The sequence below is a fragment of the Dermochelys coriacea genome, chromosome 9 (assembly GCF_009764565.3).
Source record: "Dermochelys coriacea isolate rDerCor1 chromosome 9, rDerCor1.pri.v4, whole genome shotgun sequence".
In the NCBI taxonomy this organism is placed as follows: Eukaryota; Metazoa; Chordata; order Testudines; family Dermochelyidae; genus Dermochelys; species Dermochelys coriacea.
The window spans coordinates 81,892,172-82,139,894 of record NC_050076.1 but is presented as its reverse complement, the minus strand read 5'-3'; the positions used below and the strand labels follow the sequence as shown (position 1 = coordinate 82,139,894).

Sequence of the window (247,723 nt, the reverse complement as noted above, 5' to 3'; positions counted from 1 at the left end):
TGCACAATACTATTAGTTATTTTTAACGGAAAAGCAAACCTGCCTCTTACAAACCTGCATCATGGGATCTTTAATATCCAAAGCCCCAATTCTGCAAACAGTTAACATACACATGCTTTATTATAGATTTACTCACAGTAGTAAAGTTAAGCATGTACATAAGTGTTTGTAGGATCATGGCCCACAACTGTATGCACTTTAGTGTAGGGGCCATGTCTTCATATACAAAACCTAGCAAAATGGGGCCTTGGTCTTGACTGATGCCTCCAGATACTACCAACATATAAAAAATAAATAATAATCCAAAAGAGATAGGACCTTGGTTTTGAAGTTTCCTCTGACAGACATGCATACAGTAGACTCCATGAAGCTCCATTTATCTTCCTGGGATCAATGAACAGCTGACTTCAGGATCTGAACATGTATGTCAGATTTGCTATCAAATATATAGCACGTTAGTGATGTAGAGTAGTTTGCTGTGGCTGCATCTACCTACAGATACCTTGCTTGTCATTGGTGAGTGAACCCAGAACCTTCAGCATCAAAGGCACTTGCCCCTGCCATTTGGCAAGGAGGAATAACACCTTACTTCTATACATCACCCTGATGTATAGAAGTCTGAGGCTATCCACCCCGGGGAGCATATAGTACACTGGTTTACTACACATTACCATATCCCCCTATAATCAATCATTCACACAAGCAACTATAACAGCCTGCTACAGTTAAACATTGTAGAGGGGTTATGCTTTTAATGCTGAAGATCCTTGACAATGTGTTTGGACTAATAGATGTCGTAGATTTTTAAGGCAAAAAAAATTGTTATGATAATGTCTTCTGAATTCCTGTGTAATGCATGCATGAAGCCCAGGCTTCTGTTTGAGCTAGAGCATATTTTTTAGAAAGATACTCCATCTTGATGTAAAATCTTTAAGTAATGGAGACTGCACCATGTCCCTAGGTAAGTTTTTCCAATGGTTAATTACTACCAGTGTAAAAAACTGCCCCTTATTTCTAGCCTGAATTTGTCTGGCTTCAGCTTCTAATTAGTGGATCTTGTTATGCTTTTTTATGCAATAGTAAATAGCTGTTTACAATTAGAAATCTTTTCCTCATGTTGGTACTTGTAGGCTGTGATCAAGCCACTTCTTAACCTTCTTTTGGATAGCTAAATAGATTGAGATTCTTAACTTTCTCACTGCAAGCCCATGGTTCCCTGACCTTGAATCACTATTGTAACTCTTTTTTGAACCCTTTGTAATTTTTCAACATTCTTTTGGAAACGTGGACTCCAGAACTGGATATAGTATTCTAATAATGGTCTCACTGATGCCGTATAAAGAGGAAATACCACCTCCCCACTACTTGATATCCCCCTGTTTATACACATAAGGATCTGTTAGCTATCTTAGCTACAACATGGCACTGGGAGCTCATGTTCAACTGCTGTTAAAAACTAGACAAGCCATTTACAAAACACACTTTGATTCTCTACAAAAGAAAAAGGACACTAAGCTATCTAAACTACTATATGCCACAAGGGGCCACAACAATGGTTCCCGTAACCCACCCAGCAATATTGTTAATCTATCCAACTATACTCTTAGCCCAGCAGAAGAATCTGTCCTATCTCGGGGCCTCTCCTTTTGCCCCTCCACCCCCACGAACATGATACAGTTCTGTGGTGACCTAGAATCCTATTTTCGACGTCTCAGACTCAAGGAATATTTCCAACACACCTCTGACCAACATATTAACCCACAGAGACCTTCCTGCCAACACTACAAAAAGAAGGATTCTGGGTGGACTCCTCCTGAAGGTCGAAACAGCAGCCTGGATTTCTACATAGACTGCTTCCGCCGACGTGCACGAGCTGAAATTGTGGAAAAGCAGCATCGCTTACCCCATAACCTCAGCCATGCAGAACACAGTGCCATCCACAGCCTCAGAAACAACTCTGACATCATAATCAAAAAGGCTGACAAAGGAGGTGCTGTCGTCATCATGAATAGGTTGGAGTATGAACAAGAGGCTACTAGGCAGCTCTCCAACACCACTTTCTACAAGCCATTACCCTCTGATCCCACTGAGAGTTACCAAAAGAAACTACAGCATTTGCTCAAGAAACTCCCTGAAAAAGCACAAGAACAAATCCGCACAGAAACACCCCTGGAGCCCCGACCTGGGGTATTCTATCTGCTACCCAAGATCCATAAACCTGGAAATCCTGGACGCCCCATCATCTCAGGCATTGGCACCCTGACAGCAGGATTGTCTGGCTATGTAGACTCCCTCCTCAGGCCCTTCGTTACCAGCACTCCCAGCTATCTTCGAGACACCACCGATTTCCTGAGGAAACTACAGTCCATTGGTGATCTTCCTAAAAACACCATCCTAGCCACTATGGATGTAGAAGCCCTCTACACCAACATTCCACACAAAGATGGACTACGAGCCGTCAGGAACAGTATCCCCGATACTGTCACGGCTAACCTGGTGGCAGAACTTTGTGACTTTGTCCTGACCCATAACTATTTCACATTTGGGGACAATGTATACCTTCAAATCAGCGGCACTGCGATGGGTACCCGCATGGCCCCACAGTATGCCAACATTTTTATGGCTGACTTAGAACAACGCTTCCTCAGCTCTCGTCCCCTAATGCCCCTACTCTACTTGCGCTACATTGATGACATCTTCATCATCTGGACCCATGGAAAAGAAGCTCTTGAGGAATTCCACCATGATTTCAACTATTTCCATCCCACCATCAACCTCAGCCTGGACCAGTCCACACAAGAGATCCACTTCCTGGACACTACGGTGCTAATAAGCGATGGTCACATAAACACCACCCTATATCGGAAACCTACTGACCGCTATTCCTACCTACATGTCTCTAGCTTTCATCCAGATCATACCACTCGATCCATTGTCTACAGCCAAGCGCTACGATATAACCGCATTTGCTCCAACCCCTCAGACAGAGACAAACACCTACAAGATCTCTATCATGCATTCCTACAACTACAATACCCACCTGCTGAAGTGAAGAAACAGATTGACAGAGCCAGAAGAGTACCCAGAAGTCACCTACTACAGGACAGGCCCAACAAAGAAAACAACAGAACGCCACTAGCCATCACCTTCAGCCCCCAACTAAAACCTCTCCAACGCATCATCAAGGATCTACAACCTATCCTGAAGGACGACCCATCACTCTCACAGATCTTGGGAGACAGACCAGTCCTTGCTTACAGACAGCCCCCCAATCTGAAGCAAATACTCACCAGCAACCACACACCACACAACAGAACCACTAACCCAGGAACCTATCCTTGCAACAAAGCCCGTTACCAACTCTGTCCACATATCTATTCAGGGGATACCATCATAGGGCCTAATCACATCAGCCACACTATCAGAGGCTCCTTCACCTGCGCATCTACCAATGTGATATATGCCATCATGTGCCAGCAATGCCCCTCTGCCATGTACATTGGCCAAACTGGACAGTCTCTACATAAAAGAATGAATGGACACAAATCAGACGTCAAGAATTATAACATTCAAAAACCAGTTGGAGAACACTTCAATCTCTCTGGTCACTCGATCACAGACCTAAGAGTGGCTATACTTCAACAAAAAAGCTTCAAAAACAGACTCCAAGGAGAGACTGCTGAATTGGAATTAATTTGCAAACTGGATACAATTAACTTAGGCTTGAATAGAGACTGGGAATGGATGAGTCATTACACAAAGTAAAACTATTTCCCCATGGTATTTCTCCCTCCCACCCCACCCCCCACTGTTCCTCTGATATTCTTGTTAACTGCTGGAAATAGCCTACCTTGCTTGTCACCATGAAAGGTTTTCCTCCCCCCCCCCCCCCCCCCCCGCTGTTGGTGATGGCTTATCTTAAGTGATCACTCTCCTTACAGTGTGTATGATAAACCCATTGTTTCATGTTCTCTGTGTGTGTGTATATAAATCTCTCCTCTGTTTTTTCCACCAAATGCATCCGATGAAGTGAGCTGTAGCTCACGAAAGCTTATGCTCTAATAAATTTGTTAGTCTCTAAGGTGCCACAAGTACTCCTTTTCTTTTTACCTGACCTCTGGAAGTGAGGTCCGAATTAAAATAGTTTCCCAGGGATATGTTAGCAACCTCATCCCTTGGGCTGTTTAAAACTGCACTGGAAATCTCAGGGGACAATCCAACTTTGGACATTGAGGTAAGAACTTGGTGGAACCTGTCAGGCTTTTTCCGTCTCCGGCTTTTGTGACTAGAGAACAATCCACACCCCTTTTTTGCTCAATGTACTTCTTGTTCCTTATAACTTTGATGGGGCCTGTGATGCACAAGGTTCGGAGTCTTAGGACTTCAGAATCGTGATTCCTGCCTCCTTTGAAAGAGAAGATTCAAGACATGATTCTCAAGTGGTTAAACATGCATGACCAAAGCAACAGGGGGACGGAGTGCAGAGTCATTCCTGTTATATGTCTATTCACCTTTTATTTGAAATCTGATTTGGGGGCATTGCAGGCAGCTGAATCTCCATGTCTATGATCCACTCCTACTTAAGTCCAGATTCTAATATAAGAGATATATTTTGTATCTCCCTGATATTGAAAAGTCTTCCAAGGTGCTTTCATGCCTTTCCTTGCACAAATGTCTCAGTTTCGTACAAAAAATTTTTCAGTATTGCCAGCTCTCGTGACTTTACCAGGAGACTGGCAATATTTGGTGTTTTTCTTAAAGGCCTAGCTCCTGGATTCAAGTGATTATGTGAGACTCTCAGCTTTCATTTAAAAGAAAAAGAAGCAAAAAAGATTGTTTCTAGCTCTTATAGTTGTAAAGCAACACTTGAAAACATGAATCCTAAAGACTCAAAAACCATAAAGCAAACAAAAACAACTCAAATCATATTAATTGTAAAAATATCATTATTTTGGGGGACCTGACTCAGGAATTAGAACACTATTGCCATCTGACGGCTCTTCAGGGATGTATGTGTAATGAGTTAGTGAGTCTAAAACCAGTTCTTTGTGGACACATCACAGTTAGAATGAGCTGTCTTCCTTGTGGACAGTCTCAGTAGAAAGGTCAAATATTGAAAGTTCCATGGACACTAAACTCCACTCCCAATCCTAAAATGGTCCCTTCAACTCAAGACTGAGGCACATTTTCAGGGCAGGGTGTGAGAATTTGGAATGGCCGTTGCCTGTGCTGTGTAGATCTTGTGGCTAGGTAGGAATGAAGCCCTCTGTTTATCCACAAGACCTATACAGTGCAGGCAATGACTGTACAACTTCTTGAATACTCTTGTCCACTCCACCAGCCCAGGCCCAAATGTGAACATAACACATGAAAAAGACCCAAAATGAAGGACACAGCAAATTATTTTTGCAAGAAATGTAAAATACAGTGAAACACCTTCCCTTGGTGTAAATTACGCTTTCATAACTTCATTGTCATCATTCTCTATTTTTGAAGTAAATAATTTTCAACAACAAAAAAACAAATTTTATATGGAATGTAGATAACTTTGGTACCGAAATAAGGGACATTTGAGAGGCATGTCACCAATCCCCAAAAGTCATTCTTTGGAGAGGACGGATGGTCCAGTGGTTAGGGTGTAACCTGGGCAGATTTTTTTTTACCTCCGTAATTAACATGTGGGGTAAAAACACAGTGAAGGTCACAAAATGTATTAAGTAAGGCAGTGGTATGGTGCTGACGTCAACTAGTTTATCTTGTGGTAAAACTAATGTGCTTTGTTGTCACTGGGTTTTCACCTCGGGATAGTTCATGTGCATTAGTTAGAGATAAAAACATACCTTTTGCTATCAGTGAAGACAAGACCTGAGAGATGCTCAGATACTATGGCAATGGGAGCCATATAAGTACCTGAAATAAATGTGAGATACAATTAAATCAACACAAATACAAAAATCAAATACACATTAATGGGGCAAAAATCACTCTTGAACCCCAACTAAAACTTCAAAAATGCAGTCTGTTTCTTAGCTTTTAATGAATACATGTAAATAGTAATGAGGGATTTGCTTTGCAAAGCTAATCACATTAGTGGGAAAGATTGTATTGTTATGTTCTCATTTAAAGTAGGAGATATGACTAAGAACTAAGAAAGATTTGAATAAATGATTTGAAATCATATTATTTTCCATTAAACGTGCCTATTTTATATGCCTCCACCTCTTACTGTTTTAAGATAATCATTTGCTTCATAATCATAGTTTCCATTATGTTCAGTAGATTAACTGTTTATAATTTACTGTTTTCCTGCTGAAGCTGAATTACAGCTCAAATTCCCGGATTAGTAATCTTAAAGTAGTTCTGTGTTTAGTTCTGCTCACCCTAGCAGAACATCATTTCTCCTCCTCCTTTGGTTGTACGATCATGTTGGTTTTATGATTCCAGGACTTTAATTTTCATGGAGTACAGTAGTTTGTTCCAATACTCCATAGAATCACACACTAGCCAGGGAACAAGTCAGCAAGATAGAGGGACAAGAGAAAATTGTTCTTGATTAGCTTTGGAGGACACCTAGTGGTTTTAGTTGGGTAATACGAAAGGAACCTGATTGAATCAAAGCATTTACAGCCCATTTTGGTGAGTGGTTGTTTGTAGACTTAGTTCCATTGTGCTCCAACTGACTTCGATGTTTGTGCTCAAGAACAGAGATTTCAAAACATGCTGGCAAGCTCCCTAGACTATCCAAACTCCACTCACCAAAAGTATAACATTTACCAAGCTGCTGACTTCTCACTGATATTGTATTTTATATCTTCATCATTTGTTATATGTTGTCATACCAGGCTCTGAGTCCCTTTGCAGTGAGGGGGCCCTTTATAAATAAAATGTATTATCATTAACCCTTAAGTATCTAAACAAAACACCCTTTCTCAACCAACAATACATCCCTGATTGATTTTTCCAGGTTCAAATCATTCAGTTCTGCTTACCAGACCTGTAAAATACTCCAGCCACTTCCTTAGAGCTTTTTAGTCATTAAAAGTAATCCTCTGTCATATTTTCCCTGGAAGAAAATGATGCACGGGATGTTAAAAGGACACAAGCTGTCACCGCCAACTTAGTCCTAAGCAGGCTTTTCCCAAAAGCTAAGATCAAAAGAAATCTTTATTTCATAGATTCATAGATACTAAGGTCAGAAGGGACCACTCTGATCATCTAGTCCGACCTCCTGCACAGCGCAGGCCACAGAATGTCACCCACCACTCCTATGAAAAACCTCACCCATGTCTGAGCTATTGAAGTCCTCAAATCATGGTTCAAAACTTCAAGGAGCAGAGAAGCTTCCCTCCAGTCAACCATGCCCCATGCTACAGAGGAAGGCGAAAAACCTCCAGGGCCTCTCCAATCTGCCCTGGAGGAAAATTCCTTCCCGACCCCAAATATGGCAATCAGCTAAACCCTGAGCATATGGGCAAGATTCACCAGCCAGACCCAGGAAAGAATTTTCTATAGTAACTCAGATCCCATCCATCTAATATCCCATCTCAGGGGATTTGGCCTATTTACCCTGAATATTTAAAGATCAGTTACTTACCAAAATCCCATTATCCCATCATACCATCTCCTCCATAAACTTATCGAGTAGAATCTTAAAACCAGATAGATCTTTTGCCCCCACTGCTTCCCTTGGAAGGTTATTCCAAAACTTCACTCCTCTGATGGTTAAAAACCTTCGTCTGATTTCAAGTCTAAACTTCCTGGTGGCCAGTTTATACCCATTTGTTCTTGTGTCCACATTGGTGCTGAGCTGAAATAATTCCTCTCCCTCTCCTGTATTTATCCCTCTGATATATTTATAGAGAGCAATCATATCTCCCCTCAACCTTCTTTTAGTTAGGCTAAACAAGCCAAGCTCCTTAAGTCTCCTTTCATAAGACAAGTTTTCCATTCCTCGGATCATCCTAGTAGCCCTTCTCTGTACCTGCTCCAGTTTGAATTCATCCTTTTTAAACATGGGAGACCAGAACTGCACACAGTATTCTAGGTGAGGTCTCACCAGTGCCTTGTATAACGGTACTAAAACCTCCTTATCCCTACTGGAAATGCCTCTCCTGATGCATCCCAAAACCGCATTAGCTTTTTTCACAGCCATATCACATTGGCAGCTCATAGTCATCCTATGATCAACCAATACTCCAAGGTCCTTCTCCTCTTCCGTTACTTCTAATTGATGCGTCCCCAGCTTATAACTAAAATTCTTGTTATTAATCCCTAAATGCATAACCTTACACTTCTCACTATTAAATTTCATCCTATTACTATTACTCCAGTTTACAAGGTCATCCAGATCCTCCTGTATAATATCCCGATCCTTCTCCGAATTGGCAATACCTCCCAGCTTTGTATCATCTGCAAACTTTATGAGTACACTCCCACTTTTTGTGCCAAGGTCAGTAACAAAAAGATTAAATAAGATTGGTCCCAAAACCGATCCCTGAGGAACTCCACTGGTAACCTCCCTCCAACCTGACAGTTCGCCTTTCAGTAGGACCCGTTGCAGTCTCCCCTTTAACCAATTCCTTATCCACCTTCTGATGTTCATATTGATCCCCATCTTCTCCAATTTAACTAATAATTCCCCATGTGGCACGGTATCAAATGCCTTACTGAAATCTAGGTAAATTAGATCCACTGCATTTCCTTTATCTAAAAATCTGTTACTTTTTCAAAAAAGGAGATTAGGTTGGTTTGGCACGATCTACCTTTTGTAAAACCATGTTGTATTTTGTCCCATTTACCATTGACTTCAATGTCCTTAACTAATTTCTCCTTCAAAATTTTTTCCAGGACCTTGCATACTACAGATGTCAAACTAACTGGCCTGTAGTTACCTGGATCACTTTTTTTTCCTTTCTTAAAAATAGGAACTATATTAGCAATTCTCCAATCATCCGGTACTATTCCTGAGTTTACAGATTCATTAAAAATTCTTGCTAATGGGCTTGCAATTTCAGGTGCCAATTCCTTTAATATTCTTGGATGAAGATTATCTGGGCCCCCCGATTTAGTCCCATTAAGCTGTTTCAGTTTCGCTTCTACCTCTGATATGGTAATATCTACCTCTATATCCTCCTTCCCATTTGTCATGCTACCATTATCCCCAAGATCCTCTTTAGCCTTATTAAAGACTGAGGCAAAGTATTTGTTTAGATATTGGGCCATGCCTAGATTATCTTTAACCTCCGCTCCATCCTCAGTGTTAAGCGGCCCCACTTCTTCCTTCTTAGTTTTCTTCTTATTTATATGGCTATAGAACCTTTTACTATTGGTTTTAATTCCCTTTGCAAGGTCCAACTCTACTCGACTTTTAGCCTCTCTGACTTTATCCCTACATCTTCTGACCTCAATTAGGTAGGTTTCCTTGCTGATCCCTCCCATCTTCTACTCCCTGTATGCTTTCTGCTTCTTCATAATCACCTCTCTAAGATGCTTGCTCATCCAGCTTGGTCTACAACTCCTTCCTATGAATTTTTTCCCCTTTCTTGGGATACAGGCTTCCGATAGCTTCTGCAGTTTTGATTTAAAGTAATCCCAGGCCTCAACTGCCTTTAGATCCATAAGTTCTTCAGTCCAATCCACTTCCCTAACTAATTGCCTTAATTTTTGAAAGTCAGCCCTTTTGAAATCATAAACCCTAGTTGCAGATTTATTTTTGTTAATCCTTCCATTTAGTTTGAACTGAATTAGCTTCTTTTGAGCCAATCGAGAGTGCAGTTTTACAAATACAAACTCTTTCGCAGTGCTTATCAATCTAGAATATCACAGCACCAAGAAATGAAACAGACTTCACTGATTTTTCCTGTCAAAGCTGAGAGAAAAAGTAAAGAGACACACAAATGATGAAAATGTGCCAGCTGGAGTCCTTAGATTCTTTCCATTTTAATAATCTACTCTGCTATTAGTAACATAGGAAAGGAAATGTTTATTTACAATAAATCATTTTAAAGTGAATGTTGTTCATTTGCAAAAAAACAAGCCAATCTATTATGGACAAGTACAGATCATGGTTGGAAGATGTTACTGACAGGTCATTTGTCATCAGCTTTTTGACTAAGTCTTTCTTCCAAATTATAAAGATGTATGTTCATTACGGTAACTTTAAGGCTATTTTATTTGCATGACTCTCATTTGTTGTACACCCACCTAATCTAATTTCCACAGGAGTAATCAAAGGTGCATAGAGGTGGCGGGGACAAGGACAGGGAGTGTGGGAAAGATCTGGGGGATGCAATGGAGGCAGTAAGCAAGCAGATAAGTCAATGTGTGGACAGAGGGTGTCTGAGAGTTGCTGAAACTTCATAGACGAGCTGGGCTGGGTACAGACATGAGCAGCATGAACCAGAAATTTGCACACAAGGACGGGAGGTAAAATATTAAAATGGCTCAATGCAATCACAGGAAAGAGACCCTCCCGGAGATGCAGCTTGCCATCCACTTTGCTCAGCATGCAGTAGGAAATAGATAGCAGAGATTCCTAAAGGCTTCAGTGGACCTGAAGGGTTCTCAGTGCCTCAGCCCTTGGTCAAGGAAGATTTTATGCCTTCTCAGGTACCAGATGCATCCCAGGATCCTAACACAATGCATCAGAAGAAAAGGCCGCAAACAGTTAGTGCAAAGGATTAACCTAGTGATCCAGAGGCCAGGCTGCATGTGGTTGAGAAGGTTCATGCATATCTGTTCCAAGAGAGCAGCTTGTAGCATTCTGATCAGAACCCCAGGAGCAGGGCAGCAGGCTTTGCTGTCTGTGCTCAAGAACAGAGATTTGAAAACCTGCCGGCAAACTCCCCACACTAGCCAAACTCCACTCACCAAAAGTTTCCATTCCTCCTCCTCTGGATAGTCAGGGTTCTGCTGTCTACAGAACAGATGACTACAGCTGGGCTAACTTTTTTCATCAAAACTTTTTTTTTTTTTTTTGACAAAAAATGGCTTTTTGACCAAAACAAACACTGTCGTGAAAACTCAGTCCGTGAACGGATCTCCATTGCATTTTGAAGTGTGGCTACGTAATCCAAGCCTGAGACTGGGTGTCTGGACTCCTAGCTTTGCACTATTTCACTGTGTGATCTCAGGCCAGTCACTCAACTGCCTATTCCTCAATTTCCCCCTTCTATAGAATGGGGCTAATAATAACTTGCAGGGGTGTTGTGAGGCTTACATCACTGAGCTCTCCAAATGAAAGGTACAGGAGAAGAACAAAGGATTATTGCTAGCTGAAAAGTGGCTTGCTTGTCTCTGAATGTGAAAGACCCTCAGTTCAAACCTCAGGGCAAACTTCAAATATTGTAATTTGTTTTAAGTTAAGATTTCTCCAAACCTTACTTGAACCTCTTAGAACCATAAAATCAGACTAGAAATCTCTGGAATAGGGTCTCTGATGAGATATCTAATACTGCCAGTTGGACTAGAAATAGCAGAGAACAGCTTCTCTCATGGTAGCTCAGCCCTCGTATGATGGGTGTTCTCATCTTTCTGGGTTTCGGCTGGCTTTTCAGATCATTTCCTATTTTATCCAAAATGGTTAGCACATTCCTCTGTAGCTCCTTTTGTCAGGTTTGGTACTGATTTGGCCTCTTTGTTTGGGTACAGCTAATTGAACCCCCTGAACTAGTCCTTCCTTGCTGAAGAACCACCTACAATAGTTCTCACTTGTTTACGTACAAATTATTGTTTTCCCAGAGATTTGACTTCTTTAGGTCCCACACAGCTTGGAGCTAGGCCAAAAAAGAGTGAGAACTTCTCCTAATCATGAAACTTAAATTAATTAATATATATGTGCAGCTGTTAGTGGAGACACCAGCTGGTACTTGTTTGGTTTGATTACTTTGAAAATGAAATTTTTCATCCATTCAGGTATTAACATATTACATTTCCCTTCAGGTTCTAATCCAGCCCAGGTCAGCAGGGACTGAAAATCATTATCCTCTGATGGCTGTTCAGTGGCCAACGTGTTATAAGAGGATACACACACACAGGAGGGTGTCCACATCACAAAAAGCACCATAATATGCCCTCTTGTAGGCATTCTCCAGAGAGAAGCCAAGGACCCAGTGGGTGATGGAGATTCCACTATGGTTCCTTGTACATCTCAATAAGGAATGGACATAACTTTGCCTTCACGTATGCATGAACAGCTCCCCCTGACTTCAGTGGGAGTTACATGCATGTATTGGAGGCAAAATCAGGTTGTAGATGTGTAACGGGTATGTGCTGAAGCTAACTTCTTGGCTTTTGAGTGTTAAAAGTTGTAACCTTAATATTGGAGTAACATTTAGTATTTAATTTCCCTATTTAATTTTTAAAAAGAAGATAAAGACATCATGTTTTTTTACTGATTTCACTCTACACCTCCACACTTCAACAGCTGAGTGCGCATGGGACTCCCTAGTGAAAATGTAGCACAAAACCATGCGCGTGAAACTATTGATTGTATTAACATCCGTATGATCTAATCTATCTACCTGTGGTATTGCTATCATGCCTGTCAAGTTGTTATCTAAACCCCACTTAGTATGCGTTTAAATGATTCCATAGTTTCACATAGTATAATAGTCATATAACACCTGGATTGTTTATAGCACTTTTCATCAGTGGATCTCAAAGTGCTTTACAAAGGTGGTATCATTATCCCCATTTGTACAGATGGGGAAATGGAGGCACAGAGCAGTGAAATGACTTGTCTAAGGTCACCCAGCAGGCCACTGGCAAATCTGAGGACAGGATCCAGGTCTCCTCAGTCCCGGCCAATGTATGTCCACTGGGCCATACTCTCTCCAATATTGTTATAATACTGTTATTGTTATTATTAGTTTCTATTATTTGTAACTCTACATTTAATGTAAATTTTACTGCATGAGCCTACAGACCAACTTTAGTGGTGACTTAGAAACCTAGAAGGTCCCAACTTGTAAAGTTTAGCAATTTTTAAGCTATGTCCATGCAACTTTTTAAAAAAAATCTTAATGTCTTTGCAGCTGAAAAAAGGCTATTTTATTCACACACAATTCAGAATAATTTACTCAAACTCTCCAACCAAATTCACCTTTGACTAAGGCTAAACATGGAAAATTTTAACTCAACCTTTTTTATTTGGAAAGTTCTGCTCACGTAGAACAGAAGGGCTAGAATACTTTCTGGGGGTTTATACTTTGCTTGTCACTGTACAATCTGAGAGCCAACAAAAGCCTAAAGGAAATCACAACACTAGATCCTCAGCTGGTATAAATTGGCCCATGGCATTCAACAGAGCAATGTTGAAGTACACTAAAGATCTGACTCTCAGTGTTTGCTGATGCTTATTTCAGTGCAAAAAAGGGCCAAAACAGAGCCACCTAGCATGCCGCTAGGTTGAGTATTAACTATGCAAGTACCTGATGTGCAGCATGGGATTGCAAACTACTTCTTTCTATCTCCTCACCTGTAGCATTGTCCTGGAGAGAGCAAAACACAACAAGGTACTCAGTCCCCGATTCTAAAAGGTATATAGGCTCCTAACTTCCATCTTCCAAGGCCCTCGTCTTCCAACTACCTGGCTACATCAAATATTATTGCTAAGGGCTTACTGTCCCCTATGCAAGAAAATCCTGGATGGGAGAAAGCAAATGCAATGAGTTCCTACTAGCAAAGTTTTCTTAAAATTGTCCTGGTAAGTGGGATTGGGCTCCATTCTCCCCACGAACATAAACAGGGGTTTGACCCATTAAGGCCACAGGTCTCTTGCCATCTACTGAGGACCTATGCCTCCCTGCTAACCTCCCAATCAACTACTTTCTTTGTTTTCCCTTACTGACTACTGCTCCTGAAACCACCAGCACCTTCTTCATCAGGAGAAGGAGGTGTCGCTGGACGCTGGTTCAGACCCGACAAAGTAATACTGACGAGGTCGGCATTATCTTGTGCTGGGACACCCTGTGGAGGTGAGGTGCTAGAACAAAGTGCAAGACCAGATAGGAGCTTCTGTACAGGTGAAATGGGTCTTGATCTGCAGATGCATTGGGGCTGATCCACCCTAGGGCATTGAGAAGAATGGGCAATTGCTTGTACGTGCTACTGACCTTGTCATTACAAAGTGACCACAAGTTTAAAAATCCCCAGTGTAAAATTAATCTTCCAGGACATCAGTAAGTATTTTCACTCAGACTGAAATAAATAAATTCAGAGTCTGAACAGCATTATTGCCCTCAATGACACCAATACATCACCAAGCCTATCACAAGATTTAGCATCACAAAAGGATCGCCTTGTGAGCACAGTGTGACAGTGTTACCTGCCACCAGCAGGCTGCCAAGAAACATGTCTCAGTAGGAATTTGTTTGTCCTTAACAGCAAGTTGAAAGATACTGCTGCTGGGTTTCTCCTCTGGCACTGGCAGCCATTGGTATTAACAGAGTACAAAATATGCACTCATCTATTTTAGTGGCTCTTTATGATGGCATAGCTGGGATTGGTTTACAGCGTGCAAAGAAAACAAATGGCAAATGGCACAGTATTTGAGGCCAGGACTTCAGTGTACAAACTGAAGTCAGTAACTAGGTAAATAAGTTATATTTTAAGTCACTACTCAACAACAGACTGCTTCATAAAATCTAGAAATGGGCAAGGCCTATTAGACCATCCACCCCATATCCCGGCCAACACACAATTGTTCCCTTGAGTATATTTTCTGGTTTTTTTGTCCAGTCTAATTTTAAATATGCCAAGCTAGGAGGCCCTAATGTTTCCCCGGGAGATCCTTTCACAGCCTAATAGATGTTGAGTAATAGATTCCATAACCCTTGAAATAACAATTAGATTGTAAACCTATAAATAATGCAAAACTTTGCTCTGTTCCTGTCTGTGTTTCACAAACAAATATAATCTTACTGAAGCCCACACCACAGGGACATTTTGCATAATATTTCAATAAAGACTAGGAGCAAGTGAAGTTGTTTATATCTTACACAAAACACAACTCAGGGAAACTGAAGAGAGCTGCTATACAGCCCGAGGATCTGATGGCATCATAAACCATGTGTGCAGTTACCATAGTGACTTGTATATGTAGGTGTCTTGAGAGCTTTCAGTTGTGTCAATCTTACCCAGTACTTATTTAACAGTGAGGTTTGGGATACAAATGTAACATAACGTGAACACAAGAGATATCCTGCCAAATCCTGACACAGAATAAAAGCCCTAAGAGTCAAGACATTAACCTGCCAGGTAAGTGCACAAGCATCTGGCTGTGAATAAAGAACAGTGACACCTTGTGGTTCTGAATCTAAGGGGAAAAAGAAAAGGAGTACTTGTGGAACCTTAGAGACTAACAAATTTATTTGAGCATAAGCTTTCGTGAGCTACAGCGAATACAGACTAACATGGCTGCCACTCTGTAACCTGTCATAATGCAAGAATCTAAGGGGAGTGTCCCCTGCAGATTTGGCAGGGGTGTTCTGTCATACTCTAGAGCAGTGCTTCTCTAACTATCTGATGTGGGGGACCAGCAATTTTTTTCCCCAATGTGCGCGCAGACCGTCAGCTGATGGCACGCGGACCGGCACCGGTCTGCGGACCACCACTTTGAGTAGCACTGCTCTATGCTTAAGCAATAATATTTGTATTAAAACATAGCTCAGCATTTCCTAAACCCATTCACTCCTCAGCTCTTTGCTACTATATGCATGATGTACCACATATAGCATGCACCTCTGAAGGGTTAAATACTATTTCACTGTACATATTTAAAGGCAGAAATACAAAACCAAGTGTATAGCAACCATCTGCTGTTTGCAACATCTATTAAGAGTGTAATGGGTATCTGCATATAATGCCAGCTCTGACCATTTACCTATTGAACACATTTCCAACAGGAGGAACCAACTAGGCAACTTTCACTTATTTAGTTTATAAAGGAGTTAGAAAATCACCTCATCACAACATTTTGCAACAATGATTTCTAACTCTGACATCTGGGAGCTGTTATTTTTAGTTCATGCACCAGGGAGGGTGCAGTTTGAGGCTAATAAGTCCTCAGTGTTTGATTACACACACTGCAGAGCTGGAAGCCTCATGAAATAGGGCATATAGTGGATGATTGAGCTTACAACCAAACTACCTAGACTGTAAGATCTTTGGGGTAGGGACTTTGTGTTCTATGTTTGTACAGTGCCTCGCACAATGGGGTCCTGGATGCTACAGCAATAAACAACAGCCTGCCAGGTAGTTTTCTGTTTGATCATTTTACCCAACTATGTCCTCTTTAAAACAAACCTTGTTCCATCATGCTGTGTCTCACCAAGTAACCTTGGAATCTTATTGATATTCCGTTTCTTCCCCCGCTGTCCCCCTACTCTTTCCTTACTCTGCCTTATTGTGTCCTGTCTACAGTTTGGGAGCTTGCTGGGGCAGATACTCTGTTGTTTAGGAGGCACCCAGCATGGCTGGGCATGGTTAAAATCATAAATAATGTCTGAGCATCATATCATGGTTTTTTGCTTGTGTAGGCTCCTAAGAGAAAGTATTCTTAACCAGAAAGCAAGTAATCAAAATGCATCACTGACACAAATGTACACTCAAAGAAGCACTTTAATGTGGACATGCCAGTTGTATTACTGGTGTGCTGGTGATTAACATTCCAGGTTTCTCTTTTGCCGCCAAAGCCAGAGAGAACAGATTTTACTGTTGCAAGTTGTGATTACATCTACACAAGGTACGACTTTGTGCACATAGTCAGTCTGTGCTAAAATATCCTACATATATTTGTGTCTCAATCCTCATCTCCTTCAACCCCTCCTGGCCCACTTGTTTGTGTCATCCACCTATGGTGTCTTCTAGACTTTGGGGTATGGACTGTAATTAATTATGTTTTGTGGCTGGGTAATATAAAAGATTGAAGGCTTTACTGGTGGTGTCCAGCCTCTAAGAACGATTGCATCACAGCGCACTGTTAGTACTTCCACCCATGAGCAAAACAGCTGTATGTTTATGTCAACAGAACTTCTGCCAGTCGAGATGGGCAGGCACTTTGTGATGAATCCAGATAACGTTATAGGTGTCTGAGCTGATAATTTGTGGGGTAGAGTTCAGTAGTGATGAGTAGTTTTAGTTTCCTGTTTCAGTCAGTTGTTTGCTTAGTAGCAGACCCAGCTTAAAGACGGCCACACCAAGCTATCCGAGTGGAATTTTCAAAGAGCCATTTCAGTTAGGATTCTGGGGTGTGGACACACAAACTTTTTAAGTGGTGTCTCAGACTGTTTGCTAACATAGGTAACCACTTACACTATGCTTGATTTACACAGAATTTAGAAAGCAAGGCAAGGGTCTTATCAGATACCTCAGACAGATAGATACACGGTTTGTGAGACGAGTGTTTGTAAAGCAATGTTTAAATATTGGTGACATTTTAGGCTTTGGCTTCAAGTAGAGATGGATCTGAACTTCCCCAAATGCTGACACGTTTGCATCCAAGGTGTGAGGCTAGGCCCATCTCATGTTTTAAAGACTGGGAATCAGGAAAGGTAGGTGAATAAGCACCCAGAAGTCCAGACACTGGTCTAAGACACCTGAATCTGCAGCATGTTTGGGATAAAAGAAGCTCTCAGGAGATTTCAGGGCTTGTTCCTTCCACTCAAGCAGAAGTAGCATGGAAGTGGCATCTCTCCAGATAATCCAGCATCTCCATTTTCCATTCTCAACCAGACCCTGGAAGTGCAGAGGCAGCAAAAGAGGGGGTAGGGGGAAGAGTGTTAATAGAATTGTTTCTAGCATCAGGAAAGGTTCCTTTTGGTCCAGGTCTGGATTGAAGTGTAGCCAGCTTTTTATATGATCAGAACTGCTTGTCCAATTCCATGTACTCTGCACCGACCTCTCTCTGGGTACATCTACACTGGAGCTGGAATAATTTTTAGCTACGGAAGGGTATCCATGCTAGTTCTGATGAAGCCAGCACCTAAAAATAGAAGTGTAGTCAGTGCAGCATAAGCAGTCTAACAGGCTAGCCACCCGAGTATGTATCTAAGGTTTCAGATGAGATTGTACTCAGGGTGGCTAGCCCACCCTACAGCTTGCACCATCACAGCTACATTTCAATTTTTTACTATGGTAGTTCAGTCAAAGCTAGTACAGGTATGTGTACCTGAGCTGGAAATTACAACCTCTGCTCCAGCTCCAGAGCAGACAGCACCTCAATTAGTCGTGGTGCACTGGTCTGCTTGGCACCTCTCATTTTGAGGATGGGTCAGGACATTATTCATAAGTCTCCATTTTCCAGCAGTTCAGTACTCAGGCATCAAAGTTCTATCAGAGATGACACAGCACGTGGCAGAGGGGCCTGGGAGTGAATTAAATTTAAGGCCTCATCTACACTAGAAAAGTGCATTTGAATGAAGTCAATTAAAATAGTAATAATAAAAAAAACTAGCTGAACTATTGCACCCTTCTAGCATAGACAAAGCCTCATGAACTCAGGTTCACTAGAAAAAGGGAGGAAAAACTCCCCTCCCCCATAGCCTTAGATGCTTTTGTTTTTCACAACACACATTTAATGGCTTTATTATCAAATGGAATTTTGTAGGTCCTATTGTAAAGAGTTGGCCCTAGTTCATGCCATTTAGAGATTTAAGAGCTAAGTTTTTAATGGTGAGTTGTTACTGCACAGAACACTTAGCACAAAGACAGCTTTTCATCTTAAAAGCATTACCCAATCCTTACAACCAGCCCTGCGAGGTAGATAAGTAAGGGAGGCAGTGTTTTCTAGTGGCTAGAGCACTGGACTGTGATTCAGAAGACCTGGACATGGCTACACAAGGAGCACTTTGCTGGTAGAGGTATACTAGACTGGAAAAGCGCTCATATTATCCCCTTGCCAACGTAGCTTATTCCAGCTCACCCACCCAAGCGTAAAAAGCTCTACTGGTAAAAGTGCAGTTTGGCTGGTAGAACTACGTTCACAATAGTGGCTTTTGACAGCAGAGCATGTAGGTCACAAATCACACCTCTTCACACCCCTGGACAACAAAGCTATGCTGGCAGAAGTGAGTTGTGTGGACATGCCAATGGCGTCTCTTGGCTTTGCCACTGCCTTGCCAAGTGACCTTGGGTAAGTCACTTCACCACTCTGTGCCCCAAGGATAATGATACTTACTGACTTTTGTAAAGCACCTAGAGAGCTAAAATGTTGTATAAGAGCTAGGCATTAGTGTTATCCCTATTTCCCACACAGGGATGAGGCACGAAGAGGTTAAGTGATTTGGCCAAGGCCACAAAAAGAGTCACTGTTAGAGCCACAGTGAGAACTTGTTTATATCCCAGTCCCATGCTTAGACTGTTAGACTACGTCTTTCTCATTGCATGAGCTAGTATATATATTTTGTGGGCAGTCAAATTGGGGTAGCCAGTAAATTTAGCCCTGTTTTCTATTCACCAGCAGACTCATTTTTATGAATTTATTATTTGTAATGGTTTACAGAATAGTGTTTGTAAACACATTTTATCTTATGCCTGTGTGTGATTCATCATAGGGTGATTGACTTTGTACTTTGATTGGCTGACTGAAGCTTTTTAAACAAGAGACTAATTAATGGCAAACAAATACAAAGATAGTGAATAGGAATACTGAATACATTTGTTCATGCACCAGTACCATTGCTCACAGGCAAATCTGGGTAGTTGTATGAACAGCAGCCAGCATGTGAGCAAAACCCTTTAGTGAATAGAAGGGGCCTGAATGAGATTGAACCAAAGAGCTATCTGAAGTTGGGGTGAATGTTCGTGAACACTTGCTTTGCTGATTTGAGCCTCGCTAAGTCTAAGTCTGGACCTTTGTGTTATCAGCCAGAGTTGCATTCCCAACTGATATTGTACCAAATTTGGATTTACATAAAGCACCAAGAGGGCTTCCTGTCTCTTCCACTAACAATGAAATAGTATTTTACCAAACAGGCCTGAATAGTTTAATCACAACAATAATATACATTTTTTTAAAACTGTAGATTCATATGCACGCAACAGATTGGACGAAAATTCTCTCCCCTTAATCCTGCCTTGAGCCATCTTTAAGGAGAAGATTGAACAATTTGTTTGAGTCTTTAGAAAATTACACGTGGGAGGGGAAGAGGGCTCAGGAGACTGCATATGAAACAGAGCCTTTTGCCTCTAGGTCACCATTTCAAATCCAGCCCAGGATTGGAAGTTATTACCAATTGATGGCTGATCTATGGACAATGATTACTGTCTATATTACTAAGCATTTTCTCAGAGCTTTACAAGATTCAGAAGACAACACAATCACAGCCCTAGCTAGTGAGATAGTTGTCCATATCAGTACTGATGAGCCCCCTGTTTATCAGTCTCAGCAGAGGCCAAAGATTGAATGGCCACCTTCTGACCCCCATGGGAATTACTAAGAGTAAGGTATGTTAGTTTGCACTGCTGTTCTCCATCCACCTTGCCACAGCACTCTTTGCAGGGTGCTCCGAGGGCTCCAATCTTCAGATCTGACAAACTTCACTAGCTCTAAATTCACCCACACACAATTCTGATGTAAATCACAAGTCTAGCTGCAGCTCTTAGTCCCAGCTCAGAAAGGCTGAGGTGCACTTTTATAGCTTTCCAGGAAAGAGGTGCTTTTTAAAAAACAAGACAGATAACTACGTGCAACTAAAGCCACAACACAGAGCATAGACCAACACTCTTTACCCTATTGTACCTCCTGTCCTCTCCCCCATAAAAGTAAGAGGGAAAACCAGCCTTGTCTTTCAGGTTCTGGCATAGCCATACAGACATTTTTCGATTTGATTGTAACAAATAAGAAGGTGTAAGAGGATTAAGTTATGAGGATATAAAACCAAAATGATAGAAAAAAATCTGGTTTCAGTTTTTTATAACATTCTCCGGTCCATTAAATGCACTGCTAGAGGCAAGTTCTTTTCCATCTTCATTTACTGTTATCACCTTTTACCAGTTTGGTTTGGTTTGTTTCAATAAAGGCCAAGCTGCCTTTTGGATATGTAATTTAAGCAAACACACACACAGCAAGTAATGATGACTGAATCATGACTACCATGTACTGCATAATTGCTACTCCACAATGGTTTTTTATCAAGGTAGTCAACACATTACATAGAACTTTGTCTTCAAAACTTGCTCTGATCTTCCCTTAAGAGTGATGTTTGAGGTAGTTCACTAGCACAGGTGGGATCCCCAGTTGATCTATGGCACATGCGCTGTTGGTCAGTTTCAGAAGCTTTCTGACAGCCAGCCTAGACTGACACATCAAGGATTTTGGATGAGCTGCACAAGAAGGGGGAAGGGGAAAAAAGAAAAAAAAAGACTGTAAACTTTCAGGACATTCAAAACCTTCTACCTTAAGTAAAGAGAGCACCTAGAATGAGTCTTTCTCACAGCACACTCCTCATTCACTGTAATACGCATTCTGCTTGGCTTTTGACCAGCTGTAAAGGGACTGGCAACTGCAACATTTTAAATGAATAAATTGCATTGCAATGCCACCTGGGAGCCATATCGATGGGCATATCATGAATGATGATAGATACTGTTTCATAGTGGCATTCCTGAAAGCAGATGGGCTTGCATGGTTCAGGTTACGTAATGCAAACTGCCTGTCTCTGTGCTGTGAATTTTAATAAACTAGAGCAACCCGATCATCCATGACAATGACATTTTGCTCTAGGTAGGTAAAATTCAAATGCTTCTGGGATACAGCCTTTAGCCACATTCTCTCCCCCTCATGCCCCCGGTCCTATGGTCACACACCTATAAGCTCACTGAGGCGTCTGCCTGTCATTAAGGTACTGCATCTCCGAGGCACTATAGACACAGGAGCAACTTGTTCTGGAAACCATCTTCTTGTTATAGCTTTTCCCCTTTCAGGTTTTCCCTCAATGGCATGGGCATGGGGCAAGCTCCTTTCTGTGGCTTGGCTACTCAGCATGTGAAATGATGAGCTTAGCTCTGGGGGTTTCACAAGGGCTGCACCTATACTGACAATTTTAGGGCAGTCTCCCACTAGTACAAGTGCAGCTCTGTGGGATAAGAACAACAGTGGGAGAACCAGCCACTAGCATTCCCACTGGCGTCGCCTAACTTTGCTGAGAGCATGCTAGGTTGGTAAAAGTACCAGAGCCTTGTCTACGCAAGTCCTCCCACACTTGCTATCAATAGTGGAGCTGCACTGGTGGCAAATTCTGTTCAGAAGCACTTTGAGGAGAACATCAAGAGGATGAAGTTAATGTGTCTAGCCATCCTCTTCTCCCCCACCCCCATCTTCCATTCCTCTCCTCCCACATTCTCTTTCAGATTCTGGAAGACCGAAATACTAATTGTTTCTATGCATATTTCTACTCCTCCTGCTGCCCCCTCCACAAGACACTAATTGATCTAATGTCTGTACCAAACTGCTGAGATCACCGTACCTGTTCCCCCACTTTGGTACCTGATAATAACAGGAGGGGGGAAGGAAGGAGAATCCTGAGTATCAGTTTGATTTGATTCCTGGCCATACTGACTTTGATCATCTTTTCTTCCCTCAAGACTCTCTCTCACTCCTTGATGCAGTAACACTTTCTGCAGTCAGTTGGGTTGTGGCAGTGGAGATTTTCAGACCAGGCTATACTGATGGAGAGGAAAGTAACCCTCCTTTTAGGTACTCCATGTACTGAAGATTTGGTGGTGGGAGAAGGAAGGAAGAGAGTTAAGCAGCCTTGAATGCAGAGGAGTCTTGTGGTGAAGCTACGACAGGCTCATTGGCTCTTAATGTGAAAACTCTAGGTGACGGTGAGGTGATGTGATCTGATCTACACTGACAGCTATGTCACCAATGGCCTTATCTCTAAACCATACCTTCTTTAGTAGCAGCAAGTTTCTTCATTCTTCACCATGAAATTTATTCATTTAAACTTGCTGCTACTAAAGAAGGTATGGTTAAAACATTGTGTGTTTTAACCTGACCAACCAATAGGCAGACAATAGATTTAGCATGAGTTCATTTTTTTATCCTGAAGAATGCAACCACTTCTGGGGCAAAAAGTAGCAGTTAATAGCTGCCAGCAACACCACCCAACAGGTTAGGACAGGAAGTGAAAAAATACTGTGCCCACCTGAAAGTCCAAGGAAATTTAGGCTAGCAAAAAGCCCTTACTCAAATTGATCTCTAGTTGCTTTTTTCGAAACTGGCGTACTACCCAAGTGATGTACTATCAAAGCTGTAAGGCTAGTGCAAGTTTCCAAATCTATGGTAGTGCATACAAGTTACCTCTTTCCCTGATCAGCAGCGCCAAAGCCTCACTATTCGGTGAAATCTTATCTCCTGCAATGTTTGGTAAGTACACATTGGCTCCAAAATCAATGAGCAGTTTTATGAATTCACTCCCACAACCATGTCTCAGGCAGATTTCAAGCACAGTCTTGGGCTGCTTGATTCGTGCGATCATTTTCGTATCAGTGCAGTTGTAATTGGGATCTGCTCCATAAAGCAGCAGCATTTTAAAACACTCCAGATGTCCATAGACTGCTGAGAGATATAAAGGGCCAGAACAAGCTGCAGAGTTGGCAGCCCATTCTGGGACTCTTGCTTTAACATTGACTTCCGCCCCATAGTCTAAGAGTTCTTGCAGAATGCTGACATCTCCATCTCTAGAGGCCGTGAGCAGTGGAGAACAGTTATTGTAGATGCTGCCGGAAGGACTGGCCCCTGCCTCCAATAGTACTTTAACACAATCTAGGTGGCCATTACTAACAGCAGTGAATAGCGGAGTTTGCGCCTTCACATCTAGGCTGTCCACTTCTGCTCCATGAGTCAAGAGAACTTCTAAACTTCTCAGATGGCCCTTTGAAGCTGCTAGGCGAAGTGGGGTCCCAGGTACCCCCCAGCCACTTCTGCAGTTAATAAATGTTTTATATCTGTCTTGGCACAAGAGTTCATCAAGAGTTTGATAATCATCCTGGGATGCTGCTTGGTTCAGCTCTTGTCTTTCTCCATTATCATCTTCATTTTCTCTGGGCTGGAGCATGGAGAAGATTTTGGTTATATCCACTAGATTCATTTTTGGTTTGTCTCTTAAGTACAACTCTCATCATGAGCTGTGTAAAGCATGGAGTTCTATGGAACAAGAAACAGGATTAGGAACTAGTTCTAAAAACAGTCTCATTCCCTGCTTTGGGGAATCTCATACTCAAGTGGGGGAGCCTAAGGACAAAATAATTAATTACCTTATAGTCATTCCTTCTCAAATACTTACATTTATTTCCACACCAATAGGTCAGAGGAAAACCACACTCAAAGTTTTACAACAAAAAGATCTGGACCAATGCTCCAGTATGAGCATGGGCTGTGAAATCTCAATCTGCCTACACCCATGTAGGTATTCAGAAAGCAACAATCACTGTGGAACCTACTACTAACTCTTATCCTGGTTTTGTATGGATTTTTTTGAGGGTGAAGGAAGAGGGTAGTGGATTAGGCATGGAGCTAGGATTCACAAGACTTGGCTTCAGTACTGTCTTGTTGTATGGCTCGGGGAAGTCACTTAAGGCTAGATTTTTGGAAAAGTTCAGCATCCAACTGCTAAATGAGGCAGCTAAATTTAAAAAGTGCTCAGAACTCACCAGCTCCCATTTTTCTGAATGAGAGTTGTTGGGTGCTGAATGCTTTTGAAAATCTGGCCCTTAAATTCACCGTGCCTCAGCAAACACCATCTGTAAAATGGGAATAATAATGCTTTGCCAACAGCCACTTTTGCAAAGCACTTACAGACCTAGATAACATTCTCAAGCTTTAGGAGCTGGCAGTGTTACTGACATTTACAGGTACAATAGACAACCAGCCAGGACATTTTGTCAGTCTTGCAATTTTTAAGTGACTGGAAAAGCCATGTTTTAATTATTATTTATTATTATTATTATTTAAAAGAGAATTGTAGCACTAAGTAAAAATGAAATTCTAATTTAGGATTTTCAGAAAGGATCGTAAGGGACTTTCTGAATTAAATATGCAAGCAGCTGAATCTCTTACAGCAGGAATTTTCAACCTTTTTCTTTCTGAGGCCTCCCCAACATGTTATAAAAACTCCACGGCCCACTTGTGCCACAACAACTGGTTTTCTGCATATAAAAGCCAGGGCCAGCATTAACGGGTATGAAGCAGGGCAATTTCTTGGGGCCCCATGCCACACCATGAAGCTAAGTTGCTCAGGCTTCTGCTTCAGCCCCAGGTTTTGGGGCTCAGGGCCTCTGGCTTCAGCCCCATTCAGTGGGGCTTCAGCTTTCTGCCCTGAGCCAAAACGAGTCTAACACTGGTCCTGCTTGACAGACCCCCAAAACTTGCTGGGGGCCTTGGACCCCTGGTTGAGAACTACTGTCTTACAGAGCAGTTTTCCCTATCCCTGAACAGTGCAGCTCAACCAAGCGGCATTTACATTTGTCTTATGGGCAGGGGAAATGCCTGACAATTGTTTCTTTTACCCAGAAGCTGTAACGGAATATGAAGGTTTGCCATATGGGATCAGTCCATTGATCCAGTTAGTCTGGTATCTAGCCTCTGCCCTGGCCAATTCCTAATGCTTCTGAGGAATGTGAAATCCCCCACAATGCACCTGACCAGCTATGAAATGCTATAACTTAGGGAAGGGCAGAAGGAATTCTTGACACATTCCAATCCCAAAGCATCTAGAATTTCCTCTAACAGAAGCTGCGTCAGTAACAGCTCTATCCATTCCTTCTCCTAAATGATTCCTGCAAATACTTTTATTAGGAGCTGAAATTCTCTATTTGTCAAGTTAGCTGCATTATGCAACTAGTCTATTCCTTCAAACACATCTCTGACAAGAACAATGCTAACAATTGGATGATACCTACTAGCTTTGTATTAGGAAGTGTATCTACTTAGCGTAAACAACTGGAGACGGGAGGGAGGGGGTTAGTGCACCCTCCTCCATCCCCCAAAAAATTAGGGGTTGTATTAATAAAGGAAACGCTGAGTTTGGAACAGCAGCTCATTTATCTCACTTTATTAAAAGCAGACATTTAGTTATGATCCAAAACTATAAATTAAATTGACATTCAACGGCTGTTATTTTATTATTTTTAACTAAAGCTCCAATAAAAAAAAAAACACCTAGTCTATGCCCCGATCTAAGGAAGTTCCCATGTACCATTCCATCTTAGCAGCTATATTTTCTGAATTAGTTGAATCAGTTTTGTGGCAGTGTGTGAATCTATTAATCTGTTCAATCTGTATCTTCTAAACTTGTTTCAAACAAACAATTACTCTAAGTTAATACAGCAAGAAAGCCTTGGAGTTCTAGAAAAGAAACATAAAATTATACACAACTGATCTTTTAAACATAGGACTTGATTTGAAAGGAATGGACCGCTATACTTAAAGGAAAAGATTTTGAAAACAAAGAACAGCTGTAATATATACTAACAACAAATCAATGCATTAGAATAGTGTGCAAAAGCATCCATGCAGTGACACTCTTGATAGTGTAAAAACTGTAGTGAGAAACATATTTCATATAATTACTGAACAGAATAGCCAAAAATGAGATAATTGTCTATACATTGAAGCAAAACGTGCATGTTTGATCTTCAGATAGAGTTTGGTCACAGTTAATAGACTTTAACATCAATAGTACATATACTTACACATTTAAAGCTGTGGTTACCAAGTTACTTTAAAGTTGCCAAAGCTGCCTGGCCATCATTATGTTGCTGTCTTACCTCTGTGAGGTAGCTGATGCTCACCTAGTGCTGTGAAGCAGGCAGCTTGTCCAGTGCTAATTCTCTTTTACCTTTTAAAAAAAGAGAGAGACAAGATCTTCCCAGGAGGAGAAACCTCACTTAGGAATGGGGCACCAGCTCTGTAGAACTGGAGCAACGCAGGTGGTCACGCACACAGCTGAAATGCCACTAGCAGGGATAAAGGCCAGGGTGCTTGGACTAATTTTAGCCCCACAGGCGTTTTATCTTACTACTTCCATTCTTGGAAAGTTCTCACTGAGAAGGGTAAATATAGAGGGGTGGGATGGTGATGCTTTTAGGGGATGGAGGGAGAGACAATCAGGCAGATGCTATGGAGGGTTAGAACCAGAATATGAGCACAGATCAGACACACATTACATTTGTTTCATTAAATCCCTTCCAAAGTCAGTCAATTTTATGCAGACTTACTTGATTATTTTTCTTAACAACTAGAAGACTGGTCAGATTCCTGCCCTGGACTTGCAGCATACTTACATGTTAGTTACACCCAAACTGGCAGTTTTTGTGATCTCTGAATCTTGCTCCATGCTCTCCTACCATTCAAACCTATGTTCTCTCAGCCTCTAATCTCCCCTCTCCCCCAACACCTTTTGCACCTTCAGAGCAACGTGCCACTAATTTCCAAGCTTTCAGTTTGTTTTATTATTAACCTATGGAGAGACTGAGCTGACAACCGGCCAGCCCTCATTTCTAAAAGGAGAATGGTGTGTGTGGGTGTGTTTGTTCATAAGAGGAGGTTTTCATTATGCTTAACTGAAGCTGGTGTTCAGATATATGGACCAATATACACCCTCCTTCCCAACCACCTCTTTGGTATTACAAAATTAAAGTAAAGTAGCATGCAACAAGCCAAAAAATCTCCAGTACCTTGGGAGGAGGAGGATTAGCAGTGTTTGGACTGTGTTATCAATGGCTGTCAGCAGGCAGCAGTGTAATTTTATCTTAGCCAGTTCATTTTAAACCTTTTGGGGGTGGAGGGAGTAACTGTCTGACAGTCTGAAGCAGCATTATCAGAGCTATGAGATATCAAGAAATAAACCAAATTATCCAGGAGAAAGATCTCCAATACAAGAACTAAATCATGGGGCACTCTAATAAGGAAGTTTTGTTTTGTTTTTGTTTTTGTTTTTTTAAACCCTTCACCAGTGGCAGAGTCAGAATTAGTTTGTGCAATACTTTGAAAATTGTTAACTGTTATGCAACACTAAGATAATTACTACAGGAAATTTGAAATACATTAAAAAATGTGTAGACTTTCAGTCTATTTGGAATTTCACTAACTCCAAATATGATATAAAGCAGATTCTATTGATTGGAAAGGACCAATTTCCCAAAGCTCAGGAATATGGTGAACAAAATTGATTGGGAGGAAAAATAGAAAGAAAAATGTGAATGAAAATTGGGAGTTGTTTAAGAAGAGTTTATTGGATGACCAAGAAGCCATGATTCCACACCAGGAAAGAGGATAACTTGGGCTTTAAGCATATCCTGGTTCAATAGTAAAGTAAAGGAAGAAATTAGAAATAAAAAAGAAACATAAATGGGGGAAATGGATAGCAATCAATACAAATAAGAAGTTATAACGTATAGAAAATAGATAAGGAAAGCTAAAGAGATCAGGGAAAAAACTATATATAGCTGGCAGCATGAAGGACATTAAAGAATTTAAGTACATAAGGAACAAAAGAAATCCTAGGAATGGTATAGGCCATTTATAGGTAAAGATGATAAAAATGTTAATGACAATAAAAGCAGAAGTGTTCAATATTCTGTTCATTTGAAATAAAGTGGGATATTATATTCATATCACATAAGGGTGATAAAGTACTTCCTGGTTCATTAATAACTAAGGAGGATGTTAAACAATGTCTACTAGGATAAACATTTTTAAATCAGCAGGTCAGGAAAACATGCACCTACGACTCCTAAAAGAATGGGCTGAGGAAATCTCTGGCCTGCTGATGTTAATTTTTAATAAATCTTGGAATACTGGGAAAATTCCAGAAGACTGAAAGAGTGCTAATGTTGTGTCAATATTCAAAAAGGGCAAGTGGAATGACCTCGGTAACTATAGTCTCATTAGTCTGACATCACTCCGTGACAAAATAACTAAAAAGCTTATGTAGGATTTAAATTGATAAAGAATTAAAGGATGGGAATATACTTAATGTCAATCAACATGGTTTATGGAAAATAGTTTTTGTCAAACAAACCTGACTTCATTCACTGAAATTACAAGTTTATTTGATAAAGGTAACTGTGTAGATGTAATATACTTGGACTTTTGTAAGATGTTTGACTTAGTACAGCACCATATTCTGATTAAAATATTAGCACCATACTAAATCAATAAAGCAAATATTAAAGGGATTAAGAACTGGCTAACTCACAGATCTCAAAATGTAGCATTATTGGGGAATCATCACTGAATAGGAGTGTTTCTAATGGGGTTCTGCAGGAACTGGTACTACATCTGATGCTGTTCACATTTCCATCAATGATCATGAGGTAAATATAAAAGTACTGATGATAAAATTTGCAGATGACACTAGTTCATTCATCCTTACAAAATAAGAGTTGGTCTTGCTTCCACTGAAGTCAAGTGGCAAACTAAGGGCATGGCTATACTTTCAGGTGTAGAGCGCTTTGAGTTAAACCAGCCTTCAGAGAGCACAGTAGGGAAAGCGCTGCAGTCTGTCCATACTGACAGCTTCAAGCACACTGGCATGGCCACATTTACAGCACTTGCAGCGGCATTGGAAACGGTGCATTATGGGACGCTATCCCCACATGCAAGTGGCTGCAACATGCTTTTCAAATGTGTGGGGGGGAATGGAGTGTGACAGGGAGTGTGTTATGTGTATGTGGGGGGAGAGAGAGTGGGTTTGGGGGGGCTGAGAGCATGTCAGCATGTTGTCTTGTAAGTTCAGACAGCAGCAGACCCCTTTCCCTCTCTCACACACAGCATTCCACACTAATGGTTGCTTTTTCTCAGAGTAGATAAGCAGCCTGCTGTGAGAAACGGAGCTTTCAAAGGGTATATCCGCATTCCTGCAGCAATTCAAAAGCAATGACAAGAGTGGCCACTTGACTTAAGGGGATTATGGGACATTTTGGAGGCTGATCAGAGCGCAGTAAAGCAACACTTCGTTCACACTGGTGCTGCGGTGTTCCAGAGGGGGAACAGCAAATGTTATTCCACTCACCAAGGTGGAGTACCAGCAGCGCTGTAGCTGCAGAGTCAGAGCGCTCTATGTGCCTTGCCAGTGTGGATGGGTAGTGAGCTAGTGCACCCAGGGCTCCTTTATTGCGCTAAGTTGCAAGTGTAGCCAAGCCCTAACACACCTTAGCAATTCTACCATCTTATTTTATACACTTCTCCATTTCCCCCTTGCCTGATATAAATTTCCCCCCATATCCTGCCGTTTTGATGCTCAACTTAGATTGCAAGTGCCTCACCCAGGGGCTGTCCTTAATTACCATACAAAGCACCATGCAATCCCTATCACATTACATTTAAGTGTTATTTCAAGGGAGTGCTTGTGCCTATAGTTTGCACAAGTGTTCCATTTAAAGTGCAATTCTACTCTGAAGAGTGACTATATAAAAATAGAATCTTATGCCACAGATCTACTGACTTCAGTGACAAAAATAATTTCTAGTTCTTTACTTGTATCATCTCTGATTAGCCAACACAACTATGGAAGAATGAACTGAAATCTATTCTCTCTCGTGTATCAATGGAATTCTTAAGTTGCACTCAGCTACACCTATGCAAACCCACTGAAGACAGGTAAGTGAGGATCTCATTTGGCCCATAGAACATTTGTTACTGGTGTTGACATGCGGGGGAAGGAGGGAGTTTTTTTTAAACTCCAAAGCCCAGGTTCTCAGAAAAAATTTGAACTTGTAAACTGAGCAGATTTGATAAAGAAATTGAAACAGGATGGGTCAGTTTTAGAGAAGCACTGTTCAGAACAGAACTGCACTTTACTCGATGCTATGAACTCCTGAGCAAAGGAGTTTGTGACAAACCCCTTGTTCACTGTTCCAGGAAGCCCCAAGTTGAGGATTCCATATTTCTCCTCCAAACAGTTGATAGCTTCACTGAGAACTCAATTCCACTACCCCACCACACTTAGAGTGTTCAAAATATTTGTTTCTATGCATTTTTATTCTGCATGTAAATTGTTACTAATCCAAGATCTTCAAATTTGCCCGCTAAAAGATTTGTAGCTCAACCTTTAACACTGTATCAGTTTGTCATTTTATGTAGTCATAGAGCCTTAACATTACACTTGTCATGTAGCTCTACTGCCCCTATTAGTTAAATTTCAATCGAACACTGAATCCCTATAAAAATTACACTACCAGTAAGAGAGGAGGAATATTAAAGGCTCTAAGACTGTGAAGACCACCCAAAGAGAATTAAACAAATTGGGTCACAAGATTTTGGATACTTTATAGGCAAAAAAAATCTTAAGTGGTTTATTTAACTTAACTGCTTCCCTCTCAAGTAATTTTCATCTCAACTCAGATTTAGTTAATGTGCTGTATTGACAGAAAACAGCAGATTTCATTTAAAAAATTAAATTTCAATTAAGTTTGCTAATCGCTGTACTTTTAGTTACTGCAAGGTATCTTTAGGAGAAATCAACTCAACCTAACAGCTGATAGGAAAAACAAGGCTTTGACAACATACCTACAACACCTAAAAATGGTATCTGCCTCCTCAAAGTTTAAGATCACATTCAATGGTGAAGGGAAATTATAAATCACCCACACCAAAGAGTTGTCAAATAGACAATAAGCTTCCCTGACATGTAAATTACAGCCTTATAGACTCAATTCAATTCAACAAATCCTAAGAAAAACCTAACGTAGGCAAATGAAGAATTTCACTGACATTACCAGGAATATTTAAGATTACTAAAATGAGAAAAATCTTAGAAGCCTGCAAGGATTTAGAACTCCCACTTGCCAGGAACATTTTTGCCTTAGGATACAGACATAGAATTTGCACTTTCAAGTTCCACACAGCAGTTGATACCATTGATCAGGGGATGACTAAACACAAAGCGGCCTTGGGCACATTTCTGAGAATCATCTACCTTTGGCATTTTTCTTTAGCCAGCGTCTTTGACTGGGGTGGGACTGCGTTGAGGCAATTTAAAGAAAAAATGATCTTTAAGTAGGATCCCAAAATACACAAACTTTGCTGTTTCTTAACCATGCCCATTGCTTGTTACTATAATACATGTTCTACTAATACCTGCCACAAATTAACAAATTTTAACATGCCCACAATAAAGTTTGCGTGCCGGTGTGATTTCATTTATGACCTTGTGGAAGTTTCATTGCTCAAGTAATTTAAAACTATACTGGACAAAACTCTGGAGGATGTTCTACAGAGAATAGTTCCTACACTGCCCCTGCGGAACGTACGTATATGAAAGAAAATGGACTAACTGACTTAAGGCTTTTCTACTTCTTATTTCTAGGATTCTTGGAATTTAAGAAGGGCTGTTCAATTAAAGCCGTGTCATTAGCTTCATCCAAAGCAGCAGTTTCTAAGATTTAAATGCATCTCAGGTTTCAGAAACCCTAAGTTCAGAAATCTCTTTTCAGAAAGAAAATAGTAACCACTTGATCAGAAAAAACAGCAGGTGAAGAAGTGTGAATCTGCAGACAACACAGTAGGTATGGAAAGAAAGCTGGTATCTGCAGAAAGCTACAGAAGCTTACACAACTGTGGAGAGAATTTAAGAGGCACTGGCTATTATACAGGATTCTTGCCTAGGACAGCAAGGCAAAAATGGTGGGCTGGACACTTAGGACAGAAAAAGAACTAGAGCCCATACTGGATTTAAAATTTAAAAAGGAGTCTATATAATTATCTTTAAATAGCACCTCCGTCAGAAAGATTCCAAATGTTATACACAAACCGATGTCCAAATCTATTCAAATAAACCAGTTCAGATATCACTGAACAGTGGCCACTGGAGCAATACACCGCAACTGACAGAAGAACTGCTATTCAGAGATCCAGGCCCTGTGGAACTGGGAATGTGGACTCCAGTTCTTGCAGGATCAAACCTCTAGTGCTTTGAGCAGAAATACGACATTTCTTAAAGAGACCTGTTTTACAATGAGATCCAGGGAAATGAGCTGCCAGGATGGGACAAGACCAGAGTTTAGAGAGCTGCTACTAAAAATTTGCTGAAAGTCATCCGAATGCCATTTTCTAGGGAGTCATTTGTGTCGAGAAGGTTGTTTTTGATGGAGGAAAAGAAATCATTAAAGTGTGTTTCTTTCTAATATATGGAGGAAAGCTGAGCATCACTCTGGGATAGTATGAAAATATGGACAACATGTATTGTGATGGTTAATTGTGTTTCATTAGTATCATTCACCACGGATCAGACAGACCTCTATTGACATTGAGTAGTACCTTATTCTGCAAGTAAGTGCCACTGAAGCCAGTGGGACTGCTTGTGGAGTAATGTATTAGTCAGCATGAGCGGGGGTGAGGTATAGGGAGGGAAATCACACCCTAGTTAGGTAACGTTTGTGATTTCTAGCCATCTGCATTGCTTTGGCATTCTAATATTTTAAATTTAACCCACGGCACGAATTCACAAGCTAAAAAAACTGACCAAAGACAGAAACATCACACAAACCTTTACCTTAAAAATGCAAAGACTTTAATTTTATTTTTGTAGGAAATAAAAATAAAATTGTAATGCAAATGAAGTGTCTTGAGCCAACCAAATGCCGTTTGAGACAAGAACACAGTGCTGCTCTAGACATGGTACAAAAAAATGTTCAGCAGTGAATCAACGCAGCTTATGCACATATGCAGCTTCAAGGAAAACAGCACATGGACTTTAATCATACACATTTTTATACAACTGTCCCTCAAGAAAGTACATTAAAGACAAAATACTAACAGACTTACAGAAATAGCAAAAACATTTAAAGTTTTGAGCTGACTAAAACACAGAATTTTAGAGAAGTTCCTACAAAGACCAACTCATGTCTAGTATAAGAAAAAAGTACTTGTTGTGCTCTGTTTACAGATGACTAGATCCAGTGCTAAGTGCACCATTAGTACACTACTACAGTAATACAGATACATATATACACACACATGAATGAATGTTATGAGAAAAGACATAGGCTAAACATTTTAACCTAGTCTTTCTGCATTGCTTTTACAATTTGAAGACACCAACGGATGCAGCAGCACGAGTGGTTTTAATACTTACCCTAACAAATCACACTGACTGCAATTGGTACTGAGTTGGGTACAATTAATACTACAGATATTTAGGAAAACAAGGGTTTTAACACTGCCTGTTGTGAGAATTTGCTTAATTGTGTTAACTGAGTGATGTATAAAGTATTTTAATTAAAACAAAAACTATCACATTCGGAAAGGGCTTTCCCCAGCAGAACATGCCTGCATGTGATGGGAACAGAACGTAAAAAAGGATCGGCTTCAGATTCACAATGTGCATTAGTCATTTCCACACAAAGAATCTGGTCACTCATTGCAAACTGGGGATGGAGGGGAGAAAAGAGATTAAAAATGAAAAAAAATTTATTTTTTTTTTTTGCTTCCAGACCCAACATAATGGTCATCCCCCATATATTTCTTATTGAATAGTATCAAAAAACAGATTTTTAATTTATTGCATAAGTCACCAGCTCTAAAACTTGAATGGAAGACCAATTGTTCCTGAATAGGGTCTGATCCTGCAAAGTGCACAGTGCCCAATGCTCACTGACCTCAGTGGGAACTGGAAGTAGTAAGCACCTCAGAAGACTGGGTCCAAAGCATATCTCCATCTGTGACCGAGAGTCAGTTCAAATGCACAAAGGCAATTGTATAGGTCATGATCCTGCAATGTGCCAAACTCTCTCAGCTAACTGTGGATATCATTAGGCATTGAAGGTAGCAAGCATATCCAGGAGGCACTCTGCACCTTGTGGAATTGGACCCATACAAGTTTAAAAAAACAAAAATGTCCAGCTATTACTAGCAGTCTCCTTCCCTAGTCAGAAGGACTGGCGAACAAAACCAGCAAACACTCATTCACCCTCTTCCCACTTGGAGTGTTTTTTCCTATGCATTTTATGGATGGAATTCCCTAACAGCAGAAATACACTGCAGCTAGACAATGCCATAGGAAAGAGTGTATAAACCACGTTTTGTTTACTCTAAAAAAAGGGCCAACTAGAACTACAGCAGCTGTGACCCAATTAAACATTCCCTTTTTTCTGCCAAGCAGTGGAGAGAGCATCACTGTAAAGAACAATTTTGCAAGACAAAAGCATAATTTAAGATTCCAGCATTATGAAGCTCATTAAAATATTCTGAAGAATGTGAAAAAAAAGCCACATTGCACCTCTTCCATCTCAACATCTAAAGCATGTTAGAGTATCTACAGCTTCCTTAGGACCAACACATTTTACAACCAGATACCCACACACATTGTAACACTATCAATTGTAGCATGTGAAGTGAGAGACTATATACAGATGTGCAACCATCAGAATTTCTAATTCAAAACACAAAAAACCTCCAGGAGAGAAAACATTTATACAAACAAGAAACCACCCACTTGAAATAGTTCATTTTCCAGTTATACAAGTCAGAATGGAAAGAGGCATGTAACACTGTTCCGTTTACAGCTCCAGGTAAAAGTAGTCTTGACTCAATACACGCAGGCCACTGACACTGGATAAATAAGTTACAGTAGTTTGTCTCCTATAAGGTGGATTTAAGACAACTGCTTAGTAACAGTTTTTAGATTTCCTGTTACACTAGTAGGGGCCCTATAATCAAATCACTCAACATTTTATCAGCAGGCAGGACATTATAAACATAACATAGGCTTCTGCAACCATTTTGAAAGCAACAACAGGAAGCCAATGCTAACAATAGGAATCCAGAGGACATGCTGCAGTGCTTTCAACTGCCTTTTATTTCTGAAACAGAAAATCTTCCTCTTGAATGAAAAGCTTCCAACTAGCTGGTCTTCAGATAGTCCAACAATGTTACGGTATCAAGAAACTATGGAATCGTTCCCATGACTACTACTTTACTGCGCTCTGATTAGCACTATAGTACAAATGATTTCTGATACACACTAATTGTGCAAACATACATCTTAACAAGATGAACTTTGTTGTAAACAGTTTCCCTTTTTAGTTGAGTTTTACATTTTGAAGATTTGCAGCCATGCACAGTTTTGCTACTGAAATCAAAACCAAGATTAAATGCAAAGATCACTATCAGTATGTAGAGTAATCCTGCCAGAGCTGCATGCACATACTAATAGCCAAGACAAGAATACAAGGGATTTGCAAAGATGTCAAAATGTCAGATTGTTCTAGATATAATAAAGGTCACAATAAATCTATGGGCGGTTTAGAAGACAAGGTACTGTATGAAGACTATAAAAACATTTTGCAAAATTCTTTTGTACAAAGATTAATGGTATGGCTAAATCCAACAATAGTCAGTGGAAATTGTTTTTACACACACAGCATTGTATACAATTGTCATTAAAGATCACATAGAAGAGTGCTGAAGTTTAATATAATTGGTCCTGAAAAGTACCTCTACTGGCCTCATGTGCAATTTCAAAGTTCTCAATTTCAGGAAGGCCTATGTAGGGTTTAATACACCTCTTCTCCTGTTCAGAAAGGAAAGACAAGCTACATCTACTGATCCTTTTGAAAAGGGCTCAACCAGAAAAAAGTGCCAGTGTGAAATTAATCTCTTATGGAAACTGTTGCGGAGAGGCAGAAGGAAAAGAAGTTCCCATTAAAATACAGTTTTCCATGGAAATCTAAAAAAGCATTTTGAGCCATGCATACACTTAGAATTCTGGAGTAACAGACTGAGATTAAAGGTGTTTCCTTTATATGTAAAACAACTATGTTAGCGTGGCAAGCATGAAAAAAGAGGTTAGCATACAGGGTAGTTTTGATTTTAGGAGTTGGGCAGAGCCCCCTTCTCTTGAAGGCAGAGGGATTCAAGAGTGGATTTTCCTCTCTTGAGATGTGGGATTCATTGCCACAGAAATAATGCATTTAGAAGTGTTAAACTAAAAACACCAAGATATTAAATGCATAATCATTTAAATACAGTATTTCTGGTGTATATCATAACTTAACATGTGTAGAAGAGTGGCTTTTTTGTCCCTAACAGATCTTTTCACCATCAGAGTTCTGTATTTGATGTGCTTATTTACAGTGTTTAAACCATTTAGATACTATGTAATTACCTCCCTCATATCCTGAAAACAAATATTTTTATTTTTAAATCAGACTAAAACCAGCTTGCTTTAAAAACTGAAAAATCCACAAATGAAGAAAAAAAAAAGAAAAAAAGACTTAAAAGGCTTGTCCTCATTGCCATTTTAGGCACTATACATTCTCTGTCATTCACCTTTTTGTATTACGTATATTGTGATCAGACCCATAACAGGATATTTTCTTGCCCAAACTGCAAACGAGATACTGAGAGTAATACAGTCGGCATAAAACCAGAGCTAGTTTCCTTCTTGCTATTTACATAGTTTTACTCCCCCAGTCTCTACACATTGATCAGTTTGAACACTAAAAATAGCCTGTAGTCAGTTTCACATTCACAGTTGTATGCTCTACAAGGAGGGCTGCTGCATTTCATATTACCACAGGGGAATGTCTGAACTATTTATTGAAATATATTTTTTAAAACTTTGAAAACATTCCTATTTGAATTAGGTTTCCATAAATCTAAAACTGGGTTTCAAGACCAGTACAAACTCTAAAACTTGAACCAGAGGAAGCAGAAATATTTTCAGGACAATATATTTCCCCAGAAAAGTTCAGTACTGATGGAACACTTGTTTCTTCTTATTGCTGGGTTTTTTGTTTGTATGTTTTTACCCAATTTCTCCAGCTGAATTTACTGAGATTTAAGGAAGTCAAGTACTTGGCAAACACCACAGTGAGTCCATGACTCAGCCAGAATTCTAACCCAGGGAGATTTCCTCTCCTTCCCCCCCCCCCCCCCGCCCCCAAATAACAAGATGACAATCCCCAATCACATTTTTCACCTGTTTTACAAAATCAGAAAGTCCACTGTCATGAGAGGTGCTGCTTATTATAATTAAAATCTTTTTAAAAAGTTGCCTGTCTGAATGCAAATTACTGAAAGGTAGGCCAATGAGAATGGAGACTATGAGCAGTAGGATCATCCCTCTTTGGCTTTACCAGAACGGGAGCTGATACATAGTATTTTGTGTGTATAATGGACTTTACCATGAGAGATGCTGAGCACCTGCAACTGTTACTAAAATTAATGAAATGCTTGTTTTGTTTTAGAGGGGGGGAAAATGAGCTTGAATGTCTTCACTGGAAATGGAATGCAAAGTGAGCAGAATTTGCATTAATGTTTTAAGATCAACTATTACATTCTCAATTGACACTTAGGATGTGCTGTGAGGCGATCATTTTTAGTCTTAGTTTTTAACAACAGAAATTCATTGCATTTGTTGTTGCTGCCTTGTTTCTAGGTTTGAGAGAAAGCATATTTCTAGGTCAGAACAAAAAGTTATCCCCTTGTTGCAAGACCCACGTTGGAAGGATAAAACAAGAAAAGTTCTGGGGTAAATTTAAACATTTCCCTCCTTTCTGGTTTGTAACTCACAGGATTTTAGGGGAAACTTCTTCACCACTGTCAAATGCAAATACTACAGTATGTTTTTGTGTGGTTCAAGAACATTCAATCAAATAGGGATAGGATATTCTAAGACACGTTTGAGTAAAGAAAAGCTAGTGACTCAGGTGACCATCTGAGATCCTAGGAAAGTTGGCAGCAGGGACATATACAAAACGGAGTTTTAAAAACACTGACCACAAAAGAATCATGTACTAAAGCTGCATATTACAATAATAAAAATTACATTGTCGCGGTTGGACATTAAGATGGTCGCAGTAAAAAAAAAAGGCACAGTTCCTAACAAACGTGCAAAGGAAATGAAAATAATCAGCCTCTGCTACCATGTAGGATTCCATGCAGAGCATCATTAAACAGCTAAGAAAAGCCTTTTTAGCATATCCACATTTTAAGGTGAACTAAAATGGCATTTACATCCTTTCATTACCAAAACCCAAATCACATCTCTCCTATCCCAGTTATAAATACTGTGTGATATTAACCCTCCATATCAAAGTGACCAAAAGCATCTTTGTACTCTGAAAACCCAGTAATGGAAGTCATCTTTAAAACCTGGTAGGAGAGACCACATTTTCACTGGAAAATGAGGTTTATACTCTCAGTTAAGGTAGCCTTCTAGGTAGCTCTGCACGCACATTCATTTTTTAATCTGTGGTGATGCAACCCAAACTAAAGGTAAAATCCCTTCTCTAGGTTGTTCACACACCTCACAAAGAACAGCCCCTCCACACATACACATTAACACTTGGCTGTACATGGTTGAGGCAGCTATGCCTTCACAGGGCACAGATTTTGCATACCTTACTGCCACATTTGCATGGCTCATACAGACTACACTATAAGAACTAATCACTGGTGCTGCAGCTTCTCTTTTTTAGCGTCCAATTCTGTAACTTCCATGGTGCTGTTAAGGTCAGGAAGGACATGGTTATTAGCAAGGTTCTCTTTGTTCCTTTGGTCCCGATCAGGCATGATGCCGACTTCCTCCACTATGGCACCATTGGTCAACAAAGCAGGTGGTTCACTTTCGTAATCCTGGGGAGTGTTCAGCATTGGGGTTTTCGAAGACTCAACTGAGGCATTTACAATTTTAGATAAGGAGCAAACTTCATCTGGCAGGGGACCATCTAGGAAGGGCAGCTTCTATACCAGCAGAAAGGAATTAGTGAAAAAAGATTAACAAAAGATGAGACATCCTAACACCAGGGCCTTATGTTGAACAAATGTTAATAGTCTTGAAAACACTCTCATATCCACCAGTTCCTGAGCACTGCATCTCCTAGGTCAATGCCTCTTTTGCAATATGCACTCTAGTATATTGTGTGAAATCTGTATGCAACATAGCATTTATAAGAGTATCAGGGAAATGGCTTTTCTTAAAACAAAGCGTGTTTGAGCTAGCAATTCTACAATTTTCAGTATTCATGCTAATCTAACAAAGGACTCAAACATCACTTCACTAGTCTATTTTTAGATGTCTAGTCATGTGCACAGAAAGGAAATCGTAAGCATAGAATTTCTGCAATTTAGCAATTAAAAGCTACACTGTTCTTTTTCTCTAGGCTGTATAGAACAGAGATAGCTATGTACAAGTTACAGATCTTAAACAGTGGATCTACACTGTGAATTTGCATCCTCCTTTTTCTCTGTACAACAGCTCAAAGAAAAGAAAACACTTCTATATTTAGCAAAATTTTCTTTTGTTACTGATGAAAGGAGATGGATTAATTATACTAGAGATTTAAGTGCTTTGTTCTCAAGGGGTGGCACAGCACACGCAGCAACAGTGCTAGCTTCTCCCATGTACCTCAACCCTGTTCAGGAGTGGCCACTCTACAGTGGGAGAGAATGTGACCTATTTACTCTTTGGTCCCTCTGATATGAGGGAGTCAATTGTAATCGGGTTGTAAATATCAAGTAAACAAATTACCTAGATATATTCAAACAAGTGTTGGGATTCCAACGTGCGCTGGATTTGCACCAGTCACCTAGAGATATATGGCGCCACTATCCTAGTCTCAGACATATTTGCTCAGATCAATCATGCCATTTTGTACATTATCCACATGCAGGACTCACGTTTTCCAGGTCAGTTGCATTGTCCTCCAACTTTATCTTCTGGCTCATGCAGTTGAGGAGATGGTCCAACACACACTGCTTTGGATGCATCCCTTTGTCAAAGCGGTTATACATTCCGCACCAGAACCTCAAGGACAGAAGGAAAGGGAATTAAAAGATCTGCTGTACTTTGTTGCTTGTGACAGAAAGCAATTGTTCCTGTTTAAAGAAGAGATTTTCCACTAGTTCAGGCTCCACGTTTACTTAAAAACCTAAAATCCTAGGTTTTATAAAACCTAATATGAATAGACAAGTTTTCATGAAGTTTTAGAAGGGCTAAATAAAAAGTTCTGAGGATCTACATATTCTTCACCATGCCCAACATGGTCCAGAGGATAGCGTACCAGACAAGGAGACGACCCAAGTTTGCTCTGCAATGGATTGCACTGTGAGCTTTGACAATTCAATGAATGTACATACCTTTAACTTTTCCCATCTACACCCTCATTTCCAATGTACCTTGACTCTGCAGTAATACTTAACACTTTGAGATCTGTGGATTGAAACAGCATTGTGCACTAGTGACTGAGAAACAGGAAGTGAAATTGACCAATGCAATTGTACAGTAGTGCCCAAGGCAAATAAAGATGAAAAACAAGCCACAAATAATAATAAAAATCCATTTGATTTTATAATAATTTCAGCAGCAACAGCATATTTGTGTGTATCAGCAGCACTTTAACACAAGAATATCCCTGTTTTAAAATAAATATATATATAAAGGAGGTAAGATAGATATATATAGATAGATAGATATAGATATAGATATATAAAGCTCCCAATTTATTTTTAACAATGTGTCCACTCTCTCTAAGGAAAGCTCTCAGAGCTGAAGTGGCATATATTTCAAATTATTCTTATTTTTTTCCTGTAACAGGGATGTGGCTACCTGGAGATCAAATATTTAAAATAATAGTACTTGCACTTATTTAGTAAATACCTATCAATTTCGAACTGCTTTACTAGTTGGAAAGCATGGTTATCCTCATTTTACAGATGAGGAGGTGGAGACACGCAGAAGTCAAGTGACTCATGCCAGGACACATGGCAAGGCATTTTACTTATCACTTCCATTCCTGTGGCGGGGAGAGGAAAAAAAAGTGTCCCTACTCCAGTAAGTGACTTACTGGAAACTGAAAGGTAGAGTGTTTGGCTTAAGCTCCTTGTAAGCTGTGAATCCCTTATACAGAGGATTCCTGAACTCCTGCTTCTTCTGTAATAGGAAAGGCCACAGGGAATGGGTCTTCTCAAAGATCCTGTCAATTACAAAAAAAAAAAAAAAAAAATCTAAATCACTAACAGTTACGAACAGTATTAGTATAATTCTAGCTGCACTGTTCAAGATTTGAGTAGGGCTGCATAGAAGATATTTATCCTTTCTATAGTGCAATTAGTGCACCTTACAAACACACACTCCAGTGCAAGCCCTGGGGAGCTGATAATTTAAATTAGACAATGGAGGGAGTAAAGTGAAGGGGAATAAATTGACACCTGCAAGTTACTGTGGAGTTGCTATTTAAAACACAGAGTTTTGGGGATACATTCCTCAATAGATGAGATTAAGTCTTTCACACTGCAGAGCACCTGCAAGAATTAAGAGAATTTATCCCTTAACCTTGACTACCTTTCCAATTAAATTTAAAAAAGGGTTTAAAGAGACTTCCAGACCTTTGCCCCATGAACTGCCAACTCACTTCAGAGCCTCCCGTTCCCTATGGCAACTCCCAAGGAAGTTGCCAAACTGGCAGGAGTAGACATGGTCATGGATTTCGAGGAGGAACCGCTCATTGAATTCAAATGCACAGGGAAACTGCTGCATGAGTTGCCAGACACATTCAGCGAACTGAGTGAAGACAGGGGACACTTCCTTTGCATCACCATCGAGATGGCCACACCTGGAGAGTTAGAAAGAAAGCTATGAGGTTGCATCCTATAACATTCAACAATAAGGGAAACTCTCTGATCATCATAGGACCTGGAGAGAGAGTAAATCTTTAGGAGAGGCGAGCCCAGTGCTGGGCCCCCAGTAAGTCACTCTATATCATGTATGGTTTAGGTGCCGAGATAGCTGGCGCTGAGGTAGACAGTACTGTCAAGGTAATCAGTACTGAGGTTGGAAGGTTCTGGGGAACACATAACTGAGGCATTTGGTACTGAGAGCAGCAGAGTCCACCAATTTAGTGGGGATCACATGTCCTGTCTTGGAGGTTGATACCAGTACACTGGAAAGGTCTTGACAAATGAGTTTGTATTGTGAATCTGATGACTCATGTTTCAGTTTGCTAGGTGCCAAGGATGGTGACTCGTGCCTTGGCTCATTTCTGGAGTGGTAGTGGCAGACAAATGGGGTCCTGGTAGTTGGCCCAGGAGTTCAAGGTGCAATCTCAGTTCACCAAGACACTAACAGAGAGAGAGAGAGAGAGAGAGAGAAAGAGAGACTGACCAGATGGCTGAGGCCTAGCGACAGCCCTCCTCTCAGGGTATGTCTACACTATGAAATTAGGTCGATCTTATAGAATTCGATTTTTAGAAATCCATTTTATACAGTCGATTGTGTATGTCCACACTTAGCACATTAAGTCGGAGTGCATCCTCACTACTGTGGCTAGCATCAACTTATGGAGCGGTGCATTGTGGGTAGTTATCCCACAGTTCCTGCTGCCCATTGGAATTCTGGGTTAAGCTCCCAATGCCTGATGGGGAAAAAACATTGTTGCGGGTGGTTTTGAGTACATGTCATCAGTCGCCCGTCCCTCCATGAAAGCAATGTCAGACAATTGTTTCGCGCCTTTTTTCCATGCAGACGCCATACCACGTCAAGCATGGAGCCCGCTCAGCTCAGCGTCACCGCTGCTGTTTTGTCCTGTGTGCTGCTGTCAGCAGACGGTGCAGTAGGACTGCTAACCGTTGCCATCCACTGCTTCCGCTGCAACTCTGCTCTCCTACAGACAATACCACAGCAAGCATGGAGCCCACTCAGCTCACTGTCACTGCTGCTGTTGTGAGTGTTGTAAACACCTCGCACATTATCCTGGAGTATATGCAGAACCAGGCTAAGAGATGCCAGCACAAGGAGGATTTTGATGAAGACATGGACACAAACGTTTCTGAAAGCTTGGGCTGTGGCAATTGGGACAGCATGGCAAGAGTGGGGCTGGTTGACACAGTGGAACGCCGATTCTGGGCCTGGCAAACAAGCACAGACTGGTGGGACCGCATAGTGTTGCGGGTATGGGATGACTCCCTGTGGCTGCCAAACTTTCGCATGCGCAAGGCCACTTTCCTGGAACTCTGAGTTGCTTTCCTCCACCCTGAAGTGCAGAAATACCAAGGTGAGAGCTGCTCCGACAGTTGAGAAACGAGTGACTATAGCCCAGTGGAAGCCTGCAATGCCTGACTGCTACCGGTCAGTCAGGAATCAATTTGGAGTGGGCAAATCTACTGTGGGGGCTGCTGTGATCCAAGTAGCAATGCAATCATTGACATTCTGTTATCAAGGGTAGCGACTCGGGGAAATGTGCAGGTCATACTGGATGGCTTTGCTGCAGTGGGGTTCCCTAACTGTGGTGGGGCGATAGACGGAACGCAAATCCCCTTCTTGGCACCAGACCACCTTGCCAACCAGTACATAAACTGCAAGGGGTACTTCTCAATGGTGCTGCAAGCACTGGTGGATCACAAGGGATTTACGGATTTACTTCCCAGACCAGAAAATTACCCTTGGGGATGTTGAAATGCCAATAGTTATCCTTGGGGACCCAGCCTACCTCTTGCTCCCATGGCTCATGAAGCCTTACACAGCAGCCTGCACAGTAGTAAGGAGCAGTTCAACTATAGGCTGAGCAAGTGCAGAATGGTAGTAGAATATGCCTTTGGACATTTAAAAGTGTGCTGGTGCCATTTGCTGACTAGGTCAGACCTCTGCGCAACCAACATTCCCATTGTTATTGCTGCTTGCTGTGTGCCCCATAATATCTGTGAGAGTAAGGGGGAGATGTTTATGGCAGGGTGGGAGGTTGAGGCAAATCGCTTGGCATCCAATTTTGAGCAGCCAGATTCCAGGGTGATTAAAAGAGCACAGCAACACACGCTGTGCATCAGAGTAGCTTTGAAAACCAGTTTCATGACTGGCCAAGCTTCGGTGTGACAGTTGTGTGTTTCTCCTTGATGCAAACCTGCCCCCTTTGTTGATTTTAATTCCCTGTAAGCCAACCACCCTCTCCCCTTCAAAATAAAGTAACTATTGCTTTGAAACCATGCATTCTTTATTAATTAAAAAAGAAAAATGAGATAGATTAGGTAGCCTGGGTAGACTGCAAAAGGAGGGAAGGACAAGGCCACATTGCTTTTTGTAGCCACATTAAAAATCAAACTGTTTGAATGACAGCCTTCTGTTGCTTGGGCCATCCTCTGGAGTGGAGTGGCTGGGTAACCGGAGCCTCCCCGCCTCCGTGTTCTTGGGCGTCTGGGTGAGGAGGCTATGGAACATGGAGCGGGTAGGCAGTTATACAGTGGATACAGTGGGTGGGGTGTCTGTGCTCTTGTTGGCTTTCCTGCAGCTTCAACAGACGCTTCATCATGTCCGTTTGCTCCCCCATTAACCTCAGCATCACATCCTGCCTCCGTTCTTCGCACTCACTTAATTCTTTCCTGGCCTCTGCCACTCAATGCCTCCATGCATTAAGCTGTGTCCTATCAGTGCGGGAGGACTGCATGAGCTCGGAAAACATGTCATCGCAAGTCCATTTTTTTCACCTTCTAATCTACGATAACCTCAGGGATGGAGATGATAGGGGGAGAGTAGAAACTTTTGCACCTGGGGGGAGATAAGGGAGAGTAAAACTAGGTTGGCTTCTTACACCTTTGCATCACGTAGGAATGTTTTCAAACTGCAGCACCCTCCCTTCTCAGAGCAAGCAATGGGTTGGGTTTCACATTTAAAAGAAGGGGCTGCAGTATTTGGGTAGATGTGAAGCACACACCTACCCCCACCCCATGGCTATTCTCCAGGATGATCCCTTCACAACTCCCCCCCCGCCGCGTGGCTATTCTCTAGGATGATCCCTTTTTGCCAAGCGCAAACAGCCCAGCATGAATGGGGTCCTTTTACTGTTCCTTTACAAAAATTCCCCTATTTCAACCAGGTGACCATGAACACTATTGCTTTTAAACCCTGTACTGTAGTTACAAATGTGCTCTCACCAGAGGTGCCTTCTCCGGCTTCAGGGTCAGGGATCCTGCCTTGGGAGGGTATTGGCTCCAGGGTGATGAAAAGGTCCCGGCTGCTTGGGAGAATGGATTCACCGCTGCGCATTCTCCTCCTCTTCATCCTCCTCCTCGTCCTCATCCACAAAATCCTCCTCCATGTGGCGTGAGACTTCCCCCCTTGCAGGTGTCCACAGACAGCGGTGGGATAGTAGTAGGGTCCCCCCCTAGAATGCCATGCAGCTGTTCATAAAAGCAGCATGTATGGGGCTCTGACCCAGAGCGACCGTTTGCCTCCTTTGTCTTTTGATAGGTTTGCCTGAGCTCCTTAACTTTCACGCGGCACTGCTGTGCGTCCACGGTGTAGCCACTGTCCAACATGCCCTGTGAGATTTTGGCAAATATATTTGCATTTCTTCTTTTGGATCGGAGTTCTGTCTGCACAGATGCTTCTCCCCATACAGCAATCAGATCCAGTGTCTCCCTTTTGGTCCATGCTGGAGCTAGTTTGCCATTCTGGGACTACATGGTCACCTTTAGGTTGACAGAACAGGGTCGGTTGTGTGGACGCAGTCATTTTTAAAAATCGACCTAACGTGGCTAAATTCGACTTAAGCCCGTAGTGTAGACCAGGCCCCAGTGTCTGAGGAATCTTGTATCAATCTCAAGGAAGAACAGCTTCAGACAGACTTCCCTGACTGAGTGCATTTAGAAAAAACATGTCAAATAAAACACTGTTCTGTGATGTGTCCATCTACAATGCAGAATAGGCACTAGGAGAACCATCATTAATAGGCAAAGAATCACACAGGAGACAGATCTTAAATACTGGTGATTTAGTTTCTGCCATGAAGCTAGTACCACCCCCATCTCTCCATACTCTATACTAACAAACTTATTTAATCAAAATATATATTTTGCCAACGGGTGATTAGGTATGTAAAAAACTTCACTACCACAGTGCTCTGGGAAAGGGTAGATACTGCATGGGTTCCATCTTGCTACCATGGGCGGTAAGAAAAAACTGAGGGGTGGTTGGGCCTGTTCTGCACTTTATGCCCTTGGATGGAGGGCGCGTAGGACCTAGGGCACAGGCAGGGCTTCAACAGACATTACTGGCAAAAATAATCCAATTTGCACACAAAGACTGGAATCCATATGGACAATCACCCAAAGAACATTATTGCTTAGATGAGGCTCAGAACATCTCATATCATTTTACAAAATGTTTGCTAGCTAAGAAAGGATTATTTTCCCTTTTAGTATATCCAAAAACAAAAGGACCAGAACAAAGGAGGGTTCACAACAGTTTAGCAAAGCAGGCAATTCTTCTACTCTGGCACTGAACATTGCACACTGCCAGGAAAGCCAGTGGGTTGGAAAGGGACACTGCCTTCAAATCTACAGAAACAAGTAGCAACTTTTGCAAATTTGCTTGAGGCAAACATATTGTTCAGTACTATTTTTTCCAAGCTAATGGCAACATGGTCTCCTGCTACAGAGAGCAAGCTGAACACATACAAGGGACAAAGTCACAGCCTGAACTCCTTCATTCCATCTACAGTATCATGCAGCTAACCAAATTACAAAGGGGAAATTCACCTTCCCATGAAGCATCGTGCACCAGCCATGACTAGAGGCAGAATAACTCTCATCCTATGTTCCTAGGTGATGATGAAATTTCACTCTTTCCTAAGAACTTGACAAAGTGTGCAAAAAGTAATTTATGTTTTATGCTGTCCTTCCTTTACAATACTGGTGAAAGGCACATTTAGTTTCTGGTCTTAGAAAAACACAAGGTGAAAACAGTTCTTCCCACAGAGGGAATAACTGTGGGATTTGTTGTTCATCTTGGATAAGTCCTTCTAAGGTAATGTTATGTGGATCTCTAAATGGGCTTTTCTTCAGGTGTTTCATTCTAAGAAAAAATACTTATTGACTACACTATTAAACAAGAGTATTTTCATATTGAGACAATCTGTATTTTTCATTTGTTAATTAAATTACCATGCAGTGCAAATGGACTATCAATTAGAGAGTAACATTTTTGTAAGCCCATGGAATACAAGTCTTAAATTGGTTAGTACTAGAATTGTGGGCTGAAGTTAAAGCTGCAAATACTCTGTAAATGTTTGTTGGGTTTGCCCCTAGCCTGGTCAACAAAGAAGGGTATCAGAGGCAAAAAGCCCCTCCAAAACGTGAGTGTTTCACACCCAGTATCAATGTAATATCAACCCATTGTACAGATGGAGAAATGGAAGCACAGAGGTTAAATAATTTGCTCATTTTGTAAATCAAAGAATATAGGAAAACATATGCACAAAACCCCATGCACAAAACCCAGGAGTTAATGAACCCTATGGATTCCAATTCAAAAAGAGCAAATGCTCCTTACTCTAAGCACATATAGGTTGCATTTTACCTTCAACCATTCCCTCCTGTTACACCCTGAGTATACCCTGTTTTTACCTGTGAGAGAACTTGTGGCCCATCGCAATCCATTCCTTTTCTATTAGAACCTTCAGTTTCAAAAAGAGAGAAAGTAAATGAAAAACTATTAAGTTGCTTGGAAAAAAGTGAAACGATGCCTTAATAGCACAAAATTCTTCTAGCTAAGCTTAGTGGATAGTAAATGTCATACCTTGCCTATTTATTATAAAAGTTTGATGAAAATTATAATTCATGGAATTGAAACTATCCTCCATCACCAGTATTAGACTATTGCTGGGATAGGATGTTATTCTGAATCTTAACAGTCCTGTGAGAATCTTTGTGCTGTCACTTTGCTGGTGATTTTGCTTTATTAACGTAAGAATTAATTTCAATAAATACACTAATACCCCCAGGACACAAGTAAACCTTTTCAAAACATAACCCCACAGACCAGACATCTGGACATTTTTTCTTGATGTATATGCTAAAGCCATCACTGTTTATTCCACTACACAGCTACTTCATTCTGAAGAGACCCCAAAATACCTTGAAAATTTTATTTAAGAACATATAAATGGGAATGTAAGGAGTATTCTATCAAATGGTACAGGCCTTAATTTCTGGCCTTAAATATAGCTGTATTTTTTTGTTTACTTAATTGAGATGTTTCTATTTTACCCAAGTATGAACCAACATAAACCCCTTATCAAAGAAAAATGTATGGGAGCAGCTTAGCAAGACATGTACAGCGATGCACTGAATACATGAATCGGTGCCTTAAAGGCATCTCTTTTTATACTGTATTACATAGTCAGCCCAGAAGATATCATCTAAGATTTTAAAGAGCAGAAGATACCCATAAACTTACATGCAGTATTTCTTTGGCAAATACATTATTTTGTTTTAATGGTTTCGGGATCTTTTTTGGGTATTTATTATATTTACCTGGGAATGACTACACTTTTATGATTCGTAAGGTACAATTTGCATGTTACAAAAATGAAAAAAAAAATTATTATTAGCACCCAGTGGTCCTGATCAGAATCACGTTCCGCTATCACTGCAATATTGTACTATGTACCAGGCTGACTATGCTGAGGTCTCATGTTCCAAGAGAAACTGTACAATTTGTAGTAGCATATCACACAGGAGCTCTAGTCCTGGATCAGGATCCCTTTGTACAGATAAGAGAATGTTACAGCAGAATTTAGCAGTAAAAAAAGTTAGCAATTGACCTGAGGTAACAATCTTTGCAGTGCAGCATAGTTGCATCTGCCCAGGAGAAGACAAAAGTTGCAGTGTTTTGCATTGCTTTCAGTTTCTTTTCAATGGGCTAATGAGCAGCAGCCCATCTCTAATGGGTTTGTAACAAACGCAAAGATACAGCGCACCATGTAAAGTTACATTTTATGTTGACAATTTAGCACAAGAAACAAGGCAACTAATTTGTTAAAAGCAAACGGGTGAAATTCACGCCTGTGCAGAAGGCTTTAAAACAGTGATGCATGGGCTTCATGCTGACCCTCTGCACAGGCTGAATTTCACCCTAACAGATAGTTTACTATAACGAGTCTTAAACAACAAGCTTCCCTCCCATCCTCTTTGTAAGCCTTCACATCCTATTCTCATGCACATCTTGCTGAGATGCCTCATTAGCAGTTCTCTTGTGGACGTGCAGGGATATAGATATTTGAGTCATAAATAATGTACTAGCTTTTTGTACCCATACTACTCAGAGCAATTATAACTTAATATATAAATAACTTTGCTTCTGTAGGTCACTGACACTCTAAAAAAAGTCTGCTGCTGAAAGTGATCTAAAGCAACGGTTCTCAAAGCTGGTCCGCTGCTTGTTCAGGGAAAACCTCGGGCAGGCCGGACTGGCTTGTTTACCTGCCGCATCTGCAGGTTCAGCCAATCGCAGCTCCCACTGGCCGCGGTTCGCCGCTCCAGGCCAATGGGGGCTGCGGGAAGTGGCGCGGGCCAAGGGACGTGCTGGCTGCCCTTCCCGCAGCCCCCATTGGCCTGGAGCAGTGAACCGTGGACAGTGGTAGCCGCGATCAGCCGAACCTGCGGACGCGGCAGGTAAGCAAACCGGTCCGGCCTGCTAGGGGCTTTCCCTGAACAAGAGGCGGACCAGCTTTGAGAACCACCGATCTAAAGTGTTTAATCAGGGCTTGTTTACATTCCAAACACTTCACAATGCTACAATGCATATTTCATTTTTAAAACCCAAAGCATATCTGTTCTTACCATGAGTCCTTTAAAAGTTCTATAAAACGGGTCTAAGAGGAGGCTAGCCAGTGAACAGACCTGAGCTGTACGATCCCACCCATCTGAGCAGTGGACTAAGACACTGGCTTTTTCTTCTTTCACTGCCTGCCGAGAAGAGAATAAAACAGATCACAATTTAACAGTTTGGTAGTTGTGGTAACTAAACATAATCCCCTCATCTCACGAAGTCTGATTTATCTTTAATAGAGTTTCCAATAGGTACATTACAGAACAAATACAGAGACATGGCCCTCACCACTAAGAGTTTTCAATTTAACTTGAAATGTTACACAAGTTGGGGGGAGATAAACAGCAAGGAAGAGTTGGGATGAGGAAGGACACAGATTTCAGCAATATGAACATGCAATTACTTGGCATGTGTATATTCATATCCATATCATATATATATTTGTATTTGTTGCTGGCCACTTCTTGTGGGCATTATGGGGGAAGAAATCTTAAAGAAGGATGTAAATGAGGAAAGTTCGCCCTATCATTACCCTGGGACCTCGGAATTTTTCAAGGAAAGTGGGGGGACAGGAAGATTATCACCCCAACTTCCGCTCATATTTGTGTCTCTCTTTCTTTGTACTGGTAGCAGAAGACTAATACAAAATCATTTCTCTTTTAAAAAAAAATCAAGAGAAAGGAATTCACCATGGAGCAACCCAGAAAAGAGAATATTTATGCAAGGCAATTGATTTCTACCAATCATTTCCTGCATTCCCTTTGCGGTTACTGAAGATCTGTTTGCTGCAGCAAATTTGCTCCTTCCACCTGATCAGCAGAAAAGTCATGCGCCTTACAATAGCCCATGGAAAAAGATCTGTGTTAAAAGTTCAAAATTATGCCATCCATATAGCATATAGTGACAGGAGATGACACACTCAGAAAAATCCTCACTTAAAGCACCACAATTTTTGCAAACTAGTGAAAGTGTTAAGAAAAGTTATGAGTTGTTTGCAACATTAATTACACATCAGAGCACCTAGGCATCTTTTTTTAGTTATTCAAATTGAAGTAAAATAAAATTGAGGACAAATGAACAGTAGGCAATGTTGCTCATTAGAATATAATGGATAGGTCACAGTTCAATCCATGTAGGAAATCACTATATTATAGTCACAAGACACACACCGAGACACAATTAGGTCTCCCAGTCTAAGTCTTTACCGCTGCAGGCTCATTTTCTACATTTTCAGGTGTAGAGTCCAATCTAGTGTTAAGTGTCCAAACAATGGGGCTTTCCCCACTTCTCTTGGATAACTATTTCACAGCTGTCATTACTAACAGGAGGGGGTGTGTGTGTGTGTGTGTGTGTGTGTGTGTGTGTGTGTATATAAAAAAATAAATTCTCTTGGGGAAAGTTGTACCTTAGCAAGAAAGACTCCAGCATCCATTACAGCTTTAATATGCCGTAACCAGCCTGAATTCTCCAGTCCAGTAAGGAAGTCACTCATTGAGGGAGATTTTGTTTCACACACTAAAAACACAAACAAAAGAATTAGCGGAGATTTCTCAAATGAAATGCACAGTAATCATGATTTTCTCAACCCCTCCTGTCCATCAATGCTAATCCTCCTCCCCTCCTCCACTGAATAATAGTGACACAACTTGGTTGATCCTGAAAGCTAATGTTCTCTGAATACTGAAATACTGGAATCAATTTTCTCTCTTTAAAGAGATCACACACTATGGATATTGTGCGTATGTAAACACACAATTAAAATTCTTTAGCTTGCAGAGGGCTCTAGCATTTAAGCTGGAGTATCTTTTCCCTCCTTTCACCACTTTAATCAAAATCTCATTTCAAAAGAGCTCTCTCCAACCAAGGCAGGTGATTTAAGGTTTTGTGTGTTTACCCATCCCTTCATTATAGGACATCACACATATTCAGACACCACCAGCATATAATCACTATAAGAAACTGACTAGAGAAAGATGGGGAGTTCTAATTTCTAGAGGTAAATGACGTATCTAACCTTGAAGAGGGCTCAGATAATATGTTGAAAAGCATGGTAGAAAATGCTTATAATGTTATAGTTCAATAGTTCCTCAGAACCTCAGACATGCTATCTTTGTCAAGGCCTTCTAGCCAAGGGGATAAAATAGGAATAAACTAGTATTTATTCTGCTTTTTCACCCACTCCAAAATAAATCATCCAGCATCAGGTCCTCTTGACTAGAGCAGTACTTTTGCATATGCCAAACCCCCTGTTCTGTCTAGCCTGATTTTTCTCCAAGGCCAATACCAAACCCTGGATCCTACCAGACCATCTGATCTGGGCATCAGTTATTCGATCACTCCATAGCATTACATTGCCAACCCAAATATTAACCTCCTATATATTTTGAATGACCATGTTTGTATTATATGCCTCACGATTCTAGGCAATGGGACAAGAGAGAAGGACTTATAGTATCAGCTTCAAAACGTTCCCCAGCCTCCGCCAGCGAAAGGATGTTAATACTATAGTGAATAAGCGAGCAGGAAGTACTGTATCAATACTCTCACTCTTACATCACTTAGGGTCTGAGTCCCCTTTCAGTTTTAGACCAGAACAGCTCCACCAGCTTCAATAGCATGGCTCCCAGTTTACACCAGTGTAAATGAGAGGAGAATCAGACCCCTGATCTCCACTGGTCCAGAAGAGTGTCCCCATAAGTTCATCCCAAATCCCACATAGCCGTGCAAGGCCCTGAGAATGCGCATTCACATTTAAGAACAAATTTGGCTGAAGAAGTTAAAAACAAATGAAAAAATAAAAAACTACATAGTGCAAGTTGTTAACTCTCCTGCAGGAGAGCTCTGAAACCTAGTCTCACATCACAGATTGTTCATACCAAAATAACCCAAATAAAAATAACTTTTCAATTGCATTTCAGTATTTCATAAATTAACTAATCATCATGTTAATGGTAAAAGGCTATGATCATCTTACTTGTTTAATTGTTTTTATTTTTAATTTTTGTATGTGGTTGATTGTTTACTTTTAATGACATAAAATTTGCTAAATATTAGCTTTTATTTTAGATGCATGGTAAAACTGAACACAATGCCTCTTATCAGATCCTTTTTTAAAGTATGCAGTATTGTTGCAGTCATGTCAGTCCCAGGATATTAGCTAGACAAGGTGACTGAGGTAATATCTTTTATTAGACCAACTTCTGTTGGTGAGAGACAAGCTTTTGAGCCTGCCTAGAGCTCTTCTTTGAAAGCTTGTCTCTTTCACCAACAAGTTTTTAAAAAACATTTTAACATCAGCTAAAATACTGTAACACTTTGAGCCTTTTCTATAAGACTAGCACAAAGCCAGATATTTACTCTCCTAATCTTTTTTCTGTCCCACGCCCCAAAGTGCACATGCAGTTATGTACACAGGATTTATCTATTGTGAAGTGCGAGTTATGTCATGTCAATAAGTGGCAACCAACACCACAAGGACAAAGGCAAGTGCCATACCTTCCAAGAGTTTCTGCAAGCTGCTCCGCATCACGTGGATGTTTTCTATGCCGATGAATTTAAAGCGAATGTTGTCATAATTATCTTCATTCTCATAACCCTTACCAGCAGCTCGGTTTGCCATGGCATTTAACTGTAGAAATCAAGTGAAAAAAATGCATAAGCAAACCTGGCTCACAAATGCTTTTCATCTTCCAGAACATCAGACATCAGGGAAAGCAAGTTCACAAAAGTGAGAGTGGTGAGGAACGTTGCTAGTTTTGGTTATTTTTGCCCATGAATTGTTTCCAATCGTTTTACTAAAATTATGCGTGTGCAGTCAACTAACACTAGGCAAAGGCCTAAGAACCTGGATGTCAATTTCAAGCTGCCTAACACAAGGTAGTATCAAAAGCTTGTTTAACCACAGAAGTTTCACTGTTATCACAACTGAGATTCATTTTCTCTTTTTAATTGAGAAGCTAGAAAAAAAGCAACAAATAAAAGCAATAGTTACATATGAACACATCTCTTTCATCTAGCAGAAATATTTTTATAAAGCACAATAAATGTGCATGGTGCTGCAAAAATAATAAAAGGATTCCAAAGCATTTGAAAAAAAATAGAGTTTGTTTAATCTATCACTAAAATGCAGCCAACTCAGAGGTGGAACATGGCAGATGTTTATCAGCAAACAGCAACAACGTGTAAGTTTACAACAGCAAGAATACAGTATTCAACTGAAGTTGCAGGAAGAAGTTAAGGAAAAGGGATGTTGATTATCCAGAATGGAATTGAGCCAGGCCCATATGAAAGTTACCATAAAATCTAGAATGGCCACAAGTGGATAGGACCTCAGTTTTAACTCTCAATCCCAAATCCATGGATTTTGGAAGTGGAGTAGTTTGACTCCATGGAAAGGAATGAGGTAGAGAGATTCAGATACACAAGCCTAGTAGCACATAGTGAAAATAAATCTAGGTTATTTCATTCTCCTTAAACAGGTTAAACACTGGCTGGTGAGAGGGAGAAACGTGGCTAAATATAATCTCCTCCCTTGCCATCGAGTGGATTATCACTAAATAGCCACTAATTTAATCATAAATGTCGATGAAACACCTGTCAAAGTACACAAGAGCCACACAAATGCCAGATGAATGCATTATGATCGATGTTACTACAAACAAATGATTATGGAACAAATAGCACAAGAGAATTAGCTCTAGGAAACACCATACTCAACAGCCGAAGACTTGCTGAAATGTTTACTTGGAAGCGACACCTGATTTGCACCTTGTGTCCCCCATTTCCAGTCTAATACAGGTCATGCCAATATCCCCCAATAGTAGATGAGCTCACTACTTCAGATTCAAAATGGCCAGCAGTATATTAGCTGCTTTTTTTGTAGTTTTATAGTATGCAAATCCTCATGTTCCAATTTCCTTATGCCTAGAACTCTTCATGAATAGGTCCACAACAGACGCAGACATCTCACCTTGTTTTCAAGCTATTTATATCTCAAGATGTAATCATTAGACGTTTCAGAGCAACTTCATGCAAACATTTCCCGATCGCCTAGGACAGAGCCATTACTGAGCAAACATCCCAGCATTGATGTTTTAGCCCTGAATTGCCATTACTGGGGTAAAAGTAACTCCACATACTGTAATGGCAGGTTTCACAGTGCACTAGCAACTTTTATTCTCTCCAATGCAATATTAATTAAAATTACTTCTATGTCAGAAAATTGCAGGAACTGCACTTCTTCAGACTGTATGAAATCAGATAATCCTTGAATGTGCCTCCTAACCATACCAATACTTGCACTTCAGACTTGTGCAACCAGTACTTTAAACTCCCCTCTCCATGTCAATGATAAACTCGGGACCTAACCTCTGTACTGGGACCCATTCCACTGCCTCAGTCAACCACTAAAGGTCATTAAAAAGTTGGGCTACTCTTAACTATAACTTCAAATAATCTGGTATACTCTAGGAACGAGTGCCCCTATGATCACTGCAGTTTGATCTCACACAAACGAATGGGAGGAGGGGAGAAATTAGGACCAAGAACAGCAGCTGGACACTGAGTTTATTATTAAGGAGTGGTGAGGTGGACACCAGTTTCTTGGGGAAGGATGGAGTGGTCTCTGACATTCCCCACCATAATTTTAGCAGAGCTTCCTCATACTATACTAGGTCAGAGATCTGAAAACCATGATCCATTGGAAGCAGTGTTGACATAACAGATGTGAACTTTAGGAACATCCACAAATCCCATTAAGTGATACCTTTGGCCTTGTGTCTACAACATACATGAAGGGACTCCCTGGGTTGGCTTGTCTAATTGCCTGCAGCATCTGTTCATCCTCCACACAGCGAGCACTGAACCCAGAGAGAGGCTGGCTACAGCGACATATGGCAGCCTGAAACACACAATAGTTTACTGTAGAGAAAAGATCAAAATCAGGAATATTTATTGCTCTGAGGGACACACTAAAATTTGATGGGGATGGTTCTAAGCCTGGTCTCCGTTTAACTGCAAAGCTTCTGTCAAGTGGACAAACTAGCGAAAAATTCCAGCTCATGCTTCTAATCTTCTCAAGAGCTTTGGGAGTCTCAAGTGGGTTGTGCTTCTATGGAGACAATTATCCACCCTCCTCTCAAATGCATTGCTCTTCTGCCTAATGACTCCTATCTGTTGTAAAAATTGGGCCTCCAAATTTACCTTAATCATGCACTCAACTGTTAAAAGTATGTGGAAGTTCATGAAATGTCATAATAATGTGATAATATAATTATAACAACAACAACAAAAAATGTGGATGGGAAAAGATGCAGAAGGGAGATGGAATAACTGAATTAGTCTAAACAAAAAGGCCAAATTGATCTGATTCAAGGACCGTGCTGAAATTATGCTTGTTAAAAATAGAAGATGTGGAGCTGGAAGTTAATGAGCCAAAGCTTGTATGTTGGATATTAGGCCTAACTGGTGGACAAAATAATGAGGGTGTGACATACTATACCTTAGGGAAGTGTCTTATAACCCCCACCATATTCCTCATCTGTATATAATTGTGATATTGCATATAAAGCATGCCATGTGAGGTAGCAGGGAAAAGGTTATGATCAGCTGAAAGACACTGTTCTAATATATATGAAGTTATAAGAATTGTGTTGTATGGTTTTCACTAAAATATGCTGTGGGTTTGGGAGGCACCCAGATACCAAGCTATACAGAGACAATGAAAAGGGAGGTAACCATCACCCAGGTCTGGGCATCAGCCATTGTCCAGCAAGGGAGCTACAATGAATGACTCACCTGCACTGACGAAGTGGTGAACCAATTTAACAAATCTGCACTGCTCATCTTCAGCAGTGCAAGATGGTATATTGCTGAGGTAAAGTGCTGGGAGATAGCGAGATTTTGCTAATGCCTTTCCCTGTGAGATTCATGAGTGGCTCTGGAAGCATTCATGCAATCTAGCTGAGTATGGGGCTCCACATGTGGTTGTGCTGCTCAGTGATACCACCACCTGGAAGGGCTTACTGCTTGTCACTAGCAAGACATTGTGAGAGACGGCCCAGGCTGGAGAGATAAAGGGATACAGCGGTCCCACTGTCCCAGGCTGCACCCCGGGGATCTCTTCACAGAAGGGATGGGCTAGTCCACCTATCACTCCTGTTTTGGGTCCTTAAAACAAATATTTTGTGGGGAAAGTACTAAAGGACAAAAAAAAAAAACGAGCAACAAGAACAGATGGAAAAAACAGAAAAGGCTACTGGAGCGAGCTTCATATCATGGATGCCACTCCCACCGTTTCCTGGGACTCCAAGCCTTCACCATCCTGATCCTGAGATGTGTCCTGATTAGAAGGGGCCAGAAAGAGAGGGACCCAAATGACATTAACATCTCTACCAGCTCAGGATGAATCCTAACCACCACATGCGAAGACAGTTATTACTATCTTCAATACTAGCTAAGAGACTGTCAAACAAGGGGACTTTTCTTTCTAAGCCTGGTCTTTAACAACAGCATCTCCAGCCCATCTCAACTAAGGCCTGGTCTACACTAGGGGAGGGGGATCGATCCAAGATACGCAACTTCGTGAAAGTGTAGCTGAAGTTGACGTACTTAAATCAACTTACCGCAGCGTCTTCACTGAGGTAAGTCGACTGCTGATGCTCTCCCGTTGACTCCGCCTGCACCTCTCGCTCTGGTGGAGTACTGGAGTCGACGGGAGAGTGCTCATAGGTCGATTTATCGTGTCTAGACTAGACGCAATAAATCAACCCCAGCTGAATCGATTGCTGCCCATCGATCCATTGGGTAACATAGACAAGCCCCAACTTCTCTTTTCCCCAAAAAGACAGTTACCACCACCTTTGATTCCATTTAAGAGACTGTCAAACAGGGGGTTTTTTCCCTTTTAAAAAAACTCTCTCCAGTTAAAGGGAATAAGGAACGCTGTTAAAATTAAAGCCATATTTAATACTTCATATTTCAAATGCTTTAACTGTTTTTCCTTCTTTTCTGTATCTTTAAGAAAAGGTTAAAAGGATTTTTAATGGTGTGTTTGCCATGCTACCAAGCAGACTGAGGTCTCTATATAAAAGCCCAGACATTGTTTAACACTGTCTAATGTTGGACAGTGACTGATCTATGTTCACGTTTGGCCCATTTATTCTATCTAATACATACAACATATCCCAACTGTTGCTGTCCCCCTTCCCCACTCCCCTTCCCTTGTTCCAACTTCCTCTCTTCATGACTTTAGTTAGCTATTATAGATCCACACTTGTAGCAATGCTGAATTTGACTGTAAATTCAGTAGTTTCTGTCAACACAACTCCATGCAATTGCTGTGTCAAGGCAAGCTTCCTCAGGAAAGCACCTCGAGCCTAACAAGTTAACTGATAGGATTTTGCTCATCTCTGTGCCTGAAACAATGCTGAAACAACAAAGTTAAAAAAGCTGCATTCTACTCTTCAATTAGAACAAACTTCACTTATTTTGAGTTAATACAAAAAAAATAGGGATTTGTTCCAAGCTATTTCTTCCTGTTCAAAAGTCAGAAAATTGAACTGAGTTAAGCTGCAATTTGTTAAAGATTGTCCATTGTAACTAACAGTTTACAAACCCAAAAAGGCATTAGGAAGTTTGAAAGGATCATGCTTTTTTTATGTTGGTGTAGAGGACAACCTTTGCCAAGTGATTGTTTTATTTGGGGAAAAAGGGAAAGTAACAAAGAGTCTCAACTTCTGATAACTGAAGTTGTGTTTGATTAGAAATTTCTTCAAAACGTATAAAACAATAGTTACACTTGCATATACATTGCTCATAGAAGGATCTCAAGTGCTTTAAAAAACAATTAAGCCTCAACTTCTTATGAAATAGGTCAGCATTACCCATATCTCAGATTATATCAGGTCACATTGCAAGCTAGTGGCAGAGATACAACTCCTGGCTTCTGTTCTAACTCTCCAATTCTTTTAACAACTTGATCACATTCCTTCCCTATATTAAAGCTGGGTGGGCAGCAAGAAAAATAACGAGAAGACGACCAGAATGTGCATAACTAACATTGTTTTCTTTGTAAAGATAGGAAAGCACTGGGATCCGCCCTCTGCTTCTGAACTTTGAACTTCCAAACACAGTTGCTTTATTAGCAGCCTTTGGCACCACTATTTCTGGAGGGTACGTGTTGCAGACCTAGAGTACAAATGGAGGGGGGGAAAAATCCAAATATTAAATTTGCCAGCTTGATATTAAGATGCCTGAATAATCATTAAAGATTTGTTACTTAGCTTTAATAAATAGTAACCATGTATCAGCTTGATATACAACCAAAATTAATCTTTCAAAAGATTAAAATAATTAATGCTGTTTTTCAAACGTGAAACACTGTCATTAATATGGATGCACGCAACTAAGTATACATTTGATATACTAATTCCAATTTGTCCTTGAAGAAACAAGACAATAGCAATGCATAAAATAGTAAGATTATACTAATAAAATGCATCTTCTAGTCTTTGCTCCTACATGAGCCACGATCCTCAGAAGTGAAGACAGTTGTTCTTACGTTAAATAAAATAACTGCCCCCTCCAATGCCCTGTGCATCTTGGAATGAGCTCCAACTACACAGAACATATACTCAGAGTTCAGTGTTACCCCGATACTTGAATAATTTTCAGCCCCCAAAAATTTTTAAGGTTTGGGGTTTTTTCAGTGTACACTTCAGACACAAATTATTCTCAAAGCCTGGATTTACTTAGATTTGTTGTTTGTAAACCTAAACTGGGAAACACTAGAGGAATTAAAAATAAAAAGATCCCAAATGAGAGGTATACACTGAAGACTAAATTTCAAAAGTGACTAATGATTTTGGGTGATCAACTTCAGATGCCTGAAGAGGCCTAATTTTCAGGAAGTGCTGGGAGCAACTTTCAGAGATCTCAAGTTGGGCGTTCAAAAACTGAGGCACCAAAAATTACTGGTCACTTCTGAAAATTTAGGTCTGTGTTCCTTGGTGGATATCCATTGCCTGGTGGCAGAATTATTCACACAATACAATTTAATAGACTGCCTCCTTTCTCAGATTTGACTGCTTTGTCTCTTAGTCAGGAAAGGGATCTCTCCATGTACAATTTCCAAAGAAACAGAGAACATTTTAAAGCAGGTGTCTAAATAAGTGATGCTTAAAATCTTTCTTGGCATAAAGCTTGTTGGGTTTAACTGAGCTTAATGAGAAGAGAGAAGAAGGCAACTGGCAATAGCAGCTCAGTAGGAGTGGAAGAATAAAGGATTTAGGCCCCTTTTTTCTGAGAGAGGATTAAAACCAAGTAGAGAATGAGCCAGTTGCTTTACTGCTTTTGTTCTTTTCCCTTTGCTCCCAACCTGAGAAGGCAGAGTGGTTCCACTGCTCCTCCACACATCAGATACCCACCTGGATATGTAGATAGGGGGAAGAGGGGTGGAAAGGTACCCTTTTACCTAGGGAAGCTAAAGGAATCTTAGTTTCCTGGTGAGTGTGTTTGATGCTTCTCTAGAAAATGAGTATCTGATATTTTCCCAGTGGGATCATGCAAATCAAGAAGACTCTGCAGCTCTCTGCTCTTTTACAGTATCACAATCTCTGGCTTCATATCAAAAAGATGATACTTTAGATAGACTGAGCTCACTTCTCTCAAGGCATCAGTTATGCAGCAGTAGAACGGCTGTTCCATGTCATTAGTACAAATAAAAGGATGTTGCACAGAGTGGCTACTCTGCACAATAAGTTACCTCATAGTCCTTATTAGCATCCGATATTTCCCAGAAATCATTTGGAATTCCCATACGCTGATAATCTACTTTTAAATCAATCAGCTTCCATCCAATCTCCCGGTTATCTTTAGGCATTTTGGGGTTATAAGAAAATGCATAAAGTTCTTCAGGTTTCACTGGGGAGAGGAAATTTAAAAATTAAGGAGAGAGAAAAATTTAATACACATGCAAAAGAAAGTGAAATGTTCCACACTTTCTCCTAAAGATTGTCCCTGGGGTCAGGCACACAGGGCAAATCACCGTTCTGCATTTAGATTACAACTAAATGAAAGCTGGTAGACCCAAATCTTTTCTGGTTCTTTGGCATATCATTATACCAAACATTTAAAGCAGTCAGTAAAGAATGATTGGAAGACCTAGAAATATACATATGTTATTATACCACACCAGGGGACTGAAGAAAAAAAAATACAGCAAGCTACTTGTACTTTTTAACATGAACAACCAACTATACTAATAGTTTTGCTAGTAGTTTGTTATGCACTTCTCCCCCATTCTCTTTAGAGGAAATCTTTGCATGCATGCTATTAGTGACAACGTGTATTCAGTCTCCAACTCATGATGAAGAAAAACCTGTAAACATTTCCATCAGAAGGTATTGTCTAAATTACCATCTTATGACTTAAGATATCATATATGTTGTACAGATTCTTTACCTGTGTTACTAACAACATCATAAATGAAAATTGACACAATCTGATTTACTTTAATTTTCACCATTTCTGTTTGTACACTTGTGGAATTTTATTCAGCCTGAAAAAGGTATCTAATCTGCTTCTCGTGCATTAGCAAAATGTTGTTCAGGGCATCCTAAGAGCGCAGAGGTATGGTTTAAATAAAAAAAGAAAGTTAGTGAAAAACATTTCTAATCACATTAGGTGATACATGATAGACTGCCTAATGACAAAAATACGAGTTAAGTGCCTCTCAGGATCAAGGACTATATTTATGAAGGGCAATATGTTAAGGGCTAAAACTGTACATTTAATGTTCATTCATATATACATATATGATCCTGAGATGCATTTAGATTCATAATTTTAGTCATTGGGAATTGCCTCTACTCAGGACCCAACCAGATCAGGTCCATACATAGCACCTGTACCCTATATCATATGCTGAACAAAATACAAACATCCACCATAAAACCAAGTAAGCACTAAAATAAACGTTTTAAAATGAAGAACTTAACATTTTAATTTTAGACTTAAAGCAATTTATTTCCTACTTAACAGGTTCCTTTAAGAATACATTGGCCTTTTCCAGCAATGCATGAAGAGTTAATCCATAAACAGCAGAGAGCAACTAAAACTTACAGCTTCTGCAAAGAGTTCACACAACACAGTTCTTATCAGCCTGTAGCTTCCCATTTCAATACTGTGCTCTCCTTCCTGCAGGAAAACTTGATAGATCTCTGGAGTATTACTGTCAGCCCAACAAGAGCTTCAGGCTGAGTCTGACAAATGGTAATTCCGCCATCCCCTCCACACCACACCTCCAATTTCATTCCTTCTCTTCAAAAAAATGCAAATCCTGTCAATAACTCACTCAGTTGATACTCAAGACAGCAAGCTCTCCTGGAGACAGATTGAGTCCTGCCAGAGTCTGATAAAGTACTCAGCTTGCCAAACAGGCAACCCTCAACTGTCAATCACATACTAGCAAATAATGAATAATTATTTGCTCTGCCAAAACAGATGAAGCAGGCATGCAAACAGAAATCTTAAACTGAAAAGAGTAAACTGTGAGAACCCATGAATAGGACAGAATTTACAGTAAGTTACATATGCAGCCACAGGGCAATAGAAACCAACTAATTTTCTATTTCCTGCAAGTGATAGTTATCACAATATCTAATATTTCATAGCTATAGGAACAGTAATAGCCATTAACAGAGCACCAGAAACTTGTATATGATCATATGCCAGATTACAAAGTTTTAATTCTAATACTGTAATAAGGAGACTGAATAGCTCAGGAGATAAATGAGGGTTTTTAATCATACTATATTCCTCTAAGTCATCAGTTCAAACCTAGTCCAGGGTTCAAGCACTTTGCTGGGACTGTGCCTGTACAAAGGACTTCATTTTACCAGGCTGTCAGTTTAGCTTCTTTCACCAATACTAAAAGAGGATCATAAAGTTCTTCTGGGATAGCAGACTAGACACATTTCAGAGGGCATCAACAATTCTGCCTTAAGACTCTCCCAACCATCTCATTTACACAGTAATAAATACGAGGACTGTTGATTAATCACAGTTAACTCATGCGATTAACTCAAAAAAATTAATCACGATTAATCGCAGTTTTAATCGCACTCAAACAATAGAATACTAATTGAAATTTATTAAATATTTTGGAAGTTTCTACATTTTCATATATTGTATTGTGTTGTAATTGAAATCAAAGTGTATATTATTTTATTACAAATATTTGCACTGTAAAAATGATAAAAGAAATAGTATTTTTCAATTCACCTCATACAAGTACTGTAGTGCAATTTCTTTGTCATGAAAGTGCAACTTACAAAATGTAGATTTTTGTTGGTGTTACATAACTGCACTCAAAAACAAAACAATGTAATACTTCAGGGCCTACAAGTCCACTCAGTCCTACTTCTTGTTTAGCCAATCGTTAAGACAAACAAGTTTGTTTACATTTACAGCAGATAATACTGCCTGCTTCTTGTTTACAATGTCACCAGAAAGTGAGAACAGGCATTTGCATGGCACTTTTGTAGTTGGCATAGCAAGGTATTTATGTGCCAGATATTCTAAACATTCGTATGCCCCTTCATGCTTCAGCTGCCACTCCAGAGGACACGCTTCCATGCTAATGACGCACGTTAAAAAAATAATGCGTTAATTAAATTTGTGACTGAACTACTTGGGGTAGAATTGTACGTCCCCTGCTCTGTTTTACCCGCATTTTCCATATATTTCATGTTATGGCAGTCTCGGATGATGACCCAGCACACGTTCATTTTAAGAACACTTTCACTGCAATTTGACAAAACGCAAAGAAGGTATCAATGTGAGATTTCTAAAGATAGCTACAGCACTCAACCCAAGGTGTAAGAATCTGAAGTGCCTTCCAAAATCTGAGAGGGACGAGGTGTGGAGCTTGCTTTCAGAAGTCTTAAAAGAGTAACACTCCAATGCGGAAACTACAGAACCTGAACCACCAAAAACAAAAATCAACCTTTGCTGGTGGCATCTGACTCAAATAACGAAAATGAACATGCGTTGGTTCACACCGCTTTGGATTGTTATCAAGCAGAACCCATCATCAACATGGACACGTCCCCTGGAATGGTGGTTGAAGCATGAAGGGACATACGAAGCTTTAGCGCATCTGGCACATTAACGTCTTGCGACGTCGGCTACAACAGTGCCATGCGAATGCCTACTCTCATTTTCAGGTGACATTGTAAACAAGAAGCAGGCAGCATTATTTCCTGCAAATGTAAACAAACTTGTTTGTCTGAGCGATTGGCTGAACAAGAAATAGGACTGAGTGGACTTGCAGGCTCTATAATTTTAGATTGTTTTATTTTTGAATTCATTTTTTTGGTACATAATTCTACATTTGTAAGTTCAACTTTCACGATACAAGTACTGTAGTGCAATTTCTTTATTAGGTGAATTGAAAAATACTATTTATTTTGTTTTTTTACAGTGCAAATACTTGTAATCAAAAATAAATATAAAGTGAGCAGCGTACACTATGTATTCTGTGTTGTAATTGAATATATTAGAAAATGTAGAAAACTTCCCAATACATTTAAATAAATGGTATTCTATTTTTGTTTCTCTATGCGATTAATTGCGCGGTTAATCTTTTTAATTGGTTGACAGCCCTAGTAAATACTGCATTTGCTTGCAAGCTACCTGCCCTCTTTTGAGTGCCAGAATTTTGTGCTACAACAGTGCGCTAAGTAAACAGCGGCTCAACAGTGGTGGAAATGGCTTAAGATATCAAATCCTTCCTTCCTGTGCTGATTAGGGAAAGCCAACAGTCTAATAACCAGGGTTTTCCCCATGCACAAACATACTTGCCAATTAGTTGCCTTTAGATTTCAAAACAGACTCACTCCTGAGTACCTGGCTGTGAAAGTTTAAGCAAGGATGTATATACTTCATGACAATCCCGTTCATGTCCAATGACAAAGTGTACCACACGGAAGTTCTTGCAGTGAATAAGCAATGGGCATCCAGATGTGGTCAGAGGCAACTTCTCCACAGTAGCTATATGATGATGTAGAATCTGAAAAACAGGAAGGGAGACTAAATCTTTCTGCATCAGCTGACAAGTGACAATTATAACGAGATACGAATGATTCTGCAATAATATTTGAGAGAAGTTTCTGCTTATCTAATCATTTCCTTATAGCACTTAGACTAACACCACAAGCTCCTTCTTTGCTAAGTAGAGACAAATTACCTAGCAAACATGAAAAATCTAAATAGCCCTTCAAATTGGGTTATTTAAAAATATATTTCCTTTGCATGGTCAAACTGCACAAAGGAAAATAAGAGCTTTTCAATTATAATAGCTATTGATCAGTTTATTTTTGGTGTTAGCAACGACCTCCGTTTGGGGGAAAATCATGGACACATACTTGCATTGCTTAATGCCAACATTAACTAGGATGGAAATGATACAGTAGTCACTGAATTACAATCATTTTTTTAAAAAGATGACCCACAAGATACTGAATCTTATTTTCAAATGAAAACAGATACACTAGCAAATACAAGAAACAAGTTCCTGGAAATTTTAAATTTTAAAAAGTTCTGCAGATACAGAGTACAAGTCTGCTACACCACATAGCACATCTTCACCAGATACGCTACACTGGCACAGTGATATCAGTGCAGCTGCACCGATATAGCACAGTAATGTAGATTTGCCCTCAGACTGAGGCACTGTTGCCTTCAACTCTTCATACATCTGAATGCTGTAAATTAAGATATTGTGGTCTAGTGTATTGAACTTGGGGGTGGAAGTCAAGCAAGCTGGGTTCTGTTCCTGAATTTAACACTGTCTAAAGGATAAGAACTCTATTTTTGTAAGACACTTTACATGAAAGTGCTATAAAAGTTTATTATTATGACCTCCAAATTAATGAAACCACAATTACACACAACCAGAATCAGAAATTGATATTTTTACAAGTTCCACACATTACAACATACCCATGTTTCTTTCCGGACTTCAGCTGAAGCATCTACGTAGATCAGATGGGTAGCTGTCAGGTATAACGTCCCATTTGCTGGCTTCCTATTGGTATAACGATTTAGTAATTTGACATTTTCTACCTGCAATATGGAAAAGGGAGGAAAAGCAAATCAGCTTACAGCTGAAAGGTCTGTAATTTACATCTGAACTGCAGCACATATAAATGTTCAATGCACAGCTCAGAAAGGATGCTTGAGTAAAGGTTTCTCCTGCAACATTAACTCAGCCACATTGCACATCCTGTATGTTTTATGCTACAGATTAATAAAAGATAGAATCTTTCAAGGCTATTCACCCCAAATGATTAATTTTTGACAGGCAACTAACATTTTAGATCTCTCTTTATCAAGCATTATGGTAATTGGTGAAAGGCAGGCAAGTATATTTTGTGCCTGAGATGGTCATAAAAGTTTGCCATTTTTCAAGCTTGTAGAGATATTTTAAGATTTAAGAAAGGACAGGAAGGAAAAAATGCTGCAAGTGTAACATGACCAAGTTAATATTGTGGTAGAAAGAGCCCTCTGGAATTTCCTATACTTCTGGATGCTTGATTTCTCAATTCTAAGATTGCATTCATGTTGGTTTTTGCACTTAGTTTGCAGAGTATGTAGTTTCTTAAAGAGAAGTACTAATAACTGTCTATATAGCAGAGTTCTTAAATGTGAACACCCATTTTTCTAAGTCACACTATGATAACCCCATAGAGTCAATAGAAAATTACAATGCTGTGAAAAATGTGAACTTATGCTTAAAGTTTAAAATTACTGAACTGATTTTCTTCAGGCTCATATCCTTCTTCGATGAGTAGTTAAAATAATTTTGTTTTAGCAGATGAGCAAAAAATAGTGCAAAAAATTAGTTGGAATGTATATAGGAAGCATTTCTCTCTTTCACACCCCGCCCCCAATAAAAACCAAAAGTAAAAAATCACCATTGGACTGAGAGAAAGCATGGAACATTTCAGGCCAAAAAGAAATGTAAGATAATTCTAAGCAACCGCAAGGGGAGGATAAGAACACAAGCCTCATTTCAACATTATACATTTTTAAATCTATAGCAATAAGCACTATAGTGGCCCTTTATCAGTCCAATAAGGAATAGCTGAATGGACATTAAAGTGCCTAGTGCAAGCGTACTTAATTATCCTTATCAATACATACTAGACCTAGTGTTTAATACATTTTATAAACAAAAAGAGTAAAAAAATTGATAACTTTACTGAAAGGGCCACACCAATGAACTAACAGCTGGCAGGATATGCTTACCAAGCAAACGTAACACGTCACTTGCAAGATTACCCACTGTTCTGAAAATTATTTATATTTTGTTTTATTAAGTTGCCCTCTGATTTCAGCCACACACACACACACACACCAGTGTGGTGGAGCATTCTGGAACACGACAGAGTTAAAAGGTACAAGAGCCCTACTCTAACCACTTCATGGACCAGTATCCTGGAAAAATTCCACTTGCTACAACCAGCTATACTGGGGAAGTGTCACATGTCAGTGACTGAAAATACACAACAGCTGTTAGTGATATCTTAAACAAATGTGCAGATGTTCAAAAATATGCATTCTTTAAATGAAGGCAAAGACACAGAACATTAATTGGAAGAAAATTATGTTTTAAGCTTGAATCGATCCTGTCAAAACATACCAGGCTGAAAGTAGAGCTAGTCAAAAGTAATGCCTTTTTATTTTTTGGTATTTTCTGTTTTCAATTAAAACCCAAAAAATCCCATGAAATTTTTTTTTTTTATGAAAATTAAAATGTTTACCTTAGATTATTTTTGTGGGAAATAAATACATTTCCCAAACAGCTCTATTTGACTGTGTCTAGGTCTGAAGTTCTAGTCACAATGACTACAACATGGGAAACAGCAGTTCAAGCTCGTCCACAATATCCTACCAATGTGACTCAATTTTCATCTTAGACTTTGTCTACACTGCTTATCACAGCAGTACAGCTGTGCCACTGTAAGGTTTCCCATGTAGCTGCTCTTTGCCAGCAAAAGAGAGCTCTCCTGCCAGAAAAATAAAACCACCCTAACAAGCAGCGGAAGTTTTGTCCACTTTTAATTGGTAAAAGCTTGTGTCTGTCTGGAGTGGGGAGGAGGTTTTCACATCCCTGACAGACAAAAGTTTTACCAACAGAAGTGCTAGTGTAGACATAACCTAAATGGATCACCTATAAAACTGTAAAGCATCAATTAGCACCAATCACTGAGGCCATGGTGCACATCAGTTAGAACTTGATTGATGTAGTTAAATTTACTTCTTTTAGGTCACCAAATAGCTAGGTGACAACTTTGTTACTACAAACTTGAGTTCAATTTAAACAAGTGAACTACCCAGTTGCCAATCCTCAAGTCATCCCAAAATGAACAGTTTAAATAAATAAAGAATAAAATAAAAAAAAATAACCAACCATAACTTGTGGTCACTAATGACCTAAATAAGATGGGGGTTGTTTTTAAAAAAATCAATATATTCCCCCTTCTTTTAAACATAAGCAAAATACTTCTAGGGACATTTCATAAACATTACTCACCTTAAAAGAAGTTAGAAGATAGCAACATCACATATTTTAGAGCAGCCTGAGAAACTAATTTATAATTAGCCTCCTCTCCCCAAACTCTGATCAGCTCCAGTAGCTCAGCATTGCTCCAAGCAGGGGATTATTTGCTCTGTGGAGTAGGCATTGTCACCTGGCCAGATAAGTGAGCACTTCCCAAGAAAACAGGAAGGGGAGTTTCAAAATTCCCGGGGCTTTACAGGGGAGGGGCGGATGTCTGTTTACCTAGTGTCAGAGCAGCAGAGCTGCTGGCCAGAGTGGTCACCTAGGCACTGTGGGATATCCTGCAGAGGTTAAAAGTTCTATAAACAGGAAGAATATGTCTTTGTTTGTACATCACCAAAAAAGCATCACTGATAAGAGCTGCATGCTTCTCATGGAGATGGTTTTCTTTCTGTGATGAAACTCCAAGTTTCACTGCAAAAAGTCACAGGCAAGCGTAGACACTCCCACGGTTTTTGCGCAAAAATAAAGGACTCTCTCTCTACTTTAAATGGCAAGTATAGACATACCCCAAGTAACACACAGTGTCAGATAACAAGTACTGTTCATGTGTAGCAAAAACCAAAATTCTAAAGCAAAAAAAAAAATATACACAATGCTCACGCCAGTCCACAAACAAAGCCACTAACATAGCTTTTGATGTAACGAAAAGAAGTTCTTGTTTAAACACATTGGAGACTACAACAAAATCAAACTAGTTAGTCTAGTTGTCTGAATCCAAGACACTTGGTAGTTCTCAACCATAACTCATCTGTTTGTCCAACACATCAAAACAACTCAAGAGCCAATGAAAAAATCCTGGGTAAGGATACCAACCTCATCCCTAAAAAACTGAAAATTTAAAGAGCAAGACATTTCATCTCACCTTGAATCACATGTTCATTAGTATTTTTAAAAGCATCTGCTCTCAAGGAAGCAACTTCAGACCTTGAAAGTAGCAATAAAATACACTTAAAAGATCAGCAAAAACACCTGTGGGCACACAGCATCCCATCATCTAGTGCAAATGAAACTTTCATTATGGGTTTTATTTTAAAGATCACAACAGAAAAGTGCAGTAAGCACAGATTATAAGCACCATGCTCAAGTTAGCACATATGTAACTCAAGAGCAAATAGATACTCTGACCTCATAATTAAACAATAAAACCATCACACAGAAAATCATGTTCTTTATACCAAGGGTTTAAGCCCCCACACATCCTACTAATATGAGCCCTCCAGATTGCAATTTAAGATCTGTTAACCCTTCATGTTATTTTATGCATTCATAGGACATCCATCAATGTAGTACTCGGGTACAATTTTGACCAGCAAACAAGAATTCACAGAAGTAGAGGACATATAGAGATCTTTATATCATATACAATATACAATCTTTATTATTTTTACTAGACTAGTAACAGGGAATCTTGACTGATTTCTGATAGAGAATTTTCACTGTTGCTACTAGGTATCTGTCACAGCCCTGGTAAGAAAAATGGGGCGCGTCAAAAAACAGAAGCTTCAGAACCCCAAATCTATAGTCCAGGCCCAAGGATGGAAATGATCAGACCTGGGACTAAAAGCAACTGAGAAGAAGAGAAGTGGAAAAGCTGTTTTAGGGAGACTGTCAGAAAGAAGATAGCTGGAGTGGGGGGGGGGGAAGTGAGAGAATAGTTTAGAGCATTTTAGGGAACAGATTTCAGAGTAGCAGCCATGTAAGTCTGTATTCGCAAAAAGAAAAGGAGTACTTGTGGCACCTTAGAGACTAAAACTTATCGGAGCATAAGCTTTCATGAGCTACAGCTCACTTCATCAGATGCATTCCGACAATGAAGTGAGCTGTAGCTCACGAAAGCTTATGCTCAAATAAATTTGTTAGTCTCTAAGGTGCCACAAGTACTCCTTTTCTTTTTAGGGAACAGAGATTGGGAACAACAGAGAAAGGTTTTAAGAGGCTGGGAAACAGGGTTTTGGAGTCTAAGGAGAGGATGAGAGGTTTTCAGGGACACTGAGGAAGCTGTAGGGGGAAGAACAGTTTCAGATATATTTGAAAAGCAGGGAGAGCACTTTGTAAGCCAGGGGCTGGCAGCCCGAGGGGATGGAGGGGAAGCGGGGCAGGAGGCAGGGAGAGAAGCAGCAGAGCCCTAGGGGACGGAGGAGTACTGGGGAAGCCGGGAGAGGTGGTTGAAGACAGGGAGGAGAGTGGGAGTGGGGAGCCAGACGGGGTAGGGGAGCACTGGGAAAGCAGAGGTAGGGGGCAGAAGCTGAGTTGGGGGGTACTGGGGAAGCAGAAGTAGGGGGCAGAAGCCGGGTTGGGGGACGCTGGGGAAGCCGGGGGGCAGGAATGGGGGGGAAGCAGAGGTAGGGGGCAGAAGCTGGGTTGGGGGGCGCTGGGGAAGCCGGGGGGCAGAAATGGGGGGCAGGGAAAGCAGAGGTGGGGGCAGAAGCCGGGTTGGGGGGCGTGGGAAAGCCGGGGGGCAGGAATGGGGGGGCGGGGAAAGCAGAGGTGGGGGCAGAAGCTGGGTTGGGGGACGCTGGGGAAGCCAGGGGGGCAGGAATGACGGGTGGGGAAAGCAGAGGTGGGGGCAGAAGCCAGGTTGGGGGGCGCTGGGGAAGCCAGGGGGCAGGAATGGGGGGTGGGGAAAGCAGAGGGGCAGGAATGAGGGGCAGGGAAAGCAGAGGTGGGGGCAGAAGCCGGGTTGGGGGGCGCTGGGGAAGCTGGGGGGCAGGAATGGGGGGCGGGGAAAGCAGAGGTGGGGGCAGAAGCCGGGTTGGGGGGCGCTGGGGAAGCTGGGGGGCAGAAATAGGGGGCGGGGAAAGCAGAGGTGGGGGCAGAAGCCGGGTTGGGGGGCGCTGGGGAAGCCGGGGGGCAGGAATAGGGGGCGGGGAAAGCAGAGGTGGGGGCAGAAGCCGGGTTGGGGGGCGCTAGGGAACCCGGGGGGCAGGAATAGGGGGCGGGGAAAGCAGAGGTAGGGGGCAGAAGCCGGGTTGGGGGGCGCTGGGGAAGCCGGGGGGCAGGAATGGGGGGCGGGGAAAGCAGAGGTAGGGGGCAGAAGCCGGGTTGGGGGGCGCTGGGGAAGCCGGGGGGCAGGAATGGGGGGCGGGGAAAGCAGAGGTGGGGGCAGAAGCCGGGTTGGGGGGCGCTGGGGAAGCCGGGGGGCAGGAATGGGGGGCGGGGAAAGCAGAGGTAGGGGGCAGAAGCCGGGTTGGGGGCGCTAGGGAACCCGGGGGGCAGGAATGGGGGGCGGGGAAAGCAGAGGTAGGGGGCAGAAGCCGGGTTGGGGGGCGCTAGGGAACCCGGGGGGCAGGAATGGGGGGCGGGGAAAGCAGAGGTGGGGGCAGAAGCCGGGTTGGGGGGCGCTGGGGAAGCCGGGGGGCAGGAATGGGGGGCAGGGAAAGCAGAGGTAAGGGGCAGAAGCCGGGTTGGGGGGCGCTAGGGAACCCGGGGGGCAGGAATGGGGGGCGGGGAAAGCAGAGGTAGGGGGCAGAAGCCGGGTTGGGGGGCGCTGGGGAAGCCGGGGGGCAGGAATGGGGGGCGGGGAAAGCAGAGGTAGGGGGCAGAAGCCGGGTTGGGGGGCGCTGGGGAAGCCGGGGGGCAGGAATGGGGGGCGGGGAAAGCAGAGGTAGGGGGCAGAAGCCGGGTTGGGGGGCGCTAGGGAACCCGGGGGGCAGGAATAGGGGGCGGGGAAAGCAGAGGTGGGGGCAGAAGCCGGGTTGGGGGGCGCTGGGGAAGCCGGGGGGCAGGAATGGGGGGCGGGGAAAGCAGAGGTGGGGGCAGAAGCCGGGTTGGGGGGCGCTGGGGAAGCCGGGGGGCAGGAATGGGGGGCGGGGAAAGCAGAGGTGGGGGCAGAAGCCGGGTTGGGGGGCGCTGGGGAAGCCGGGGGGCAGAAATGGGGGGCAGGGAAAGCAGAGGTGGGGGCAGAAGCCGGGTTGGGGGGCGCTAGGGAACCCGGGGGGCAGGAATAGGGGGCGGGGAAAGCAGAGGTGGGGGCAGAAGCCGGGTTGGGGGGCGCTGGGGAAGCCGGGGGGCAGGAATGGGGGGCGGGGAAAGCAGAGGTGGGGGCAGAAGCCGGGTTGGGGGGCGCTGGGGAAGCCGGGGGGCAGGAATGGGGGGCGGGGAAAGCAGAGGTAGGGGGCAGAAGCCGGGTTGGGGGGCGTGGGGAAGCCGGGGGCGGGCAGGTAGCGCGGACAGGGCCTGTATCGGCGCAGTCCCCGGAGGGGGCGGGACGCTGCCACTGGAGCCGGCTGTCCTACCTTCGGGGTGGTGATGTGCTCCATGGCCCCGGCCGGACCTGCCCGCTCCCCTCCTCACTCGGGAGCCACCATGGGTCACAACCCCGCCGCCTCCTCCGCCATCTGCACAGGCCCGGTCCCGCCCCTCCCGCTCAAACACCGCGAGAGTCCGTCGCGAATCCGGCATGAAGCCTATGCCGCCATCTTGGCAGAGGGCAACTTGCCCATACATGTGGGTCTGGGGGCCCATGACACAAGCTGTAGGGGTTAGGCCAAAGGGGCCTAGAGTCTAGACTAGAGGGGACCCCGGCGAGGCCAGAGAGGTCTGGGCAGAGACATAGCTAGGGCTACAAGGAGGGCTAACAGCGCCCATGACTTTAGAGCAGTTCTAAAGGAATCCTGTGATGGCCTCAGTGGCCATTTTAAACAGGGGCTCCAGCCCTCCATGTGGTAGAGATGGGGCTGCCAACCCTCCAGGATTGGCCTGGAGTCTCCAGGAATTAAAGGTTTCAGAGTAGGAGCCGTGTTAGTCTGTATTCCCGAAAAGAAAAGGAGGACTTGTGGCACCTTAGAGACTAACAAATTTATTTGAGCATAAGCTTTCGTGAGCTACAGCTCACTTCATCGGATGCATTCGGTGGAAAATACAGAGGGGAGATTGATATACACACACAGAGAACATGCATTTTGGGATGTATAAGTAGGGGCATTGCCATCCGATTGAGGGATGTGATTGTTCCCCTCTCTTCGACATTGGTGAGGCCTCATCTGGAGTACTGTGTCCAGTTTTGGGCCCCACACTACAAGAAGGATGAGGAAAAATTGGAAAGCGTCCAGCAGAGAGCAACAAAAATGATTAGGGGACTGGAACACATGACTTACGAGGAGAGGCTGAGGGAACTGGGATTGTTTAGTCTTCAGAAGAGAAGAATGAGGGGGGATTCGATAGCTGCTTTCAACTACCTGAAAGGGGGTTCCAAAGAGGATGGATCTAGACTGTTCTCAGTGGTGGCAGATGACAGAACAAGAAGTAATGGCCTCAAGTTGCAGTGGGGGAGGTTTAGGTTGGATATTAAGAAAAAAATTTTCATTAGGAGGGTGGTGAAACACTGGAATGCATTAACTAGGGAGGTGGTGGAATCTCCTTCCTTAGAAGTTTTTAAGGTCAGGCTTGACAAAGCCCTGGCTGGGATGCTTTAGTTGGGGATTGGTCCTGCTTTGAGTAGGGGGTTGGACTAGATGACCTCCTGAGGTCCCTTCCAACCCTGATATTCTGTGAGTCTATGAAACAATGGGTGTTCTTCCCCCCTCCCCCACTCTCCTGCTGGTAACAGCTCATCTTAAGTGATCACTCTCGTTACAGTGTGTATGGTAACAGCCATTGTTTCATGTTCTCTGTGTGTGTATATCAATCTCTCCTCTGTATTTTCCACCAAATGCATCCGATGAAGTGAGCTGTAGCTCACGAAAGCTTATGCTCAAATAAATTTGTTAGTCTCTAAGGTGCCACAAGTCCTCCTTTTCTTTTTTCAGGAATTAAAGATTAATCTGTAATTAAAAATTATATCATGTGAGGAAATCTCCAGGAATACAGCCAACCAAAGTTGGCAGCCTTAGGTAGAGTACAGCTGAAAATCAGGCACCCTTGACGCCACAGTCAGGAGTCCATGTGTTATTGTTGCTAAAGTCTTGTGCCAGTCTCATGGGTTTTGTTAGCACTCAGGATTGGCAGTATTGCAACAAGGCCATGTCTAGAGAAGTCTATACAAGGGCCCAGGCCAGATGGGCTGGTACAACCTTTGTTATGTCTTAAATTAAGCATTTTGTATCCCTTTGCCCTGCATTTAAACCCTTGCTATTCCCGCTGTCATGATGTTGCTACAGCACTGCCTGTTTTTAAGTTATTTATAAAGCTGTTTTTCATTGTTACTCAGGGCATTGTTTTAAGGTGGTTTTTTTTTTTAAAGCTGTATTTAGGATTTTATTTCACACAGATACAATTCTTCAAGATGCAAGGCCACATCAGCATACCCCAGTCTAATAGCAATCATTACCTGGCTTGACAAACAGAAATGGATATGTTTATGACCAATATTAATATTTGCAATTCTGTAGCTAAAATGCGGTGAGCAGATTTCATCCTTCACAGACTTTGTTTATTTAAGAGCATTCCAGAAAGAGAATTAGTAGGGAACCAAAGGAATCTCTACAAAGAATCACTACAAAATCCAGATGTTAGATTGACAGATGTTTTCCTGGAGGTCTCTTAGTTAAAAATCTCAATCACTATTTCAGTTATGGTTTCCAACAGTAGTGAAAGTTGGATGCTCAAAGGAAGATATAAAAACCCATAATTCACTTAACTGTCCCACACTATGTTTGTAGGATTTCTTTTTGACCCCCCTTTAGTGCTCATATTCATCCCTGAAGAAAGAAGCTCAAAGTCCTTATAAACTTACCTTAGTTAGTGGCACTACAGAGCCTGCTTTGGTTTATATGTGTCATTTTTTAAATTTAGTAAGCTATTTGCCTTAATATTCTACAGCAGCAAATTTCACAGATTAATTATATACTTCATTTTAAAAATTTCTTTTACCTGTTTTTACATTTGTTTCCTTTTAAATTCATAGCATGTAGCCTTCTTGCTCTCTTAGATAATCAGACTTGACACTGGAGAACCACTGTGATTACCATTCACCCTGTGCTGCCTCCATAATCAGTATTCATGATACCTTGCAAACTCAAAGACAGTGAAGTTTTCCCAGGAGTGTTCCTAGTAAGGCAAAACCACATTGAGTTGCCTGAGAAGTTACTTCAGGAAGAATTCATAGTATATAACCTTGTATCTATCCTACATTTCCTGAAATGGTTACATCAAGTGTGAAATTAGCAACTCTTCCGATGAATGAGCCAGCTGAGTTGAAAGATTTAGAAGCAAAAAACTTTAGGTTTTTGTTTGTTTGTTTTGTTTTTTGTTATTGTTGGGTTTTGGTTTTTTATGCACCTTTGGAAAGTGGGTAAAGGACTGAATTTTTCTACTTCCTCACAGCTTTTACTATGCATGAATCTAAGTCAAAGGAGAAATGCTGAAATACCATATAATTTTCCAGTTTCTCTGACAAGAGGCCAGGACTTTCCTGACTAAAACAGATGGGAACCCACGCAATTGTAATCTACCTGATTTATCTGGCAACCTTGCTGTGAGAGGTGTGGGGTAGGGGAAGGTGAGCATACTGATGTTCCAACAAGGAAAATACATTAAGCCAAATTAATCTCTGGTGTAATTTCCTTGGCTTCAATGATGAATGTGAACCATTATCTCCCATCTCCTCTTGCTTCTCTGGGTTTTGGAAATGGTGCTGTAGATCAATCCAAATCTAGTTTTGCTTTACCCAATCCTGAGCTTTGCGGTGGTGTTATCTTTTATCATTATTAATAATAAACATTTGTACTAATGCCACTTAAATTCTGCAACCAGGCTGGTCCCTATTGTGCTAGGTACTCTACAAAAACATATAATAAATTTCAGTCTCTGTCCCAAGAAGTTTACCTAAAAGATGAGACGTTACAAGGGAATGAGACACACAAGCAGACGGGGATGTGTAGCTGAGGAAATAGGTTACAAATATCACAGAATGGGCATGTTTCTTAGCCAGTCAGCAGCAGTTATCACATCTCACCACCTGCCTATTCATTATCAGGTTGTAGAAGTGAGTTTGGGGGAAGGATTTATAGGAGGAAAAAGTGATGGCTTTATGAATTCTCACTGGGACCTTTTTCCCACTAGTGTGTAGTGGCATGGGAAAAAACACAAAGATGGCTGATCATGGCTGACATCACTGGCAAAACGAGATGAGGAGAAGGAGGAGATTACAGTGTCAACGTGTGAGATGATCAGGGATTAGACAAAATATTATCTTGACACAGTGACTCGCCTGTGGCTTCGCTAGTTTGCTAGAAAGCCAGGCTTTCAAGGAGTTGATCAAATTCATTGCTGAGGTAAGGCTGAGCTATGTTTCTTAAGATTAACCTGAGATCTAATCTGCACTAAATCCATCATAGCACTGGCTCACTAAGAAGGAATAATGTGGATGTTGAGATGAACTGGAGGCATGATCATGAAAGAAATAGTTGGAGTTTCAGGGTGCCTGCCAGAAAAGTTATTTTTAGAACAAGAGTTATGCTTAGTGGAGGCCTCCTGGTTCCAAGCAGGGCCATCGTGCTGTTGGAGCAAAGGGAGATATGCCACCTCAATATATCCTCCATCAGTGAAGGGCTGCAATATCACAGTAGAACAGAAATCATTTTAAGGTGTGTCTAAGGGTCCAGTCCTGCACACACTTAAAATCAATTGCAAAACTAGCTTCAATGGGTGTTTTGCCTGGGGAAGGCTGTCATATATACCCTAAATAATTGAGCCTCATGATCCAGTGAGATAAGTACTATAACTCCCATTTTACAGATGGGGAAACCAAGACCGAGCAGCTAAGTGACTTGGCCATGGCCACAGAGAGAGTCAGTATCAGAATCACGATTAGACCTTCTTGATAGCCAGTCCTGTGCTCAGACCATAGCATCTTCAAACACAAATCCTTCTCTTCTCCCTTACGGCTTCATTCACGCTTTGTGCTGTGAAATCGCCATTGCACGCTATTTGCATCCTAGGAAAGACCTGAAAAGTCTTCATATGGGACTAATATTTTTATTTTAATCCTGCATTTCACATTATTAATCCTTGACTTCCACAGAGTTACAACAGGGATGAATTTGGCCTTAAGTATAGATCAAGCTAATCTTTCCTAGGAGTCTTTATGTTTGCATTTTTTGAATAATTGAAGTGGTTTTCTATGGCCATTCCACATTCTGGCATTCAGTCTGACTATCTTTGTTTTAATATGGGGGTAAGCTTGGAATTAATTTGGCTACAGTATGTTACTCTCCAGTGAAATGCCTGTAACCTCATTTTCAATGTACATGCCCATACTTTGGAAATCTTACAAGCAAAAGCTAAGCTTTGCTACATACACTAGCCAAATGCCCATTAGTATAACAGTTAGGTTTGGGGTAATTGGACCAGTTACATTTTGTGCAGGAGACACTCAGGAAGCATTTTATGATGCCATTTTTATGGAGTACAAACAAAGAGGGTAGTTTTCAGACATCTATTTCTTCAGACTCCTGTAAAGCATATCCAAGTAGCTGCTGACAAAAGGGGCCTGATTTAACACTGGTAGCAGGAGCAAGTTGCCAAAAATACTGACATCAAGACAATGTGCTTAGATGGGATTAAAGAAACAATTTTAGAGAAAATGCTCTGAGTGCTGAGGAGATGCTGGGTTCTGTAGTTTTGCAAGTGAACAGAACATTGCAAAAACTGCTCTTGCTGTGAAACAAAATTCCCCAGCTAATTGATTCTGCCTGGTTGATCCTGGTATTGCAGCCACATGCATTTTTGAAATGCCATTCTGAAAGACACTCGTTTCAGAAATGAACCAAGTGCATGAAACATGATCTGTACTAACAATATGACACACTTTGTGTATTTAGGAGCCAACTTCATTACAGGTGCAATAACAGTTAATTCAATGGAATGGCTAGGATTGCCAGGTGTCTGGTTTTTGACCAGAATGCCCGTTCGAAAAGGGACCCTGGTGGCTCTGGTCAACACTGCTGATTGGGCCACTAAAAGTCCGGTTAGCAGCAAAGCAAAACTCAGGCAGGCTCCCTGCCTACCCTGGCTCTGCACAATTCCTGGACGTGACCAGCATGTCTCTGCAGCCCCTAGGTGCAGGGGCCAGGGAGACTCCACATGCTGCCTTCGCCGTGAGAGGCAGGCAGCACACAGAGCCGCCTGGCCGCACCTCCACAAAGGGGCCGCAGGGACATGCCTGCCACTTCTGGGAGCCGCATAAGGTAAGCACTCCCTGGGGTCGGCACTCTGATCTCTCTCTCATACCCCAATCCCCTGTTCCATTCCTGAGCCCCTTCCCACAACCCAACTCCCTTCCAGAGCCCACACCTCACCCTGCACTCTGAACCCAGCCCCAACCCCAGCCCGGAGCCCCCTCCTACACCCCAAACCCCTATCCCCAGTCCCACCTCAGAGCCCACATATCCCAGCTGGAGCCCTCACCCCCTCCTGCACCCCAACCCCCTGCCCCAGCCTGAAGCCCCTTCCCACACTCTGAACCCCTCAGCCCCATCCCCCAGCCCAGAGCCTTCTCCTCCACCCCAGAGCTCGCACCCGCAGTCAGTGCCCACACCCCCTTCTGCACCCAACCCCCTTGCCCAAGCCCAGTGAAAATGAGCAAGGGTGGGTGAGAGCGAGTGAGGAGGGATGGAGTGAGCAGGGGTGGAGCCATGGAGATGGGGCGGGGCAGGGGAAGGGGAAGGGCTTCCGGGAAGGGTGGGGCGGGGCAAGGGTGTTCAGTTTTCTGCAATCAGAAAGTTGGCAACCCTAGGAATCGCACCAGGGATGAATTTGGCCTTAGATTTTTTTCCCCACTTTAATGACACTCAAGAAATAGCTGTCTTTCCAGGAGATTTAAGTGCCTTAGGGGACCAAAGTAATCTGGATTTTTTTCCTCATATTTTAGGATTTTGATTGTCACAGATATATTCTTACATAGCTTCCCAGAGGAGAAATTTGTTTAAAAGGAAGTAGCCCAATCCAGGAAACCTGAGGCCACCCAGGAGCATGAAGGTAGAGCTGGGTATAAATTCCTGCAAATGCTGTGACCTCAGGCGTTCCCATTATTCTAAAGGGATCTTTGGTGGAAGCAAGTTTTAAAAATACATGAGCTTTAACAGGTGCCAGAGCTCTGTTTTGATGAGGCTTTGTATGATTTCAGGGCAGCCCTCCACAAAAGACACCTATTGCTATTTAACTTCTGGGAATCTTCTAAAGAAAAGCCCCCCCACCCCCCGGTGCCCCTGAAGCTTTAAGTGGATCAGTAGTGTGAAGAAAACCTTGCAATGTTTGTCCCTCTTTTTGCTGGCTGGCCACTTCCTTAGTACAAGATGGCCACGTCAATTGCAGTGGCTCCAAAGACCTTCTACTGGCTGATGGGACTGAGATTCTGATTTTCATAGATGAAGTCTCGTGACATTAAGGGTTACCTTTTCTAAAACATGATGCTGGGTTGTAGGTCACTTCTTATTAATTTAAGGAGTCACACATCTAATATAGCATGCTCTGCTTATCTGAGATTTTATCCCTAAAGTCACTCAATAATTGTGCTGTTTAAATAGATCCTATGCAGGCCCGACTCCCACTTTCAAACTGTTTTACTCTGCAGAAGAGGTTGCAAATGCAGACAAATGCGCAACACGCAAACTGCATGAAAAGAAAAGGAGTACTTGTGGCACCTTAGAGACTAACAAATTTGTCATTTGACATTTGTCCAAATGCATCCGATGAAGTGAGCTGTAGCTCACGAAAGCTTATGCTCTAATAAATTTGTTAGTCTCTAAGGTGCCACAAGTACTCCTTTTCTTTTTGCGAATACAGACTAACACGGCTGCTACTCTGAAACCTGCATGAAAAGACCATCCCTTTGCTAAATGCAGCATGATCAAATAGGAAGGCTCAGGTGTCCATGGTATTTTTAGACTCCCCAGTTGCTTCTCTTCAGACTGATAATCTGCTAGACATGCTGTGATGGGGCTGTGGCACAGCACCTCCAACCTGCTCAGATTCAGAGGATTTTCAGCTAAATAAGGCATCACTTGCAGATACTGAAAATCACTAAGAGCTATCAGGGAGGAAAATGTTCAGATGAGTGTATTTATTTTTATAGCTGCTGTGGCTAGACATTTGTAATGGAAAGAAAACAAAAGACATTAACAGCCACTCAGATGAAATCTCCCAGTACTTGATCCACTTCCAGCAGAGTTTAGGAAGCTAATTGGTGAACCTTTTGTTTGTGATCTGTTTTTATCTAGTTTGTTGCACTTGGAGCTAAGTGAATAATTTTATAATGGATAGTTTATTCAGTGAAGTTTCTTCCCTTTTCCTATGAAGATCTGCAAATAGATTGTGATTTTCTTAGGTTCATTGGTTATTCAAAATTATTCCATAAAATTTTCAAAAAGGTGTTTAACTCTGTGTTTTACTAATCAAAATTTTAGCTGTGTTGCTTAGTTGTGAATTGTCAGACCCTCAGAACAGTTATTCTGGCTCAGATAAATGATCCATCTAGCCGAGTATCCTGTCTCTGACAGTGGCCAGTGTCAGATGTTTCAGAGGGATTGAAGAGAACAGGGAAATTATCGAGTGATCCATCCCTGTCCTCCAGCTTTTGGCAGTTGGAGGTTTAGGGACACCCAGAGCATTGGCTTGTGTACCTGCCCATCCTGGCTAGTAGCCACTGATGGACCTGTCCTCCATGAACTTATCTAATTCTTTTTTGAATCCAGTCAGACGTTTGGTCTTCTCAACTTTCCAAGGCAATGAGTTCCACAATTGCTGTGTGAAGAAGTATGTCCTTTTGTTTGTTTAAACCGGCTGCCTATTAATTTCATTAAGTGACCCCTACCTAGTTCTTGTGTTATGTGAAGTGGTCAATAACATTTCCCTATTCACTTTTTCCACACTGTTCATGATTCTATAGACCTCTATCATATCCCCCCCTTAGTAGTCTCTTTTCTAAGATGAACAGTCCCAATCTTTTTAATCACTCCTCATATATAAGTTGTTTCATAACCCTAATCATTTTAATTGCCTTTTTCAGCACCTTTTCCAATTCTAATAGATATTTCTGATATCCCATATGTTACATGGTATTTTTTCTATTTCCTGAATAGATTCACTCTCCAGGAGCATTATCAGGCACGCTTATATGAAATGCACTCTTTGCAAACATTCAAGCTACTAAAACTCAGTTTCAGGAACGTTCATGGAATGGAAATGGAAAAGAAGTTTGAGGAAGGCCAGAGTGCACACATTTATGATTTCAAACAAATTTCTGCAGAAAATGTTTTGCAATGGTTTCCCACCTCTAAGTTTGCAAACCCCACAGATCATGGATTTTCCCTGGGGATGCCCATCTATCCTCTTTGGTCCCTATGGCTTTGGTGGGGTTTATGTATATATGGTTTTCTTGGAACCCTTCCTTAAAGGAGATTCCATAGTGCAGAGGGACTCTGCTCTCATTAACTTCTGAATGAATTTCCTGTGAGTTAAGAGATGATTTGTGTTCCTTTTGGCACTGCCATTGATTGCACTCGGGTAGGTAAGGGTTGAATTTGGCTCACAATTTTTAGTTATATCTGAAAACAGAGAGGTAACACTTATGGGTAAAGGACTCTTCAGAGCCTTTTACAGCAGTGGATAAAGGAGATCATGTTGCATTGGACCTAAAACAAGTAGGCACTTCCATATTGATCTGGCTGGTCACTCTTCGTGATTTTTCTCTAGCATAAATGACCATCTAACCAAAGAGAAGAGGTACAGTGCTTAAGAAACAGGATGTTGTAGATGTCTCAAATACCACAGCTTTTTTTCAATATCAACAAGCTTTACACTCATAAGCTGCTTATTCCAATAAACAAAACTGTGACCTAAAAGAGTTTGTCAGCAGTGGCAGTTTTATTATTAACTTTATTTTTCATTGGGTGAATATGGAGTTGTACTTTTTCCAAAGGCAGGACTCAATCCACAGTAACAAAGGATGGATTATCTGCCTCTTGGCAAACTACTGAAACTTATCAAAGTGAATTCTGATGTGAGTTTAAGGAAGCTATTGAAAACATGCCAAAGATTGCACTGTATCGTGAAGAGGTGTGGGTATTGAAATGCAGTATTATATTAGAACACTGGCATCATTTGGAGAACTGAGTCAGAGACTCTTTGGCGAAGGTACAGAAGGGGACATAATTCAGGACTACAGCCAAACACTAGCTTTATGTGGCTGGAAAAAGAATTTCCTCTAGGGTTTTGCCCTGCCACATTCAGATAATTGGTCTTTCTTTTTCTGTAATGAAGCTTAAATTCCAGAATGGTTTACAGGTGTGGTATTTTCTCTAGTGGGAGTGCTACCAGAGGCTCAGACCTCATCCTGAGATGAACAAGAGGACTGCTGGAGATGGCAGCTTGTTAAAGACTAAATCAAGGGGGATTTCTCTTGTGCCTACAATGCAAAAGGCACTATGGAACTGTTGTATACTAGACTCCAAACTCTCTCTCTCTCTCTGTTGTGCATATCTGTGAACCTGGCTCTGTTTACTAGTTACACTTGTAGCCATCATTACTCACATTTCATTTCCCATTGTAAACAAAGAGAATTATAGGCTATAGTTTACCCATTTTTTCCCCTTCAGTTGGCTGCATAAATTTCTCTCTCTCTCTCTCTCTTTTTTTTTTAAGTGATTGATTATTTCATTGGCAAATGATGTGTTTGCCCAGGGAGCCTTATTGAGTAGAAGCATTTCATTGTTACAGAAGACACCTTAGGGCACAAAGATAAACAACTGCAGGTTAGTTATCATCAACACTGGGCGGTATGCTCAGAACACATGAAGTGACGTAAAATACTGTGCTGTATAGTCAAGATATGAAAGTGACATAGTATGATGTTGGAGTCCTAGGTGCATAGTTCCCTTCCCCTCCCAGGCAGCTGTGCATAAAGGGCACAATCCTGCTTCTACTGAACTCATGGCAAAGTTCAAAGAAAGAAGAATCCGAATTATACTTGTTTTGTCTTGCGTCTCACAGGCCATTCAGCAGATATGATCTCTCCGGTGGGGTCTCTGGTCTTCATGAGTCAGTCACCAGAATGCCACATGCTCCTATTCCTGCATGCAACATTTCTTAAAGATACATGGTCAGATTTGATGCCACATTTCCAGGAGGCACAGCGCAGAACCTTTATGCCCCCTTTATGTCCTCCCACTCTGGGATGCTGCAGGGGCCAAAACTGCCCACAACATCATTTAGGCAGGGTAGGGGGCTGCTCTAAGGTGCACATTTAAAAGGGGGACAAATTCCCCTAGAGGCACGGAAAACCCCCCCATTCCTCACCTATCCATCCCACCCCTCATCACACACTTCATTTTTAATACTGAATTGCAGCCACTAAACAACAAGCCTATGGAGGATTGTACAGAACAAAATAGGACTAGATCCCAAGTGGGGTAGGGCTTACCTGAATATCAACACATACCACCCTGCTATTTATCATTCTGGTACTTGGATTATATTTTTAGAAAAATCAGAACTGTTGATCACTTCCCATATTAAATACTTCAAGAGAGTGCAAACATGGCCATGCCAGTTGTTATCCCACATTAATGGAGGCAATGTAAGGAGGAGGTAAAGCATCTGACTAGGCAAGTGTAAGAAAACACTGTCAAAGTATAATGACAGGTTTCAGAGTAGCAGCCGTGTTAGTCTGTAGTCAAATTTGTTAGTCTCTAAGGTGCCACAAGTACTCCTTTTCTTATTGTCAAAGTAGACACATAAAGCCAAATTCCCCTCTCCTGAGGTTATTGGCAATATGAAAGCGGAATTTGCCCTGACACTTGAAGCTAGAATCTTTCTTCACTCTACTTTATAAATCTGTGGAACTACAACTTTGCAATGCTGGTGAGATCATAGACTTTCTAGAAGAAGCCAGAGACCATTATGAGGTCTTGGAAAGCAGAATACAGCTAGCACTCAGACCTTAATTATCTTTTTATAGATCAGGTGCCCATATTCGATCCAGTACTGCAAGCAAATGCTTCCCTGTTGGTCTTCACTGCAGATATTCTTCATTCTGTTTTCTCTGTTTCATTGCCTTTTGTGAACCTGAGCTAGATCTTTAAATACCAAAGCCATTCAATTTCCCATCTGCAAAGGATGCAAGAAAGTCTGCTGCTTGCCTTTAATTTTCCTGGACAGAGCACGTTGCCCTTTGACTTAAAGGATATAGGCAAATCTGCAAGATTTAATTAAAAAATAAAAGGATGTAGCAGAGCAATGGAAAAAAATTACCTTTTAGCCCATGGGCGAGGGCTTTTTAATAACTAAAAATAATAAAATGTGCGTGGGGGTGGGGACTAATAAAGTCTATTGTTCATAGGAACTAAAACTGGTTTCTTGTTTTAGTCAAAGTGTAGGTTTTATAAAAGAAAGGGAAATTTATCACATACTTGTTTCATTCAATTCTGTCACTCTCCATGGGCCCAAAAGAGGAGCAGGTATCAGGGCTGACTGTAGCAGTTTAAAAAAAAAATGAATCAAGCAAAGAACAGTCCTGTTTAAAAGGCAATTCTAGCCCTCTGCTAAGTACATCAGATACGGTGCAATGTATGCCAAACCCTCCTTGGGGAACTGAATTCACTGGAGAAACAGTAGGAGGAATTTGGCTATTTCAGAAATAAAGCTGAACTGGGAGGCAAAAATAATCCACAAGCCCTAAATCCTCTTACCAAGATGACCAAAATAGTTTGTGACACTGATAGTTTTGCTTCCCTTTTCCTGAGATCCATTCAGTTTGTGCATTAACCAGGCCTTCTCCTTTTTCTGCCCCTTATTTGTGAAGTGTGTAACCAACTCCCTGATAGCCTTTCCTCCCCACTCTCTAGTACCAGGGAGATCTTGAGCATAGGAGAAAATCTGCCGCTTTGTGGCTCTGCATAACTGTTTCAATATCATCTAATTCTGAGACTTCCACCTGCAGAGAGAACTCAATATTTCTCATTCAATGATATTTTTGGTAACTTTTGTAATTTTTCTGCCAATAATTCTGTATTTTGGAGCAATACAAATGATGACCATGATCCTGCAAAGTCATCAACCTATCCAGAGCCCTATGTCTGTGCAAAATCCCATGTATTTCAGTGGGACACTTCCAAGACTGCTCAGGATTATCTCTTTACAGGATCAAGGGTGGTTTGTTCTAAGGACCGTTCTCCATTGCAGTTTCTCCAATACCACTTGTGTCATCTCATGGACAATATCCTGTACAACTGAATCCATATAATTTATATTGAGCTCCCCCTCAAGCTGTAGGTGGGGTCCTGTTACTGGTATATTATATTTTCTCTTTCCATTCTTCCTCTTCCAAATGGAAATCAAAAGCTTTCCCCTTTCTTATCTGTATAAATTATTTTGTTAATTTTATTCAGATTGTGTACATTTTTATATATTCCATCTATAATCCTGTTCCATTGAGAATCCAGGAATGAAATTGTCTAAGTCAATTAATCTTTTATTTATTTATTTATATATTTCATGGCAAAGCTACATAACTGAACAAGTAGAAAGGGCGATTATGAAGTTTTCCCAGTTTCTTATGTTATGATCTTTTGTAAAAAATTCTCCATCCTCAAAGCAGGTTCTGTAACAATTTGTGCTGCTTTCCAAATTATTTAAACCCTCAGAAGCAAAAAAATGTAAGTTCAGTAATTAGAGTAAATGGAGTTGCCTTATTTTATATTACCAATTAGTCAAGTCCATCTCTCCAATGTTGCCATAATAAAGGGAGTGTTTAAGGCCCCCCCAGTCTTGCAACTGTCAGTATGCGAGTGGACTGCTGCATCTGGACAGAGACCAATTCCTGTTCATCCACATGCAGTTAATGGCAGGATCAGGGTTTAAGTGTGTATTTCCCAGTCTTGGCCTCTGGAGGAGAATAGGAAGACTTAATTTGGGCCGTCTCTTTTTCCATCTGAATCTCACAAAAATTCTGTTTTCCATTATTCCAAGCCTCTCAGTAATAGCTAGCCTTTTTTGAGGGTAACTGTACAATATTATTTTTAATTTGAGGGTTATTAAAGGCCTGCAATAATTGAACCTCAGGCTTTCCTAGCTTTATAAAAAAAAATTGGATAACTTTATTGAGAGCATATAGAAATGGTGAAAGACATGAGGCAGCCAGTTCATACATATAGTAAATCATCTACCTACCCAAGTTGCATAGATTTATTTCAGGGTCTGGTTTCTCTTGGAATTTTTGCAGTCAAGGAGAGATGTTAGCCCTGTGAAGTGAATCTAGAGTCTCCTGAGTTCAGTTGCATGTTCTCCTGCTATTTAGCTGTGTAATCACTTTGTGTAAGTCACTTATCTTCTGTGTTCATCAGTTTTCTTGTCTGTAAAAGGGGGATAAATTATCATTACCTACATCTGAAAGGAAGGACAGAGATTTGAGTGGGGCATGGGATAGCCCAAGATTAACCTAGCTAGAGGAGCCCAGAATTTTAAGGCTAACACTGCCTGTAGCAATCCTGACAGGTTTCAGAGTAGCAGCCGTGTTAGTCTGTATTCGCAAAAAGAAAAGGAGGACTTGTGGCACCTTAGAGACTAACAAATTTATTAGAGCATAAGCTTTTGTGAGCTACAGCTCAGTTCATCGGATGCATTTGGTGGAAAATTTTCCACCAAATGCATCCGATGAAGTAAGCTGTAGCTCACGAAAGCTTATGCTCTAATAAATTTGTTAGTCTCTAAGGTGCCACAAGTCCTCCTTTTCTTGTAGCAATCCTGTTATTTTTGTTTATGAGAATAATTTCTTACCTTCTTTTTACTCTCCAACTATATATTTGTTTTTTACTGTGCATTCTTGCAAATTTTATCACTTGATTGATTTTGGTCATAGGACCCCAAACCAGACTTACTTGGGGAGCGAGGGGAAGAAAATCAGATTACAAAGATTGGACAATTGCATGTTAGTGTAGGCCTGTGTTTGAGTGATGATTTAATGTGTGTGAGGCTGAGTTGCCATCCAGTTTGTACAATCACTAACTAGGATTCCACAGAGACTACCAGATATGTCAGTATTAAGGTTGACCAATAACCCATATGTTACAGTCTGGAAGTCAATAAATACAACAGTTCTTCTGATTCACTGTACATATCAAACTTCATCCATCTTGCATGGAATTACAGGCAAAGCATTGGACATTATACTGTAGGAAACAATCCTACTCTGGAAGGGAAATAACCTAATAGGCCTTTCTGTCTGTAGTTTTCCTGACTGTACGATGTGATTCTATTTTATTGATCCCTATCTTCTGCCATGCCCAAGAAGGAGTGTGCTTTAAATCAACCTTTGCACTTCCCTAATCCTGGGCTGGTTGTGCTCCAACCAGTCCCCCACTGCAAGTTAGAGTAGCCTGAAGGGTGCTGTAAATTGCCTCAGCTACCAACTGCCCCAAAAGGACCATCATGACAGCAAGGCTTGACACAGGGAAACCTCAGCCATGCTCTAGCAGGAGGAGGTAGTATAGGAACCACTACAACAGCTCTAAAATTGGGTGATCTTTTTCTGGCTACTCTGGCTTTCGGGCTACCCTGCTTACACCACAAAGCAACCTTAATGCAGGGTGAAATTGGACCATTAGGGTTACCTATTCCTCTGTCCTTTGATTTCCCTTTGTCCTGTCATGTCTGCCACCCTGGGTCCCATTATGTGAGACAAATTATCAGTGATATGTTTTTATTTAGTAAAACTGCAGGAAGTTCCAAGTTCAGTTTATCCACCTGAGTTGAAATAAGGACGTGGCAAGATTTGGTTTTCAAACACCCGATGTTCATGTTAGAAACATCCTTGGAGTTATTAGCAATACAGTCAAATGTTGTGCTCTATGTCACAGTAAGGCAACGTGCAAATTGCCCCAACGCAGCTCTGCCAATACAATTCCATCCTGATCTGCAACAACTCTTATTCCAGTCCCGAGGCTCAACAGTGCATTTTAGTCCTGACCTACAACATCATCTGCTACTGCAGCCAGGACTTCTCCTGTTTAGTCTGCCAACTGTTGATGAACTGTTCCAATTTACTGACACTTTTATGTTTTGGGAAAACATCAACTGAGACTCAAAACTTAGTTTCCATGTGACCTATGTGGCTATGCCTCATTTAAACTGTGTCACCCATAGATTAAAAATGATTCTTTAGGACCATGATACCAGTTATCTCTGCCATTTCTCCCTATCTCATACCCTGGTAGATTGTCTATAAAGCAGTTATAGTGTGATCATATTTCCCAAAGGGAAAACGGGACACTGTGCCGGGCTAGCGTGAGCCCTCCCCATCCCCCCACATGGGGCTGGCCCGAGCCGCTCACTCAAGCCCCCTCCGTAAACCAGCTGCTCACTCAAGCAGCCTCCCCCTTTCCCCCCCCCTCCGGTCCCAGCGCACAGTGGTAGCTTAGCTCCCTCCCCAATGCAGGGTTGGCGTTGCTGCTTGCCCAAGCCCTGTGTGAGCCCAGCCTCCCACCCCTGCACGGAGCTGGCATCACTGCTCACCCCCATGGACATTCCTCTGCATCCCACTGATCAAGTTGGCAAGAGCAAACAGGACAAATGCCCACTTTTGCCAAATAAGCTGGGACATCCGGGACAGGGCTTAAAAAAGGGACTGTCCTGGCCAAAACAGGATATCATATGGTCACCCAAAGCAGTTATTTCAGAAGAGTAATGCAGAAGATCTGATTACGATTCTGAAGTGCAATTCCACTCTGAAAAGTAACTTTGTCAAAACAAAAAAACAAAGCACGTAATCATAGAGTTACTCGTACATTGTGTCTCAATAATTCTATATCACACTTGCCAGTCAGCAAGTAAAAGGGTAATTGTTTCCTACCTGCTAGTCCTGCACACCCTGCCTGAATTTTTGCAGTCAATCTGGGTTCTTTCCTGCACATGGATCATCACTAGTAAACATATGCAGGCCAAATAGAGCCATCCATTACACATGGGGAACCTTACTGCTTTTAGTGAGAGAGCACAAGTGTAAACTGGTGGCTGGATTTAAAGACAAGGGGACTGCACAAGTTGCTTTGCAACTGGAATTTGAGCCTTTATCATTCTAGCTATGCTGGCAGAGCCCCCTTAATGCAGATGCAGCATAAGCTGACATAAGGAGTTCTGCAAGCATAGCTAAACTACATCTCTGAATGACATTAGCTAAGTCGACAGAAGTACTTTTCGGTCAGCTCATTGCATTTATACCGTGGGGTTTGCTGGCATAGCTATTTTACACTCCTAGATGACATCAGGAGTGGCCATAGCCATTTTGGTTTGCGAGGGCAGAAAACATTTTCAGCATGCTCTCCCTCCCCACATACCCCCACATGCCCCTTGAGCAGCTGAGCAAAACCAAAAACCAAACCCCCCATACAATCAGCCATTCAACAGAAGGGGGGGAAAACCCAAGCAGTACAGGCATCTGGCACCCCCGGAAGTTGTCTCCCAGGGCAACTGCCCTGCTCACCTGTCCCTCGATCAAGCCCCAGCTGCAATAGATATGCCAACAAAACTTGGTACTGTAGACTAAGTCTTAGTTAACATATCTGTTGAAAATGCACAAGCCAAAATAGACTCTAGTTCATTCTCCCAAAGTTGTGTTGACTCAGAATGGCTAGCAGAAGTAAAAAGTAGTAAAAACATGCTTTTGTCACTAAGCCAAGCAGGTGTGATTTTGAATATACAAGCAAAATAAATATGGCAAGTGAAAAGGTGCCACTTTTACATTTGCTTTCAGAGTGGCCATCTGGCCAGATCCTCATCTGAGGTAAATCAGATTATACAGATTTACTCAAGATAAGGATCTGGCCCTTTAATTTCAATTTTTCCCAGGACACTGCAAAAAAGACCCAGTGGAACCTTTAATTTCAAATAATTCAGCAGGACCTGAACAGATTAATCAGGGATGGATTTCCACATGACAGATGTGAACTGTGAAGTCCTAAAATACACCCGAGAACTGTTCTACAGCTCACTCGATCACAAATATGGAGCTGCAGCCCCTGGAAACTAATGATTTGAACAGAACAGAGACCCAAGCCAGCTGTTCCTCTTGAATGGCTCTGTGACTGCTTTGGTATTTTATTGTCAAAGCCAGTGAACTCAGCCAACAAGCAATTTCTCTCCTCATAGTGAGGAAGCTGTAAATATAAACAACTATTATGGCTGTTTTTTTATCTTCAGTTTTTTTTTATTTTGGAAGCTTGTGAACATATGGGTCACAGCCCAAGTCTCTTGGCAAGCTGCTGCTGTGGTCCCCAGTCTCTCAATCAATGGCTCCCCCTGGTGGATCACAATACCAGCAGGATTTCATTGCTGAAATGCGTGATCAGAAAGAGCCTTGTCTGGAAGGAAGGGTTTGGACTAAGAAAAGGCAGATCTTGCTGAACTCCTACTGTGTTGTTACTGACCAACCAGCAGATACATCAGTTTCACTTTCTACAGCCTCCCTGTTTACCCTAGGGTTCTGCTGTCTTGTGTCTGTTTCAGAAGATTTGTAAGATGAGACTTGGGAGTTTACTGGTTCTGTATTAATCCAAGAGAAAGATTAAAGTCTAGTTTCTCCTAAGTATATGCCTAACCCTTATTGATGCTAATGGGAGCTGACATCCACATATTGAGAGGAGAACAGACATCTTTATAAGAAAGGTCTCAGCAGGGACTGAGGCCCCAAAACTGAAAAAGCTGTGCCACAACACTGCTGCTAATGCAGCTTTGGCTGCTGGGCCCCTGTGCAGGGGAGAGGGAATTTGCTGAAGGTTCTGCATAATTAAGGATGCATTGTTCACACCTCTGCCCCTCTCTTATTTCCAACACCTGGGCATATGATACTGTAGTTGAACTGATGGCGCCTCTGGAAGAGCATATCTCTGCAGCCTGCAGAGGCTGTGGATGCCTTACATCTGTACAGGCTCTCAACAACTGTAGAGGCTTTCTCCCATCGGGCTGCCAGACTGTGCCAGCCCCATTGTCATTTGAGCAGTATGTGTCCCTAGCAGATGGGGATGGGTTGCAGGATTTGCACTATTAAGAGTAAAATGGGGGGAGGGATAGCTCAGTGGTTTGAGCATTGGCCTGCTAAACCCAGGGTTGTGAGTTCAATCCTTGAGGGGGCCACTTAGGGATCGGGTGCAAAAATAAGGGACGGTACTTGGTCCTGCTGTGAAGGCAGGGGACTGGACTCGATGACCTTTCAAGGTCCCTTCCAGCTCTATGAGATAGGTATATCTCCATATTAAATTAAAAAATAAATCCTTAAAAGAGGGAGAGGTAGATCACTAAAAGCAGTAGGATTCCCCATGTGCAATGGATCATGGATTGCCACCTACAACTCATGGTTATCTATAGCAGTCATTGTCAACTACACCAATTAGGTGTAAAAGGTTGGGGGGGAAGGTGTTTGACAGTAGGATAACTAACACTTGTTACCTATTCTGCTGTAAAATCCCAGTGGAGACACAGAACTGCCGTGTTTACAGCAAGGTAGCTAGGCTAGGTCAACACTGCAGGCCCCAGGTGGCGCTAGGACTTCTGGGGGCATATCCCATGATTCTTTATACCACAGTAAGCTGAACTGCTCTATGATTCTTTCCCAGCGAAAGTGTGGGAGAACTTGACTGTCTTTCTGGGCACACGGGGAATTGTGGGAAGGCACTGGAGGACAATCAACACTTGCATGGTTTAGCCCGAGTCCTCATTGCCAAGTGGGTGGGTTACAAACCCAAATGAAAGTGGCTCACTTCCTAGCTCTAGCTTATCCAGCCAGGCCAGCAAGCTTGGGTTTAAAGCACCATCAAACTCAGATGAGATGTTTTTTGTGTGTGGATGGGAAGGGGGCTAGGGGTGATGCCCAAGTTAATTCTGCAGTGAAGACACATCCCAAGATGCTAGAAAAGGAAGAACAGTGGTACGGGAACTGGGACTGAGCTTCAAAAGAGCAGTTTAAATTGCTCACTTTTTTTGGCTCACAGATTATTTTGCATTATATCTGAGATCAGTCGGGGAGAAGAAGAGAAAGGCTTTGAGAATAAGACCAAAGTAACACATAACAGAACTCTTCAGCATTTTAATGTCTGAATTAGTCTCTTATCTCTGATACCAGCTGTGGAGGAAAATTAAAACATCACTTATAAGAAGTACTGGTCAAACTGGAAAAGGATCTGAGGTCAGGTTGGTTTTCATTAAGCACCCAAAAGTGAGGATGCTTCTCTGAATGGACCAAACCTCTTGGTTCTATTCGGGGGGATGGAAATCAAATTTCTAAAGTAATTTTCACTACCTCCTGCTTTTGCACAGGTGAGAAATAGACCAACTAAATGTTGGCACTTTTGCTTCCCATCCCAGCTGGAAGCCATTTGTATTGATTTTGTTACTCTATGAATGATTATTAGTCAGGATTTTTACTGTGCCCATTCAGTGAAAAGCAAAAATAGTGAAAATAAGGTTACTAAACTATTCCAAACCTCTAGAAAGGTATATTTCATATGGGATAGTTGAATTTAGGGCAACAATTTGGATCAATGTTTATTTCATACAAATCACTCTCCCAGCCCGAATCACAAATGCTCTGTTTTAATCTAGATGTTTTTGCTTGCAATTTAATACTGTTCCCAGCTGGCATCCCTTTCCTTGCTCTACCATCTTGAGTTGTTCTTCACCACAGTATCATGTGACTAGAACTGTGCAAAACTCACTGATTTTAGTTCATGTGGGTTTTGTCAGCATTTTAAAGCAATTTGTGCCAAATTCATCCCATGTGTAACTCTGGGGAAGTCAATGGAATTGCATCCGGAAGGAATTTAGTCTTTTCTGCTCACATGGTTTTGTATCATGGTGAGTTTTGCTTTCGTCTAAACCCATATGGTGAAGCTGTAACTCAACACTGAAGAAGTGAGTTTCACTCAGCTTGACTGGTTTTGCTCAGAAGTAACTCTGGGACCATCTGAACTGGTGACCTAGAGGTGTAAGGTTCTATAGACTATATTCCATGCACTATTCCCTGAGTCTTCCAGTCACTCTGACCACATGCCCCTTTTGGTTTCTTTTATTACAGACTAAAGCCTTCATTGCAGTCAACACAGGCTAAGCTTTGTGCTGTGATAAATCTTATCAGAGAAATCATTAAAAAGGAATTAAAATGATAGATTATGACAAGTGGTCACAAAAATACTAGCAAATGAGGATACAGTTAAACTCCATAGTGAATCTGTGAGTGGCACATTAAATTCAAAACCATTATAAGGTGACTGATTGGCGTGCAAAGTAGCTCTCAAACAAGCAATTCCAGAACTGCCAAGTAGATCACAACCTGTGTCTGCAGCATGTAAGAAAATGTCATGCAAAAAGATCTCAGGAGACACCAAAGTCATTTCAAGAGAGAAAAAAAGCAGTAAACAGAAAACACTATGAAGACTCACACCAAGAAACATCAGTTTGAGGTTTGCAACTGACATCTCCTAAATCACTGCTTCATTCAATCCCCTGTGGGCTGAGTGCTTCACTGCAGCATCTGTCCATAAGCAGTACTGTCCTGGGTCAGTCACCAAGTACATCAACTCCATTCTGGTGAATGCTTCTGCAATAACTCAGACAATATCATTGTTTAAAGACACTGACCCTCTGCGTTTTGAATTCTTGTCGTCTGGCTATCAAACCTAGACCATGTGTCAGGAGCAGCTCTCCCTTTCACCAGGGCTGAATGAGACCTAGAATCTGTGGATGGTAAGCCCCAAAGCTCCATTTACTTCATCCCTTTGCCCTATAGATGGTGTATCTCAGAATCATAGACAATAGAGATGGAAAAGACCTATTAGGGCACCCACTCTCACTTCCCCAGAAAACAGTATAGGATTGGTCCCTACATTATGTTTTCTAGTGCTTTCTCTAACTTAGTTTTCAATGTCTCGTGTGATGGGGTTTCCACCTGGATTCTTAGGAGAAGCTCTTGTTCAGGATCTCCTCATCTCATGTATCAGTTACTGCAACACCTTGTCTCTGGCTTTGACAAATGCAATCTTGCCCCACGCATATGCAATCAGAATATTACTGCAAAGATCATTTTCCTAGCCCATCCTTTTGACTGTGTCACCCCTCTTTTTGAATCCTTTGCTGGCCTCCCCTTCTGTATTGCACCAAATATAAACTATTTGTCTTCACTTTCAAGGTCCTTCATGTCCTATCCCCAACCTAACTAACTTCTCATTTACCATTAAGATGTCAACTCTTGCCTCCAGTCAGCCCTTGCCCCTTGTTAAGTTTTCAAACAAGCACCTTGGTGCTTTCTCCCTGCTTCCCTCACAGTTAAGAGGAGCATCCTGTAAACATCTGCAAAGCTACCTCATTATCCTGCTTCAAACTCTCCTTTTTGTGATGCCTCTGAAAAACCAGACAACGGTGGCTGGCATACAGTGATCACAGCCTGGCATGCTGACCAATATTGTCTCATTGTTTCCTCCATCGGTCTGCAGACACGATTCGTGCCTGCCAATACTGGGGAGGAGCACAATGAAAAGGTGAGGGCCGGCGTGCTCTCCCCACCAGAGTTACCTGCGGGATGGGGACCATCCAGCTTTGTCCATCTCCTGCTGCTACAACAAAAACATGATGTGTATTGCAAAAAGGCTCCAAGCCTATGGTATCTCAGTGACTCCACATCAGAGCCCTGTGTTCGTAACGTTTGAATGTGGTCCCTGCTCTGGCATTATTATCCACAATCACACCGATGAAACACAGACAGGCACCAGCAAGAGGCTGCTCACCTAGACACACAACAGTGAAGCCAGCCAGGAGGTGTCTAATAAGGGATGAATGTAAGGGTATAAAACAAGCAGGAAATCATGCTCCACTTCCATGTTATCCCCTTTTCCCAAACTAATAACCTTATCAGCCTGCTCTCACTCTGCTTCTGATCCAAGAGCCACACTGGCAGATATTGTGTCTTGTTGATTCTCTGATCTACTTTCACCTGGTTCCTGACTGAGGCATTTACAGAATAAACAAAGTCTGTTCTTTGCCGAGGAATTTTTTTTTCCAGTGTAAGAATAGCTTGGCACCATATGCAGTGAGCTCCAGGGGAGGTGGCGGAAAGTGGGACACAGAGACATAAGCAAATCAGACAACGCAATTGGATCCGTTTCTTCAGAGAATGGCACATGCTGCCTCCTCCTCTGCATTACATGGAGCAAGGAAGCGATTATCAGCTTGTCCTGTGGTTTCTTCATTAAAAGAGCAGCACTTGGGCTCTGCTAAATTACTATCCACAGCAGGCCTCCTTCTCCTAAGATGAAGCCCCTTCACTAATCAACCTCAGCTAATGATCTGCAGAAAGAGGTGTATACCCGCTTATCATCTCATCAGATGGGCCTCCTGGCTTTTAGCTCACATTGTTATTGTTTTATGCAGTGTTGTTGTAACTGTGTTGGTTCCAGGATATTAGAGGGGCAAGGTGGGCGAGGTAATATCTTTTATTGGACCAACTTCTATTGGTGAGAGAGACAAGTTCTCAACCTACACAGAGCTCTTTGTCAGGCCTGGAAAATAAAGAAGAGCTCTTTGAGGCTTGAAAGCTTGTCTCTCTCTCTCACCAACAGAAGTTGGTTCAATGAACGATATTACCTCACCCACTTTGCCTCTTTGTTATTGTTTACTTTCCAGCATCCTTTCCTTGAATAATAATGTCATAAGCGCCATCCTCATCATTAATACTCTGACTCCTGCATTAAAGGACCCAACCTTGCCCAAAGCAATGACCCCGATTTGTCCTCAAGCATTTTACAGTGTGATAATTAAGATAATTAAGAATACTGATTCTCCACTTGCTTAGACCACTGTAAATCGGGAGTAACTCCAATCAGCTGAGTTGCTCAACTGTAAATGAGTGAGAACCAGGCCCCAACTCCCTAATGAGACCAGAAACTGCTCAGAACTGATTTTAGATACAATCGCTTCAAGGCCAGCTAGACAGCTTTGCTCTTCAGTGCCCATAAAGCACACACATTGGACACACCCATGGTGAAAACCTTGCCTAAGCAATCCCAGTCTCCATCTCATGGACTCTGCATCTCCATCCCAGCCTCTTTGCATGGCCAGCCCCAGTCTCCCATCCAGGCCACACGTCCAAGTCCCAGTGTTTCCTCCACCTTGGCTCCCCGTGCCAGTTTCCTTGCCCAGCTAGTCCCAGCCTCCCCCTGGGGTCCTTATCCAATCTCAATCTCCCCACTTCCCCCTCCCTCTCCAGGCACCTTGTCCCATTCTCCCCAACTCATGTTCCTCATGCAATCTCAGTCATCACCCATCTTTGTCCCAATCTTCCCCCACCCACACACCCCCGCCCCCGCCTGGCTCCTTGTCCAGTCTCTGTCTCACCATCCCCACTCGCTCCAGTAATTAAACCTGGACTCTGAACTAACCCCTCATCTCATGGGTTGACCCCTCAACATGAGTTAAGGAGTACTGGCAGATCAGTGAAGAAGAAACCTGCGGTATATCCACTTGTTCTTTAGCTAAGCAAAAAAATCCAGTGTCCAAGGCAGTCAAGGCAGCACTTTCACCAACACTAAATCTCAACTCCTCAGAAAAGATGGCAGTGTTCCAGCATTGTGAAGTACAACGGTGAGTTGTAGCGAGGGCCCCGCCTGGTGCTTAGCAAGTGAGGCAGATGACATTAATGGTACACAGCCAGGGGTGAAAGTAAGTTGAGTGACTTACCGGTATGTTGGGGCCAGCTCTGGCCCCCGGAAGGGGTGGGGTTGAGGGGGTCAGAGCCAGCCCCAGCCCACCATGTAAGATAAGTGCCCCCCCTCACCGGGGTAGCAGCAGCAGCCTGGGGCTCTGGGGGCTATTTAAAGGGCCTGGCGCTCCCCTCTTCTACTGCCCTGCCCCTTTAAATAGCCGCCAGAGCCCTGAGGAAGCAGCAGGGTTCCAGCGGCTATTTAAAGGACTGGGGCAGCAGAGGCAGCTGGAGCCCCCGCTACCCCAGGGCTCCGGAGGCTATTTAAAGGGCCCGTGGCTCCCCTGCTTCTACCACCCCGGTTCTTTAAATAGCTCCCGGAGCCCTGGAGTAGCGGCGGCAGGGCTCTGGCGGCTATTTAAAGGGCCAGGGCGGTAGAAGCAGGGGAGCCCTGGGTTCTTTAAATAGCTGCCGGAGCCCTGCAGCCACTACCCCAGGACTCCAGCAGCAGGGCTCTGGAGGCAATTTAAAGGGCCTGGGGCTCCAGCCACTGCTTGGAGCCCCAGGTCCTTTAAAATTGCCCCCTGGGCTGCCCCAGTATGGTGCACCGGCTCTTGCCGGGGCGTACCGGCTTACTTTCACCTCTGTGCACAGCCAACATGGGATGGGACGAGGTGGGCTGAATTACAGTGTGTGCATATACAGATACACATGGTGGTATGTGACTGGTTATCTATAATTGAATTTTGTATAATTTCTCATAGGCAAAATGTATTCAATAACTGCACTCATGAAATGTAAAGAGCTCAGTGACTGCAGGGCACCAAAGACATTTCCCGAAGTATTTGAACAGGAATTAGTGAGACAGTTCTCAGTAGGCACAAGTTCTTAGGGGCATTTTGTCAAAAAAACATTTCACTGCTGCTGCAGAACAACTGCTAATAGAGAATGTTCTCATTAATGTGCTGATTATGCCTCATGTAGTACCATGTATTTATTATGGGCCCAATCCTGAATGTTGTGAGTGACTGTTTTCAGAGAATTAGAATGGACTAGAATAGAATGGAAACTGTTATCGTTTCACATTTATTACAGCTACTTGCAACCAGCATCCCAGTCTGTCTGTATAGAGCTTTTCAGGTGCAAGGATCCCAAAGTAGTTCACAAGTTATATATGCACATACAATCTTTGGACCATCCACACCACGTCTATGGTGCAGCTGGCTCTGTGCAGCAGCCAGGTGGACGACGAGAGCACAGTCAACTGCACAACCATGTGAAGAGGGGAGATTTTGGACAAGGGCACTACAGCAGCCCCCTGAATTTATAAAAAATGCTCTGGGATGTTCATGTCCATGCAGAGCATATGTAAGCTCCAGGTTTTAAGGATTTACCTGTGCACTGAATGAGGCAGGGGACCTGAGGAAAAAAAGTAATACATGACCATGTAATGAATGATTGTCATAATGCACATGGGGGTTGAACCAAGGTTGCACAGGCAACCTTAATTCAGGCATTTCCTAACTTCAGAGTGCTTGATTTTGCAACCTCAATAGTGTACTTTCAATGTAACAGGTGTAGGGGGTTAATTTGATTATTATTATTGATGTTTATTTTATTGCAACAAACCCTAAGAAGTGCTGAGCACCTTCCCAGAGCCTCTCAGCATTTACTCTGTTCTTAATCATTGATAATAAAGATGGAAGTTAGTTTGGTTTAATATAGCTAGGGGTCTATGCCTAAATAAACCATCATTTTCTTTAAGACAAATCTGACAGCTTGTGACTGGACAGAATATAAAGCATCTTCCCAGTTGTTTATGGGACCAGTCCTGCAAGGTGCTGTGCTCACTCACCTCCCATTGTCTTCAGACTCTGTTCTGTACTTTGTAGGGGGTGCTCAGCACTTTGCAGGATGAGGTCCTTTGCAAATCAGTCAACCTGTCTCTTGCAAAGCTAAGATTCAGCAGGGCAGAAAGTATATTTCAGTTCACTGAGCAGCGTTTGGAAATATCTCTTGTTACACTGAAATCTAAATAGAGTTTTCATTTAACATTTTGAGCAGAGAAGAGGAATCTCCATAAACATGTTTGCCAAAGAGCCAATTAAATCGTGATGCATGAAAGGTGACAGATTGACAGAGGTGATGAGAACTGAAGTCTTTGGCAGATTGGAAATATGACTCAATTGAATCTATGAAATTGTCAATACAGCATAAATGTGCATGCGGGTCTGTAATGTTATAAATAGGAGTAATCAGAGGGGAGATCATTTTGTGCTGTGTTTCTGTGCGTTTGCAGAACTGGACTCTAGTCTGTAACCACTATCTGTAATTAATGGCAAAACTCCCTTTAAACTCAGTAAGAACAGGGTCAAGCTTTTATGTGCATTAATGAATGCTGCATTTGTAAAGTTTTACATCCTGGAATCTTAAAGCAACTTGCAAACACTGCTGCCAATTGTTCTGATAGGGGTGTGAAAGATGTTGCCTTACCTGCTATGAGCCTGATTTTCTCATGTGATAAGCACCACAACCATAGGCACGGGAACTAGAGGTGTGGGGGATGCTTCAGTACCCCCTGGCTCTGCACCCAGCCCCATAAGCAGGGGCCCAGCTCTTGGGCCCACGCCCGGGCTCTGCTCCTGGCTCTGCACACAGGGGCCCGGCTCCTGGCCCCACTCCTGGGGCTCTCCTGCCACCAGCTCTGTGCCTGGGTGTCCCGACTGCTGGCCCTAGCCTCGGCCCCCTTACCCTGTCCAGGTCCCCTCCTCCCAGAGATACGGCCCTGCTCCCAGCCCCAGCTTGGGGAATGGTGGTGGGGGGAGCCTGGCTTTTCAGCTCCACTATTAAAAATATGCCAGCACCACTGACCACAACTTCCACTGAGGTCAATGGGAACTGTAGGTGCTCAGGATCTTGGCCCCATCTAGTTAACCTCCTCACCTATGACTATTTGTTCAAGTGTTTGCAGGATCAGGGCCTTGAAGTTTTGCAGGGCTTTAGCACTGTTCAAGAACATAGATCTTGTCTACACTATTTAGGTGGGATCTACAAATGTATTCAAATCAATGGACATTAGGAGCCTAAATAGCTTTTTGGATCTGGGCCTTACCTACAAATGTAATTGCAGGGACACTGGTCCCCAAACACAAGAGGTTTACACCCATGCTCTATACCAGGATTTGCTCTAGTAGAGCTACATTAGTGTAGTGCCACCAGACGCTAAATCCCCAATGAAGACATGCCAGAAGCAAAGCCTGGTCTTTTCCTATTGACAATGAAAGACAGTGTCAGGCACTCCTGTGTTGTAAAAGGGTCTTGGCAACAGAGTGGCTTTTACTATGTAAATATGACCGAGGGCTTCTTAAAATATGCATCTTGTTCCCTTGAATGTGCTTTTGGATTCATGGATTGCTCTGAGCTCTGTAAGGCAGATTTGTGGCAGGCTCTTCGCAAGTTTCAGCCTCCACACCTTTAACTATGCACAGAAAACAGCAGTGCTTGAGTAGTATTCGGAAATATAGGCCTCTCAAGATGTATTTTGCCAAAACTTTTACACCAAAATCCTGTTCTGTATACTTACATACTTGATTATCCATGTTAAACAAGGCAAACAGTGGCTTATCTTCCATGGTGTTATACAAATGTCCCTTAGCAATTTGTAGCAATTACACTAAAGAGCCCTCTGGAAGCTGGCAGTAGATGTGCTTTCCCTCTGCTTGTGAAATTTAATTTCTCACTTGTCATCATGCATTGTTTTTCGCATTCCCTAGCTGCCCCCCTCTGACACCTCAGCTCATCTGCCTGCCCCTAAGGGAATGGATCTTTGGTACCTGGCTAGCCCTGTGCTTGCTGCATCCCACACTCTTAAGTGTTGGCTAACTGTGCCCTTGTTCGGGACAATGGCTAATCAAGTGTTTGAGATGTGCCATCTCCAGCAGGAACCAGAGGCTCTTCCTTGCTGGAATTTAGGATGGGTAATGAGGGGGTGGGATAGATAGGCCAGGAGGAGCTAAGAAGAGTTTTGAATTGAGTGGGTCCTTGTTTGTTGTTGGGAGGGAGGGGGAGAGAGAATTGGAGGCAGGTCACTGGATAGGGGATAAAACCTCCTGAGCCCTGAGCTGAGCAGAGCTTTACACCAAGGCCAGTAGGAAGGCAGTACAAACAGCTCACAGACTGGCAGGAGGAGGAGGTGGCACCCATACATCCTGGTGGGCTGATTGCAGGTGCAGAGGTACCCTGGTGGCTAATAGAATCGGGAGGCAGCCTGGTCTGAGCTGCTAGGGGTGTCCTAAGTGACTGGAGAGTTCAGCGCACATGGACTAACCAAGTGACAGGCTAGGGAGGTCTCCAGTCTGAGCCCTGTGAAGGAGGGGGGCGAAAGGCAGGAACGCCGAAGGTGTCTGTGCCATGGAGAGGGGGCCATTGTGTGTCCTGGGGCTGCTGCTGACTCTGGGAGGCACCTCTGGGCTGGATGGAGAGTACTGCCATGGCTGGGCGGATAGCTCACAGCTCTGGCACAGGGGCTTTCGGTGCCCGGAGCACTATGACAGCCCAGAGGCCACTCTGTGCTGCGGCAACTGCAAACTGCGCTACTGCTGCTCAACCAGAGAGGCCCGGCTGGACCAAGGCTTGTGTCCTAGTGACCATCACCAGATGAGCCCCAAGCCTCCATCAGGTAACAGGCTCCTTCTGCACCTGCAGGATAGGGGGTGGACTTCATCAGAGACCTGGGTTCTGCTGTGCACTGTAGGGGGCTGGGATAATTTTAGATCCACCACCCCAAAACTCTCCCTTTACAGTTCCACATCTTACCCAACCAGCCCGTGCCTCCCTCTACAGCTCTGCTTCTAATCCCCCCATTCACCACCTTCAAAGCTCCTGCTGCTCAACTCAAGCCTGCTCCCCCTTTAGAGCTCTAGACAACTTGACCCACAGTGGGACCCTGTTTAAAGGGGAGTGAATAAAGAAGAGTATTTCTGGGCTCCCCTCCCCTATCATTTTAAAATGGAAGTCTAGTTCCCTTGTAGAATGCAAAGTGGCCCATAGCTGGTATTAGCAGAAAACTGCCTTGACATTAGGCTACGCTAATTAAGGGCTGGTCCATTCATGGAGTCATTCCTGGTTAACTGCTCCTGACTAACTCTAAACTCTGTGTGTGGACACACTTATTCTGGAATGAGTGCCTTGTTCCTGTTCAGATTAACGCAAACTCCCTGGAATCATTCAGGGATAGCCATTGCACTTTAAATTCAGACCCTGCTTTAATCAGAAACACCTTCCAACTGCAGACAAGCCCTAAGGTACGGTTGGGGAAGGAGAAGGGAAATGGGTGATCTATCAGCAGAGCTGAGTGTGAGGTAACCAGGATGCCTTAGACTAAATTCTAGTGATGCAGACCAGAGCCAATGGATGATGTGGGGTGGAAACCAGGCTTCAGATGAGGTTCTTCTTATTTAGCATTTGGGGGCTTAATGTAAATGTGAAGGACTGACCAGGCGCCATTGAGCCACAGCTCTAGGATTTATGTTCCAAGGTGAAGAAAGCATAATGCAGGTTTGCTGTGACTAGCTCACGAAAGCTTATGCTCAAATAAATTTGTTAGTCTCTAAGGTGCCACAAGTACTCCTTTTCTTTTTGCGAATACAGACTAACACGGCTGCTACTCTGAAACCTGCTCATGTGCTGGGTGCTCAGAGGCCTCTGGTTCCTTACAAGTTTCCTAAAATGGTGAATTTTGGGTTTGTAAAAATTGGGATTGCAAGATCTAGAGCTGCTTAGTGACCATATCTAAACTCCTGTCCTGTAAAGGTAGATTCTACATGGCATTCATCACTAATTCTATAAAGTAAACAAGTTATGAGCTCAATTCTCTGGTCCTTTGCATCTTGTATTGTCACTTATACCTGAAAACAATAGGTGTGAAATGCTACCAGATCAGAATACTAGTCTCAAAAGCACTCTGCATAGGTGTAAATGACTATCATAATTTGGAAAGATGATGGCACCTACCTCTAACCCTCTACCGAGCTTAGGCCAAGACTTCATTCTAGTTTCTCATTGGCAAGAGTCCATCTTGGTCCTGCTATTCATTTGGAGAGTTAATGGGTAGGGTGCAAGACTTTGTGGTGATGCTTTAAAGATTTAGTGAAACTGCTCGGTATGAGACATGATATAAGCTAGGGAAACATCTGTAAATGATGACCTTAGTAAATACTAAATGACTGACTTATCTCTCTGTATTCTCATTTCCAGTGCCCATGTACTTACCTTTCCTCCTTGTTGGGTCCATATTTGTGGCTTTCGTTGTCATTGGGGCCTTCATTGGTACTTGCTGCTGTAGATGCCTGAAATACCAGGATGAAGAGCAGCAACATGGGCCTGCACCAATCCAGAGTCGGCTGCTGGAAGCTGCTGCTCCTCCTTGGTTCTCCAGTTCCAACTCCAGTTCAGCCACCAGATGCTCCTTGGGTAGTCTTCCTCAGACCAATAACATCTGCCTGAGCGTGGCTCCACCTTTTCCCATCATAGGGTCCTCTCAAGGAGCCCAGTTCTTGCCTCCTACATCAACCAATGGACCCCTTTTGCAGCCTGCATGTACTAATTACGGAATACCAACTGATCATACTATCATAACAACTCCAGCATCTTTCCTTAATAGAGCAGTCTATGGACAAACTTCTTACTATAATTTTCCTGTAAGTGCCATGCATGGTGACCAAACAATGTACTCAGGTGTTCATGTCTAAGATGACTTGTAATTGCAGAACTCCATATTGTAAAAATGTAGGGTGCTTTTTGACAAAGTTAACAAACAGGAAGTAATACAAACTTCTGAAATCATTAGCATGTGTGAAATGAGAATCCTGTCTTTATATCTATTGGGAAAAATAGGTCTCGTTTTAATTGTTTAACCAGTTAATTTAGTACGTACTGTACTACCTTGGGGCTCAGGTTCAGTTACCATGGTTCATTCATTTCTTGGCATGTTTTCTCATGACAGGGCTAATCTTGGTGGGGGTTTTAATTGTGGACAGCTGCCCACTGGGAATTGGAGCAATATTGCCATACTCCTTCCCTTAGGCAGTGAACAGCCAGCAGATCTTGGCATTCCTGGTCAGTTACTAACTTAGGTTGAATTTGAACCCAGCTACCCTGAGGTTTTTCTTGCCCATTACCAAATGCCTTAGCCAGTCCGCAATCTTAACAAGACTAATTTTACATTATATTTTAAATGGCTTGTAGAGTACTTTCTCTGCTTAAAAACTAGTGGTTTTATATTAAAGGGACATTGTCAAATCATGTCTTTGCCTGAAATTTTATCCACATCTGACTGTTACAAAACAAGCTTATTCTAAGCAAAAGGGATCTGTGTGTGTGTGTGTGTGTGTGTGTATATAAATCTCTCCTCTGCTTTTTCCACCAAATGCATCCGATTAAATGAGCTGTAGCTCACGAAAGCTTATGCTCTAATAAATTTGTTAGTCTCTAAGGTGCCATGGGTACTCCTTTTCTTTTTGCGAATACAGACTAACACGGCTGCTACTCTGAAACTTGTTTTTCTCTCTTACTGTGACTATACTATGCATTTATTAGCATTACGCATAGTCAGTTTCACTGTTGTTTGTGTGGGCCCATACTGACGGGGTACAAAATAACATTCAGAAAATGTGAATGACTGTAAAAGCAAAAGTTGGCAGAGGGACTACAGGGCAGGTAGAGTATCTGAAACTACTTTTTACCTTTTTTTCCCCCAAGTTGACTGGATGTCAAGTTGATGGTGACTCTAAGACTGAACATGCTGCTGAAGAGGTGTCAGTTAAGTGCTGCTACAGGAGCAGTTTTTAGGCCAAAACGTTTTGTCAGATGTACTTTGTGTCTGTGCAGATTATTGGAGAAAACAACTTTGTGATGGTGTATTTGTTGCTCCCTATCTTGTAATGGTTTCGTGTAGCTCTAGCTATGCAACATCTACAAAAAGAAACCTGCTAACTGATTATAAGACATTATGAAAAGGCTTTTTTATAACTGGGTGGGGAAAAAGGAGTGAAATGTGGCGAGAACCTCCACCTGTATAACACTACTTCCTTTTTCTTTAGCTTCTAGCAGAGAAGAAAATCCTATCTATTTTGACTTAAAACACTGTTTACACTCTCAACAAGGAATTATCTTCAGATGTGCATTGCCTAATTGCAGCCATCCTTCACAGCAGGAGTTAACAGCAGGATGCTTATATGAAGAGGTTGACAAAATATGGTGATCCCGGCTGCTGGAGTGTCTAACACTTCCTTTGGTCAAAGAAACCGGAGAGTAATTACACCAGAGGCACATTAAAATGACTCCACAGACATTGCCAGTAGGAGCAGGTGCCAAGGATTAAAGTTGTGTGTGTAAAAGAACAAGAACTTAATCTTCAGCTGATTGGTCAGGATCTTAAAATCTGCATAATAAAGAGGCTTTGATGACTTCCCTTGGAAGCAGATGGGGCTAAATAATCTATTCTGTAAACATAAAATCCATCAGAATATTTGTATTATTGTATTGATGTGGAGGCATCTCACATCTAATACTATTGTGTAATGTGTCCCATCATATAGATGCTAAAAAGGGCACACATTTCTTAGTATCCTGGCTTGTAGTGGGGGAAGCAATGCACTCTGGTAAAATAATAGGCGCAATTTTCTGCTCATTTGCACTGGTGTAAATCAAGAGTATTTCCATTAAAATTAATGGATTTACAGTAGTGTAAGAGAAGAGGAAATTGGTCCCAATATATCAAAGTTTCCTGTCAGGGATGTAACTTTGGGCCAATCTGTGTGCTGCACAGGGAAAGAAGTAATACATATTTACATGACATGAAGCATTTTGAATTTATTCAAAATTAGTTATCTGATTTTTTTTTAAGTGAGGATGAAGCCGGGAGACCATCAAGGTAAAGTACCAACCAAAGCTTAACTGCGCTGAGGGAGACTGAGCCTAGTTTGTCATGTCACTCAATGCCCTATCACTGAAAGTAATTGAGGACCTATTTTTACTATGGATTGTATTTCACAGCACCCAGAGCTGGTGTGATAAGAATGGTAACATGTAGCTGTGCATTTGCTTTAACTAAATGCCTATTTTTAGAGGAACTGTTTTCTAAGGTCCCACATTTTGGTGAATTTCATGTCCTTTTTCTTAATAAAAAGATCAGATAAGGAATAACACCCATGAGGACAGAACCTAAATCCAGTTATTTATGGAGTATTTCTGCCCTGTTCCTTCCTGTTTAGAGATACAAAGGTATGTTACAATGAAAATGGATGTTACAGCTCTAGTTTTAGGGTCCAAATCCATTTTGTGAAGTGTTAACAGAATGCATAGCTTACAGAGGCGTTAAACAGCACCTTATTGGCAGCAAGCATTGCTACCAGTCACTGTAAGGGAACATAGACTGTATTTACCTTTCTAATTTGACCAAGTGTGTACATGCCAGACATTTGTTTTAAGCTGGTGATAATATATACCCTGCCTCCTCCAATTATACTTAATTTTAGTCAATTAGTATTGCTAACCCTCAAGCATTTAAAAATATGAGTCAGTCCCATCACAAGATCGATTTAAAGATCATGAGACTTTAAAAAAAATAAAGTGGGTTCTCTATTTGCCTGCCAACTCTTGAGCTTTTTCGGTACATGTGGTTCGTGTTTTCAAGATTTAGTTCAAAAAGCACGAGGGCTAGACATTTTTTCTTTTTACAGAAAGCTGAGATTCCACTGTGATCACTTGACTCCAGAAACTGAGACTTTAAGAAAAACACTGAATATTGGAAGATGTACAACACAGGTGTATATTCTCAATTATAATATTGCCCTGAAACAACAAACCTTGTTTCTGAAGGCAGTTCCCAATAGCAAATGATCTCTCTAAGAAGAGAGGGACAAGAGTCTTGGATGTTTTGATTTCTGTTCCTAGCTCTGCCACAAACTTGGTCAAGTTTTTCATTTGCAAACTGAGGATAGTTCTTCCTTCAAAGGTCTGGGATGAGGCTTCATGCACTAATATTCATGAAGTGAAAAGAAAAGGAGTACTTGTGACACCTTAGAGACTAACAAATTTATTTGAGCATAAGCTTTCGTGAGCTACAGCTCACTTCATCGGATGCATTCATGAAGTGCTTTGCCATCATTGGGATGAGTGCTGGGAGTGCAACCTACAGTAGAATTTATTAAAAAATTAAAGTAGTTAATGTCTTATTTTTTCACTATTAACTTAAAAATTTTGCTGCTGTATTTCCCCCCGCCCCCAAAGTTTGCTTCTGCAGTTTCATAACTTTCACATATTTCCAGGACATCCTCTGTGTTAACAAGTTTGAGGTCAGTCTGGAAATGAAAACAAAATAGACTAAAAATGAAAGAGCCTTTGAAGATACTGGAAACTAACGGAAACCAAAGTTCGCCACACTTTCAGCAACACAGAAAAGGTTTAACAGCAGTTTTTTGGTCTTTGGAGGCTGGAAAAAATCAAAGCATGCAGGGAAGCCAAGAAAGCAAGAACAAATGCTGATCCAAGTGTGGACATGCAAAAGTGATTTAAATTGTACGTCAACACTATTTAGGTTGACTTAATTTTGTAGTATGGACTTGCCCTTAGTATTTGTTATGTATAAATCACTTTGCAAACATTACCTGATTAATCCTCATTTAGGATTACCAAGGCACCAGGTTTCAGAGTAGCAGCCGTGTTAGTCTGTATTCGCAAAAAGAAAAGGAGTACTTGTGGCACTTAGAGACTAACAAATTTATTAGAGCATAAGCTTTCGTGAGCCACAGCTCACTTCATCGGATGCATTTGGTGGAAAAAACAGAGGGGAGATTCTTCATCAGATGCATTTGGTGGAAAAAACAGAGGGGAGATTCAGAATCTCCCCTCTGTTTTTTCCACCAAATGCATCCGATGAAGTGAGCTGTAGCTCACGAAAGCTTATGCTCTAATAAATTTGTTAGTCTCTAAGGTGCCACAAGTACTCCTTTTCTTCAAAGCACCAGGTAAGTGTCACTATCAGTTTCACAGATAGGGAAACTGAGGTACAGAGTATTAAAGTGATTTACCCAAGAATACATAAATAATCAATCACTGTTGGAGCTGGGATTAGAAGTCAGGAATGTCTGACTCCTGACCACAGTGCTTCCTCCATAATGATGGGGTATCATTATGTCTACATTATGGAGCCTATGTTGATGTAGATGCAGAATGAGGTTTTCTGTCAGCATAGGAATACTGCCTCTCTGGATAATGTCAGCTACATTGATAGCAGCACTCTTCCATTGACGTAGTGGCATCTACCCTGGGGGTTTTGGCATAGCTATGTTGGTCATAGTTGTGGTTGTCTCACTCCCCTGACCAATGCAGGGATACCAATATAACTTTTTAAGGTTAGACCAAGCCTTATAGACATCTAATGTGACTCCAGTGTTCAGTGTCATTTACTAGTACCAAGCAGAAAATGCTAGGAAGAAGAAAGATGATAACCAAATAGGAAGGAAAAAACAGATGACAAGCAGAAAATAAAATGCTTTGTACGTTCTTGAAAAGGCCCCATGAATAGTAATCAACTGGACACATATTTGTTGGTCAGCATAGTTAGTGCAACACAGCAGAGGCAAATGCTTGGTTTGAACAAATTGATCGCTTCTAATGGTTTTATTTAAAAAATTATGCCCCAGGAGAGAGAACAAGGGAAGCAAATGTCATTTCTTTCTCTCCAAAGACTGAGGAGATGCAGTAGTGCTGGAATTAGGGGTGCTGGAGGTGCTGCCATAACAACAAACAACAAATAGCATATATATGGTTTCCATCATCTGCACCCCCACTATAAAAATTGTTCCAGCACCCTGAGGAGATGTATTTTCCAAGAGACAAGGCGAGCAGGATAATATCTTTTATTGGAGTAGCTTCTGTTGGTGAAAGAGACAAGCTTTTGAGGTTCCCTGAGATCTCTTCGGGTCCGGGAAAGGGACTCAGAGTGTAAGTCTACACTGCAATAAAAAACCCATGGCAACGAGTCTCAGAGCCCAGGTCAGCTGACTCAAGTGCATGGTGCTTGGGATGTGGGGCTATAAAATTGCAGTACAGATATTCTGGTCTGTGATACACTACAAACCGGTATATGTATAACGACGTCACTCATGGGGTGTGAAAAATCCATACTCTTGAGCAACGTAGTTATACCAACCTAACCCCCCTGTGTATACAGCGCTGTCGGTGGGAGAGCTTCTCCCGTCGACATAACTACGCATTTCAGGGAGGTGGATTAACTACACAGCCGGTAAAACTCTCTCCCATCGGCATAGAGTGTCTTCATTAAAGCACTACAGCAGTACAGCTTGGGGCAGGTGCACCAATGCAGCATTTTAAGTGTAGACTTGCCCTTGGCCTGGAGCCCAGGCTTTGAAACCCCTCAGGGTCCAGGCAGAGCCTGGACGGCTACACTACAATTTTATAGCCCCACAGCCTGTGAGCCCAAGTCAGCTGACCTAGCCCAGCTGCAGCCACCCCTGTGGACTTTTATTGCAGTGTAAACATACCCCATGTGTGGAACACATTGTTTAGCATGAGTAGTTAACACATATGCTGAGGGACCATTCAAGGTGAAGTGCCCATTAACACCTCTGCAGTGATGGGGGGGAAAAAAGAACCTGCTTCAATATAGAAAATAAAACCTCTCTTACCGCATGGATGGATGAGTCATTACACAAAGTAAAAACTATTTCCCCATGTTATTTCTCCCCCCAACCTCACCCCCCACTGTTCCTCAGATGTTCTTTTTTCAGAGTAGCAGCCCTGTTAGTCTGTATTCGCAAAAAGAAAAGGAGTACTTGTGGCACCTTAGAGACTAACAAATTTATTAGAGCATAAGCTTTCGTGAGCTACAGCTCACTTCATCGGATCCGATGAAGTGAGCTGTAGTTCACGAAAGCTTATGCTCTAATAAATTTGTTAGTCTCTAAGGTGCCACAAGTACTCCTTTTCTTTTTTCAGATGTTCTTGTTAACTGCTGGAAATAGCCTACCTTGCTTGTCACCATGAAAGGTTTTCCTCCTTTCCCCCCCTGCTGCTGGTGATGGCTCATCTTAAGTGATCACTCTCCTTACAGTGTGTATGATAAAACCCATTGTTTCATGTTCTCTGTGTGTGTATATCAATCTCCCCACTGTATTTTCCACCAAATGCATCCGATGAAGTGAGCTGTAGCTCAGGAAAGCTTATGCTCAAATAAATTTGTTAGTCTCTAAGGTGCCACAAGTACTCCTTTTCTTTTTTCATTAAACAGTTGCAATCCATACTTGATGTGGATCACATCCTGAAAGAAATCTTTCCCGAACCCCCTCTTCTGGCCTTCAAACAACATCCCAAACTCACCAAGCTCATCATCTGAAGCAAACTCCGCACAGACCAACTCAAAGCAGCACCAGGCCCTGCCATAACAACAGATGCAAAACTTGCAGACGTAGTTCCATTGCTACAATGATCAGCACCCCCCACAACACACCTTTCATGATCCATGAGTCATACACATGCCTATCACGACATGTGGTGTGCTACGTGCTCCAATAACAACTATGTGGGTGAAACCAGACAATCACTATGCTCTCGAATGAAGTCGCACAGAAAAATTATAAAAGACAAAAACACCGTATCACTCTTGGGTGAACACTTTTCACAAAAGATCACTCCATATCTGACCTTTCAGTCCTCATCCTCAAAGGAAACCTGCACATCACCTTCAAAAGACGAGCCTGAGCTTAAATTCATAACTTTGCTAGACACTAAAAGTAATGGTCTTAATAAAGACACTGGATGGCTTTATTACAACATTCTATAACCTACTAGTACCTCCACCCACTCCAGCTTTGGCCTATGACTGCAAGAGTGTTAACCAGCCACTTCATCTTAAATTGTCCCATAGAATATGTGTTCACTATTTATGCTAAACAATCTGCCTCACAGTGTAATTAGCTGTGACTCTACTTTTCCCAGACCTGAAGAAAAGCTTTCTGTAGCTCAGAAGCTTGCCTCTTTCACTAACAGTAGTTGGTCCAATAAAAGATATTACCTCACCCACCTTGTCTCTCTAATACCCTGGGATCAACACTGATACCACAACATTTTCCTAGAGACAATTTACTTTTAAAAGCCTCCACCAAGCAACCTTGTAAACTGTGGGATGGTTCTGTGACCCAATTAGCATTTGCATTAAAAATGGATCAAATCATGAGGCGTGGAGAAAGATAGATAAGTATCTTTTGTGGAGATTCCACCCCTTACTAATTTTGCAAAAAGAAAAGGAGTACTTGTGGCACCTTAGAGACTAACAAATAAATTTGTTAGTCTCTAAGGTTCCACAAGTACTCCTTTTCTTTTTGCCAATACAGACTAACACGGCTGCTACTCTGAAACCTGTTACTAATTTTGGGAGTCTTGCTGTTCGGCTTAGCATATCCTTAGAAAGCTGGGATATCTAATTGTCTATTTGCCACCTATGGCACCAAAGTGCTTTCTATTGTTTGATTAATGATAACTCCACCCCTTCCCCCAAATTCTAGTTTAGAATCAATTTAGGGTATGTCTACACTTACATTTTATCGCGCTCTAACTTCCTGGCTCAAGGGAGTGAAAAATCACTCCCCTGAGCGCAGCAAGTCTGAGCGCTTTAAAGCGCTAGTATGGACAGGCTCCGAGACTGGGAGCAGTGCTCCCAATGCTTGTAGCTAATCACCTCATGGAGGTGGATTACCAGGAGTGCTGGGAGATCTCTCTTCCAGCGCTCGTGCACAACCACACTCGCACTTCAAAGCCCTTTGAAGTTTCCAGCGTAGACATACCCTTACACTATTTCCACCTTAAACTTCACTTCACATGGGTGGCTTTTCTTGTTAGATTCTTTCTAAACACAAGAATTGAACTGAGCTAATAAAGAATAGAGCCTTATCTCCCAAACCCTTATACCAGTGGGTCTTAGGGTAGACCCCTACATTTAAGTATCAGCCTTGTCTACACACACAATTGCACTGCTTTAGTTAAACCAGTTTAGTTAAACTGGTGCAACCCCCTGTGTGGACATTTATTCCAGTTGAAGAGGCTTATTTTGATTTATCTAAATTGACAGAAGATAAAGAACAATAAGCCTGGGTTAAACCAAAGCTGCGCTGGTGTAGCACTTCAGTGTAGACACTACCTATGTTAACAGGACAGGGTTTGACAATCAGCACAGAGTAATCCACCTCTCTGAGGCCTCACTCAGTGGTGTGGATTTTTCACTCCCCTAAGCGATGTAGCTGGGTTGACCTAACTGTTTAGTGTAAACCAAGCCTCAGCTTTTTGCACCAGTTTCACTAAATTGGTTTAAAAATAATTCATTATCTTAAACCAGTGCAATTCTGTGTGCAGCCTAGTAAATCCATAGTGTATAACTAACTCATTCCTTTTGTGTGTTCGATCATGGTACAGAAACAATGCAGGGCACTAACCAATCAATTCTTTATTAATAAAACCTATAATAATATTAACGTTCACTTTCATACCTATAATCCAAAGGTTTCACAATGCTTCCAAACCCCACCACTCCCTTGTGCAGGAGGTAAGTATTATCAACATTTTGCAGCTGGAGAAATTGAGTCCCAGAGAGGTTAAATAACTCTCCAAAGACCACACAAGATGTCAGTGGCAGAAATGCGGAGAGAAACCAGGAGTCCTGGCTCCATATTCTAAACACTAGCGAGCACCCTCCTTATGGGTATAAACAGTATAATAAATTCCACTTGCTATAAACAGCTATTGGTATCTGCCTAGTATTAAGTTGTTTGTGATTTACTTTTTTTTTTTTTGACAGCTTCACTTTTATTCATCATTACTACAATTCTTCACGTCACACAGTAAAGCGGCAGAGCTGAATGCTGCTGATGCCATATCTGTCTTTTCATGTTGACATTCAGTGTTTCAAAGGGGTACCATCTGCACCAATTTGTCTTAATCAAGTTGGTTCAAACATCAGCTGAAATGAGACATCTCCCTTATTTTTCAGGGAAAGCTGCCTTGATTCACTTTTCATCAGCGCCTGGTTTTCTGGCAAAGGGTCAAAGGCCATCAGAGTTGGAAAGCTCATCAGCACTGCAGACTTATCAACTCTGAACCAAGCGGTAACAATACATAGTCTGTGCCCACAGACAACATGGCACCTGGCACAGGCACTGGCTTTTTCCTTTGCCTGGGGCTACTCAACACTTGCTCGGCCCCAGGCCCCACCCACACTCCACTCCTTCGCCCAAACCCCCACCCCACCTTTTCCCCTCCCAGTTCCGTCCCCTCCCTCGAGCGCACCCCATCCCCTCTCCTTTCCCCTCCCTCCCAGCACCACCTGCCTGGGAGAGAGGGAGGGAGGAGCTGGCTGCCAGTGGGTACTAAGCACCCATTAATTTTTTTCCATGTGTGCTCCAGCCCTGGAACACCCACGGAGTCAGCACCTATGGCACCTGGTTCCTAAGGCCCTTTCTGAAATACAGCAGACCTGGTTACAATATAGTTAAAAGCTGTAGTGTAAGTCAGACTTAGCCACATCTTTTTAATGCTGTTTAGGTCCCATCTACACCACAACTTTTAACTGTGTTGCAACCGGGTCACCTAACTTAGTTATAGTAGTATGACAGATGGCTCCTAAACAAGGCCTATTTTACCCTAGAAAAGGTTTGCCAGCATAACTGTGCTGGCACCCCCTCCTAGTGCAGATGCAGCTTATACTGGCAAAAGAGTGTAGCTTGCACTGGTTCCCAGAGCAAAATGAAATATACCAGCAAATGGACTTTTATGCTGGTATAATTGCATGAAGACTAGGGTGTTTGACAGTATCGGAACGTAATACAAAAAAAAACCCCATACTCCTAACCAACATTACTATACTAGCAAAAGTGTCTACTGTAGACCTGGTGCACGTGGGAGTATCATAGGTTAACACCGCTCATGAACAGGGCAAATGTCAGGTTGTGTCAGGTTGTATCAGGTTCTCACACTACGGGCTCTGATGCAGTGAGGAAAGCAGCGAGCTCGCTGCCTACCCCCACTGGGACAGCAAGGGCAGCGCTGAGCACAGTGGGAGCTGAGACCCCAGCTGAGGGGGGAGACACAGGCAGGGCAGGGGATCTGTGGGGAGTGGCAAGGTGCTTGGTAAGGGAAGTTTGGATGAGCCTAGGCAGCCTTGTGAGCTGATGGCTTTGTCTAGTCAGCAGTGTGGGAAGGCGAGGAGAGTGGAACATGAGTGTCCCTGGACCTTACCTGTTACCTGGGTGGAGAAGTGTGACAGTGAAGGAAATAATGTTTTTTCCACCAAATGCATCCGATGAAGTGAGCTGTAGCTCACGAAAGCTTATGCTCTAATAAATTTGTTAGTCTCTAAGGTGCCACAAGTACTCCTTTTCTTTTTACCCTTCTGCTGAAGGTCATCATCTAACCATGCCTCTGTAACTGGGTTAGGTAGTGTTCTTGCCTCCTACGTGTCTGTGCAGAAGTACATCCCAAAGGATTTGCCCCATGTGAAAAATACCCCCAGCCCTCTGACCTCAAAGCACTATGGGATAGCTGCCCAGTTTTCACCAGAATACACTGATTCAAACACAGGCATGGACCCACTGACATGGCCAGGAGCTCTGCTGCTGTGGGTAGGTGCTAGATTCTGCTGGTTGTAGCCATGCATCAGAGAACGGTTACAATTGACATGGCTCTATTTGTAGTACAAATAGGGCTGGACAGAGACTGCAAGCTGAGCTAATGGAGTGAGTTTCCATGAAAATAAATGGGACTCCATAGGCTGAAGACTGACGCCGATGTACTGATATGGGATTTGTTGGGATGGACTGATAAGGATCAGAACCCAAGTCGATGGCTCTCTCACTATCATTTCAATTGCTGATTATTTTGGTGCACAGACATCACACCCATCTCTTCCTCCAGAACTGTTCAGGTCTCCACTGCCTGAATAGAAATGTCTCAGCCTGAAGTAGCTGTACACAGAGATAATGATGCTGCATTTTACTAAGCCAGGTTTTATTTTGTCAGATGACATCAAAATGTTGGTATTTAAAGTATTTGAAAGGAATGGATTTATCTGCCATTCAAATGCTAATGCCCAGAAATGCAGTGGTCCGTGTTTATTATTATTTCTATTGTTGTAAGCTCTAGGAGCCCTAGTCATGGACCGGAACCCGTTTATGCTAGGTTCTGTACAAACCCAGAACAAAACAATGATCTGTGTCCCCAGGAGCTTATGTTCTCTTTGCCTCTATGGATCTGAAAGTGCACTTAATCCAAGAGGTTTTCTCTCAGGCCACCTGATAGATGAACAATGTTTGAGGGCATGGGCTAAACTCCATCTGATGTGGCTGATAATTCCAGTTTCTTTGTCCTTCATTTTTAGGTATCTGGGAAACACTGTGGGTGAGAGCACCAGGATCCAATATTCATCTCATGGACATATAGCTGGCGATAATTGTTTCAGCCTAAAGCTGACCCTAATGCATCCCAAGTTTTGAAGAAGTTTGGATCCAGATCTGAACTTCACAAATAGCCCTTGGATTGTGTGCTGTCATGTAACTATCACACCTGGGGCTCTCTACACGGCACTGTGCCAGGGTGGACATTCACTTAGCAGGCCCTCAAAGCCAGAGTTCACTCCGTGGTGCCCGCTACCCATCTCTCCTCTGCAGGGCCACTGAATAACTCACCATCCACAGGCAATTAAAATATTCCCCTCCTGGGGTCCTATTTATTGAGTCCTTACATCCAGGTGCCAACCCCAGTTCAGTTGCTCTCTCCCTTTAGGGAGGGAATCTCCAGCCCCTCTTCCCATTTCAAGGTCTCTCAGGTCTTACCTGGCTGGAGCTCAGCTGTATGCCTTCCAGGCCTCCAGCCCCTTCTCCCACTTAGGGTCTCTAGTAGGAACTGGGCCCAGTACTCCCAGGCTTTACCTGGCCAAAACTCAACACGCTCCCTGCTTCATTGCAACCTCCTGCAGCTCTTTATAGGGGAAGCTGTCTACTCTCTCCCTGGTGTGGCTCATTCTGAATCACAGTTGGCAAGCCCCAGCCTTTCAGCTCTGACCACCCTGTTACATTCCCCTTTAACCTCAAAATTCTGCTGTTTGCAGACATGCCAGCAGCTGTTTTGTAATTTGTTCAATACAGACCATCACACAAGAGACTGGGACATTACATGCTCTGTAATGGAGACTTTACTTTTGTTCTTTCATGTTTTGCCGGTCTCAATCTATAATGCAAGCCATTCGGAGTGAAACTATATGGTTGCTAGGTGTATATGGCGAAAAAACAGCTCCTCTCTCTACAATTGGCTACCTCCCTTCCCCCAGTAAAAAAACATCTCTGGTGTTCAAGCCCATCTCTAACTTGCAATGGACTTTATGACATATGCCATGCTCATCTTTTAAGCTTTTCTTTCCATCCCACTCATCTCCTTAATATAAACAGCGCTTCTAACCAGGATTCCAAGCAGGCTATTCCACAAAGAGCCTGCATGTTAAGCTTCCCTTGGAAGAGCCTAAGATTCTTTGCATATGCTGCTGCCCTAACCATTGAGAAAATTAATGCAAAATCTTTGCAGTGCCCACTTCTGTGATCCTGTCACACTTGGGGCTCTGAGATAAATTAAGATAAAGGAAAGACAGATTTAGAAACAAATTCATGTTGTTTTCATCAAAATCTCTTTGCCTCACAGACCTAGAATGAACCTGCTGGATGGGGTGTTTTGTGGTGGAGTTTTGTGCCTCTTTAAAAAAAAAATGTGTAGATAAAAGTAAAGACATTTCTCCTAAGGTTTCATGGATAATTTTCAATTAACTGCATTAAAGAAGGTTTTCTTAATTTCCCTGGGTTGTTCGCTCACATTCTCTGGCTATCAAATTAATCTTTCACCTGAAGATATAATTTTCATGTCCGCTACACAAGTGCAACAATGAAAAGAAAAAGAGAGAGAGAGCTGAGAGAGCAATGCGTGGAAGAATATGCACCAGAGCTCCAGAGCATTAGAATAATGACAGCAGAATTGCAAAGACTTTTTTTTTTTTTAATAAACAGTAGAATGTTTTGTGCATATCAATCAAGGTAGCTGACCTGTCCTGTGGTACAGAGTGTAGTAAGAGAAGTTGAATATACTTAGGGCTTATATGATACTTTATTGCCAGGTTCTCTCCTCTGCCCAAGCACCATTCACAGCTCCCAGATTATGAGTTACATCCCTGGCCCTGAAACCATTTCGAGCTGCTCCTTTTTGTGCCACTGACATAAGAACATTAATGGCTCCTGTGCCAGTGGAGGAGCTCTGCCAAGCCTGCTCTTTACTCGTCACTCAGCTCCTATGCCCTGGGACAGACATTAATTATTCCTCACAAAATTCCTGTTAAGCACAGTGGTCACCATTAAAAAAAAATCATGTGCAAACAGATCGTGCTTATTTCCTTCACTACACACAGAAGAAACTGTTGTAACGGGTGGCAAACGCTAATCTGTTTATGATGACCGCTGTTAATATCTGTATCCCTGTTTAATAGATGGGGAAAGTCAGGCAGAGAGATCAAGGACCAAATTTTCAGACGTGGCCGCTGATATTTGGGGGTCTCCATTTTCGGATGTCCAACTTGAAATGCCTGGGGTCTGATTTTCAGAGATGCTGAGCACTCACAATTCCAGCAGAAGTGAATGGGAGCTGTTGGTGTCCAGTGCCTCTGAAAGTCAGGTGCTAGGTGTCTCAGATTGGACACACAAAAATAGAGACACCAAAAATCAGAAGCCACTTATGAAAATTGGGTCTTAAGTGCGTTGCCAGGTAGAGGGTCCACTTCAGGTTCCCGATTAGAACTCAGCAGTTCCTGGCTCTCAGTCCTCTATTGAGGCCATACCACCCACCCCTTAATTTAGGTAAGCTATCAAATGAAAATACTGGACTACAAGTGAAGCCCTTCGTGATGCTTTGGAAATTATATTGTTGTTATTAGTAGGAATAAACATGCTCACCTTGAGAATTTTTATAAGTACAATAATCTAAACAAATGTATTTTGCAGTTTGGTATGCAGTGACCATGCTCAAAGTTTGAACTAAAAAACCCAGTCTCCACACCAAGCTTTTCCAGTGGAAAAGAATTTCTGCAGGGGATTAACTGAATAAATTGTGAAAAAACTCCTATCACTAAGTGAGGAATCTGCACTTGTGGGAGCTTTTATTCTCTATTTGATAGGAGTGGTATATGGATTTCTAAAACGCTAAAGCATTGTGCCTCAGGCAACCAGGTGGACTGGTAGCTGTCTAGCACTGCATCATGTACAAAAAATACATTGAAGTCTGTATAAAAGATCACCCTTATTAGGCATCTTTTCATCTTATTAGAACACACTAGAGCAGTGGTCCTCAAAGCTGGTCTGCCGCTTATTCAGGGAAAGCCCCTGCCACGCTGGACCGGTTTGTTTACCAGCCGTGTCCACAGGTTAGGCCGATCGCGGCTCCCACTGGCCGTGGTTGGCCGCTCCAGGCCAATGGGGGCTGCAGGAAGGGCAGCCAGCATGTCCCTTGGCACGCGCCGCTTCCCGCAGCCCCCATTGGCCTGGAGCGGCAAACCGCGGTCAGTGGGAGCTGCGATCGGCCGAATCTGCGGACACGGCAGGTAGACAGACCAGTCCGGCCCGCCAGGGGCTTTCCCTGAACAAGCGGCAGACCGGCTTTGAGAACCACTGCACTAGAGAATCCCCTACCTTACTTAATACAATTTTGATTCACTTGCAGTAGAAAATCTGCCTCTGTCAAGCAGCTAATTTTTTATCAGCCCCTTTAGATAGTTTTCACTGTAGGTCTGGTAGTTTGTAAGTAGATGGTACATCCCACCTAGTGCATTAAAAGCCATTGGTTAATATCACCTACCTTTCTGTATTGTTAAGTGGCATTGAAAAAAACTGATGCAAACAGGAAGAGCAAGTAGCTAGCTGATCAGCAAGGAAGGCCTCCGATGGACGTCCACATGAAGAAAGGTTTCAGAGTAGCAGCCGTGTTAGTCTGTATTCGCAAAAAGAAAAGGAGTACTTGTGGCACCTTAGAGACTAACAAATTTATTTGAGCATAAGCTTTCGTGAGCTAAAGCTCACTTCATCGGATGCATTTTGTTAGTCTCTAAGGTGCCACAAGTACTCCTTTTTTTTTTTCACATGAAGAAAGTTTCCCAGAGTGATCCTTACTGTTGTGTGAGCTTCAGCCCAAAGCACAAGTATAGTCCGAGTGTTCTCCATTATACTGGTGGGACACAGGGGGATAGTCCTGCAAGTAACTTGGGCCCAGATAATGACTTTGTACATCAACAATGTGACCTTGTGGTACAGCCATTGAACGACTAATAGCCAGAGCCTCGCGAACCAGCTGAGCGGCAGCGAACCAGCGGAGCAGCGGGGACAGCAGAGCAGCTCACAGCAGGAGTTTGCCTGGGAGTTCGCCTGGAGTGAGCCCAGTGAGGCTTACATCTTGCCAACGTCTCTGAGGAAGCTCATAGTAGGTAGGTGATATGGAAGGGGGGGGTTCAGCTATTGTGACCTGCACTGGATGTGCCATGTTTGTCTTTCTTCCACAGGACAGAAGCGACTTTGTCTGTACAAAGTGCAAGCTGGTCTCCATATTGGAAGAGAAGATTGAAGGTCTGGAGCAACAGGTAACGACCCTGCGTTGTATACGAGAGACTGAGGATTTTCTGGACCAAACTCAGGATAGCCTTCTAGGGGCACAAAGCTCTAAAGATATAGAGCAGGTTGCACAGAGGAGCCAAGAGGCCAGTGAAGAAGCTTGGCAACATGTGACCTCCAGAAGAGGTAAGCGGAATGTCCGGGTTCCAGTAACACAGACACAGGTAACTAACTGCTTTCATGTTCTCTCCACAGGTACCATTGCGGAGAGTGGACCAGATGATATGTCTGGGGGGAGAAAGCAGAAGGAGACCCCGCTGGTTGGGAGGCATGAGATGCGATGTCCTGAGGTTGGGGGTTCCACGACCACCACTCCCAGAGGAGAAGGCGGGTGGTGGTGGTCGGGGACTCTCTCCTCCGGGGGACTGAGTCATCTATCTGCCGCCCTGACCGGGAAAACCGAGAAGTCTGCTGCTTGCCAGGGGCTAAGATTCGTGATGTGACGGAGAGACTGCCGAGACTCATCAAGCCCTCGGATCGCTACCCCTTCCTGCTTCTCCACGTGGGCACCAATGATACTGCCAAGAATGACCTTGAGCAGATCACTGCGGACTACGTGGCTCTGGGAAGAAGGATAAAGGAGTTGGAGGCGCAAGTGGTGTTCTCGTCCATCCTCCCTGTGGAAGGAAAAGGCCTGGGTAGGGACCGTCGAATCGTGGAGGTCAACGAATGGCTACGCAGGTGGTGTCGGAGAGAAGGCTTTGGATTCTTTGACCATGGGATGGTGTTCCATGAAGGAGGAGTGCTGGGCAGAGACGGGCTCCATCTTACGAAGAGAGGGAAGAACATCTTTGCCAGCAGGCTGGCTAACCTAGTGAGGAGGGCTTTAAACTAGGTTCACCGGGGGAAGGAGACCAAAGCCCTGAGGTAAGTGGGAAAGCGGGATACCGGGAGGAAGCACAGGCAGGAATGTCTGTGAGGGGAGGGCTCCTGCCTCATACTGGGAATGAGGGGCGATCAACAGGTTATCTCAAGTGCTTATATACAAATGCACAAAGCCTTGGAAACAAGCAGGGAGAACTGGAGGTCCTGGTGATGTCAAGGAATTATGACGTGATTGGAATAACAGAGACTTGGTGGGATAACTCACATGACTGGAGTACAGTCATGGATGGTTATAAACTGTTCAGGAAGGACAGGCAGGGCAGAAAAGGTGGGGGAGTAGCACTGTATGTAAGGGAGCAGTATGACTGTTCAGAGCTCCGGTACGAAACTGTGGAAAAACCTGAGTGTCTCTGGATTAAGTTTAGAAGTGTGTGCAACAAGAGTGATGTCATGGTGGGAGTCTGCTATAGACCACCGGACCAGGGGGATGAGGTGGATGAGGCTTTCTTCCGGCAACTCACGGAAGCTACTAGATCGCATGCCCTGATTCTCATGGGTGACTTTAATTTTCCTGATATCTGCTGGGAGAGCAATACAGCGGTGCATAGACAATCCAGGAAGTTTTTGGAAAGCGTAGGGGACAATTTCCTGGTGCAAGTGCTAGGGGAGCCAACTAGGGGGAGCGCTTTTCTTGACCTGCTGCTCACAAACCGGGTAGAATTAGTGGGGGAAGCAAAAGTGGATGGGAATCTGGGAGGCAGTGACCATGAGTTGGTTGAGTTCAGGATCCTGACGCAGGGAAGAAAGGTAAGCAGCAGGATACGGACCCTGGACTTCAGGAAAGCAGACTTTGACTCCCTCAGGGAACAGATGGCCAGGATCCCCTGGGGGACTAACATGAAAGGGAAGGGAGTCCAGGAGAGCTGGCTGTATTTCAAGGAATCCCTGTTGAGGTTAAAGGGACAAACCATCCCGATGAGTCGAAAGAATAGTAAATATGGCAGGCGACCAGCTTGGCTTAATGGTGAAATCCTAGCGGATCTTAAACATAAAAAAGAAGCTTACAAGAAGTGGAAGGTTGGACATATGACCAGGGAAGAGTATAAAAATATTGCTCGGGCATGTAGGAAAGATATCAGGAGGGCCAAATCGCACCTGGAGCTGCAGCTAGCAAGAGATGTCAAGAGTAACAAGAAGGGTTTCTTCAGGTATGTTGGCAACAAGAAGAAAGCCAAGGAAAGTGTGGGCCCCTTACTGAATGAGGGAGGCAAGCTAGTGACAGAGGATGTGGAAAAAGCTAATGTACTCAATGCTTTTTTGCCTCTGTTTTCACTAACAAGGTCAGCTCCCAGACTGCTGTGCTGGGCAACACAAAATGGGGAAGAGATGGCCAGCCCTCTGTAGAGATAGAGGTGGTTAGGGACTATTTAGAAAAGCTGGACGTGCACAAGTCCATGGGGCCGGACGAATTGCATCCGAGAGTGCTGAAGGAATTGGCGGCTGTGATTGCAGAGCCCTTGGCCATTATCTTTGAAAACTCGTGGCGAACGGGGGAAGTCCCGGATGACTGGAAAAAGGCTAATGTAGTGCCCATCTTTAAAAAAGGGAAGAAGGAGGATCCTGGGAACTACAGACCAGTCAGCCTCACCTCAGTCCCTGGAAAAATCATGGAGCAGGTCCTCAAAGAATCAATCCTGAAGCACTTAGAGGAGAGGAAAGTGATCAGGAACAGTCAGCATGGATTCACCAAGGGAAGGTCATGCCTGACTAATCTAATCGCCTTTTATGATGAGATTACTGGTTCTGTGGATGAAGGGAAAGCAGTGGATGTATTGTTTCTTGACTTTAGCAAAGCTTTTGACACGGTCTCCCACAGCATTCTTGTCAGCAAGTTAAGGAAGTATGGGCTGGATGAATGCACTATAAGGTGGGTAGAAAGCTGGCTAGATTGTCGGGCTCAACGGGTAGTGATCAATGGCTCCATGTCTAGTTGGCAGCCGGTGTCAAGTGGAGTGCCCCAGGGGTCGGTCCTGGGGCCCGTTTGTTCAATATCTTCATAAATGATCTGGAGGATGGTGTGGATTGCACTCTCAGCAAATTTGCGGATGATACTAAACTGGGAGGAGTGGTAGATACGCTGGAGGGGAGGGATAGGATACAGAAGGACCTAGACAAATTGGAGGATTGGGCCAAAGAAATCTAATGAGGTTCAATAAGGATAAGTGCAGGGTCCTGCACTTAGGATGGAAGAATCCAATGCACCGCTACAGACTAGGGACCGAATGGCTCGGCAGCAGTTCTGCGGAAAAGGACCTAGGGGTGACAGTGGACGAGAAGCTGGATATGAGTCAGCAGTGTGCCCTTGTTGCCAAGAAGGCCAATGGCATTTTGGGATGTATAAGTAGGGGCATAGCGAGCAGATCGAGGGACGTGATCGTTCCCCTCTATTCGACACTGGTGAGGCCTCATCTGGAGTACTGTGTCCAGTTTTGGGCCCCACACTACAGGAAGGATGTGGATAAATTGGAAAGAGTACAACGAAGGGCAACGAAAATGATTAGGGGTCTAGAGCACATGACTTATGAGGAGAGGCTGAGGGAGCTGGGATTGTTTAGTCTGCAGAAGAGAAGAATGAGGGGGGATTTGATAGCTGCTTTCAACTACCTGAAAGGGGGTTTCAAAGAGGATGGCTCTAGACTGTTCTCAATGGTAGCAGATGACAGAACGAGGAGTAATGGTCTCAAGTTGCAATGGGGGAGGTTTAGATTGGATATTAGGAAAAACTTTTTCACTAAGAGGGTGGTGAAACACTGGAATGCGTTACCTAGGGAGGTGGTAGAATCTCCTTCCTTAGAGGTTTTTAAGGTCAGGCTTGACAAAGCCCTGGCTGGGATGATTTAACTGGGACTTGGTCCTGCTTTGAGCAGGGGGTTGGACTAGATGATCTTCTGGGGTCCCTTCCAACCCTGATATTCTATGATTCTATGATTCTATGACTGGTAGCCTGTGCAGGTCAGAGGGAGAACACAGCCACTTCCAATGGTCTTATGCTGAAGGTTTTATTTCAAATAACAACCTTTTTTGTAATTTGGCGGATGCCTAGTTACTCAGGAGCTTGGGGCTCTGTACATACCTAAGATGGATAGAGAGGAGCAATCATATAGCTGGGTTCCTGACAATACTGCAGCTTCCTATCAACTTTAAGAGAAGCCTCAGAAGGAGAGGAAGCCAATAACCTGTACAATATATATCCCATCTAATTAAAAGTGCAGAGAAAGTACCCTAGAAAATATAGCTTGGTAGGTATTTCATAGGACTAAACCTGAAAGTAGAATTGTAAAAAGTGAAAGCCTACAGATCTCATGCTGTGTGCCCATGTTGTTATAAGTTGCATATAGATTGCCTTGGAGGGCAGCAGTAACAAAATATATTGCCCAGGGTTTTAAAATACTTCCCTATTGTCTGAAACTGAAACTACATCATCTTTGGAGATGTGAAAAATATTGAGCCAGATCCTGGACCATGCTCCGTGCCCTTTGTGCCAGAGAGAAAACTGGCTAAAACAGTCAGCTGCAGTTGCCCCTCCAAGTAGTGTAAAGCTATCTGATCCTGGCCCCACTTGGTGTAGGGGGCATCTCCCCGCAGAGAAATGTCGGGAACTCAAAGGGAGCTGACTAAAGGAGGCTGTGCTTTAACAATACTGAGCTGGCAGTAGCTGGCTTATACTGCCAGTAAAGATTAGGGCTAGAGCCCTTAGGCTGGGATACCCACCCTACCTGCTCCTAGGATCAAGGAAGGTGGGGAAATGAGAGACAGACATCTGTGCTTTCCCCTTCCCACAAGCCATCAGCTACGCCAAGTGCTGCTCACGTGCACTTGAGGATCTAGTCCCTTGTATCCTGCTGAAAGGTTGGGAGGCAGGGGGTAATATTCCCCAATTAAAATTTGGCCAAAGTATTGAGAATAATCCCCCGTTGTTGTGTAAAGTCCCATGGGATCTCTAATGCGTGTTAAGGAGCTCGGTTTTAGGACTCATCCAAAAGACAGCACCTCCTCTAGCACAGCGAAAGGGTTGCTGGTTGACCCCATGCTGTAGGTTGCTCGTTCAGTATTAACTCTATAAGAAGTCAAATCATGCAAAGTAAGCACACTTTCCAGAAGAAAACCAGCTGACAAGCCCAAAGACTCAGAGAAAAAAAAAAAACACCAACAAACCCCTTCTTGATGAGAATTTCACTTGGTGTTCTTTATGGGCATAACATGTGAAGTGAGCTGTAGCTCACAAGCTTGTGTTCAAATAAATTTGTTAGTCTCTAAGGTGCCAAAAGTACTCCTTTTCTTTTTGTGAATACAGACTAACACGGCTGCTACTCTGAAACATGTCAGAGGTGGCCACCTTACAAACCTGCTGGGTTTTGAACACAGGAGCTGGGACCGGTAGCGACATGCTAGTTGGATTGGCCTGATGTTGATGAAGATGGCTGTGGAATGCTTTACCTAACAACCAGTAACTGAGAATTCTAGATGCTTTGCTTCTTAAACTCCAACACAGTAAAATCAACAAACAAATTTGTGGCCACTTTGGATTTACATGTCATTATGCTGTGCACCAAGGCCTCTCAGAATCTAATGAGATCATCGGGGCTAAAACTCAACCTCCTGCTCTAAGATCACAGGCCCCCGACAGTCTGAGTGAATGGAGAATCCCTATTAGTTGTTAACAGAATATGGCCTATGACACGCAGAGGAGCAGTTCTGAGTCTATCTAGTAGGGAGCAATGGTACGCACATGCACCATTTAAGATTATTACAATACTTACTTTGTGAACTTTCAGAAACTCATTTTTAGGATATGTGCCATTACAGCTAAGAACGTGGGACTTCCTTTGTGCAGCTGTGGCACAACAAAAGATGACGCACATTGTCGAGGAATGCCTACCGACTAGGTTCAGCGGTGGCCTAGAAGAATTGTATCATGCCCCTGAAGATGCCATCGCTTGGCTAGACGACTAGGCACATGCTAAATAAATAAATAAAATCAATAGGAATTTTTGTTTTCTGATAAATACAAAAATATATCAAACAAGCCTCTGTTAAATCAATACCATGGACCGAAGGAAGGATAATTGGTGAGCTTAAGCCTCCAGGAAAAAGCTGTGTATTGATATGTCTGGATGAAAACACAATCAGCCAGGGACCAATATAATTCATAACCTAGTTAACTTCCCTTCAGTATCTTCACAAGCACATTCCTGGTGGTCCTAGATAACAGATTTTTCACTGTTCACTGACTGAGTAGAGTACAAACATATTTCCCAGGTCAAAGGTTTAGTTCTTTGCCAACTCATAAGAACGTAAGAATGGCCATATTGCATCAGACCAAAGGTCCATCCAGCCCAGTATCCTTTCTGCCGACAGTGGCCAATGCCAGGAGCCCCAGAGGGAGTGAACCTAACAGGTAATGATCAAGTGATCTCTCTCCTGCCATCCATCTCCACCCTCTGACAAACAGAGGCTAGGAACACCATTCCTTACCCATCCTGGCTAATAGCCATTAATGGACTTAACCTCCATGAATTTATCCAGATCTCTTTTAAATCCCGTTATAGTCCTAGCCTTCCTAGCCTCCTATGGCAAGGAGTTCCACAGGTTGACTGTGCGCTGTGTGAAGAAGAACTTCCTTTTATTTGTTTTAAACCTGCTATCCATTAATTTCATTTGGTGGCCCCTAGTTCTTATATTATGGGAACAAGTAAAAAAAAACAAAAAAAAAAACAAAAAAACTTTTCCTTATTCACTTTCTCCATACCATTCATGATTTTATACACCTCTATCATATCCCCCCTTCGTCTCCTCTTTTCCAAGCTGAAAAGTCCTAGTCTCTTTAATCTCTCCTCATATGGGACCCGTTCCAAACCCCTAATCATTTTAGTTGCCCTTCTCTGAACCTTTTCTAATGCCAGTATATCTTTTTTGAGATGAGGAGACCACATCTGTACACAGTATTCAAGATGTGAGCGTACTATGGATATTCTCCATCTTATTCTCTATCCCTTTTTTAATGATTCCTAACATCCTGGTCACTTTTTTGACTGCCATTGCACACTGCATGGACATCTTCAGAGAATTATCCACAATGACTCCAAGATCTCTTTCCTGATTAGTTGTAGCTAAATTAGCCTCCATATTGTATATATAGTTGGGGTTATTTTTTCCAATGTGCATTACTTTACATTTATCCACATTAAATTTCATTTGCTATTTTGTTACCCAATCACTTAGTTTTGTGAGATCTTTTTGAAGTTCTTCACAGTCTGCTTTGGTCTTAACTATCTTGAGCAGTTTAGTATCATCTGCAAACTTTGCCACCTCACTGTTTACCCCTTTCTCCAGATTATTTATGAATAAATTGAATAGGATTGATCCTAGGACTGACCCTTGGGGAACACCACTAGTTACCCCTCTCCATTCTGAATATGTACCATTTATTCCTACCCTTTGTTCCCTGTCTTTTAACCAGTTCTCAATCCATGAAACTCGCTGATGATTTGAATACCTTCTGCTAATGTGGTTCTATAGATTACTCAGATAGCTATCTAAGTTCTTATTTTAGTGCCCTCACCCTATTCTGGAGCCTCTTTTATTAAAAAAAAGACACAATATAATGTGAAACAATGGACCATAAAGGAAAAGTCTTGTTACTGCTGATGGTGAGAGATAGGCAATTGAAATATTAAAACAAAAATAAATACAAAAAGCTATTTGAGGAGCATCGTGTTTTCATTCATGGGGGCCTTGTGTCCTTATGTATACCTATGCAAAGTGAGTGGTAGATTCTGGGTTAGAGCACTGCACGCCCATTCTGCTCAGGTGAAATAATAAAACCAGGAGTGAGGCAGTGAAGAATTAGGCCCAATGCGTTTCCTTAACTTTCTTACCTGGGAGTCCGAGCCCTGCAGAAGCAGCAGGGGGATGCAGCTATGCTGGACAGGGCTCCTGATTCTTGGGCTTCACAAAACAAGAGGTAAATTGATCCTGACAGGGTTAGCATCCACTTACCTGCTGTCTCAGGGACAGGGAATGGTGCTACAGAGAATAGCCACCCCCTCCCACCAGCCTCTCTCTTCCTCCCATAGCATTGAGTCTGGTTGCTACAGAGCCCCAGATAAGCTATAGGTTTCAGAGTAGCAGCCGTGTTAGTCTGTATCAGCAAAAAGAACAGGAGTACTTGTGGTACCTTAGAGACTAACAAATTTATTAGAGCATAAGCTTCATGTAGCCCACGAAAGCTTATGCTCTAATAAATTTGTTAATCTCTAAAGTGCCATAAGTACTCCTGTTCTTTTTACAAATAAACTATAGAATCTGTGCATAGACTGATCATTTACAAATAGATTTTAAAACAAAATGCTTGCAATGGCTTCCTCCTGCGTTTGCCTGCCCAGTGCCGAGTTCAGGGCTGAAGCTCCAGGGAGGACTGCATAGGATTCTGCCAACGTTTCGAAGGATGAATGAGCCCAAGGCCTGTCTGTTTCTATCACGAATACAGATTATATTTTGGATGCAATGTAAAACCAAGGTGCTGAATGATTCCCATTAAAGATCCCACAGAACTTTTCGTAAGAGTTGGGGATCTTAGCCCCAGTATTTTAGCCAAACAGCAACTAGGGTCATTTGCAATCTGTCTCCCTAAACAGCTTTTTGGTATACAGTGTTCTTTGCTTCACTGTCTGCTCTAAACTGTTGTGTGGTATTGCTATGGGGTATTAAAAAGTTGTCACTATCCACCCAAAAGATGGTTGAATTATGGTGATGGGCAAAGCTATGCATCCTTGCTTAGATACTATGGTGAGTGGTGCCATAGTAAAACCTAAAACTGATGGATAAATTAGATAACTCTTCCCTCTAATTTGCAGAATGGCTGAGATCATTCAGAATAAGAGGGGCTATTGTATTGGTCTTTATGTGGATTAATTTACAGTGGCAACCACTGAAAAAATGTAGGCATCATTTGTGCAGGTCCCCTGGGATGATCACAGCATTTTAATGGAGATTAGCTACAGAATCCAAGAAGATCTGCTTTGGGATTAGGTTTAGTGACCATTCCTGTAAATGGTCTCACTGACAATGTACTGCATCCTCTTTATAATTTTTTCCTTGGGAGCTACAATGGAATTGACAGTACATTGCTACGAATCCCAACCACAAGATTTAGCACTGTAGGAAGGGGAGTCAAAAGCATCTTGAAGGAAGCTGAGATTTCTAGCAACATCTGTCAGAGGTATCCCTATAACTGATGAGAGACAGTCCTGTAGTTGGAGGCAGTAGGATTCACTAATCGGTGAGATAGTTTGCCTCCGTTTCACAGAGACAAAGCATATGTGATTACTCAGTTCTAACCCCAGATGAGTTCTACAGCAGTGATACCCAAACCACAATCCTCGTATACACACAAGTCCCATCAGGCAGTAATAACAGAGCTGATTATTACAAGAGAAAAACATTTATTTCAGTGCCTTGACTACAAAAAAAATAAATAGAGGCATAATACGTATGAAATGCCTTTTGTCAAATAAAGTGTGATGCATCTCCTGGGACATTAGTAATTTTTCCTCATTGTTTCCCCAGCTTCTTTTGCTGAAAACAAGCACAAGTGATTTCCCTTCTCCAGATGATCTGTCCAAGCAAATCATCTTTTCATTTATTTTTCCTTGCCCAGGAGGACATTTTTCGTTTCTATTAAAAGATTGTGGCATGGGAATTCTAGTCAATGGGCTATGAAATGAGAGAGAGAGAAATTCTCTGCTGATAATTTAGATAAAGAAGATATATTTGCTCCCCTGTACTCCTATTAAGGCATGTTCCCAATATATCCACCTTGTAAAAATCATTTCACAAACATAATGGTAACAACATTGTAGTTGCAATGGTATGTGTATATATGCACCACTTTCCTCTGCTGGATTGAATCAGAACTGTTCAGATGTGTGTCATAGATCCTATATTGGTAAGAACTAATGGAGATTCTCCTGTAGCGCAGATGTTAAGGACCTGTGTTTTAGATGCAGAGGATACAAATTCCAGCACCATAAAGTTCTGAATAGCCTCAGGTTTCAGAGTAGCAGCCATGTTAGTCTGTATCCGCAAAAAGAAAAGGTATTTTCCACTGCATGCATCCAATGAAGTGAGCTGTAGCTCACAAAAGCTTATGCTCAAATAAATTTGTTAGTCTCTAAGATGCCACAAGTACTCCTTTTCTTTTCAAGTAGCCTCAGTATATAGCATAGTGACAACCGTAAAGTGCCCGGGTGACTGCAGGTTTGTTCCAATGTAAATCAATGTTTTAAGGAGGAAAGCACTGTGCAACACTAAAAACATCTAATCCTTATTGTCTATTGTAGTTTTATTAGATTATAAACTCCTTGCATGGGTGCTTTGTTTACTCCAGGTTCTGTACATTACCAGAGCTCCAAAAATAAGAATAAATCTATTCTCGGCACAACTTGCCCCATATCTGGTCTCATAAGATATTTAACACTTTCTAGCCAAGAGTTTTGAAAAGGATTATCAATTTTGGGTGTCCAACTTTTAACACATTTAAAGGGAGTTGAGTTTCAGAAAGTGCTGAAAACCCAGCCCTCTGAAAGCAGGACCCTTTAAGGTGTCTCTGGTTGTGTCCCTAGAAATTGAGGCACCCCAAGTGACTTGTTACACCTGAAAATCTTGGGCCACGAATACACCTGCCCCAGGCTAGTGGTGGTTGTAGGATTGCTTCTTTACCCTAGCTCGTGATCTATTCATGCCTTGAAGCAGCAGGTTTGATGGCATGTGTATTTTTATCCTACCTATTGTCACTGTAGATGCTCTTCTTATTCATATAATTGTTAATCCTTATTTGAAAATTCCTAAGCTATTTGCCTCAACAGTATTATTTTTATTCATATTCTGAGTTGTGTGGGAACAGAGCACAGTGTCCTGCAAGAAAAATACAAATGATGTTTTTCTCCACTGGAATTTAATCTTTTCTAAGTGATGCCTCTTTTCCCTAGTGTTTTGCTTACCAGAGCTTAGCTCTCCAGTGCTGTGTATGTATGTAGGAATGCAAATGTGCAAAAAAGTGTGGCGGTTCATCTAAAATAGTGCTAAAACAATAGACCCTTCCATCTGAAGAGCACACGGTGCCCATTATTGTAGTGTCTCAGTGCCTCCCAAACCTATGAAATGCTCATGTAACAGAATATTTCTCTTCCTTCCTTTCAGACAGCAGGGACCGGTCTTACTTTTCTTTTCAGAGGCATTAGCGTGCACAGGCTCCTCAAAGAAGTAAGATTTGCATTTTGCTCTGAAGATGCTGCTTAAGTTCAGGGTGATCCTGATGTCTGTGGGAGTGAATTCCAGACCCGGGGACCAAGCATTCTCAAAGCACTTTAGAACCATTATGATTAAGACTCACGGCCCTCCTGAAGGAAGCAAGGTGAAGGTGCAGATGGAGAGATGGGCGTAAAGTGATTTACCCAAGGTCACTCAGTAAGGCAATGGCAGAGCTCGGAGTGCTGCTGAGGTCTCCTAATTCCAAGTCTGATTTAGTGGCCTGATCATTCTTTCAGATACAACTGTCAGAAAGAAAGGAAAATCACCAAACCTGCCAAGCACATCAGAGTGAATGGAGGTGGAAGCAGGTGGAAAGCACCAGTGGCTCCATGAAATAGAAACATTTACAATTAATAGGGTCAGGAAGGAGATGGACCATGGGTCCGTCCCCTCTCTCTATACCAGCCAGCGGCAGGGAGGAACAATTGCTTCATCCTCCAAAAGGGATACAGCAGGAATTGCACTTCCATCACTCGGAATATGGGCCTATGTTACGATGGTACAATCTGGCTTCAATTCTGCAGACCCAAGAGGAATAGAGAAGGTCAGGTAGAGTATCTGAATTTTTGGGTCACATCTGAACCAAACCATCAAATTACCACTACAATGCATGGCTTCCTGATGTGAGGGATCCTGCAGTGCAAGTTAAGAACTGCCCTTCTCCTTCTCCACTGTTGTCAGAGCATGAACAGCCAATAATATTTTAAGGTAAATTTTAGATCTGAATCTAAAAAGGCTTCACTCACATAATTGAAAATACCTTTTGTTCCTGCAAAACCTCATAACTCCAACCTGCAGTGATTAAACTGAAATTCCATCCCTGATCCATGGGAACATGAGTCATTAATAATAACTGTTGTGTTTCAACATCGCATCCAGCCATCCTAGTAAACTCTTTTAAGAAGCATCTGCAATCACATTATTAAACCAGGAAAGGCCAGAGAGGATTTGCTGGTCTTGGACAGGGATTTTACTTAAAATAACAAAGTTCATGTCATCAGAATTAAAAACCCAGCAACAAGACAACATCCATATTGTAAATCCCAGATACAGTAATAAACAGAAACTCTGCATTTTGTGTCTCTTTAATGCATGACCAGGTTACATTCAAATTACTCAGCAATCAAAGAGAGATTGGATGGGGATTTTTTCCTCTACTATATGCTGCAATACTAGTTTAGATCCAATGCATTATTCAAAAAAGAAAGCATTGCTTCAGGTTTATCTTGGTGAGACTAAACTCCTCTTCTGTGGCAAGATTCAACTAATACAATATGGGCCCCCATGTTATGAAGCAGTAAAAAAAACATTCCTAAGGAGTGACCAATGAGTAACTGTCCTGTACAGCACATTACTCCTACATGTGGACACCACAAAATCAGGATCAGGCATTTGAGAAAGTCAGGGTTTTCATTCCTTTAGCAAAGCAAAAGCCCCTTTGGAAGAGCGCTATAATGACTTTTGTTAACGAGGATCAATTTATGTGAGGTATTGATGCCCAGGCTTGAGGTCACAGATTAATCTTCAGCTTGTGTCAGTTCCAGCTTCCTCTTCTCTTCAGTGAATAGTTACTGCCCAATGTGGCTTATTCTGGAGGTGGAGCAGGTATAGATAACAGAACCTCATTGTTCCATTAATGTTCAACAGAACTCTCCCTTTACTCCTACAATGTAAAACTGTGTGGGATTGTCATCCTGCAGAATTGGCACCTGGTGACTGGCACCAGATTTTGAGCACCTGCATTAGCTTATCCTAGATGTCAGTAGCCACATTCCAATGCCCTGCCTAAGTAACTGTGTCCTCACTGGTGCTAAACTCCCCTGCATGTGTCGCTAGGACTTCTGGAGTCTCTGTGTTACACTAAGCTGAGTTATAGCAGTCTTTTGAATTGTGGGAGAACTTGTTTGCTCTACTGGGCACCCTAGGCTGGAGGGAATTGTGGAAAGGCATTGGAAGAGTGCTTAGCCTGTGTTCTCACTGCAAAATGAGTGGGTTACCAACCCAAATGAAAGTTGAGTCCAGGCTCTAACCCAACCCCCCCAGCAGGCCAGCTAGCCTGAGCTGGAAGCACTATTTAACTCAGGTGACAGGATTTGGTGTAGGTAGAAAGGGAATTAGGGGCAATAGCCAAGTAAGAGCCTGGGATAACTGTAGTGAAGACATACCCTAAAGCCTGGTCTACACTAGAAAATTACATCAGTTTAACTACATTAGTCAAGGGTGTGAAAAAATCTATACCCATCAGTGGTGTAATTAAGCTGACCTAAGACCCCATGTAGACCGCCTCTTGGGGAGATGGATTATCTATGCCGACAGGAGAATCCCTCCCGTCAGAATAAGCAGTGTCTACACTGAAGCGCAGCTGTGCCACAGTAGCATTTTAAGTGTAGACAGCTCCTACATCAACTCCATTCCCATAATGGAGCCTGAGAGAGTTGTGGATCAAGTTTCAATCTCCTGTGGTGGCATCAACTAAGTCTAAGTCCTCCTAAAAGATAGGGATCACTTTTTTTTTTTTTTTAAAGTAATTTTTTAAAATCCTCCTGGGCTTTACAATTTCACTTTTATACATGTTCAAGAAGCACAAACACATTTTTGTGTGTGTTTTGCAGTTTACCTTTGAAGTACCAAATCACCCAAAATGGCCTATAATTTTTTTTTTTTTCCCACATTGAGGTTGGTGGCTAGTCATTTAACCTCCATCATGATTGCTTTTCTTCCTTTTGATTACTTGTTGAAGTTACAGTAAGCACAGGGACTGGGTCAATAGGTCAGCCTCGTGCTTTGTTATACGATTTCTGATAAATTACTCTCATTAAGTCTGCTGTTTCTTATTCTACAGTGTCCTAAGGATAAGGAAGGCTTAAACTGTGAGATAATTAAAGAACGGCTGCAGCCTACTTTCTGAAGGACTGAATTTAATATCCTTTATTTTTCAGTAGTATATACAAACACACACACACCTCTCAATCTCGCCTCTGTTATAGGTGCCCTTATATTAGTTTAAAAGATTATGAAGCATAGTCAAAGCCTCGTCTTACCCAAACTGAGAGTACCCAATTTCTCCAACACTGGATGGAACATATGCAGCTGAGCAGAAGTATAATGTATTGTATATAGTAAATAAAAGTGGATTCATGCAATAAAATTCAAATCTGGATTTTGGACAGCACAAAATTTGGAGGTGTCCAGATTTGGGATTTTACTTCAGCCCTTTATGAAGATAGGAAATGTTTGCAAAATTAGATCTGAATCCAGTTTTGAATTTCAAACACCCTTGAAGTTGTGGTTCCTCAGGTACAGAAGAAAGAAATGTTTGCTGGAGAGGTATGTCTTGTGGTCAGAACACAGGATGAGGAGCCAGGAAGTCCAGAGTTCTAAAAAGCAGCTCAGCTAATGACTCCCTCTAGGCCTTTTTGGCAAGTCACTTAAGTATTCTGACCCTGAGCATCACAGCGCCTAATTTCTAGGCATATAGAAAATCACAGGAACAACACTGCGATTCACAAACCCAAGTTAAGCACCTAAGCTCCTATACAATGAATGGGGAGACATAGACACCTAGGAATGAGATCCACAAACCATCACACTAGTCAATGGAAGGTGCTGACAAGAGGGATGCATGCTAAACCCTGTCCTCTCACAGGGATAGGCGCCTAAGTCTGGGCTTTAGGGAGGCACCTGCCTCTGCCCAAGAGTCACAGACCAGGGGAAATAAGTGTTCAGCTGCCTAAGTCATGTGCAGGGCCCAATCTAGTAGGCATGTTCAGAGCCACCTACCAGATGGGAGCCCTCAGGAAAGCTCACACAAAACAGCCAGGAGGATGGAAAAAGGAGGTGGAGGAAACTGCCCTCCTTTAGCATAGTGGATAGGGTACTCGCTCAGGCTGTTGAAGACCTGTGGTTCAACTCCCGCACCTTTGCCTGACAAGGAGAAAGGATCTGAACAGGGATCTGCTACCTCTTAGGTGAGTGCCCTAACCACTAGGCTATAGCATCATTCTAACTCTTTATCTGGTCCAATATTTAATTATTCAATTATTTAATTAAAAATGGAACAACTTCATTAGGCAAGCTTGAAGGACATCAGAATATATCATACCCTAGTGGCTAAGGCACTCACCTGGCTATTTTGTGTGAACTCTTCTGAGGCGTATGATCCAGCAGATAGCTTCTGAGCATGCCTTCTGGATTTGGCCCCACACACACCTTAGGCATTTGGCCACATGTCTTCCTGCATTTGTGAATCACTCCGGGGCTTAGGCAGGAGAGAGGCACCTGGGCACCTAGAGTGAGGTAGTGGTCTGCATGCCCAGAGGCAAAAACTTAGGGGTCAGGTGAGTTTAGATATCTACATGGTTAGGCAGCAGCTAAGTTGGAATTTTGTGGATCACAGACATGCCTTAGCACGTAAGTGCCTTCATGGATCGCATCCTTAAACTCACTGCCTCAGTTTATGTCTCTGTAAAGTGAGGCTGCTATGCTGGAAGTTGAATGGAACTTCACTGAAAGCTGGTGAGCATAACAGTCACCTTTCATTCAGGAGAAATGTAAGCAGCAGTTAAGCTCTTTTTAGAATAAAATAGCTGAAACAATAACAACCTCTGTCCAAAGCACAGACTACACGCAAGGCTGGTCAGAAGCCGAGTTATGTGTTTGCAGAGGGTTTCTCACAGGGCTGAATGCAAGTGCTTGTGGAGGTGCGTGTGTCTGGGAGCAGAAGCAGTCAGCAAGAGAAACCCTGGTGATGTGGCCATGAGAGAAAGCCAAGAGGGAGAGCTTTTTGGGCAGTGATGGATGGAAAGAGGCTTGGAACTGTGAGCAAAAGAACTACCTTGGGTTGTTTGATTTTTTTTACTCTATTTGTGGAAACAGGATTTTGTGTTCATTTTTTGTAAATAAACAGAATTGTACCAAGGAAATATCTGACTCCATCATCAATTTCTCCTCCTAATAGAAACAACCCACCAGACCCTGAATATGAGCTAATCACTGAGGTCAAAAGGGGTAACAGGGATAATAAAACTTACTGACTTAACCCTTAAATTCCTCAATGAGCTAACAACTACAGTACTACACTTTTATCTTTTTTATGCTCCTACAACTTAAAAGTACCTTTGTTTGGAAACATCCAAATAAGCTGCAAGTAATCACCCTCCAAAGAGCAAAAATTAATTCTGTTTTAATGAAGACAAAAGACAATAATGATCCTCCTCAGAGCAGTGAGTCTGTGCTGTGAACTGAGTGATGAGAGAATAAGGGGAGGTTGCTTGCAGAGGATTTGGTTTGCTGCTTCCAAACTTGTCTCTGTTAATTGGCATTTTGCCACCGAGTACAATGAGAGCAGAATGACCCCTTCACTAGTGCTTTTCTGAATAGGAGTTTGTGCTTCTTCTCTCTGACTCAGAAAATAGGGGTCTCTCTTGGAATTTCTATCACCAAACTGATGGGAAGGCAGGGATGATTTACTACTCCATGATGGAGTCATCCCTCTTAGGGTGACCAGATGTCCTGATTTTATAGGGACAGTCCTGATTTTTGTGTCTTTCTTCTATAGGCTCCTATTACCCCCCACCCCCGTCCCGATTTTTCACACTTGCTGTCAGGTCACCCTACCCCTTCTTTGCATACCAACCAAAGAAACTCTGCAAGAGAACTCATTAAAAACCCTATCCTGGGATTCAAAGATCTTCAGAAGAGCAAACATGTTGCATTGGGAGTGGTTTGGACTGCACCAAAACCTTCCTGGAGAAGGATATCCCCAGACTGCCCTAAAAAAGTCCCCACCCCTTGTCCCATTTCAAATCTTACACATTGAGCATAGGTGCTGGAATTAGGGATATGGGGGTGCTCCAGCACCCCCTGGCTTGAAGTGGTTTCCATTACATACAGAGTTTACAGTTTGGTTCAATGGTTTTCAGCACCCCCACTATAAAAATTGTTCCAGCACCTCTGAGATTTAGCATTCTGCTATACTAACAAGATTCTTGGCACATTGTTCAGGAATAAATGCAGTCTAATGTAACTATTTGCCCAGTGGTGTTGCCTCTGTGCTTGGCTCTGGTAGTGAGAAAGCATATTTTATTAAAAGGGGAATACTGAAAACTAATAGATTTCCTAGTCCCTTCAGCCTCTCCTGTGCAGCACACACTCTCCTACTAGACACAGTTTATCTTAGGCCAAAGGGGGAAATGGCTGTAGAAGTCCCTTGTTAAAATACTGGCAGCAGGACACTGCTATGACTTCAATTGAAAACATCACATGCTACAGGTCTCCTCGGTCACTGATGTGTTTTGGTGTTAGAATAGAAATTAAAACAGTCAAAAGACAGTATTCTTTTTAAATGGGATTATTTTTAAATAGCTGCTGCCTCCTGTTGGGACTAAGTATGGAGTCACAGACTGGCTTGATCTCAGTCCCCTGCAAAACCTACGCACAGCAGCCTGCAGGACAGCTGTTACATGTGTGAGCTCCATCTCCTCACAATTTACTGGTAGCTTGGGACTCAACTGCAAAGAGTGAACATACAGACCACTTGCTACTGTGCAAAAGAGCAATAAAATATGGACACTGAATGGCAGTAAAAGAGTGCAGGGGGAAACCCCGGGGAGAAGTAGCACCCTTCTGATGAAGTGTTAAAGGAAGGTCTGTCTTGTGCACCTTTGGTGATTCTCTAGTGAGCTGATAGATGCCCAAACTTTGCCATGCCAAAACCATATTAGCAGCTTGCCAAGACCCTGAATGCGACACCTTATTTGTACAGGAATTAGCATTTTTTAACATCAAAAGTAAAAATATGCAACATGCCTATTCATTTGAACTTGTATCCTCAGTTAACAGGAGTCACTGGCAATAAGCACCGTCAGTTGATCTGCTTTGTTTTACTCTTTGCCTTGTTAATAGAAGGAGAGGGCAGCTGCAGGCAACATTTTTAGGCCACCGCAAGCTGCTGTTGGTGCTTGGGCACTGTTCTGCACTCTTGTGATCTGGGTGGAAGAGAAAGATATCAAGTTACTTTTCCAAAAGAAAAAGAGGATAACCCCAGTTTACTGTCCAACATATTTATGTTCTCTTAGTGAAAGCTATTGGGTGAGATCAAGTGTTAGGATTATGGCAGGTAGTTTAAGAGGAGCCACGATGCCAGTCATAACAGGAGGTGAGATTCAATGAAAGGGGGCATCCTTTCATTCCAGCCGCTGAATTCCATCTCTGGATATTGCCGAGCTTATGGGACGGCTGCTATATTTGTACACACAGGCCACCATTCTGCTCACAGATACACAGGTGCCCCCTTCCACTTACATCAGCATATCTCCAGGCAAAATTGAGTCCCTAGACTCTGTGCTATAGTCTTTTGTGCAACCCATTTCTGGATACCCTATGAAAGATATTTAAGAAAGCTAAAATTCTCTGTTATTAAACCCCATAATGCTGCTCATTAAAGACATCATCCTGCATTCCTTATACACCCCAAACTCCCATGCAGCAGAAATTTTGGATGCACTGGCCATGCAGGATTAGGAGCTAGATATATCACTCCCTGATTCAAACATTTTTTAAAGTCTCATCATCCCTTGGCACCACAGGCCGAGTTTGATGACAGGATGCTGCAGTACAGTCAATAGCTCCTTAAACCTTTTTGTCATTCCATTGACTGAATAATACCTTCAACCTTTCCCTCAAGCCAGGCATGCTCCCTTGCACTGTGTATCTACAGGACACCAGGCCTCTGGTAGGATGCTAAGTGTCATCTCAGTTAAAAAGCAAGAGCCAGGTATACTTGCTCATACAGCAACTGCACAGTAACGACAGCAGATATTTCCTGAGAAATACTAAATTTCTGCTCAATACTGAATAAAAGCCTGATGTTGCTTGATTTTCTACCAATCATCAAAATAGCACACACTCTCTTTGTAACGGCATCATAACAAAATGAAATGCAACGAGTAGGGACTGGATAATTACTTCTGCACTAGATTGTTGTAATTCTATAACATTGCAATGTTCTATAACATTGTAATGAACACTGTAACTGTTCTTGAGGTTATTTGGTAAATTCCTGCATAATGATAAGGTACAGTCAATACAGCCTGTAATCACTATGAAGTTATAGGGTCTATACTAATGTGGTTACAAGCTAGTGTCTTCTAAAAACAAATCTGTGGAATTTTGACTCACTGTCATTTGCACTGCAAGACCCAATTGCAGGGACAACGTTAGCAGAATTAAATGTCTGCAGTATGGATTCTTCAGTCTACATCACTGACCAGAGATTACTGAACCTTTGTGAAAGCTGCAAGTGACACTGACCAGTGATACTGATCACAGCCAAAGCCTATGCTCTGGAAATTCATCAGAGTCATGGCAAAGCCAAAACAGTAGGAGATAGAGATTGTGGCCACCACCAGCTTTTCATCTCTGACTATCAGAGTGCAGCTGGGTCACAAACAACTTTATATTTTTACTGAGCTTTTTACAAGCAAAAAGTCATCCCAAGGCCCTTTACAGGAAGGGAGGAGTGTTCATTTCAAAAGCTAAACAAATCAATGATGTATTATGGTGAGATTTAAAAAATATGTAACAGTTTTAGAACCATAATTATTTTGGTTTGCAAATTATATATATATATATATATATATACACACACACACACACACACACACACACACACAGAGTAAATTTAGTGATGGTAAAAGGAGACGAACTGACAGCCCTGGAAACTGAAGTCCACTGTCTACAGTACTTGAAGAATTAAGTGCAATTCCACCACTGGGTTATAAATCTCATTAAGAGAGCCCAATTAATTCTGTCTACAACGTTAACTGAGAAATGGACTCATTGATCAAGTACAGATGCTTATGCAGCCCTATGGTTAAAGAATATTGCAGTCTTAAAAGAAAGAGAAATCAGAAAGTGTTCACCCCTATTAAGACATTCAACAATTGTGTTTAAAATTTACCGTAACATAGGCTTTCATTGTAGCCCATCTCTTCCTATCAGTGCTTCTCACACAGCACTATTTATGGTTCTGTGCAGCAAGACATTAGTATTAGGAAATCTTAATATTCTCTGACACAACTGGGTGGGCCATCCATTAGCACCATCAAATCCTTTAAAAACAAGTATCAGTTCAAAGAATTAAGCTGTTAAAAATATGAACTTCCTAGGCACCAAGTGGGACATGATAAACTGACCTATTTGGGAAAGACATACAAAAAGAATTGTTTGTCTTGTGTAGCTATTATTACTTCTATTTATGCAGTGCCATCTCCATTTAAGTTATGTTGTGTTTGTCATGGATTTCCATGCTGATTGGCTGATGGTGACAACAGTTGACAGGAGCTCAACTGCTATCTATTACAATTCTAACCTTCACAGATATTTCTGTCATGTCATACTCTGCTATTCAGTGCTACCCTGTGTGAGAATATCATACCACTTCCTTAGCCATGGAGAACTCTATCTGCAAATAGGAGCAGGGGTTGGAATAAAGTCCCTTTATTAAAAGAAACTTGTGGCTGTCTACTGTCCAGGTAAGATGTGAAGAAGTTGAAAGCTTCAGCATAAAGATATAGATGTTATAATAGGATTGCCCGGTCAGTACAGCATCAAAAGAAGTTCTCAAATCCACCAGCATGAATATTCATCCAGAACCTGCGTTAATATAGAAGGAGTTTGCTGCTGTGATAGGAGTTGATCCTGGACAGTAAAGTGCTCAGAAAAGTCAGGTGCTTTTTAAATTGTGGATATGCTATCTACAGATATTCAGTCTTCTACCCTTGCAAAGCTTGCAAGGGCAATGGGACACATGCATCTTCCTGTGGTTTGATGCTTAGCACTGTATTATACCCAAGAGCAATACTCTTGCTAGTTTGTTCTGTATTTTGCCTTCTTTCTCATAGTATAACAGATGCACATGACACTATATTGGAGGGGTAAACAAACTTACTGATCCTCCAAGCCACACACGACAATCTTCAGAATTTCAAGAACTGAGGCACAGCTGTCAGGGCTCAGGGCTTCAGCCCCGCGGGAGGCACCTGCCAGATTGTGAGGCTTTAACCCCGCTCCTGCTGAAGCCCCGAGCCCTGCCAGGCTAAAACCCCAAGACCCCCCTCTCTGCTGGGCAGAAGCCCCGACCCCACCACTCTGCTGCAAGGCAGAGATCACAAGCTCCCCCCTTCCCCACCAGAGTCTAGTAGGTGAAGAAGGGGGGGGAGAGGACGTGCAGAGCTCCAAGAGTCGCATTTTAATTCTAAAAGAGCCACATGTAGCTCACAAGCCACAGTTTGGCCACCTTGCTATACTGCATGATTTATAATTTAATGAGTATCAGAGTTGGCACCACATCTCGAATTACACTTGAATACTTGAAAGCCTAAACAATTGATGGCCACTGGTAATGCTAATACTTCATCATGCGTTGACTTAAATAAGTTCTAACATAGCAAGTCTGTTGGTCATTGTGCGCAGGGATGTGAATTGTATTTCCCACATTTAGTGCCAAACTCCCTGTAACATCAGCATACAGCGTGCTCACTGCTTTTCACTTCTTCCAGATAACCCAATGCTCAGCCCTCCTCATCTGACCATCTCATTGTGGAGCCTTTGAGGACACGGAGGAAGAATTAGATGAAGAAACCAGGGACTCTTGGAAGCCCACCTAAAAGCAGATGCTAGTCAAGGTACCTATCAGAGGAACGGTTATAATAAGAATCCCAAATGATGACTACAGCTGCTTGAATAGTCAAAATTCATTGTCTGTGAGGATTAATTTTTAAACTGTCAAGCAACCAAATTATTCACTATTTCTTCCCTGTCAATCATTGAACAAACTATTTGCTAATAATTCAACCAGACCCCTGAAATCATAGGTGAAATCAGAGGCCTAATTGCAGATGAGGGGAAAATTACTATTCTAAGGACATACAGAAAGACCTTTCACTTCTAACAATTTAGGATCTCATATGTCACCATCCACACATCTCAAGAACCCCACATTATACATGGTATAACTGAATATAAATGGGGAACGGTCGGATCTGTCTGTCATGAGCTGGTGTATGGACTAAATAAACTTGCAGTTCACAGTCCACAAAATGGCCTTTTTTTCTGACAAGGACTGTAAAATGGTGCAGTAGTGATGCCTCAATATGTAAGGAAATTTTAAAAATCTGCATTAAGCATATTAGGACTATGCAAATTAAATAATAAATAGACATCTGAGGCCACTGAGACTGCTGTCCAGAAGCAGCACTTCATGCAGTGATTTTTCTGGATTTTTGTTCTTTTGACACTATCTTTTTTTCTACTTTGTAACTAAAAATACACATCTTAGTGTGCAGGAGTGACACTTAGGCTGCATTGTTGTAACAATGTAAAAATGCCTGGAAAAGGAAGTGCTAACAGGTATGATATGCTTGCATAGACTAGCACTAAATGTCAGGGTATGTGCCTTACTGATGGCTGTGAAGATCAGAATTGCCATAGATGGCAACTGTGCTCCTGTAAACAGCTGCCACAGTCAGCCAGTCACATTGAAATCCCTGATAAATACAGGACAACTTAAATGGAAATGGCATTACATAAATTATAGGGGGCCAGTCTCCAGACATTGGAAATAAATGGAGTTCTCAGTTATTTCAAGTTGCATCCAAATTAAAAAAAAAGTTCATATTTACCATAAAAAAATTTTATTTTATTTTTTTAAAAATTATAAAGGAAGTTTAGTGCTGGAAAAAGCTGACAGCCTAGGACCGAGGCAGGAAATCCTGCATCTATCACCAGATTAGGCAATGGCTGTGCAAACTTTGCTTCCTGCCATCTAATGGGCTTCAACCCTAACATGATTCATGACCCTTTAGGGATGAAAGGGAAGTTCAGTCTCCATGGCTTATTCAGTCCTTGGCCTCTCTGCAGAAACTGCCCACAGGAAGGCCAGTTAGTGGTGGTTTCTGTGATGTGAACCTGGTAGTATGCCTCATAGTAAGGAAGGAACTGGACTTGGTTGTAATGAATATGAAGGAGATTCTTCACTGAAGTTGCTGGACTCAGGCACTGTGGCTGCCTAATGTCACCATAAAAATGTCTTCTAAATTCATTGCTTAGACTAATCACTTATGGAAGGGACTGGCCACAGACCACCAATTCATTCCACTTCTACAAGTGAACCAGTAACAGTATTACATGGTAGTGGCTTTAGGTTACTACAGCTTTGACATGGATTCACAATCCAAAGGGGAAAGGTTCCATACTCCATTACTGCATCTCATAAACCCACGCACACACTGCAATAACAGAGGAGCTGGAACCAAACTTTCCCAAAGTTAGGAATTGTACAGAACTGGAGGGGTTTGGTTCAAGCCCACAGGGAGTCCAGGGCAATAAGACAGCTCTGGTAATTCAGGCAGTTGGTCCCTATTTTCCAATCCATTCCAAATGTACATGGTACCCCAAGTTCAGATAACTGAATTTTAAGTCTAGGATACTATCTCCCCCACACACCCCTTTTGATGTAGTATAGTGGTAGCACTGAAACCTGTTGCACAGAGATCAGTATGGTGCCATGTCACGAAGACTATAATGCTTAAGAAGCATCTAAAAACGGAGAAAGATGATGAATCTCTCCAGTTGACATAACAAGACATTAACTGCATTTAACAGGATTTGTGAGCTACTCTTTAGGCATGTCTGAAAATTCGCTTTCATGCACAGACATTGGCAACCTCCTGTGCACTTCATCATTTAACCTGTCTGCCAACTGAGTATTAGCTTTCTGCCATCTATCTCCACCTTCCTGAAGGTGGTTCTGAGACCCAGTAAAATGAAAGACATGCAATTATTCTTCAGAAATATCCATCATATTACATTGTGAGAAATAGTATAAGATATATATATTAAAGGGCTTATCCCGCTATGTACCCAAGAACTCTATGGTATGGTGATTCACCCTGCATGATAATGTATCCAATGTGAAAGGAATAAGAAAATCAGAAATGGGAATGTATTTTTATGATGAGATTAGGAATGTTATGAAAGTATGAAGGATCTGTGTCTTGTCATAGCAAGGGATGAGGAGTCAGGACTCCTGGATTCTATTTCTGAGTGAACTTGGGCAAATAATTTAACCTCTGTGCTTCAGTTTCCCTCTCTATACAGTGTCTAACTTACATGTTTTATGAGAGTTTAATTAATGTTTCAAATATGCTTTGAGATTCTGTGATGACTCAATGCAGAATTTGGCCCAATATCTATACATTGGTTGCTTTTTTATGTACAATCTGCTCAGAACAATACATGATAGTATGCATCATATGAACTCTGCCTAAACCATAAGAAATTAGATATTTTAATATATTAAGTCAATATATATTCCATAATCAAGCTAATTGAATTTGAAATTCCTGGTGCTAATGGGAACTCACTTTAAGTTATTTTTTCCCCCAAACTATCTCAATTTTTCCTACAACCAATTAAAATGTATCTGAGGGAATGACAACTCTGCTTGGTGGTTGCAATACCATTCAATTAACAGCCATTAATGTGTGCGCAAAAGAGGAGCTGGAGGTATCTTATTGATATCTCATGGCCACAGCTAGCTATCAAAAAGGAGCTGGTATCATCAGCTCAGTTTCTAGTGAACTGCCATTCACATCACAAGAGAGAAGGATAAGTGAACAGATAATATGTAATGAGTACAGAGCTAGAGAGACATACAGACAGAATAGCAGATGTCTGGGATGTTTGCCTTAGTCTATCACCCAAAAATATAAATATATCAGGAGTTTATTGCCTCTTCCCTGACATGCCCACTATAGAGTGTGTATATGTACCGACATACACACACACTCTAACTCAGGGGTGGGCAAACTTTTTGGCCCAAGGCCCACATCTACGTATGGAAATTGTATGACGGGCCATGAATGCTCACAAAATTGGGGGTTAGGGTATAGGAGGGGGTGAGGGCTCCAGCTGGGGGTGCAGGCTCTGGGGTGGGGCTGGGGATGAGGAGTTGGGGGTACAGGAGGGTGCTCCAGGCTGGGACTGAGAGGTTCGGAGGGCAGGAGGGGGATCAGGGCTGCACTTGGCAGCACTTACCTCAAGCAGCTCCCTGAAGCAGCAGCAGCAGCAGCATGTCCCTACTCCGGCTCCTAAGCTGAGGCATGGCCAGGCAGCTCTGCACGCTGCCCTGTCTGCAGGCGCCACCTCTGCAGCTCCCATTGGCCGCGGTTCCCAGCCAATGGGAGCTGCAGGGGCAGTGCCTGGGGCGGGGGCAGCATGGGAGCGGAGCCCCTGGGCTGCCCCTACATGTAAGAGCTGTAGGTGGGCCATGCTGCTGCTTCCGGGAGCCATGTGGAGCCACAGCATGCGCAAAGCAGGGCAAGCCTCCGACCCCGCTCCCCAGCTGGAGCGCAGGAGTAGTGCAAGCTCTGGACTTCTCCCTGTCCCCCCCAGCAGGAGCTTGAGGGCCAGATTAAAATGTCTGAAGGGCCAGATGTGGCCCCCGGGCCGTAGTTTGCCCACTCCTGCTCTAACTAAAGAAAATGTCCATCTGCTTGTGACCAGATGCCAAATTCAAGGTTCTGGTGCCACTTTTCAAAGCCCTGATTGGATAAGCCCAAGCTACCTAAAAAATTGCCTCTTCCTCCACAAGTATGACCATCTGTAATAACTAATCTGTTCCTCTGGAACAGGGGTTCCCAAACTTGGTTTGTGGCTTGTTCAGGGTAAGCCCTTGGCGGGACGCAAAATGCTTTGTTTACCCAAGCGTCCGCAGGTACGGCTGCTTGCACCTCCCAGTGGAAGCAGTGCAGGCCGGGCCACCACTTCCCGCAGCTTCTCTGGAACAATGGAATGCTGAACCACAAGGGTGAGACTCATGCTCACAGAAGACTTCTCAGAAACTGGTCTGTAATTGTGTTCTTCATTTAAACAAGAGATTAGAAAGACCATGACTCTCAATGTCTTTGAAACAACATACAAAGTCTCTTCTTCAGCTTGGATTTCTCTAAGAATGATAAAAAAAAGGAGTACTTGTGGCACCTTAGAGACTAACATTTATTTGAGCAAATAAATTTGTTAGTCTCTAAGGTGCCACAAGTACTCCTTTTCTTTTTGCGAATACAGACTAACACGGCTGCTACTCTGAAACCTATCTAATAATGATAGTATCCAATCAACAGGGGGATGGGAGGGCAGAAACAGAGATCCTTGCTAATGCTTTTAGAATATGTAAAATTCTTAGATAATACATTGATAAGCATGATATAAAAACCTAGTTAAGAACCCAGTTAAATATTGTGTTTAAATGGTAGAGCGATAAGTTAAACACAGTGTTTCTGTGGAAAGGTTTCAATTTCTAAAAGGAGGTATTTACTGAAGTGTCAAAATGGCTCATCATTTTGAAAGAGTCTGACAGATTCCAAAGGAAGCCAACCTATTATTGAGGAAAGCCGATTAGTTGCTTCCAGTTCTGATCTGAGAGAAGCCTGTGTTGAGCTCTGCTTTTCCTTGAAAAGCTCTCCCTGGAGCAGCAGGCTGGGAGTGCTTCAGAAAAGTCGATGGAAAAATCCCAAGTAAAAATAATAAAAAAGGAAGAAAACTCAAGCATTTACTATACATGTTCTGGATTCACTTCTTTTTCAAACTCTGACTAATTTCAAGGATACACACAACCCGCGTAAAGAAACATAACTACAGATGCACTATATTAAAGCACCTGGATATGCAAAGAGTCTCCAAAAAAGCACCTGCGATATTTGCAAACTAACTATTTTGCACTGGGAAAAAAATGCACATTACCTTGCAAACAGGTACACATGAAGGCAACTGGTTAAAAATCCACATGCTAATTAAAGCACTCTGTATTTGGGAAAAATTCTAAAAATGATGAAAATGGGAAGACAGACAACAAGATAAAGATAGAGGGCTGATTTTGTTCTCCCACTGGTGTAAATGAGGAGCAGGGCTGTCCTTACCCATACTCAAAGTAAGCAGCTGTGTAGGGCACCAGGCAATTTGGGGCACCAAATTTCCTGGTGCCTTGCACAGCTGCATGCTGCTCCAGCCCCTGCTCCAGCTCTTCCCCAGGGCCACCGCCCCTGCTTCACCCCACCTCTTCCCTGCCCCCACTCCCCTGAGCTCTGCAGCAGGGCTGGGCCTGCACTCACTGGAAGTGGGAAGTGCAGCGACCCGGCCCTAGCCGTGCTGCCGGCGAGTGCTGGGGGGTGGTTCCCCCCTGCCTCCCCCCACGGGGGGGCTGTGTAGGGCCCCAGAATAGCTAGGGGCAGCTCTGATGAGGAGTGTCACATTTCAGAGCAATTGCACCTGTATTTTCCCTCAGTGGTCCTGCAAGGGCATCCACTCTCAGGCTTCCGGATTCCATGGCCATTTCCTCTCTTGGGTTGAGACCAACATCTCTCTCCCTTCTGACCAGGGTATTTCCAGGTTGTACAGTTCCCTGCCTTCACTGTGTTATCCCCTGCAAACGACAGTTTGCCTGAGCAGGCCTGCTTGTTTTCTATTCTGACGTAGTTAACCACACACTTCTTTCTAAGCACGGCTATTTTATCTTAAGGTAAAAACAATAAAATAACCTACGTGCATGCAAATAAGCCTACCAGAGATCACCCCAACCCTAACATGGGCTCTGGCATGAGCAGTGCTTCCAAACCCCGCCCAAAAGGGTTTCCTTGTGGTTCAAAGTATCTCACAACTTCAGCTCAGAACAAGCATACAGTCTTGTAGGGCCAGTCCTTCCAACATTTCCCTAAAGATTGGGGCCCTCTGTGCTGGATCAAGAAGAAGGACCTGAGCCTGTATAAAACCAGACTATTTATCCAAAAATCCTTTTTTTTGTCTGTTGGTCCCTGGAGAATTGAATTTAAACTAGTATGTGTGAACCTCTCCAGGGGCTGGCTTCAAAGGCACTGATCACCAGAGCAATTTGTATTAGCAACCCCCTCCTTCTAGAGGAGCTACATACAATCCACAACAACACATACACAATTGCATTTTTAATATAATGGACACTAAAGGTATTAAACCTAATTCAATAAGGTTTAACTTAATTCAGTAAAGCTTATCTTAATTCCATAAGATTTGTCCAGGATGTTGCAGAATATTGTTCAGTCTTCACAAGCAGTAACTCTTTTGAATTTAGTGGAATTATACCAGTGTAAGGTAGAGGAGACTCAAACCTAAGGAACCCAAGGACATGGAGGTGCAGGCAGAGGCAGTTTTTTGAGGACAGCTTAACACTGGAACAGAGAACTCACTGTGCTTTGTTACTGACCCAGTTTGGTTGTCAGTTGCTGCTTAATAAACAGATGACATATAGATTTCAATTGAACTTGCCAGAGAAATTGATACAAAGTATAGCATGAACATCATGAATTTAGCTATGCAATTTCCAAAAAAAGAAGGCATCATACTTTCTGGAAACGTTTGGGATGCTGAAAAATCACTGACATTACATATTCTTGAGCTCACAAGCGTTACCATTAAAATCACTCTCTGAAAAACATCCTTTTTCAGATGTTGTTCCCCCCACCTGTTATTTTCCCATCAAGATTTAAAAAAAAAATTGTTTGATGGTGTGTTTATGTTTCCTCAGACAGAAAGGCGAGTCTATCATCATTTTGGAGTGCTGGTGGGAGGAAGTGGCTGCACTTTCCTGTGGATTTTAATGAGCTCCTCAAACCAATTTTCAGACTGTCTTATTTGAATTATGATCTGCTTTGTCTCATATTTTGTTTAATTACACGGTAATCGTAAGATGAGAAGGATCCAAAAGCATCTTACAGTCTATATATGCCCTTCTCATTGAAATGTAGCCAACTTTGAGGATGAACGTGTGTCAACTGTTTAACAGCATATAGGACATTAGGACAAAAAATAAATAATATATCTTCTTGAAAGTGCAAATTAAAATTAGGAAAGCACAATATAATTACTCAGCTTGGAATCTGGGGCTAGTCACCAAGCCTAATACCCAAATCCTTGCAAAAACAGACTTGGGATCCTTAGTGATCAAAGTGGTACAGCATCTTATTATTTTAAGTCTCATCTAAAGTCAACACTTTCAGCAGCATAGTGTCCTCTAGCACCACATGGAGACAACAGATTTGTACTGACATGGAGCAAAAAATGCTAATTACTTGATCTATCATAGCACTTCCTTCAGGACCAGTGCTTTCCTTGGAAGTCTCTCATCCGCATACTTACCAAGCCTGATCTAACTTTGCCTATTGTCAAGGTTCCTTCCCCACTCTGAACTCTAGGGTACAGATGTGGGGACTTGCATGAAAAACCCCCTAAGCTTATTTTTACCAGCTTAAGTTAAAATTTCCCCAAGATACAAACTATTTTACCTTTTGCCCTTGGACATTATTGCTGCCACCACCAAGCATCTAACAAATATATAGCAGGGAAAGAGCCCACTTGGAAACTTCTTTCCCCCCAAAATCCTCCCAAACCCTACACCCCCTTTCCTGGGGAAGGCTTGATAAAAATCCTCACCAATTTACATTGGTAAATAAAGACCCAAACCTTTGGATCTTAAGAACAATGAAAAAGCAATCAGGTTCTTAAAAGAATTTTAATTGAAGACAAAGTAAAAGAATCATCTCTGTAAAATCAAGATGGTAAATACCTTACAGGGTAATCAGATTCAAAACATAGAGAATCCCTCTAAGCAAAACCTTAAGTTACAAAAAGACACAAAACATAGGAATATATATTCCATTCAGCACAACTTATTTTATCAGCCATTTAAACAAACAGAATCTAACGCATATCTAGCTAGATTACTTACTAAGTTCTAAGACTCCATTCCTTTTCTGTTCCTGGCAAAAGCCTCACATAGACAGAGAGAACTTTTGTTTCTCCCCCCTCCAGCTTTTGAAAGCATCTTGTCTCCTCATTGGTCATTGTGGTCAGGTGCCAGCGAGGTTATCCTAGCTTCTTAACCCTTTACAGGTGAAAGGGTTTTTCCTCTGGCCAGGAGGGACTTTAAAGGTGTTTACCCTTCCCTTTATATTTATGACATCTATAAAAGCTGGCACGATCACAATACAAGACAGTATGGCTGCTTCAAGTACTCCTTTTATTTTTTGCAAATACAGACTTACACGGCTGCTACTCTGAAACCTTCTAAAAAGGAAGTTTACCTTTTTCACAAAATATTGTAGCCCCTCCCCCATCCCATTCTCTAGCTCAGTGGTTCCCAAACTTGTTCCGCCGCTTGTGCAGGGAAAGCCCCTGGCGGGCTGGGCCGCGTCCGCAGGTTCGGCCTATCGTGGCTTCCAGTGGCCGTGGTTTGCTGCTCCAGGCCATTGGGAGCTGCTGGAAGCCGCAGCCAGTACGTCCCTCGGCCCGCGGCGCTTCCAGCAGCACCCGTTGACCGGGAGCCGCGATCGGCCGAACCTGCAGACGCGGCAGGTAAACAAACCAGCCCGGCCCAACAGCGGCTTTCCCTGCACAAGCAGCAGAACAAGTTTGGGAACCACTGCTCTAACTCAATGGAAGTAGCACCCTACTGTGTCCTCTTTCTGCCAGGCAGAGCATAATTAAAAACAGACACCTGCTAGTCACTCCATTACTTTTACTGTAATAAAATGATTCTATTTATGGGCAGTGGCTCATGATTGGAGTTCTAAATATTTTTTACCATGGAGTCCCTATTCCCTTCTGCCTGGCACCAAATACTTATGAAATTTAGTCACTTAATTTTAAAACGGAGCATGTCCTTCAGCCAAATAGTCCAGCCAAGATGACATAAACTGCATGTTTCCATAGCCTCCAGAATATGAAAAATTCCTTATTTTCAAGTTTTAAATAATTCTATAAAATTCAATATTTACCCATTAGAAAAATTCTTCAGTTTCTCACAAACACCAATCTGTAAAATTTTTGTTCCATTTCATCTTGCGGCACCATTTAATTCCTGTCTACTTAAACCTTTATAGTAATGATGGCTATTAATATTTCATCTGTGTGCACAACTTCTGATCCGCCATGGACAACTGCCAGTCTCAAACAGCACTAAGCCGCAGACCAGTCCATTTCCTAATTGAAGATATGGATTAATGGGAATTGAAACCACCATTTTCAAATGCAGCAAGCCCTCTGCAGTAACCCCTCAGAGAGGGACATATTCCATATAATTTTCTGTGCAATATTTTTAAGTTAAGCATTCTGTTCAATGATTTACAGAGTCTGGGTGCTACTTGGCAGCACTTTCAATGTCTGTGCTGATAAAGAAAAAAAGTATTGATATTTTTAACTCTAAAAAATGTTTTTTTTCTCAGATTTCAAATATTTGAGTTCTAAAGTTTCTGGGTGAAAACACCTGCGTATATTTCATTAATGGTTACGTAAATTTTACCCATCATCAGAGCATGGTATGAGGCCAATCCACCACTGGGTAATGAATTTCATTATGAGAGCCCAATTAGTTCTGTCCACAAAGTTAACTGGATTACAGTTACCTAGGAAATGTACACACCTATCAAGTATGGATTCATATGCAGCCCTATGGTTAAAAGAGATATTGCAGTTTTAATGGATAGAGACATCAGAAAGCATTTGCCTGTACTAAGACATTCAACAATTGTGTTAAATTTAAACATAATATATGATGAAGAGATGAGCTGCAGTAAAAGCCTGTCAGTGTTTCTCACACAACACTATTTATGGTTCTGTATAGAAACAACTCCAGTACATTAGTGGTAGCAAATCTTAATATCCTCTGACACAACTGGGTTGGGCCATCCATTATTATCTTCAAATCCTTTAGAAACAAATACCAGTTCAAAGAATATGCTGTTCAAAATATGAACTTCCTAGGCATCAAATGGTAAATTACAATGATAAACTGACCTGTTTAAGAAAGACAAAAAGAAAAAAGAAATAAATAAAAATTATTTGTATCCTGGACTTCAAACCATGTGAAGACCATACTTTCCCTGAATAAATGTCAAAGGAATAAACCTGTTAGAGTAATATATCTTTCATGCACCAAAATTATGAATTTAGAAGGGATTGGGTAGATCAGGAGATTGAAATGAAACTTCAGAATCTTTCATCTCTAGGAAATCAATTCAAATTCTGACCAAGTTAGTAACCTAAAGTCATTACCTATTTTCATAAAAATAGGTAATGATCAATGAGAAAGTGTTGAATTGTGGGGGGACAGTGTTTAGTGGTGAACTGTAAGGATCTATCAGTTTTTGTTTTATTTGACATCTTAAGTAGTGATCTGGAAGAGACTGTGAAGAGGTTGGCCTAAGCTGGTGATGATTATGTCCGAGAGCAAGAAAACAGGAAGCCTATATCTTAAATTATTCCAAATTGTGTTCTTATTTATTTTGGAATCTTGCTATGCTGTTAGCTTCACTAAACTCCTGAGATGGAAATACAACAATAAATAATAGTTGAATCTTTGGATTAGAGATGTATTAGCACATGATACAAATTTTCATTTTCTCATAGTGGACCACAATTATGTATGTACTTGTGGCACCTTAGAGACTAACAAATTTATTAGAGCATAAGCTTCTGTGAGCTACAGCTCACTTCATCGGATGCATTTGGTGGAAAAAACCACCAAACCATTTGGTTTTTTCCACCAAATGCATCCGATGAAGTGAGCTGTAGCTCACGAAAGCTTACACTCTAATAAATTTGTTAGTCTCTAAGGTGCCACAAGTACTCCTTTTCTTTTTGCGAATACAGACTAACACGGCTGCTACTCTGAAACCTGTAAGTATGTGTGTGTTCTCCTTTCACTGTCACACCACCAACTTTCATTTCCTGTCACATGGATTATTTCCCCTCCCATTCACAATCACACAAAATCTCTGTAGCAACTTTAGCAATTTCACAAATGGAAAAATAATACGAGGAAAGTATGTAATGTAGGTGTCGCTTTTTTGATTTGGCAGGCTGAGTGGAAAGGGGAAGGGCCAGCACAGTGTGAGCAGCCAGCTCCTCTGTACATGCCAGCAAATGCTCTGCAGTCCCACAGCCTGGGAACCACTGCTCCAAAACATTGCCTCTCCATCTCCATCTTGCTCTTTACTGGTTTCAGAGTAGCAGCCGTGTTAGTCTGTATTCGCAAAAAGAACAGGAGGACTTGTGGCGCCTTAGAGACTAACACATTTATTAGAGCATAAGCTTTCGTGAGCTATCCGATGTAGCTCACGAAAGCTTATGCTCTAATAAATTTGTTAGTCTCTAAGGTGCCACAAGTCCTCCTGTTCTTTTTGCTCTTTACTGTCTCTCTCCGATTATGCACGTCTCCTGCCCTGCAGCGCCTAACCTGCCTTTTGTACATTACTCTTTTGTATTACAGCCATGCCCAGCAGCTTCCTTCAGGATCAGGGCCGCAGGGTGCTAAAAGGTGCCCAAGGCTAGACAAACACGGGGTCCCTACTTTGAGGATCTGTGTCTAAACGTGACCCCAGCCGCGCAAGCCAAACACAGCGTGAAGCATCCACCGCGACAAAACGCGCCAACGACATGCTGCGGGGGGGGGTGGGGGGGGGCAGAAGGCCAGGGCCCCCCAGAAATCCAGCATCGCGGGGGGGGGGTATTTTGTCCCACCCCAACCTCCTGGCCCGCACCCCTACGTGCAAACCAAGGGCGGGTTTTCACGGGCAGCCAACGCCAGGGAGCCCGCGTGCTGTCAGGCCCGGGCGGACGCGGCCCCGCCAGGCCGCCCCAGGCGCTTCCTCCGTCCGTCGCCGGCAGGCTCGGCGTCCGCGGGGCGGGGCCCTTCCCCCGCAGCCGCAGCCGCAGCGGGAGCGGAGCCCGTCGGGCGGCCGGAGCACCGGGGGCAGCGGCCGCGCTCGGAACCCCAGCGCGGGCCCTGGGGCCGCCGCCGCACCCGGGGCCGGCAGAGAGGCCGGGCCTCGCCGCCGGGGCAACGGGAGCGGCCTGCAGGAGGAGGTGAGGCCGGGGCTTCGCGGCTCTCGCCGCGCGGGGCAGGGGGCGACCCAACGCCCCTCCCCGGGTGCTGGGGGCTCCGCGCGTTCCGGGTTCCAGTTCTGGGGTCTCCCCGGGCTGGGGGCACCCAGAGCCCGTCTCCCGGTTCCGGGGGCTTCCCCTGCTCGCGGAGGGGGGATTGCCGCGCGGGAGCCGGTGCAAGAACATGGGCACCGCACGTGCTGGCCTTTCCCGTCGCTCGTGCCCCGCGGCATGAAGCCCGGCTTAGAACTTGAATGGGAAACGGGCAAGGCAGCGCTCCAGGTTGCAGCAAGTTGGGTTAGCACTTGGCCGTTCAGTTGCCGTATTGTCCTTCCCTGTGTCCTTCTAGAAGTGCTGCTGTGGAAGGGGGTGTGAGCGAGTTGGGATGTGCACAAGAGGGTTGATGCAAAGCGTGAGTACGCGCTGCTGGTCTAAGTCCAGCCGTGGATTGGAGCAGCAGGCCACGTTCATTATTTCTTCCTCACTCCTGCACTCTGAAGCAACTGGATGTCGGCTGCTTGGTTACATGGAAAAGAAAAGGAGGGCTTGTGGCACCTTAGAGACTAACGCATGTCTTTGAGCATAAGCTTCCGTGAGCTACAGCTCACCTCATCGGATGCTTATGCTCAAATAAATGGGTTAGTCTCTAAGGTGCCACAAGGCCTCCTTTTCGTTTTGCGAATACAGACTAACACGGCTGCTACTCTGAAACCTGGAAAAGGGGAGACTCTGAAGTTTGTCCTGAACTTGAGAATTCCTGTCCTCAGCCTTTCTGTGCTTCACTGTATTTTCCTCAAGCAAAGTGCTTTTTTTGTGCTTTTTTTCCAGTTTTCAGGAATATTTATGCTATACAAAGATCCTTCAGCTCATTTAGGAAGAATTGGGAATGTGCCACCAATGTAGCTCAGTGGTTTGAACATTGGCCTGCTAAACCCACGGTTGTGAGTTCAATCCTTGAGGGGGCCATTTAGGGATCTGTGGCAAAAATTGGGGACTGGTCCTGCTTTGAGCAGGGGGTTGGACTAGATGATCTCCTGAGGTCCCTTCCAACCCTGATATTCTATGATTCTATGATTCTATTCCTGATCAATTTCCAGTTTGGGTCATTGCATTCTGCCTCCCTGTATTTTCCCTTCGCTTTCAATTGAGTACAGTGCTTACCACTTCATGTCCTAAAAATGTTGGATAATTCAGCTGTGAATTGCCCTATCCCACCCCAGAGTTGGCTGCATTTCAGTCACGGGGAAAGCGATCCCCTTATAGTTTGCTCTGGGATCCTGGAGAAAGTATATATTATGCACTGAAATTTTCAATCTGCTTTTCTCCTAATGCACATCTTTTTCCTTCCCTTTTTAATAGCTGCCTTTTTATTTCTAATAAGAACTACAGCTAGAATTTGAGTAATCAGAATTATAGATCCCTAATATGTATTTTTCAGTGACAATTTAGTAGCTGTTATTACATGCAGATGTAGGGGTTGTTTTCCCCTGCACACATAGGAGAAAAAAAATATTTGAAACATCATTATCTGACAGATTACAGGGATGTCTAGGAAACACCCTCACATGACATGCCCCCAACTCTATTCTTCCCCTCTCTCAGCTGCCAGACCTTCTTACAATGCCTAATGTAGTTACCTCTCAACTACCTCTGCACTGCCAAACAGTTCTGCAGCCCTAATTCAGCCCAGGGGTACAAAACATTTCTGCAACACTTAATGACAAACACCCCCTAAATCCAGTATATTCTTGATGGTAATTTACAACACCAACTTAACCAGTAGAAAGCATCCCCATTCCTGATGGCCATACTACCAAATCCTGACACGTCCAAGTCCTCCTGATCACAAGCAGCCTCCTCTGCTCTTTGTCACTGTCTTTTTTTCTATTGGGATGTTTAGAATTGTACGCAATATCCCAGGTGCAATGTCACCAATATCACACAAGGAAAATCTATGGTCTCCATAACTACATGGTACCTCTGCACTGTGTTCTGGTTTTTTTAAAGAACATCTTAATGCACAGTGAGTTGCCAGTTTTCCATGTGTTTGTGAACTTATGTGATGAGCTCTTATTTCTGTGTGTGACATAAGCCTGATTAACAAAAATGTGATTTTTGTAAAACCTTCCTTTGCTATAAAATTAGGGAGTGTTCTGAAAGCAGGTTTCAGAGTAGCAGCCGTGTTAGTCTGTATTCGCAAAAAGAAAAGGAGTACTTGTGGCACCTTAGAGACTAACAAATTTGTTAGTCTCTAAGGTGCCACAAGTACTCCTTTTCTTTCTGAAAGAAGATGTCACTACTAGAATTCCAAGGGAAAAGAGAGCGCAGTCAAAAAAAGCTAACAATATTAGGAACCACTAGGAAAGGGATAGATAATAAGACAGAAAATATCATCATGCCACTATATAAATCCATGGTACGCCCACACTTTAAATACTGTGTGCAATTCTGGTCACTCCATCTCAAAGAAGATATATTGGAATTAGTAAAAGTACAGAGAAGGCCAACAAAAATGATAGAGGTATGAAACAGCTTCCGTAGGAGGAGAGATTAAAAAGATGGACCTTTCATCTTAGAGAAGAGATAAGTAAAGGGGGATATGATATAGGTCTATAAAATCATGAATCATGAGGAGAATGTGAATAAGGAAGTGTTATTTACCTCTTCACATAACACAGCAACTAGAAGTCACCCAATGAAATTAATAGGCAGCAGGTTTAAAACAAACATACAGAAATACTTCACACAGTGTACAGTTAACCTGTGCAACTTGTTGCCATGAGATGTTATGAAGGTCAAAAGTACATTCAAGAAAGAATTAGATAAATTCATGGAGATTAGGTCCATCAGTGGCTATTAGCCAAGATGGTCAGGGATGTAACCCCAAGTTCTGGGTGTCCCTAAGGCTTGGACTTCCAGAAACTGGAACTAGCTGATGGGGACTGGATCTCTCGATAAATAGCCCTGTTCCGTTCATTGCCTCTGAAGCAGCTGGCTCTGACCACTGTTGGAAGACAGGATACTGCACTAAATTGACCATTGTTCTGACCTAGTATGGCCATTCTTATATTCTTAGGAAGTAGACTGAAATGAGTGATGTAAATTTTGTTCCCTTCCATCCAACAAGTTACATACCCTGCAAGCAGAACACACTTAGGCCATGTCTACACTAGTGAGCTTACAATGGCACAGCTGTACAATTGCTCATGTAGCTGCTCTGTACAGATGGGAGAGAGCTCTCCCGCTGACATAATTAAGACACCACCAGTGAGTGGCAGTGGCTATGTTGGCAGGAGAGCTTCTCCTGCCGAGATAGAAAAACCAGTGTGGACAACACTGATGGTGTAACTTATGTCACTCAGAGGGGTGTTTTTTCCACACCCCTCGGCGATATAAGCGATACCGCCAAAAGTGCTAGTGTAGACATAACTTGTGCAGTCGTAGACTAAGGCTAATTTGCTGACAGTGGTTCATCATTGGAAACATACTGCCACTAAGACTGCAAGTGGTCGCAATGCTGGTGCCAACAGAACAGTGTTGCTAAGAGATGTCCAGAATAGTGCTGGGTGGTAAACAGTTTTCCTGTTCTACATAGGAATGACCTGGAAACTTTTAGAAGCTTTTTGTGAAAAACAAGAACAAGAAACCCTCCTTCACTCATTAGCTAATAGCTCACTGGTTAAGGAACTATTTATTTGGCATGTGGGAGACCCTGGTTCAAATCCCTGCTCTGCCTGGGTTCAAGTCCTGCTCTAAATTACGCAGAACAGAGATTTGAATCAGGGTCTTCCTCATCCCGGGTGAGTACCCCAATCACTGGACAATTGGCTATTCTGGGGTTAAATTCCATCCTGGACCTGAAAAAACCTTTTCTGATGAATGTCTCATTGAAGCTGGTACATTCCTGCAAGAAAAATTTGATTTCAACAAATCAATATTTTTCAATTAAAAACACTAAATCAAAAATTTCCTCAATAGCTCTAGTTCAGAACATGTGGTTTGTGAAATCCATTTCCAAATGAGAAATATATCAATTATAGTATCATAGTTTGTGATAGAGCTTTAAAAAAATAATTCTTCCTGCACAGGAATTCAGGAACGACAAGTTTTTGAATGTTTCTTTTTCTTTATTTCAAACACTAATCTACATAGCTACATAACAGTTTCTTCCCTGATTTTACTTGCTAGTGCTTTAAATAGTTTGAGAATGTGGTGGCCCATTTGTAGTGTGTATTACTGCCTTAGGAGAGCACCTCTTTTCCTCAGGTTTTCCCTCTAGAATCCTTCCCATATTCTTTGGCCTCATGTGACAGCACCTTTTATTGTCACTTCTGTAGCTGGCCAAGGGAGTAACTACAGAGCATTTCAAATCATATCACTTCCATGATTCCTCCCTCCCAAAGCCCTTAATAGAGAATTGAGCCTGCTGTTTGCAAAAGCGAGTATATATCTGCTATGTCCTCATTATACTACACAAGACCTGCTGTAGTAGGAGCACATTTAATTTGGTCTGAAGTCTGTTTAGCTGTAATTTTGGCTTTCCAGTATATTCCAGCCTTGTGTGAAAGGTTGCTGCTAATCCTTAATTCAGCTTGTTTAGTAATTAACTACTTTGTATTGTAAAGACAAGGTGATGTTGGTTACATCTGACGTTATGAAGTGATTCCAGCTCAGCCAATCCATCATTTTGCTGTATTCCTCCATTTCCTTCCCCTTCTACCTTCTATGACCGCTGTGGCTGAAGCTTCACTTAACACCAAGATATTAGGTAAGTGTGTTTGTTAGAGTACTAATTGACTCCCAGCTTGCATTTCTTTTTGTTGTCCTCCCGTGGTCTTGAACTCAATAACCAGTTTGAATCCTGCACTAATGTTGCGGTAACAAGCAGAACAATTACATTAATGTTTATTAATATTAGAAGTTTAGATCAGAAAGTTCTTTTGATTGTTGGACCAGCCTAAAAGCAAAATAGAAACCCTTTTACAATCTGACATTGAGACCCTATCCTATTGCCTTCATAACCTGTTAATCATTATGGCAGCCACTAACAGATCCAGTAGATAATAAGTTGTGAAACACTAATTTGCACTTCCATAAGTAGCTCTTAAAGGTTAATACATTACAAAGCATCCTAAATTGAGCCTCACAACCTCCATATGTGATATATTATAGATGGGCAGGCCAAAGCCTAGGGTTTAATTTCAGAGGTGCTGAATACTGGCAGTTTCTGTCAAAGTTAGTTGGAGTTGAAGTAGAGCATCTTTGAAAATCTGCCCATAAGGGCCATATATTCAAAAGTATTTAAGTGCTTTAATACCCAATTAGGTGCCTAAGTGGGTTTTTCAAAAGTACCTAAGAAGATTAAGTATCTAACATCAGTTGAAATTATTACTAGTTTGGTGCCTAAATTGCTTTGGCACTTCTGAAAATCCCACTGCATCTTTACGTGCTTAGATGCCTTTGAAAATCTGGCTTTTACCAAGCTCACAGTGAGTCAAGCATATAGAACTGCAAATAGAACCCAGGAGTCCTGCTCTAGACACTAGGGCCCAGATCCACAATGGAACTTAGACAATGTAGCACTCAGCATCTTGGTGCCTAAAAGCTAGAAACTCATAGGAACAGCACTGTGATCCACAAAGCTTGAGTTAGGTACCTTGGCTTCCTACCCACCAGGCTACAGAGGATACGTCTAACTGCAATAAAAATATCTGCGGCACCAAGTCTCAGAGCCTGCGTCAATTGACTTGGGCACAAAGGACTCTGCTTGGAGCCTTGGCTCTGAAACCCCATGAGAGGGTAGCATTTCAGAGCCTGGGTTCCAATCTGAGCCCAAATGTCTATACTGCTATTTTTAGCCCTGCAGCTCCAGTCAATTGACCGTAGTTCTGGGCTGCGATGCCTTGAGTTTTTTATTGCAGTGTAGCCATATCCAGAGGCATTCTCACTCTCTTTCTTTCTGGTCTAATGACTATTTAAGTATTTATCTACAGTGGAACAGTCACTGGAGCAGAGAGAGATTGACTCTGTAGCCTAGAAGTGAGGGCACCCAAATGGGAAATGGGAGACCAAAGTCCAGTCCCTAATCCCCCTTCTCCAGTCTCTCTTTCTTTAGAGACATTGGAACAGTGTCAATAGGAGGGATTGAGGGAGTCCCCACATCAGAATACCATATAGTCAGTGGTTAGAGAATACACCTAAAAGGAAACCCCTCTTCAAATCTTTACTTCCCCAGTTAGTGGATTTCTCTGTGGCTTAGGCAGGAGATAGGCATCCAGACACCAAGAGCAAGGCAGCAGCGTGCATGTCCAGAGAGAGAAACTTAGGTGTTGAGTTTCAGAGTAGCAGCCGTGTTAGTCTGTATTCGCAAAAAGAAAAGGAGTACTTGTGGCACCTTAGAGACTAACAAATTTATTTGAGCATAAATTCAAATCTCCCCACTGTATTTTCCACTGAATGCATCCGATGAAGTGAGCTGTAGCTCACAAAAGCTTGTGCTCAAATAAATTTGTTAGTCTCTCAGGTGCCACAAGTACTCCTTTTCTTTTTAGGTGTTGAGTGAATTTAGACACCTTCGAAGTTTGGCAAGAGTTTTGTGGATTGCAGTAGAGCTTAAAAGTGGGACTAAGGTGCATAAACCTCAAATTTAGGCACATAATCCGGGGTTTGTGGATTGGGACCTATTGTCAGGAGCCGGGGTGTGGGAAATGGTGTCCAATGGTTAGAGCCATAGGCTGTGAGGCCTGAGGGGTCAAGCCAGAATCAGTAACCAGGATCCAGAGCCAAGGGTGCAATTGGAGTCAATAGCCAGGAATCATAGCCCAGTGTCCAGCCAGAGTCAAATAGCCAGGAATCAGAGAGCTGACTGAGGAGGCAGGAGCAAGGGGGTCTATCTCAGTAGCAGATCAGAGATTTGCCTTGATGCACAGACTGTTTCTTGGTATTCTCTCCAGGCCTAAATAGTAGGTCTGGGCCAATCAGAGGTGACAGGAAGAGCTACCAGTTATCTCTACCATTGGTGGTACTTCCCTGGATGTATGGTGCATTGACAGTAGCATTGCTGAGTCTGCCTGTCAGCAGCGTGAAAGCACTGCCCCCCGATTCCCTGTAGACCCATGGTTAAGTCCAACAAATCCCCACACCTAGATCATGCTACTTCTCTGATGATTTTTAATTTTAAAAGGAAGCAAACAAAATATTTCAGCAAAATTAAAACATTTAGAATTTAGGGAAAGATATTTCTTGCCATATGAACTTTCAGGAGTCCCATATTGAGTTAATATAAGAACTGTCTTGACTGCTAAAATAATGTTTGGGGATAGTATCTCAGGAATTTATTAATCTATGAGTTTAGAACTATTTTTGCATTATTAGCTCATTCATAATTGACAGTAGAAATAATGACAGACATGGCTGCAGGAGGTGGACATTTGTGTTCTGAAGCATGGGGGAACAGGAGCAGCAGCTATTATTGATCAGATCGTCATTCAGGGACACATACCATAAACCAGTGCAATGCCATTGAAGTCAGTGTGTTCCCAAGTGGCAGAATTTGGCCCTTAGTGATATGTAGGGTTTGTTTAATTAGGTACTACAGAGAATTCTTTCCTGGGTGTCTAGCTGGTGAGTCTTGCCCACATGCTCAGGGTTTAGCTCAGGGATCGGCAATCTTTGGCACGCGGCTTGCCAGGGTAATCCCCCTGGCGGGCTGGGCCAATTTGTTTACCTGCCGTATCCACAAGTTCAGCCGATCGTGGCTCCCACTGGCCGTGGTTCGCTGTTCCAGGCCAATGGGGGCTGCGGGAAGCGGTGCAGGCTGAGGGATGTGCTGGCCATGGCTTTCCGCAGCCCCCATTGGCCTGGAGCGGTGAACCGTGGCCAGTGGGAGCCGCGATCAGCTGAACCTGTGGACGCGGCAGGTAAACAAACCGGCCTGGGGGTTTACCCAGGCGGGCCGCATGCCAAAGTTGCTGATTCCTGGTTTAGCTGATCACCATATTGGGGGTCTGGAAGGAATTTTCCTCCAGGGCAGATTGGCAGAGGCCCTGGGGATTTTTTGCCTTCCTCTGGAGTGTGGGGCACAAGTCACTTGCTAGAGGATTCTCTGCACCTTGAAGTCTTTAAACCATGATTTGAGGACTTCAGTAGTCAGACATAGGTTAGGGGTTTATTACAGGAGTGGGTGGGTGAGATTCTGTGGCCTGCTTTGTGCAGGAGGTCAGACTAGATGATCATAATGGTCCCTTCTGACCTTAAAGTCTGTGAGTCTAGGTAGACTCGTATATGTTTACTTTGGCAAGCTGATGATATTAGCTAATACATGGATGTGACTTGGTGTCAGGTCAGATACTTTCTTATGTACGTTATAACTGTATACTTAAGATTGAGGACAGATGAAAGAATCCCAGAGGATTTTCATCACAAAGATTATTATCCAGCTTGTCTCAAACAAAATACCATAGATGATGTTATCAATACACAGTTCCCATAACTTTTTTTTTTACATAAACTGTTCAAGATACATGATAACATTGAGAAAGTAACACTTTTAGAGAGATATTAAGTCTCTGATCTTGTACCCATAGGCTTGCAACATGGCCCATATAAGATGGATTTACAAATATATTTCTGTTTAGAAATTACAAATGCCTGTATATGGACGAGGTTCAGATTAATTTGTCACACCATTCAGCCAACTATAATATATCCTTTTTTTTTTTTTTTTTGCCCTGATCCTCCGCTATGGAACTCAATGGGAGTTTTGCCATTAGCTTCAGTGAGAACAAGATCAAGCCCTTTGTGTTCTGGTCTTCTGTTCAATGTTAGCGGAAATTTAGGAGTATACTTAGAATATTGAATGCAACACATAATTTGGAAATTAAATCTCTATGTTGCAAACTTTTGCTTTATGGCATTGGGAGGGTGTGTATTCATCAAGGTTTACTAAGATCACTTTAGTTTTATAATTGTCAATGGGAAAAAGAGTAAGCTATTGATTATGTGGGGTCTGATCCTGCCTTCCTTATGCAGGGAAAATTTTCCATTGAGGTCAAAGGTGGCAGTTACATATGTGTCTGAATGCAAAGTTAAATAATATGGGTGAAATCCTGTCTCAGCTGAAGTCAGTGGCAAAACTCCTATTGGCTTTAATGGATCCAGGATTTCACCTTATGTTCGTACTGCAAACTGAAGCATTTTAATTAGCTATGTATCACTGTGTTAGTTGTGTATCCGTGTTTTGCTCTCTTATTGTACCAACATAATGTTTGTATGCAGTGTAGAGTTTAAGTTTCAGAGTAGCAGCCGTGTTAGTCTGTATTTGCAAAAAGAAAAGGAGTACTTGTGGCACCTTAGAGACTAACATTTATTTGAGCATTTCTTGTGCTTTTTCAGGGAGTTTCTTGAGCAAATGCTGTAGTTTCTTTTGGTAACTCTCAGTGGGATCAGAGGGTAATGGCTTGTAGAAAGTGGTGTTGGAGAGCTGCCTAGTAGCCTCTTGTTCATACTCCGACCTATTCATGATGACGACAGCACCTCCTTTAAGAAAAGGAGTACTTGTGGCACCTTAGAGACTAACAAATTTATTAGAGCATAAGCTTTCGTGAGCTACAGCTCACTTCATCGGATGCATCGGATGCATCGGATGAAGTGAGCTGTAGCTCACGAAAGCTTATGCTCTAATAAATTTGTTAGTCTCTAAGGTGCCACAAGTACTCCTTTTCTTTTTGCGAATACAGACTAACACGGCTGCTACTCTGAGCACCTCCTTTGTCAGCCTTTTTGATTATGATGTCAGAGTTGTTTCTGAGGCTGTGGATGGCATTGTGTTCTGCATGGCTGAGGTTATGGGGCAAGTGATGTTGCTTTTCCACAATTTCAGCTCGTGCACGTCGGCGGAAGCACTCTATGTAGAAGTCCAGTCTGCTGTTTCGACCTTCAGGTCCTGAATAGGTCATCATGAATAGGTCGGAGTATGAACAAGCGGCTACTAGGCAGCTCTCCAACACCACTTTCTACAAGCCATTACCCTCTGATCCCACTGAGAGTTACCAAAAGAAACTACAGCATTTGCTCAAGAAACTCCCTGAAAAAGCACAAGAAATGCTCAAATAAATTTGTTAGTCTCTAAGGTGCCACAAGTACTCCTTTTCTTTTTAGAGTTTAAGTGTAGGCCCTGACCCTGTAAATACCAATGCTAGTGCATAAATTTAAGCACCTGAATAGTCCTGGTGACTTAAAAAAAAACAAGTGTCAGAAGAAAACAGCACTTATATACATAATTGGTCATGGATATATTTTAAAAACTTTATCTTGCTTATTTTATCCTCTTCCACTAGGACAGTGACCTACCCACTATTTCATTATTCATGAAAATCTTTGCTCCAGTATATATTTTGGGTACTCAGTGAGACTACTCATGTTTAACATTTAAGCACCTGCAAATTTGCAGGATTAGGGCCTTAGTCATTCATTCCAGCATTCTTCCTTTACAGGAGTTATTTTTTGTGAATCTGTTTTCAAATATTGCCATCATTATAAAGACTTTGTTCACAGAATAAATAATTTTTAACATGGGAGTACCTGTCCTCAGAATCTTTAGCCTCAGCTAAAGAAAAATAATGACTTTCTCTCCAAGGAACAATTGTTTTGTTAAATTATAATTTTTTTTCAATAAGAGTTTGAGCTGTATTTAAATAGAGATTTGCCTTTTTTTTTTTTATTTGACTTGGGCATTTGAAGTTTGGAACTGATCTGTTTTACATGAATGAACAAGAAATGTAAATTGGATCGAGAATGGATGGCAATTTTTATTGCTCAAGAAATGTGGGATTAATATTTTATTAAACAACCTAAATTAAAGACTAGGGAAGGAAGAGTACCTGTAAGTACTTTATCATGTGGAGACATTTGTAGGCATAAAAAATACTCTGATCAGGCAGCTTCTAATTCCCTGTTTGCTGTGCTATAACAGTACCTAAATTGAGCAGAGTGTTTCCATGATTAGAATTGAGGAAATGGTGGTAAAGACATAATCCTAATGAAAGAGGATAAAGTAAGCACATTTGATACTTTAAAATGTATCAGTGACCAATTATGTATGTGAGTATTGTTTTTTTCCCGCAGTTTGGGTTTTTGGGTTGGTTTTTCTGTTTGTTCATTTTCTTTTTTCAGATCTGGAATAAATCCCCATTAATTTGAGTGTATCAAGTGTTAATTTGAGTGTATCAAGCAGCTGATGTCTTTAATGTTTTCTTTCTAATTTTTAAAACATAAAGCTGAGTAGTCCAAGGACGCTTTGTACTTCTGAGTGGCCAATGAGAGGGAGAAAAATCCACACAGCAACATAATTTCAATTTCTTGGTCACTTTTTCATATTCATATGAAAATATAATACCCACAATTTAGTGTAAATTCTTAACATTAATTCTTAACACCACGGTTGCATGGTTTCTTTTTAAAATCCTGTTATGAAAGCTAAGCTATCAAAAATTATGCTACAGAATGCAGTCATCATAAAGGGTGATAGCCTGAATTCCTTACTTTGGGCTACAACGTTGTTTACATTGAGTAATACATTACTCCAGGAATAGCTCTCCTATGAGTAAGGTTGATAAAATGTGGTTGTCTGTTTTTATTCAGGCAAAATGTCCATTGACTTCAGTGGGAATTTTGCCTAAGTAAGGAATTCATAACTTGGCCTAAGTCTATTCATACGTCTGTGAAAAGTATTAAAAATAGAAATCTAGCTAATTGTCTGGTTCTGCACATTTTTAGAAATTAAATGACATTGTCTTATTGTAGTTTTGATACCAATAGACTTCAAGTATATAGTTTAATCTTTTGTGAGCAACTACAGTGATAAGCCACATTTAGTATAGTTATGGCTGAAGTAATGAGCTGTACGTATCTGCAGTACTAGGTTAAAGGGTAATGTACATCTGCAATGATGTTAAAATAAAATCATTTAAATTTTGATATATTGCAAATTCATGAAATAACTATTTCAGACTCATATTTTGAGACTGAACTATACCTTGTGCGTGCGCGCGCGCACACACACACACACACACAGAAGGCTGTAACAACTATTTGTAACTTGACTGAGTAAATTGCACTGATGATTTACAGACCAGTAGTCCAGATGAATCTTTCTGAGAGCCATGTGTTACCAAATCTATTATGGGTTTTTCTTATTATTAGTATTATTATTTTTAGTATTCCACTTTGATGACCAGCTGGATTGAATACTCAGTGCTTTGAAGAGGAGTAGATGGACTCAGGCCAGAGTTGCAGCACTACTCTTTCAGATTATTCTGAGGATACATTTGAATCCTTCAGTGAGGAGGAGGAAGCCTGCAGGCAATATGAGAGTGAACCGTTTGAATCTTATTATTCCCCAGAGGAGTCGGAGTGGCCTGTTGCTGTGTCAGATATATCTGAAAGCGTATGGCAGTCAGCAAGCCAGGATGATGAAGGTACGCAAGGTTTCTGTGCATTTGAGTCAGTCCTCCATCCAATTTTAAAATTACACAGAAGGGCTCGGATCAGGAAAAATAAAATTAAAAAATTAAAATTACATCCAATTTTCTTGCTGTGCACAGCAACAGAAGCCTCAAAACATTGGCTTCCTCAGCCAGATCTGTAATTTTGCTGAAACAAGACTTAATGGAGGTGTATAGGAGGAGGTATAATGTACCAAATTGGTTGTTTAGGTATGGAAGCCCTTATTCAATCTTCCTGTGTGCTGGAGTTTTATTGGTAGGATAAATCAGTCTTAAAGATACCTTGACTGAATTTCCGTATCAGAAAAATAGCTAGACTGTAAAATAGTTTCCCAAGGGAATTATGGAAGCTCCATCACTAGGAACACTTAAAAGTAGACTGGAGAAAGACCTGAAAATCATATTGTTGTTGTAACCATGTTGGTCATAGGATATGAGAGAGACAGGGTGGTTGAGATAATATATTTTATTGGACCAATTTCTGGTGGTGGAAGAGAGAAGCTTTCGAGCTTTACAGAACTCTTCTTCAGGTCTGATCTGGAGAAGAGCTCTGTGTAGCTCGAAAGCTTCTCTCTTCCACCATGAGAAGTTAGTCCAATAAAATATATTACCTCATCCACTTTGTCACTCTAAAACTATACATAACATTAACAAACCTACAGAAGGTAAGGGTAAAAGAAGCAGAGAGAGGGGGATAAAACAACTGACCTAATAGGTGTCTTCCTTCTTTGACATTTTGGTAGTGTTCCCCATCCTCCTGCAGTCTCCTTTTCTGCCCTTTTGTTTAGTCTTGGAGATACAATGGTGACCTCAAGCCATTGATCAGCTGCTATTTTTAAACGTGTCACATTCTCTTGGAGTAAGAGCTTGTCCACTCTAAGATAAATAATTTTTTTTTTAAAATGTGTTAGCTAAAGTGGTTTTAAACATGTTTTAAAAACTAATATAGACAGAGTAAGTTGCTTTTTAACTTGTAGTTATTTATGTCGTAACCCAGCCTCCCACTTTGGGTTCACCTTGACCGGCTAACAAATGTTAAAATACAGTTAACCCTGTCTGAACTAGAATTTTAAAATGTGTTAGTTTAAAACATTAGCTAACATATGCCTTTTATCCTAGTGCTCCTTAAGGTACGTCTACACTGCAATAAAAGACCCAGGGCACAGCCATGGCTGGCTTGGGTCGGCTGGCTTGGGCTTGGGGGACTCAGGCTACAAGGTTAAAAATTGCAGTGTAGATGTTCAAGCTGGGGCTGAGGTTAGAGCCTGGGCTTTGAAACCCCTAGAGAGGGTGAGTCTCAGAGCCCAGGCTCCAACCCAAGCCCGACCATCTACACTGCAATTTTTAGCCCCGTAAACTTGAGTCAGTTGATCCGGGCTCCGAGACTTGGGGTTTTTTTTTACTATGGGTTTGTTATTGTAGTATAGACGTACCCTTAGTGTCTTTCCTTCCCTCCCTGACCCAACAATACATTTGACCTCTCTCTCTCTACAAAAGTAACTTGCACTGCTACAGTTAAGGATCCAGCATAAAAATTATTTAGGCATGAAAGTTCCTTACTATAGGCCAATTTCTGCCCTTGGATTCACATCTCTTAAATGGATAGCATGTGCACTCAAGGGCAGAATTTAGCCTTATAGATCAAAGTGTCAAAGATCTGCGTAATGAGATAATGTTTGCTTTGGTGACTTGTTTATGCCACATTATATAAGTGTCGTCTTCTTCTAGCCTTAGTTCCATCTGTTCAGGGTCAGCTCTTTTAGTCCTTCCATCTGGGAAACTCCCTAGTTCATATGGAGCATATTAAGGACTCATTTAATTGATTTCTTTGGCAGTTTTACAGCCAGCTGTCAGCCTGACACCATTTCTCTTCCTTTTTCAACCAGCCTTGGGACCAGATACAATGGAATTTAAGTGAATTGTCTGATTATGTTAAATTTAGTGACTTGGTTCTGGATCTCTGCTTTCATAGTGCATACATTTTAATAAGCTATTCCTTTTTCTGCAGAAGGTTTTTTTTAAAGTACTCTTTATACAGCCAGAACAGCATATCTAGAGGAATCATCATCCAGCACACAAAAGTAAAATATGGAAAAAATTGACTGGTTAAAGGAATACATATAAAAAGTGAGACAGCCTTTTCTTGAAAAGAATACTTGTTAAAGAGGGGGGAAAATATACAAGATTTGACAGTTTTCAGCTGTGCTGTATACATGTTTTAGGGCAGGTCTATGCTTAAAATGCTGCATTGGCACAGCTGCGCCATTGTAGCGCTTTAATGAAGACACTCTGTACTGACGAGAGAGAGCTCTCCCATTGACACAGTTAATCCACCTCCCCAAGAGCTGATAGCTGTGTTGATGGGAGAAGCTCTCCCTCTGACATAGGACTGTCTACACCAGGGATTAGGTCGGTATAACTGTGTTGCGTAAGGGTCTGGATTTTCCAGTGTAAGTCTGTAGTGTAGACAAGACTTTAAAGCAGGGTTAGTTTGCAGTGTTTTCCATGTAGCGGAGGGAGGGCCTGCTGAGTCAGATTCTCAAGTGGTGTAACTCCATTGAAGTCACCATCAAGTCCCATTGAAAACAGTAATATTTAAGGGGACTCAGTACGTTGCAGAAGCTGCTCCGCATTCTGCAGATTTGGCCCTAAGTTTCAGTCTCTGAAAGTTTCTCTTTGTGTATCCTATGCCAGATTTTTCTGATGTATTTAGAGAAGAAAAATTTAAGATGTTCTTAATAGTCTGTAATAGAAATTAGGTAATTTTTGAAGGTGAAAATCCACAGATTTCCTTCATTTGTTCCTGTGGCCTCTGAGTTTCTTTTCTTACATTTAGGTAGTGTTCCTTTTCACAGAGTGAAATTCAGTAACATCCAGGCAGAGAATTCTTTGACTTCTCCATTTGGTTTTACTTTGTCTCACTTCTGTTCTTTCAGCAATGCATTTTCTAAGCTAACTTATTTTTATAGGTGATCAGTCTCAGTTGTCAGACTCTGCAACTATAGAAAAAGAGTTGACTGGAAAATGGATCAGCCATCTCAAAAATAAAGAAGATAACACTAAGCAAGGCAAATCTATCATCAAAACACATACAGGTGAATTCAAAATCTGTATTAAAATCATTGCTTTTTAAACCTGAATTTTTAATATTTTAGCATGTATATTTTCAAGTCTGTCCAATAAATGAAAAAAACCACATTTTTTCTTTCATTTCTCCTGTAAGTTTATGTTTTAGAGACACCTCTTTGCCTTCTGCATCTTGTATAAATTTATCTGTGAAATAGTGATATCAGAGACACCAGATTAGTCACTAGAGCTGCATGACTTTTTTAAATTTAGATTTGACAAAATTTCAATTTTAATTAAAAAAAAAAAACTTCAAAATTCTGATGCATTTTTTTAACCAGCCCCCAACCTGCCACAGCCAGAGCGGCCCCCCGGCTCCAACTATGCCGCAGCCTGGGGGAGGGGCACCTATCCTGCAGCCCCAGACCTGGAGCTGCCGCGCTGGGGAGAGGCGCCTCTCCTCTCCAGACCAGGTGCTGCTGCTGGGAGAAAGGGTTGGGAGGAGTGGTCTCACCCCGCCATAGACCCAGAGCACCCTCCTGCACCCCAAGCCTCTCATCCCAACCCTTCCCCAGAGCCTGCAGCCCCAGCCAGAGCCCTCACACCCCTGCACCCCAAACCTCTGCCCCAGCCCTGAGCCCCCTCCCACACTCCAAACCCCTGGGCTCCACCCCCACCACATGAATTTTGTTATGTGCACTGATATGAAGGTGATATGTCACACATCACCTCCGTATTGCTGTACATAACAGAATTCATTCCACACATGGGTGGGAAAAATTAGAGGGAATACTGGTCAGAGCCACTGTTTCTGAATTTAAAAAAAAATGATGAAACAAGGAATTTGCCAACAACAACTGAAGTAAAAATGGATTTTCTTGAGTGAACAAACTCAAAAGTTTTGTGGGTCATCCCTAAGTCCCTGATCCAGCAATCAGATCTCTGCCAAGTGAAGTCCTATGGTATCTGGGTCCCCAACCCTTTTTAAACTCTCTTTATTTACCATAAAGAACCAAAAAAACCACCCCAAAACAAAACAAAACTACAAAAATGGGAGGAGGGGGCAGGCATGAAGGGGCCACAAGCCCAAAATCCTTTTAAAATCACACTTAAGCATATGGCCAGTAGCCACAGAGTTGTGAATTCCTGACTCCCAGTCTGCAGCTCTGACTGTTCTAGTACAAAGCTCAGAAATGCCATATATGACAGTGTGATGGGGTGTATCTACCCTACGACACTTGGTGTAGAATGCAGGCAACGATAGGGACCTGCTAAAAGGTTCAGATAAGGAGGAACAGATGACAAAACCCTCCTGGCTGATATGGAGACAGAGAAGCTCCTGAAGTGGATGCTGGAGAGCCAGCAGCAGCAGCAAGTGGCCAAAGAACAACAGCAGCAGGCCCAGCAGATAGCCACCCAGCAACAGTTCCAGAGGGCCCAGCATCAGAAGCAGCAACAGCAGCTGGTCTGGGAGCTGGCTGCCCAACACCAGGCGCGGAAGGAGCGCCTGGTTCAACAGATGGTGACACTGTTGCAACTGACCAGGCTGCCTAGACTTGCTCTGGCGGGACCAGAAGCAGGGGACTTCTTGGCAGGTTACCGGTGCAACTCGGCCAAATGGGCCCAGCGATGATTCAGAGGCATTCCTCCTTGCTTTTGAGCAGGTTAGCACTGCCACCCGATGGCTGTGGAGCACTGGGAAGCCCTGGTGGCTCCATATTTGACCAGCCTAGCGCAGTCTGCCCACTGTAACTTGGATTCTCATGAGGCACTGGATAACCCCAAGGTGAAGGCAATCATCTGGGCCATACCACCTTTAGCCACAACACCTAACGACAGCTCTTCTGCCAGGAATGCTACCCCTCCCCTCCCCTTGGAGCCTGACCTCAGGCGGTGGCTCAGTGCCTTCGGGACTATTGCTGGAGATGGCTAAACCCAGGGAAGTTGACTAGGGTCCAAGTGGCGGAGGCGGTAGCCTTGGGAACAATTCACCCAGATCCTCCCCACCGGGGGAAAAGAGTGGATGCAATGTCACCACCTGGCAAACCTTGCAGAGGTGGTATCCTTGATGGAGGACTATCTGACTACTGAAGGCAAACAGCAGAACCCTAAACCAGGGAACTCGGAGGGGCAGGGGCTGGACCACCAAGAGAGGGAAGCATAGGCCCAAAATGGAGAGGCCCCAGAACAATCTGGGCTGCAGATCCACCCTTACATCCACCCTTCTTTAAGAAAGAGTCCCATCAGGTGGACTTGGGGTACTGAGACCCGACCCGGGCATGGGAATACCCAAAAGCCGATGCTATAAGTGTGGTCAAGAGGGGCACTTCCGGTGTGATTGCTGTTTTATGGATTGCAACCATGGCCAGGTGTGGGTGGCAGGCCACCAGGCCCAGAAAAGGGGCTCACCCAAACTCCTGGTCCCCGTATGGGTGAACAGCACCCTGGTGACGGCCCTCATCGATTCAGGGTGCAGTCAGATACTGGTCTGGACTAACCTGGTGAAGTCTCTGGACCTGCTGAGGGCTCCTGTCCACCTCCAGTGCATCCATGGGGATGTACCATCATGCCCGACCGCCAGGGTGTGCCTTGAGGCAGGGTGCCACGGTGAAGTATGCTGGGTTGGCTTAGCTCCAGCACTGGTGTACCCAGTGATCCTGGGACATGACTGGCGTGGTTCAGAGAAGTCCTGCGTGAGTGGGGAAAACCAAATCTAGGGGAAGGGAGCCCTAGGCCAGCAAAGAGGGGACTTCTGGGCCCTGAGGGTCCTGAATGAAGGTTCCCTGAACTGGCCAGAAACACTGTATGATGCCCCACCAAAACCAAGACATCGGATGAAGCTGGACAGGAATGGCTGGCATTTGATAGGGACTTCCTAAGGGAGAAGAGGGAAGACCTAACCCTAAGTCAGGCCTTGAAACAAGTCACAGACCCCGAAGAGGAGGGGGGCATACACCAAAGGCTACCCCATGGGACACATTTTGAAGTCCATAACGACCACCTTTACTGGCTGACCAAGGACCCTCAAACACAAGAGGACCTCTGATAATTGCTGGTCCTCTGGAGATTCCAACAAGTTCTGTGACGGCTGGCTCATTCGGTGCCCTGTGCTGGGCACGTGGGGTGAGAAAAGACCGTGCAATGGGTGGCTGTGACTAGGGTTCCAGGGAAGCCACACTGAGATTGCTCAATTAGGGCAAACTGTAAAGAATGGGACAGACAATCCCCAAAACTGGTGGTTATTCTAATACTTGGATTTACCAAGCCAGCAACAAAACAGCTTTTACAGTACCTTACTGGTTGCACAGAAGCCAAAACACAGTTCCCTTAAAGCAACCCAGCCTTGGGCTTCTATCCAGATAGCCAAGTCTAATATGATGAGGATTATTGAAAATCTTGTTCATCATATAAAAAGTTCTGCCAATCCCAAAGGATCGGACATATTACCTTCAAGGTTAATGAATATTTCAGATCTTACCAAAATACACGCTTACAGCCAATTCTTATTAACTAAACTAAAATTTATTAAAAAAAGGAGAGAGAGAGTGTATTGGTTAAAAGATCGTTATACATGCAGACATTAATACAATCCTTAGGTTAGTTTCTGAGCAGATATGGTGAGCTTTAGAATGGCTAAGAGTCCTTTTTAGAATTAGTTCATCAGGTTATAGTTCAATGTCAAAATATTCAATATCAGGGTTGTCCAGATGGGACTGGAGACCTCAGTCTTACGACTCAAACTTCCCGTTAATGAAGCTTAGCAGATATGAGATGAAAGGATCAGGTCCCCAGAGCCCTTTATACATTTTCTGGGCATCCTCTTGACCCATGCAGTGCTTGGGTGAACAATAGGCTTTTGAAGTAACCTTCTATTTCCTAAGCATCACTAGTAATTAGCTACATGGATTAACATAAGGCAATTGCCTATCTCTGCCATTTGCAGGTGGTTTGCTATATATTTTAAAGAGAAATCGAGACAGTGATATCACTATATTTACAGTTCATTTAAATGTTAATATCTTCTTTTTATCTCTGAATTAAGAGAATACAGCGATAGACGGGAACTATTTGATTACATTCTAACAATATATATGTAAACACACAAAACCACAAACATCTGTCAATATGTCTCTAAAGGTTGAATCTGGGTCAATTAGCGTGCAAGTTGCTTAACCCTTTCTGGCCCCCTGTCAAAATGGCACTTCGATTCTGGCCTGGTATGCACATGGAGGTGCAAGACTTTTGTGCCTCATGCCCATAGTGTCAGCAAGCTGGCCTGAGGGGAATACTGAGGGCACCCCTGATCCCACTACCAGTGGTCGCAATGCCTTTGAGAGAATCGGCCTGGACTTGGTGGGATCCTTGGAGAAGAGTAGGTCAGAGTTCTGTTACATACTTGTAGTTGTGGATTATGCGACCTGGTACCCAAGGCTGTCCCACTATATGGGACCACAGCCCCCACCATAGCTGCTGAGGTCCTCAAGATCTTTGCCAGGGTTTGGATGCCCTGGGAGATACTAACAGACCGGGAAACAAATATGTTGTCTAAAATGATAGCAGAATTGTGCCACCTATCAAACATCTGAGCCCTCAAAATGGTGTACCACCCACAAACCAATGGCCTGGTAGAGAGGTTCAACGGAACCGTGAAGGTTATGCTCAAGAAGTTTGTGGACGACGACCTTCGGGAAATGGGACAAGCTGCTGCCCGTGCTGTTATTTGCAGTGCTTGAGGTCCTCCAAGCTTCTACGGGATTCTCCTCGTTTGTTCTCCTTTACGGGGGACAGCCCAGGGGAATCCTGGACCTGCTCTGAGAGCCTGGGAGAAGTCCAGGGTCATGGGGTCGATCTCCTATATCTTATAAGTTTAGGAATGCCTCCAGAGGCTCAAGGGTTCGCACAGGAGAATTTACTTCAGGCACAATGAACCCAAGAAGTCAAGTACAATCGGGGGACCAAGCTGTGAACCTTTGAGTCCAGGAACAGGATCCTACTCTTATTGCCATTGTCAGTGTCCAAGTTACTTGCCAAGTAGCAGAGATTGTTTGAAGTAGTTCAGAGGGTGGGACCGGTGGATTCAGAGATCCGGCTACCGAGATGACGGAGGGATCTCTGGATATATCATGTTAAGCTCCTGAAAGTGTGAGAAGGACTGCTGATCACCCCTTACCCTCCCAAACCCAAGCTGGGGCCGCTTTGTTGGGAAAGACCTTGACCGGAGCAACAGCTACAATTACAACAGCTGGCCCATGCCTTTGCCACCATGTTGTCATCTCCCCCAGGCAGATGGATGTAACCAGCCATCATATAGCCACCAGCACAGGACAGAAGGTCTGAGACCACTACCATCCGCTTCCCAAAAGATGTGGGAAGTGCTCTTGAAGGAGCTTGAGGTAATGCTTGTCCTGGGAGTCATGGAAGAGTCCCAGAGTGAAAGCCCTGCGGGACAGTGAGGTTCTGCATAGACTTCAGAAGAGTCAATGCCATTTCATGTTTCAATGTCTACCTGATGCCAAGGGATTTTCGCCCTCTGACCCCAACATCCTGAAAGAAGATGGCCTTCCCTACATCGTTCAGCTTATACCAATTCGTTGCCATGCTGTTCGGACTGCACGGGGCCGCAGCCACATTCAAATGACTGATGGATTGACTGCTGCAGCCCCACAACTGGTATGCGGGAACCATTCCTATTTCATCTGGACTTTTCAAACTCTTCATCCTCCAGACGGACACCTCAGAAGTCAGAGTTGGGGCCGTATAGTCACAAGAGCTGGATGGGAAAGAACATCCCATGCTCTGCCTAAGCCAGAGACTGTTCCCTTGGGAGACTAAATATTCAATAATCGAGAGCAAGGCCTGGGCAGTGAAGTGGGCATTCAAGTCCCTGAGGTATTATCTGATAGGGAGCCCCTTTCGCCTCGTTACGGACCATGCACCCCTCCGGTGGATCAACCCATATAGGACACAAATGCCCAGTTTATGTGATGGTACCTCTCCCTCCAACCCAAGAGTTCAGTATACTAAATCATCCAGGCAGGGCCCATGCTAATGAACACTTTTTCTCCCAGGTGGGAGGAGAGGATGAAGAGGGAAGGCCCTCACCGGGTCCTATCCTGAGGGAAAGGGTGTGTGACGTGATGTATCTACCCTGCGAAAGACACTCACAAATACAGACATAGGTTTGTGGATCATATATCGTCAGTAGGGGAGAGGCACTGAGGATTTATCTGGGGAATCCCTCTAAGACCACTGTTTTTAAAATACGTCAGAATCATATACTTTTCTCATTTAGAAAGATCTTTATACTGCTGAGCCCACTAATTTGCACTCCTTTAAGGAGTGATAAACAATGATATAGCATTAAGGAAATCTTTCACCTTTGATTTTTTTCCCCTCAGGGTTTAATCCTTTGCATCCATAATTATATTATTACCAGTGCAGTGAAGGGAAAAAATGAAAGGAGGCGGGGGCGAGGGGGGAGAAAGAGTTTCATATGCTGTGGTCTAAAAATGTCTGTTCCTCTTGGCGTTAATAAATGCTATAGTCTGTAGCCGTGAGAGCTTTTTGTTGTTTTATCTACTTGGAGACTATCTTGATTACTTCTTAATTGTTTTTATACATAATTGAAGATGAGCTCATCTGGTACTACACTGCTGTATAATTAATGTCCCATCAGTAAACTTAGTGCAATTCTCTCAGTATACACATTGAAATACTACTCTTCTGGTAATGCAGCAAAAATTTTCCAAATCTTACCAGAGACATTGTTAATTATGAATAAATCACATGCCTGCCTATGGGAATACCCTGGAAGAATCTTTTATGTTGTAAATTGTAGTTTTCCTTCTTTCAGGTTCCAGATAAAACCGGGATATTTGCTTTAAGAAAACAAGAAAGCTTCTCTCTTTATTATTCTTTCCTTCCTACCTCCTTAGCCTGTTTTATTGAGTAGATGCACTTCAGAAGTGACTGTATGCTAATTATACATAAAAAGATGTCATAGACAAAAAATGACTAACGTTAACTATAAAATTTACCACGAAAAGCAACAATTCCTAAATTGCAGATGTCTGTATTTATGAAACTTCAACTGGGAGAATTTAATAAAAAGGTTTAGACAAGTGCTTAATTTAGAAGTCTAATGTCACCTCTGTGGGCTCGTCTACGCTAAGCTTTTTCTCTTAAAATTTCTCCCATATGGTACCACTGCATCAGTTGAAGTAACAGCGAGAGGTCTAATATATCCATTTGAGCCACTGGGTTGTCTAGAACTGTTCTGAACAGAGTCTGATGACATGGTGGTTAAAATACACGTCAACACTAGCACTTCCACCATCACTGGTGTGGATGGAGCTGCACCAGTGGTAGCAACACAGAGAAATTTTAGAGTAAAAAAGACTAGTATAGATACAAGCAGTGAGTACATGTAAACTTCTGTTGTCAGTGAGGTATATGTGTTTTTGTATGTGCATAAAGGGGAACAGAGAGACCTATTTCTGTGCATCTGAGGATTTTTTTTTTAACCTGGCCTCATATATTCCTGTCTGCTGAGTAGATCTAGTTTTTCATTTTTGTGTGCACAGATTTCCACATGCCCAAAGACAGTAACTATTGACATATTTAACACACTACCCAACGAGGCTTTAACAAGTTGTAAGGTTGAGAGGCAAACAGTAATCATCTTGTGCTGGTCGATAGCCTCTTTCATCTGAGGACCACTCAGCATGTAACATGCATTAATGAATTAAACATCACAGCATCCCTGATTGGTGGGTGGGTATTAGCTCCCATTCTACAGAGAGAGGAACTAAGGCACAAAGAGACTGAATGACTTTCCAAGGTCACAGAACAAACCTAAAGTAGTACCAGAAAGAGATCCCAGACCTTTGGACTTTGCCTTTGCTCTAACAACTCATCCCTGCTTCCTGTCCTCTCTGTGCTCTCAAGAAAAGCAAGACAATGCAGAATAGTTAAGGCTGACCCATTCTGTTGTACTTAGATCTGACAAATATATGAAGGGTTATGGAATACATAGAAACATATGAAGTGTCACACCAGAGTGAACTAGTCAGGTACATTGCCTCTGGCTGATATTCTGGTTCTGATGCCAAGCCTAAGTAAACAGGCTTGTCGTAGGAGGGGATTCAAGAGGCAGGTTTTGGTGATGGAACCCTCCCCCCGCAGAAGCTGTGGCATGGCAGCAGACTGCACTGGAGAAGGGAGAGTTTGGACAGAGTAGATCACACATAGGCAAAATCCAGTGGCTGTATATCTGGATCGACTGTCCTCTCCGAAACCTCCAGCACCATGGATTACAGTTCTGCAACATGCAGGGTGTGTGTGTGTGTGTAATTCCTGCATGAGCCCCCAGCAACCTGCTCCCCTGTGTTGGAAAGATCAGGACAAGAATTCTGTCTATTCCTGTTTGAATTGCAAGATTTTTGTACGGCATTGGCTTATAGTTGACACTCAGAGGAAGGGAGAGGCATCCCTCTCATAATGTTCTTGATTGTGCAATATGATTTCAAGGATCTGCTTCTTGACCAGACTCACCCTACCCCTTCCAACATGACCAGTTTGTTCCCTGAAACACGAGGGATATATACATTTGAGTTCCCTGCAATAACTGCACACAATTGACCTAGTTAAGAACACAGAGACAGTCTTCTCTTTTAATCTGCCTCTTATTAGTTTGCTCAACAATTTTACTGTTGTCAGGTAAAATAATAATAATTCTCCCTTCTCCATCTTTCCTCCAAACAGATCCCAAGGCACTTCACAAATATGTACAATGCCACTGAAATCTGTCCGCCTCTGAGGTAAACTTCTAGTGCCCAACCATGGGCTGTAAAGGAAAATGAGGAAGTTCTATGGCCTTTGCTATAATGGAGGTCAGACTAGATGATCACAGTTGTCCCTTTTGGTCTTGGAATCTATGACTCTATAAACCCTCACCCTTAAGAAAAGTGCTACTAAAGCTTTAATGTCCACAGAGAGCCAATAAAGCAAAGACAAATACCTTTGTAATGTCTCATCTGGAAGACCTTGATCCTGCAAGGTGCTGAGTGCCCTCAATTCCTGCGGACATCAGCCTTAACTTAATCAGGCAGGAGGCATTCACTCCTTACCAGATGTGGCTCCAAATGATCAAATACCTATATTTAATAATAGTAACCTGATTTACCAGCTAGGCTGTAGCTGCTTTGTATTATACACTATATACAAATATTGTGAACTCCTTTTTTGCCTATTAGGCATGCAGCCTGTTAATCCATATCTGAACCATCTACATATTTAGAAAATTTTGAAAATCTATCTTGCTATGCAGAATTAAAATCCTTCTGAACAGCACTTATCATTCAACCATGGGTGCTGCTTTTCACAATTAATTTTCCTTTACCCATTTTACAATTTCTCTTTTTAAAATACCAGAAATTGGTAGAACAAAATAACAACAAAATGCTTGACAGGTTTCTAGTATTAAATCAAAGTCTGATTTGAATGATAAAAAGTGCAAAATAAATCAAACACTGGAAAACTATACATTTCCTTTTATTTTATTTTCACTTGTATAACATTCAAACTGTTTTTTCTAAGTGCACTTCCATGTGGAAAGCAAAAACCATGTAGGTCAGTGAGTTATAAACCACAAAGCGGAGTTTAAAATGTAAACACAGCAACTTGCTTATCTACATGGTGTGTGTTCAATGCCATTATAATGAGAGCGGCTGGGTAATTCAGTTTGTTAGGCTTGAATTCCCTAATGTTCAATGTTTTATGATCTTATGAAGTATGTAAAATACAGTTCTATTTTGATGCCCTTCTCTGAGCCCCTGAAAATAAGGACTTGGGGATGACCCAACATGCAGGGTCCTGGGAAACCAAGCATCAGTGAAGCATGTTTCTGGAACAGTAATCAGCACTGTCAGGGATTGTCTGTAGAGAGATACACAGTGACATTTACGTCTGCCACCACAAATGGAGAGTGAGCATTCAAGCATGTCTAGCCCAAAGATGGAAAGAAGAGAGAAAAGACAGAGAAAAAAACTGTATTAAAACCAAACACTCTGAGTATGCCCTTTCTTAGCATGTGAAAGACAGCCAAATACTGTACATATATGTAGGAGTCTAAAAGGATTAGAGATTAATAACAATTTACAATTGTATGGAAGACCAGTTTTTACAAATTTACAGTGTGTATAACTTCACACATTCCTTTTTATTAGCTGCCTCTTGTTTCAATAAAATTTGAGTCCAAAGTTCTCCAACTGTTAATTTTTAAAAAATAGTCTGACATTGATTGTGTCTGCTGAGACATTAAATCAGTGACTTACGATACGTTGTGTATCTAAGAGTCAAAGATCCCATTGCTTATTTAAAGGAATCAGGGACAGGCTCACTGCCCTTGCCAACCTTCTTTCTCACAATACATTCGATTCTTATTTCTAGATTCATAGTTTCCACAGCCAGAAGGGACCATTGTGATCATCTCTAGCCTGACCTCCTGCATGGCGCAGGCCATAGAATATCCTCAAAATAATTCCTTTTTGAACTTAGATCCTGTCATCTAGAAAAACATTGTCTTGATTTAAAAATACCCAGTGATAGAGAATACACCACAATCCTTGGTAAATATTCCAGTGGTTAATTACCCTGACTGTTAAAAAATTGTGCCTTATTTCCATACATATTTGTCTAGCTTCAACTTCCAACCATTGGATCTTGCTGCTACAGGGTTCTAAAAATCCACAGGTGAGCATGAGCTTTTGCTGGGTTCATGGTGGCTGATGTGTTTGCATAGTCTGAACTAACATGTGCTGATGCAAATCAGATGTAATGCCATTTAAGTTAATGAAGTTAGGCTGGTTTTAAAATGGGATGAGATGTGGATTGAACACCTATATTTAACTTTATTAAAATTTAATATATAACCTGGTAAAGTGCTACAGCAGAGCTTTCATATGGAAGGTCATTTAATTGAAAAAAAGAATACATTTAATTCCATTTTAACTCAAATGAGCCATATACATTCATGCAGGCCATGATTTTAGTCATTGCTTAACAATGATTCTATGCACCACCTCTCCCCTAGAATATTCCTTCTAAGAGGAATGTGACAGTTTTTAGGGCAGCCTTGAAAAGTGGTGCATATTTATCAGCCTATGCACAGAATCTTTTTGCCCAGCCTTAACATGATAATGAAAATATATATTTTACATGCCCATAAAAAAGACAAAGAAAAAAGAAGACTCCCACTTACCCATGCAGATTAGTAGGTAAATAGATATTGGCAAAGAAGATGTAGCAGCTATTACTAGGACAGGGAATAAATGTTCAAAAGTGTATAGGCTGTGTTTCTGTCCCTAAGCCCTGCCTGAGAATTATTTAAGCCCAGCCTGAGAGAGTCCTCTATTGCTCCGATCCTCAGAGGTTCTGTGAAGTTACCTCTCACTTGATTTTAAAACTAGGTTTGGAACAGAAAACCCTTCTAGCGAGCTTGAGCCTGAGAGGTGCTAATCACCTACAGCAATTCTGAGGATCATGACCAGAATTTGGTCTAGTGACTTAAACCATAAGCATGAGGGCTCAAAATCAACCTTAAACTTGCAGCTTCCTGTTAATCATTTGATATTGGCAGACAGAACATCAGATTAGGGGTCCTGATCGGGCATGGTATTTCCTATCTTCCTATAATTTCTGTGTTTGACTAAGAATTAAAGACTATATACATAGACTTCCGGAGAAGTTGCTTAAAAGTGACCTGAAGAACTTTTTACTTTTCAGAAACTTCATTCAAGATTCTGTGTTTCTCCTGCCATCAGGTGATGGTAGAATTAATTCCAAAAGTGGCTGAAAGAGCTGTAATTCCTTATGCTGTTTTTGGTGCTTATGATGCTGTCAGAGTTTTGGCAGATAATCAAAGGAAGAGCTGACTTTTCAACTGTTTTGCTTTCGGCTATGTTAATTTGTAATTTTTAAGTCTGAACATACTATCTGTTATTGATTTGGGATTCTGTAAAAAAATTTCAGTTCCTTACTAACATGCGTTAAAGAAAGTATGTGCAATGACTGGGGCATGTGTGGGTCAGGCCTAATGGTCAGAGCAGAGGGTCAAAACCAAAGACAGAGTCAGGTACCAAGCCAAAGGTCAGAGTCAGAGTCAGGTGCCAAGCCAGGGGTCAGAGCCAGAGACAGCGTCGGGATAAGGCAGAGGAGCAGGGGCCTGGAGCAGTACCGGGTTTACCATGGCACCGGGCCCAGAGTCAGAAGGGAACAGAAGGGGCCCTGGCCAGTCCGATCCCCGGCCTGCTGAGCCGACCAGGAAAGCTGCCCCCGCCCCTGCTCCGTCACTGCCCCACCTCTTCCCTGAGCAACGGCCCGGGGGACTGCAGCGGGGTCAAGGGGCACCCTGCACTCACTGGGCAACGGGAAGTGGAGTGACCCAGCCCCAGCCCGCTCTGCTCCACTGGCTCCCAGCCACGCCACCAGTGAGTGCTGTGGGGCAGTTCCCCCTTACCCCCTAGTCCCAAGGCTGGGAGCCAGAGGAGCAGAGTGGAGTGGGGCCACTTCCGCTGCGCTGCGCTTCATTGCCCCCAACCGGCCCCTCACTCTGCAGTCTGCCCCCCATCACATGCCGTATTTCCCCAATGGGGGCCCACAGATATGTTTGGTGCTGGGCCCACAAAAAGTTAATCCGGCCCCGGCCTGGAGTAGTACAGGACAGCAGGAACTGGGAGTAGATGGGGGTCTGGAATGGGAGGACAGGAACCAGGAGCATGCAGGGAAGCGGAAACAGGAGCAGATAGGAATGGAGGGCTCAGGAGACAGGTAAGCAGGAAGTGTCCAACAACGCAGCCAGCCAAAGATTCCTTTTGTGCAGACAATTTCCTGTTGTTACTTCCCGGTTTATATAGTACTCTTTAGCCAGTCGGGGGGCTGGATGTTTCCCCCAAGCGGGAGATTTGGAGACAGGGCCCTCTGTGAGCTAGTTCTTCCCTGGACCCTTCCCTAATTACTCAGGTGAGCTGCTGGGTGGCCGTCGTGGCCTGAGGGCTGCTTGTGGGCTCGGGTTTGAGGGCTGTGATCCCTCACGGTATGTTGTAGATATGTATCTCTGCGAAATAAATACACTCAATTACTGAATTTTTGCACTGGTAGGTTTTTGTTTTTTTTTCTGCTTTATCCATTCTGAGTGCAGCACATGTGAACATGTGCACAGTTGATTAGTGTAATTAAAACTCGATGCCTCTCCAGTGTATCCATCCAACTTTGTAGCATGGTCTATGTGCTGCACTTGTAGGGGAAAGGACTTGATGGCTGCAATTATCTTTTCCAGTCAAACTTCTATGATCTTACCTAAGAAAAAGGCAATTTTGTTGTATTGCTTTTAAAGTGAGGATCATTCTTATTCATGTAAGTGGGATACGAGGTAATACCATGTCTTGCTTTGTTGTTAGTGGAATTGATACACTGAGTCATAAGGAGGAATAAATTACCTTGCTGTAATTGATTCTGAACTGTGGCTGTTACAGTTCACTCACTTTCCTTGTCATCCATAAAGCAGGGCTTACTGATTTCAACTTCACTTAATCTTAAATATAGATCGCTTGTTCTTTATAAAGATAGGCTGAATTTCTGAAAGGATGTTCTGTTGCCTTCCATGATTCCAGAGCTACATTTTATAGACTTCACATTAAATTCATCACAACATATTTAAGAGGAATTTTGTACAATAGCTTATTATTTTTTAATATTTGTCTTGTGGGGATGCCCTAAGGCACCAGACAGAATTGGAGCACTACTGTACTCGGTGCTAGGATGTAGCTCTGCAATCTTGGTGTTTGTCACTGAAGAAGACCTGGTGTCTGCCCTGAAGAGTTTACAATCAAATTTTAGACAAGATACTACAAAGGCGTGGAACAGCCTACAGGAGGGAATTGTTACAGTAGTACAATTACATTGTCAGATAGACTTGGCAGGGCACAGCTTGACGTTTCTGAATAATATGAATTTAAGCCCAGGCAGTTGGGTTTTGGCAATCATGGAAAAGCAAGTGGAATGTGGATATAGAGAAATACTCTTTATCCTCCATAAAACACTCAAAAACAGTGCAACAGATGAAAGCTGCATGGAGCCATCACTCAACAAAGCAACGCTGCTAATGAAATATGCAAATAGTAACAACAAGAAATTTGTTACTCATTTTATCTGTTCTTTATGGGCTGGATCCAGTGCACATTGAAGTCAATGGAATGAAGTCAGTGGATGTTGGGTCTGGCCTTAAATTCATTATTATGCTTCTATCTTAATTGTAATTTCTCACTTTTTTATTTATTATTAAATTCCCCCTGAAAGGAAGAAGGAAATGAGAGAGTGAAAGATGATGTTTAAACAGAACCAAATAAAGAATTTATTAAATGAGCATTGAAACTTGGGAGGAAGGTGTTTGCTAATGAAATAACATTTTCCTTAAAAAAATGTGTGAAGGTGAACTGTAGAATATAGAATATATTTTAAGTGTTTTCCAGCAGTTGCTTTTAATAGAACTGTAACTAATAAATGTGTGTGTGGTTTGCTATCAGATCTGGAGTTCTTACTTCAAATGTTAATGCATTTTGCACTAGCAGATTGCAGTTCCTGCTAAAAAAGAGTTAGATTCAAATTAAGCAATCATATGGTCTCCATTAATGTTTTAGTGTCTAAACTAAGGGTAACTTCTGTTTTGTTTTATTTACCACATTTACTTTTTCTCTTCAGTAAATCTGCATTGGTCTTGTGTGCTCTACATGAAGTACTTTCTTTGCATGTGGTCTTTGTCTTCTCCCCTTCCTTTTGGACTGTTTCCTTTTTGGTGCATCATAGAGGTGTTTATACTTTTCATTTTTCTAAATGGATAATACCAGATTTACATGTAAACATTGCATTGCGATTATGAATGCAAATACCTTCATACCTGATGTTGTAGGGGGTTTTTTTAACTACATGATAAGAGGTCACAATAGTTAGAAGACTTGGGATTCTTCTCTTCTCTGATATAGTAATTGCGATTTTTGTTTTGATGATGCACTGTTGACAGAAATTACTGAAGTATCAGATGAAGAATTGGATGCTCTGCAGTCTTTTTGCACCATTAAAATAAGCCAGATCCATCATCAGTTGAACTCTAAGCAATCAAACAGCAGGAAACATAAAGATCTGCAGCATGGATTCACTTCAGAGAAGCCAGTGACAGGTGACTTGAACTGTACTATTCCTGATCAGCTAGTGAACAGAATCCATCTGAAAAATATCAGTGAGACAATGAAACAGGTACTGTAACCAAAACATAAATCATGCCAGTTTGTTGGTTGGTTGGTTTTGGAAGACTGCTAAAGAAAAATTGAAACTAGACGGGCCAAATCCTGCTGTCCTTACTCATGCAAAACTCCCATTGACTTCATTGTGAGTTTTGCCTTAGTGAGGACTGCAGGATTCGTGTTTCTGATTTTCTCATTAAGACCACACTGCAGAAATGCTTTTCATAAATAATAAAATGATATAAAATGTTGCCTACTGACAAAATGCTGATTTTTCATTGAAACATTTCATATGATATGAGTAATTCACAGAGGCAAGGGTGGATAGTTATTGTCAACCTCTATGACCATTAGGTTAACTGGGGAATAGAGTTGTAAGTGATGCTTGTCAGGCTGCCCTTGCCCATTGTGTACAGAACTGTTCTGGAAGTGACTTGTGGAGTCTGGGGGCAGCATCAGAGAAACGTGCTCACTGTCCAGGAGAAGGTTTGGCATCCCCACTATAACAGTTGGTTAATGTACAAAGTGGCATTGGCTCTGCTCAAAAGAGGTCAGAAGCTGTCCTGCTACTTCAGCCACAGAGAGTTGATAGGATTTCAGTCAAAAGAAGTGGTGGATGACTGAAACCTCCCGGGCAGCCTAGGAGAGTAAAATATGAGAGCCCTGCCTCTCCCCTTTTGTATAAACTCTTTATTGTAGTCCGGAATTAGGACTGGCTATCAGGACACCTGCACAAAAACAGAAATATGTGTACATATATAATACATTCTGAGCCAGATTTTGCCTGGGTGCAAGAAGGGAGAGTAAAAAAAGCTCACCCCTTATGCCTCTTCTCTGCCCAGGGTACAAGGGCTGGCCACAGTTGCAGTCCCTGGTCTTTCCTGAGGTCATGCTTCTCTAGGGAATATATTGAAATCAGACGAAGGTTTTTAACCATCAGAGGAGTGAAGTTTTGGAATAACCTTCCAAGGGAAGCAGTGGGGGCAAAAGATCTATCTGGTTTTAAGATTCTACTCGATAAGTTTATGGAGGAGATGGTATGATGGGATAATGGGATTTTGGTAAGTAATTGATCTTTAAATATTCAGGGTAAATAGGCCAAATCCCCTGAGATGGGATATTAGATGGATGGGATCTGATTTACTATAGAAAATTCTTTCCTGGGTATCTGGCTGGTGAATCTTGCCCATGTGCTCAAGGTTTAGCTGATTGCCATATTTGGGGTCGGGAAGGAATTTTTCTCCAGGGCAGATTGGAGAGGCCCTGGAGGTTTTTTTTGCCTTCCTCTGTAGCATGGGGCATGGTTGACTGGAGGGAGGCTTCTCTGCTCCTTGAAGTTTTGAACCATGATCTAAGGACTTCAATAGCTCAGACATGGGTGAGGTTTTTCATAGGAGTGGGTGGGTGACATTCTGTGGCCTGCGCTGTGCAGGAGGTTGGACTAGATGATCAGAATGGTCCCTTCTGACCTTAGTATCTATGAATCTATGAATGTGGGCAATAGGGGAGTGTTTTTTCAGAAGAGTAAATATTGCTGCATAGATCTTCACCTTTTGGTCACTTGGCTATGGATGTATCTGGCCTGTGGCATGGTTTAGCTTTTGATTGGAAAACTGATATCAGTGTTCCAAGATAATATCCATGGAAAGAGAAAAGGAGTACTTGTGGCACCTTAGAGACTAACAAATTTATTAGAGCATAAGCTTTCGTGAGCTACAGCTCACTTCATCGGCTGCTCATGAAAGCTTATGCTCTAATAAATTTGTTAGTCTCTAAGGTGCCACAAGTACTCCTTTTCTTTTTGCGAATACAGACTAACACGTCTGCTACTCTGAAACCTGTCAATATCCATGGAGACAGAGGTAAAATATTTTAGCACATAGATATGACTTTAGCCCCTGTCAATGTGAATGACACGTTAGCAAAATACCTTTTAAGCTAAGATTACATGGCAAATAGTTGGCTTTTATTTGTCACTCTTTTGCATGAAAAACAAGAAGTGTTTAGACATATTTTAATAGAAACATTCCTAAATGCCTGATCTTTTTTTTTTTTGGCAACCTTTAATATTTAACTCTTGCCTAAAGAATGAAATGTGCCTGATAGAATCTGGGTTGCATCAGTGAGTTTGGTAAGATGTGCATGTGTCATTTTAACAGTTTGAAGGGCTTTTCTTTTCTGCTAGCCCTGTGCTCCTTTCCCATAGGACAAGCACACTGAGACAAACAATGCCTCTTTCCACTCTGTGTGTGTCAGGAATCACAAAACTGTTGTTTATTCTCCAATGATTCTTGAATTCTAAATTCGTATTTGTAGGGGGGTTTGAATATGTTACTGTGACAGTGATCACCTACAGATGCCTTTACCCATAAATCTTGGTGTTGGAAAATATCTGTGCCTCATTTGAAATGGGTACAGCATGTCTGCATCGGAGAATAATTTTGATAGAACCAAAAAAATGAGTGGTGAATAATAATTGCAGTCATGTATTTTGCTTCAGTTACTATCACATACATTTGCTTTAATTTATTGCCGTACAGCATGTAAAAGTAACTGTGAAACCATTCATTGGCTAACCCTGTGCCAAGTGAGCAGAGAATACTGGGTTTTTTTTATTTGTTTCTTTCTTTTTGGTGTTTTTGAAAGTCAGTTCCGGGATATCGAGAGCTTCATTTTTTTTAACTGTTTTGAAATTACAGCTACTTGCCTCCTTTCACTACACTAAAATGTAATAAAAACAGCTACTAATACATTTGTTAGTCTCTGAGCCTGACTCTTCTTTTGCTTACATTGGTTTTACTCTGGTGTGATTCCATGGAGTTAGTCCTGATTTACATCTGTGTAAATGAGATCAGACTCAAATCCTATATAGATATATATCCTAGATTTGTATAAAGCCTTTAAGTACACTCAAGATTTTGTGCTAAATAAACTAACACAGACTTCAATAGATATTGTTATTCAACACTTGAAGGAAACTGCTTGTACAATTTTACTTTGGTTTTAATTCAGAACTGTATATACATATTTGAACCAATATCGCTTTAGATTTCTTTTTCTTCTTAAAAGTTGTGGAGATATTTATTATCCTTTAAAAGATGGCATGTAGGTTTCAGTTAGCCTACTACAAGAAAAATCTGGTGTATTACCAGTCGGTGATATGATGTCTGAAAAAAATCAGATTAACCTTAAATGAAACAAAGTTACTGCTGCTAGAAAGCGTAGCACTTGGGGGAAAGCAAATGTAGTTTAGTGTAAAAGTCATTCAGACCGGCTCATCAAGATGATATTGTGAAAAAGATTATGAAGTAATTTATGGCTCCCTAGAAGAGCAAATCTTTCTCTTCAAAGTATCTATATTTTTTATTTATTATTTTTTAATAGAAGCGATCATCTTACTCGTTCATTTTTTCAACTTCTCATCTTACAGCTGACAGAAACTAAACTACACCAGCCTTCACAATGCCATGTTTGTAAGAAAAAATGGACACAACTGGCCAAGAATACCTTTCTCAGACAAAAGAAGACTTTAGTGGAGAAAGCTTTACTCCAAGATAAATTAGAAGAACAGATTTATGTCAAAGTAAGCAAATGTTATTAAAATAAATTCTCCAGTGCATTTTGTACACACTTGCTGTTGAGGAATCTATGAGCCAAATTGCATCCTGATTTATGACCATGCAGTCGCACAGACCTGCATGCAATGTGAGTCAGGGTGGAATCTGGCCCCATGTCGTTACTAACCTGCATGGGGCTAGATCCTCACCTTGTGCTGATCATGTCTATGGAGCTACTCTGATTTACATCAGCTGATAATCTGACTCACCATTTTCCAGAGGTTTTTTATTTTGAGCATGTCTGGATTGATTTCCCATGATCTGTTTTCTGATTGGCTAGCCAGGAACAAAGTAGTAAATTATATCATTGTTCTAGGATGCTTGCTGATTACATCAACACAGGCTTTCATCCCAATTTTGCGCTTTTCAAGGAATGGGGTGCAAGGTGACTGCCGCATTGCATGGATGCAGAGGCAGTCTTACTGTCAGGAGGCTGTTCCTTCTGCTCTTTCTTAACCATTACTATATTATGGTGCTGCCATTTGAATTTCATCAAAATAAAAAGTTTTCTCATGGCGTTTCAGATAGAAACCTTGTCTATTTTTCCTTACAGCTTCAATGAGCTCAAGATGACAGCCACCTTATGGATTGTAGATTTAGAATGCAGAGGTTTTTCATTTACAATATTCTCCTGCTTGGCATGCACACTTCATCCCTTATCTTATGGATTCTCAAATCACCCTGTCTTGTACCTGAAGCCAGTTTTGTAGTTGCTAGTTTTCCCACTACTCTTAATTCTAAACTATCTAAGTAATAAGATAATGTTGACGTGATTGGCATTCTGTCCCATGGATTCCTACTTTCATGCTAGGAAAGCTTTCTGGACCATAGGCGGCAAGTTATATCTCCACAGTGGTGCCTTGGCATCAGCAATATTCAGAGCCCAGGGGCCCAGCTCCACCAATATTTGGGGCTGGGTGTCCCCCCCAGCCCCACCTGCTGCGTGCGCCTCCTCCCCTGCTGTTGCCCCTGACTGTAGCCTCCCTGGGGGTGAGGGATGGGGCTCCCTCCTATGAGTGTCCCCTGCCTCCCCTTGTAGATCAGAGTGTCCCTGCCTCTGCCGTGCAGCTACATGCTGCCTCCCTGCAGCAACTGCTGCCACAGGGTCCTAGTGCCCCCCATCTCGACTGCCAGGGCAGACTGACTCAGAGCCTGCCCTTCCACCTCAGACCCTTCCCTTTTCCTGCGGGACCCTCCACCAGCACAGGGCCCCCTCCCCCTCCCGCCTGCAGTCACCGCTCCTGCCCCATGCTGGGCAAGGAGGCAGCCCCATCCCTCACCTCCAGTGAGGCTAAAGTCAGGGGCAGCAGGAGGGGAGGAGGCGCACACAGCACCCCCCGGCACCTACCACGGGGGAGGCGAGGGAGATTCCTGGACCTGAGAGAGGCCCTAGGAGCACGTGCAGTATCAGTGGTGGGGGTGAGTGTGCTGCTGGGGGGGCAGTAAAGGGCTAGGCAAAGTCCTCCTCTCTGGCCCCTGTCCCGGAGCAGCCTGCCTGCACCCCAAACTCATCCCCAGCCCTGCCCCACCCCAGACCCCACACCCTCAGCCACAGCTCTCACCCCCCCACCACATACCCTCAACCCTCTACCCTAGCCCTGAGCCCCTCCAACACCACAAACCCCTCATCTCCAGTCCCAGCCAGAGACCTCATCCCCCCGCACCCTAACCCTCTGCCCCAGCCCTGAGCCTCTCTAACACCCCAAACCCCCAGCCCCAGACAGAGCCCTCACCCCCTACACCCCTACTCTTGCCCTGAGCCCCTCCCACACCCCAAACCCTTCATCTGCAGCCACACCCCACAGCCCTCACCCCTGTACTCCCTCCCTCTGCACCCCCACCCATCCCCAAACTCCCTCCCAGAGCCAATCCCCTGCCCCAGCCTAGGGCCTGCACCCCAGACCTCCTCCCTCACCGAAACTCCCTCCCAGAGCCTTGGGCAGGTGGGGGACGGACTTTGGGCAGGGGCGGGTTCTGGACACCACCAAAAATTATACAAACCTGCCACCCCTGTAATCTGGAGTGGGTTGCAGTAGGCCCTGACAGCATGGACCATGACATATACCTAGGAAGCTGAATAAAGGCAGTGAGACTCTCTGCCCTTGTCCCTGCCCATCTCAGATGTCCTGAGATCCCTGGGATTTCTCTGGTTTGCTGGCTCTCACATCCTATTCACTCTGATATGGGGAGAATCCTCATTTTCTGATGCAGTGTTCTTCAGGATATTGTGAGCTATAACTTATTAAATTTGCTGGCCCTTCTATGGGTAGCTCTGCACAAGGGATAATTTGGCCCTTAAGATGGCCCGTATCATTATAGTATGAGACAGATGGTAGGAGTTCAAAATAAAATTCCTCACTGCAGTTTTCTTTTATTTCAGGACTCGCTCACACTTATAGGAGAAATACACAAAAACCTCCCCAAGCTTTCAGAGGATCCAAGGAGCATATGGCAAAGACTGAATGAGAGAGGTCAGAAAGTGTAGGGCTTGGTTGTGATGAGCATTAATCAAAGAATGTAAGAGCTGGCAAAAATCTTCTGGTGACACTCATGTGCCTAATGCCTCCTAATGAGAACTGTTTTGTTAGTGACAAACTGATCAGTGGGTAAATATTCCTGCAGGTAGAACCAGATATTCACAGAGCACAAGATTCTAACCGACAGTCCTGCTATGTGTCCTTCCTGAATGCGAAAGCTGCAATACAGTGTAATCCAACCAAATACATTTTTCAAATTATGGAAGCTGACATTTTTTTATTATTCTGACAAGGAATAACTATCGTTTTTGAAGGTTTGCTTATGGGATTTCAGAGCAGCTCACTGCTTCTTCCATCTGTACAAAAAATAGATGGTTCTCTTTTTCTGGGTGGGAAGGTGTAATTATTGGGCTTCAGCTCAATCTGCCTTCTGCCTCCTGTTAAATTGAAAGCTAGAGCCCCAGGTGGAGGAGAGAAAGAGACGGTTGCAGAGTAACTGTAAAAGGAATAAAATGAAACTGGGCATTTATAGAACTGGAATAATAAGAATGTGAACTGAAATAAATCAGTAACCCCTGAGGATGCCAATAGGACAAGAAATGGCATTAAATTAATCATAGAACCTGTCTGGGGTGGATGTTTAGAAAGAGAAAGAAAACAAAATACAGAATAAAACTGGAATAAAATGTCAATTAAGATAATATTTTGACTGTTTTCTGAACTTACTGATGCATTTGCTGTCACTGTCTATCAATTCCTGAAAAAGAATGTCACTATCTCATTGAGGTTTCAGAGTAGCAGCCGTGTTTGTCTGTATTCGCAAAAAAGAAAAGGAGTACTTGTGGCACCTTAGAAATTAACAAATTTATTTGAGTATAAGCTTTTGTGAGCTACAGCTCACTTCATAAAGAAGAGTACCCAGAAGTCACCTACTACAGGACAGGCCCAACAAAGAAAATAACAGAATGCCACTAGCCATCACCTTCAGCCCCCAATTAAAACCTCTCCAACGCATCATCAAGGATCTACAACCTATCCTGAAGGACGACCCATCACTCTCACAGATCTTGGGAGACAGGCCAGTCCTTGCTTACAGACAGCCCCCCAACCTGAAGCAAATACTCACCAGCAACCACATACCACACAACAGAACCACTAACCCAGGAACCTATCCTTGCAACAAAGCCCGTTGCCAACTCTGTCCACATATCTATTCAGGGGACACCATCATAGGACCTAATCACATCAGCCACACCACGCCATCAGGGGCTCGTTCACTTGCAAATCTACCAATGTGATATATGCCATCATGTGCCAGCAATGCCCCTCTGCCATACACTGCGAGGAGCCTAGGTAACAAAATGGAGGAACTAGAGCTACTGGTGCAGGAAGTGAAACCAGATATTATAGGGATAACAGAAACATGGTGGAATAGTAGTCATGACTGGACTACAGGTATTGAAGGGTATGTGCTGTTTAGGAAAGACAGAAACAAAGGTAAAGGTGGTGGAGTAGCATTGTATATCAATGATGAGGTAAAATGTAAAGAAATAAGAAGCGATGCAATGGATAAGACAGAGTCCGTCTGGGCAAAAATTACATTAGGGAAGATAACTAGTAAAGCCTCTCCTACGATAGTGCTTGGGGTGTGCTATAGACCTCCGGGATCTAATCTGGATATGGATAGAGCCCTTTTTAATGTTTTTAATAAAATAAATACTAATGGAAACTGCGTGATCTTGGGAGACTTTAACTTCCCAGATATAGACTGGAGGACCAGTGCTAGTAATAATAATAGGGCTCAGATTTTCCTAGATGCGATAGCTGATGGATTCCTTCATCAAATAGTTGCTGAACCGACTAGAGGGGATGCCATTTTAGATTTAATTTTGGTGAGTAGCAAGGACCTCATAGAAGAAATGGTTGTAGGGGACATTCTTGGCTCAAGTGATCATGAGCTAATTCAGTTCAAACTAAATGGAAGGATTAACAAAAATAAATCTGCAACTATAATTTTTGATTTCAAAAGGGCTGACTTTCAAAAATTAAGGAAATTAGTTAGGGAAGTAGATTGGACTGAAGAATTTATGGATCTAAAGGTAGAGGAGGCCTGGGATTACTTTAAATCAAAGCTGCAGAAGCTATCGGAAGCCTGTATCCCAAGAAAGGGGAAAAAATTCATAGGAAGGAGTTGTAGACCAAGCTGGATGAGCAAACATCTTAGAGAGGTGATTAAGAAGAAGCACAAAGCATACAGGGAGTGGAAGATGGGAGGGATCAGCAAGGAAAGCTACTTAATTGAGGTCAGAACATGTAGGGATAAAGTGAGACAGGCTAAAAGTCGAGTAGAGTTGGACCTTGCAAAGGGAATTAAAACCAATAGTAAAAGGTTCTATAGCCATATAAATAAGAAGAAAACTAAGAAAGAAGAAGTGGGGCCGCTAAACACTGAGGATGGAGTGGAGGTTAAAGATAATCTAGGCATGGCCCAATATCTAAACAAATACTTTTCCTCAGTCTTTAATAAGGCTAAAGAGGATCTTAGGGATAATGGTAACATCACAAATGGGAATTTGCTGTCCTGCTACTTCAGCCACAGAGAGTTGATAGGATTTCAGTCAAAAGAAGTGGTGGATGACTGAAACCTCCCGGGCAGCCTAGGAGAGTAAAATATGAGAGCCCTGCCTCTCCCCTTTTGTATAAACTCTTTATTGTAGTCCGGAATTAGGACTGGCTATCAGGACACCTGCACAAAAACAGAAATATGTGTACATATATAATACATTCTGAGCCAGATTTTGCCTGGGTGCAAGAAGGGAGAGTAAAAAAAGCTCACCCCTTATGCCTCTTCTCTGCCCAGGGTACAAGGGCTGGCCACAGTTGCAGTCCCTGGTCTTTCCTGAGGTCATGCATCTCTAGGGAAAATATTGAAATCAGACGAAGGTTTTTAACCATCAGAGGAGTGAAGTTTTGGAATAACCTTCCAAGGGAAGCAGTGGGGGCAAAAGATCTATCTGGTTTTAAGATTCTACTCGATAAGTTTATGGAGGAGATGGTATGATGGGATAATGGGATTTTGGTAAGTAATTGATCTTTAAATATTCAGGGTAAATAGGCCAAATCCCCTGAGATGGGATATTAGATGGATGGGATCTGAGTTACTATAGAAAATTCTTTCCTGGGTATCTGGCTGGTGAATCTTGCCCATATGCTCAGGGTTTAGCTGATTGCCATATTTGGGGTCGGGAAGGAATTTTTCTCCAGGGCAGATTGGAGAGGCCCTGGAGGTTTTTCGCCTTCCTCTGTAGCATGGGGCATGGGTGACTTGAGGGAGGCTTCTCTGCTCCTTGAAGTCTTTAAACCATGATTTAAGGACTTCAATAGCTCAGACATAGGTGAGTTTTTTTGTAGGAGTGGGTGGGTGACATTCTGTGGCCTGCACTGTGCAGGAGGTCGGACTAGATGATCAGAATGGTCCCTTCTGACCTTAGTATCTATGAATCTATGTACATTGGTCAAACTGGACAGTCTCTGCGTAAAAGAATAAATGGACACAAATCAGACGTCAAGAATTATAACATTCAAAAACCAGTCGGAGAACACTTCAATCTCTCCGGTCACATGATTACAGACCTGAGAGTGGCTATCCTTCAACAAAAAAACTTCAAAAACAGACTCCAACGAGAGACTGCTGAATTGGAATTAATTTGCAAACTGAATACAATTAACTTAGGCTTGAATAGAGACTGGGAATGGATGAGTCATGACATAAAGTAAAACTATTTCCCCATGTTATTTCTCCCCCCACCCCACCTCCCACTGTTCCTCAGATGTTTTTGTTAACTACTAGAAATGGCCCACCTTGATTATCACCACAAAAGGTTTTCCTCCTTTCTCCCCCTCCTTCCTGCTGGTAATAGCTCATCTTAAGTGATCACTCACCTTACAGTGTGTATGATAAAATCCATTGTTTCATGTTCTCTGTGTGTGTATTTAAATCTCCCCACTGTATTTTCCACCGAATGCATCTGATGAAGTGAGCTGTAGCTCACGAAAGCTTATGCTCAAATAGATTTGTTAGTCTCTAAGGTGCCACAAGTACTCCTTTTCTTTTTTATCTCATTGAGATTATCTCTGGGTGAAAGTCTGTTACTACATAGGCAGTTCAAATAAAGGGGCTTTGCACAGGAGATCTCTGGGGCTGGAAGCAGTGAAATCCTTCTGCTCACTCCAACCAGGGCGTGTGGACAGCAGAACTATGACCACTACTGTGGTCATCATCATGGCTTCTACTGATAACCATAGCACATTCCATCATCCCTCATCGGCGATGTGTAGCCAGTGGATCCACATGAGTTGCAGACTCGCTGGCCTCTGCAACCTCCATGTTTTCAGCGTGTTTGGGCCTTCCACAGCAATTGAGGATCTGGGTAGACATTTGTCTATCAAATGTGTATATGAAGGAGATCACTGCCTAATAGTTTCAGTGGCTTATTAAGACATTAAAATGGTACTTTGGTGTTGCATTTTTTTCCTTTTTGGTAAAAGAAAATCTATTGATGGGGTTGGTTTGATGTTCTCTTTAAACAAACTACAGGTATGTAGTTGTTACATATACTATGTACTGCAGTTATCAGGGTTGTGTGTTTAGCCACATGGTTTCACAATGCACACATCAATATAAAGCATGAAAATAAATTAGGATTGAGGGAATTAGAGGTTCGCTTAGATTATCCTTGATCTTGTGGTATGAATAACCTCCATGACTGATTTCATGAGTTTTGCCTGAGTAGGTTAGGCCTTCACTGAATCTCTAGAACAGTCTTAAATTCTTTAATACTAGCCGGTTTCAGAGTAGCAGCCGTGTTAGTCTGTATTCGCAAAAAGAAAAGGAATACTTGTGGCACCTTAGAGACTATATATATATATAGTCTCTCCTAAGGCTGGGAATGGATGAGTCATTACACAAAGTAAAACTATTTCCCCATGTTATTTCTCCCCCCCACCCCACCCCCCACTGTTCCTCAGATGTTCTTGTTAACTGCTGGAAATAGCCTACCTTGCTTGTCACCATGAAAGGTTTTCCTCCTTTCCCCCCCCTGCTACTGGTGATGGCTCATCTTAAGTGATCACTCTCCTTACAGTGTGTATGTTAAAACCCATTGTTTCATTTTCTCTGTGTGTGTATATAAATCTCCCCACTGTATTTTCCACCAAATGCATCCGATGAAGTGAGCTGTAGCTCACGAAAGCTTATGCTCAAATAAATTTGTTAGTCTCTAAGGTGCCACAAGTACTCCTTTTCTTTTTAATACTAGCCATTCTCATTCCTTCACTGGCAGCTTATTCCACCTTTTAGCAACCCTCTGGGCATAGTAGCCCATCCTAAGAACTCCCATTAGCATCACTTTCAGTTTTAGATCACGACTGCAACTTATATAGCTATCTTATACGGTGAGCAAGATGCCACTGGATTTTTTTGTTAATGCACCATCCTTAGGTATCTTAAAATCCCCCTCCTATCTCCTATCTTCCACTTTTATAACCCTGTTCACATTAGACATTCTATCTCTGCCCCATATTTGTCTGTGACTCCACTCCCCGTCCCTTCCCAAACTCTGCCTAATTCTTTGTTGACCTTTTTTGAACTCCATTAGCAAAAGTTCACCCGTTACTCAACATAAGGTCTCATAAGGGCTCTGTTATGGAGCAGTGGTAGCAAAGTACACCCACAAAAAGGGAGGCCATGCCTAAGACCGTCTGAAAATTTACCCTTGCATAACACAGTGCAAAATAATACATCTGTGTAGCTTTGTTTCACTACTAAAACAGGGAATATTACATACAGGGTTCTAAATACATGTTGACAGGACATAACAGCGCATTTGAGCTTTGCTTTTGGTTTCTAGATTGTCACTGGAAATCTTGAAGTATTTCTTTTTAACTCTTAGTTGTCAACTCTTTGTGTAAATACATTGAATTATAAGATCTTTGGATCAGGCACTTACCAATTTTATTTTCCCGCAGTGCACCATGCACAGCCTATTTAGAGAGGCAGTTCAGAAAATTCATTTAAAAATTCAACAGGCATATGGTCTGTAGTGTGTATCTTTTTCTGCTGCTCAGTATTGCAGGCTTAGAACAGTTTTGGATTTCTTCTCTTTCATATTTTATCAACAGTAACTCTGGGATCTGAACACTTATTTTCTGTTACCTGGTTGCAGCTATTGCTGATGTACAGTATGAAGCAAATGAGAGAGCTTGCCCTGTAAATTACTTATTTCATACTCCTGCAGGGACTGAGACTAGTAACCAAAGAATTTTGACATGGAGACCACAGAAAGGCGCCTAGATCAGTGCTCTTCCTTTTACACTCCCCATGAGCCATTTATTTTTCTGAGAGAGATATTTGGTTTGATCTGGAGAAACATCTTTAAAACTGTGATCAAGAAAAATTTATTCATCTGGTTTCCTTGTCTGTGCTCATTGGGGTATAAAAGGAGCAAGACTGATGAGGGGTGAGTCATACAGTAAGTAGATGTGGCACTGAAACAAATTAGTCCATCCATTGTGAAGTGTCATTTAGAGTTTTTCTTTTTTGGTTTTCATACTGCACACTGTTACCCTTTTTTAATCCTCTGAATGATTTGTGAAGTACTAGAGTTTATTGCTATGAACATCTTGCAAATGCAGAAGTGATTTTTTTTGTTACATACACTGATTTATTTTACATATTCATTGGTAATGGTTTTTGTGATGCTGCACTTTATTTGTTGCTAACCTCACCATGAATGTTGCTGAACTGACATCCTGAAAGATTATTATTCTGAAAGTAGTACCAGACTGATACAGCATTGGCTACTATGGCAGTGCAATCTCCCCCTGAACTGTCACACCTCTCTCTGAAGAGATCACCTCTGAGGGGATGAAGTTAACTCCAATCCCATTCATTCCTTAGCTTCTTTTCTGAGCACCAGTTATAGGAGTGGACTCTATGGTATGGATGCTTGCCACTAGGAAATAAGCCAAAATGTCCATTTCATTCCCCATAGGCCACTGCAATTCCTTTAGATGGTAATGATGTTCGATTGCTACTGACCTGGACTGGATTTAAACAAGGGCAGAGGTGAAAAACTGTATATCCCATTTCCGATCCCTTGTGCTATCTGCTGCTTGGCTAGTTTCTTTACCAATAAGCCTTATAGCAGTCTTAAATTTCTTCATTGTGTGCAGGTCACGCTCACTGGGAGAGAAGTTTAGAAGTGCCACAAGCTCTCTATTGCCCCCTGCCTTGTCAGAAACTCATCCCCGATCAACAACCTACATAGCTTCATTGGTGCCAAGATTATACAAATTCATCTTTCCCTCCTTGAGACATCTTTCACTGTAGCCAATGTCTTCAGTGCCGATGAAGCCAGTCCAATCCCATTCATTCAAATTGAAAGTTTGTCAGGAGCGTTGAACTGGTGGTAATGAAGTGAAAGGTTTACTGCTTTAAAGAATAGTGCCTTCCTGTGGGAATGAATCATCATATTGACACAGTGCCCAGATTCTACGCCACTGCAAATCTGGACTAACTCTACTGATTTCAGTGCAGTTAACCCAGAATATATACCCTGATATCGAATTTGAAAGTTGTTCTAATATGTATATTTTTTTAAATAATAATGTGCCCTGTGTCTTCAGGTCACAACTTAAATATTATCTGGTATAACAAAGAAATTACCTTTTATTGTCTCCACTAAATAAAAACTTAGCTGGACACACAAACATGCGCAAATTGCTGCTGCATACAGTATAGGTGTTATAGTAAGTGGCACTTGGTTAAAAATGTAAAATGTTTCAGAGTTTTTTTATTTTCACGAATGTATATATCAATAATGTATGGATTAGGTTTTCATTTTTGTCCTCCCCAGTCTACTGTCCCTTTTTCTCATGTAGTTGATATACTGTAGGTCTTTACCTACACAGACTCGAAAATGGGATTGATGAGTTGTGAGGGGTGGTGGGGGGAATGCCACTTTGCCCTTTCCCCAAATAAGGTAGTGGGTACCTTGTTCTTTTGAGAACATGCCTTTCAAGTTGCTAATAAACTAGATCAGGGGGCCCTATGAAAGCATTATCCACCTTCTGGACATGGGCATTCACTGCTTCTTTATTTATTTATTTTGTAACAAAATAGTACTGTTTGTTTTCACATTGAATAGTGTGTATGATCCATAAATACATTGTAAAATAGATCTGTAGCATGTAACAGAGTCTGCCTTTAGAATATCCCATGAAAATCCATATTTTTGTTGTTAGCACTGTTAAGAACATTTACATCTTTAATCTTCTTGCCAGTTTTTAAATTGAACTTTTTTGCCTACAGAAGCAAGTGTACAGCATTATCACAGTATTACAGCTTGTTTAAAAATACATACAGCACCAGCTAATGGTAATTGCAAGTAAGCTATATACTTGAGCAGGGTTTTTGTTTGCATTTTTTACATGTTTTCTACATTTTAAAACAGCTACTTATACTGATGTTATATCCAACACTTCGTTAGAAAATATTACTTACATATGTTACCCACAATAGAGTCGGCATCTTTTGCATGACATAACATTACAGGCATCAAAAATAGAAACACACCATTGTAAGCCTGGTTAAAAATAATTGCAAGCTTTAAAAAAGTGTGTTCAGCTTGCATGCTCCTTAATAAGTCTGGGCCCATCATGTGAGGTGCTAAGTGCCCTCAATTCCCATAGAAGTAAAGTGCCATCAGAACTTCACAGCATTGGACCCTAAACAAAATAAATTGAATTATTATCAACATACAGTCTGCTAGCAAACATAGGCCTCAATCCTACAAGTCCTCTGTGCATGGAACTCTTCTTGAAGTCTTTTTCAGTTCTGCCCCAGAAGGCTTTCAGGACTGGGTGGTAATTGGGTAAAATCCTGTGGACCTTACTCAAATAAAGCTCCCATTAACTTCTCAAATTTTGAGCCGGATCATCTGCTAATGCAAATCATCATCGCTCTATCAACTCCCGTCAGCTATGTTGATTGGAACAAGCTGAGACTCTGGCCCTTTGACTTCCATGGGAATTTTGATAGAGTAAGGACAGCAGGGTTTGACATACTGTTTTGTAATAAATAAAATGCAGATTAAAATACATGGTTGCATTGGTTTTACTTTGCACAGATGAGACAACTGAATATTTTTGACTTATAATGAAGCTGTTGGAAATTTCCAAACCGTTAACAATTCTTACAAATTAGGTAAAACCAGGATATATTTTGGTGGATATTTCAATATGTAACTTCCAATAGTTAGTTAGTTTTCACTTTCAGGTAATGCAGGAATATTTCATGTTGGATTGATTTCTTTTATGAAGCAAGTCCTGACATGCTTTGGAACATGTTCTTTTCATGGTCTCGCTGATATTCCTCTTGCGCTTTCTGCAGTTTTTTACCCCTCAGTTGCCACTTGTGGAAACAGTAAGTCACTAGGGATGTCATTATCAAAGAGAAAATCATGATCAGCACTATTATCAGTGCAACCGTGGATGAGAGGGACCCTTCTAGCTGTTTAGTTTCAGTGTCTCCTGTTGCATTCAGCTTAGCAAAGTTTTCATATTCCGTCAAAGCCAGAAGTGCAGGTACAGGAGTTTCATTGAACTTGGGCCTCATTGGGATTCAGTAGTTGCCCTCCCTCACTCAAATTTCTGAAAAAACATGAACTAGGATTCCGACATAGTCCACAAGAAATTTTTTTCTCAGCTTCTCAAGGCATAGATGGGGCTCAGAAGTATTGTTTGTTTATGAAGCCATGCAGCTTATAAGGAAGAGGATGTGTCAGAAAGTTAACAATGCATGTCATCTGTATCCAAACAGTGTATAAGTCAGAAACTGGTGCTCACTGTCATCTCTGTCAGAAGAAAAAGCTGCTGATCTCACTGCCAGTTTTTGAATCTTTGTTTTCTTGAATGGATAATTGGAGAAAATCAAATCAATTTTCCTGTAACATTGTGGTGTCAGGGCTCCTCCTCGGGCTTAAAGGAAAAATAAGCGCTAAAATGAGCATAGTTTACATCTTATGAATTTGCTTCACAGTGAGTGTTTTCTTTCCCCCGAAGTATTCCCCAAAGAGAATAAAATCCAAGGCAGATTTTTTGCTGAGAAGCGGACTTGGTTTTTCGAACATTGTAGTTTCTAACAAAATCAGTTACAGAAAAAAATCTTTCATTCTAATGAAGGCCTTTTTTTCCTCTTCTTTAATATTTGTTCTCACATTCACCTTGTCTGGAAGAGATTTTATTTTTTGTTCTTTTTAAACTGGAAATTCAGAGATGTCATCACTGATTGCAAAGCTGGGGTCTGGAAAAATTATCTAGGTTAAGAATGACATAGGATTAGGTAAGAGTTTTGCTCTCATCAGCTGTCACATGAGCCAAAAGCTAGAATCTTAAAGACTTGATTTTGTATACTGTGATATAACTTAAAACCACAAGAATTGTTTTATTTCTGTTTGCCATGAATATTGGCATAGAGCCCAGTCCTGCAAAAATTTAATCATGCGAGCAGTTCCACTGAAGTCAAAAGGGGCAAGTCTAGTGAAGGACAACTGGTGTGAGGAAGGGTTTGCAGGATCAGAACCTCATTGTGCTTCAGATGTCATTCTGAAGTTCAGTTTAAAGTCAGGAAGGACTATACTCTGCTGGCCTGACTCTGGCAGAACTGCCATTGAGGTAATTTCTTTCTCCCTCCAGTCAGGATAGCAGGATTTGGCACCATAAGATTTTCTTTTGGGAAGGAGAGTGATTGAATATTTTTAGAGCTATTTATTTGAAATAACAGATTGCTCCAAACCCTCTCCACCTGACTTCCAAGTGCTTCAAGGCCAAAATTAGGTCTTGGAGATGTTGCATCACAAGCATTTGTTCTAAGATTCTCCATATAACAAGATGCAGTTGTAACTGATCCTGCTTATGGAAATCTGTGGCTCTTCCCGCGCAGGCTAGCAGAGAACTGAGGGTCTGCTTTACTAATTAATAGCACTTCTAAGCCATTCTTGACTGTAATAAAGACTGTTTACTATAGATTAGCATTCTATTGATGTTATAAGATGTAAATGAGCAGTTCTTGCCAGTTAGAAACAATATGTTCACAGAGTGAAAAATAAATGTCTATTTTAAAGAAAGTTTTAAAGCCAGCATTTACTTTAGCTTAGGACAATAAAAAACTTGTTGGTAAAGTTGATTGCAAGTTTATTGCATATAAGAAAACTATAGGTGGAGAACACCTAGCTTCTTTAATGAGTAAGTCTACTGGTTGCACTGTTCAAAAAGGATATCTCAGGAGGTTTTGAGCAACAATGTTATTATAATGCTATCCCGCTCCACAAACAGCATCATTGTCAAGCAGTCTAAGGCAGGAAGCTGGGATGAAGGGATGTAAGACCATTAGGAACTGCCTGTCTGATTTTTAGTGTTGCTGTAAGCCCACCACCCACTCTGAAGTCCATGGGCATGGAGTATGCTCAGTGCCTCTGAAAAATTAGGTCTTGTCATACCTTATCCAACCAATCATCCATCTAACATAGTATCCCCTCTCTAACTGGCTTTTACCAGATACATCAGAAAAAGATGTAAAATCTTCATAAGACACCCAGCCAGGTGTACAATACTATAATGTGAAGATGAATGGGGATTCTTCCCGGCTCCATTTGACAATCAGTGAAGGTGGCCATGTTTTCAAAATCAAAATTGGGGTGGTTTTATGTCAAGATATTTTAGGACTGTGAAATAGAGCTCTGAATTCTTGCTCTTTTCTTTGGTTGAAAAGTAACAATGGTCTTGTGGTTAAGGGGAAGTTCTACGGCCTATGTTATGGATGCAGTCAGACTAGATGATGACAATGGTCCCTTCCAGACTTAGAATCTGTTTATCTGTAAGGCAACTGGATTGACAATCAGAATCAGGAGGTCTCAGCATTCAGTTCCTAGCTCTGACACAGTTTTCCTGTGTGATTTTGGGCAAATTACATATAAGAAAACAACAGGTGCCTTAGTTCCCCATCTGTAGAATGGGGATGTTAATGCTTCTTTTGTCTGTCTTGTCTATTCAATTTGTAAGCTTGTTGGGGTGAGGAATATCTCTTACTATATGATTATGCATGCTTTGCAGAGTGGAGCCCCAATATCAGTCAAGGCCTCTAGGCACTACAGTGATAAATAATAATCTGCTCCACCTGCAGCAGTGGAGTAGCTCAAAGAAAAGCTTTTTTTTTGCCTCTTCCCCCTGCATATCTCTATCCATTGCTGCCCTCCCATTCATGCTTCTGGCAACCATAGAGAGGAGGGAAGTGAGAGACAAAGGGACCACAGGGTAACCCCTCCTTCCCAGCCGGAGCAGAGCTTTTCCACTGCCTAGACTGGAACTTCAACTCATCAGACACAAACTGCAGTGTTGTCATCTGACAGGTTATGACAAGAATTGACCCTGAACACTGGTTGAAGCAAAACCAATACTTCTTATATGAAGAGTTAGACATGTTAAAAAAATGTATAGCAGTAAAACTACCTCTGGAACAAATACCTAGTAATTATAAAAACCTGCATGAAATATCCTTTCACACAATGTTTAATTAGACTGCGGAACTCAGAGCCACAGCATGCTGAGACCAAGAATGTAGCAAGATTCAAAAAAAGATTGGACACTTTTATGGATAACAAGAATATCCAGAGTTATAAAAAGTTAATGCTAAAAAAGAATGTTGGAAGGGACATAAAATGTCACGTTTCAAGGTTTAAACCAATCTCAAACTGTAAGAGAGCAGGATGAGACCTTCATAGAATACCAGATTAGCCCACTTCATACTGCAAGGTTTCTCGCACCTTCTTCTGAAACGTGGTGCTGGACATTGTCAGAGACTGGACTAGATGGACCACAGGTCTGATCCAGTCTGGTAGTTCCTATGTCCCTATTAATGTTTTGACTGATGAAATTAAAGCACAAGATATTTCAGGGATCCCTGCAGACACTGGGACAACGTGAAAAATCAGAATTGTCCCAGGATGTATTTTACAATCAGTTTATGTTCAAAACATGGGTATTGGTAGCTCTGGACTTTTATTTTAGCTCAAGGTATGGCACATACTATTATTATTATTATTTTATTTTATTTATAAAAGTGTTTAATCCTTTTTTAAATAAAAAAGAACCTGAAAACATCCTCCAACCGAGGCAATTTCATCCTTTTTCTTATTCAGTCTGTATTTTAAAAGTGCAAACTATACTGTGTTGTTAATCTGTAATTTTCATCAGTCTTTTAAGTAAAATGGAGTACTTTAAAAGTAGTGATCTTCAAAGATCCCAATCTCCACTTAGCAATTAATCTGTGTTCATATGATCTGTTCTTTTGAGCAGAACGGTAGCAGTTAAAATTTCCAACCACCTGTAGTATTTTGTGAAAACTGTTGGAGGATCTTGGAAGATTAATACATTTTCTGCATGGTGAATGTATAAAAGAAGAAAGGTTTCAGAGTAACAGCCGTGTTAGTCTGTATTCGCAAAAAGAAAAGGAGTACTTGTGGCACCTTAGAGACTAACAAATTTTTTGTCTCTAAGGTGCCACAAGTACTTCTTTTCTTTAAAAGAAGAAAGAAATCCTAGCATCTGCTTCTATTGAAGTAACTGATATTTTTGCACCTGAAACCTCTGGTGACAGGATGGGGCCCTTAGTGCTATTTTTAAATTTAGCCCAGGGCTCTTAGGGTTGCCTTTAAATCATCATATTAGCCACACACACAAAAGTACACATATCAGATTGTGAATGTAAGGTCAGCTGCTCCTCCCACTGAAATGTAAAAGTCAACAGCCTCTCATGGGGAAACTTTCCTTTTAAAAACCATTTAGTAGGATCTATGCCCTTTTTTAATACCTAATTTTGTTTGCACAGCCATTTAGAACCAGAAACAGCCATGGACCCTTAATATGTAGGCGAGTTCTGCTGTATTTATCATATACACTGCTAAACTGTTCCTCAGATGTTCTTGTCAACTGCTGGAAATGGCCCACCTTGATTATCACTACAAAAGGTTCCTCCCTCCCGCCCCCCCCCCCCCCGCTGTCCTGCTGGTAATAGCTCACCTTAAGTGATCACTCTGGTTACAGTGTGTATGGTAACACCCATTGTTTCATGTTCTCTATTTATATAAATCTCCCCACTGTATTTTCCACTGAATGCATCCGATAAAGTGAGCTGTAGCTCACGAAAGGTTATGCTCAAATAAATTTGTTAGTCTCTAAGATGCCACAAATACTCCTTTTCTGTTTACTGTTAAACTTGTGCCAGAGGAGAGGAAAAAAACCACTTCCAAGTGGAGAGTTTGCCTGCCCCTGCTGGTTTCTCACCTACTGAACCTTTTAGAATTTAAAGACTCGGTGAAATTCTGGCTCCATTGAAATCAATGAGAGTTTTCAAGCAAGGAGCGGTAGTTAATGACTGTGTAAATGGAAAAAAAAAAAGACAAAGGCAGATTTGTTTCTAAATTAAATGGTTTTCAGAGGGTTTTTTTTTACTAGTTATCAATGCATCTTTTGAATGACAAAAGAATCTTTAATGTGGAACATATATTAAAAGCTAAAGTATTTCATAGTAAAAGCTCAAACAAAACAAGAATGTCCTTCCTTGAAGTTGACCCTCAGGAATAAAAATGCAAATGTATTTGGTTCATTCTGAATATTGGGCAACAAATTATTTCTTATGTTGTTTGGTTGTTTTCATGTACCAGTGAAATGTCTTTGGTGTCTCTTGCTTAATCATTGTTGGACTTCACTTTCGTAGAGATCTAATACCCCAATAATGTGTACACCTAAATTCCATTAACGTTTAACAAGTATATTGAGCACATTACAATGGAGTGAATAAAACCTGTTAATTTTAAGGTGACAGAATGTCTTGCACTAAAGATGTATAAGGTGGCTCAGATTGTTGATCACAAACAAAAGAGTATGCTATTGATACAGTATGTATCACAGTTTAGAGTCAGATTCTGCCACCCTTGCTCATGTTGAGTAGCATCTTCTTATTCTGAGCTATGGTACTACTCAATTTGAGTTAGGGAAGCAGAATTGGATTTTAAGATCCTTAGTGCAGGGATTGTCTTTTCTTGTGTGTTGGCCTCTAATAATTTTATTTGATTGAACAAATATGCATTCCTGAAGTGTGTTCTCTGTACTTCTAAATGGAATTCTCCAATAGGGAGCCTGCAGGTGGATTTTGAATTTTCTTCCAGTTTTGGGGGAGAGAGGAAGAATGGAATGTTTGATTATAGTTTGCAGGAAAAGCATTCTTGATCCTCCCCTACCTTGCCCTCTCCCCAAATAAAAGAGAGCCTCAGACAAAGATAAATTCAGATTAGCTGAATCTGATAACATGATTTATAACTGGAAACAAGATAACTTTGTTTAAAGTTAATCAGCAGCTTTGTGACTTCATGTAGGAAGTTGCCTGCCCTGTATGTGAGAGCAGAATATGGCCTACTCTATTTATCACTGTGCTTTTTAATAATAAACTAACAATTTGCATTTGACTCATTTGCAGAATCCTTTAAAATTAAACACTGGATGGGAGACAGAGCTTTCCTCGTGTTTTTTTCCTATTTCCTTTTTGTATAACTAGGTTTCACCCATCTTTATTGCAGTTAAATTAGGAAGGGCTGAATACTGTGAGGTTCTGATGACCCTTATCTCCATTGGAAGGATCGGGCCCAGAATTTTCAGGTTAAGTATGAGAAATGTTAATGAGTCTATTAATATATACTATGCATTTTTATAATTGATCCAGATGTTGCTTGTACGAATTTCAAATTGTATCAGTTGAATAGGAATGAATTAGAGGGTCTTATAAATCACCAACAAATGTGAGAAGTGGTGTCATCCGCTAGTGGCCAAAAGATCTTCTCTAAGGCTATTGGGGTGGGCTATAATTCTACTCCAGTGAAATCAGAGGCAAAATTCACTTTGGTTTCAGTACAAGCAAGATGTCTGGCTGCTGAATTGTAACATACACATCCTCCATTTTTAAATAAAATAGTATTCCCTCTAGCAGTTGTAGCATCTTAAATATGTATTTGAGGATTTTTGTATATCTAGTTATAGGGTGTCATTCTTCCTTCAGATATCTTGTAAATTTTCCTGCTGCCTTTTGAATGGTATATTGTGTTTTATTGTATTATGAAATAGTGTTCCTGGTTTTTCTGTATTTACATCTGTTTGATATAGGGATATTTGTAGTAAATATATCCATCATGATGTAAGCCAGATATGTAAATGTTGCCTTTCTTCCTTCAAAGCCTGTGTGGCAAGACAATGAATAATACACTCCTATGCAAAACAGCAGATGAAAACCAGAGAGAGAACAAATAAGGAGCAGGGAAAGACTTCAAGAAGCAAGTAGTATGAGGTTTCTGAGTGACAACTGAATTTTGGTTGTACAAGGGCTTTTTCATGGTCTCTGGCATATGACCAACGGCCATATTTTTAAACGTATTTAGGCATCCTACGATGCAGATAGGCACTTTAGTGGTATTTTCAAAAGTACCTACAGTGCCTAGGCACTTCTGAAAATCCCACTAGGTACCTTCCTGCATCTTTAGGCACCTAAATACCTTTGTAAAACTGGCCCTCCGTTCCTGAACATGTGAAGAGCTGGGGAACCTGAACTCCCACTAATGTTACAGGGAGCTGACAGTGGTTCATACATCACAGGAGATGCTGGACGCCTTTTAAGATCAGGACTTAAAAGTAAACTTGGGGATATTACAGAGTAGAAGCCTTATCAAGGCACGCTTGTGATGTCACTAAGTATAGGAATGAACACCTGATCAGTTTAGTTGAGAAGTCCAGAAATACCACACACTTTTATTTTAACCCTCCTGATCTTGTGTCCCAAAGTAAAGCCACAACCCTGTGCTACACCAGACTTACATTTATGCACACACCCCTCCCAAAAAGAACATTTTGCATAAAAAAGCCCTTTGCTATTATGTCCTGGGACATAACAGGACACTTAGATGAAGATTTAAGCAAGTCAATTAGTTCTTTAATTAAATCTATAAAATTCCAGCCCTGATCTCTTAGCATACTTTACCCTATTTTTATCTTAATAAGAGAGAGAACTCAGCTTTTAACAGTTTTCAGTCTGGTGACTCCTGTTTAGCTTCATTAAACTGTATTCTGAAATATGACTTTGCTTTTCTAGCTGTTTTAATAATTATGTTTTGTGAAGGGATAGTGTTTATTTCCTTTCTCTTTCTGTGTTGTTGTCTTCTCCACTGCAAAACAAGGCTGCAGCCTTTATTGTTACTCATAATACTCTTTTGAGCATTGGTGTGAGATTCATGAACTCAACTGAAGACCCAGTCTGTTCCTATAGACACCAACTCTAGTGAGACTAATTTCTCCAAGCAAAACACTATAGTATGTTCAGGTAACTTTTAGGGACAGATTTAAATCGACAAAAGCAAGTTACTTCAGAGCTGAAACTGACACTGTCCTTAAGAACATAAAAATGGCCGGTGGTCCATCCAGCCTAGTAGCCTGTATTTGACAATGGCCAGTTCCAGGTGTTTCAGAGGGAATGAACAGAACAGGACAATTTAGACTGAAGCATCTCCTGTCATCCAATCTGAACTTCTGGCAATGAGAGGTTTAAGAACACCCGGCGCATGGAGTTGCATCCCTGACCATCTTGGCTAATGGCCATAGATCGACCTATCCTCCCTGAACATATCTAATTATTTTTTGAAGCCAGTTATACTTTTGGCCTTCATACCATTCCATGACAGCAAGTTTCACAGGTTGATTTATGCATTGTGTGAAGTAGTACTTCTTTTTGTTTGTTTCAAATCTGCTACCTATTGATTTCATTGGATGACCCCTAGTTCTTGTGTTATGTGATGGGGTACATAATACTTCCCTGTTCATTTTCTCCACACTGTTCATGATTTTATAGACCTCTGTCTTATCTCTCCTTCCTTGTCTCTTTTCTAAGCTGAACAGACCCAGTCTTTTTGATCTCTCCTGGTACTGAAGGTGTTCCATACCTGTAATCATTTTTGTTGCCTGTCTCTGTACCTTTTCCAAGTCTAATATCCTTTTGGAATTCCAGTTCTAATGTTCTTGATAGCTCAGTGAGCTGAATTCTGAGATGCTAAGCGCACACAATACCCAATGATTTAGATTTAGTGTAGCACTATTCAGCATGAGGCCTCTTTTGCCTATATATGGCAGAAGTTGCTAATGTGTTTTTATGCACCATATTTGCTGCTCATCTTAGGCAAAATATAACATGTTAAGGATTACTGAATTTCCATAGTTTTTCTGGTTTATATAAAACTCTTAAGGATTCATTTCTGATTTTTTATTTTTTTTTATTTTAAACTAGCCAATCCCAAAGTACTGGAAAGATGAAGCAACAGACCTATTTTATTGTTTTGTGTTTCACCTATTCTTGACATTCATATTTATCTCATTGACCTTAATGGTTTTTTCTCAGCTGTGGTGGTCTAACATGTACAGTGTGCTGCTATGACTTAATACACATCAATGTCTTCTTAGGCATGATTACTATCTTTCAAGCACTGCATATTTGTCTAGATTAATGTCCAAATCAGTGCTGTTCCAGTTATACATGTACAACACTTATTTTAACTTCAGCGTGTACGTTGGGGGTGAAAGGGTGGCTGATCGTCTTAATCTCTGAGAAACCTGTTTACCAATATTTTACAGTGCAGTTGTGAACCTGTAGGATTAGATGATGATAACGGTTGTGTTGAATAACCCTTACCTATAGCAGCCCTTCTGGGCTGTAATGCAGAGTTTTATCCACTATCATAGGGTATTGTTCCTTTTAGGTGTCCACATTCAGTTTATTTAAAATACAAGGTAGGAAACCAGTATATGAAGAACTATGTTGTATTGTAATGTTATTCTCTGAGCATTTAAACAGGTCTGTTCCTTTAACCTATGCACTTGGAAGTAGGCTTCAGTGCATTGTTAACATTGTTTTGATATTTCTGGTCTCAAAACTACATACAATATATTTCCCCTCAAAGGATGGATCTTGCAGATAAGCCACAATTTGTTTTCCCTGTCAGAAAAATAGTCTTACATAATCAGATCCAAAATGTCCCTCACACAACCAGGCACATCCTTTCTTCCTTTTTGGACAACTTTTTTCTTCTTTTAGTTCCACATTCTTGTCCTTCCATACCTGATCCCTACACTGATTCCCACCTCTCTCATCTTTCAAATCGGGGAATTATCAAGCAGCCTAGGAAATCTATAAATGGACTAGATTTTTATGATACATTATTCTATGAAAACATAATTCTGAATTCAAAACTGACCCTAATGTCTCTCAGAACTGGCACATCCAATGCTTAAAATCTCTCAGTGAATGTATGCTAAATATTTAAAGATCAGTTTGTCCCAATGCTTCATCTTACATCTCTCAGAGTCAGAGCAAATGCTCACCAGCCCAGATCCAAGTGGATTGTTTTAGTCAACCCGTAAATCGCGGAATGGATTAAAAACCTGAAAGCTGCTTGGAACTGAATTTTTTTTTAAACCGGAAGCAGAATCCTCACAAAATAAATTAAAATCTCAAAACCTTCATTGCCCTTTCCATTAACTTCTGATTTTCTTTGCAGATTCAGGAAGGTTCTGGTTCAGAGTTAATGGATTGGTTGTAAAAGGGAAATGAATGAATGAGTCTCTCTTCTCCCCCATTCCCTTTTTTCCTTTACCATGCTCATGATAAATATAATTATAGATGGGATGTTTCCATGGATTTTAGATGAAAATGAGAAATGGCAAGACTGAAACTCTTACATGGGACAATATTTTTTGAAGTTGCCAAAGAACAGAAGATAATGTGACCATTCAATTGCTCATATAACTCATTTAGAAAAGAAAGACTCTTTCACATACCAACCAGTGTGCCTGTTCTGGATGAATAGATCCAGCATAACACTGTAATGTATTCAGCACTGTGGGAATTGCACCTTCCAAGATGTACAGGAAAAATAACAAGTTGGGGGGAAGAAGTGGAGCGGGGATCAGTGATGGATGATATTTTGGATGTATATGCAGAGTATCTGTGGATTTCTGGAAGGAGATCACATTTATTTCTCTTTCCCCCGCTCCACTCCCATCCGTGGGCTGAGTGTTGTCTGGATCTCTAACAATAAAGGGTGATAGAGGAGAAAAAGCATCAAGCCTTCTGTTCCCCCCACCTGCACTTTAAAACAGAAGTAATCTCAGTTTGGTGATAGAAGGACTGAGGTGCAGTGGAGCTGGGCTGGGTCTGAGCTGAGGTTGAAGAGCAATGCAGTGAAGGAGGGGGAGACAGACTTTCCTTTGACATTCTGGATATTCTAGTGGGGGCTCCCTTTGCCTTTAACTTGAAAGAGCACAGTCAGAGAATTGAGAAGTTATATGAACTGCATTACAGATCAGTGGGCATGACATATATTAGTGTGAGTTACATGTTACATGTATGGGTGTAGGCATGTGAAAGGAGGGGTACATGTTATAGGTATGTGCGGAAGAGAAGGTATGGTGTGTGTGTAAGGGTGGGCTACATGTTACATGTGTCTGTGTGTGTGGAAGAAGGGTGCATGTTCCATGTGTAGAAGGGGGTTCCTGATGAGTGCATGTGTGTGGAAGGGGTGTGGGGATAATTACCTGTGTGGGAGGGGTAGGGTGCCTGTTATATGTATGTAAAGAAGGGGCGTGTGCATGGCATGTATGCGTGAAAGGGGTGCATGTTATCTGTGAATGGGCAAGGGACTCTGTGCGTGTATGTATGTGGGCGGGGTGCACAGTGTGTATGTGTGTGGGGAAAGGGACTGCACGTTACATGTGTGTGAATGCATCCTGTATGTTTATGTAGAGTTGGGTCACATAAAAGGCGTCCACGAAACCGCTCAAAGTGCAGCAAACCGCCACGGTTGCCTTGTAGCGTTGCCATCATCGGAAGGGTTTTGTCTCTCCAAGTCAGGGCAGGGCTGTGCCGTGCCGGGCTGGAGCTGTCCAGGTGCTGAATTTCTCTCCAGCCGGCTTTAGGCGACGGCTTGCGGTAGCTGACTAAAGCAAAATGCAACTTCCTGCCAGCCGCCCTCTTCGCGGTGCAGCCGCCTGCCCCTCCGGGCTAAAGGCAGGGCTGGAGCGTGCACTGTGCTCACGGACTCAGCTCATTAGACAGGCTTCCCGGGAAAAGGCCACCCGTGCCCTCGGCCCCGTTTGCACAACAGGGAAATAAAGGGGTTAGCATTTGTTTAAAAGCAAACACACCCACTCCCCGCTGAACCCGCCCCGCCGCCCGAAGGGTACCACGGCATTCATCAGAACCGTGCAGCGCTTACCTTGCCCGGCCACATCTTTCTCAGCACCCGGGGCGACTTGGGAGAGGGAGGCTCGTCAGGGGCTGGGGGGCTGGCAAAACAGAGCCCCACGCCTGAAGTCTGCCCCGGTGGTCGCTAACCATTCTCGTCCGCCGTGGTCTTGCTCGCGCGGCAGACCCTGCGAGGCTGCAACCGCTGCCGCCCCACCGGCCACCTCAGCAGCGCTCACTGATCCCAGCCAAAATGTTCAAGTTTATTTAGGAGGAAGAATGGATCACATGAGGAGCTTCACCAAGCTGGGAGGAGCATGTTCGTGCAAAATCAGGTCACGAACATAAAAAGCCAGGACTTAGTCATAGACACAAAGATGAATAGTGTTAGCATAATCCAGGCATATAAAGCAGGCTGAGACGAAGCCAGGAGATACTCACAGGAATTAAAAGCATCGCTGTTTTCCTCTCTTGTCTATGTCATTAATCAGGCTAATCTATTGCTCTTTTTAACAGGCGACTTTTACTCATTTAGTCAAAAATACATTAGACTGGGAAAGAACTGTTTTCGCCTTCCAAGTGCTGTTGGCACTTGGTGTTTGTTCGTTTGTTTGTTTGTTTTTACTGGCTGTTAGTTTAAGATTTGTACAGGTTTTATTTGTTTGGTTTGTTCTATTTTGGGCAGGGGGGTTTTTAAGCAAGGACTCAAATTATTTACCTCCTCTATCCCTTTGTCTGTATCCTGCATATTTGGAGGGTTTCCTGTATGATCTAGTCATAGATACACCCCCAAAACATATCAAAATCCCACAGGGAATAATATCATTTTTACAAGGGTGTCTGTGATTCCAATTCCCAATTTACATCTGTTGATCAAACAAAAGAGAGAGGCCTGATAGCCAAGATCACACGGTCCCATTGGCTGAAGCTCCCATTGAAGTCAACAGGAGGAGGAAGATGGTGACCATAGGCCATTGTTCTATACAGGACACTGCAGAAACTTCAATGGGAGCATGGTTAGGAAAAGAGCTATCCATCAGTTCTAAAGGATTTGTAACAGCATGATCAGAGATGTAATTGCCTTGTCTGTTCCACCACCAAATACACATTCAAAACCGCACACAATCTAGTATGAACTTAGATAAATTGCATTTAGATAAATTAAACTTAGTGGCCAAAATGTGCAAACTTGGATGCCTAAAGTTGGGAACCTAAGCACATATTTAGGTACCTGCTTTCTGTAAGTGGCCTGATATTTATAGATGCTGAGTAACTGTTGCTCCTTTTTTCAATATGCTTTTATTTTGCATCCTTCCCCATGCCACCTTCCCTTTGTCTGCATTTTATTTTAGATTGTAAACACAATGGAAAAAGAGAGCGCTTAGCACCTCAGAAAATCAGGCTACAATTTTATGTGCTGAAATAAATTCCCTGTCCCAAACAGGTTCTAAAAACAAAATACAGACAAAAGGAAATCAGTAAGGGAATGGATATATAGGACTGAGACCTGATCATCCCTCTCTCCCCCACCCCCATATTAAACCAGCCTTTGGTGAAACTCAGGGAGTTAACCATAAAGATGTACCATAAAGCCAAAATGATTAGCATATATTCTGTTAAAATAAAATTATTTGGGAAAGGGCTATGCACTCCAAACATCAAAAAAATGACTCTGCCAACCAACAGAGTGCGACTGTCCACAGAGTAGCATTCTTTCTTCCAAACTAGCAGTGTGGTAGGGCGGCTGCCCTACACAGGGAGAAGAAGGGGTTAAAAGCAGCACCAGGGAGGCTGCACAGAGCCCACTAATCAGGAAAGGGCTTATTGAGCCCACCAATAGGGGGAAGGCTTGCTGGAGCAGCCAATCAGGGCCGGCCAGGGCCATATATAAAGGGCTGCTCAGCAAAGCAGAGGGGAGGACTGGTTGTCTGGTGCTGGCCATTGCTAGGCTGGGGCCTTGCTATTAAGGTCTGAGAGGGTGCTGGGGCTACAGGGAAAGTGGCTCAAGGAAACTAGGTAGCAGCTTGGAGGACGGCAGTAGGTGGCTGTTGGCTATAGGTGGCCTGGGTCAGGACCCAGAGTAGCGGGTGGGCCTGGGTCCTCTGCCCCCTTGCACCCCATTTGCCAATGAGGAGAGTGGCTGATATCCAGACTGCACTTTATCCCTGAAGTGAGGGGCTGGACATTGAACTGTAGTTGGATGCTGAGGCAAGTGGTGGGACTAAGGACTGCTGGTCCCCTGGAAGGGGGAGATACTGAAGTGGGGGCACAGGTGGAGGACAGTGTCCAGAAGAGGATGCTGTGGTCTGGTGAGCAATGTGGGCCCCAAGAGTGGAGATGGTAGTAACAGCAGGTGTGATGCTACTAGCTGAAGGTGGACTGGAAGAGCTGAGAGCTAATTTCCAGGATGGCCAGCAGGAGGTGCTGTGGTGGTGAGTTCTGCTTGTTACAAGCAGAAAATAAACCATCTTTGGCAGTTGGACTGAAGCATTGACTAATCCCCTTTTCAAATTATTGTTATACACACACCTTATGCTGAAATGTCTTTTTCAGTTGAAAGAGCTATGTGACCAGCTTCAAAGCTGTAACTATTGAAGCTTCTACTAGGTTGGATTAATGCAAGTGAGTTTTTTCTCCATTTTATAGGCTTCCCTTCCTCATGCACTTTTTTGGAAGAAGTGGGTTTTTTTGCCTCTGAATACTATTGGGCAAAGGGAGCACATCTTTGTATCTGTGGGAGTGTTTGAAGTATTCTCATTATTTTTATGCTACTTAGACTCTTATTTTCTACAACATTTGTTTTTAGTCTAGCAACATGCCTAACAAGCTAAAATGGTCTGCACACCATCAGATTTGCTATTTGCCAAACTTTCTTTATTTCAAGTCATGTATCTGGTCATGTGACCAGACTCAGCCAACCTGAAGAATATCACTGTGTAAAAAGACTATTGACCCATTAAAAGAACAATATGGAAAAGGTATTTGTGTGGCATCACCTTGTCTCCTTCAGAAAGATGATGGGAAATCCAAAGGTGCAATAAATCTTCTATATCATAGTTGTGCTGTGACAAGACACAATAGCCATGGGTCTGATCTAAAGCCCATTGAAATCAAAGGAAAGACCATAGTCTCTTATCACAGATAAAGGCTTGAAAATGAACAGCTCAACAAGATCTTCAGGCACTGAAAAATGGATTGAGAGCTTCTCTCCTAATCTGCCATGAAATACTGTTTATCGTGCAAATCTTTGGCATCCCAATCAAATTATTGACATTTCAACTGCTCATTATGTTGTAGCATTTTATTTTATTCAAAGTGAATTTTGTAATGTGGTATTAAACCACTGTGGGTTTGGCTCTGGCGGCTACAGTTTCAAGCTTAACAGAGTGAAAATCACCTCTGCTACTTGCTTCAGATTTAGTCTCTAGGAACATCAAGAACAAAGATAGTGACCACATACATTCACAAGTACAAGGTCTAGACTGTTTTACAAGTTTTAGTAAAGTTATGATTACCCAAGCATATAGAAATTCTATATAGACCTATGCACAAGTTACAAATATAGTTATACTCATAATCCTTAACAATAGCATTAGGGTCTGATGGGTCTCTCATGGCTCGATCATCAGTAGAGGGGTGGTTCCTGCTGGAGTCTCCCATAGGGAGTTCAATTTTCCCATTCTGGGCATCCCCTTTTTATAGTGTTTCTGTCTATACCTACATTCTGTGCATGTCCATAAAAGTGTCAACCCTCTGTTCTCTTACAGATCTTTGTTCCCTGGAAACTTAAGGGACCCCAATTTTCTATAGACTGTGTAAGTTCCCTTTAGTCTCATTAGCACTGACTGTATCCTGTGGTTAAGACACATGTTGGAGACAGATGTGACTTTAAAGTATCTTTATGATGTAATTATCTTCTGGGTAATTTTTTGCAATCTTACCAGTTGGTACCTCTTTTCCCATAATCTTAGGGCACCAAGCTATTTTCTGGTCACTTATGTCATCGTTTCTTGTCTCCAAGGCCTAAAACAGCTAAGCTAAAGTCTTGCAGGCCTCAACCTATAGGTTCTTGCGTTTCAGCTTGTCTTACCCATGTCTAATACTCTGATCAGTATTTAGAGGAACTATCTTATACTTTTGTAATTCTACAAATTCATTCTAATTAACATACAATGAAGATATGATATAACATAGTGATTAATCAAACATCACACAATAAAAGGATAATAAACTAAAATTGGCTATATGTCTTAAATTAAATTATATAATTAGTAATACTTCACACCTCTGCCTTTTATGTAAGGACTTAAAGTGCTTTATAAACATTAACTAAGTCTGATGCTGCCTGTGTGGCATAGGTAAAAGTTATATTGGTATTGCTTTTGAGGTAATCGTAGAATATCAGGGTTGGAAGGGACCTCAGGAGGTCATCTAGTCCAACCCCCTGCTCAAAGCAGGACCAATCCCCAATTTTTGCCACAGATTCCTAAATGGCCCCCTCAAGGATTGAACTCACAACCCTGGGTTTAGTAGGCCAATACTCAAACCACTGAGCTAGTAATGTTTTACCTCTTATTTTCAGCACTTATTTTGTTGTCAAGGTGATATCTCATTATGTAAAAATTTCAGCAGAAAACCCTTTAGGTGTAATGATTACTGTTTCACCTTCCTACAGAGAAAGGAATGTAGCATTAGTTATGATTTGTGCTTAATATGGAAACTATTGGAATCTAAAACTTAACAGACATACCTTAAATATAGTGATTAAAAGCTAAATTTCTCATCAAAAACAGGCCATCAGATCTCCTCTTTGTGTAGTGAAGTTATAAATATTGACTGCATGAAAAGAGGCAACTTTTTGCCAACTTGATTGTATTTCATTGTTAGGTAAAAGGCTTTAAGGACTTGTATTTGTGCTTTCTGTCCAGTATTAGGGAGAAAGTATGATTTTATTGGTAGACATAACATTTATTTTATTGAAAAATCAGTTTACACTTTACTCCTGGAAGAGAACATAATACAAAACTGGCTCACATAGTGCTGTCACCATATGTCTGTTATCACTAACTTTAACTTGCTCATAAAACAGAGGTTTGAAAGTAGATTTCAAATAAATTGTTTAGTGTTAGCAAATTGTTCTAACAGGTGTAATGTTGTTGTACATGGGTATTCATAGAATTCTGTATGAGTGCAGATTGAAAAGTTGGAACTCTTTTGTTCAGAAAAGAAACAAATGAGAAGGGACGTGATAGAGGTAAATTAAATAATGAATTATATAGAGAAGGTAAATCAAGAGCTCCTATTTTTCCTGTCTCAGAATACAAGAACAAGGAGGCACTCAATAAAACCGAAAGGCAATGTATTTAAAATTGTTAAAAGGGAATACTTTTTAAACGTAGTACATTGTTAACCTGTGGAACTCATTGCTACAAGATAGCACCAAGATCTGGAGCTTAGTAGGATTCAACATTCATAGCGGAATGAGAGCATCCATAGTTAAATACATGTTAGGGTTATTTTAAAAAAAAGTATTGCGGACATAAATCCTCATACTTCAGGCCATATTACAGCCACTACCTGACAGGGTTAGAAGGAAACTTCCTCTTTGAGCTGGTTAGTCTTTAATTTTCCATTAGGTGGTTTAATTCACCTTCCTCTGAATTGTCAAACTGGCCAGTTTCATGGCCAGTGGACTAGATGGGCCATCAGGAATAGTGGACTGGATGGACCACTGGTCAGATCCATTGTAAACATTGATATGTTCCTACCATAAAAATGGTTCTTTCTGGCTTCTCCTTATTGCATCACCTTTCACTTCTCCCAGACAAAAGTACAGACTCTGATCTCAGTTACATCCATATAAATCTTGAGTAACTCCATTGCGGTCAAATACTAGGATGCAACTGTATGAATGTACACGTGCATACTTTTCTAGCCCTGATATTATTGGCTGCAAAATCAATGCTGCTTTGGGAAGACTAAACTAAAGGAAATATCAAATCAAATAAAGATTCTGGAATACAGAAATCTAAGAGTATTCTAATGCATGTAAGATAGGTATGGCTTGTTTTACACTGCTGTATTGCAAAGGTCAGAACTGTTAAAGAATCCAACATGCTTTCAAAATGACCCAGAGTAATCTCTGAATAGATATCTGCCAGCACCAACCTTGTCATTTCTTGGAGGTTCTTTTGTTGTCTGTCTTGACTCTGAGAGCCAGTTAAATTTAAACACTGATCACATCTCTGGATGGCAACTCTCACTTTACACAGAGAAGTAAAAGCATTTTCCTGTAAATGAAGTTTCAGGCACTGTACATATCCATTTGTTTTGTATCTGCAGTTGACTTTTTTCTCTATTTTCTTTTTTAAATGAAAATCAGAAGCTTTCAGAAGGGAGGAAGGGCCCATCCATCAGTTGGCAGATCTAAGGTTAACAGACTCATTTTCTTTCAATAGGGAAGCTACAACAACTGCCTGTCTTTACTGCAGGGATTGCTTGGAAACTTATCCATGGAGGGAATGCGCCTGGGCTTTTCTGCAGGGAATTACCTAGTCTGATGCTTCTGTAAGAGAAGGAAGCTCTGGTAAGTCTGCTGCTATGGTCTGCATTTATCTCTTTCTACCTGTCTCGCACTCATCATAGGATTTGAGTGCAAGGGGTCAACATTTTGACTTCCTTTATTTGAATCCCCAGATTCCTAGGCTCTTTGCTCTTTATCTGACCTTGGTTCTCCTGACCTGTTATATGCTCTCCTCAACATGGGATGCAACCCATTCATTTCCCCTGGATCAAAAAATACTTTTATAAAACTCCCTATTGAGCGTATCGTTCAAAAGCTACTGACTATGTTCAAAGCTACTGTCTGTTTGTGTATGATTTTTTGTCTTGGCTAACACATCATCATTGTGTTCGTAACTTCTGGTGGTGTCAGCCGTGTCATGCTGACACAAATCAGCTTGTGTTGAGAATCCAGAATTTTTGGAAGGCAATAGCAAATAGTTGACTTGCACTTCTCTTTAGAGAGCTACACTTTTCACGAACAGCTTGTGATGTCATTACATAAATCAGCCTATGTTAGTGAATTCTCAGCATGGCAAGAACATTCAATTTACAGCCACAGAGTGTACTTTAGACCTTTCAGCCATGTTCTGAATGCCTGTTAGCAAAAGAACTAGAACACTCTAGGCCCGCTTCTGCCACACTTGCACGTAGAGTATATCATCACTAGATTTTTTTTTTTGTACCTGAAGTTAATTGACTGCCAGTTAACTCAAGGTAGTTAACATGTTTGTAAAAGCTAGTGTGGACACTCACCACGTGTTTGGTCTACAACCCTAAACTTTTGTTCATTACCCTATGATGATCCCTAGCATAAAAAAACAAACGTTTGTAGCCTGGATGAAATATGTAGAGTATGTCCATACTAGATGTTACAAATATGTAACTACCTTGAGTTAATTTGCAATCAGCTAGTGAAGACTTGCCTTCAGTAGCACCATGCTTCTCAAGTAGTTTCACTGAATTCCAGAAAGCTATCTGAAGAGTAAAGCCCTTCTGAGAATTAGACTCTGAAGTGTATTCAGCCGCCTTTTTCCACCAGCAATTTATATGTCCTCTAACTGACCACAAAAATGTGTTTAGAAATTGGAGTATTTCATACCTTGTCTACAACTGCATTGTGAAATAAAACAAACTGTAGATGCAAGAGTCTGATAGAATTGCAGGGAAATAACATTTTCTATCCACTCCAAGGTGTTGAGACTCAGTTCATTAAAGTTTGTAACCTGTTTTGATGGCCTTAGGTAAACTTGCAACATGTACATGCAAATTAATATTCTTGCTCTCAGCGTGCATATACATATACAAATCTACTCAAAGCAAAATGTAGTAGTAGTGTGCTTATGTATGTCTTGTGTGTATTTGCCTCTATATGTGATGATAGATATGCATGCTCCACCCTCACACTATTTTCTGATTTACACATTGATAGCTACTATAAATCATTTTTATTTCATTTTATGTAATATAGAATCCCAAACTCAAGGCTGGATTTGACCATCTCACCCAGTAAAATCCAAACCCCTTTGGTTCTGATAGCAGCCAGTTTGAATTTAATGTGGTTCAGGAAGAAAGCCAGAGTTATGAAATCCTGATTTTTTTTTTTAAACTCTTATTTTCACCTGTTTTCTGCTGATTCTGACTTAGGGCGGTGTAGTGTGCTGTGGGAGGAGGGACAGGCATAAGGACAGGAGATGCTTGTTGGGGATGGGAGGGAGAAGGCTGCAGTGCATAGTGCAGTGGAGATTGTGAGTAGTACTATGACCTATGTGCAACTGGGCAAGGGTTACATATGTTGCAGTGAGGGCCACACCAGCTCCCAGAACACTCTAGATTTGGGAGGATGCAAAAGTGGATTAAAATCAATTTAGCCTCCCTGCTCTGGACTACTCCTGTGCATGTATAGGAGGGTCAAACACTTAGTTGCTTCTGTAGGCCAACCCCATTACACACACCAGGGGTTCCTTGCATTCCTCCATCTTCCCCACCTGCAAGCTTCCTGTATGCTACCCTCCCTTCCCCTCTGTTTCAGGGACTCCCTGCAACCCACACCTCATCCCCTTCCTCATGCCTGGGGCTTTGTCCCACATTCTCCCTTTCGCTATACCCTTCTCTGCCCTCTTCCCCTGATGCCAGGGGTTGTGTGTGCTGCCATTGCCCCCCTTCTCCCTGTGGTCCCCCCATTCACCCCTTCCAGGATCTCTCCTTCTCCTTCCCACCCCCATGTCAGAGGCTCCTTGTGCCTTCTCATTCCCCCTTTTCCACCCTAGAGGGAGCTCTGTGTGCCCTCCCATCCCTGCCTCCACCACATGCCAGTGGTTGTGACCCTCCTCACTCCCCACATCCCCCTATTCTTCCCCTCAGGGCAGAGGTTCCATGTGCCTTCATTTCCCTCTTTTAGTCTGGGAGATAAGTCATTCAGGGTGTCAACTTTTAAACTACACTGGGGAAAACAGGCAGAGGTGAGATGTGGGGTACTGTTATGCTGGGAGGTGTTAATGAGCTCCTTGGGTCTTTGATCTATAGACAGTTACTCAGGTGGTTGAACTTGTTGGGCCTGTTTACCAGTTGTCAGGGGCATCATGTGTCCCCCATTCTCCCTTTCTGTGCACTGAATGATAGTGGTTCAGTGGGAAAAAACTTGTATAATCATATAATTAAAGACTGTAGCACGGAGCATATGCACAAGCGGGTCAAATTAAGTTTGCACAGGCAACTTTACTTATGGCATTTCCTAATTTTTTGAGTGCTTGACTTTGTAACCTGAATAATGTTCTGTTTGTGTGTGTGTGTGTGTGTGTGTGTGTGTGTATATAATATAATTTTATAACACAACTGGCTTGTCTCCAAATATGTCAGTTTCACAATGCCTGCTGTCACCATATTTGAAGTGGAAGCAGCTGGTATGCTAAAATGAGCTATGGACTTTGGAATCCTTCAAGGTTAGGGACTGAGTGGGTGGAGTGAGATATTTACACAGAATGGAATCTTTGTTGGCCTGTTGGATTCCTCCCACCATTTCTCCACTCTATTTTATAGAGCAAAATACAAAAAAAAAAAAAAAGTGGTGTGCTGCTATTCTGACAAGTGACTCTAAAAATGCCATGGTGGGGTTTTGTGGTTAATGTGTTTCTGTGATGTCTATCAAATGTGCCCAGTTCACAAGTAAAAAGATGCTCTTCCCCCCACCCCTTCGTGACTGCCAGCTGCAAACACAGCATGGGATCTGAGAGTCAAGCTGAGCTCTGATTTGTCACATCACTAATAAAAAAGATTCTGCAGTCAGAACTTAATTAACTATTCTGTTAATGCTAGAGCCAGAATACAATCTAGCTTCCTCTTCCATTTCTGGGTGGGCTCTGCATTGCTAACTAGAGTTTTTTTTTAAAAAAAAAAATAAGCAAATCTATGTTTGAATACATACAGGGAACAGGTCTTTTGAATAGGAAAGTGTGGCTTTTACTTATACTTTAGAGCAGAACCACATTTTAAGGTACCTCTCTAGTGATCTTAGGGACTGCTTCCTGATTATGCAGACTTAAACAGCAAATAGTTCATGTATCACACTTTGAGACCCTGCAGTACTACTGGTACAGCAAATATAACACATGCCTTCTGATACTGGCAGAATAAACAAAGCTCCCTCCAAATAAAGAAAACATGGCAGGACTGCAGAATGATTTGTGATGCCTAATTCTCTCAGAAATCAGTCACTTTGCCTGGCCTAACCTCATCCATCTGAAGAGTACTCAACTGATGAACCAGACATTCCCCATGTAATAAACAATGGAAATAAAGTTCCCTACCATACAATAGACTGGACAGAGCACTAGAGAATATACTGCAGAGAACAATCCTGTACTTAAACACTTGAGGACAGATTATATGGCCTACTGAATGGCAGAATTTAGAGATGGAAGAGACCTATTAGATTATCCAGTCCACTCCCGGGTGCCAGTGTTCTGTCCATTCTAGTTTAAAAGCCTCAGGCATTGATTTTTTCAGTGATTCCCTTGGGAGATTATTCCATAGCCTAATACATCTAACCTAATAGCTGTATCAATTATAGGAATCCTCTATTGCTGCTTTGATTCCATGACATTTCAGCATTTTCCTATCTGGACTCAAGCTATAAAATTTGGATCTGGATTTCAAACACTCCACCACCCCCAATCTGGAGTTCTTGAGTATCTTGATTTGGGATTTTGGCTCAGCGCATTATAAAGGTAGGGATAATTTGGGTCTAGATTTGAATATTGGCAATGGTGTCGGAGCCTGAGTTTTAGTTTGGGCCTATCTTTCCTGATATTATATACAGGTCACAGAGTTTCTTCAAGTGATTGCACGTATCCTTTCCAGTGTAGGTGTGTGCACGTCCCAAACAGTCACAGGAAAATTTTCCCTCAGTGGTATCCATAGTGTTGGCTCTGGCACCCTCTGGTCCTGCATATGCATCGCACTAGTATAAAGAGCCCGGCTAACCCCACGGCCTCTCAATTCCTACTTACCACCCATGATAGTCGCTGAAACTGTTCTCCTTGCTCTTGCAAGTTTTCTCCATGGACTTTGTTTCTCTGTTTTTATATGATTCCCAGTATAGTGGATGTACATAGTTGGTTAAGTCTTAGCAGTTAGTTTCTCCATTATTAGTGGAGTTTTGACTGCTCCCAGTACTGAGGATGCTCTGAGTATGGAGAAACTATACTTTTCTGACAGTATATTGAACCTAGCTCACATATGTGCCCTGGTCTATGTAGTCAGAATCATAACTCCTTCTTGTGAATAAAATGAATTTGCTCCCAGAAAAAATTGAGATCTATGGTTAGCTCCCAAAACAGCTTGTGATTTAGTGTTGACTTGTGAAAAGTTGTTTACTCGTATGTGATCACAGCACTGTCACTTTTCCCATTGCAAAGACCCTAGTATTTCTTGCTCTTCCAACTGGTTCAGGAGGGCTTTGTTCCCTTCTTTCTACCAGCCAGTTGCTACTGGATCTTATGGCTCTCTTAACCCTTTGTTCAGTAGCTGTAATTTTCTGTACTATAGCCATCAGCAAAGGCTTGGCCTACACTTAAAAGTTTTGCTGGCATACCTATGTCAGTTAGAGGTGTGATATTTTTTTATTTATTAAAACCATATAGCCATGCTGGTAAAAACCCTACTATAGATGCAGTTGTGATATAACTGTGCTTACACCAATGTAGCTTATGCTGATTTCCAGCATAAGCATTTTTATACTGCTGTAACAGCATTCATGCTCAAGAGTTTTGCTGCTTTAACTATATATAAATATATCCATAAAACCTTCCTATTATAGACAAGGACTAAAACTCAATTTTTCAGAATATTTTTTGGTATGATTAAAGGTGCTGTGAAATTCTGCTATGTTGTGCTGTAGATTCTGTATTGTACATGGAATGTGGGAAAGATCCCTCAAAAGACCATTAATTTAAAAAAAAAAAACCTGCCAAATATGCCCCTTCTCAGAAGGCTGTTTCTCCAACCTTCTGTTTTAGTGGCTTAAGTTTTATTAGCAGCTAAATCTGTCTTCATAATGACAGAACTGTTTAAAGTTGATATTTCACATGCACATTTCAGGTCCCAGACACTCAGCAACTGCTGAATACCCAGAATAAATGATCCACAAATACACGTCTTTGAGGCTGTATCTGTGGGATTCCAGACCATCTGTTCCCTAAAGGAAGACAGTAGCCTGTTCTCCATGTTTCTCCCTTGCAAGAGCTACAAGGCTCTGAACTTCCTCTTCCCACTTCCCCTCTTAACTTTAAATCACTTGACAAGTTAATCGGCACCTCCTTCATTGCCTGGAGCTATGGTGCTTTTAATGAAGTCCAAACAAATTAACTATTAAACAAGTTATGAACCAACTCAGTGTGAACTGACTTGAATAAGCTGAGGATCAAAGCAAGTGGCTGTAAAATGAATCCTGAAGTGCTGCTAATAACTTTTAAAGGCTTAAATGAGAATGAATTAAACAGGAGGGTGGGTGGGGGGTGTTTTTATTTTTTTTAAATAAGCAGGATTCATACTGTGGATATGTTGCGGTTGTGTTTTGACAGAAAAGCTGGTAATGAGAAGCATAGAACTGCATTCTATTTCTAATGCAGTTTATTCCAAAAGTGACTGTACAACTGGCCAAGCCTGGCAGATCTGTTCCCTGTGCATACTAAGTCATATCTGCTTCATTCATTGACAGAAATAACTTTTTTACTGCTTTATAGTCTCATATGCCCTAATGAGCCAGCACCACCTTGGGAGACTGAGCTGGAGTCTTCTTTCTTGAGCATCAGCATTATACTAAATTCAAATCTGATTCACCTGTGCAAACCCATAGACTGCAATGTGTTTACCCAGCTGTGAATGAGGGCTTAATTTAGCCTGCAGGACCTTTACTGCTGCTGCTAATATGTGAGAGAGTTGAGTTGGGTTCTTTCTGATACCTTACAGAGTTAGAAAACAGCATTTTTATTTTTGAGCATGTTTGATAATACAAGATGCAATCAATAGGCAAAAAAAGCCTGTTATGACATTTTAGCTACTTTTCAGTCAAGAACCACTGTGTCAGTTTCCCTCACCTGGAACTGGGTACCACCAGCCTGGGTTCCCTTTCACACTGTGCTGCTGTGACAAGCTGCAAAGGCCTCCAGCCTGTACTTTCATCAGCATTCATACAGGTAGGGACACACCCATCTGTAGTTACACACAGGATCTTGAGCCACCAACTTCTCAGTTTGGACCTACAGCAGTACCATCCTGTCCTGGGCAAATCTGGCCAGTATATGCGTTTAATACCCAGTCCGTCCCTCCCTCAATCTAAAGAAAACAATGCACACTTATGGTAACCAAACTGAAATTTTCCCCAAGTCAAAGCTTACTAGTTTAGATAAAGCAAAACAAAAAGTTTTATTAACTAGAAAAGATAGATTTCAAATGATTATAAGTGATAGCAAGCAGAACAAAGCAGATTTTGTAGCAAATAAAGAAAAATAGAAAAGGAGTACTTGTGGCACCTTAGCGACTAACAAATTTATTTGAGCATAAGCTTTCGTGAGCTATAGCTCACTTCATCGGATGCATTCGGTGGAAAATACAGTGGGGAGATTGATTGATATATACACACACACACACACACACACACACACACACACACACACACACAGAGAGAGAGAGAGAACATGAAACAATGGGTTTTATTATATATACTGTAAGGAGAGTGATCACTTAAGATGAGCTATTACCAGCAGGAAGGAGTGGGGGAAGGAGGAAAACCTTTTGTGGTGATAATCAAGGTGGGCCACAAAAGGTTTTCCTCTTTTCTCCCCCTCCCCCTTCCTGGGGATTGATGGATTCAATCAGATAATTGGAGATTTCTCAGTTTGGTAACCATTACCAGAACCATATTCACTGAAGAAATTAAGACATTTTACTTATAAAAAGATTGAAAATAGGCTCAGAAAGAAAATTAGTGGAAGGAGCTCATTAGGTCTCAGTGGATCACTTTACACCAGCATGCTGATTCTGAGCTGATGTTCGACTGTGAATCTGCCCGATTCTGGGTAGGTTTAGAGCTGCTTGGTTGGGGATGAGCAGTTTTCTGGTGTTCTAGTCCCCGATGGGAAGGAGCACAAAAGCACATTTCACACAAACTGTGGCCCGCAGCACTTCAGGAGGGAGTGAATGACAGCTGAGCATTCCATGCCCATGTTGAGTAGCATATTTTCTAATTACCACCTTGCTCCTCCCACCTCTCCATAATACTATCTCTTGGATTCTATCCCTTTTGAGTTTTGCATTTCTGCCTCTCTGTTAGGTCACGGTTCAGTGCAGGTTGTCACTTTGGGTTACATTTGATTGCGCTGTCTGGAATGGGATCCAACATAATGTAACATGACATGGTTATAATGAAATTTAACCTGTCAGAATTCTTCCAACAAACCTTTCACATTGTGTCATCTGCCTACTATGGAGTTGGGTGCTCAGTGCCTGATGTGAAAGTCTACTGCATCCAGGAGGAATAGAATAGAGAACAAGATGCCCCTTGCTGACCAAAAATCCGTTCTTTTCTGAATGCTTGAGCACATTGCTTCTAGCTTCACTGTCACTTTCTGAGGGGGCAGACACTTTTTCAAACCCATACGCTGCAATTTTACTTTATATGAAACAAGAATGTCAGTTTTCTTCTTTTAAAAAATTCATTAATATTATAGTGCCTTTCATGCAAGGATCTCAAGGTGATTTACAAACATTAATTAAGCCCCTCAGTTGCCCCATGAAGCAAGCATTTTTATCTTCACTTTACAGGTAAATGAACTAGAATACAGGAAGGCTATGGCCTACATTATCAAAGTGCATATTCATTGTGGGGTTTCTCACTTTTTGGGTGCTCAATTTAATAAACTAGAGCTGGATTTTCAAAGATGCTGAGCACCCACAATTCCAATTCACTTGAGGGGGAACTGCAGGTGTGCAGAGTCTCTGAAAATCAGATCCTCGGTGTCTAAAAGTTGCTCATCAGAAACAGAAGAACCCATGATTACTAGACCAATATTTTCAAAAGTATCCAAGTGACTTGCTCAAGGCCACACACTGAAGCAGAGCCAACCATGGAACCCAGGAGTCCTGGCTCTAATCTTGTGCAGTTATAGCTGGACCATGTTTCCACATTTGATGTGGTCAGATATGCTGTGCAAGTTTTCCCTGAACAGGTGGAAATGCATCTTAATTCTGACTTTCTGATCCTTTTTTACTGGAGCTTTATGCCTTTCCTAAGCAAAGACCGGGTGGGTTGGTGGTTTGTGTGATGTAGACAGACCAGTATGAAATCAGCAAGGGTCTCATTGTCCTCTCACTGTGGTTTTACAGCTCTAACACAGATGATTTACACTACTGTGAGAGAAGAATCAGGCCCTATATTCATATATAGAAGGCAAAATTATGTGGCCTGTTATGCAGAAAGTCAGATTAGATTATTACAATAGCCCCTTCTGGCTATAAACATCTATGAATTTAGCTGGAACCTAAGATGGATCTGAATCCATATTTTCAGGGATGGAAAGCCTAAGCCTTGGGCTACACTAGCAACTTATGTATTGTGACATTACACTCCATATGTAAATATGCTTATGGTATGGATATGGCATAACAGATGTACTTTATGCAAGATGGCTCATGCAAGATATCATTGGAAAGGTTGTGATTTACTGAATGTGAATATCTAATTTGTATGCCTGTATCATTTCTGTATCTGAAGTTAGGAATATTGACCATGTATCTGTATTTCAAATGTGTTACTTTGAGTGACACCCACAACTAGCCCTTCAGGTACAACAATGAAAAAGCTAGACAAGGCTGATGGTCCATCAGCAAAGACAATGGACTGTGAAAGAGTTTAGTCTTCCCATGGACACTCCAGCCAGCCTGCGAGTAATAGCTGCTACGACCCTGCCGAGACATGTGACTGAGCCACCTGGTACTGGACCCGCCCCCTTCCCCCATTGGAATGCCAGTGTTTTTCCACTGGAAGACAAAGGGTTCCTGCTATACACAAAAGCTAGATGAGGCAGGATAGTGACATCATTGTGTCTCTCCTCTGCCTCCCCACCCAAAGAGACACTGAAAAACACCTGGAAAGAAGAACTGAACTGAAGGGAGAAGAGTTGAACCCAGGCTGGAAGAGCATCTAGCTTGTTAGTAATACCAGAAGTTTCAAGCTGCAGGCTAGTGCAGCTGGCCTTTAAGACTCTCTGTAATCTGCCTGTGACAATATTTAGGGTGAGAAATTACTATTTGTAGCCAGTTTCTTTAGTAAATCAAGCTTAGTTTGTGTGTTTTGTTTTATTTGCTTAATAATCGGCTTTGTTCTGTTTGCTTTCCCTTATATTCACTTAAAATCTGCCTTTTATAATTAACAAATTTTGTTTTATTACTAAACCCAGTTTGCGCAATTTCTAAATGGGGGGGGGACAAGAAGTTGTGCATCTCTCTCTTCACATTGAGGAAGAGGGTGAATTTTTATGCATTTGCACTGTGTAGATTTTGCTGTACAGCGCAAGACAGTATATGGATTTATCTCCCAAAAGGGGTGTGCATGTGAGTGCTGGGTGAGTCCTCTCACACAGAGCTGACTTCAGTCTGTCTGCAGTGGGGTGTGGCCATGTGCATGTGCGTGTGTGTGCACGTGCTGCAAGTGGCCAGAGAGCCTAATTCAGCAAAACAGAGAGAGGGAATCCAGACTGGTGGAGCAGGACAGGCTCAGTGAAACCCCAGTACATCAGGTGCCATCCCAGATGGGGATCCAACCCATCACAAGTATAACTACATTACTCAGGGATGGGGAAAATCCACATCCCTGAGTGATGCTCTTACATTGGCCTAACTTCTGGTGTAGACAGCTCTATGTCAACAGGTGGGCTGCTTCCGTCGACATAGCTACTGCCTCTTGAGGAAGTGGCTTACCTACGCCAAGAGGAGAAACCTTCCTGTCAGCATCTTCACTGAAGTGCTACAACAGCAACAGTGCAGCTGTGTCACTGCAGCCTTTTAAGTGTACACAAGCCCTAATTCATGAGGCATTTGCACTACCTATCCAATCCACCAGCACTAGTCAGGTTAGTCTTGCTAGTGGAATTCTGGGCAGCTGGCTAGGGATACTGTCTCCTCATCAATGAAATTATTTTGCTAGTAGAGCAGATGTATGATAGTTTGGATACTTGGGGGCCAATTATGGCAAAGCAGATAACCCAGATTTAACGCTACACACTATGTGCAAAGCCTGATTCTGCTGTCACTGAAATCTGCAGTAAGACTGGTCCAGGTTTGGGTCCAAAGAAATAGAAGCGACAGCTCGTGCCTGGTATTTGTAATCAATGATCTCTTTGCTGTGCCACAGCTTGACCTACAAAAGAAAGCACATGTTGAGGCAACACCCTTGCAGCCCGCAGAATGTAATGACACTCCAGTAAAGAAAATCATAGCTGGGTAATGTTTCATTAGCCGGTAAGTCATAATGAGCATCCTCCTTTGATAGCTATGCCCTGAAATGCTCTGGCTGCCCTCAAAGAGTTTGGCTAAACAAGCTGCTATAGAGATTAGGGGACCCCATCTTTTACAGACTGAAAGTAATAGTAAATTTACATTATTGACATTACTGCAGGAATGTGGCAACAAATTAACAAGCAGCAGAAATGCAATCCATGGGCACAGAACCCCTCTTTTGTTCTCTCCACATGATGCCAATCACTGCATAAGTTAATGATACCTTCAGTGAAACATGGTGTTATTAGGAAATCAAGGTTTTGTTTGTGCCACGTGTGTTCCTAAACTACTGTTTTTCAATGTGACCATGGGGGGATGACTCAAATCACTGTGCTGCCAACACATCCATTTCGTATATAATTTGTTGTTGCATTAAGTTATAACAAGTTATTTTAACAAGTACTGAGACAGCCATATTAAGTATGTGCACTACAGAGCTTGCACCACAGTGTCTTCTAACAAGACACATCTGTTTATCTTGTACAGTTTAACATGGGCTTTGTAATAAACTATTCAGATAATGCTGGACTTGCCAACAAATAGGATCATGTATATTACAGAGATCAGGCCCAGTTCAAGCACTGTGATTTTAACACTTAGAGTTAAGCCAGCTTCTACCTGAATTCCATATCCTACTGGATGCTCTGCACTCCTGAAAAGAAGCTGTTTCCCCTCGTTGCCCAAGAGAAAAGGGGAAATGGCTTCTCGCCACTCTGACAAGTCATCCAGATGGGGATCTCACTTTCTCCCAGCTGCAATATTCAACCCTTAACAAAGCAGCCTGGTAAATGGTGCTGTTGACTCATGTTCTAGTCATGGAATTCTTTTCTCTGATCCATGCTTCAGAACTTCTATTAATGCAGGAAGCATGGGCTGAGTTTGAGAGTGCTTTTTTGAACGCAAGGGGCAGCCCGCATCCAAGAAATGGGAGACTTGCATAGAATTTAAGAAACCCAAGGATTACCACCCATCCCTACCTCCTGTGTGTGACTTTATTGACATGAATTGGGACTGTATAGATCATTGTTGTAACTAAAGTCCTGTAGTGGCACCAAATCTTGTATAAAGGGGGTCAAATAAGGTGTCTAAGACAAGGTTATTGTTTGCTGGTTATGATTATGTGTATCATTTTTGTAGTTAAAGGTATGAATATTGGCTCTATGCTGTCTATATTTCAAACCTGTGCTATGCTTCTGGGCATAGCATCAGAAAAATTGGTGTCAGCTCTTCCTAGCCTGCTTGATCGCCCATTAAGGACCATCAGCTATACAATTGATCCATTGAAAAGGCAGACACACCTTGTGACTCAGCAAGATATGCAGGGACATGCCTATGGACAGAACTCTGAGGGTTTTCCATGCCATGTGATGGACAGCTTGTCTTTGGGACAAAGAAAGCAGAGACCACATGGCAAGAGACTATAAAAAGCTGCTGCAGCTCCTCCATCTTGTCTTCAGTCCTGCTTCTTACCTCAGGAGGAACCTGGCTACAAACAGAAGTTCTGAACAAAGGACTGATGACCCATCCCAGCTGTGGATGTACTCCAGAGACTTGATTTAAACCTGCAGTTTATTCCATCACTGCTACAAACCTGAACTAAGAACTTTGCCATTACTGTATGTAATTGATTCCATTTAACCAATTCCAGCTCTCATCTATATCTTTTTTCTTTTATGAATAAACTTTTAGATTTTAGATTCTAAAGGATTGGCAACAGTGTGATTTGTGGGCAAGATCTGATTTGTATATTGACCTGGGTCTGGGGCTTGGTCCTTTGGGATCAAGAGAACCTTTTTTTCTTTTACTGGGGTATTGGTTTTCATAACCATCTGTCCCCTTTATGAGTGGCACTGGTGGTGATACTGGGAAACTGGAGTGTCTAAGGCAATTGCTTGTGTGACTTGCGGTTAGCCAGTGGGGTAAAACCAAAGTCTTCTCTGTCTGGCTGGTTTGGTTTGCCTTGGTGTGTAAGGAAACCCCAGACTTGGGCTGTAACTGCCCTGCTTTAAGCAATTTGTCCTGAATTAGCACTCTAAGTTGGGTCCCGCCAGAACCAGCCTTGTTACACCATGTTTCTGTTGTACATATTAGTCTTATCCTCATTTCACAGGCACAGGAAATACAAAATGAGTCTTTGGGCAGTGAGTGAGATTGTCTGACATGAACGCTGTCCAATTATTTTTTCAGCAAGGGTCTTGATCCTGAATTGTTGGCCTTGCTGGTCAGTTTGGTAAAATCCAAGAACTGTAAGAATCGTACCAAGCAGCTGTTTGTGAGCTTCTTTCTAAGGCAGGGTTTTCCAAAAATGTGAAGTCTCAGGAGGACAGAGATATTCCTACAAGTTCTCTCTCCCCTGCAAAGTATGAGATGGATAGAACACAGACTGATTCCTAAAATAACATTGTCAGCTGGACAATAGCTGGACTGGGCCCCCAAGCCAAATATCCCAGAGCTTTGGGCAAGTTTAGATCCAGAATAAGAGTCTCAGGCCTATTTCTTTGTTATAGCTTCCTCTCCAAAAATCATCCGGGTGGCTGCAGGAGTGGCTAGAAATCAAAGCCCAAAACAACATGTAAGTTTTTACCCACCCTCATCCCCTGAGAAAAGCACTCAAGAATGGAGATGAGGGCTGACCTTTTATTTACCCAGTGATTCCTTTTATTCCATGACCTGCCAGAGACCTGATCCAAGCAGAGAAAACCAGACACCTTTAAGATTCCCCCTATCCCCATACACACTTCTTTAAACACAGGAAAACAGCCCTTTCATGTCTGATTTTCCTGGGAGAGGTGGGAAATGGGGAGAGGTGATTTTGTTTTCCTAAACTCGAACTTTATCAGGTAGAGAGAGAAACAGAAGGAAAAGGTTTATTGATTTGGAATATGGACCAAAGTTCAGTGAATCACAGTCCAAAAGACACAGAGAAAGGGAAAGTTAGAAAAGAGAACCCTGTGTTACCTTACATCCGGGGTCCTCACCACTGACTCTGCAGAGTTTTATGGTTGTGTTGTTGCTATTAGATCTTTCTCTCCCACATATTGCAGAGATAAAGCTTAGTTAGGGCCTAAGAGTTGCTAAGCATCCATAATCCCCACATTAGCTAACAGGAGTTTTAGGTGCCCAGTAACTCTCAGGATCAGGCCCATAGCTCAACAGAGTCTTCATGTTTACATCAGTATAAATATCATATTGTTTTGGGGGCAGGAATGCTACTTACTTCTACCCCTTGGCTACAGTCATTGTTGAACTCCCTGCAACGAGATGAGCAAGAACAGACTCTCAGATACCATGATGATGGGCATAGTTAAGAACCACAGATAAATGGATCTAGATAGATTGGACAAGTCCTAATGGCAATTCAGGGGCTCCTGTTTTCTGTAAGCCATGCTGCTAGTGTACACAGTAGTGTGCAATGCATCCATGCAGTACAGGTTTCCTTGAGGGGATGGAACAGAAATGTCACCACTTTAGACCTAACTTCATTGCTCTGTTATACAGTGGGGAACAAAAGGTTTCAGAGGAAGGACTGCAGTTCCCTGAGTTGCTTTAGGTGTTGGTGATTGCAGGACATAACACACAAACACCCCAGGGGTTTGGTTCAAATCCTTTCAAGTTTACTTTCAAGCACTTTTGTGTGTGCAGAACTAGCCTGCTATCCAAGAGTATCAGTTTCTTTGTACACTTTATACTTTAGCCTGTTTACCCACGCAGCATAACTGGGAGCTCAGCCTGTTAGCTTCAGATATTAATCATGTATTATTATTCATGCATCCGATGAAGTGAGCTGTAGCTCATGAAAGCTTATGCTCAAATAAATTTGTTGGTCTCTAAGGTGCCACAAGTACTCCTTTTCTTTTTTAGATATTAAGTGTGTTGTTGATCCATTTGCTTTGATCTGGAATGGATGTGAGCTGCCCTCTGGCTCTTCCCATCTCGGTGGAGCACTTTGTGGTCACACCAATAAAGGGAGCAGTGAATGATTTCCTTTCACGCAAGGGTGGGGGAGCTGGTGGCTGAGCCCCTGTGCTGGATTAGTCAGGAGTCAACAAGCTCTGCGTGCTGGTGTGTGAGTAGCAAAGGCGTTTCCTGGTGTCATATGGACAGATTGGGGAGGAGGGAATCCTAAATCCCGGGAGGGTGCGGGGTCACTAGCAGGCCCAGGCTTTTTCCAGGGCAAATAGTCTTTTGTGGGTACAGATTGTGGGGCTATTAAGGTACACCTACATTGGTAGTGGGAGGCGAACTTAGGAAAGCAATCCTTGAGATGAGGAGAATGATGGCGGAGAAGAGGCAGGTGGCTTCCTGTGCAGCTGCACAGGCAGCAGGGAAAGAGCCCTCGATTTGCTGAGAATTCCCACTGTTACTGTCTCCTCCCATTGCCGGCTCGGCTGCTGCTTCCCCTCCTTTGGGTACCAGAATCCTCCACCTCATAGAGACGTCGGTTTTCTTTCATCTATGTAAAACATCTTAAATCACAGCAGATTTTGAAAGGTCACAGTTGTCTCTTGGTCATTGTGCCTGTCATCTCCGTAGCCCTTACAGACAAACCTAAGGGTTCTCTTACCTCCTCTTAATTCTGCTCTTTCCTGGCTCCTGGGAAAGGCATCAAATGTATCCTGCTTTCTCACAGATGGCTGCAGGGAGGGGACACCTGGCACTTTGTGGCGCTCTTTACACAGTTCAGATCACATTAATTACATCTCCGAGGGAAATGGCCACCTGCCAACTTTTGACTCAAGATTATGTGCACAGTGAATGCGATGCAGCTCCACTCTCTCTCTCTGCAGACATGTAGCTCACCCTGCTGAGAGGAATTAATTGCCACTTCCCAAGCTTTCATGCATACCCTCGTCCACATCCACCAAGACACATCACGAGCATACATCTAAGTAGGGGAAGGGGTGGTGTTGTGGTTAAAGCACCAGGCCTGGAATCAAAGGCTGAGAGTGATGACTCTGGCTCTGTCACATACTACTGGCCTTATATTGAGCAAGTAAATTAACCTCCACGTGCTTGAGTGTCCCCATGGGTAAAGAATATTTGTTTGTGTCACAGAGGTGTTGCAAAGTTCAGTTTATTGAAGTGTGTAAAGTACTTTGAAATCCTGGGATGGAAGGTAGTAGGCATATTTTATTCATGATTCTTTCCCTCTTGGATTTACAAAAGTATCTCTAGCTTTTTTCATAGGCAGGGAGTTAAGCATTCTCCCCACCCCATCCACTACACTCTTGCACACTCGCACAATCAGGACTTTCCTCCATGGGCAGTGTTAGGATATAGATATTCAGGCCTGTCTGTAAAGGCCTATACTCTAAGAATTTAGGTGTATTCTTATCACTTAGCTAGTTATAGAGGTATAAAAGAGAGAATCAAAATCACTGTCTGCCAGTGTAAGGGCCTCCTCTCACTGTGACAGTCTGAGGCCCTGTGCTTAGGCTAAGGCCTTTGGCTAAGCAGCAGAGGTAGCCATAAGCTGGGAAGCGACCGGTCAGATCCTCACATTCCAAACTAGTCACATTGAAATAAGGTGCTATTGGGCTGTTAGGAATACAAACCTGTCCTGATAATGCCTATCGCCTCCAGAGAAAGGGAAGTGCCTAGAAGATGTAAAAGGAAACTTAGTTTGATAGCATCCTGTCTGGCAACAACTCACTTATCAATAGACACAGCTGGGAAACCCTTATGTCTTTATAGATGTAGTTGTGAAATCCCTACTTCTGTATTGTTTTGTCATTATAGTTCCCACTTTTCTTTTGTTCGTTTGCATGGTCTCTGCCTGGTTCTGTGATTGTTTCTGTCTGCTGTATAATTAATTTTGCTGGGTGTAAACTAATTAGGATGGTGGGATATAATTGGTTAAATAATCATGTTACAATATGTTAGGATTGGTTAGTTAAATTTCAGTAAAATGATTGGTTAAGGTATAGCTAAGCAGAACTCAAGTTTTACTATATAGTCTGCAGTCAATCAGGAAGTAAGGGAAGGGAATGGAAACAGAGAATGGGGATGGGGAAATTGGAATCATGTTTTGCTAAGGTGGGGGAATTGGAACAGGGACACAGGTAAGGCTCTGTGGTGTCAGAGCTGGGAAGGGGGACACTAAGGAAGGAAACTGGAATCATGCTTGCTGGAAGTTCACCCCAATAAACATCAAATTGTTTGCACCTTTGGTCTTTGGGTATTGTTGCTCTCTTTTCATGTGAGAAGGACCAGGGAAGTGAGTGGGTGAAGGAATAAGCCCCCTAACAGGCAGACATAGCAGGAGTGCTCTCCATAGGCAGCAGAAGTGAGAAGGCACCAAATCAGGGAGATTCAGCAGCCCTGCTGCACCTTGGGAATGGGAGGAAATGGACTCTCATTCCTATAACATTCAAAGGGGACAGGATTCGCTGGAACCATCCAACCTGTCTTTCCTCCTTCTCCACACCCCTGCGTTAGCCTTTTAGCTACATCCTTTCTGAGTCATAATTTCTTGTACCAGCTTTCCAGTCACAGATCCCATTAGCAGATCACAGCCATTTTGCAGTTATTGTCCATTAGGATTTGATAAGTGTTTAGTTTTTCTCCTGCAGAATGCATTTGCTAGGTCTGCCTGACATGTTTGTGACTGTGATTGACTTCATTGCTTGGGACCCCTCTCAGTTGCAGTGTGGGACATCTCAAGAGGCTTATCCTAATGGGGTGGAATTTTCATAAATGAATGCTCCAATGAGCTTGTTTTCTGCTAAGTGCCTCAGAGCAGCATCTGAAGTTGTCTGTGCATTTCTCTTCCTTGAGTAATCAGATTGTTTCTTCGGTAGGAAGGAAAATGTGGCTGATTGATGTCTGTTTGGTTCCCTATAAAACACTAGGCAAAGGAAGAAGCTTCCAAAGCTCATTTATGATGTCTGGGGAAGATTGGTTGATTCAGGGCTTTGTTAATCAACTATGGAACAAATCCTCAGTAGGTAAAACTTATTACCATTTTGTGGCTGATGGATATCTTATGTGCAATGAGTGGCTGATCTCTGTTCAGTTCCTGAGGTGTCTTCATTACAACTGACCCTTTATTTGGCATTTTCAAGAGAAAATTGAACAGAATGGGCCCAGGAGATGGAGCTACTCTTAGAGTATTATTTACACAGCTGCGGCAGCGCTTTAACATGGCTGTGTAGCCGCGGCTCCAGTGCTGGGAGAGAGCTCTCCCAGCCCTGTGATAAGACCACCTCCATGAGGGGAATAGCTCCCAATGCTGGGAGCACTATCTACACTGCCACGTTACAGTGCTGAAACTTGCATTGCTCAGGGGAGTGTTTTTTCACACCCCTGAGTGAAGAAAGCTTCGGTGCTGTAAGTGGCAGTGTAGACAAGGCCTCAGCCAATGACGTTTCCAGCACATGTGAGGCCTTCTGTCAGGAACTGAAGCATGGATGGTCAGGTTCAGTAGTTAGAACCACAGGAGTTGGACTTGAGGAGTTGTGGTAGCCAAGGCCACACCAAGGTCAATAGCTGGAGTCCGGAGCCTAGGGTCAAGTTGGAGTCAGTAGCCAGGAACCATAGCCAGGGGTCAAGCCAGAGTCAAGAGCCAGAAACTTACAGGCTGGAGCACCCAAGGAAAAAAAATAGTGGTGCTGAGCACCTACTGGCAGCCAGCTTTCCCCCTCCCCCCAGCACCTCCCATCTACCACAATCAACTATTCCTTGGGGTGCAGGAGCAGGGACAGGGCATGCTTCAGGGAGGGGGTAGGAAGAGGCAGGGTAGGAGTGGAGCAGAAATGGGAAGAGGTTGGGCAGGAGCTTGGGGCAAAGGGTGGGGTTGGGCCAGAAGTTGAGCACCTCTGGGACCTAGAGGAAGCTGGTGCCTGTTCACTGGAGTGGCCAACTTGGCTCCAAACTCAGCTCTGTGCCTCGGGTTCTGGTTTGGACTCATCTCTGCAGGGCAGTAACAATTCATTCCCGTTTCTCTGCTGTTTGGCCATCAAAAGCAAACCTTACCACTTAGCACAAAAACCTCTATGTGTGGGTAAAAGGACTTACCCAAGGTCACACAGTGAGTCTGTTGCAGACCTGGTAATAGAACCCAAATCTCCTGACTGTCCTGTGCCTTGATCACAACACCATCCTCTCTTCTTCATATGTTCTACGAATGAAAAAGAAAAGAGTACTTGTGGCACCTTTAGAGACTAACAAATTTATTTGAGCATAAGCTTTCGTGAGCAACAGCTCACTTCATCGGATGCATTTAGTGGAAAAAAGTCTGTATCTGTATGAGTTTTTTCATGAAGTTGATAGATTTCCTCTCCATATGGCTAAATTCAGTGCCTTGCATAATGACAGGTTTCAGAGTAGCAGCTGTGTTAGTCTGTATTCGCAAAAAGAAAAGGAGTACTTGTGGCACCTTAGAGACTAACATGGCTGCTACTCTGAAACCTGTCATAATGAAAAATAGTATCGTATTCCTGGAATTTCCTCCCTGTCTCTGTCTCCCTACTCTTTGATGGTCTGCATTCTGGAGATCGCCCTAATAGAGCTGTGTAGCAGATTGTCCTAATAAAGCTGTGTAGCTGACTCACCGGTGTGGCACCTCCTGCTGGTCATCTGGAAATTAGCTCAATTCCAGCACTCAGAGCACCTCCTGCTGGCTGGTGTCCCTCCCAGACCCTGGTGCCCCTTACCTTGGGGTTCTGCCCTGCAGTAATACCCCCCACACTTTGGGTCTCCCCTCCCAGAAGAACCCCCTCCTCCTATGCCCACCTTGCCTCAGTGGCTACTGCCAGTCATCATCTAGCCCCCTCTCACTGGGGCAAACTGCAGTCTGTAATAGCCACTCATCATTGGTAAGGGAGTTGGACCTGCTGCCTTTCCCTGCAGCCCCAGTACCTCCCCTGGCCTTTAGCCAGGCCTCAGCCTGATGAGTTGCCCCACTCCTCTTGCCCTTCCCGAGCACTGCTCTGCTTCTGGTACCTACGCTCCCAGGCAGCCAGGTCCTTCCCCCTCCAAGGCTGGGGTGAGCCTGAGTGGGTGTGGCCACAGCTGTGGCCTCCTCCCCAGTCAGCCTCCCTTTTCCCCAGGAGCGGAGTAACTACCCTGCCACAAGCTGGTTGAAAATTTTCCAACACTTTTCTGTCAGAAAATGCTGATTCAGTGAAATTAAACCATTTTATGAGACCGTATCAATTTAGTTTCAATTTTAAATGAAAAATTATCGAAACATTTTGTTTCTATAAAGTCAAACGTCTTCATTTCAATTTTATTGATTTCACTATGTATTAATTATATTATATTATTATAAGAAATGATAAAGTTGAAACAAAGCATTTTGATAAGGTCCTTTCACTATTTCCTAAACAAATTTTTTCTGAATTTTCATTTTGTAGTAAATTTTGAAATTTCAATTTTTATTCTGATCCAGGATGAAAGAAAATTTTGAAATGTCAAAATTTCCCATGCAATGGAATTTCTGAGTTTCAAGCAGCTTTAGGTCCTATGTTTTAATATATTATACTTAAAGAACTACCAACATGCCTAGAAAATATGCAATGCTTCTTGTGATCTTCCACTGCAGTATCCCTGTCTTCCTATCCACCCTTACCCTATTGCCTTTCCTTGCTACGTTCTGTCTAACTGTAACTCCTTGAGGAACTCCTGTGTTCCTGCCATGCACACCTATAGTGCTGTACAGATAATCACACAGAAAGCATATTGTGTGAAATGCTCCAGTTCACTGCTAGTTTTAAAAAAATATATACACATGACACCGATGATTAAATCACTGGGTGTTGTCCTCCCATCAGACCGAAGGAATATCAATTTCACATCTGTCTGTCTCTCCTGGCCCTTTCAGGTGAGAGTCAGAAACCCCATGACTCATTTAAAGAGAGAAGGGGATAACCTCAGCGTCCTGGCCAATGTGGCTATCATCCCCAGTTATAGCAAAATGGGTTCTAATGTTCAAGATATCTGTGAGTGAGTGAAGGCTAAGCACGTCAGAGTTTCTCGAACTGCCTGCACAGTCATTGAGCTGCTGATATTTAACTCATTATTATGTAAAACTATGTGAAATACCTTGTCTGAGTGGCACTGTACGTAACACTACATTTTACTCCACATCTTCACGAAGGGCTTATTGGGAGTGGAAGAATCCCAGCACTTTGCAAAAGAGAGACTCAGCTCCTGGCAGGATCATGTTCTTAACTTTGGAATGTTATATGTGCTGTATTCAAAACCAAAGCATTTCACAGTTTCACAAGTGCCACAAACAGCTTCTAAAAAATAGTGATTCCTGACTTTCTGGTCTTTCCTTGGTACAAATTATTCATCACTAAAAGAGAACAGGCATATAGCACCTTGGAGATGTGGGTCTCTCATCACCAAAAGTGTGTTATAAATTTAAATGCAGCTCTCTCTCCAGTGCTGGTTGGCCTGCCACTTGAAGCACACTCCTTGGCAATCAGCTGAAACATAACAAAGCAAATGCCTGATAAACCGCTTACTAAATTATTGCACCTGTCATCCGGGGGATGCAAGAGCATTTCACTATGCCAAAAGATAAAGGCAATGAAACCAAACACCAACCTATAGCAGCTTGAGTAGTTGGCAGAGCTCTTTTTAAGCATTTACATCATTTCATCTTTTATAAGCATTTACATGGCACTTTTGTTGTCTTATACTTTCCAGATTGCTTGGCATGCCTTTATCCTCTCTGCCAAAGTGCATTGCAGAAATGAGCATTGTACAGTCCCACTTTTAGTAATGATTAGTTCTGTTTGTAGCTGCATCAATGGGTATGAGCCCATTATATAGCTAAATCTATATTATACAGGGTGAACAGTTGAGATTGAAATTCTTTGATGTTGCTGTTCAACTAAGTCTGAATGCAAACATTGCCATTTAGCATAATTAGTTTTACTTCCTTCCCCACTCCCTCCCTTCCTTCCATCTTATTACTTTCTTCACTTTCCTTTGGAAGGATGTCATACTTTACTATTCAAATGACAGTTCCATTCTCTGCAACATTCCATGAAACTCTTAGGGGACCAGAAAGGAAGGGCAAAAAGTTAAAGCTATCAAGGAAAGTAACAAACCAGCATTATTGTACTATATATATAAAAATCTTTGTTTTCTGAAATTTCATTTCCTTCCCACCACCATAATGATTACAGGTGGAAGACCACATTGGACTCACATCCCTAATATGACCCTCAGCTGAGAATGTTCTATACAGGATTGGAGAGCAGATATAATCAATAGTTACCTAGGCCCTACACCCATTAGATCAAAGGCATGTCTTCATAGAGAGCTTTTTCTGAGAATCGCACATTGTTTTTAAAAAGAAAAGGAGTACTTGTGGCACCTTAGAGACTAACAAATTTATTAGAGCATAAGCTTTCGTGAGCTACAGCTCACTTGAAGAGTTGAAGTGAGCTGTAGCTCACGAAAGCTTATGCTCTAATAAATTTGTTAGTCTCTAAGGTGCCACAAGTACTCCTTTTCTTTTTGCGAATACAGACTAACACGGCTGCTACTCTGAAACATTGTTTTTAGTTATTGTTCCCAATGGATCTGTTCCAACTTTCTCTAGTAAAGGAGAAAAAAATATTGATTGGCTGCTGCAAGTTCTCCTGGAGTCCTGACAGCAGAACTTTTCTCTCGTGCCTTATCTGTCAGTCAGGAGAAGAGTTGGGCAGGCAACTTTTTTCTGTCCTGTGAAAATCTTTGAGATATCAAAACAATTTCTTAATTGGAATGTAAAGTTCAAATCTGGAAAATTTTCATGAACTGAAAATCAAAAAAGAAAGAAAAATAGTTGGGTTTAATTAAAACATTTCATTTTGATAATTTTTAAATGTTTCATTTAAATATTGATCATTTTTAATTTGTTTAAAATTTACTGTAGTTTGCTTAAATTTCAAAACAAAACATTTTGAAATGAAAAATGAGAATTTTTCATTTTGATAATGTGAAAACATTTCATGTGAACAACTTTTTTTCAGTTTTTTTTAGTACAAAATTAATTGAAACTGACACTTTCCCATAAAGTTTTGGAAAATCAGCATTTTCTGACAAAAAATGTTTTGTCAAAAAATCCATGAGCGCTCTAGTCAGGAGTTTTTGGTGAAATTAGATTATTTGTTTCTTTTCCTTGGTAATGGATTTGGGAATGAATAGCTTCTCTTTAAAATCCCCATTGTTTGTATGAATGTCTTTACAAATTGTTACAATTTGTAAAAAGACAAGTTGTTCCCAAACTGTTGTCTGGATCAATTTAAAGGGATATGGATTCTTCTAGCATCATGAGAGAGGATACGTCCGCAGGAATTTGAAGATCTGCAGATGGTGAATCTCCAGCACTTAAGGGCCAAAGAACGGACTGGAGGTGAGTCACTGGAGCCGTGTCATCCAGAAAACCTTTTTTTTTTTTTCTTCAGGAAAATTGCATTGGAGTAGATCCATGGATATACGGGACTCTAAAGGCTTCACCATTTTGCAAGCACTGTATCCACTTGTAACTTTGTGGCACTGATGAGGACAGGAGTCAGATAAGCTCAGACACTTACCTCTTGATCTAAAGGAGAATCTCTGTTAACTCTGCAGCATAGAGGCTACGACACAGACACGCTACATTGCAACAGGTTATAAAAACAAAAGAAGGTTGGGGAAGGGAGACACTCTGTCCTCCAAACTGTCACTTCCCTCCTTAATGGTGTACCCCTCAAGCTCATCCTGTTGACTAGTAGGTAGGGTTTTGTGCTCTCTGCATTGCCTCTCTCATTCCCCTCTTTCCCAATAAGAATTTCATGCTGCGGCTTCTCTGGCACCAAACTATTAATCCTGCCTCTCCGAGAAAAGCTAAAGCTATGTGTGGTTGTCCGGACATAGAGCAAATTTGGCCTAAGTCTGTATCTGATTCTGGACTTGAATCTCAGTGTCAGTATTAGTGGTGATGAAATGTTCATTTATATTTAGACTCTGTATGTATTGCTTTTTTTATTCCTATTCACTGAGATTTTTTTTTATCCACCTAGAACCCCTTTCATATGAATAGCCCATTTTTTCCTTTAATTCTGCCAAACCTGGTGTCTTATTGATTTACTGAGCGAAGAAGAGTGGTGGATGTACAGGGCAATGGATGTTTCCTCCCCTTGGGAAGGCTGATAAATTCTACATGGAGTGCTTCTGTGGGAAATGTTTTCTTAAAGTGCTATTATAGTGGCATTGGAAGGAAGTATCATTCGCTTCAGGTTCATCTCAGATATGCATAATCAGAGAGATTCTTTGGTCTCAAGATTTCTCCTGTAACTAATGCCATAAATGTGAACTGCTTATATATGAAAATGGCTTAGCCTTAAAGGGATACACAGTAACCCTAGGCCTCAATCTTCAGCTGCTTCAAGGAATTGTTCCTTTGTGGCTCCTTGATACTGAAGCCATTATGAACTAGAACTGACTGGCTGTGGTTCCAAAGGGCCATCTAGGAACTGCCAGAGCCCAGTGCACTTGCCTATGCCCCTTCCCTTCACATGAGGAATCTCCAACTAGGGAAACCTGCCTGCTTACCAGCCTCTTTGTGCCACTAGAGCAGGGGTCAGGCTAGAGTACAACCTTAATTTTGGAGCATTCAGACTCATAAATTCATGGACAGATTAAGGCAAGGCAAGGCCATTGGGATACCCAAGGCTCCACCCCTGCAGCTCCACTCCCATGCTGCCATCTTCTTGGCCAACACATGAGGGATTGAATCAGGGACCTCCAGAGCTAAACACTGCTACAACTTGAGCTAAAAAGCCACAGCTCCTTAACTGGGGATGTAACAAACTCATATGCTGTATGGATCGGACACTGAGGGTGACCTGTAACACTTATTCACCAGTGGGTTACACAAGCTTCCTCGCATACCCTCTCTAGTCAATATGACTCATCCTTGGCCTGTCAGGGGAAGAACTGAGTTCAGGCTCCATGCCAGCCCCATCTTTGGACTCTGATGAGACTGCGAACCAGGGGGCTGGTTAGTGATGATTATCATGGTGACGTAGAACTTTGTAATCTGTGAAGTCAGATCAGAGTCGCATCAGACTTGCCCTCAAGAATTCTCTTTCCCTTTCTGCTTTGATGTGAACTTGAGAGAACCAACCAGCACCCTTTGATGTTTACAACTACTTTGTCAGGTCAAATCTTGCCTTTGGTTTGGCTCTGACCCTTTGCAGGCAAGAAAAAGTACCTTGTCTTTCCTCTATAAAGGGCAGAGAGCAAATCTATGTGAGCAAAGCACTGGAATAATGAAACAAATGGCAGCATATCCCACTTGAAACAAGGACTCCTCTCTCACTGGCTTGGAACGTTGGAGAATTGGGCCCATCATTTTAGCCTGGTAAGGAGGTTGGAATATATTGAAATGAGTTCCAGGTGAGTCAGGAAATAGACCTTAAAGTTTCCTTAACATTTTAACAGGACATGGTCTGACTTCAAGCCTCTTTTGTGTGCAGCTTTGTTTAAAGTCTTGCTAAAGTTTCCCTTTGTTGATACATTCCCTTTCACACTAATGTGAAGGAGTGAGGGCAGAAAAAGAGACTGTGTGTAAAACCCTATAGCCTCCCACTTCCAACCTAATAAAGCTCTGCAGATCAAAGCAACTTGTTGCCTTTCCATGTTCCATGTCTTGGCTGGCTGGGTCATGTTGCTTATGAAACGCCTTGCTTAGTGAGGGCACTGACTGAGATGATTGACAGCCTCTGCCTGTCAAAGGACCAAACTGGCACAGTCCGCTGCAGGGAGCTTTAAAGCCTTTAAAAAGAGCCGAGTCTCTTCTGCTCATAGGAGCCCATTAGTGATTTTCTGCTTTTGAATCTAAGTTTAGGATGTACCATTAGGATCCCAGATAGCCTTATCATCAACTTCGAAGGGATTCAGTGAGAAACACTCGCTGTTTGAGTCCCTTCTCACCACGGTAACCAAAAAAAAAAGCAGTTAGAATGGAAAATATCACTTCAGTGAGGATTCTGTGGGACTCTAAAGCTTTAGCATATAGCATTAAGAGCGTGAGATATTGATTAGTAGATATTAGTGGACAGCACATTAATAATAGAATATCACTGTTTAATCAGACAGTGTATGATAGATGAAGTGTCTGACCACAATGTGATAGCAAGTCCCTGTAACAGAAGTATCTCAAATCTGCAGTGGATTGTAATTAGATCCCCTGCCACCACCCCTCCGTCTGGTATGATACTTTTGCCACTTCTACAATTTTTGCTGTCAGGATTAGAGTCAAATGAGGCCATTTCTGATCTTCCACCATAAGCAGTGTTCCCTGGGTCTCGTTAGCATTGTCAGATCTTATCAGAAAAGAGACACAAATGGCTGCATCAGCCCTCTGCCTGACTGCTTCTGCCACTACTCAGAAGCACAGGAGCAGAAGAATGTGGCATCATTGCCTGTTATCTTTAGCTAGCACCAGCCAAGACACAGAAGATCATTAGATTTTTTTCCTTATATGCTACTGCAACTTCCAGAGTTTACCTAATGTCATAAAATAGCAGAGAGATATTTTTTTTTCCCAATTACAGGTTGCCTCTTTCAGGTGTTCATCAAAATAAACTGCAGCTGCTGCTTTGTTGCAGTGGGGTACAGTTTAACATGGACCAAGCACTCCTGTGCCACTGTCAGTGTCACTGTCAGGGAACATTGTAGGTTGTATCTCAGTTTCTCATTTCCTGAGAGGTTGCGTGAAAAAGCCTCACCTTATCCTCATTTCATCACAGAACCATAACTGTAACATGGTTCTCAGCCCTCCACCCAGCTGCAGTGCAAAGCCTAATAGGGCATTTGGGGAATCCCCAGTGGCAGAAAGTCATTCTAACTGTCTCTATAACACGTACTCCCGGGCACAAGAGGGCATGTCAGGGCCAGAGCTGCAGCAATTTGTACTCTTGGGATCTCCAACGAATGGAAAGTTCCTTTGGGCTTTCCTTTGTAACATTCAAAAACCAGTAGGAGAACACTTCAATCTCCCTGGACCGTCAATAACAGACTTAAAAGTTGCAGTTCTTCAACAAAAATACTTTAAATACAGACTTCAATGAGAAACTGCAGAACTGAAATTAATTTGCAAACTGGACACCATCAAATTAGGCCTGAATAAAGCCTGGGAGTGATGGGTAACTACAAAAAGTAATTTTCCCTCTGCTGATACTCACACCTTCTTGTCAACTGTTGGGAATGGGCAATGTCCACCTTGATTGCATTGGCCTTCTTAGCACTACAAAAGTAATTTTCCCTCTGATATTCACCCCTTCTTGTCAACTGTTGAGAATAGGCCACTTCCACCTTAATTGAATTGGCTTCATTAGCACTGACCCCCCACTTCATAAGGCAACTCCTGTCTTTTCATGTGCTATGATATATATTCTGCTTACTGTATTTTTCACTCCATGCATCTAATGAAGTGGGTTTTAGCCCACGAAAGCTTATGCCCAAATAAATTTGTTAGTCTCTAAGGTGCCACAAGGACTCCTCATTCTAAATAAGTGTGTGTGGCAGGCTGCAGGCAGGGATCCTTGAGTGGCTGTACATTCCTCGCTCTGATTTGGTGATTCTCTGAGCTGGAGCTGTATAAACTTCTGGGACAAAGCAGACTCCCTTTTTGATGTGAAAAGTGTGTTTCATGCTAATTTTATTAGGGTGACCTCCTTTCAGGCCCCCAAGTCTTTGCAATAATTATTACATCCAGGAAGTTCTTAAACAAGGAATTTCTCCATAAGGCAAAGTTGAAAAATAAAATCAGAATTTGTGCAGGATAGAGCTCCCAAAGCACCTAACGAATGGTTGATGCTGTCTCAGTAAACTGTAACTTCTTAGAGCCGTGTTCTGCCACCCTTGCTCATGCTGAGTAGTACTTTATTCCATGAGGAGGCCCATTGATTTCATGGAGCTCAGTGCTGGGACTGTGTAAGTTTCCAGGATAAAGCAGCTTCCCTCTCTGACCTCAAAAGGGTATTTCAATGTAAGGGTGGCAGAATCCAGCCCTTACTTAAAGCTGTGAGGATCAACTGTGAGAGAAGATCTGAGTAGCCCT

General features: G+C 42.1%; 4 protein-coding genes across 15 annotated transcripts; 2 read left to right on the top strand and 2 right to left on the bottom strand.

Moving 5' to 3' along the window:
- Positions 1-20,028: 20,028 nt before the first annotated feature.
- ASB12 (ankyrin repeat and SOCS box containing 12) lies at positions 20,029-29,533 on the bottom strand. 3 transcript variants are annotated; one of them, XM_043493103.1, is made up of 3 exons: positions 26,773-29,533; positions 23,306-24,151; positions 20,029-21,324 (listed from the first exon to the last, which is right to left on the bottom strand). In XM_043493103.1, exons 2-3 carry the CDS (start codon positions 24,093-24,095, stop codon positions 21,191-21,193), a joined length of 924 nt encoding a protein of 307 aa, XP_043349038.1. In that variant the 5' UTR covers positions 24,096-24,151; positions 26,773-29,533; the 3' UTR covers positions 20,029-21,190. The 3 variants fall into 3 exon arrangements, with proteins under 3 accessions (XP_043349038.1, XP_043349039.1, XP_043349040.1); XM_043493104.1 differs by having other exon boundaries at positions 26,797-29,533; XM_043493105.1 differs by lacking the exon at positions 26,773-29,533 and adding an exon at positions 26,698-26,766.
- A 3,962-nt stretch (positions 29,534-33,495) lies between these two features.
- MTMR8 (myotubularin related protein 8) lies at positions 33,496-213,296 on the bottom strand. 7 transcript variants are annotated; one of them, XM_043493101.1, is made up of 15 exons: positions 73,413-73,511; positions 70,040-70,101; positions 66,552-66,674; positions 65,447-65,619; positions 61,312-61,469; positions 59,607-59,735; positions 56,314-56,448; positions 54,045-54,177; positions 51,955-52,064; positions 50,561-50,686; positions 48,344-48,393; positions 42,364-42,564; positions 41,797-41,925; positions 40,631-40,757; positions 33,496-39,694 (listed from the first exon to the last, which is right to left on the bottom strand). In XM_043493101.1, the coding sequence occupies exons 4-15, from the start codon at positions 65,508-65,510 to the stop codon at positions 39,401-39,403; spliced, it is 1,656 nt and encodes a 551-aa protein (XP_043349036.1). In that variant the 5' UTR covers positions 65,511-65,619; positions 66,552-66,674; positions 70,040-70,101; positions 73,413-73,511; the 3' UTR covers positions 33,496-39,400. The 7 variants fall into 7 exon arrangements, with proteins under 7 accessions (XP_043349036.1, XP_038271342.1, XP_038271341.1 ...); XM_038415414.2 differs by lacking the exons at positions 70,040-70,101; positions 73,413-73,511 and adding an exon at positions 213,089-213,296 and having other exon boundaries at positions 65,457-65,619; XM_038415413.2 differs by lacking the exon at positions 70,040-70,101 and having other exon boundaries at positions 65,457-65,619; positions 73,413-73,601.
- On the top strand, positions 102,200-104,731 carry LOC119861325 (protein shisa-1-like). Its single transcript, XM_038416346.2, has 2 exons — positions 102,200-102,467; positions 104,045-104,731. Exons 1-2 carry the CDS (start codon positions 102,200-102,202, stop codon positions 104,536-104,538), a joined length of 762 nt encoding a protein of 253 aa, XP_038272274.1. The 3' UTR covers positions 104,539-104,731.
- Positions 154,428-192,370, top strand: C9H8orf48 (chromosome 9 C8orf48 homolog). Of its 4 annotated transcripts, none has more exons than XM_043493109.1 (7): positions 154,428-154,692; positions 159,336-159,478; positions 166,927-167,186; positions 170,183-170,308; positions 185,356-185,588; positions 189,006-189,158; positions 189,746-190,107. In XM_043493109.1, exons 3-7 carry the CDS (start codon positions 166,982-166,984, stop codon positions 189,752-189,754), a joined length of 726 nt encoding a protein of 241 aa, XP_043349044.1. In that variant the 5' UTR covers positions 154,428-154,692; positions 159,336-159,478; positions 166,927-166,981; the 3' UTR covers positions 189,755-190,107. The 4 variants fall into 4 exon arrangements, with proteins under 4 accessions (XP_043349044.1, XP_043349043.1, XP_038271350.1 ...); XM_043493108.1 differs by lacking the exon at positions 189,746-190,107 and adding an exon at positions 191,573-192,370 and having other exon boundaries at positions 154,430-154,692; positions 159,415-159,478; XM_038415422.2 differs by lacking the exon at positions 189,746-190,107 and adding an exon at positions 191,573-192,370 and having other exon boundaries at positions 154,430-154,692.
- Positions 213,297-247,723: the final 34,427 nt, after the last annotated feature.

Bases quoted from the DNA above. Each gene is read 5' to 3' on its own strand.
- ASB12 (XM_043493103.1), bottom strand. From the start codon at position 24,095: ATGAATCTAGTGGATATAACCAAAATCTTCTCCATGCTCCAGCCCAGA. The intron at 21,325-23,305 runs GTAACTTGTATG...CTTCTTGTGCAG, and splicing joins GCTGCTGATCAGGGAAAGAG to CTCATCCAAAATCCTTGATG.
- MTMR8 (XM_038415413.2), bottom strand. From the start codon at position 73,436: ATGGAGCACATCACCACCCCGAAG. The intron at 66,675-73,412 runs GTAGGACAGCCG...TCCATATTGCAG, and splicing joins AGCACATCACCACCCCGAAG to GTAGAAAATGTCAAATTACT. The intron at 61,470-65,456 runs GTACTCAGGAGT...TCCTCTCCCCAG, and splicing joins GCTTAAACTTTCACAGCCAG to TGAAACCTGAAGAACTTTAT.
- LOC119861325 (XM_038416346.2), top strand. From the start codon at position 102,200: ATGGAGAGGGGGCCATTGTGTGTCCTGGGGCTGCTGCTGACTCTGGGA. The intron at 102,468-104,044 runs GTAACAGGCTCC...TCTCATTTCCAG, and splicing joins GAGCCCCAAGCCTCCATCAG to TGCCCATGTACTTACCTTTC.
- C9H8orf48 (XM_043493107.1), top strand. From the start codon at position 166,982: ATGGACTCAGGCCAGAGTTGCAGCACTACTCTTTCAGATTATTCTGAG. The intron at 170,309-185,355 runs GTGAATTCAAAA...CACTGTTGACAG, and splicing joins TATCATCAAAACACATACAG to AAATTACTGAAGTATCAGAT. The intron at 189,159-191,572 runs GTAAGCAAATGT...CTTTTATTTCAG, and splicing joins AAGAACAGATTTATGTCAAA to GACTCGCTCACACTTATAGG.